The sequence below is a fragment of the Scyliorhinus canicula genome, chromosome 8 (assembly GCF_902713615.1).
Source record: "Scyliorhinus canicula chromosome 8, sScyCan1.1, whole genome shotgun sequence".
Lineage (NCBI taxonomy): Eukaryota > Metazoa > Chordata > Chondrichthyes > Carcharhiniformes > Scyliorhinidae > Scyliorhinus > Scyliorhinus canicula.
In genome coordinates this window covers 23,531,016-23,819,373 of record NC_052153.1, presented here as the reverse complement: position 1 = coordinate 23,819,373, position 288,358 = coordinate 23,531,016, and the positions used below count along the sequence as shown (strand labels likewise).

The window sequence follows — 288,358 nt, the reverse complement described above, 5'->3', positions numbered from 1 at the left end:
ATTGGAAATTCACTTCCTCTTATCTCTCTGCAGGATCAGTATCAATTCTGCTATCGAGCTGCACTGGAGTACCTTGGAAGCTTCGATCACTATGCAACGTAAAACCTGATCCACCTTGGATTTATAGTAGGCCATTTTAAGATCCAGAAAGCCTCTTCTGAGCCATACAATGTGCTTGAGAAGTACTACTTACTCCTAGCTAAAGATAAATTAGTGGGGGGGGGGGGGGGGGGGGGGGGGGGGAGGGAGGGAGGGGGGAGGGAAATTTTAAAAAAAACTATTCCAGGTGGACCAAGAATTGGCAGTTTAATAACCCTAACTTGAAAAGAAGAGGACAGAATCCTTTCTGCTGGGGCGTCAGAAGGATTTTTCAAGTAACTCGAGGATTCAACTTTGACGATTAAAGTGTGGGAATACCTGTTACGGAAGATTGTGTGAAGGATTACCTGAGGACTGTGAAAAATGGATTGCAAAGCTGAATCTTGAGAGTACTGCACCTGCAATAGAACGAAAAATGTTATGAAAAGGCCAGTTCCTGACTCGAGAAACTAGTTGGACACATTTGCTTCAACATCACCCCTTTCCACCATTCGCTCATACTAATTATTAAGAGGGAGGGAATGTTCAAATTACTGATTTAGTTTTTTAGTACTGTAATATACTGCTGACCTGTGCTTCATTTTTAACTGTGCGAACTTCTTTCCCTTTTTTAACAAAAGTTTATCATTCAATGAAGTGAATTTTAAAAAGTTGCTTATCTGTTCATATTTTTTTCCAGACTGTAGCTTTTTTTAAGCTGTAGAAATGATGTACGTATCTGGCTGTAGAGACGGAAATAATTTGAATTTTTCGATGCACATTTTTTTTGTGCGGTCCTTTTTATTTATCTCATCACATCAATGGCCTGATTGAGTTTTTCCATTTCAGTGGAAGTTACCCGTAGCAGTCAAGTGACAAATAAATCATCAATAACAACAAAAGGTTAAGTGAAACAAGGGCCTTTATGGAATCAACAGGGAGGCGCAAAGTATAAAGCTGCTGCTACTGAATTCCTCAGATCTTCCATGTCAAGGATTTTAAGATATAGTTGAATAGCTTGCCAAATATGTTACTAGCAACCTCCATCTGAATAATAATGAGTTGTCCAGGCTTCCGTGATGAGATGCTGAGAAGTTAGTGTCTACTGGAATGCACATCAATGAACTCAGTAATCCATGTTTAGTAGGTTCATATGGTATCCTGAAACATATCTTTGCACATGTACGCAATAAATTGCATTATAAAAAAAAATTAACTTTTAAACCCCTTAGCGTGGGAAGTTTTTTTTTTGCTTCTATACTTTATAGTGACCATGCTGCAACCGGCATTAAATATAACTGTATTAAATAATCACAGTGTCAGAAATAAAGTGGAGTTGAAATTCAATGTTTAATTTCTTGAAGAGGAAGGAAAATCTTGGGGAGGTGTGGGTGTGGTGGAAGAGGAAGGCGGAGAGATAATTCTAATCGAAAGTGCTCCACGTTTCCTGAAGCAAACTGAGCAGAGGTTTTTCCTTCAGCTGTCTGCGTAGAAAGTTTAGTTTTCCGAATGGTGTGCCAAGTCACTTCGGTAACATTGCTAATCAGATGTGTCCCAGAGTGACTCTATTGTGCAGGGAGAGATTTGCCCCTGTAGCTGGGAAACTTTTAGAGTTGGATATGAAGAATTCTCAGCCAGTAGCACAATTTCCACATGGCTAAAGGGCTCCAGAATGACCATTAACCTGCACGCCCTTGATATCTACTGTACCCTGGCAAGAAAAGGAAACCTGATTTTAACATCTCCAATTCGGCCCGAAGGTCATGTCTACATCAGAAGGTCAGACTAAAGGGGGAGTATTTTGAATAAAAATCACTCACCCAAGATCATCCTTTCCCTTTAAGTATTGCATCAAATTGCAGTTATGACTTTATATGCAAATTGGGAATCGTGATACCGTGTACATGATTTTGCCTTTAATTTCTATTTCTGAACTGAAGTGCTTATAGTGTATTTAGTTTTTTTTTAAACGTACCTTAATATTATAAGCACCATTTGACAAAAGGTGTCATATGTAGTAGGTGACCACATTACATTGCATTTAGATAGCAGAGGTGAGTTATGTGCAAATCAGTAAATAATCAATGTCACAGTGGCCTAAAGTCAGATATGTGCCCCTGCTATTTCACCTGGTCATTGGACATGATCATTTTTTTATGTATGTGTCCTTGATACTACAGTCACTTTTGGAGTTTTGAGCTTTTTATATATATGAATATAAAAGTTAGATTCGGTATCTTAGCTGCTTCCATTGTTCCCATTGTTTTTCTTGCAAGAGTAAACACAACAGTTATGTTGGCCAACCAGCAGTGTCAACTTGTGCTGCAGGTTATATGCAATTAGAGCACTAGGAAAATTGAAAACAATGTAGAAGGCCACCTAAGGCTTCAGTATGGTACAGAACAGATAGTCTGAAAGGCCAGTCACCCTGTGTGTGTTTTTTTAAATTTAATTTTCTTTGTTCTCTAGACCTTCAAAGGTAAAAAGCTGTAGTAGAAATCATACAAAAGCACTTTTTTCTAAAACAAGAAAGCTGACAGAAGGCTACCTCAGGATGGAGCTGGAGCTGTAAGAATTTATGTCATGTTGCACCTCTTCACATGTTGTTATATTAACAATCTGCTAATTGTTCTTGTAAAATGCAGACCATCACCCCAGTCAGAACTACCAGCCTAACCTCAGCCAGTGTTGAGCCCGATTGCTATGGTTGCCAAGTATAAACTGTTCATATATCTGTTCAGTTGATGGTTGTTGTTCTTTTAAAAAAAAAGTATCTGTTTTGTACCAAGAACCATTTGTTAAACCCTAAAAAAAGAAACACGCTGAGTGAGAAAATGTTCCAATAGAGGTCTTGTTTGGAATGCATTTCTTTTTACCCAGAGCTGATAAAGCAAGTTTTGAAATATTTCAATTGAAAATCAGAATGTAGGTGCTGAGGAAATCTACAATAAAAGGAGTAAGCTGTCACAAACACCCACTGTATTTGCTACTTTTCTAACTTAGCTTCTCATTGATGTGTGTTCCTGTTTGCATTCACTGTCTCCCATTCCAGTATCACTGTCTTACTAAAAACTCTTGTTCTGCAAATTCCTTCATAACTTGCAGGAGGATATATTTTCCTCTCCTTTAAGGCTGACAAGGTGCTATGATTATTTAACCTTATTCCTCTGTAGGCAATATATATATATATAATTTTTTAATTAGTTGCAAGTTAAATAGCTGACATTTGTACAAAGCAAGTATATTTTAATTTAGCAAACCTTCTGCAGATTATTTCCTCACATTAGCTGTTGCTTTCTGTTAAAGATCCATTTTACAAAAATCTAAAGTCCTCCAGGCAGATGTGCACTTTTTCGAAACTTTGTACTATGCACTGCCCTAGTGATTCTACACCCAACATTACATACTACTTGGACCCTTCTATAACGTATGCATTCACTCTAGGTATGTATGTAAATAACACCATTGTAAAAGAGAAAGGTTGCTCCAATGATGCCCCGATACTCCAGCAAATCTCTCAACGGTTTCAAATTCAATCATACTCCATCTTGTTCCGTGACTTCGCCATTCAAGCTTGGAGTGTCTTGATTTTTTTTTGAAAGTAACATTGTGTTCACTGCTCTCGTTTGAATGCATAGATTGAACAAAACAAAATGTAAAATGGCTTGTTCAAAGAATCATACAATTACCTCTACTTAGTAGTTAGCATAAATGTTTTACAGATTGAAAGGCGTGCTTTTTATTTTCTTACTTAGGTTACATTGGTGGCAAAAAGTCTGTAAGAAAATCAGTTCTTTGCTGACACAAGTTCCATTTGTTACAAATGAATTCTAATAAAAATGTCAGTGTTATGCACCGGTGGTCTTTCTTATTAAGCGCTGGGACAGTTTTCATTTTCTCATTACGGCTGGGGCAGGTATACTTCTATGATAGGTTAATATTGCTTTCAGCCAAAGACAAGGGCGTTCGCCCTCCTCCCCAGGAATAGATCTGGCTGGTCTGACATCCCGATGACCGTCACTTTCGGGCATGGCTCCAGCCTCATCCCCACCACTTTGGACATTTCCTTGAAGAAGGCTGGCCAGCACCCAGCAAGTCTGGGGCAAGACCAGAACATGTGGGTGTGGTTGGCCGGGCCTCCTTAGCACCGTTCACATCTGTGGCGTAGAAAACACAAGAACATGCACATGCGGGTTCTGGTCAAGTGGGCTCTATGTACCACTTTTAGCTGCGTTAGGATTAGCGTGATGGCAGCACGGTAGCACAGTGGTTAGCACAGTTTCTTCACTGCTCCATGGTCTCAGGTTCGATTCCCGGCTTGGGTCACTGTTTGTGTGGAGTCTGCACGTTCTCCCTGTGCCTGCGTGGGTTTCTTCCGGGTGCTCCGGTTTCCTCCCACAGTCCAAAGATGTGCAGGTTAGGTGGATTGGCCATGATAAATTGCCGTTAGTGTCCATAAAGGTTAGGTGGGGTTACGGGGATAAGGTGGAGTTGTGGGCTTAGGTAGGGTGCTCCTTCCAAGCATTGGTGCAGACTCGATGGGCTGAATGGCCTCCTTCTGCACTGTAAATTCTATGATTCTAGGTTGAGTCTTGCGCACGTGGTGGTGGAGTTGACTCTGTGTAGTGCTTCGCTCCAGAGTCCCCACCCTATTTCGAACCTCCAGTCTTTTCCCATTTCGCCCTCGTCACGTCTAGTTTGGCGTCGGCCCGCTATGTCAGTTGGCCGTACATGGCACTACAGTTCCCTCTGCCTAAAATGTCTGCGTCCAGTAGTTCTTGTAAGAGTGTCTGTCGCAGTGGTCATGGGTATGTCTGTGTTTCCTTCTGGAGGAAGTTTTTAAGCTGCAGGTACCTGTATTTGTTGCCCCCTGCTTGTTGAAATCCTTCCGTCAGTTCATCCAGTGTTTTGACTTTACCGTCAGTGCATAGGTCTCTGTCAATGTCCCCTCGTCCTGTCTCTATCTTTTGAAGGTGGCGTCAGTGAGTGCCGGCATGAACATGTGGTTGTTGCGGATGGGGGCCTTATCGGACATTTCGGTTCACCGAATTGTTGTCGTAGCTGGTTCCAGTATGGTGGTCAGCAGCACCACCTAAAGCTGTAGATTGGATGTCTGACCTGTTGGGAATTTCTCCAAATGGAGAAAATCAAATTCGCTATCCATGGGTCGGAAGATGGCTTCCCCAAACATGGGAGTCATTCACCCGATTGTCCCGGGACCTGTTTGTGGCCAACAATGTAGTAGCCTGGGGCTAGGACAAGGTAGCCAAGCCAAAATAGGAGAGAGGGGGAGGGGGAAGATCCGGGGAAACATGAAACTGTAGCCAAATCCAGAGACAGAAAAGGGGGCAGCAAGGAAGGAAGGGGGTTGCTGGGAAAAACAACAGAGAAGGGCCAGAACAAAGAAAAAAGGGGAACAGGAGTGGGGTAGGAAACACGGGGGACGACAATGGCCACAATGAATACAGCAAAACGGAAGGAGGACAAAAGAACGAGAAGAAGGAACGGTCCAAAATCAAAACCCATATAAATAAATAACAAAAACTGACCGAAAATTAAATAGCATTAGGGGCACGACCCAGGTGCCTCCCCCTTGTAATAAAAACCCTTTTCATTCTGTGTGCAGTTATACAATGTAAAACATAACCCAATTAAAACATTTTTCAAAAAACATTGCTTTCAGCCAGGTTTCACAGCTATTGGGCGGGATTCTCCATTTCCCCACGCTGATTTCGTAATCCGCCATTGGGCGGAGAATCAATTTTTACGACCGAATTCGTTAAGCCCGCGATGCCGGAGTTCACGGCCGCGGCATACTAGCCCCGACCAGGAGTAGGCCATCTGGCCCCTCGAGCCTTCTCCTCCATTCAATGAGATCATGGCTGATCTTTTGTGGATTCAGCTCCACTTTCCGGCCCGAACACCATAACCCTTAATCCCTTTATTCTTCAAAAAACTATCTATCTTTACCTTAAAAACATGTAATGAAGGAGCCTCAACTGCTTCACTGGGCAAGGAATTCCATAGATTCACAACCCTTTGGGTGAAGAAGTTCCGCCTAAACTCAGTCCTAAATCTACTTCCCCTTATTTTGAGGCTATGCCCCTTAGTTCTGCTTTCACCCGTCTGTGGAAACAACCTGCCCTCATCTATCCTATCTATTCCCTTCATAATTTTATATGTTTCTGTAAGATCCCTCGCATCCCGCTAAATTCCAATGAAACAGTCCCAGTCTACTCAACCTCTCCTCATAATCCAACCCCTTCGGCTCTGGGATTAACTAAGTGAATCTCCTCTGCACACCCTCCAGCACCCGAGCATCCTTTCTGAGGTAAGGAGACCTGAACTGAACTCAATACTCCAGGTGTGGTCTCACTAATACTTTATACAGTTGCCGCATAACCTCCCTGTCTAAAACTCCATTCCTCTAGCAATAAAGGACAAAACTCCATTTGCCTTCTTAATCACCTGTAAGCCAACTTTTTGCGACTCCTGCAGTAGGACACCGAGGTCCCTTTGCACAGCAGCATGTTTTAAAATGTTATCATTTAAATAATAATCCCTTTTGCTGTTATTCCTACTGTGGTGATCTCTGTATGTGCATGTACATAAGGGTTAATGTGTAATCAGAAGATCTCTGGAGGGCAGCACTAACAGGTATAAAAGCCAGACTCAGGATGTTGCTCTCTTTTGGCTGTACTGTAATGGGACCAGGAGCATAGATTTAGCTCATATGGTTAGTATAGTTAAACATAGTTACTGTATCTAAATTTTGTAACCTTATTACTGGTATTAATCTTAAAGTAAAGAACTCACAAAATTATTGTTTTAGTTACTCAATAAACGTTTCATTATTACTGGACGACTTCAAGTCTTTTTCATCAATATTCAGAAAACCTCATCAGCAACTGGATTGAGTAATGTATATTACATTCAGTAGTATAACCAAACATACTACAGACGAGTAACAAAAGATGGTACTAGGATAGTTGGCTTTAAAAGAACAAAGTACTCGTTAGATAAGGTTAGACAAAAGCAAGAAAATAAAGTACTGACGGTTTGACTGTGGAAGACTTTGCAACATTTGAATCCTCGTCGACCAACCGATTCGATGGACCAAGTTAAAGCTCCACGGCAGCTGAAAACTACTGGTTATTTAAATAGTAACTGGAAAATGTTTAAACAACAGTTCCAAATATATATGGCAGCTAATGATTTAAACACAGCCTCTGAAGAAAGGAAAATAGTATTGCTACTAGCAATAGCAGGACATCAAGCCATAGAGATCTATAACTCCTTTAATTACTTGGAAGGTGAAGACAACACAAAATTAAAAGTAATAATCGAAAAATTTGAAGATCACTGTAAAAGGCAGTCTAATGAGATCCTGGGTGGATCGGAATAGGTGCCAGAGAAACGGAGAGCCAATCACTGATTTTATTACATACCTCAAGTTACTAGCACAAGTCTGCAAGCATGCTGATTTCAGACACTCAATGATAATGGATCAATTAATTTATGGACTATCTGATGAAGATTTAAGGGAATCTCTTTCACAAATGATCTATCTCTAGATATTGCGATTGATAAAGTGCACATCGCATGAACAAAAAAAAATCAATACCTTGAGTTTCTACAGAGAATGAACGGCAAAATAATCCTCCACGAGGTTGAGTCAGTTAAAATGTTGTCTGTCCCAGCCTCACAGACATCTTCATGGCGCCAGCTTCCATTCAAATCTGCACACACACGCGCACATCCAAGAATGACATGAACTGGCAAAATTCCAATTGCGCAGTTGAGAAAACCCTCACTGGCTGGAGATCGATTTGGCAATGCGCAAGAAGCTGAGCAGGCGCAGTTGAAAAACGTTCGCACATCGGCCGAAGATCGATTTGCGCATTCGCAATCAATCATTACGCATGACGTCACGAGCGTCATGATGCCAGAAGACTCAGACCACGCCCACTTAAAGGGAAAATGCCCTAAAATTCAAAATAACAATCTTAAAGGTACAAAACAGTCTTAAAGGGGCAGCATGGTAGCACAAGTGATTAGCACTGTGGCTTTACACCGCCAGGGTCCCAGATTCGATTCCCTGCTGGGTCACTCTCTATGCAGAGTCTGCACGTTCTCCCCATGTCTGCATGGATTCCTCCACATGCTCCGGTTTCCTCCCACAGTCCAAAGACGTGCAGGTTAGTTGGATTGGCCATGATAAATTGCCTTTAGTGACCAAAAGAAGGTGAGGAGGGGTTATTGGGTTACGGGCATAGGGTGGAGGTGAGGGCTTAAGTGGGTCGGTGCAGACTCGATGGGCCGAATGGCCTCCTTCTGCACTGTATATTCTATGTTCTAAAACCCAGATTTTTTACCTCAAAAGGCAGAACAATGCCTGCACTTCAACCAGCAGTTGAAAATGACTTTCGCAGCACCCCGGAACACGCAGTTAGCAGCATCCAAAGTAAAAAGCGCAAATAAATCCGAAACCAAAGAAGATGATTTGCTTATTAAAGAATACTACTCAGACATGGCTGAGTTATTCGGATATGATGATCATAGCAAGACGGTTGAAAAGCTCAGTACAACTCTACTCATGGTAGATGAATCCAATACCATGATGCAATGGCAGATCGTTGATACATTGGATGACAGCAATCTGTCAAATAGACAAGAAGAAAACGACACCACACAGAGAGTACGGACTGACTCCGGTGAGTGCGCTAATCAACTCCACAGAGAGAACACTGCAGGACTCCACAGATAGAGCGATGGAAGACTCCACAGATAGAGCAGTGCAAGCCTCCACAGAGAGCTCGTTGACAGACTCCAGTATGGAGGCAATTAAAGGCTCCAGAGTGACAACCATGCATGAAGAAGACTATGAAGGTCTACCCACCTTATTTGAGCAACTGGAAGCAGACAATGAATGTCTACCCACTGTATGTGAGAATAGTGACAATCTGATCACAATCAACATACAAGGGGCAAAATTCTCCGACCCCCAGCAGGGTCGAAGAATCGCCTGGGGGCGCCTAAAATTGCGCCCCCGCCGTGGCAGAGATTCTCCGCCACCCGGGAAGTGGCGGCGGCGGAATCTCGCCACTCCAATCGGAGAGGCCCCTGCGGTGATTCTCCAGCCCAGATGGGCCGAAGTCCCGCCGCTGGGAGGCCTCTCCCGCCGCCGAGGTTTAAACCACCTCTGGAACGGCGGGATCAGCGGCGCGAGCAGGCCCACGGGGTCCTGGGGGGGGCGGGGGGCGATCGAACCCCGGAGGGTGCCCCCACGGTGGCCTGGCCCGCGATCGGGGCCCCCCGCTCAGACTCCGGGCCAGTGCCCTGGCTGCACTATTTTCCTCCGCGTCCACCACGGCTTCCGCCATGGCGGAGGCGGAAGAGAACCCCACATCGCGCATGCGCCGGCAGTGACGTCAGCGGCCAGCTGCCGTTGACGTCACTGCCGGCGCATGCGCGGACCGGCGAAAGCCTTTCGGCCAGCCCCGCTGCCGGGCGCGCCGGTTTTTTGCACCGGTCTTCTGGTGGCAACCGCTCCGGTGCGGGGCTGGCCCCCAAAGGTGGGGAGAATTCCCCACCTTTGGGGAGGCGCGACCCCTGGGTGGTTGGCGCCACTCTCCTACTCCGGGACCCTCCGTCACGCCAGGTAGGGAAGAATGCCGCCCAAGATGTGCACGATCACAGCAAGATTGAGAGATCTCAGCTCGTCTGTACAGAAGCACTCAACAATCAAAGTACTACTACTCATGAGTCCAGTGAGACCACATCAATTAAAACCTCATCTACTCTTGACAACTTACAAGAAACTTAAATCTTGAAGATGTTGACTCCAGACGTGGAGCACCAAGAGATCACAGATGAAGCACATCAACCAGAAATGACTGCAGAAGAGGTGCACCAAGGAAGCAAAGAGGAATCAAATCAACCGGAAATGACTGATGTCACCAAGATCAATGGAACATCAGATCATTTTCACAAAGCTCACCTCAAAAAGATCAATGACACTTCAGATACCACAAAGGACACTGATACCAATAACTTTGAGAAGGACTCAAGTTATCCCCAAGGAACAGTCACTGAGTACAACAAAAACAACAACTAAAACAACACCAAGAACAACAACAGAAACAACAAAAACAACAATGAAATAACAACTTGTACGACATAGTATAACTCTGCACATGAAGGACAATGTAACAGCACAGTCCAAAACAATGGCTAGAGTACAAACATAACATGGCATGACAATGAATTTCAGAAATTCATATTTGCTCCAAAACAAACAAGCAAACCAGTTTTCAAGGCAGATGACGAACAGAATCGATACCACAGCACAAGAAAAGACCAGCAGGTCAGACAACAAGCACTGCAATAGTAAGACGACAAGCAGCACCACACTGCCATCTTGTAAAATCTGATGAGGGTGTGCTGCTTAGATGCAATCGGCAAGACTTGCTAAAGGTTCAACCTCCTAAACCCATTTTTCCAAGAATCATGAATCTACATGATTCATTCACTTGACAACGCTTTATAACATCCGTCAGTGAACAGAAGGACATTAAAAACTTCAGTGACTCCATGTGATTGACTAGAAGAAGAAGCAAACCCAATCTTTTGAACTTGTGACCATTGGACTGATTAACTCACTGATTTTATGTAATGCATTTGCAAACTGCATCAACTATGTTCAATTTTCTTTGCAACATACAGAAAATATGTAACATAATAAAAGGGGATGTAGTGATCTCTGTATGTGCATGTACATTGTTGCTATATTTATTTGATTATAAATATAGCAGTCAATATGGTCGCCTTCCTTAATCCTAATTATGTTTACTTTCAGAGTCGCCAGGTATCTCTCGATACTGCCACAAGGTTCAAACCCGAATACTGATCAAAGAGCCAATACACCAGTTAGTTGGTTCAATGTCAATACTATTTATTTACACACACAGTAAGATCTACTCATGCACAACGTACTACAAACTAAACTATCTCCAATGCTAACGCCTATACTTAACTTCGGGTGCCCACTCAGTCAGAGGAAAAATGGCGGTTGTTCAGATCTGAGGTCGTTGGGTTCAAAGTGGTTCAGGAGAACAGCTAAGGTCGTCCGTCTGATAGCGAGCGTTGACCTTGGACTTACTTGCTTCTGGTGCAGCTGGTGGAAGGGTCTCTCCGCTTTGAGAGCCAATTCCAAGAGAGCGATTCTCTCTCGGGGGTTTCTTCTTATACCCAAAGGGGCTTCGTGCACTTTTGGGTGGGCCTTGAACTTGGCCCCAGTTAATTGGGTTGTGTCTTGATCACTCGTATTGATCTTGACCAATAAAGGGGTGGGTGCCCTGATGGCTGGGCGTGTCCTAGGTGGCCGTTGGCCTGGCTTTGTTTACGCTTTCGGTTTGGGGGACTGGCGCCGGGGTGTCTGGAGCTAGATCGGTTGCTTGAGTGTCTTTCCTTTGTTCCCAGAGATGGGCCATCAATATGTTAATTGACCTCTAGTTTCAGTCTCGTCTGGGAGCTGCCTTCTCCAATATGCATACAGGCTCTGTGCCTGCTTGCTTTCTTAACATTGTCCATATTTCCCTACAGTCATTGCGATCATCCATTTTGTATTCTGGAAGTGGCCATCCCATATGGCTACACATTCTCCTTGTGATCCTCAATGCGAAGTGTGAAGGATCAAATTACTGCATCTTCTTCGTTCTCCTCCTAAGTCGAGCACCCATAAGCAAGGACAGGCACTACACTACTCTGTCCTATGAATTGAAACTTTTACTTAAATTACTTTATATACAGATATCAAATTCTATGGGGGGCTATAGCATTCAGGCATGCATTACAAAATAAATAAAAACTGGAACCTCTAACTGTCCTTATCTAAACTATCCTTAATCAAAAGTATTTACAACATTTTAAATTCTTTTAAACTGTACAATAGCAGCAACACAGGTCTCTCTGGCTTGGCAGTCAAGCACAGAGTTTTACATTTCTTTTATTAGAACAAGAAACACACAAAAAAAAGGATGTATTTTAATTCACTTAAAGGGGTTGGAGGGCTTGTTGAAGTCTGAAAATAGGGGATCTGAATGTGTATACCGGGAGGCTTTCCTCCGCCATTTCCTGAGTCTTAGGGTCTGAACGACACTGCAGAGTATCGCAAGTACTAATAGTGATTCCACAACGTAGGATAGGGAATACCAAGTTATGAACTTGTCACACCAGGTTGGCGTATCAGTTGCTGTCTCTGGGTGTGGTGTGCCGCAGGGATGGGAAACATTTACGGCCTGTGGGGTAGGGCTCAGGGGGGTCGCGTCCGCGCGCAACTGTAGGGACCCCGCTAAGAACCAACTGTAGAGCATGATGGTTGTCTTCATCTTTTCTTCTTCTTTCGTCTTCTTGAGGCTTCTGTGGTTCCGGAGTTCAATGGACACAAGCATAATTTCTGTTATTATCTTGTTTAAGATCTCGTATGTCTGTCTGTCTGTCCTTTTATTGCCAATTACGCATTATAATTGGTCACCATCTGTGATTCCCCCATTTTTTTTTAACCATATATTTGGGACAAGACGTCCGAGAAAAAAATTCTGACACAGCGCGAGCCGTCTCGCAGCCTGTGCGATGTACCATCCCAGTGTTTGAGGATGTAAATAGCATTTGGAAGCAACCTAAGGGTCGAAGAGTTTTGAACTAAAAGTGCCAAAATGGGGTGCATATGGGCCGCGGCAGGTAAGAATGTGTGGAATCCCCGGGTAGGACGGTGACCAGTGCCATATGTGCTCTACCCGAGCGTAGCTGACCAGGGGGTCCTCATGCAGGGCGGGGACCAGGGCCATTACTCCACTGCCTGAGTGCACGGACAAGAACGGTAAGAATTTGTGGCCGTCGTGGGGGTTGTATTTGTTGCTATCTTCTACCTTCAAAGCAGAAGAGTAGTTATGAACGGTTGTCTGCGGACAAAACGTGTTCCTTTAACTGTCAGCGGGCGTTAAAAGAGTGGTGGCGTGGGGCCATGAAAACTTTTAAGTGAACAAACAACATTCAACATTGACAGTAACAAACATTTTTCATTTCATTTCATTTAAAACAACCAACTAACATAACAAAATCGTGCAGGTTCCATCAGAAAGGAGGACACCATAAATCACATTTGGCTTGGGGTGTAACTAGCATGTGGAGTCAGTGCACTGTGACCGAAGAAGAGAAGAAGGAGGAGAGAAACAAAAATGAATTGGCATTGCTGAGGTATCCCTGCCATGAAAAGTGGCTGGCAAGCGCTCACAATTTGCATGGGGCAGCTTGGACCTTGCAGCTGCTGTGGGTGGTGTTCTCTTTCATATCTGGGGGCTAGTCTGGCTGGTGGTGGGGTTCTCCTGCAATCTCGGGCAAAGTGTCCTGACTACCCCCAGTTGTAACATGACCCCTGGGGCACATAAGGTGGAGCAGGCTCTCTGGTGCATTGCTCTCTTGGGTATGGTTCCCTGGGTGGGGGGGGGCGGGGCTGTTGGTGTCGTTGCTGGTTCGGGGGGGCATTGGTGGGCTGATTCTGTTGCTGTTTCAGGGGCGCTTGACATTCTTGTGAGTAATGTCCTAACTGTCCGCAATTGTAACATTCGTGGGATTTAGGCTGCTGTGGGCTATTTCTTCCCTCATTTACCCATGCGGGGTTCTCGTGTGTCCTAACTGCATATTAGCATCTGCCTGCTCTTCCTCTGCTTTAGCATAAGCTGATTTTTCCCTGCATGGGCTGTTCCCAAGCTCGGGACAGTCTCTTTAGTACCCATTTCTCATTGTGGGTCTCGTCAGAGGGGTCGTAATTTGTGCAAGCTCTCTGTCCTGCCTCTGTCGCATGAGAGACTAGGATGCGGGTCCATTTGGCCATATTATCTGGGGACAAATGGGCACGGGCTAACTCTCCAAACACTGCAGTAAAATGTATCCACAAGCGTCCAGCAAACGCTGTGGGGTGCTCTGTCTTCTTTTGCCTACACTTGTTTAGGCCTTCTACGGGGGTCTCCTTTGTTACAGCCGATCGCATCTAGGTTCGCTGTGTGCATTTCTTGGAGTGTGCCTCCTCCTACATTCTGTGGGTCGGGAAGGGCTGCCATGACTGAAGGGTCGAGGCTTAAAACTGTGAGCTTCACTTGCTCTTTTTCATCCAGGCCGTACATGGTCGCCGGCTGTTTTACTCTTGCAAAGAACTGGTGGGGGTTCGATGTGGGTAGGAACGGTGTAATCTTATAGCACGTGTCCCGTAATTGAGTGACAGTTAATGGGATAGTGTACAGGGAATCTGGGATTCCTTATGCTGTGGCCCTGCGCTGTGTGGTTACAGGGTTTACAAGGCTGTGTTCTGCCTGTGCAGTCGGGGGTTGGGGTGCTTTTCATTTCTGGGGTTTGTTGTGTGTACATGTGCCATGTACATATCTATGGGCAGTCTCGTTTAACTCCTGCCAATCGGGGCCATTTTCTTGGTCTAATTGGGGTCCAAACGTGCTCTGGAACCCATTTTGAACAGAAAGTTGAGATTGCAGTTCTACAATTTGCTTCCGGCATTTTGCGTGATCTACCGAGCTCTGCCTTTGTTCCGTCGTGGAAGTGTGGAGTACTCATAGGGCTGCTTTTAAATCATTACACTGTTTTTGTAACTGCTCAACTTGTTGTTCTGTTTCCCGTCTTACCAACAGCACGCTTTGCCTGTCTTGGTAGGCTTTGTCGTATTGGGACTGAAAGCTGCTCAAATGGGCGAGACAAGATCGGTGTGCCCATTTGACATCCTCTATCTCCTTGTCCTTCTCCGTTAACTGCTCTCTCAGTTCCTTGTTTTCTTTCTCATACTCACTCACGTTTCCTTCACTGTTCTTCTCTCTCTCCTCAATCTCTCTATGGAGCGTCCTCATGACCTCTGTGCCTCGCAATTGTGCCAAGCAGGACACGATTGCCATCGGCTTGTGAGCTTTCCCTAAGCTCTTCCTCTGGATCTCTGTCAGGTTCTCCCACCAAGTATGCCCAGTGCTTCCGGAACCTGTTACATCATTCGTGCAGAATTCGCTCCAAAGGGGCCATCCTTTCCCTTTGAGGTACTTTCTGATTTCGTTTTCCCAAACGGGACACTGTCCCACTCTACTGGTCGCTGCAACCTCAAATTCTTGGGGGTTCATAAGGCGTTCCATTGCCTTCATTGCTATTTTTCTCGCTATCTCTGGGGTCTACTGAATTTGGAACAGGGGGTGATAAAGTGGTGATGTAAACACGGGTACGGCTTACGCTATTTTCCGGCCTACAAAACTCCCGACAGTTTTACGCAACAAAATTGCTCAGGTTTACCTTATATCCCTGTTAGTACGCATGCAAATAACACACTTCCGAATCTTGATGGTTTGATCAGTATTCGTCTTACGCTTGTGGTTTTTCTTTTACAATTGGATTCTATTTCAAATTTGGGTTCTTTTGCAGTGACAAAGCCTCTTCTAGGTCGAGTCCCACCAGAGTCGCCAGTAAATGTTGGTATATTTATTTGGTTATAAATATGGCAGTCAATATGGTCGCCTTCCTTAATCCTAATTATGTTTATTTTCAGAGTCGCCAGGTATCTCTCGATACTGCCACAAGGTTCAAACCCGAATACTGATCAAAGAGCCAATACACCAGTTTGTTGGTTCAATGTCAATACTATTTATTTACACACACAGTAAGATCTACTCATGCACAACGTACTACAAACTAAACTATCTCCAATGCTAACGCCTATACTTAACTTCGGGTGCCCACTCAGTCAGAGGAAAAATGGCGGTTGTTCGGATCTGAGGTCGTTGGGTTCTAAGTGGTACAGGAGAACAGCTAAGGTCGTCCGTCTGATAGCGAGCGTTGACCTTGGACTTACTTGCTTCTGGTGCAGCTGGTGGACAGGTCTCTCTGCTTTGAGAGCCAATTCCAAGAGAGCGATTCTCTCTCGGGAGTTTCTTCTTATACCCAAAGGGGCTTCGCGCGCTTTTGGGTGGGCCTTGAACTTGGCCCCAGTTAATTGGGTTGTATCTTGATCACTCGTATTGATCTTGATCAATAAAGGGGTGGGTGCCCTGATGGCTGGGTGTGTCCTAGGTGGCCGTTGGCCTGGCTTTGTTTACGCTTTCGGTTTGGGGAACTGGCGCCGGGGCGTCTGGAGCTAGATCGGTTGCTTGAGTGTCTTTCCTTTGTTCCCGGAGATGGGCCATCAATATGTTAATTGACCTACAATTTCAGTCTCGTCTGGGAGTTGCCTTTTCAATACGCATACAGGCTCTGTGCCTGCCTGCTTTCCTAACATTGTCCATATTTCCCTACAGTCATTGCGATCATCCATTTTGTATTCTGGAAGTGGCCATCCCAGATGGCTACAACATAAGGGTTAACGTGCAATCAGAAAATCTCTAGAGGGCAGCACTAACAGGTATAAAAGGCAGACTCAGGATGTTCCTCTCTCTCTTTTGGCTGTACTGTAACAAGAGCAGGAGCAGGGCCGGCTCAAGGCACCGGCAACTCGGGCAGTCGCCCGGGGCGCCATGTGCTAAGGGGCGCCAGAGACTCGGGTCCCGCGCATGCGCAGTTGGGCAGGTGCCAACCAGCGCATGCGCGGTGGCCGCCCTCCCCCAGGGCGGCCCCCCGCTCGGTCCGCTCCCCCCGCCCCCCCCTCGGTCCGCCCCCCCCCTCAGTCCGCCCCCCCCCACCCCCCCTCGGGTCCGCCCCCCCCCCCTCGGGTCCACCCCCCCGCCCCCCCCTCGGGTCCGCCCCCCCCCCGGGTCCCCCTCGGGTCCGCCCCACCCCCCCTCGGCCCCCCCCCCCAAGGGCGCCGAAGTTCAGCTTGCCCGGGGCGCCAGCAACCCTAGGGCCGGCGCTGAGCAGGAGCATAGTTTAGCTCAGATGGTTAGTGTAGTTAATCATAGTTACTGTATTTAGATCTTGTATCCTAACGGCTAGTTTTAATCTCAAAGTAAATAACTCACAAAATTATTGGTTTAGTTACTCAATAAACCTTTCATTATTACGAGACAACTTTGAGTCTTTTTCATCAAGATTCCGAAAACCTCATCAGCAACTGGATTGAGTAACGTATATTACATTCATTAGTATAACCAAACATATCACAGAAGAGTACCAAAATACCTACCAAAATGGATAACCTCACATTTGTCAATATTGTATTCCATCTGCCAGACCCTAGCCCATTCACTTAACCTATCCAAATCCCCCTGCAGACTTCCAGCATCCTCTGCACATTTTGCTTTACCACTCACCTTAGTGTCATCTGCAAACTTGGACACATTGCACTTGTGAACAAATTGTGAACAATTGTGGGCCCAACACTGATCCCTGAGGGACACCACTGGCTACTTATTGCCAACCAGGAATGGGATCATTACCATCTGCCCCAGAACACAATACGTTTACACTGTCTCCTTGTCCCTTCATGCAGAGCAAGCTGGCAGATAATAAAAGGGAGAGATCCTGGTCAAGAGAGGGATACCCAAAATTAAAATGCTTTCACAAGTGAAGGAGAGAGCCCGCCAGCTGGCCAGGGAGGAAGATGCTATGGGAGAGGTGGGAGCCAAGAAAACCATGTGTGGACTCAGAACAGCATCATCCATCACACCAACCTATCATTTTCTGTCTCTTCTATTGTTATTCTCCTGCCTTGCGTTAATAACCCTTCAGTTGCAGGCTCATCAGGGGAGCAGCCCAGTACCTCCGTTAGCTAGGCACGGGAGTCTACCCCGACTCCGGTTCCGATGAATTCAGCAATCCAAGAAGCATCGCATCTTTCACCCACACCCCCGACCACCTCAAAGACACACACCTCGGTGAGACTTAGGGACAGAAAGGCCTCCGGGTCACAATCTGGTGAGCCCGTCTGTCTGAACAACAACAGGTGGAGGCAGGGATGTCCCAGGGATCTGGCATCATGACTGATGGAGGCTAGGGCACTGCTGAGGCCCAGACAGGTGATCTGTCTCTGGATTGTGTCCATCAATTGCTGGAACTCTAAAGGCAAGGTGAGGAACATCAGGAAGGGATGTCAGCTACACTCCTTGGATTGAAAGGCCTAGTGGAGGAGCCCCAATGCCTTCTGTCTGAAGAGATTCTGCCAGAACTCCGAGACAGCCAGATTAATACCGTTGAAGGTGGCGGATGCAAGGAAGATCTGGGTGCGAAACCGCACTGGTGGAGGGAATGGACTCCATACTATGATCCCAGACCAGACCCCAACAATGGCTAGGATACCGGACAGAAATTCCAATACTTCATTTTAATTTTGTAAGGCTGTGCAGAAAGGAAACCTCAGTCCAGGGGTGATTTCACGAAGAAATGGGATATGGCATATGAAAACAAACTTTATTACTAAAACAGAATTAAAATATCCTTAACATCACACCAGAAAATAACTTCCAATTACCCCTTAAACAATGCTACCCAATACAGTGAATACAGTACCCTGAACTGCTATCTTTATTCCCACTCAAACAATAAGTAAAAAACCATTTCCGCTCTTAATCCACTGTTAAACTACTGGCATGCAGGAATATTTGCTTTATCGAGATGTTCTTTGAGAAAGAAAGATGTTTTCACACAACTTTAAAGACAAGGAGCTGGATTCTCTGGAGCCGCACGCCGAAATCGCGGGCGTTATGGGGGCGGAGAACCAACTTTCAGGCCATAATCGGGCCCGGCACCGGTTCGGCAATTCCCCGGGATCCGAAAATCAGCGTAACCGCGGAATGTGCCGCGCAGCCAGGGGCCATTGCCAGAGGCCCGCCCAGCAATCCTCTGCTCCCGACCTGCCGAGTTGCCGACAGCGTGGAACTAACCATTTATTGCCAGTAGGGATACTGGTGTGGCAGCTGCGGACTCAATCCCCGGCCGCCCTGGCCAGGGGCGATGGGATCGGAGAACGGGGGGAGCCCTAATAGGCGGCCGGGATTAGATCTGCAGGGCTAGATGCTCGGGTGCGCGGCCGATCGGTGTGGGGTCTCATTTTGCTGTCTCCACAGTCCAAGTCCACCATGGAGCTCGGCGCGGCCGTGGGAGGCTGCCGACGTACACATGCACGGACTCCGAACCAGAAGTGCGAGGTCCCGTATCCGCAGCTAAAGCTGCGAGATTTACTCTGGATCCCTGCTAGCCCCCTGCAGGGCATTGAATTAGGTCAACTTTTTAATAGAAATCTGTGGAGTAAATCTTCCCCCGTTTTTACGCCGGTGTGGGGACATGGTCTCATTTTGGGAGATCCCAGCCCATGTTCTGACTCCTGCCAGAACCATGCAGAAACTCTGGCTGTATTTCTTCAGAAGCTGTTGCAAATAGTTTCAGCTCTCCTGGTTCTCAGATATGTCTGCATTACTTTAAAGGCTGTTGATCTCTTTTAACTGAACAAGGAATAGTGCAGCACAGGAACAGGCCCTTCAGCCCTCCAAGCCTGCACCGACCATGCTGCCCGTCTAACTAAAAACCTTCTACACGTCCGGGCTCCATATCCCTCTTTTCCATCCTATTCATGTATTTGTCAAGACGACCCTTAAACATCACTATCGTCCCTGCTTCCACCACATCCTCTCGCAGCGAGTTCCAGGCACACAATACCTTTTGCTGTAATTGTGAGCCCTTGTCAGTGATAGGCAGCATGGTTTTGTGCAGGGATGGTCATGTCTTACAAACCTAATAGAATTCTTTGAGGAAGTGACAAAGTTAATTGATGAGGGAAGGGCTGTAGATGTCATATACATGGACTTCAGTAAGGCGTTTGATAAAGTTTCCCATGGCAGGTTGATGGAAAAAGTGAAGTCGCATGGGGTTCAGGGTGGATGGATGGATGGCTAAAGATAGATGGATAAAGAACTGGCTGGGCAACAGGAGAGTAGTGGTGGAAGGGAGTGTCTCAAAATGGAGAAGGGTGATTAGTGGTGTTCCACAGGGATCCGTGCTCGGACCACTGTTTTTTGTGATATACATAAATGATCTGGAGGAAGGTATAGGTGGTCTGATTAGCAAGTTTGCAGATGATACTAAGATCGATGGCTTGCAGATAGCAAGGCGGTCTGTCAGAGAATACAGCAAAATATAGATAGATTGGAGAGTTGGGCAGAGAAATGGCAGATGGAGTTCAATCAAGGCAAATGTGAGGTGATGCATTTTGGAAGATCTAATTCAAGAGCGGACTATATGGTCAATAGAAGAATCCTGGGGAAAATTGATGTACAGAGAGATCTGGGGGTTCAGGTCCATTGTACCCTGAAGGTGGCAACGCAGGTTGATAGAGTGGTCAAGAAGGCATACAGCATGCTTGCCTTCATCGGACGGGGTATTGAGTACAAGAGTCGGCAGGTCATGTTACAGTTGTATAGGACTTTGGTTCGGCCACATTTGGAATACTGCATGCAGTTCTGGTCGCCACATTACCAGAAGGATGTGGATGCTTTAGAGAGGGTGCAGAGGAGGTTCACCAGGATGTTGCCTGGTACGGAGGGTGCTAGCTATGAAGACAGGTTGAGTAAATTAGGATTGTTTTCATTGGAAAGATGGAGGTTGGAGGGGGGACCTGATTGAGGTCTACAAAATTATGAGAGGTATGGACAGGGTGGATAGCAACAAGCTTTTACCAAGATTGGGGGTGTCAATTACAAGGGGTCACGATTTCAAGGTGAGAGGGGGAAAGTTTAAGGGAGATGTGCGGGGAAAGTTTTTTACGCAGAGGGTTGTGGGTGCCTGGAACGCTTTGCCAGCGGAGGTGGTAGAGGCGGGTACGATAGCATCATTTAAGATGCATCTAGACAGATATATGAACGGGCGGGGAACAGAGGGAAGTAGACCTTGGAAAATAGGGGGCAGGTTTAGATAAAGGATCTGGATCGGTGCAGGCTGGGAGGGCCGAAGGGCCTGTTCCTGTGCTGTAATTTTCTTTGTTCTTTGTTCTTTGTTTGTGAAGAGTGCATCTGCCACCTCCTTGACGCCTGATGTAAGATGGTTAAAACAGCAGGGTAGCTGTGACCTTCAGAAGCACAGATGGTGGTGTATATGGCACGAACTCCTGGAGAAGATTACACAGATGAGCCAGGGTGTCCTTGGACAAGCCAAGTCTTCTCCGATACTGGTTCTCATTTATCTCTGGAAAGACCCTGTGCCTCCAAGCGGCCACTCCCTGGGGTCCCTCCTGTGGCTGTAGAGCAGGTCCTGCCACCACCTCCTCCTTAAGATTTTGTTGCTGCTTCTGGAGAGCTAGACACTTCTGTTGACATCTCTCCTCTCCTGAAAGAATGGTAGCAGGTTCCACAGGCTCCATCGCTCTCTTGTGCTATTCACTGCACGGGAGCAAAGAGAGAAGGTGAACATTGAGAAATCGCCTTCATGGGGTGACCCTGTGCTCATCCATCCCCATGTGCAGTATCTCAATGATCACTGACCACTGTACTAGCCATCACATTGAGGACCTTTCCCTTACCGTCTCTCAGAACGGACAAGATCCCACACAACCTGAGCCCATGGCCACAGATTTGGATACTCGTCCTGTTTCCTTAGCTCTCATGCAAGACACAGGTATGTGCCCCCTGAGTCACTGTAGGTCCCTGTGCGCTACCCTGTCAAAGGGGAGGGGAGGGCCTTGTAAGAAGGCCGCAGCACCCATACCTGACGGAGCTGGGTGTCCTGTTGGCCCTGTTAGCTTTTGCCCTTTGTCAGGGAGAGTGTATGTGCTTGCCCTCTCAATGAGGACTGAAGGTAAATCATGACACTCACAGCATAGAAGGTCAGCGGTTCAGTAATCAGTGGCACTCACACAGATTTGTGGTGAGTAAGTGGGCATAATTGGCTCAGCTGTCAATGTCAAGGAATGTTAATAGACAAGTGGGTCAATAATCTGGTAGGCAAAGGATTGCCACCTTTCCTTAGATTGCCACTTTGCACTGGTGAAACAGCTTGAACGCCTGTTGATACTGAGAGCAATGCAGTCAGGAGTCTTAAACACTTGGCAGGGTCTGCCATGATGGTCAGGTCAGAGGGGAGGAGCCAACTGAAGCACAATCCAAAACAAGTCCTCACCGGTGGATTAGGCGGATGATACTCATATCAACGGCTGCAAAGGCGGATGAAGGCTGCAGCAGTAGGAGACCCCCAGTCATTGAGGTTCCTGAGTCACTGGAACTGGACTGACCCTCTGTCAAAGACTGTCGGCTGGATTTTCCTTTCTTGAGATGGGGCAGGGTTCATGGACTTTCACAACAGCAAAACAGGAGCCGAACCTGGACCGATTCAGCAACTGTGGAGGGGCTAACACCGGCGCTACGTGGAACACAAGCGACTCCAATGAAAAACGGTGCGGGATGCATCGGTCCATGATTGACGCTCAAGAGGCTGACAAGCTGCAGCTGCTTTACACATTACCCTCCCCACGCACACTCATCCCAGTCAACAAAATGGCGAAGGTTGCCCTGGAGCGTGTCCAACCCACTGATCGGTGGATTGCGGCCAGAGGGCACCGAGGGGAGTGCCCTGGGGGACACACATACGAGCTGTGGCCCTGTGGACCCATGCACCCCGACTGCACAGCCTACCTCCTGGCCACTCCCTGCTACTACCCCCAGCCCTGGCAGAAGTCCCCTGACCAGCGGCACAACTGTCAGGAAGCTATAGTGATGTTGGACACTTTGCGTACACCCTCTCACTCCCACAGCAGCAGCAGCGCCTGCTGCACGATTTTTAAAAGCACAAGTGAACCTCGCCATTGGGAACTGGGCCCATCGGAGGCAGAGAATTGCGGAGGCCCCGCTAATGATATGCCAACAATGTTTACTGTGCATGCGGAGCGCAATGCATTCAGGCCACTGTCGAGGCAACAGTGAATTGTATGTTGCCGTGAAATCGGTACCCGCTGCGATTTTGGCGTCGGAACCAATTCTCTACCCAATCCCATTTCCCGATTTCGGCATCAACGGAGAATCCCGTTCTGTGTGTCTGTAGATGTGCGACGGCAAACTCGCACTAAAATATGTCCTACACCATGTGTCTACCTGGAGGAAACCAACACACCCTCCACACAGACAAGCCCTGCAGTGATCAGTAGGAGGTGTCAGGGACAGGACCGTGAGATCTGGAAGTCCCGAGCTTCAGACCGCCTCATAGGCGGTGGAGTTTGATTCAGTCACCTCACTCTTGGAATAGGAACAGGCAAGCGTTTCAGCAGCTTACTTCATGACTGAGCAGTCCTCTTCAGGATCCACTCTGCTCACACTGCATGGGGAAAGGGCTCGATGTCTGATCCATCGCCAACCTGGCTGGGAAACCATATCCAGCTGCTCATCTATTTGCGGTCGGCGAAACAATCGAGAAATGCCCTTGTTTCCCGTGTACCCAGGCACTTCAACATCGACGTCGCTGCCCTGCAAAATATCGGTCTCCATCTCAAGAAGACTCAAGTCTTTTATCAACCTGCCACAAGGCAAGATCCAGTCTCTCCCTCCATCAGGAACAACCGAAAAACCCGGCCAAATGTACAGAACATTTCTACCTGGGGACTCACCTCTCAGCTGACATTGATGCGGAGATCCAACATCTTGTCCAATCCACAAGCGGCTCCTTCAGAGGCCTAAGGATGAGATTCTTTGACGACCGCAACTTTGTGCTGACGCCAGGATCCTCCTGTGAAAGGCAGGCATCATCCAACTCTTCCATATGGCTCAGAAACATGGACGGCATACGCACCCCACCACAGGGTCCTGGAAAGGTTCCAAGATGCTGTCTGAGATGGATTCTCCGCAATAGCTGCGATGACAGGCGTATTTGTACGGGATGCGGACTTCGCTGGCTCAGTCAGCATTTGTTGCCCATTCCTAATTGCCCTGGAGAAGATGGTGGTGAGCTGGCATCCTGAACCCATGTAGACTCCCACTGTTAGGGAGGGAGTTCCAGGATTTTGACCTAGCAACATTGAATGAATAGCGATATATTTCCTAGTCAGGCTGGTGGGTGCATTGGAGGGGAACCTCCAGATGGTGCTGTTCCAATGTATCTGCTGCCTTGTCCTTCTAGATGGTGGTGGCTGTGGGTTTGGAGGGTGCTGCCTAAGGAGCATTGGTGAGTTCCTGCAGTGCACCTTGTTGATGGTACGCACGATTGCTACTGTACATCGATGGCGGAGGGAGTGAGTATTTGTGAAAGTGATGCCAATCAAGCAGGTTTCTTGCCCCAGGACATTGGCCCGGAGTCTGAGCGGGGGGGCCCCGATCGCGGGCCTGGCCACCGTGGGGCAAGAAACCTGCTGGATTGGCATCACTTTCACAAATATTCACTCCCTCCGCCATCGATGTACAGTAGCAACTGTGCGTACTCTCAGCAGGATCCCTAGCCTCTGACCTGCTCTTGTAGCTAGTCCAGTTCAGTTTTTGGTCAATGGTAACTCGCAGGATGATGTTTCTGGGGAATTCAGTGATGGCAATTCTATTGAATGTCAAGGGGCGATGGTTTGATTCTCTCTTGTTGGAGATGGTCATTGCCTGGCATTTGTGTGGTGCAGATGTTCATTTTCATTTGTCAGCCCAAACCTGGATAGTGTCCAGGTCTTAAAGCATTTTTACATGGACTGCTTCAGTGCCTGAGGAGTCACGAATGGTGCTGAACATTGTGTAAACATCAGCAAACATCCCCACATCAGGGGCGAAATTCTCCGACCCCCCAGCAGGGTCGGAGAATCGCCTGGGGCCACCGAAAATACGGACCTCGCCGTGGCAGAGATTCTCCGCCACCTGGGAAGTGGTGGTGGCGGGAATCAGGCCACTCCGATCGGCGAGGCCCCTGCGCCGATTCTCCGGCCCGCGATGGGCCAAAGTCCCGCCGCTGGGAGGCCTCACCCGCCACCGAGGTTTGAACCACCTCTGGTGGCGGCGGGATCGGCAGCGTGAGCGGGCCCCCGGGGTCCTGGGGGGGCGATCGGACCCCGAGGGGGGTGGCCCCATTGTGGCCAGGCCCTCGATCGAGGCCCCCCGCTCAGACGCCGGGCCAATGCCCTGGGTGCACTCTTTCTCCTCTGTGGCCGCCACGGCCTCCGCCATGGCGGAAGTGGAAGAGAAACCCACATCCCGCATGCACCGGTGGTGACGTCAGCGGCAGCTGGCCGCTGATGTCACCGCCGGCGCATGCGCCGACCGGCGAAAGCCTTTCGCCGCTGGCGCCGGTTTTTTGCGCCAGTCTTCTGGTGCCAACCACTCCGGCGCGGGGCTAGCCCCCAAAGGTGGGGAGAATTCCCCACCTTTGGGGAGGCCTGACCCCGGAGTGGTTGGCGTCACTCCTCTACGCCGGGACCCCCCGTCACGCCTGGTAGGGGAGAATCCCGCCCCTGACCTGATGTTGGAAGGAAGGTCATTGACGAAGCAGCTGAAAATGATTGAGTCGAGGACACTACCCTGAAGAACTCCTGAACAACCACAACCATTTTCCTTTGTGCCAGACATGACCCTGACCAGTGGAGGGCTTTCCCCCTGATTCCCATTGACACCATTTTAGCAAGGGGTCCTTGACGCCATACTCGATCAATTGCTGCCTTGATGGCAACGACTGTCACTCTCACCTCACCTCTGGCATTCAGCTCTTTTGTCCATGTTTGAGCCAAGGCTGAGTAATCCTGGCAGAACCCAAACTGAGCGTCAGTGAACAGGTCATTGTGAAATAAGTGCCACTTGGTAGCACTGTTGATGACCCCTTCCATCACTTTACTGTTGACTGATAGGCAGTAATTGACCAGGTTGGATTTGTTCTGCTTTGTGTGTATTGGACATTTCCACATTTCCAGATAGATGCCAGTGTTGTTGCTATATTGGAACAGCTTGGCTAGGGGTGCAGCAAGTTCTGAAGCACAAGTCTTCAGTGCAATAGCTAGAATATTGTCAGGACCCATAGCCTTTGCAATATCCTGTCCCTTCAGCCCTTTCTTGATATCGCATGGGGTGAATAGGATTGGCTGAAGACTGGTATTTGTAATGCTAGGGGCCTCTGGAGGAGTCTGAGATGGATCATCCACTCAGTACTTCAGGCTGAACATTATTGCAAATGCTTCAGTCTTGTCTTTTACACATTAGAGCTGGGCTCCTCCATCATTGAGGATGGGGATATTTATGGAGCCGCCTCCTCCAGTGAGTTGTTTAATTGTCCACAACCATTCACAACTGAATGTGGCAGGACTGCAGAGCTTAGATCTGATCCGTTGGTTGTGGGATCGCTTAGCTCTTTCCATCACTTGCTGCTTATGTTGTTTGTCACACAAGTACTCCTGGATTGTAGCTTAACTAGGTTGACACTTCATTTTTCGGTATGCCTGTGGCATGACCTCCTGCACTCTTCATTGAACCAGAGTTGATCCGCTGGCTTGGTGGTAATGGTACAGTGGGGGATATGCCAGGTCATGAGGTTACAGATTGTGGCTGAATACAATTCTGTTGCTGCTGACGACCCACAGCGCCTTATGGATGCCTAGTCTTGAGTTGCTACATCTGTTCGAAGTCCATCCCATTTAGCACGGTGGTAGTGCCACACAACATAATGGAAGGCATCTCAATGTGAAGACGTAACTTCTCCACCAGGATTGTGCAGTGCTACAATATTAGTCCTACTGATATTTTCATGGGCGGATGCATCTGTAGCAGGTAGATTGGTAAGGTATGAGGTCCAGTATGTTCTTCTTGGTTCCCTCACCACCTCCTGCAGACCCAGTCTAGCGTTATTTCCTTTAAGACTTTGCCAGCTAGGTCAGTAGTGCTGGCACCGAGCCATTCTTGGTGATGGATATTGAATTCCCTCGCTCAGAGTACTTTCTGTGCTCTTGTCACCCTCCGTACTTCCTCCAAGGGGTGTTCAACATGGAGGAGTACTGATTTATCAGCTAACAGTGGACGGTACGTGGTAATCAGCGGGAGGTTTCCTTGCCCATGTTTAACCTGAAGGCATGAGACTTCTTGGGTCCAGAGTCGATGTTGAGGACTCCCAGGGCAACTCCCTCCTGATTGTATACCACTGTGCCACCACCTCTGCTATGTCGGTCCCACCGCTGAGACAGGAGATACCAGGAATGATGATAGTGGTGTCTGGGTCATTGTACGGTATTATTCTGTGAGTGTGACTATGTCCGGTTGTCTCTTGGCTAGTCTATGGGACAGCTCTCCCAACTTTGGCACAAGCCCCCAGATGTTAGTAAGGAGGACTTTACAGAGTCGACAGAGCTGGGTTTGCTGTTGTCATTTCCATTGCCTATGTCAATGCTGGATGGTCCATCCAGTTTCTTCCTGTTTCGGCTTGTAGCAGTTTTTGATACAACTGAGTGGCTTGGCTTGCTTGGCCATTTTAGAACCATAGAATTTCTACAGTGCAGAAGGAGGCTATTCGGCCCATCGAGTCTGCACCAACCCTCTGAAAGAGGACCCTACCTAGGCTAATTCCCCCGCCCTAACAGTGTAACCACTCCTAACCTGCACATCTTTGGACACTAGGGGGAAATTCATCATGGCCAATCCACCTAGCCTGCACATCTTTGGACACTAGGGGGAAATTCATCATGGCCAATCCACCTAACCTGCACATCTTTGGACTGTGGGAGGAAACCAGAGCATCCGGAGGAAATCCAAGCAGACACGAGGAGAATATGCAAACACCACATTGTCACCAAGGTCGAATTGAACCCGCATCCCTGGCGCTGTGAGTCAGCAGTGCCAACTGCTTCAGAGAGCATTTAAGGTTCAACCTCATTGCTGTGGATCTGGAGTCACATGTCAGCCAGACCCAGTGAGGACAGCAGATCTCCTCCCCTAAAGGACATTAGTGAACCAGCTGGGTTTTTTATGATGATTGGCAATGGTTTCACGGTCACCATTAGACTTTTAATTTCAGATATTAATTAGATTCATTTTTCACCATCTGCTGTGGTGGGATTTGAACCTGGGCCCCAAGATATTACCCTGGATCTCTGGATCACCAGTTTAGTGACAATACAACTACAACACCGCCTCCCCCCAAATAACATCAGCGGCCTTGAAGGAGCCAAGAACACCAGCATCAAGGCCCAGATAGCATTGGCTCGCAGCATTGGTCCGGTTATTGGCCATGGGGGCATTACTGTCCCCCACTGTCACCAGACTCCTAAATGACCCTCTTATTGACTGACCTCATTAACACTACACCCTGTATGCTTCATCCGATGCCAATGCTTATGTAGTTACATTGTATATCTTGTGTTGCCCTATTATGTATTCTCATGTATTTTCTTGTCTTTTCTTGAATTTTGTTTAATTCCCCTTTCTTCCATGTACTTAATGATCTGTTGAGCTGCTTGCAGAAAAATACTTTTCACTGTACCTCGGTACACGTGACAATAAACAAATCCAATCCAATATAGCAGTTTCACCCAGGAAATAAAAGTTGGACCGAACTCAAATCGCCCCAAGACATCGAAGAGGTAGCTCCACTCCACCCGGTCAAAGGCTTTCTCCGCATCCATGGGGTGATTACCCCCGGCACCTGCTCCACAGAGGATGACATTACCACATTCAAATGCCTCCTGATGTTGGACGACAGCTGTCCATCCCTGACAAACCCTGCCTGGACCTAAGAGATCACTTATGGTCGGCACCCCTCCAAACATTTCGCCACAACCTGAGCTAGTATTTTTGCATCAGTGTTTAATAGCGAAATAGGCTACAAGGCCCACACTCAAGAGAATCTTTGTCCTTTTTTGGGATTAGAGTAATCGAGGCCTGTGTCAGCGTGGCCGGGAGCAGCCCCCTCAGCAGAGAATCATTGAACATTCCCAGTAAGTGCGGTGCCTACAAGGCAGCGAGCTGTGTGTAAAATTTCACTGAAAAATCACCCGGCCCTGGTTCTTTCCCCAATTGCACAATTGAATACAGTCCATAACTTCCTCTAACCCAACAGTGCCTCCAGCCTCTCCCCCTTCCTACCACTGGAAAGTCCAATCCATCCACAAAATGCTCCACCTCCGAGCAATCATCCTGCGGTTCAGACTTGTATACCCCTCGATAAAACACCTCAAAAGCTCCATTTCTTTTGTCTGAGGCAGTAACCAACTCTCTCCCCGCATCCTTAACTGGTCTATTTCCCGTATGGCTGCCTGCCATCTCAATGGGTGAGCCAATAATCGACTGGCTTTATCCCCATACTTATAAAATGTCCCTCGCAAACGGCGAAGTTGGCTCACTAGATTCCCTGTCGCTTTAAGCTCAAACATCATTTGTAGCCTGTTTCTCTCTGCCAACAACTCTGCCGTAGGGGCCATGGAGCACTCCCGATCTACCTCCAATGTTAAGCCCATTAATCTCTGCCTTTCAGCCCTGCCAGCCTTAACCTGCCAGGCCAGTACGACATTATTTCTCTTCTGATCACCACCTTCAATGCTTCCCAGAATGTGGAAGGTGAGCCCCCCCCCCCCCCCCCCCCCCCCCACCCCATTCTGGTTGGAACCTACGTAATTCCCTGTGGCTGAACCCACCCTTTTACAAAACCCCTCATCTGGCAGGAGTGATGTGACAACCTTCATGGTGGGCACTGGGCTCCACCCGTCTGTAATCGCTTATCCAGAAAGTGTGAGGCATGGTCCGATATTACTTTCACCGAGTTCACAGCTCCCACCACCCCGGGGGTTACACCTTTCCCAGAATGAAGAAATCTATTCTGAGGTGGAGCTGGTGTACGTGAGTGAGGAAGGAAAACTCTCTCTCCCTTGAGTGACTAAATCTTCATGTATCCACCTCCCCCCCCCCCCCCCCCCCCCCCCCCCCTCCCCCCATCTGTTCCATGAACAAAGCCAACTCCTTTGCCATCCCAGAAGCAACCAGAGACCTGGGATTTGACCTGTCCAACCTCGGGTCTGATACACAATTGAAATCTACCCCCATAATCAACTGGTGTGAGTCCAGATCAGGGATGGCTGCCTTTTGATAAAATCTGCATAAATGTTCACTAATACCACTGGTGCTCCTCCCAGCACCCCACTCACCATAACATATCGCCTCCCAGGGTCTGTCAAAATTCTCGATGCCATAAATGCCATCCTCCCGTTGATCAAGATCGCGACTCCTCTTCACCATGAATCAAAATTTGAGCAGAACACCCACCCTTTCCTTAGTTTAGTCCATTTCCTAATTTGCAAATGGGGCTAATGCAAGATGATTACCTCTGGCTTCAAAGTCCTCAAATGAGTAAATACCTGGAACCTTACCTTTCAACCAGATCATTAGTCCCCTAACGTTCCACATCACCAACCTGGTGGGGGAAGGGTGGGGAGTGCTCCGGGCCCTCCCACTTATAGAGTCAGCCATATCCCCTCTGTGAGGACATCCGACTGGGCCCCAACTTATCCTTAATCCAGGCCCACCCAAGATGGAGGCTGCCTCCACACTCAGGTCCATACGTAAAGAGACCCTTGTCGCCTGCATTTTATCTACCACTCCCATTCCGACCTCCCCCTTGGCAGTCCACCCAACACCCCTCCCCACCTTGCCCTTCCAAACATCTGTTAAGCATCCCTCCCAGCTGAAATAGTCACCCACTCACTCCCCCTCCTACCCCGAGCACAGAAAACCCAACTAGCTGAAACCCATTACCTCACCCAACAAACAAAACAGAAACTATTCCCACCCCAGGCAATTACAAACATTTTCAGACTGTACGAGTTCTAAACACGCCGCAATTCAATAAAAAATGGTTGTCATTGCTTGGGAGGCAATGGCTGTGAAAATGGAGGCATAATTGGATAGGTCTGTTAAAATTGAAACTCAATTTCAATTTGATGGTAACAGGCACCACCAATTGGAGGGGTGTGGTAGTCAACCACTGTTGTATTATATTGTATATATGGGCATTACGGTAAGGTACGGGGTTAGATCCCTGCCTGCTGGCTCCGCCCAGTAGGCGGAGTATAAATGTGTGTGCTCTCCGAACAGCAGCCATTTTGTCAGCTGCTGTAGGAGGCCACACATCTCTGTGTAATAAAGCCTCGATTACATTCTACTCTCGTCTCATCGTAATTGATAGTGCATCAATTTATTACACAGAGATTTTTCAGAGATGGACCTCCGCATCAAGCCGGATCGCCTGCAGCTGCATCCTCAAGCAGGCAACGCCAAAAAGGACATTAGAACATTGGCTAGCTTGCTTTGAAGCATAAATCGGGTCTGCGCCAGACCCAATCTCAGAAGCACAGAAGCTCCAGATTCTGTACACACGGCTGAGCTCCAACATTTTTCCCCTCGTCCAGGACGCGCCTACGTACACAGAGGCCATGACGTCACTGAAGGAGAATTACGCTCAGCAGACCAACAAGATCTACGCCAGGCACCTCCTGTCCACGCGGCACCAACTTCCCGGTGAGTTTGTGGAAGATTTCTGGCGTGCCCTGCTCGCCCTGGTGAGAGACTGTGATTGCCAGGCCGTTTCGGCCACTGAACATTCGAACCTACTAATGAGAGACGCGTTCGTTACGGGCATATGGTCTGACTACATCCGCCAGCGCCTCTTAGAAGGGGCCCTGCTTGACCTCGTGGTAACCAGGAAACTAGCGCTCTCGCTCATGGTTGCCTCGCCCCACATACAGGCTTATGCCCCCGACTGCACGGCCCATCCCCCCTGTGCATCGTGGACTCCGCCAGCGGCCACCCCATCGTGGACCCCATCAGCGACTGCCCCCAGCCAACCCCAGGCCTGCACCGCACGGCAGCCAACCAACCCTGGGGGACCCAAGTGCTTCTTCTGCGGACAGACAAAACACCCCTGGTAGCGCTGCCCGGTGCGGAGCGCGCTCTGCAAGGCCTGTGGCAAGAAGGGACATTTTGCTGTAGTGTGCCACGCCCGCTCAATCACCGCTATTGTCCCTGCACCCCCCACATGCGGCCATGGGCGCCACCATCTTCCTCTCCTCAGACCACGTGGCTTCACAGCACCAGGGTCCCAGGTTCGATTCCCCGCTGGGTCACTGTGCGGAGTCTGCACATTCTCCCCGTGTCTGCGTGGGTTTCCTCCGGGTGCTCCGGTTTCCTCCCACAGTCCAAAGATGCGCATGTTTGGTAGATTGGCCATGATAAATTGCCCTTAGTGACCAAAAGGTTAAGGGTTATTGGGTTACGGGATAGGGTGGAAGTGAGGGCTTAAGTGGGTCGGTGCAGACTTGATGGGCTAAATGGCCTCCTTCTGCACTGTATGTTCTATGTTCTATGAGATGCTTTAGCTAATCTTAACACTCCCAAAATATCTATGATGAAAACCCAATTATCCCTCACTCACGACCTGTTCTCCTGACAGATCTGTTTTCAGTCAGGAAAATACATATTCCCACCAATCGCAGAGAAACCGGGCTTATTATTACCAATGCCCCAACTACTCTCACAATTGTTAAATCGAGGGGTCGGAAGGAGTGAGTGTGGCACGGGTGGGGCGGGGGGGCACATTAAAAATCGGGAAATGTGTCTCCAACTCACCATGTGTGCACCGCTCACCATTTTGACGGCAATGGGAACAGGCAAACAGTTGGCCATTTAACACCTTCGGCCTGTTCCACCTTTGAGTGAGGTGAGTGCTGATCTGTGGCTATCTCTGTACATCCTCCTTTAACACTTTTGATGAAGCATATTCCATCCAGCTCAGTTTTAACATTGAACAATTTACCTCATGCCGACTGCTGACCACACCCCACATGTATAAGCATTTCCCAACTTTACTTCTGAACTCAGTCATTTTAGTTCCTTTGTAAGTACTGATGCTTTGTGAGGCTGTTAATGGAAAATCTAGCTCATTAGTCATTACTAAATTGAATACGCCATATCCCGCTTGCTGGTGTCTCTGGTCCCCAGGGAAAAACCATTAACCACATTTATCAAATGATGCCCAAGGGGGAAATTACAAACAAGATTTTACTTTTGTAGTTTTTACCTTAACACAAATCGGGACAAACAGAAATGAAACATGACTTGACAGACACATGAGTCTCCAAATAAAAAAGGTTAATTCCACTTTAAAGAGTCTACATAACAAAGATACATTTTACACAATCACAGGCATTTCCTTTCAGCATGTGTGGCATTACCTAGATACACAATCCTGCAATATGTTATTCTTTATCCACAAGGGTAAGGCAGGAGTCCGATCCAACAGCCACTTTAACCTTCCGGTTTCACGGGTATGATTCTCACCGGCAAGACACACTTCGATTAACCCTCTGTCGTTCGGGTCATGACAGTCCTGATCGTTTAGCCTCGACTGGGAAAATACCCCGCAGTGGGGTATTCCTACAGCTTTCCATGTTTTCGGCTTTTTTAGTCAGCTCGCACAGCACTTCCTGCAACGCTTGTCTCTTTTTCTGCCAAACAGAAAAACTGACCTGTACCTGAGAGTGATTTGATTCTTGTCTACACAGGAATTCCCAGCATTCCTCTTCCTGCCACTCCCAGCATTCCTCTTCCTGCCACTGCTTGCTTTCTCTTTGTGCCTGCATGTGTTTTTTTTTTTGTTTTTGTTTTTTAAAATTTAGATTACCCAATTATTTTTTCCAATTAAGGGGCAATTTAGCGTGGCCAATCCACCTACTCTGCACATTTTTGGGTTGTGGGGGCGAAACCCACGCAGACACGGGGAGAATGTGCAAACTCCACACAGACAGTGACCCAGAGCCGGGATCGAACCTGGGACCTCAGCGCCGTGAGGCGGTTGTGCTAACCACTAGGCCACCGTGCTGCCCTGTGCCTGCATGTGTATACTGATGGCCTTTCAGGTCCTCTGCTTGCAGCTCTCCGTTGTGTCTGCAGATCTCCTTTGTGTCTGAAGCTCTCCTTTGTGTCTGCAGCTCTCCTTTGCGTATACAGTTCTCCTCTCTGGGTGTAGTGCTTTTTTGTGTCTGCAGCTGTTTTTTGTGTCTGCAGCTCTCCTTTGTGTCTGCAGCTCTCCATTGTGTCTGCAGCTCTCTGTTGTGTCTGCAGCTCTCTGTTGTGTGTACAGCTCTCCTTTGTGTCTACAGCTCTCTGTTGTGTCTGCAGCTCTCCGTTGTGTCTGCAGCTCTCTGTTGTGTCTGCAGCTCTCTGTTGTGTGTACAGCTCTCCTTTGTGTCTACAGCTCTCTGTTGTGTCTGCAGCTCTCCGTTGTGTCTGCAGCTCTCTGTTGTGTCTGCAGCTCTCCTTTGTGTCTGCAGCTCTCTGTTGTGTCTGCAGCTCTCTGTTGTGTCTGCAGCTCTCCGTTGTGTCTGCAGCTCTCTGTTGTGTCTGCAGCTCTCCTTTGTGTCTGCAGCTCTCTGTTGTGTCGGCAGCTCTCTGTTGTGTCTGCAGCTCTCCTTTGTGTCTGCAGCTCTCTGTTGTGTCTGCAGCTCTCTGTTGTGTCTGCAGCTCTCCGTTGTGTCTGCAGCTCTCTGTTGTGTCTGCAGCTCTCCGTTGTGTCTGCAGCTCTCTATTGTGTCTGCAGCTCTCCTTTGTGTCTGCCAGTTTCTGTATCTTAACTTCCATTCAGTTGGTACTGCAGGTCAAGGGTCGCCAGGTCTCATGAACCAGTATTTCTTATTATCCGAGGAAATTACAATTGATCCTTTTACGATTGATGGAAACTCTCAAAAGTCCCTTTCAAACGTTCTTAAGAACAATTAGGATTCCACAGACCTTTGAAATAAATTTAAAATGTTCTACACTGTCTACTTCTAAGCCAAAAATTATCACATAGAATATATCATTTCTGAAAACTATCCTGGATACACTCAAGGAATTCACTCCCGATCTGATGTGTGACTACAATGAAATTGGTTGCACTGCATAACAGGACAGTACATTATCATATTGATAGGAAGCTCCACACTAGCCTGACATCAATTCAACCGCTCTAGGCTGGTTTTTCCAGGGCTCAGGAACTCTTCCAGCTAAATGGAGACAGGAATAACCATATCTGGCAGATGACTTCTTTTCAGAGCACTCCTTATGGGTCAAGAGGAGCAGGAGAGCTCCCCCAACTTTCCCTTTTGCCAATCCTGGCCTCTCCCCTTTACTACAGTCAGCTGACTTCCACTACCTGAAATCAGACAATGCAACCCCTCTCCACAGTTCTCCCACTCTTACATCTGATCTTTCCCTTCCTCCCTCAGCGTTGTCAAGATCCAACTCCTCGTTGCCCCTCCAAACATTATCTTTCGCAAATTGCTGAGCACTGTTCTTAAAAATGATCACTGGCTGGAAACTCCTGCCGCACGTTTTTCCCTCCCGCTGCTCGCCAGGTTTCCAGTTTTGCCAGCAGCTGGGCAGGAAACATGGGAAAATGGTGGGATTATTTTGTCAAATTTGGTAGGACCTGCATGTCCTGAGGTTTTCTGGGAACTCTCCCTGGAAATATGCTAATGCTTCAAAATGCAGCTGTTTGTGCAGACAGCATGTCACTGAATCTCAGGCGGCACAAAGTCCCAGCAGCTGCAGGCCAGATGCTGTGGGGGGAGGGTCCTTCAAGTGAACTATAAGATGGGGGTGCTGTAGGGGGCCGGGGGGGGGGGGGGGGGGGGGGGCATGGGAGATTAGGACCCTTGAGGGGCCAACGGTTAAATCTCTGGATGAGTGTCAGAGAGCCAAGCACAATCTCTCTGACGGCGCTGTCAATGGCCTAGGGCTTTGGGGCTGCTGATCTGGGTGGGAGTGAGTGTGCTGAATAAAGGTTTGCCAGCACAAGTGGCTCACAGGATGGTTCTCTGAGAGAGAAGGCGGGGACAGTCATGTTAAGGACAGTCACGTTGGGCCCTTGCAGCATCAGTCACATGACTGCACTGGTGGGTGCAGGAGCCACCAAACTTCACATGTGCCAGAACACATGAGGGACCCCAAAACAGATGAAATGAAGGAAGAGAACTGCCGGATGGGATTATTGATGCCAATGAGGGGCCATGGGCCATGGGGCAATTGAAGAGATGATGATATTTGAGGTGGCCCAGGTCTCCGGGGGTGGTGATGGGTGGTCAACCTCCTGGATCACGAGGACAAGATGTTCATGAGGGGGATGGTTCAGGGTCCCGGGCTTGAAGACCTTACTTTGACTGTCTCTCTCCTTCTCCGCATGCTACCATAAATATAAATTTTGGGATAGATCCAGCTGATACAGCGATCATCCTAATAGTTGAGATCAAGGCTGGGCAGACTCCAAGGGCATCAAGGCCGACACAGGCTGGAGCCTGCACCGCAGCAACAGGGGTCTGCCAGGCTGAGGAGGGGGGCAGAAAGGTACATCAATGGCGACCAGAAGGGTCCATCAATGGCGACCTTGGGTGTACAGGCTCGATGGTCCTTCAATGAGCTGACAGGCACCATGTGCTGCAGACAACTATGTCTCACAACACAGCACCTGTGCCACATCCTCTCAGACCTGGTACCCCAGGAGGAGGAGAACACCCGCTCCTGGTGGCCGTGAATGTCACAGCTGCTCCGAATTTCAATGCAACTGGGTCTTTCCAGGGCTTGAGTAGGGATCTGTGTGGCATCTTGCAATCGTCAGCATTTGGTGCATCCGGGGGGTGATGGAGGCTTTGGATACCCGGGCATCAGACTACATCACCTTCGACCTGGACCAGGCCTACCAAGGTGCCTGGGCTGCAGGACCCGCCACCATCGCCTGGATGCCCCAGGTCTAGGGGACCATCGATGGCACGCAGGTCACCCTGAGAGCACCACAGCGCAATGGTGCAATGCTGGCACCACCTCCTACACCTGAGCCCTTTGGGACTCCTCCAATCAGCCTTGCAGGAATGTCGCTGACACCCCTTCTGAATCTGATTGCTCTCGCCTGGGCATCTCCAGCGGTCAGGGAGAACCTTGTCCAGAGGCTCGGCATCTGGCTGAGGGCCGGCTGAGTCCTGGGATCCAACAGACCTCCAACTGTTCTTGGAAGTTTCTGCCTCCTCCTGATGTGCATCAGCAGCTGTGTGGTGGTCAACAGATAGTCATCCAGAAGCCTGCCTGCTAATCAGACCCCCCCCCCCCCCCCCCCCCCCCCAAGGCGTGTGTTTCTTCGATGGTGGATGGTGCGGATGATAGCTGTGATGCATTGTTGGTGTTCTCCTCGGAGTTCTTCTAGGTGGTCTCTTGGATGGCAGGGTAGGGGCAGCGATTCTGGATAGCCCAGCCTCATCAGAGGGTGAGCCTACAACATAGGTTCAGTGCTAGGAAAGGACAAGGTCTGGATCATCAATAAATCACTTCAGGCAGGTCATCTGGATCAAGGTGCAGTGGATCCGCTGGCAGAAACGGGACTGATGCCAGGAGGTGAGAGGTGGTGACTTACCCTTACAGCTCTTATGAGGTCACCAATCTTCTTCCTACGTGGGTCGTCGGTCCTCCTTGTCTTTTTTTAAAAATAATTTTTATTGAAATTTTTACAAAATATAAACATCGCAACTATATTAACAAAACAACCACGGTAACACCCCAAGAACAACACCCACCCATCTTCAAATGCAACTACAAACAAAAGAAAAAAACAGAAGAACACCCAAACAACAAAAGGGAAAGAAATAACACCCGCCACATCCCACAAACCCATGTACACAGTTCTCCCTCCCCCCGATCCAAACCCCCCCCCCCCCCCCCCCCCCCCCCCCCCCCCCCCCCCCCCCCCCCCCCCCCCCGGGTTGCTGCTGCTGCCGGCCTATTTCCCTACCGTTCCGCCAGGAAGTCCAGGAAAGGCTGCCACCGCCTAAAGAACCCTTGTACTGATCCCCTCAGGGCAAATTTCACCTTCTCCAATTTAATGAACCCCGCCATATCATTGATCCAGGCCTCCACGCTTGGGGGCCTCGCATCCTTCCATTGGAGCAAGATCCTCCGCCGAGCTACTAGGGACGCAAAGGCCAGAACACTGGCCTCTTTTGCCTCCTGCACTCCCGGCTCCACTGCAACCCCAAAAATTGCGAGTCCCCAGCCTGGCTCGACCCTGGATCCCACCACCCTCGACACCGTCCTTGCTACCCCCTTCCAAAACTCCCCCAGCGCTGGGCACGCCCAAAACATATGGGCGTGGTTCGCTGGGCCCCCCGAGCACCTAGCACACCTGTCCTCGCCCCCGGACAACCTACTCATCCTTGTCCCAGTCATGTGGGCCATCGGTCCTCCTTGTCATGCTGCTGGCACTGACTGCAGCTGCCACTACTTCCCAGGCTGCTTTGGGATCTCCGACCTACTCAGGGGTACAGGTTTCCTCGCCTCTCCCTCACGGTGTCCTGAAGCCTAGCCAGGTCTCAATCCAGAAATCGAGGAGCAGGTCTCCGCGCTGCCTGGGGGAGAGTGCTGATGGAATTGTTTAAATGCTGCTCCCTCTGGTTAGCAGTAAACAGCTGAGTCGGGCAATTCAGACACCTGGGGACTCAGACTTGGCGCAGTTTACATGGGGGACTACTTTTGTGTTGAAGTGGGTGAATCGCGATACAGATTGTGCCCATCTACTCAATGGGAATCACCCCACGCTTCCCGCCCAAAATGACACATTGGCATCCGTGGTCAGTGGTGGTGGGAGTGTTTAGTGGTATAGCGGGGTGGTCGGTGACGGTAGTCAAGGTGGTTGGGAGAGTAGTCGGAGGTCCCATGAGTGGAGGGCAGTAGTAAAAGAATTGCCCAGGGGTTAGAACAGGTTTAAACTTTTCTATCGCTGGGATCCCTATTAGCTTATATTTAAATATTATTATCAGACGATTTACGACTGATAGCCCCCTGCGATAAATTGTCAATTAAGTCATATGAATCACAACAGGTCACTCATGATGTGCACATGGTGACCGAAACCTGCCAGAGGCACACAGGTGAATACAGCCATCGGGGCGGAGGAGGGGGGGGGGGGGGGTGTCATGCCTGGGCACTTACCCTGACTGCCCCCAGCACTGCCGATTGGCACTCCCCAGGTACTATCCTGGAGGGGGCAATGTAATGCTGGGGCAGCTCTGTGGTGGTGGGGGATTGCTCCGTCGTGGGGCCTTCGACGACAGGGTGGGAGGGGAGTTCTGTGGTTGGGGTGGGGGGGGTGTGGTTGTGGACGGGGTTCCCTGGTGCTGGGGTGGGCAGATGCGTCAGGGCTGGGAGAAGTGTTTTATTTTTATTCGCCTCTTTAAAAAAACCTAAGTTGCTTGCAGGGTGGGTTCTGTGGTGTCGTGGTAACCACCGCTTACTATTTTATACAGAGTCTAAAAATGTGTTTTTAATGCCCGCTGCACACTGCAGGAAAATTGGAAAATTCCGCCCTCGAGTTTGGGAGCCTTACAGCATTGGAGAGACAGGCACAAGAATTGAATAATCGCCTCATTCAGTCCACATGCATAATTTTATTCCACAGCAGTACGATGCACCAGTAATTCGACACAGCATAATCGGGCCTCTCCAAGCCTGCAGCATGTCCTTATTGCCATCATCCGTACAAATAGCCCATCTCAGGCAGGGAAAACAGCGGAGGGGCACTCTGTGATGATCTGGTTTATTAAAGCTGCATGGAAAGTGGGACTAATTGTTACCCAGGTTGTGCCCACAAAGGAATTGAACTTGATTCTCGGCAAATTAATGTCAGAGTCTTTGGAACATTTGGGTTCCTGCGAATGCACATATCTTTCATTCATGACAGTTAAATTAGTACTCTTGTAATGGAATGAAAGAGGAGTAATTGTGCACATTGGTGATAGGCCTATCTTGTTTGACATTCAGATCGGTCTGTTAAGCTAAGATTTTTTCAGTCTGATAAAACCGTGCTGCTGAAATGTCATCTATCGTTCCAGGTTTATTTTTTTTAAAGGCTGAAGGAAAACTTTAATTCATTGAAATGTACAGGGCAACGGCCTTTCGTTGAGATGAAATGAAAGATTCTCACCAGTCAAGAAGTTTTTTTCTTTGTTTCCTTGAACTCTAAGTTGTTAAAAATCACAGCTTTTGATCAACTCATGATTAAACAGAACTTGGCAAAGTGGGCGATGAAGAACATCTCCCTCATGAGTTCCTGGGTAAGGCAGATTTTGTTACCATAAGTTCAAGCTTTTCCTGGGGGGCTGATGTGTGGAGGTATCCTTCAGAGCCAACTACTGGCAGTGACATGGAGTGGTGAGGATTTTTTTTACTAATTATTCTTTTTTGTCAGCCTTTCCCAAACTGACCTTCAGAATGGCCTTCATTGTTATCATGCTGGTTGATGTGAATTGTATCTGGAGTTTGAACAACTCAGGATGAAGGTCAACCTTCACTGACAGAGCTTCCTCCAGACAGCACATCATTTTTAAAAGATCTGACTGTGGAGATATATTTTTATGTGTTATACTTCTCTGTTTGTGCTATTTCTTGGGCCCTCAGTGCCAGCTGCTGTGGATAAAGAACCAGGGCTCTGCCCTAGGACCAGTCCAGATAACATCAATTTAACATAGAACAGTACAGCACAGAACAGGCCCTTCGGCCCTCGATGTTGTGCCGAGCCATGATCACCCTACTCAAACCCACGTATCCACCCTATACCCGTAACCCAACAACCCCCCCTTAACCTTACTTTTTAGGACACTACGGGCAATTTAGCATGGCCAATCCACCTAACCCGCACATCTTTGGACTGTGGGAGGAAACCGGAGCACCCGGAGGAAACCCACGCACACACGGGGAGGACGTGCAGACTCCACACAGACAGTGACCCAGCCGGGAATCAAAACTGGGACCCTGGAGCTGTGAAGCATTTATGCTAACCACCATGCTACCGTGCTGCCCAATTTGAGAGGTCACCATCCGGCAACCCCAAATATCCTAATGCAATAATGTCAAAGTTGACCTTTTCCAATCAGGTGACAGAAGTATCCCATATGGAGGTCAGACTTTTCTCAGAGAAGACAGAATCCAAATCTACGTTAGATAAATTAGCTATATGCCAATAAATCTATTGATTTTTAGAAGCATTTTACCCACACTAATTGGAAGTGCGCAGTTTCCCATGGCCTTGCTTAAATAAATAGTTGGTAAATCATCAAACTGAATACGGAATCCAATTTTGGGGTATCAGGATATCGAGTTATATTTAAATAGAACCATTCGGTGCAAATCATTTTGTCATTATGTCTGTATTTAGTGAGGCCACATCTGGAGGTCTGTGTCCAACTTTGATTCCCTCAGATGCTGACCTTTGCAAAGGTTCATATAAGAATGATCGCTGGCTTAAAGAGCCATAGTTACTCAAATAGGCACAAAAAGTTGCTTCTATTTATTTTAGAATATCATTGATGTGGAGGAAATCTGATGAAAGTATATAAAATAATACAAGGACTGGATCTGGAGGCTATTGTTAGTATTCCAATTTAACTACCTGTGATTGTGACCATGGTAAACTGCCACTCCTCATCTTTCTCTACCTATCTGCAGCCTTTGACATGGTTGACCATACCATCCTGCTCGAATGACATCCAGTATTGGATGAATAGAAACTTCCTCTGACTAAATATTAGGAAGGCTGAGCATATTGTCTTTGGTCCCCACCCGAACTCCATTTGCTGATTACCATGCCTACCCCTCTTGCTGACAATGGTTTGAAGCTGAGCCGGACCATTCACAAGCTTGGAGTCGTGTATGATCCAGCACGTAAGCTGCTGCCCACCAAATATTCAGCCCACCATGCAATACTACCTCCTTCCACCTCGGCCGTAGAATCATAGAAAAGTTACAGCACAGAAGGAGGCCATTCGGCCCATCTTGCCCTTGCGAGCACGAGAACACGCAAGTGCCCTTTCTAACCCACCTTCCTGCACCCGGTCCATAACCCTGTAGCTGAGAGCACTTAAGGTGCAGATCCAGGTAACTTGTAAAAGAGTTTAGGGTCTCTGCCTCCAACACCAATTCGGGCAGCCAATTCCAGACACCCACTGCCCTCTGCACAAAAAATATTTTCCTCATAACACCTCTTACCTTCTGCCAGTTATCTTGAATCTGTGTCCCTGGTTCTAGAATTCTCCGTCAAGGGAAACAATTTTATCTTGACCACCCGGTCTCTTCCCCTCATAATTTTGTACATCTCAATTAAATCACCACTCAGCCTTCTTTGTTCCAAGAAAAATAACTCCAAACTGTGTCATGTTGCTTGATTCAATCCCTGCCTAATGTTGTTGTTGAAACACTCATCCATACGTTTCTTGTCTCTACGACAACAACTTCTATTTACACTGTGCTCTTGACAATGAAATGTCCCAAGGTGCTTCACAGGAGTATCATGAAACAAAATATGACACCAAGCCACGGAAGGCGATATTCAGTCAAACAACCAAAATCTTGTTCAAACTGGTCAACATGAAGAAGTGACTTTAAAGAAGAAAGCAAGATAGACAGGCGAAGACGTTTGTGAGGGAATTCCAGAGTCTGGGGCCCAACTAAAGGCACGGCCAACAGTGGTGGAGCAATTAAAATTGGGAGTGCACAATTGACCAAAATTAGAGGAGCGCAAGATTGTTCTGAGGTCTGTGGGGCTGGAGAAGATTACAGAGCTGACGAGGGCGAGGCCATGAAAGGATTTTTTAAAAAAGGGTGAGAATTTTGAAGTCAAGATGTTGCTCGAGAGTCAGCCAATGTAGGTCAACGAGTGCAGGAGTGTTCGGGGAATGGAACTTGCTGTGAGGTATGACACAGGCAGCAGAGTTCTGGATGACCTCAAGTTCACAGAGGGTGGATTGGATTGGATTGCATTTTATTGTCACGTGGTATCGAGCCACAGTGAAATGCATTGTTCTGCGGACAGTTCAGACAGATCATTCTGTACATGAAAAGAAAATAAATAATAGGGCAAACATAAAATACACAATGTAAATACATAGACACAGGCAGCGGGTGAACATACGGAGTGTAGTACTACTCAGCAGAGAAGATGTGTGAAGAGACCACATCAGTCCATAAGAGGGTCATTTAGGAGTCTGGTGACAGTGGGGAAGAAGCTGTTTTTGAATCTGTTTGTGCGTGTTCTCAGACTTTTGTATCTCCTGCCCGATGGAAGAAGTTGGAAGAGTGAGTAGGCCGGGTGGGAGGGGTCTTTGATTATGCTGCCCGCTTCCCCCAGGCAGCGGGAGGTGTAGATGGAGTCAATGGATGGGAGATAGGTTTGTGTGATGGACTGCGCTGTGTTCATGACTCTCTGAAGTTTCTTACGGTCTTGGGCCGAGCAGTTGCCATACCAGGCTGTGATGCAACCAGGTAGGATGCTTTCTATGGTACATCTGTAAACGTTGGTAAGAGTCCATGTGGATATGCCAAATTTCCTTAATTTCCCGAGAAAGTATAGGTGCTGTAAATGTGATAGGTCAGCCATGAGTGCATTGGGATAGTTGAGATTGAGGAAATTAAGGCATGAATGAGGGTTTCAGCAGCAGACGGGCTGAGACAGGGCTAAAGTTGGGCATTTCTGCAGAACTGGAAATAGGGGTTCTCAATGATGTACAAGTGATGAATATGTTCCCTCCTCGCTAGCTTTCTATCTTCCACTCGACGTAAACTCTGCTCTCCCTATCCCAGCTCACACCAAATCACATACAAAAATTCATCATATGTTGCTGACCTTCACTGAATGATAGATTTCAGAAGGAGGCCATTCAGCCCATTGTATGTGTGATGGATCAATTATTATTAATTATTAACATTATTATTAATGTTGTTACGATATACTGGGTTAGTGTGTGGTCGATTCCAGTCCCACGTGCTTCAGAGTCGCACCAAAGTGAATTAACCAATAATTCTTGTAAAAATACCCAAAGCCTTTGGCTCTTGGCTGCCCAATAATTACAGTCACCAGGTTTGTAAATGTAAACATAATTTCTGCTTATTTCTAACAAGGTCTATCATGAAATATGCAGTAAATACAACTGATTAACAACAAGCTAATGCGTACTACCCACTTTAACTGTCCCACTCTTGACCCACGCACACACAAGAGAGACAAACGCAGAGGGATGGAAAGGGGTAAACAATGATAAGGATGAAGGTCAAAAGTTAAGGCAGCAGTGGTTAACACTGCTGCCTCATGGCGCCTGGGACCCAGCTTCGATCCCAGCCCTGGGTCACTGTTCATGTGGTGTTTGCACAATCTCCCATGTCCCCGTGTCTCACCCCCACAGCCCAAAAGGATGTGTAGGGTGGTGAATTAGCCACGCTAAATTGCCCATTAATTGGAAAAAAAGAAATGGATTCTCTAAATTTTAAAAAAAGTTTAAGGATCTTTGCTTAAGATGGTGGTTTATTAGCACACTTTCTTCACACCAAGCTTGCTGATTAAAGTCTCTGGTTTACAGCCAGTAATGGTCTTCTTTGCAGAGTCCCTGGAGTTTAGAAAATGCAGCAGGCTTTCTGGAGAGACACCTTATTTCACATCACACTGGGCTTTCAGCTCAAAGTTCTCATTCAGGCCTCCATCTTTCCGTAGAGGCACTTTATTGCCGATCAAATCTTGCTTTCAGCTTGTGGTTTGTCGTCAGACCTCTGCAGTCTCAAGAGAACGACACCCAGACTTGCTGGAGAGAGAGTCAGCCCCCAGTGTCCTTCTGGAGAAAATGAGTTGGATCTTTTTGGAGAGAGTTAGTTAGATCTCTCCAACAGGCATCCAGAATCAAAACGGAAACCAAAACTGGCACCCCGAATTCTGAAACGCCTTCCAGTGGAATAATATCCAATCACCCCCTGTTACTGGGCAGACGCAGTTCTCTCGGCCCATTTATTGGCTACCTCCCAAATCAATCAAACCGAGCCCCAGCTAATCTCTGTTAACTATGCCATTCGGTCCACAACTCCACTTTAAACCAGCATAGATTAGCACAGTGACCTCTCCTGTTGCTGTATTCTCCTGCTTGAATTAAAGGTACAGGCCACTTTCCTTAAAGACCCATGTCCATTAATCATCCATGGATCAAAAATGCAACGGCAAAAATAAAAGGGGAAATAAGAGAATAAACAGGAAGGACCCTAACAATGTGGAGTGGTGAGGTGTGGTCCAGGGGAGATTGGAGGTGGCTACCTCTGCAAGGTACAGGTCTGTTGACCATGCAACTACAATGTCACCCTTGTCTCCCTCATAGATTACCCTGTCAAGGAAAGAGGTGGTCCCTTTATTTCCTTGTTAATGGTGTCTCAGCTCACAGTGCAGGGGTTGCTCATTTCAAGGTAGGAGAGTGCCCCTTCCCCACCTCACACAGAAAAGGTGGTTGAAATACCAATGTGGCCACCTTCGCAACGCAGGTTGCTAAAAAATACATATAATTAAACCGGGAAACATTTAGGCCCGATTTCAGCAATATGATCGAAAATTCATCACTGGAAACAGCTCTTGAGTACTCACAGGGCAGGGGGCAATGCACAGAGAGGGAAGCAGAGCTGAGACCACAATCAGATTACCCATGATCTTACGGAATGGCTGAGCTAACTCAGGGGGCCGAATGGCCTATGCTCCTATGTCCTCTGCCCATAGAAAGGAACTGTGTTACTTTGCTCTCCTCCCACTACTGTCCCCATTTCCTATGGCAATTCAATCCTCTTTCCATTCCCTGGAGATGAAGGGAGATCCCCAGCAAGATTCCCATGACCAAGTATTCCCTTTCACCTGATGAATTCTGTAAGGTGTCTGATATGGTGAAGTAAAATAGCATTTACTCGTGCTAGGTGAATCCCAAAGAGAATTTCCAGAATAAATGTTGGTCAAGCAATGAGAAAGTGTCAGAATGTTCCTTGATGTGCTTCAGAGATCCTCTTAACAACTTCAACAGCATTGACCATGAAATGGTGAAGATCTCTTTAATAGTGCTTGAAATCATCATCATCGTGTTTACTCCCAAACAGTTGGTTGCTGTGAGAAGATAATGTTAATATTTGAATGTTCGCCATCAAAATGGCATGAGACCTCATTAATGAGCGCTGGAGGACATTTTGATTGGTAATCAGCGGTTTGATGAGCCTCCGAAGGCTCCTTCTAGTGACTGATTCGAGTCCTGTACAATCTTGAGCTGAACAGGTTTTTCAGTTGAACAACCCATCTTTACTTCTTTTCACCAAAGGTATTGGGTGAAAATCACCCCCAGTTTATCATGGTCCTGCCTGAAATTCTGGCCCAAGGCTCCAGCATACACCTGCTGAATGGATGAGAGGAAGACAAGACAAGGGGTGTTGATTTTCAGCCCAAGGTCCTCAAAAGTGTCAATGTCAATGTTTATCAAGGATAACTTGATTGTCCTCTTACTGGGCTTGCCCCAACGTGAAGATGTCTGTGGCCACTTTAAAGGACATGCACAATTTTGAAACATCAAATTCTCTTTGTCCTGTTTCTTATAAGAAAACATAGTTTACTTCTGTTTTTCATTGTGAGGACATTGACAATAACCTTTGACCAGGAATGGACTCTGTGCGGGACCCACAATGAGATCTAGTTACATTCCACTAGATAAGAATGGAACGTCCAGGAAGATTAGACTGCAGAAAGTAAGCCTTTAAAAAAAAAAAAATTTAGAGTCCCCAATTCCCCCCCCCCCCCCCTCCCCCCCCAATAGAGGGACAATTTGGTGTGGCTAATCCACCTAACTTGCACATCCTTAGGTTGTGGGGGTGAAAGCCATGCAAACACAGGAAGAATGTGCAAACTCCACATGGACAGTGACCCAGGGCCGGGATTCGAACCTCAGTCCTCAGCGCTGTAGGGTGTAGTGCTAACCACTGTCCCACCGTGCTACCCAATTCACCTCATGTAAGTAGACCAGTTTTAAAGTACTGACAATGATTTCAAAATTATACAGATCCATCTGTTGCTCTCATTGGTGTGCACTAATCAGTTTCTTGGTAGAATTTCATAGAATCCTTACAGTGCAGAAGGAGGCCGTTTGGCCCAACGGCACCGGCACTGCAAAATAGTACCCCACCTAGGCCCCCATAACCCCAGCTAGCCTTTTGGATACTTAGGGGCAATTCAGCGTGCCCAATCCATCTAACCTGCACATCTTTGGACTGTGGCAGGAAACCCACGCAGACACGGGGAGAAATTGCAAACTCCGCACAGTCACCCAAGGTCGGAATCGAACCCGGGTCTCTGGTTCTTGTGAGGCAGCAGTGCTGAGCACTGTGCCACCATTCCGCTTCATGGTTTTTTTTAATATGCAAAAATCTTTTCAAATGTGTCCACTAGAGCACAATTCGATCAATTGGAAGAATCTCTCTGACCGGGTCAATTGAGAGAAACACAATGTCAACCTGGAGGGTTGTGGACCTGGCCAGCTCTCAGTGTGATGGCTCAGAACCCGCTGCTAAAGATTCTGGAAACGTGACATCGCTTGGTTTTAAATTTTGCAATCTTTTTGCAATGTTTTGGATGGATTTCAGCCAAACTCACAGAAACCCAAGGCCAAAAGCTTTTTTTAAAAAAAAATACGTTTGCTGAAATCAGTTATTCTTGCTGGACCAGCCTTATCTCTGTCAATGTAACTCTGGACAATGTCCCATGTCTTGAGGAATTTAATCTGTTGAGATAAGCTGTTCATGGCTGATTGGCCTCGTTCCCGCTCCAGTCGAAAAGCATCGAGCTCACAATAATCTTATCTCCCTCGACTTTGTGAGGCTGGGTAAACAACTTCACGTTTCGAGGCATCAGGCTCAACTTGGGCGTGTATCGATTCTGAGAGCAGTAAGAGTGATTGTAAGAGCTCAGCAGGAGAGGAGAAGAACATTCCGGTTAAGTTTATATCATTATGTTCTTATCAGGCTTTGCATTTGTCTTAATTCCTGCTTTAATCACCTCACTCAAGAACCTCATCATTCACTCAGTATCAGGGTCTGATTTATTACAATTAGGACAACGGACAACAGGTTTAGCACAGTGGGCCAAACAGCTGGCCTGTAATGCAGAACAATGCCAGCAGCGCGGGTTCAATTACCCCATCGGCCTCCCTGAACAGGCGCCGGAATGTGGTGACTAAGGGCTTTTCACAGTAACTTCATTGAAGCCTCCTTGTGACAATAAGCTATTATTATTACACGTTTAGTTCATTTAAATGGGCTGGTGATGCTTTCAACGTGATACTTTATTAGTTGAATAATTGCTTGCAATCAGATTTACAAATACAGTCACCCCAATTTTAATCAAAGCGCGACCTCAGCATTTTATGAGTTTAACCTTTTTAAAAATTAATTTTGGGGGTGTGGGTGTCACTGGCTTGGCCATTATTTGTTACCCATCTCAAATTGCCCCTGAGAAGGTGGTGGTGATCCACCTTCTTGTACTACTGCAGTCTGTTGCACCTGCCTAAACCACAGTGTGTCTTAATCCGTATATGATGGACAAATGACTATGAGACTCAGTTTATAAAATATTTATTCATGCACACACAATGGTTATGGTTATTCAATCACACACTCCCAATCATAGGTTACACTGTACATCAATAGCTCCAAGATCTTAACTTAACTTGGCAGTGACCAACAAGTGCTAGGCAGGTACAGGCCTGTTATTTGCAGTTCCGGTCTTGTAGTCCTTTGTTAGTTGGTTATCAATCTGGTTCTATGCTGGCTCTGGTCTTCCTTCTGCTGGTAGTATGGATGGTCTCCTTCCCCGGCCGGTGGAAGTCACCGTTGTTGGTTACTGCTGTTCTAAGAGAAAGAATGAATCTGTGCAGTAACTCTTATGCTGTTTGAATTTCGTGACACCTTTGGCGGGCGGTCTCTGGGTCATTTGTCAATCAATTGTTAAGGCTGTTATTGTTGAGTAAGGTGAAGTCACTTTGCACCATGGCAAGTTTCACTGCACTGGTGAAGCAGTGTGCATGCGCTGGTCAGAGAGAATAAAGTGCATTGTACTTTCCTGATATACATCTGGTCACCTCACTCAAACAGCAGTAACCAGTAAACTGGCAGATGTCATCTACTCCAGCCTGAGAGGTGCTCTATTAATAATGTTGGTGAACAACAAGCCTTCCCTTATATCGATCAAATGAACAAACAACCAGTTACGTTAGTTCAAAAGATGGTTTATTTACACACACGAGTTACCTCGACATGCAAACACAATATCTACTACGAGTTAAACAACACCTATCAGCTACAATAACCTATACTTAACTTCAGGGTGACCGGCACTGTGCAAATGGATAAGGCCTTTATCTGGATTTCACTTGGCTGGTTTGAAGAAAGCAGCTCTGTCTCTGCTGGGCTCATCCGTCAGGTAGCGATTGCTGGTCTCGAACTTGGCTGGCTGTTCCTGCTGCAATTGGGTTGGCACAGGCCGGATCCAAAAGAGACAGAACACATGGCTTTGCTCTCTTTTATCCCTCGGGATTTCGTGCTCTTTGGGGCGGTCCTTAACCTTGGACCCAATAGTTTTACAGGGCTCAGTTCACTGTCTTCGATTTCGGCCAATAAAGGGGCGGGTGCCTTGGTAGCTGGGCAAGTCCTAAGCGGTCATTGACCTTGGCAGTTGGGCTTTCTGAGTAAAGGGAGTGGTGCCGATCAGTCTGTGGCTGTACCAGTTGCTTGATTGGAGTTCTATTGTCCTGGGAAAATGGGCCATTAAAATGCAAGCGAGCGGGGGTTTCGATCAGGTCTGGTTACCAGTGTTTCAGATACACATAGTCTCTGTATCTGTCTGAGTCCTGGATTGGCCATAATCCCCATGGCCCTTTGCAGGTGGCCATCTTAGATGGCTATATTCCATCCTCTTGATCCTGAACACGAAGCATGGTGGATCACACTATTGATCCCTGGTCATCATTGGTGGACCGGTCACCCTTGGTCAAGGCAAGGTTCTACTCTACTCTATCTTTTGGTTTGGGACATTTACCTAATATTCCATTAATACATTCATAAATTAATTCATCTCTAACAGTTATTACAATTTAGGTCACTATAAAACATTTAATTTATCCACACAGTTGATTAAAGTAACACTATCTAAGCTACTCTCATGTTGCTGGTAAATATCAAAGAACTTATATACAGTACAAAATTTAACACAGCAGCATCACATTTCTACTTAATCCTAATAAAGTTAAAGAGGTGCATGGTTTATTCTTAGCAGCGATTGGTACATGAGTTTTATTTTGTTGAATTCCAAAGGGGCTCAGACTGTATATATCGGGGACTGGGAGGCTTTTGCTCGTGATTTACGGAGTCGGAGTGTCTGAATGACACTGCAGGTTATTGCAATTACTAGAAGGGCCTCTACTATATATGAAAGGGGGTTCTATTTGGCAATGTTTTCGCACCAAGTGGGGGTTTCGATGTCTGTCTTTATGCGTGATGTAGTGTCCGGGCTGGTGATGGCCTGTTGTGTGGTAGCATTCGGGGCCGGTGTGGTATTTGTTAAAACAGTCCATTGCACGCGTAGTTGCAGAAGTCCAGCGATGATCCAAACGCATGTCGGCAGTCCTTGCTTCATACTGTGTTTTCCGGGTAAACCTGGGGTTGCAAGCATAGTATCTGTTATTATCTTTGGTTAATGTCTCGTTCTGTTAGTCTTTCTCTCCTTACTCCAATTACCCGTTATGATTGTCACCATGTGTGACTCCCTCAGTTTGTTTTGAAATACCATTTTGGAGAGACAAGAAATGCAAATTTTTAAAGTACAGAGACTCTCGCAGCTTGTGGTTAATGCGGGGAGTGGTATGACAATTTCTTCGACCCGTCTCTTCTTTACTTGCAACCAGTGGTGGTTGAGGCTTATCTCAACCAGCCGAATTTCAGGGCGGCCAGTTTTATAGAGTTTCGTCCCAGGGTTCAGAGGTAGTCCGCGTGTAGCAGCGTGTATAGCAACCAATTGTGTCATATGTGTAAATAGCATGTGGCGAGTGACCAGGAGGTCGCAGGAGGTAAAGGAAAGAAGGGGTGAGCGTATGGAACGTGGCAAAATGCATTCTTTATACCTCAACCAAAGGGAGAGTAGAGAAGGCGAAACTAAGGCCTGCCAAAGGCAGTGCAGAGTGTAGAGAACCATTCCAGAGCGTATGAAATGATGGGAACATGAGGTGCGTGTGGGCCGCTGCAGGATAAGAATGGGTGGAGTCCCCCGGTAGGGCGGGGCGTTCTTTTTAAGGAGCTCTGAGAGTGGGGCTGCTTTAGTGGCAAAACCATCTATATGATTTCTGCAATATCCCACCAAACCTAGGAATGACCAGAGTGCAGTGACATTTTCGGGCAGGGGCAATTTAACGATCGACTTGATTGTTTTTGCTCAATTTCTCTCTTCCCGTGGGTGATGATGGTGCCTAAATAAAGAACCTTTTTCTTTAAAATCTGGGCCTTCTTGGGGTTGACCTTACATCCGATTGATTGCAGTAGGCCCAGTAATTCAGATAAGAGCTCTACGTGATCCTCTTTTGTGTCCGTTTGCAAGAACAGGTTGTCGACATATTGCATTAGGCATTCAGGTCGGGAAAATTTAGAAAGGCCATTGGCCAATTGTCGGTGGAAAATGGAGAGGGAGTTATGGAATCCTTGTGGGAGGCATGTCCACGTGTACTGCTGCCCTTGAAACATAAATGCGAATTGATATTGGCAGGCCTTGTCTAACGGGATGGACCAAAAGCCATTGTTGATGTCCGTCACTGTGACATATTTTGCCTGTACTCCCTTTTTGAGCCTGAACAGTCGTCTGAACAGGTGCTAACATTATGCATGGGCCTAACATTGTTCCTGGGTGGGGGGTTTGATTGTTGGTATCGGCGCTGGTTCGGGGGGGTTTGTCGGCAATCGCAGGCGTAATGTCCCATGTGGCCACAACTGTAACAACCTCGTGGTGCCTGTGCTCTGGGCTGCTGTCCCTCGTTTATCCATGCTGGGTCCTGGCTAGTCCTAACGGGGTGCATGTTTACTTCCATCTCGTCCTGATCTGTCTGTGGGTGTAGGGTTTGTTCCCATGCTCTAGAAAGTCGTTTCAATACCCAAACCTCATTGTGTGTGTGGTCTACGGCGTTGTAGTTTACACAGCCTTTTGACCTGCGTCTGTGGCATGCGAGACTAAAGTGCGGGACCATTTAGTGGTGTCCTCCTCATTTAGGTGTGGGTGGTTCAATTGTCCGTAGACTGCCATGAAATGAATCCATAGGCGACCAGCAAATGCGGCCGGATGTTCTCCCCTTCTTTTGCCTCCAGTGATTTAAACCCTCGACTGGATCTCCTTTGTTATACCCGATGGCATCTAATATGGCTGTTTTAATTTCCTGTAAGGTTCCTCGTGCTACATTTTGGGGTTCAGGCAAAGCTGATCTTACGGACTGGCTAAGGCTTATAACTATTAGCTTTACTTCCTCTCTCTCATCTAGGCCGTACATAACTTTTTGTTGGCCCACCTCCTCAAAGAAGCTGTGGGGGTCTGCGGTGGGCTGGAATGGACTAATTTTCGTGCAAGCTTCTCTTAATTGTTTTATGGATAGTGGGGTGGTGTGAACGATATCAGGCTCATCCTGATCCGATGACTTGCACTGTGTGGTAACCGTATTCATGGGGGTCGAATTGTGAGTGGGGGTGTGTGCTGCCTGTGCAGTCGGTGGTACGGGTGCTTTTCTCTTTGGGGCGTGGGGTACTCGATTTTGATTTCCCATGTCCTCTACGTATCTTTGGGCGCTTTCGTTTAATTCTTGCCAATCGGGAGCATCTTCCTCATCTAAATCCTGCCCAAAAGTGTACCTGAAGCCATTCTGTACTGAGAGTAGCGACTGTAACTTTTCTATCTTCTGTCGGCATTTAGCATGGTCAACGGTACTCTGCCTCTGTTCCTTAATGGAGCTGTGGAGCGCTCTCAAAGCTGCTTTTAAATCTGTTCATTTGCTATTTAGCTGGGTGACCTGTTTCCTCTCTTACCAGGATTGCACGCTGTGTATCTTGGTAGACTTTATCATACTGTGTCTGGAAGCTACTGAGGTCAACTAGACAAGATTAATGTCCACGTTTTATATCAGCCGTTTCCTTATCCTTAGCTACGAGCTGTTCCCGGAGTTGCTCAATTATCTTCTCGCTTTTGTTACTGTTTCCCTCGTTCTTTTCTTCCTTCTCAATTAACTGCCTACAGAGCATCTTCACGACCTCCTCTGTGCCTCACAACTGTGCCAAACAGGACACTATTGCCATCGGCTTTCTGACTTTTCCTACATTTTTCTTGTGGACCTTGCTTAGGTTCTCCCACCAAGTCTGTCCTATCTTTCCTGGACCTGACTCATCATTAGCACAAAAATTCGACCAAAGGGGCCTTTCCCCTTTAAGTATTTCCTCAACTCTTCCTCCCATATCGGGCATTGCTCTGTTCTGTTGGCCGCTGCAACCTCAGGTTCCTGTGGATTCATCAATCTTTCCATTGCTTTAGTGGCCATGACTTCTCTTATCTCTGTCTCTACTTTTAATATCTCTTTCTCTACTTTTAATTTGGGACAGGGGAATAAGGCGGCGATTTGAACAGCGTGTATGGCTTAAGCTATTTTCACAATCCCTCGACAGTTGTACACAATTCTAACAATGTCTCCAAAAGAGACAGAACGCATGGCCGTGCTCTCTTTTATCCCTCTGGGATTTCGCGCTCTTTGGGGCGGTCCTTAACCTTGGACCCAATAGTTTGACAGGGCTCTGATCACTGTCTTCGATTTCGGCCAATAAAGGGGCGGGTGCCTTGGTAGCTGGGCGGGTTCTTAGCGGTCATTGACCTTGGCAGTTGGGCTTTCTGAGTAAAGGGAGTGGCGCCGATCAGTCTGTGGCTGTGCCGGTTGCTTGATTGGAGTTCTATTGTCCTGGAAAAATGGGCCATTGAAATGCAAACGAGTGGGGGTTTCGATCAGGTCTGGTTACCTGTGTTTCAGATACACATCGGCTCTGTATCTGTCTGAGTCCTGATTTGGCCATAATTCCCATGGTCTTTTGCAGGTGGCCATCTTAAATGGCTACAGAGGGTTTCAGTTTGGAGACATTTTGTAACAAGACTCGGCGAGTCCAACTTAAGCAAAAGCCCAGGTGGATCAGTACATCCATTTCCATGTGGACCGAGCCCATCAGGATTCCCAGGCAGTGGAGTTCGCTGCCATTGCCGTGATGCCCTGGGTCCAGGGGGTGATAGATGGGTTACATGCCACCCTACGGGTACCTGCTGATACAGGCCAATGTAGACAACCCAAAAGTGGTACTGCTCAATCAACATCCAGCTGGTCGAAACCCTGGCACTGTGCATGATCCCTTCATCCTGGTAGACTCAGCAATCCCCCTGACATGTTTGAGGGGGCACCCACCCCAGCTGAAGATTTGGCTCCTGGGTGACCTGCTGCGGCCATGACTGCTGACACCTATCCGAAGGGCAGAGACCGACGCGGACACCCACTACATCGACACCCATACAGCGACCAGGAATGTGATCGAGCGGTGCTTCAGCCTCCTGAAGATGCTGTTTAGGTACCTAGACCGCTCTGGAGGAGCTCTTCAGCACAATGGTGAGAGGGTCGCCCACATTGTAGTGGCCTGCTGCATCCCTCACAACATCAGGCAGCAGAGGGGAGACGTGCTGGAGGAGGATGAGGATGAAGGGCAGGCCTCATCTGACGAGGAGGATGCGGGGGAGAGGGGTGATGAGGACATGGGGCCCAGGCAGGCCGGGGAGGCGGCACGACGTATGCGCCAGAGTCAACGTGCACGTGACGCTCTGATCGCCTCCAGGCTCACTGACTAGGAGGGAGGGGGTGGAGGTGCCTATTGGCCAGGGGCATGGACACCACATCCCAACCCCACACCCGCTCACGTCCCACCCGGCAAACCGCCTGCTTGCACCGCCCTCCGTTATACATACCTACAGCGCTACGAGCTTGGGGCACTGAGTTGTCAGTGACAGCGGGTCTGGTCCATGGGATGGAGGATGATGACAACCTGCTCCGTGTTGAGCTCCGTCCTGCACATCATATGACAACGTCTGACTCATTCCCACAGTAGAACCTTCCACCTGGGTGTGAGCTGAATGTGAGCTGGCCAGTCCATCACACAATCTTGTTTAATCACTGGGGTGGAGGTGCACGGGGGGGGGGGGGGGGGGCACGGGAGAACCACCCCCCTCTCCCCCACCCCGGTCAGCCCGGCCCAGTCCACACGCATCAGACAGAGCACCGAGGCACGTTTTAATGGCCGTAGAGGGTGTTTATTGTGATGCAATACATCCAGTCTGTGCCCTAACCCCTATAACTAAACTGTGCCCTGCACCCATGCCAACCTAACTGATGTCTAACTTTCTGGCCTTATGGGCCCTAACACCATGCCAGGGTGGTTCGCAAGATGGTGCGGCAAGAGCGGAGGCAGCCTGCTGTGATTCCTGCCCTGTGAGAAGGGTTCACATCTCCTGGGGCAAACCGGCCTGGATGGGCCCAGCCGCCGCTTGCATGTCCCGGGTGGCGTGGTGCGCCCTGTTCTGCTCGCTGCCCACCAGATGCAGCAGGGACAGGATGGGGGAAGTCCGAGGTGCTGCGATGTTCCGGCACCTCCCCTGCGGGAGTCACCGGCATGAGCTCCATCACCTCCTTCTCCCCCGGGGTGCCCGATGGCCCCCAGGCTACTCCATTGCATGGGGTTGCGAGCGGAGCCATCCCCTGAGAACCTCCGTCACCTACCGCTGCCAGTCCTGGAGTCCTCTCTGGTCTCGACCACGGTCTACATGTTTGTGGCCATGGAGCACAGGGTGTGGGCCATCTCAGTCTGGGACTGCAGCACATCATATTGCGACTGTGCCACCACCCTATGGGCCTGTGCCACATCAGCTAGTGACTGGGCCACCACCCTCTGGGACTGGGCCACCTCCCTGTGTGTCTGCGCCATGCCGGCCCGGGCCCTGGCAATGCCACCGACATTCCCAGCCATGGCCTGCTGTGACTGGGTCACATTCAGGAGCGTTGCTGCAATGTCCAGGTGGCTCTAGCACATGGCTGCCTGTGAGAGGGTGCCCTGTCCTGGACCTTGGCCCCTGTCTGCACAGATTGCCCCAGGCCTTGGACATGCTGATCCATAGACGGAACCGGCCTTTCCTCTGGGCCACCGGTCACATTCAGGGTTCTCTGCCGGCATGGTGAGGGCCCGGCGTTCTGCTGGTGTCCCTCTGGTCTTCTCCCGCTCCCGGTGGTTGTGCGTAGCTTCTCCTGCGGGTGGGAAATACAAACAATGAAACCACTCGATGGTCCGACACATGCAGCCAAGGGGTTGGGTAGATGGTGGCTTGGATGGCCAGAGCACCCAGCCATGGTGGCTGGCACGTGGGGCAAGGAGGGACCGGGGTACAGGGTCATCCTTCTCTCCTCCACAACATCCACTCAGCGTCCCTGAACCGTGGTGCTTCTCTTCTCCCAGCCATCTTGACTGCGCTGGTGTGTGTGGGGGAAGGACCGTTTAAATGCGACTGCGGTATGTGAGCCTCATGAGTGCCAAATACGGACCCGGGGCGGTATTCTCCGACCCCTCGGCGTCAATCCCGTCCCCACCGTGTCCCAAATTCTCCGCCCCCCGAGATTCGGCGGGGGCGGGAATCGCGCCACACTGGTCAACAGACACCCCCGCGGCAATTCTCCGGCCCGCGATGTGCCGAAGTCCCACCGCTGACAGGCCTCTCCCGCCAGCGTGGATTACACCACCTACCTGACCGGCGGGAGCAGGCGGCGTGGGCGGGCTCCTGGGTCCTGGGGGGGGGGGGGGGGCGCCCCCACAGTGGCCTGGCCCGCGATCGGGGCCCACTGATCGGCAGGCGGGCCTGTGCCATGGGGGCACTCTTTTTCTTCCGCCTTCACAATGGCGGAGGTGGAAGAGACCCCCTCCCCTGCGCATGCGCCGGTATGACGTCAGCAGCCTCTGACGCTCCGGCACATGCGCGGACTTACACAGGCCGGCGAAGTCCTTTCTGCCTTTGGCGCCACGCCAGCCGGCGCGGGCCTAACCCCTCAATGTGAGGGCTTGGCCCCTAAAGGTGCTGAGAATTCCGCACCTTTGGGGCGGCCCGACGCCGGAGTGGTTCACGCAACTCCATCCCGCTGGGACCCCTCGCCCCGCCGGGTAGGGGAGAATCCTGGCCTTGATTGCGTTCCAGGTGGTGACGGTGCTCGCCCATTTAAAGTAGCTGACTGTGGCACTGATATTTCTGTCAATAAACGCTACACATCCTCTGCTGGCGTCAACACTGCGCCTCAAAAACGGAGAATCCAGCCCCTGATCTTTTGCACGATCAATGTGGAAATCAGTGTGACGTTTTGGGTATGTGCAATTCAGAAATTTCCAAGCCATTTTCCCATTGGATGAACATCATGGTCGCACAACTATAATTATTGAAATCATTCTATCCCCAGCGATGGCCAGCTCAAAGTGCTTGGTTGCAGATTCACCTCACTGCGATGCAGTGTAATGATGGCACAGAATTTGTGCCTTTCGATCAGGCTTGTCCAACCTTTTAGTCCAGGGGGCCACATCTGCATGTTTTTCTCACTGAAGTGGCACGAAGCACAGTGGTTAGCACTGTTGCTTCACAGCGCCAGGAATGTGGGTTCGATTCTCGGCTTGGGTCACTGGCTGTACGGAGTCTGCATGTTCTCCCCATGTCTGCGTGGGTTTCCTCCGGGTGCTCCACATTCCTCCCACAAGTCCTGAAAGACGTCCTTGCTAGGTGAATTGAATGTTTTGAATTTTAAAAAATAAATCTTTATTGTCACATGTAGGCTCACATTAACACTGCAATGAAGTTACTGTGAAAAGCCCATAGTCGCCACATTCTGCCGCCTGTTCGAGTGCACTCAAGGAGAATTCAGAATGTCTAAATTACCTAACAGTGCGTCTTTCGGGACTTGTGGGAGGAAACCAGAGCATCCGAAGAATTCTCCCTCAGTGTACCCGAACAGGCGCCAGAATGTGGCGACAAGGGTATTTTCACAGTAACTTCATTGCAGTGTCAATGTAAGCCTACTTGTGACACTAATAAAGATTATGATGACCAAGTTTCAGAAAGATAAGATTTGAGTTTTTAAGGAAAGAAATAAATGCACACACTCGCTCAGTGTCTCACACTCAGCCCCACACACTCACTCCGTGTCTCACACTCACCCCCACACACTAACTCAGTGTCACTCCCACACACTCACTCAGTGTCTCACACTCACTCCCACATTCACCCAGTGTCTCACACTCACTCCCACACACACATTCAGTGTCTCGCACTCACTCCCAGACACTCACTCAGTGTCCCACTCTCACCCCCACACATTCACGCAATGCCTCACACTCAATCCCGCAGTAACGGAACCCCGTGATGCTTCCCTGCACACTCTCATTCACTCACTCACTGGCCTCCACCTCCACATACACAATATATTGTAATTTTAATAACCGTGCAGACACAGTCTGGAATGGGATACCCTTGCTGTTCCGGAGTTGTGAACCTTTATAGAGAAATCACACTCCACACTCAGTGCCTGAACCCAGGCATGGAGGAGGTCCCAAACAGAGTCTCAATTTGTGCTATTCGAGTGTGAGGTCAGGCTTTAACTTTGCATTTCATAATAACTGCAGCACCAGTATGAAACAGTATTCCTCGGCAGTGACAGTTATGCTGTTAGAGTTGTTCAATGGAAGATCTTAAATAGGGCAGCTGGTTTCAGTGCACCCAAAGCACTAAATTGTACCCAACATTGCCGTGCCTGGAATTAATGGGTGAACTGCCTGTTAGTTGGATACTGGCAGCAGGCAATCTGCCAGTGTGGTGGAAACTTGTACCTCTAAGATCATTTCCCTTGGCAGAATGACAAGAATTGCAAAAAGCTTAATCACAGATTTAACTGTTTATCATAGAAGTTAATCATCGAATCCCCACAGTGCAGATGGAGGCCATTCGGCCCATCGAGTCGACACCGGCTCTTGGAAAGTGCAGCCTACTTAAGCTCAAGCCGCGCCTCCACCCTATCCCTGTCACCCAGTAAACCCTCCTAACCTTTTTGTACACTAAGGGGCAATTTAGCCTGGCCAATCCACCTAATCTGCCCATCTTTAGACTGTGGGAGGAAACCGGAGCCCCCGGAGGATACCCACGCACACACGGGGAGAAAGCGCAACCTCCACACAGACAGTCACCCGAGGTCGGAATCGTACCCGGGTCCCTGGGGCTGTGAGGCATCAGTGCTAACCACTGTGTTGGCATGCCATATGGCCCTCTGGTAAAGCAGTTATCAGTTTTTATTAGAAAGACTTTTTGGATGGTTAATGGATGTTTCTTTTTGGCAGCCTGAGAGCCTGGAAACTGTTGGACTTGTGTTTCAATCCATAATTAAACAGCAGAGTATTGATTGATTATTCCATATCCATCATTAAATGTTTTATTATAACCTTCTTTATTGTAATCACCCTTCGGCCTGCCTTCTTGTCTTGGAGTAATTAACCCAGAATAATATGCTCAATGTATGCAATAAATTTGACAACAGTTTTGTCAGAGGTAATATTTGAATGGGGAAAAAAACCTGATGGTGATAACGAGTGCTTGTTCATTTCAATAACTTCTCAATAACAAAAACATACTTTCTTATTTATATTATTTGCTGGGTTAGTCGAATTGTGTTACGAATGTCATGTCCTGCTTGAAAAAGCTTTATTGTGAAACCGGAACTGAAAATAATTGATTTGAATTAAATGGAACTTGGGAATGTATGGTGAAAGTTCCCGACAGACTTAATGCAGGTCGAAAATAGCCTTATTTGATCCAAAGATGCAGTGGTCTCGAGGGATCTACATTCTTGGAAAATTCTAGTTATTTCCATCTACCATCCCTTATCCTGCTGATTAATGTCTCTTCATCAGATGCAATGCCTGCCCAGTGGGGCTGTTTCTTGAGAATCATTGCACAGCTATCAACTCGTGCACATAAATCATCTTGAACTTTGAAAATAATACATTCGCTCTCCCACCATCCGTTGTGATTTTATGTAGGCATCGGCCACTCTCTGGAACCTCCAGCAAATGGCCACTAATTGGATGTGAACCTTGACGGTGGGTGTGTACAATTGCCTACCCTTATCCGACTCCCACAGGGACAGGAGAGGTTCATGAACAGGGAATGGGAATAGCCAATTGTTCCTTCCCTGACTCTGGAACGCTGAGCCTCGCTGTAATGTACGGAGTCTGCACGTTCTCCCAATGCTTGCGAGGATTTCCTCCGGGTGCACCGGTTTCCTCCCACAAGTCCTGAAAGACGCGCATGTTAAGGTGAATTAAACATTCTGAATTCTCCCTCGGTATACCCGAACAGGCGCCAGAGTGTGGCGACTAGGGGATTTTCACAGTAACTTCATTGCAGTGTTCATGTAAGCCTACTTAATAATAATAATAATCTTTATTAGTGTCCCAAGTAGGCTTACATTAACATTGCAATGAAGTTACTGTTCGGGTACGCTGAAGGAGAATTCTGAATGTCCAATTCACCGAACACGACTTGTGGGAGGAAACCGGTGGACCAGGAGGAAACCCACGCAGGCATTGGTAGAACGTGCAGACTCCATTCAGACATGAATATACAGACTGCAGGATTCCTGTACGTGGATAGATCAAGTGAAGAAAGGACTTCACTTTAGCAGCTGCCCAAATGTGTGCCTCCATTGGAAGCACTGAAGTCACCTCCAGCCCCAGAAGCAAGATTAAATGTCAGGGCTGTGCCACAGCCAGGCCGTTTCGCATCACCCAGTAAGGTTTACCAGAAAATGGAATTGCAAAACCATCTCATGACCGTGCATAAGAAGTTGATGAACTTGTAGGAGCCTTGCTGTCAGTTTCATTAAACTGGGCCGGTATCTGTTTGCTGGTCTTGTTGCCTCTGGGAACTCGAATCGCATGCTGTCCTGAGAGGATCTCTATGCGTACAATGCTATTTGAAGTCCTGGAGGTGGGGAATCACAAGGTGCATGTCTGCTAGGTCAATTTGCACCTCAGGCGATCAGTGAAAATCTATCCTAACTCAGCAAGCACATTTATACTCAGATAGATTGGATGAAAACAGCAAGGTCCAAATAGAAGACAATTCCCACCTGCAGACCATCAAATTACTGCTTATATCAATCAGTCATGGTTAAGGTGGCCACAGCCATGAAATTTAATGCAACAGTGTTATTCCAAACAACAGCAGGACCTATCTGCCACATTACCCAAACTTCAGGCTGCATTTAGACCATGCAGGTCAGAGAATTATTTTTATAACCCTCTCAACGTCCCCATGGAAGATAACATGAGAGAGCACTGCACATTTAGCAAGTGGCTGGAATCCCAAACTGCAGGGCTTTATTGGTGTGTTGAATGTAGGAAATTGTTATGGATTATATTTTAGATTTTGTTGACATTAAGATATTAAGAGATATTAAGAACCTGGATTCAAATACATACAGGCGGTATGTCTGCTAAAGCTGTGATTAAGGGATCATAAAGGTGAGGTAATCATTGATTTTAACCATTTACTTGTTTGCAGAGAGATGGCTAGTGGGACATTATTTATTTTTAGGAGGCTCCCTGGGGTGTAGATAATTTATGAGGGAATATGTTTATTCCCAGTTATTCAGGTTCCGGGGCATCTTAGTGGGAAGAGACTGAACAACGCCTTATGCTTGGGAGAGAGTGTAATTAATGGGAGCAGTCAGGTCTGTCTGTAGTTTTGCCACAGGATTTTCGTCTGACAAGACAGGCGGATTTTCCTCAACATGTCTCTCTCCAAAGGTCTGCACAGAGACGCAAGTAACCCAGATTGTTAACTTTATTTATAAGTGTGATTTGAACTTTATTAGGTTGCTCAATTGGAATGTACAGTAGCAGGTGTAGATCGTAAGTTTAAGTTTTTTTTCCCATTTTGTTTAAGAACTGTTTTAACCATCAATTGGAAAGCTATTACTGTGTTGCTAATGTGATTGATTCTGTGTTTAAATTCAAGTTTGTTTTAACATAAACGATACATATTGTTCAGTATTATTACTCCCGTGGTTTGGTAGTCTTCCCTCGCACTCTTACAAATGCAAATTTGTTGATCCGTGGCCACTGTTACTGAATTCTGTTACCATTATTCTTCTTCTGGCAATCTTGGATTCCACTGTAATTTGAGTAGTCAGGATTGGATGGACGCTGGGAGTCTGGTGCTGTCAATTGCTACTTATCTAAATGAGGAACCCAAGGGCAAACCAGGAACAGCAATACAATCAGAACCCCAGCTGCACCCTGAGAGGGGCTTGGATCAATTTAGAGGGAAGCTTCAATGCAGTCAGCTACGGTTTGCTAAATTATTGCAGCTATTCACTAAAATGGACCAGGACTGCTCACCAGGGGACAAAACCAGAAAATTCCGGATAAAACTCAGCAGGTTAGGCAGCATGTGTGGAGACGGAGATAACAGAACTTCAGGTCTGTGATCTTTCATCAAATTTTTTGTCGAGTTAGCCCAAAACAAGCAGCAAATTAGCCTGAGTAACGACGCAGTGTATCATAGAAGGTTTTTCATGAACAGCCAAGAGCAACCGTCATTTCTAGACGTGTTCAGTCCCTTGACGAATAAAGCCTCATTTCTCTAAGTTGAACAGACTTGTGAACGCAACAGTATTGCTCCCCAATGACTTCAATCCATCCAAGTATACCGGAAATCCCAATTCACTGCCACATGTAAGTATTCACTCAAACCGTGAGCCTCAGTATGTTTCACCCTGCCACCTCCTAGTTGTGACGCTGCCATCATGTCTCCTACCTACCGAACCACCTGCTCCTTCCATGTGGCCACTTTTTAAACCTTGATGAGATTTTGTGAACCAGACAAGACTGTGGAATTCAGCGCGTTGCGTGCAAAATCTAAAGAGCAGCGGTCTTTCCACAGTGAGAGCCAGAATGCATTATTAACTGCCAGCTAGTGTGAATTCTGCTGTGGCCCAGGAACTGGAGTGGGTGGGAGGGTGGTTGGGGGGATGGGGGGAGGGGGCAGGGATGTGTTAGGGGGTGGGTACGGTTGGCAGCATTGGGCACTTGGGACCATTTGCCTGTGGTAAAGATATGAGATGGGAAGAGAAGTCTTCACTGGAGATTCTCTGATTCCAGCTGGCATGGAAATCCTATTCATCTAGACAATGGGGTTAGTCAGTGGAAAGGCAATGGGAAGATCGTGTCGTGACATTAATTTACAGTTGTACCCCTCCTAGACCATTCCCTTTCACTGAAGTCAGCATGGTGAGGCTGTTTCTGCCTCAGCGGATGGGCACTGTTGGCCTTACAGATGTGTGCCAGCCAGGTGGAGTATGTGGAGAATCCCATCCCCACTATTTGGGATGTGGTCTATGTTTTCCTTCATTGGCTTTGCTCTGGTGCCAACTGATCGAAGCGAGTACCAAGCCCGGTGGCTCTTGGGAACAATCATTCAAATCAATTCCCTCCTTCAAATAAATGAGGTTCAAGAAGATGACCTTAAATAAAAACATTGTGAATGCTGGCAGGCTTGTGAGCATTGGTCTGTATTATACTGCGCTGAGTGTTTAGACGTTGATGGAGTGAAAGCCTTTGCAGTTCATGAACAGCATGTTATTCCATCATGACTGACAGCAATAATCCCGTGAACTTTGGAAAATCCTAAAAAGAGAAACATTTCAGTGCTTTGACGTTGAGATCTGCTTTTCCTTGAGGAAAATTCTGAAACTGTTTAGCTGCTTGGTGCACTTGTGCAGTAATCACAAGTGATGTGGCAGATTTAATTTTTTTTGTTAGTCTAGGATGACCTTGTCAGTGATGGTTATGATCCTTACTGCACTGCCAGTCTGAATGGCCCGCTGGGCAGTTTTCAACAGATGGCACAAGTCCCTAGTGAAACTCAACTTAAGAAGGTGTTTCTCTTCTAGTTATTCTTTCTTTCAATTGTCCATGGACTGTGAGATTTTACTGCCAATCTCCAATTGTGTTTGAGATGGTGGTGAGCTGTCTCCTTGAACCATTGCAGTTCATGTGGTCAAGGTACTCCCATAGTGTTGTGAGGGAGGGAGTTCCAGGATTTTGACCCAATGACAATGAAGATACAATGATGTATTTGAAGCAAATATATGGAGAGGAGAAATTTCAAGTTGTGATGTTCCCAAGTGCTTGCTGCCCTTGTCATTCTGGGTGGTAGAGGTCAAAGATTTAAAGAACAAAGAACAGTAGAGCACAGGAACATGCCCTCCAAGCCTGCGGCGATCATGATGCCTGTCTAAACTAAAACGTTCTGCACTTATGGGGTCTGTATCCCTCTATTCCCATCCTATTCAGGTATTTGTCAAGATGCCACTTCAACGTCGCTTATCGTATCTGCTTCCATCACCTCCCAAGGCAGCATGTTCCACGCACTCATCACACTCTGTGTAAACAAACTTGCCTCACACATCTCTTCTAAAATTTCTCCTTCACACCTTAAACCTATATCCCTTCGTAATTGACTTTTCCACCCTGGGAAAATGCTTCTGACTATCCACTTTGTCCATGCCAATCATAATTTTCTATCAGGTGACCCCTCAACCTCTGTCATTCCAGTGAAAACAATCCAAGTTGATCCAACCTTTCCTCCTAGCTAATACTCTTCAGATCTGGCAACATTCTCGTAAACCTCTTCTGTACCCTCCCCAAAGCATCCACATCCTTCTGGTGGTATGGCAACTAGAATTGTACACAATATTCCAAATGTGGCCTAACCAAGGTTCTGTACAGCTGCAGCCTGACTTCTCAATTTTTATAGTCAGTGCCCTGACTGATGAAGGCAAACATGCTGTATGCTTTTTGGACTACATTATCCACCTGTGTTGCCTGTGGACACTGTCCACAAACTTACTAATCAGACCAGCTACATTTTCTACCACATCATTTATATATACCACAAACAACAAAGATCCCAGCACTGATCCCTGTGGAACTCCACCAGTCACAGCCTTCCATTCAGAAAAGCACCTTCTATGACCGAGCCAGTTCTGAATCCACCTTGCCAGCACATCTCTGATTCCGTGTGACTTCATCTTCTGTCCAGGTCTGCCATGAGGGACCTTGTCAAAAGCTTTATTGAAATCCATGTGGACAACACCATTCCTCCATCAATCACCTTTGTGAAATCCTCAAGAAACTCTATCAAGGTAGTGAGGCATGACCCCCCCCCCCCCCCTCACAACGCCATGCTGCCTATCGCTAATAAGTGGAAAGAGCTGTCTGATGCGCATTTCATCTTCTTGTTCTTATTTAGTAAATAAACATCAAAACACAAATCATGCACCAGGAACTGGTTAATATTAAAATGTGTACTTTTGTTTATGAAGAATTTGAGAAGTTGGGAGCAGTATGACACAGTTTGAGAACTTGCACACAGGTCGGAGTTAGTAGCTACTTCAGAGCAAATCTGAGATCACATGGTGCATTGCATCAATTCCCTTCCAGTGATGTATGCTGAAAAGGTATCCACACCCATTTTAATGTGCACCACAATAATGTCAGAAAAGGCTTGGTCAATTGCTGCAGTGCATCCTGTATGTGGTACATACTGCTGCCACTGTGTGCTAGTGGTGAAGGGAGTGAATATTTCAGATGATCGATGCGTACCAATCAAGCAAGCTATTTCGTCCTGGTTGTTGTCAAGCTTCTTTTGTGTTGTTGGAGCTGCATTCATCCAGGCATATAAAGAATGTTCCATAACACTCCTGATTTGTGCCTTATAGATGGTGCGAAGTCCGGAGTTGAGTTGCTGGCTGCAGAATTCCCAGCCTCCAACCTGCTCTTGCAACCAAAGTATTTTATGGCTGGTCTTGTTGGGTTTCTGGTCGATTTTGATAATGGGGGATTCAACAATGCTAATGCCATTGAGCATCAAGGGAGATGATCAGATTCACTCTTGTTGAAGATGGTCATTGTCTGGTGCTTGGGTGGCATGAATGTTACTTGCCATTTGTCAGCCCAAGACTGATTTCTATTTGTCTTCTTTCTTGAACAATGGTGGTGTTACCTTTGTAGTTTTCCAGTTTTCTGGGATCTTTCCAGAATCTAGGGACGTTTTGGAAGTTTGCAACTAATGCATCCACCATCTCTGTATGCATTTCCTCGAAGGCCCATCCGTGCCATGGAACTCACAGGTCTTTATTCCCACCAGGTTTTTCAAGTACCTTTTCTCTGATGATCATGATTTATTAACGTCCCCCCCCCCACTTCCCCCCTCCCCCTCTTCATATCCTTGTAACGTATTTTATTTAATATTCAGACACTAGTTTCAGACCTACATCTATCACCCTCAAGCTGAAATTGAAATTCTGTCATGCAATGATCACTCTTACCTGAAGAATTCTTTACCATGAAGTCATTCATTAATCCTATCTCCTTTCACATTACTCGTTCTATAATAGCCTGTTTTGTGGTTGGTTCCAGAATGTGTTCTTCTGAGAAATTGTCCTGAATCCACTCTATGAACTTATCCTTCAGGCTGTCTTTACAAATTTGATTCATTCAATCTATATGAAGATTAAAATGTTTTACAATTATTGCTGTACTCTTCTTACAAGACCATATAATTTTTGACTTTGTCTCTATCCCGCAGTGTAGCTGCTGTGGAGAATCTATAAATGACTCTGACCAGTAACTTTTATCTTTTGCTATTATCTCCGCCAAAACTGATCCTCCATTTTTATCCTCGAACCAAGATAATTTCTCTCCACAGCACTAATCTCAGCCTTTTTTAACTGAGCTACCTCATCTCCTTTTACTTTCTTCCCCGTCCCTGGTTCCGTCTTTCATAAAAGCCTTACCTAATAAAAATCCATCAGTCTCAGTTCTGAGATTTTCAATTGACCTACCCTCAGCTATTTTGTTGGGGAGAGTTCTAAATTTCCACTCACATCTGTCTGATGAAGTGCATTCCGACAACGCTCCTTAATGGCCAATCTCTCATGTTTAGAATGTGTCCACTGGCTGGCAGGGAGCTAAGTATGCATAAATGCACCATTTTCTGATTGGCAGGCTATGACCAGTAGATTCCTGCAGGGGTCTCTGCTGAGACCTCAACCGTTTACTAATTATATCAATGACTTTGATGAGGGAGCAGAGGTATGTTAGCTAAACTTGCAAATGACCCAAAGATAGGTAGGGAAGTGTGCTGTGAAGAGGACATAAGGTTGCAGATGAGTATAAATAGGGTGAATGAGTAAGGAAAAGTCTGGAGTATAGTGTGGGAAGGTGTAAAGTTTGACAGGAAGAATAGAAAAGCAGAGTGTTAAATGGAAAACGATTGCAGAATTCTGAAGATCAGCGGGATCTAAATGTTTTCGTGCATAGAATCATAGAATCCTCACAATGTTGAAGGAAGCCATTTGGCCCATCGAGTCTGCACCGGCCCTTGGAAAGAGCACCCTACTTAGGCCCACGCCTCCACCCTATCCCCGCAACTCAGTAACGCAACCTAACCTGTTGGGCACTATGGGGCAATTTAGCATGGCCAATCCACTCAACCTGCACATCTTTGAACTGCAGGTGGAAACCGGAGCACCCGGAGGAATCCCACACAGACACGGGGAGAAAGTGCAAACTCCACACAGATAGTCACCCGAGGCCGGAATTGAACCAGGATCCCTGGAGCTGTGAGGCAGCAGTGCTAACCACTGTGGCACTGTGCCACCCCAAAGTCACAAAGGTTTAGTATGCAGGTTCAGCAACTAATTATGAAGGTGAATGAAATGCTGTCCTTCATTCTGACCAGAATCGAACATAAACATAAACAAAGTGAGGTTATGCTTCAGTTGTGCAGGGTATTTGGTGACATCACAAGTGGGATTTTCCAGCCCTTTCCGATGGTGGGATCTTCTGGTCTTGCTGAAGGCGACCACCCCTCCCCAGCGGTGGGTTCCCTGGCCGGGGGGGGGGGGGGGGGGGGGGGCGAGTCACGCAAAATGCTGTTGACTTCAGCAGAACCAGGAGATCCCACCCCTGGCCAGTGACGAGCCACATCTGCTGGCAGAAAACATGCAGCGAGAGGACAGGAAAACCCTGCCCCACATCACAAAGTTTTGTTCTCCTTATTTAAAAAAGGATGCAAATGCATTGGAGGTAGTTCAGAGGAGGTTTACTGGATTGATAGCTGGAATGAGCGTGTGGTCTTCTGAGGATAGGTTGGACAGAGAGGGCTTGTTTCCACTGGAGTTTGGAGGAGTGAGGGGGTGACTTGACTGAAGTATATAAGCTCCTGAACGGTCTTGATGAGATGGAAATGGGAAGGATATTTCCTCTTGTGAGTGAGTCAAGAACTAGTCAAAAACTGTTTCAAAATTAGGAGTTGCCCTAATTCGGACAGAGATGAGAAGAACCTTTTTCTCTCAGTGGGATGTGCGACTCTGCCTCAGAAGCTGGTGGAGGTGGGGCCATTGAATATTTTTAAGGCGGAGGTAGACAGATTGAATCAATGGCTATCATGGGAGATGAGAGTGTGGAATGTGAAACACAAGCAGATCAACCAAGACCTTTTTGAATGCCGGAGCAAGCTCTCGGGTCTGAATGGCCTACTTCTGCTTCTATTTTGTCCGCCGTATGTCCTGAAATCTGTGACAGAGATAATGCAATCTGTCCTTATAATTATTTGCCTGCTTTAGCCCAGTATTCCGGTGAATTTGCGATGCACCCCTGGCACCAGGTTTCCTGAATGACTGCGCATCAAAAATCCTTCACTAACTCTGGAGCACTTTGGGCAATCTAAGGCTGTGAAGGGTGCTTCACAAATCCAATTCCTTCCTTCTTTACTCCTTGTCACTCTTCTTGGCACCCCACCCCTCACCCATCCTTTCCCGCTGCTCTCTTCCTCCATTCCTCTCTTTCTATCCTGGTCCGATCAACAGTCAGGACACTTTGTGTACTTGCCTGTTGATACGAGGTTCCACCGGTATCAACGTAAGCAGCCATGTTCCACATATATGACAGGCCAAATCTATCCATAATGGCTTTAACTGGGGTACAAATGTAAAGTGCAAAGGAATTTCAAGCCCACCTCGAAATGATGGTTAAACTTTCTTCAAAGAACAAGGCAGACTGGGCCTACATTAAATAATCACCCATTTTGTAGCACTGAACAAGAAAGAGTCGAGATTTTGGTCTCCAACCATGGGATTTTGTGGCTTATATTTTATTGAACCATTCATCCTTGAGATAGAGTTGAGCCTAAACGTTAGATTCTGTGAGGAAACAACCGCTTTGATGTGTCAGCTAAGACCTTTCATGATGGATGTTTTTTTCTCAATCCATGATTCACGGAAATGATAAATTATTGAGGATATATCTACAGGTGTCTGGACTTTGAGGTCGAACCATGAAAAAAAAAATCAGGCATTTTGTAACAACTCTTTTTGGTTCCATGTGGGAAGTTGCAAAGTGTTGCCAGCGATGACTGATCAGAGGCTTGAGTGTTATGTTAATTAGTCCCTTGCTGGATATCATGTGCCTGTGTATACTCCACCCCCAGTATAAAATGTTTCACCTGCTGCAAATGGATTGTTAAAGCTTGGATGTTCTAGTGGGCGGGGTTGGGGGGGGGGGGGGCTGGGGGTAGACACCTGGTATGCCATGTACTGATTAGGATTTCCCACTCAGCCAAATGGGTGCTGTATTGGAACATGAGAGCAACTGGGAGTGGAGATAGTTAGGCTGGTGCATGGGGTGGCTGTGGTGAATGTAATATATGAATGTATATATACTAATTCACACTGTTATTGTAAGTGCTGTAGCGCCATCCTACCACTAGGGGGAGTAGCGCTGAGAGCACTTAGGAACTTGTACTGGGCTTCACCCTTGGTTCCGCCCACGACTCCTCCCCCTAGTACAGCTGTATAAGTATCCGTGTCCAGAGCCAGCCTGGGTCACTTCGAGTTCATCAACAGGTAACAGGCTGGTTCTGAAGTAAGTCGATTAAAGCCTAGATTCACATCGGAAACACGTGTCTGGTGAATTGATGGTTCCATCAGTGGCGATCTCCTACATTTTCGTGACTGGCAAGGTTATTGATCCTGGGATCTATTTATCATTCTCCACTACATTCCGGGGGCCATGGAACCTTCTCATAAGGAATAGAGTTCCATGACCCCCCCCCCCAATCCCTTTCCCCGCTATTTACATCTCCTCTAAACCATTCCATGTTTTCTATACGTGTCCCATTATCACTCCATTTTGCCGCACAACATTATCCTTTCGTTTGAATCATTTAATCACATTGCCCTTCATCTGAACATTAAGCTTTCTTGTAGTCCTTTACAGCGTTCCCCCCCCCCCAACCGCCGACACACGTACGCACCCACGGCTTCCCTGGTTTTGTATTTGCCTCAAAGCTGTTCACCTTTAATCCCCCCCCCCCCCCCCCCCGCCCCCGCCCCAGCTCCGATGAAAGGTCATCAATCTGGAACCTGTTTCTCCCTCCGTAGATGCTGCCTGACTCATCGGGTTTTTCAAGCATTTTTCGTTTTTATTACACAGATTTAGGACTTTTATAAAACTATTAAGATGAATAAAGTAGATTTTCCCTTCCAAAGCACAAAGGGGTAATTCTGGCTCACTTACTGAGCCTGTCTTTCATTATTGGCAACATAAATCAAGTTGAAAACCTTTTAAGCACCCGCTGTGCTGGCTGAGAATTGGGCTCATAACAATCTCACTTCCTCTTTTACAGCACATTCCAAACAGGAAACAATTCTCCAGTTTAGAGACAGAGCACAGATTAATATCTTGCCGTGTTTTCATCATCCCAGGCTCATTTTTGGAAGCGGTGCGACCAATTTTGATGCCTCAGGAAGCACAAATATAGAGCACGATCTAACCGTCGCATCGGACGTGGATCTGCGCGAGCTGGTTAGATTGCGGGAGAGGCCAAAACCGGTGGACTGCGCCGGGTGGGGATCAAACCGGCTTGCTCCCGTTACCGAGATCCGGATCCCGCCACGACATGGCAAGGAACCATCAATCACCAATTAAGACCAATCCCCAGCTCATTAACGGGAAAGACCCCTATCTAATGGCCTCCCGTGATCTATCCGGCTCCCCAAGGAGTAATCGCGCAGACTCTCTTTAGCTCACCTATTAAAAATCGTGAAGCTAGCGCAATGGCTGCTCTGGAGACTGGCGGAGGTGAGTAGCCTCCTTCGAAATCTGGCAATCAGCCTGTGGGCACCAGGGCTGCTGTGGGGGGGAGGCGGGGGGTGGGGGTGGGGGGGAGGTCGGTTGCCATCGGCAGGGGTCGCCCCTGGGCTAGGGGTGTGTGAGGGGCTCGGCATCCGCAGGTCCAACATGCCGCCTCTGGACCTTGTATACTCATTCCAGGGGCAACCTCAGCTGCTTCCTGCCCACCACACCAAACACCCCCAGGACACAGAGCTGTCCTTGATAATATGGTGCAGGTTATTTAGCTCCCTCTGACCGTGGTGACCTCTGGCCGCACAGCTGAAGACTATTGCCAATAGGGAATTGGTACTGTTATTTATGTGAGCACTTCACAGCTTTCTAGTGGATTCCTGTGGGTAGATTTTCCCTGCCGCAGACAAGTGTTACTGCCTGGCCTCCCAATCGGACTGTGAGGCCTGAACACTGGAGGCCTCAACACCACAGAGGCAGCAGTCAACAATCAAACATTCAAGAGCTGGGCCTCAGCACTTGGGTCATCCACACGACCAGAGGGTGGGTGTGTGGATTGGGGAGGGAATCTGCACCCTGTCCAAGTAATGTTCCCAGCAGGGGTCTGGGGTACAGTGCCCAGGGGTCCCTGCTGTGGTCAGGGTGTGTGTGTGTGTGCAGAGCCTGGTCTCCCAGCAGAACTGGCTCATTGGATGTAAGGGTGGGGGAGGCTTAGGGGACCCAAGGGTATTGGGGTGGAAAGCCTGACTGAGTGTCGATCTGTCACCCTCTCCAATTCCTTACAGATGTCACATGATGGGTGATATTGTGGACCCTGCAGCAGCTGCCCTTGCATTGGCGATGGCTGTCGAAGTGACCAGACACTGGAGGAGACAACGGCGGAAGTGTCGACAGAAACTCCAGGTGGCAGCCCATGTGCAGGGACCCGCCCCACACCCTAAAGACCCACCTGCCCATCAAGTCAGGGGGGACCCAGATGGGGAGGCTGGCAACGGCCGGCCTAAGGTGCACACGTGTTGCTGGATGATTGAGGAGATGTCGGACAGCATGTGCCGAGGAGGCTCCGCCTCACCAAGGGGGAGCTACCGTCTGGGAGTTCTCTTCATTAACAGGAAGGGGTTCCACTCCCTGAATGTTCAACTTGTATGCGACTACCATCTCAGGATCATGCGCGTGTGAGCCCACTTCCCAGGGAGTATGCATGACAGCTACATCCTGGGGCAGTCGGAGATCCCTGGCAACTTCGAGGGACACCCCAGGATGTCCAGTTGGCTCTTGGGAGATTAGGGGGACCTCGTGAAGGCCTGGCTAATTACACCATTGTGGAGGTCGGTGACCGATGCGGTGACCCGATACAATGAGGCCCATGTGGCCACTCGAGCTGCCATTGAATGGTGCAGCGGACTGCTGAAAATAAGGTTCAGATGCCGCGACCACTCTGGTGGTGCCCTGCAGTAGACCCTCTGGAGGGTCGCCCGCTTTGTGGTGGTCTGCTGTGCCCTCCACAAACTTGTACAGCAGCCGGTAGATGTGCTGGAGGTGGAGGAGGAGGAACATGTGGCCTTGTCTGAGGAGGAGGAGCCGGACCAGGAGGAGCTGGAGGATGAGCCCAGGGAGGACACTCGGTCACAGTTGAAGGATGGAGGGCAAGTGGTGGTGAGGGTCAGGGATGTGGGGTGGTGTAGTGGGAGAGGGTCGGATGAGGGGGGCCCTCATCCTCATGTACTTCTCATAGGACTTGTCTTCGTCCATCATCCCCTCCCCCACCCAAACCGCCTCTCCCTCAACTCCCCCCCAACCATTCCCTCATCTACCCTCTCCCACTACACCACCCCACATCCCCAATCACCCTGTTCCACACTTCCAGGGTCTGTGCAAAATCACTCCAGGGTGACAGGCCTGTATCGGCACTGTCAGTGGGTCAAAATACACAACAGGAGGGTGATGATAATCTGCTGTGGGTTAAGCTCCTCACTGCCACAGTCTGACTCCTGTTTGTCTGCTGACAGGACACTCACACCCATCACATGTACATGGTATGCATTGCTGGGGGACCGAGATTCAGGATCACCGTGCCTGGTGGGGTTGAGGCTGGGGTATGGCGGAGGGTAATTGAGGGAGGGGGGGCGCAGGCCAGCCTGCAGTGTGGATTAATGTGACAGAGGCTCCACATGTTTCGAGTGGAATGCATTTTAATGGTGTTCAATCATGACCCTAACTGTCCCTATCTCCCATGGTGCCCCTTTCAGTGATCCTCAATCAGCTTAGCCCTCCGTGCTCTGCCACTATGTCCAGATGTGCCCCCAGGATGCACATAAGATGAGGAGGCAGCCTGCTGCTTACTGCACCCTGCGTTCTCTGGAGAGCCCCAGAGGGCCCGAGGTAACTTGCTGGAGGCATGTGCCCTTCTGTGCCACCCTGTTCTGCCCACTGACCATGAAACGCGCTGTTGTCAGGAGGGGGGAAATTGAGAGAGCTGGTGACTGCTGTATTCTCCCTGTAGGGAGGCTGTGGATTGGCCTTCAGCGCTCTCTCCTCTGGGCCAGTGCTGGTAGGATGGAGGAGTACCTGGAGCAAGCTCCAGAGGCCTCTGTGTCATCTGGCTCTGCCAGCTCTGGTGTCTCCCCATTGTCTGCACCATGGTGCCAACGCCCTCAGTGATGCTGACTGGGCCACACTCTGCAGTTGCTCGCCAATGTCCGCCTGTGTCTGGGTCACATTCCTCAGCAACTGGGACATGCTCTGGAGTGCCTTGGTAATGCCCACCTGAGACTGGGACATGCTCCGCAGCAAATGGGTCATGTACCGGAGCGTCTCAGCAAGGTCCAGCTGAGACTGGGACATGTTCCTCAGTGAATGGGACATGCTGTCGAGGCCTCCCTCCATGGCCACTGACTGAGCCTTGGACACCAGCTCTCGTGCTGCTGACGTCGTGCTCCAGGCTTTCCACTGCGGCCGCCACCCTATCAGTGTTGGCCTCAGTGCCACGCACTCTTCCATGAGGACAAGGCGGTTCTGCCCATTCCACCTGCAAGGATTCAACACTGGGCTCTGTTACGAATACTTTTTCGAGCACCTCCAGGGACCCAGATTGTGCATGTTGATGCGTTGAGCAGTCTTCCCCTGCAGGTTGAATCCGCGAACCTCCTATTGTGGATGAAGTGAATGCTGTTCCTGGACTTCACGGACTCCTTTCCCGGCATTGCCTCATATATTTCTGACTGGATGCAGACTAACCCTGTATTTGCCAGGGTGCATCATCTGGTGCTGCACGGTGGGCAGCATCGGCAGCTACCAGTGGAGTTGAAGGTTTTCTCCTCCAAATGGTTAAAGTTGACCATGGAGAATGGCACTCTCCTATGGGACACCAGGGTTATTATTCCGTAAAAGGGACAGGCTGCCGTACTAAAGCACCTTCACAACGGACATCCCCGAGTGTCCAAATTGAAGATGCTGGCGAGAAGCCATGACTGGTGGCTGGGATTGGACACGGATTATAGAGACACTGGCCCATCAGTGCTCCATCTGCCAGGAGTCCCAGAAGCTTCCCGCGGCGGTGCCCCTGAATCCTTGGGATTGGCTGGGACGCCATTGGGCCTGCACGCGCTGATTTTGCCAACATGAGGAAACAGTCCTGGATTCCTACCCACCTGTATCGCTGCCATATCCCAATTGTCCCCTACTTCAGACCTCAGAAGCCTAAATTATATTTATTTTAATGATCTACATCCACACAATTCACACGTAATCAGCATTTCGACGACCTCAGCATTTGTGACAGCTGTGAGCTTCAAATAGGTCAGTGCATGCGGAATATTTCTAAATGTTTGTGTGTGTGTGTGTGGGGGGGGGGGGGGTGATAACCCTCAGCTTGAAGCTCTGAATTGCAAAGACTACCTGATACGAGATTGAACTTAACCCTGCTGGATACAATAACTTATTTTAAGACAATGGGCAGGATTCTCTCAGCCCACGCCGGGTCGGAGAATCGCCGGGCCTGGCGCGATTCGCGCTACGCCGACCCGATGCCGGTCTACCGATTCTCCGGTGCCATTGGCGCCGGTGCGGTCGGCTGGGAGGCGGTTGGGGGCCGCTCTCTGCAGCCACCCCCCCCCCCCCCCCCCGGCGATTCCCCGCCCGGGATGGGCCGAGTGGCCACCCAAAAAAGGCCGAGTCCCGCCGCCGCCGTTCACATCTGGTATTACCCAGCGGGACCTCGGCATCCATCCTGTCTGGGACGGGCTGGTGGGGGTGGGGGCGATCGGCGGGCCGGCCTCTCGTGGTGGGGGCCTCTTTTGCTCTGCACCGGCCCCTGTAGCCCTATGCCATGTGGCGTTGGGGCCGGTGTGGAGAAGGGAGCTACTGCGCATGCGAGCAATCACGGCGGTCGCAGCACGCACGTGCAGACCCACGGCACCCATTTGCCGCCGGTATCGGCAGTTGTTGCGCGTGGGTCACTCCAGTGCCGTGCCGGCCTCCTGTCGGGCAGAGGATCGCTACACATAGCGGTCTGATGGCGGCGTTGTTAAACTCTCCAGTTTTTGCGACAGCGTCAACACTCTGCCATCAGATGGGAGAATCCCGCCCAATATTCTGCTGTGGCTTTCGTCGGGGGTGGAGGCAGAATTCCATTGGTGCGCAGAGTATTTGAATTATGTACTACTTCATGAAGGTTATTCATGAGGGCCCCACCTTCTCAATCTTGCCCCTCGCCTGAGGTGCGGTGATCCTCAGGTTAAACCTCCACCAGTCAGCCCTCCTCCTCAAAGGGGGAAGCAACCTATGGTCATCTGGAAATATGGTGATTTTTATCATCTCTGTACAATGTTAGAACAAAAGCGTTGTCCATTGAAGTTAGGCAGTGAGAACGCGGCATCAGATAAGATGATTTGAAAATGTAGATTTTTTTTTCATCAGATATAAACTGTCAGCATCCTGTAGAGGAGTGTAATATTTAGTGGCATGGGGATCAGAGGACCTGTGGCTCCTTACAAAATAAATGAGATGACTCCAGTGACAGCTGGGTGTCACACTAAATCAGGATTTGCCCTTCTTCTCTGAGACACTGCACAAGAATTGTTAGGCAGTCACTGGAAGGAGAAGAATGACAGTCATGGTATGAATCATGACAAACTGCGCTTGCATCAAACTGCACTAAAAATATTATCCATTTTCCTCCCAAATTAGAAGCTGAGGCCCACTTTCTGAAGTAGAAGTTCCCGGTAATCACAGTGAGTCTGACCTATGACATGGGCTGACAAGAATAATTCATCTCTGGCAGGCCAGATGACAAGTAAGCTTTCATAACAAACCATTCAGAATCAGAAAATGTTCATAATGACACTAACACTGGCCTTTTTAAATAATTAAATAAATGCGAGTCTAGCTCCATTCATTTTGAAAGTGTAATATCTACAGTTCTGTTTGTCACTGCGCCAGCTGCCAGTTCTCCAGTAGAAAAAAAAAACAGGGCTCAATGTTCTGAGAGAAGATAGATCAGAACTGAAGCACTAAATCCAGGGCCCCAGGTTCAATTCGCGGTTTGGGTCACTGGCTGTGCGGAGTCTGCACGTCCTCCCTGTGTGTGCGTGGGTTTCCTCCGGGTGCTCCGGTTTCCTCCCACAGTCCAAAGATGTGCGGGTTAGGTGGATTGGCCATGCTAAATTGCCCGTAGTGTTAAGGTTAATGGGGCGATTGTTGGGTTACGGGTATGTGGGTTTAAGTAGGGTGATCATTGCTCGGCACAACATCGAGGGCCGAAGGGCCTGTTCTGTGCTGTACTGTTCTATTCTCCCGTGTCTGCGTGGGTTTCCTCCGGGTGCTCCGGTTTCCTCCCACAAGTATCGAAAAACGTGCTATTCGTAATTTGGACGTTCTGAATTCTCTCTCTGTGTACCCGAACAGGCACCAGAATGTGGCGACTAGGGGCTTTTCAGGTAACTTCATTGCAGTGTTAATGTAAGCCTACTTGTGACAATAAAGATTATTATTAAAAAGTGTGCAGTGTGATGAGCATTGAACCACATCACAGAACATCAGTCGTATCCTCACAATCAGCATATCCAGTGCCAATATTAAGTTTCTTTAGCAAAATCCCCCTCCTTTTTGGATATGTTCTCACTCATTAGGAAACATGCCTATGAGACGTGCCTATGAGTCAAGTAACGATCTAAAACACTGGAATAGTTGTCCTCTACTTCCGATTCTGCTGCACAATGCTTATTTTGGATTATTTCACCTCCTCGGAAGACAAATGGAATGTTGGCCTTTATTTCAAAAGGAATGGAGTGTAAAAATGGGGAAGTCTTGCTAAATCTATACAAGGCACACCTAGAATACCGTGAACAGTTTTGGTCCCCTTCTCTAAGGAGAGATATACTGGCATTGGAGGCAGAGCAGGGAAGGTTCATTGATCCTGGGTCTGGAGGGATTTTCTTATGAGGAGGGGCTGAGTATGTTGGGCCTGTAGAAAAAAATGAGAGGAAACTCATAAGACTTTCAGGGGACTTGACAGAGTAAATGTTGAGAGGTTGTTTCCCTGTGTGGGAGAATCTACGACCAGGGGACATCATCTCAGAGTAAGGGGTCATAGAATCCCTACCTTGCAGAATCCCATTTAAGACAGAGATGAGGGGGAATTTCTTCTCTCAGAGGGTAGTGAAACTGTGGAGTTTTATTACAGCAGAGAGCTGTCGAGGCTGGGTCGTTAAGTATGTTGAAGGCTGAGATAGACAGATTTTTGATGAGCAAGGGAAGCAAGGGTTATGGGGATAAGGCAGAAACGTGGAGTTGAGGATCACCATATCAGATCAGTCATGATCTCGTTGAATGGAGGAGCAGACTCAATGGGCCGAATGGTCTACTTGTGCTCCGATGTCTTATGGCCCGATAACCACAGGGAAATCTCTGTACAATTTGCCCGTGATCTCTGAAAGTATTTGAACAAAAAGTCCAGGGTGTGAATCTAAAACGACTCCGCGACTTGCAAGCTGTATTTTACAGATGGGATTTCCATGGTGCCGGTCGAGGAATGGGCAGAATGGGATGCCCATTATGCTCAGCGATCACCTTATGTCTGTATGTATCTTGAAAACCTTCAATCGTGTTCATAAGCAGATATTTTAAGTATTATTGCCTTGTAAAATGTTTTCATTTATGGTATTTGCCAAGGGGGCACTATAGCTTCATCACATTACCACCCAAGCTCTGAAAAACTGTTTTATTTTTAACAACTGAAAACTAGCTGTTTTCCTGGTTGGTGTTTCGACTGTACTTTCCCGAGAACTCATTTTGCAGTGAGAAGTCTGTTCTTTGAAATCTGTTCCGTGATAGTACTAACACAGTCGGATGAGCCTAACCCAATATCATTTCATATTTCATTAAAAGTGTTATATCCGCGCAATAAAAATCATAATGTATTATCATTAAAAGTGAACCTCCTCAATGCTCAGATGCCTTTAATGTGAGCATAGTTGGAGACTAATAAACATTGAAACCAGTTTTACATTTGATTTCTTTTAATGTTGGTGCAATCATAATAAATATCCATTTTAATTTAGGAGATGGCACATTTTATTTACTTAATATACCGCAATTTTAAACAGATTAACTGCACCCTCTTTAAAACTTTGCTATTAGTTAAGGTATTCCCCCTTGCTGTTCCAAATCTCCTCCCTTTGTATGTGACTGTTGTTATGTATCAGATCGGTAGAACCAAACAAAGGGGTTTTTCTGAAACATAAACAGAATGCTGGAAAAACTCAGCCGGCGTTTGTCGGGGGAGAGAACAGAGTTAAGTGTTTCAAGTTCGTATGACTCTTCATCAGAGCTGAAGAGAAGGAAAAATATGTTGGATATTATACTGTACAAGAGGGGATGGAACAGCTAGATCAGAGGAGAAGGTCAGTGATTGCTGGGAGCGAGGAGAGGTGGCAACAAAGGTGGTGGAACAAAATGTAAGAACAAGTGTAGGTGGTCCAGTGGGGGAGGGGGAGGGAGGGCTTTTGCATTGGGACAAAAAAATGTTCCGAATTTATGAATGAAGATTAAGACGGAGGAGGAACGTCCCAGTCTAAAGATGTTAAACTCAGTGTTGAGTCCTGAGGGTTGTCTCCTTCCTAATTGGAAATTGAGATGCTGCTCCTCCAGTTTTCATTGGGCTTCACCGGAGCATTTCAGCAGGCCAAGGATGGACATGTGGGACTGAGAGAAAGGTGCGGAGTTCAAATGGCAAGCGACAGGAAGGTTGGGGTCATGCTTATGGAGTGAGCGACAGTGTTCCGCAATGCGGTTACCCAGTCTGCGTTTAGTCTCCCCAATGTAGCTCAGACCGCAATGGGAGCCATGATTGCAGGAAAGCTAATTGAAGGAGGTGCAAGTGAAATATTGCTTCACCTGAAAGGTGCATTTGAGGCCTTGAACGATGAGGAGGAAGATAGTAATGGTGCAGGTGTTACACCTTCTGTAATTGTAGGGAAAGGTGTAGTGCTGCAGGGGTGAGGAGTTGGGAGTAATGGAGGAGTGGATCAGGGTGTGATGGAGGGGGAAGTACTTGTGGAATGCTGAAGCGATGAGGGGAAAATGTGTTACATCACGCTGGAGTTGGCAAAAATGGCAGAGGATGATCCTTTGAATGTGGAGGCTCCTGGGATGGAAAGTGAGGAGAAGGGGGATACTACCATGGTTCTGGGAGGGAGGGGAAGGGATGAGGGAAGAAGCCAGTTGAATACCCTGTTAACCACAGTGGGGAGGGAAGCCTCAATTAAGGAAAAAGGCAGACCTGTCAGAAGTACCATTTTTGAAGGTGGCATCATCCGAGCAGATGCAAAGGAGCTGGAGAAACTGGGAGAATGGGATGGAGTTCTTCCAGGAAGCAAAGTGTGAGAAGCTGTAGTTGAGGTAGCTGTAGGAAGCTGTCGACTTATAAGGAATACTAGTGGTCAGTCTATCAGTGGAAATGGAGATTAAGCGGCCTAGCGTCAGAGATGGACCATGTTAAGGTGAGAGAGGGATGGAATTTGGAAGTAAAAGCGATAAATTTTTACAGGTCTAGATGATAGCGTGAAGAGGCACCAATAAAGTCCGCGGAGTGAGTGCGCAGGTGTGGGGAGTCAATTAATTGTGCCGTGAGCCTGTGAGCAATTGTGCCAGTTGCAGTGAGCGACAGAAATCGACCAGTGAAATCAGTTAGGAACTCAGTGCTCCAGCCAATGACTCAGTGCTCTGGGTCTACTCGTTGGAGTTTAGAAGGATTAGGGGGGTTCTCATTGAAACTTACAGAATACTGAGAGGCCTAGATTCCTCTCGGAGGAGAGACTAGAACCCGAGGGCACAGCCTCAGACTCAAGGGACGATCCTTTAAAACAGAGATGAGGAGGATTTTCTGCAGCCAGAGGGTGGTGAATCTGTGGAACACTTTGCCGCAGAAAGCTGTGGAAGTCAAATCACACAGTGCGTTTAAGACAGAGACAGATATGTTCTTGATTAATAAGGGGATCAGGGGTAACGGTGAGAAGGCAGGAGGATGGGGATGAGAAACATATCAGCCATGATCGAATGGCGGAGCAGACTCAATGGGCCAAATGGCCTAATTTTGCTCCTACATCTTATGGCCTTATTGTATGTTTGCACACAGTGACGAGACATTCTGATAAGGAGTGCTGGTGGGGGGGATGGGTTGAGGATACTGGTGCGAGGTTGGGTCCTGGGTCTGTGTGATTGAGGTGACATTCCGGGGTATGTGACGGAAGGATGGAGAGCAGAGTGGGGACAGGGAGCCAGGCTGATAAGAGTAGGTCTTGTATCTTCTTCTGCATTGCACACCTGTCCTCTTGGTCAGGCGGCTGCTGGCACTGACCCCAGTGCTGCCGCTGTCTCTGCGATACTCGGCTGTGCTGCACAGCCTCACCGTCATCATGCCACATGGTGAGGAGCTGAGAAGCAGGAGAAGGAGGGATAGGAGGAAAGAAATGCAAAATGCAAAAGAAAGGAGGGGGCAACTGGAGCTATTTACCCCTCTGTGCACCCCCCCCCCCCCCAATTCAATTGCAAGACAAGTAACACAGCCCCAATTCCGCTGTCATGCTGGTGACAGCCTGAATCTGTGGCAGCTAAAACTGAGATTGCATGACTTCAGTCTGAGCTTCCCCTGCAGCAGTCTGAGCTTCCCCTACAGCAGTCTGAGCTTTACCTGCAGCAATCTGAGCTTCCCCTACAGCAGTCTGAGCTTCCCCTACAGCAGTCTGAGCTTCCCCTACAGCAATCTGAGCTTCCCCTACAGCAGTCTGAGCTTCCCCTGCAGCAGTCTGAGCTTCCCCTACAGCAGTCTGAGCTTCCCCTGCAGCAGTCTGAGCTTCCCCTACAGCAGTCTGAGCTTCCCCTACAGCAATCTGAGCTTCCCCTGCAGCAATCTGAGCTTCCCCTACAGCAATCTGAGCTTCCCCTACAGCAGTCTGAGCTTCCCCTACAGCAGTCTGAGCTTCCCCTGCAGCAGTCTGAGCTTCCCCTACAGCAGTCTGAGCTTCCCCTACAGCAATCTGAGCTTCCCCTACAGCAGTCTGAGCTTCCCCTACAGCAATCTGAGCTTCCCCTACAGCAATCTGAGCTTCCCCTACAGCAGTCTGAGCTTCCCCTGCAGCAGTCTGAGCTTCCCCTACAGCAGTCTGAGCTTCCCCTACAGCAGTCTGAGCTTCACAAACTTACTAGTTCACAAATGTCCAAAATGGGATACTCTACCACAACCATGCCGAAAAGAATGAACTCTGCACAACTCCTTTTCCCAAATTGGTGCGGGACGCCGCCATACTCCGATATCATAGCTATCATAGAATTTACCCTGCAGGAGGAGGCCATTCAGCCCATCGAGTCTGCACCGGCCCTTGGAAAGAGCATCCTACATGAGGCCACACAACCACCCTATCCCCGTAACCCCATCTAACCTTTTTTGGACGCTAAGGGCAATTTAGCATGGCCAATCCACCGTACCTGCACATCTTTGGACTGTGGGAGGAAACCACTGTGCTATCGGGCTGCCCATGGCGGTGACCACGTGGTTTTTGTCAGGTTTCCCAATGTACCAAATGATGGAACCATCAATTCAGCGAACACGTATAGTTGGATCTGAACAGAGGCTTTAATACACTTACAACAGAGCCAGCCTATTCGTCGTTGAACTTCAGGTGAACTGGCTTTATACCACTGATCTTTATACATCGGTCCCAGGGGGAGGAGTCCTGGGCGGAGCCAAGGGAGGAGCCCAGTATAAACTCTCGCGTTCTCCCAGAGCGACTCACGCTGGTGGTCGGATAGTGCAACTGCACTTACAATGGGTAGATAACGAACATATATACATGGAGTGATATTGGCAACTATATATAGTGTGAATCACATTCACCACACCAAACATTTAGTTGTCCACGCCCATCAGTATTCTTCTGTAAGTTACCCAAGTCCACACCTGAGTTCTTGGCAGCAAATGCTTGCCCTCCTGCAAGCCCGCCACTTGTACCATCCTTGCCCCTTTCCCTGGAAACAGCCCACCCAGGCCTGGTATCTCACCACATGCAGACTCTGGGTGGAATTCTCCCATTTGGGATCATGTCCCGTGGCAGGGCTGAGGAAGGGCTGACGGGAAACCGCTGTCCCGGCCTAATTATTTTGCATCCTGGAGTTTGGTAATTTATTCCGTGACAGGTCGGGCTTGATTGCGAGCATCCCACCATCATATCTGGGAGCCATATTTAAAAGGCGCCCAACATCACTGCTGAACCTCCGCTCCTCTCGCTCACCCCTAACCCCTTCAGAGACTCTGCCCCAACCCCCCATCACAGACGCAGGGCCCTTCCCACCCCAATGCACTAACAAGCATTGCTCCCCCCTCCCCCCTACTAACACAGAGCAGTAGAATCCCCTAATAGTACTCCCAGAGGACCCACGCTTGGCATTGCCTCCGTGACACTGGTACTCTGGCACTGGTACCCTGACACTGGTACCCTGGCACTGTCTGGCCTTGTTCCTCACCACCCGGGCTCTATACCTCCCTGTGCATCCCCAGCGTGGTCATCCGATTCATGACTGGTTTTTGCTTTTGAAAACCTGCCATGATTTGTGCTGGTGTGATGTCATCCCACGGAGGGCAGGAGGTTATGTCATGGACAGACATTGTGGAGTCAAGCCCAGTAATGACATGATAATGTATTCACATTTATGGACATCACCCAGAAGGGTGTGGACCTCATTACGCCACCAGCGGGGGCTGGGGAAGATCTCAAACAGATCTCACCAGCACAAATCCCGTTTTTGGCCACTCGTGAGATTCACCGACCATTGCGCGATTTGCGCCCACGGCTGGCGGGCCACTAGATCGCGGCCAATGAGATGGAAAGTGAGAGGAAGCTGCAGAGCTCCTTATGGCCAACACAAATGTGAAGGAGCGAATGGCCTTCTTCTGTGCTGTAAATGTCTATCATTCGATGATAGCACTGGCAGCCCCCTGAGTGCATTAGCTGAAGCCATGGCAAAGGCACAAGTATATCAGACAACTTGGGCTCACATCCATTGTCTATTCCACACTGGGTAACAGACTCTGCATTGGTGCTTGTAAAGGGCTACGTGCGTGATGTTACACATTCAGGAGGGGGTCCCTCCCACCTAAGCCACTCTGCTTCAAGCCCCCACCTGATCAATGACACAGATGCAAATTGACCCCAGTGTCGTCAGCCATACTGTACCTGATCTGGGAAGGCTCAGTGACTGTGGTGGGTTACAAAGCTGGAGATAATGTTCCATTCTCCAAGACTGATGCATCTCGTCAATTTGTAGTTTCATAATCCAGGAGTTAAGAGCATAGAACATAGAAAATAAGCACAGAACAGGCCCTTCGGCCCACGATGCTGTGCCGAACCTTTGTCCTAGATTAATCATAGATCATCATAGAATTTAAAGTGCAGAAGGAGGTCATTCGGCCCATCGAGTCTGCACCAGCTCTTGGAAAGAGCACCCTACCCAAGGTCAGCACCTCCACCCTATCCCCATAACCCAGTAACCCCAGCTAACACTAAGGGCAATTTTTGACACTAAGGGCAATTTATCATGGCCAATCCACCTAACCTGCACATCTTTGGACCGTGGGAGGAAACCGGAGCACCCAGAGGAAACCCACGCACACACGGGGAGGATGTGCAGACTCCGCACAGACAGTGACCCAAGCCGGAATCGAACCTGGGACCCTGGTGCTGTGAAGCAATTGTGCTATCCACAATGCTACCGTGCTGCCTTTAAGAACAAATTAATCTGCACTCCATTATTCTACCGTAATCCATGTACCTATCCAATAGCCGCTTGAAGGTCCCAAATGTTTCCGACTCAACTACCTCCGCAGGCAGTGCGTTCCATGCCCCCACTACTCTCTGGGTAAAGAACCTACCTCTTACATCCCCTCTATATCTTCCACCATTCACCTTAAATTTATGTCCCCTTGTAATAGTTTGTTTCACCCGGGGAAAAAGTCTCTGACTGTCTATTCTATTCCCCATATCTTCTTATAAACCACTATCAAGTCGCCCCTCATCCTTCTCCGTTCTAATGAGAAAAGGCCTAGCACCCTCAACCTTTCCTCGCAAGACCTACTCTCCATTCCAGGCAACATCCTGGTAAATCTCCTTTGCACCTTTTCCAAAGCTTCCACATCCTTCCTAAAATGAGGCGACCAGAACTGCACACAGTACTCCAAATGTGGCCTTACCAAGGTTTTGTACAGCTACATCATCACCTCACGGCTCTTCAATTCAATCCCTCTGCTAATGAACGCTAGCACACCATAGGCCTTCTTCACAGGTCTATCCACCTGAATGGCAACTTTCAAATATCTATGAACATAGGCCCCAAAATCTCTTTGCTCCTCCACATTGCCAAGAACCCTACCGTTAACCCTGTATTCCGCATTCATATTTGTCCTTCCAAAATGGACAACCTCACACTTTTCAGGGTTAAACTCCATCTGCCACTTCTCAGCCCAGCTCTGCATCCTATCTATGTCTCTTTGCAGCTGACAACAGCCTTCCTCACTATCCACAACTCCATCAATCTTCATATCGTCTGCAAATTTACTGACCCACCCTTCAACTCCCTTATCCAAGTCATTAATGAAAATCACAAACAGCAGAGGACCCAGAACTGATCCCTGAGGTACGCCACTTGCAACTGGGCTCCAGGCTGAATATTTTCCATCCACCACCACTCTCTGTCTTCTATTGGTGAGCCAGTTCGTTATCCAACTGGCCAAATTTCCCATTATCCCATGCCTCCTTACGTTCTGCATAAGCCTCCCATGGGGAACACTATCAAATGCCTTACTAAAATCCATGTACACTACATCCACTGCTTTACCTTCATCCACATGCTTGGTCACCTCCTCAAAGAAGTCAATAAGACTTGTAAGGCAAGACCTACCCCTCGCAAATCCGTGTTGACTATCCCTAATCAAGCAGTGTCTTTCCAGATGCTCAGAAATCCTATCCATCAGTACCTTTTCCATTACTTTGCCTACTACAGAAGTAAGACTAACTGGCCTGTAATTCCCAGGGTTATCCCTATTCCCTTTTTTGAACAGGAGCATGACATTCGCCACTCTCCAATCCCCTGGTACCACCCCTGTTGACAGTGAGGACGAAAAGATCATTGCCAACGGTTCTGCAATTTCATCTCTTGCTTCCCATAGAATCCTTGGATATATCCCGTCAGGCCAGGCGGACTTGTCTATCCTCAAGTTTTTCAAAACGCCCAATCTTCCTTCCTGACAAGTATCTCCTCGAGCTTACCAGTCTGTTACACACTTTCCTCTCCAACAATATGGCCCCTCTCGTTTGTAAATACTGAAGATAAGTACTCGTTCAAGACCTCTCCTATCTCTTCAGACTCAATACACAATCTCCCGCTACTGTCCTTGATCGGACCTACCCTCGCTCTAGTCATTCTCATATTTCTCACATATGTGTAAAAGGCTTTGGGGTTAAATCGAATATTAATTTATAGAGAATGAACAATCATCTGAAAATGTTACTTCAATCATAAAAGATGTTTATAGCTACAAGGAGCCAAACTAATGTTAGAACTCCATTTTTCCTCAGAGATTCAATGAACAATTATTAAAGTGGTGGCAGGCCACAGTCCCTAAATATATCTCCCCTTCTTTGAACCACATAAAAGGCAATGGAGAATAGTTTATCAGACAAAAATCTCCCAACGACATATTGTAGTATTGTACTATTTTAATCCAAATTTCCTTCAGGCACAGGGCCTTCAAAGCTTCCTCAACTCAGTATTGCTATCATTAAGTCAGGTCTCTTCATAGACTGAAAATGATATCATCTACGCTTCTTCCCTTCATAGATTCTCTGGCGCCTTGATATCCTTTAGAAATTACTGAGGCAGTCCTTCCACAAAATATTATTTCCTGCATGTGGTCTGATTAATGCAGCACAGATAATGAAGACCCCAGCTAGGGTATGATCAAAGCTCCTGGCCAAATGTCCTCTAACATTTGTGTTTATTTCTGAACAATTTTTAAAACAGCGAGCTAACACTTACAAATGGTAACCAACTCAATGTAGTTCAAGTCTTTCCACGTCCTTGATTAAATCTTTTATTGACATTTTGAACATTACGTACATTGACGTTGCTTTTCTTTATTTAATTTACAGATTGCTGCCATCTAGCTTGGCGTGTCCTGCACCCCACCCCAACCCACGCACCTCCTCCCCAGCCCCCTTCCCTTAACCCCTCCCTGTCACCCCCTGCCCACCCCACTTGCTATCCCCCCCGGTCGATACAGATGTGTTCGCTCTTCTCCTTGCTCCCCCCCTCTTCTCTTCTCCCTTTGTCGGTTCACCCGTGTTGTTATTTTTTTTGTGAATAAGTGGGGGTGGGGGGAGTGGCGGGTCCCCCCCCGCCTCCGTGTTGTCCCTGTTTCCCCATCTCAGACTCTCTGCCCCCTTTCCCCCCTCTTCCCCCCCTTGGTTGTGTGTCCCTGGCATTGCTCCTTGTCTTTCGTTTTATCCCCCCCTTTAATCCTTCCAGTTCTCCCCCTACTGGCTGATGTTGGACTCAAACAGGTTTTGGACAAATTGCCCCCATGCAGTAAGGAAGCCTTCCGGTGACCCACGGATGGCCTATTTTATCTTCTCCAGGGATGCACTATCAGTTACGACGAGACGAGAGTAGAGAGTAATCGAGGCTTTATTACGCAGAGATGTGGAGCCTCCCGCAGCTGCTGCCGAAATGGTTACCACACATTTATACTCCACCTACTGGGCGGAGCCAGCAGGCAGGGATCTACCCCCGTACCTGCAGTACAGGGGCCTTACCGTAATACCCTCGTATGAGGTATACACAATAGTGGTTTGTGCGATTCGTTGTCATTCCATGACATGTTTGTAGTCTTGTCATCGTTTTGCAGTGTGCTGTGGCATTGTCCTTCATGTGCCGAGTAGTACCATTGTGTACAAGTCGTTGTTTCATTGCTGTTGTTTCTGTCGTTCATGTTTTTGGTGTTGGCACTGTCGTTGTTCCTGACTTTGTTGTTTTCGTTGCCGTTCGTGTTGCTGTTTTTGTCGTTTCTGTCTTTGGTGTTGTCGCTATCTTTGTTCCTGACTTTGTTGTTTTCGTTGCCGTTCTTGTTGTTTCTGTCTCTGTCGTTGTCGCTATCTTTGTGCCTGACTTTGTTGTTTGTCTTGTCGCGCTTCATGTTGCTTTTGTTCTTGCTGTTGTTTGTCCCGTTTCTGCTGTGCTTCTTTTGACTTTTGTTTTTCTTGTTATACTCTATTCGTGTCCCGAGTGGATAATTTGAGTCATTGAGCATTTTGTCTCGAGAGTGGTGCGAATGATCTGATGTTGCATCGGTGCAGGTGACATCAATCATTTGTGGAGAATTGGATTCCTCATCTTTGCTTTCTTGGTGCTCCTCTTCCGGAGTCAAATTCTTCTCGATTTCATTTGACGCGGTGTCTCTGGATTCTTGGTGCTCCTCTTCTGGAGTCAAAACCTCCATGATTACAATTGACGTGGTGTCTCCGAATTCTTGGTGCTCCGCTTCTGGAGTTGAAATCTTCATGATTTCTGTTGATGTTGTCTCACTGGACTCCAGGTGCTCCTCTTCTGGAGTCAAAATCTGCATGGTTTCTTTTGGCTTGGTCTCTCTGGACTCCAGGTGCTCCTCTTCTGGAGTCAGAATCTGCATGGTTTCTTTCGGCGTTGTCTCTCTGGACTCCAGGTGCTCCTCTTCTGGAGTCAAAATCTGCAAGTTTTCTTTCGGCATCGTCTCTCTGGACTGTTGGGTGGCCCGACTCTGTGCTTCTGTACAGACAAGCTGAGAACTGTCAGTCTCGCTGTGATCCTGTACGTCGAGTGCGATCACCTTGTTACTGTTTTCGCTCTGTGCTTCGGTACAGACAAGCTGAGAACTGTCAGTCTCGCTGTGATCCTGTACGTCGAGTGTGATCACCTTGTCACTGTCTTCGCATGCAGTGGGTAGAGGTGCATTGTCTTCTTCTTGTTCATGTGAGCTTGTTAGACTTTCATAGTCTGCTTGTGGTTGCTCAGATATGGCAGGTTGACCTTCATGGTCTTGTGCATGCATGGTGTCAGTGGTTAGATGTACGTTGTCTTCTTCTTGTTCCTGTGAGCTTGGTAGACTTTCATAGTCTGCTTGCGGTTGCTCAGATACAGCGGGTTTACCTGCATGGTCTTGTTCATGCATGGTGTTTGCCAGGGAGTGTTTGCTTGCATCCCTTTTGGAGTCTTTCATCACTCGCACTGTGGAGCCTGTCATCGCTCGCTCTGTGGAGTCTTCCTGTGCTCTCTGTGTGGCGTCGTCTTCGTCTAGGGTATTGCTGTCATCCAATGTATCGACGAGCTGCCATGGCATCATGGTGTTGGATTCATCTACCATGAGTAGAGTCGTGTTGAGCTTTGCAACGGTGTCGCTGATGCTGTGATCAGCATGTCCAAATAACTCCTCCATGTCTGAGTAGTATTCTTTGAAACCCATTTCATCTTCGTTGGCTTCTTCTACCACGAGTTGATTCGTGTTGAACTTTGCGACCGTGTCGCTGATGCTGTGATAAGCATATCCGACTGACTCAGCTGTGTCTGAGTAGTATTCTTCGAAAACCAAATCATCCTGGTTGGATTCTTCTACCACGAGTTGATTCGTGTTGAACTTTGCGACCGTGTCGCTGATGCTGTGATAAGCATATCCGACTGACTCAGCCATGTCTGAGAGGTAATCTTCGAAAAACAAATCATCTTTTGTTGTTTCGGAATTCTTTTTGTTCTCTTCACTTTGGGTGGTGCAGACTGCTTTTTTCAGGGTGTTGTGCAAGTTGTTTTTAACTGTTGGTTTAAGTTCAGGCATTTTTCTGTGTTCTGAGGCAAGAAAATTTGTGTTTACCACTTTAAGTGTCTTATTTTCAATTTTCGGGCCTTTCCCTTTTAAGTGGGCGTGGTCGGGATGCTCAGACGTCATGACGTCACACGTAGGAATGAATTGCGCATGCGCAAATCGGCTTTCCTTCCCTGTGCGGTTCTGTGTCCATTACGCATGCGCGGCTTGCGCATGCGCATGACGATCCGCGACCAAGACTTTTTTTGACTGCGCATGCGCGGCTTGCGCATGCGCATAACGATCGGCACCGCGATCTTTTTTAAACTGCGCATGCGCGGCTTCCGGTTCCGGCGCATGCGCAGACGCGATTTGTAGTTCTTTGCTTACCGGAGACTGCAAAATGTGCTCCAACGCCATTTTTTCGCGGATTTCAGGGATTTTTCTTTCCCACCAGGACTGGATTTCTAAAAGTTGTAAGTTATCTTCTCTTCCCGATCTGGACAGGGTTTCAGCGTTTTGGCTTTGTGAGAAATTCTTGTTATTTCTTCTTTTTGATCTGTACTTTTCATTCGCGATTTCTTGTTCTTTTCGTGATTTTTTAAGTTTTGCATCACTCAGTCTCTGTGCAGTTTGGACTCTGAGCATGCCTTGCTGTTCAAATTTCTCACAGTACTCTTCAAATTTGTTTAGTAACGTTTGTAAGCTGTTTCTGTCTTCATCTTTTGAGTATTTAAATCCATTATACACTTTCCTATTTACAGGCCCTGCGGTGAGAATTGCTATTTTAATGTTGTCTGAGGCTTCTTGTACATCATTAGCTACGAGATAAATATCAAACATTTGTTTAAACCTTTTCCAGACATTTCTTACAACGCCAGTCTGATCCAGCTGATCTGAGTATCCAATCCACATCCTCGAATTAGCGATGTCTTCCCAAGTCAAATGTCCAGTAGGAGATTTCCATGCCATTTTGAGCTTTCTGTATCTGCCACTGAGTTGTCCTGTAGTAAGCATCTGAAGCCACTCCTGGGTACCATGTGTTGTTACTCGTGTCTAAATAAAGCTCGTAGTCTCAAATGTGGAGAAGATGCTTTATTGTGAATTCGTTCTCTCTTCAGAGCTGTTACCTACGGCTACCTTCAGTGCTACTTGCTGGTGTGTATCTGTGACCTGCTCCAAGTTCTGCCCTCCGTGAAGTGTGTCCTCACTTCCTGTCCCCGTCTATTTATATGGCTCTCCCGTGCCCCCTCTAGTGTTTGCTCAGTTGTATTGCATCTAGTTAACTTGTGATCACCACAGCACATGTACCACAGGATAGGGCATCGGGGGACTCGTTGAGTTTACCGGGGCGATACAAAATCTCGTAATTGTAGGTGGAGAGCTCGATCCTCCACCTCAAGATCTTATAATTTTTGATCTTACCCCGCTGTGTGTTGTTAAATATGAAGACAACCGACCTTTGGTCAGTGAGGAAAGTGAATCTCCTGCCGGCCAGGTAATGCCTCCAATGCCGCACAGCTTCTACGATGGCTTGGGCCTCCTTCTCGATGGAGGAGTGCCAAATTTCAGAGGCATGGAGGGTGCGGGAAAAGAATGCCACGGGCCTGCCTGCGTGGTTGAGGGTGGCAGCCAGAGCGACGTCGGATGCATCGCTCTTGACTTGGAAGGGGAGCGTCTCATCGACCATGTGCATCGCGGCCTTGGCGATGTCGGTCTTGATACGCTTGAAGTCCTGGTGAGCCTCGGCCATCAGTGGGAAAACGGTAGAGTGGATGAGTGGGCGGGCCTTGTCCGCATAGTTAGGGACCCACTGAGGTAGTATGAAAAGAACCCCAGGCATCCTCTGATGGCCTTGGGGCAGTGGGGAAGGGGGAGTTCCATGAGGGGGCGCATGTGATCGGGGTTGGGCCCTAGAACTCCGTTTTGTACCACATAGCCGAGGATGGCTAATCAGTTTGTGTGAAACACGCACTTCTCCGTAATATAGGTTAGGTTGAGGAGTTTGGCAGTGTGGAGGAATTTGGAAAGGTTAGCGTCGTGGTCCTGCTGGTCGTGGCCGCAGATGGTGACATTATCCAGATACGGGAAGGTGGCCCACAGTCTGTACCGGTCAACCATTCGTTCCAGCTCCCATTGGAAGACCGAGACCCCGTTAGTCACGCCAAAGGGAACCCTAAGGAAGTGATAAAGGCGGCCGTCCGCTTCAAACGCGGTGGAGGGGCGGTTCGCCTTGCGAATGGGGAGCTGGTGGTAGGCAGATTTCAGGTCCACTGTCGAGAAGACCCGGTACTGTGCAATCTGATTGACCATATCAGGTAGGCATGGAAGGGGGTACGCGTCAAACTGTGTGTACCGATTGATGGTCTGACTGTAGTCAACGACCATCCTGTTTTTCTCCCCAGTTTTCACAACTACCACTTGGGCTCTCCAGGGGCTGTTGCTGGCCTCGATAATACCTTCCCGCAGCAGCCGCTGACCTCAGACCTGATGAAGGTCCTTTCCTAGGCACTGTACCGTCTGCTCCTGGTGGCGACTGGTTTGCAATCCGGGGTGAGGTTCGCAAACAGAGAAGGTGGATCGACCTCAAGGGTCGTGAGGCCGCAGACAGTAAGGGGTGGTAAGGGTCCACCAAATTTCAGGGTTAGGCTCTGGAGGTTGCACTGGAAGTCCGGGCCAAGTAGCAAGGCAGCACAGAGGTTGGGGAAGATGTAGAGCCGGAAGCCGCTGAACTCTATGCACGGAGTGGGATCCGGAGGCCAGGGAGATTTTCTGGTTAATGGGATGTACCGTGAGGGAGCAGTACCGTATCAGGGTGAATGAAGCTCTCAGTGCTCCCGGAGTCCAGAAGGCACTGTCGTCGACGCGGTCGTGAGGTTGTGCGGTCGGGACTGGTCGATCGTGATGGAGGCGAGACGTGGCTGGCCGGCGGCGGTTGCAGGCGATGAGCGGCCCGTGAGGTGCCTGACGAGCAGGGGTCCTGAGGCGGGGAAGATGGCGTCGACCATGGGGTGCACGTGGCGGCGGCGTTAAAGATGGCGGCGCCCATTGGCCGCACGCGTCCTGAGGCAGGCAAGATGGCGGCACCCACAGGCCGCAAGTGTCCTGAGGCAGGCAAGATGGCGGCGCCTACAGGCCACATGTGTTGCGAGGCGAGCAAGATGGCGAGCAAGATGACAGCGCCCATGGGCCGCACGTGGTCTGAGGCAAGGAAGATGGCGGCGCCCACGGGTGGCATGTAGGGGTTGCAGGGACAGTAGTGGCGATCGAGCGGGCCTGGCACACAGCAGCAAAATATCCTTTCTTCCTGCAGGCCTTGTAGAGCGCTTTCCGCGCCAGGCAGTGCTGCCGGGGGTGTTTGGTCTGTCCGCCGAAGTAGCACTTGGGTCCCCCGGGGTTGGTTGACTGCCACGCGGCGCAGGCCTAGGGTTGGCTGGGGCGATCGCTGGTGGGGCCCACGATGGGGTGTTTGCTGGTGGGGTCCACGATGCCCAGGAGGGGGGTGCCATGCGGTCGGGGGCATACGCCTGTACATTGCCACATTTGGGCATGGCTTCACCCTCACCCCCACAACCTTGGACATTGCCTTGGAGAAGGGTCTTTGATTGATACTGCCATGCATGTAGAAATTGCTTCCTCACTGGGGAAGAAATCTTTAATGATATTACCCCTTTAAAGGTTAACAGCGTGATAATTTTATATCCCAACTAAGGCGACTGTGAGAGAGATCGCTAGTGGTCGCTGCAAGGTTGAGGGTAGCTCCTTCTAAGAGTTGCTGGTGGATGTAAGCTGACCCTATGCCCGGAACGAACGCGTCTCTAATTAGAAGTTCAGAATGTTCAGTGGCCGAAACGGCCTGGCAATCGCAGTCCCTCGCAGGGCACGCCAGAACTCTTCCACAGACTCACCGGGGAGTTGATGCTGCGTGGACAGGAGGTGCCTGGCATAGATTTTGTTGGTCTGCTGAGCGTAGTTCTCTTCAGTAGCGCATGGCCTCAGCATAGGTAGGCGCGTCCCGGGGAAAGATATCGGAGCGCAGCCGATTGTATAGGATCTGGAGCTACTGTGCCTCTGAAGGTTGTTCAGTCGCACATCCTATGTATGCCTCGAAGAAGGCTAGCCAATGTGCGAAGGCCGACTTGGCGTTGTCTGCTTGAGGATGCAGCTGCAGGCAATCAGGCTTGATGCGGAGATCCATTGTTGTAAAATCTCTGCGTAATGAATTGATGCACTATCAATTACGACGAGTCGAGAGTAGAGAGTAATCAAGGCTTTATTACGCAGAGATGGGTAGCCTCCCGCAGCTGCTGCCAAAATGGCTGCAGCTCGGAGATCCCACACATTTATACTCCGCCTACTGGGCGGAGCCAGCAGGCAAGGATCTACCCCCGTACCTGTAGTACGGGAACCTTACCGCAATACACCTCATATGTGAGACGTACAAAACAACAGTGGTGACTACCACATCTAGGTGGAGAAATTCCAAAAGGTCAGCGAGCCAGTCTGCAACTGTGGGTGGTGCTGCTGATCGCCAGTCGAGCAGGATTCTCCGGCATGCGATTAGGGAAGCGAAAGCAAGGGCGTTGGCCCCCCTTCCCCGTGTGTAGCTCTGGCTGCTCTGATACCCCGAAGATTGCCACATTTGGGCATGGCTTCACCCTCACCCCCACAACCTTGGACATTGCCTTGGAGAAGGGTCTTTGATTGATACTGCCATGCATGTAGAAATTGCTTCCTCACTGGGGAAGAAATCTTTAATGATATTACCCCTTTAAAGGTTAACAGCGTGATAATTTTATATCCCAACTAATATAGTTGCTCTCTTTGAGCGGCATCCTGCAGGGAATGCAGGGTTGCTGCATTTAATTGTTTATTTTCAGATTGTATAAAATATACAGCACACCATTCAACACAACTCTTCTGTTCTGGTCTTTATATTGTACATAGTGCAGTCAGTAAGGCAAACGGATGTTAGCATTCATGTCGAGAGGGCTAGAATACAAGAGCAGGGATGTACTGCAAAGGCTGTATAAGGCTCTGGTCACACCCCATTTGGAGTATATTGTGAGCAGTTTTGGGCCCCGTATCTAAGGAAGGATGTGCTGGCCTTGGAAAGGTCCAGAGGAGTTTCACAAGAATGGTCCCTGGAATGAAGATCTTGTCGTATGAGGAACGGTTGAGGTGTCTGGGACTGGACTCGTTGGGGTTTAGAAGGATGAGAGGGGATCTTATTGAAACTTACAGGATACTGCGAGGCCTGGATAGAGTGGACATGGAGCGGATGTTTTCCCACTAGTAGGAGAATCTAGAACCTGAGGGCAAAGCCTCAGACTGAAGGGACGATCCTTTAAAACAGAGCTGAGGAGGAATTTCTTCAGCCAGAGGGTGGTGAATCTGTGGAAGTCTTTGCAGCAGAAGGCTATGGAGGCCAAATCATTGAGTGTCTTTAAGACAGAGATAGATAGGCTCTTGATTAATAAGGGGAACAGGGGTTATGGGGAGAAGGGAGGAGAATGGGGATGAGAAACATATCAGCCATGATTGAATGGCAGAGGAGACTCGATGGGCCGAATGGCTGAATTTTGCTCCTATGTCTTATGTTCTTATAAGTCTGTTCCCGTTCCATTCACCTCGTCTCAGCCTTTATGTGCACTTTTGTCTCAGGTGCTTATCTCATTTCATTTCGAAAGCATCAAAACAAGTTGTTCCGACCGCTTCCTGCAGCAGCGAGTTCCACATTCCAAGTACTCCCTGAGGAAAAATATTTCTCCTTCTTTTCCCAATGGGTTTATCTATAACCGTCTTCTATTTATGACCCTTTTGGTTTCTACCAGAAATGGAATAATTCCCTCTACACCTGCCCTGTCGAATCCATTCACAATTTTAAAGACTTCTATCGAGTCACCTCTGAGTACTCTACTGTCGAAATAGAAAGTTCAACCTTTCCCAATAGTTCTGCTATCTCACCTCGTAAATCTTTCCTGCACTTTTGTTCGTGCTTTGGTGGTCTTTGTGGAGTAATGGAGACTAGGGCAGCGCACAGTGCGCAATATGCAGCCAGATTCACTCCAAAATAAATTTAGCATAACTTCAATCCATTCAAATTCTATCCACCCAGAAATAAATCTCAATGTGTTGTTAGCGTTTCAATTGCTTTGACAACCTGTGAGGCTGCCTTTAAAGATTTCTCCTTCTGTATCCTAAGATCCTTTTGTGCTTCAGCAGTATTCAGTTTGTATTTTATTTTATCAGGCGTAGTTGATGTTTCTATTTTTCCTTCCACGTTGTCCATAGAATCCCTACAGTGCAGAAGGAGGCCATTTGGCCCATCGACTCTGCACCAACACTCTGAAAGCGCACTCCACCCAAGCCCAGGTCAGTCCCCCGCCCTATCCCAATAACCCCATAACCTAACTTGCACATCCCTGGGCACACAGGGGCAATTTAGCATGGCTAATACACCTAACCTGCACCTCTTTTGACTGTGGGAGGAAACTGGAGCACTCGGAGGAAACCCAAGCAGACACGGGGAGAAAGTGCAAACTCTACACTTGAGCCTCCTGTCACTTGTCATTTCGATTCTCCACCTTGCTCTTGCTCTGGCCCAAATTCTTGCTCCTGGGTCAGGTGCACAAAAATGGCAGACTTCCCGGCTCTGCCCAGCCTAACCTTTAAAAATGGCTGCCTGAGGGCAGTACGGCGGCACAGTGGGTTAGCCCTGCTGCCTCACGGCGCCAATTCCCAGGTTCGATCCCAGCCCCGGGTCACTGTCCATGTCGCGTTTCCACATTCCCGGGTCCCTGGCGCTGTCAGGCAGCAGTGCTAACCACTGTGCCACTGTGCCATCCAAATACAAATCATTTAGGTTGTGTTGAAGTGTTGGTTGTATTGGTGGCAGCACGGTAGCATGGTGGTTAGCATAAATGCTTCACAGCTCCAGGGTCCCAGGTTCAGTTCCCGGCTGGGTCACTGTCTGTGTGGAGTCTGCACGTCCTCCCCGTGTGTGCGGGGGTTTCCTCCGGGTGCTCCGGTTTCCTCCCACAGTCCAAAGATGTGCGGGTTAGGTGGATTGGCCATGCTAAATTGCCCGTAGTGTCCTTAAAAGTAAGGTTAAGGGGGGGTTGTTGGGTTACGGGTATAGCGTGGATACGTGGGGTTGAGTAGGGTGATCATTGCTCGGCACAACATCGAGGACCGAAGGGCCTGTTCTGTGCTGTACTGTTCTATGTTCTATTCTATGTTCTATGTTCTATGTATTCAAGGTATTTAGTTGCTTCACTGAAACCATGGGCGTGATTCAACGTAAAAATATCCAAGTGTCATTTTGGGCACATTTGGCAGCGTGTTTCTCGATGGCCGCTTTGGCAAGATCGCGGCCAATACATAACAGTACTTAGTGCTGGAAATGAGCCCCCACGAGCTTCACGCCATCACTGGCCGTCTCGCCCTCTGATTTGCCACACCCGTGTCTGAGCTTCTCGCCGCAAACAAGGGGGAGCTGCTTTTAAGCACTCCCTCACCACTTCACTCCCAGTCAACACACAAGCACGGCAGCGCGCAGACCTGCTCCTCGCTTTGGGGATGCCGACCTGGACAGGCTTCTCTCTGCTGTGGATTCTGTTCCCCTGAGGTTCGGAGGACCAGCAGCACAGTCACCAATACCCCCTGGGAATCAGCGGCAGCCACTGTCAATTCAGGCAGCATGATAGGAGGACCAGCATCCAATGTATGAAGAAGACAAACGACTCCACCAAGCTGCAAAAGAAAGTTACCACCTCCCTCTTGGCATCAGCTCCACCTGCCACCCCTCAAATTACCAACCCTCCCCCCACAAATCTCTGGCTGATACCGATCACACTCGCCATATCCAATATTAGTGCTTGCTCCTCACATCCCACCCGCACAACCCCACACGATCCCTTCAGGTCCAGGTGCGGGGCCAACGCATGCAACTTGCTAAAGACCCCTTTGACTCATCAAGCGTGCAGCTCGCAATGCCCTCTCTTTGTCATCGCAGGAGAAGATAGCCCTTAATAAGTGGGAAACGGTCAAGACGGTGGGCGGAATAACAGAGATTCGAATCCTCAAGCCCTGTGAGGAACGGGCCCTGGATATTGTGAGCTTGTCCAACGGTGAGGATACACTGCCCCTCCACCCAGACCTGTCTCAAATGAGTAATTCATGTCAGGCAAAACAATCCTTCCCTTTCACTGACCACATGTCCATTGTCTCGCAGGATCTCCATCTGATGGGGCTGGGCCATCTTCCCCCTTCTGCCATCCAAGAGACCACTGAGGAGGAGAGCTCTGAGGAGACCAGAATCGACCGTCACAGCTCTCACCCACACCCTCCACCAGCATAGAGACACAAACCTCAGTGGGCAACAGTAGTGGACAGGATTCTGGGGCACAGTCTGGTGTAAGGAACCTCTTTTAAATCCTTGTCTGATCCTGGTTTCCTTTTAATGCCTGTCCGGCTGGCCGTTTTTAAAACTACAGGCTTTTGGTGTTGAACTGAAACTGATTCTGGAGCAGAAGGCAGGTTCCTTTTTGCTTTCATTTTCATTCTGAGGCAGAGCTGAACAGAAATCTGTTAAACACCTCTCCCAGAAAGGCAGGAACTTCTCTCTCTCCTATCTCGGCTGGAGTGAGGAGGTCTGGACACTCCGATGAAGGCTTAACTACTGATTTAAATGCTGCAAGCATTCTCTACCCAGTCAGGCCTGTGCAAGTCAAAGCTCTGTGAGAAAGGCTGGGAAAAGCCCAGGTTGATATCACTCGTGAGAATCCAAAACGGATCCTGAAGTCAGGGCCTTTTCTCTCTCTCTATACGACAGCCGGAAAACCCTGAACAAAGAGCAGACAAACAGGCAGCATAGTGGCGCATCATGTCCCAGTTGCTGAGGGACATGTCCCAGATGCAGATGGACATTGCTGAGGCACTGCAGAGTGTGGCCCAGTCTCTGAGGTCCACCCTTGAGGGCATGGGCACCATGGTGCAGGCAATGGGGAGCCGCCAGGACTGGCAGAGCCAGATAACTCAGAGGCCTCTCACTCCAGTTGCCCCCCCCCCCCCCCCCCCCATCCTATAGAGAGCCCCAGGGCCCTATGGGCACCACCAGGGAGAAGGAAGTGCTGGAGGCCAACCCGGCGGCCTGCCATCAAGGAGACAACGCCGGCCTCCAGTTTTCCTGAATCCGCCCCTCCTGACACTGGCGCACTTCAAGGGCAGCGGGCAGGACAGGGTGGCATGGCGACATCTGTGCCGCTGGTAAACTGGTCAGGGCCCTCCGACTCCAGGTCCTCCAGAGGGTGTCTGCCAAGGGCATCCAAGGCTGCTGGGAATGAAAAGCAGCAGGCTGCCTCCAGCTCGGATGTGTATCCCAGGAACACAACTAAACGGAGCACTAGACCATGAAAAATCAAGAAGAGAGCGAATCACTGATTGGGCACTGATTGTGAGGGGGGGGGGTGGGGGCACTATCTATAGCTAGGGAGAATGGAAATGTCCAATGTTCACTATTACAACATGTTACACCTGATACATGTGAAGACTCCGGTCATGTTGATCTTCACAACAGGCATGCCTGCACCCTCACCCCCTGTTGCCCTCCAGTCAACCCACTCCCTGTCCCCTGGGGGCTGTGGTCCAAGATCAAATGCCCCCGATGCAGATCCCGTTCAGAGGATGGGTGTGAGTGTGCTGTCAGGAAGAAGACAGGAGTTAGACTTTGGCATTTACTGAGGAGCACCAGAGCTAACCTCACAGCGAGTGATCCTCACTCTCCTGCCTTGGGTGTTGACCCCCTGACAGCAGTGCCAGCACAATCCATAACCCTGGGGCGATGTTACACAGACCCTTGGAGGGTGGAACTGAGCCATCGGAGAGGAGGGTGGAAGGGGCGTGGGAGAGCCAGGAAATGGGGGGATTCGGGGGAAGGAGGGATTGGGGAGTGGGGAAGTGGGGAAGGAGGGATTTGGGGGTAGGAGGGATGGGAGCGGTGGGGGTGAGCTGACGGACAAAGAGTTGTCCAATGAGAATCGCGTGAGAACGAGGCCCTCCCTGGTCCTCCAGGAATGCTGGACCCTTGCCGTCGTCTGTCCACCATCCTTCAGCTCCTCATGAGGGTCCTCCCCGGGCTCGTCCTCCATCCCCTCCTGGTCGGCTTCTTCCTCAGGCAAGGCCGCATGTTCCTCCTCCTCCTGCAGCCTGTTGCCCGGCTGCTGTGCCAGGTTGTGGATGGCACAGCAGACCACCAGAAAGCAGGACACCCTCTTGGGGGGTGGACTGCAGAGCACCAGCAGAGTGATCCAGGCATTGGAACTGCATTTTCAGCCGTCCGATGCATCGCTCAATAACAGCACGGGTGGCAGCATAGGCCTCGTTATATCGAGTTTCTGTCTCGGTCTCCGGCTTCCACACTGGCGTCATCAGCCAGGACCCATCAGGTACCCCTTATCCCCCAAGAGCCAACTCGTCATCCTGGGTGGATTGGATTGGATTGGATTTGTTTATTGTCACGTGTACCGAGGTACAGTGAAAAGTATTTTTCTGCAAGCAGCTCAACAGATCATTCAGTACATGGGAAGAAAAGGGAATTAAACAGAATTCAAGAAAATACATGAGAATACATAATAGGGCAACACAATATATACAATGTACTACATAAGCATTGGCATCGGATGAAGCATACAGGGTGTAGTGTTAATGAGGTCAGTCCATAAGAGGGTCATTTAGGAGTCTGGTGACAGTGGGGAAGAAGCTGTTTTTGAGTCTGTTCGTCCGTGTTCTCAGACTTCTGAATCTCCTGCCCGATGGAAGAAGTTGGAAAAGTGAGTAAGCCGGGTGGGAGGGATCCTTGATTATGCTGCCTGCTTTCCCCCGGCAGCGGGAGGTGTAGATGGAATCAATGGATGGGAGGCAGGTTCGTGTGATGGACTGGGCGGTATTCACGACTCTCTGAAGTTCCTTGCGGTCCTGGGCCGAGCAGTTGCCATACCAGGCTGTGATGCAGCCCGATAGGATGCTCTCTATAGTGCATCTGTAAAAGTTGGTAAGGGTTATTGTGGACATGCCGAATTTCCTTAGTTTCCTGAGGAAGTAAAGGCGCTGTTGTGCTTTCTTGGTGATAGCGTCGACATGAGTGGACCAGGATAGATTTTTGGTGATGTGCACCCCGAGGAATTTGAAACTGCTCACCATCTCTACCTCGGCTCCGTTGATGCTGACAGGGGTGTGCACAGTACTTTGCTTCCTGAAGTCGATGACCAGCTCTTTAGTTTTGCTGGCATTAAGGGAGAGATTGTTGTCGCTGCACCACTCCACTAGGTTCTCTATCTCCCTCCTGTATTCGGACTCGTCGTTATTCGAGATCCGGCCCACTATGGTTGTATCGTCAGCAAACTTGTAGATGGAGTTGGAACCAAGTTTTGCCATGCAGTCGTGTGTGTACAGGGAGTAGAGTAGGGGGCTAAGTACACAGCCTTGCGGGGCACCGGTATTGAGGACTATTGTGGAGGAGGTGTTGGTGTTCATTCTTACTGATTGTGGTCTGTTGGTCAGAAAGTCAAGGATCCAGTTGCAGAGTGGAGAGCCAAGTCCTAGGTTTTGGAGCTTTGATATGAGCTTGGCTGGGATTATGGTGTTGAAGGCGGAGGGTGGTCCTCGAATATGCCGGGAGATTGCCAAATGTCCCAGGACGCAGCTGTCATGCACACTTCATGGGAAGCATGTCCCCACATGCATGATCCTGAGGTGGGTGGTCGCACACGAGTTCAAGATTCAATAAATTTTCATGAAGGGCACTCCCTGATATCCCGGTTTGTGCAATGCAACATGCGTGTCATCTATTGCCCCCTGGACCTGGGGCATCCCGGCAATGGCAGAGAATCCTGCTGCATGGGCATCATGATGGGCATGGGCTAACTCATGGTTGATGAAGTCCGATGCCCAGGCATACAGGGCACCTGTGACCTCATGGGTTCACTTGTGCAGCTTCTGATATGCCGCAGAAGTCCCTGCTCAAACCCTGGAATGATCCGGTTGCCCAAACGTTCAGGGCTGTGTAAACCTTCACGGCCACTGGGAGCAGGTGTCCTCCTCCTCCATGGGGTGCCATGTCCACGGGGTGGGGGGGGGGGGGGTTGACACAGGGGCAGCACATGCTGTCGGTCATCTCCTTGAAAGACCAACGACGCCTGTACACCTTGTGCCGTCGCTAGCGTTCCTCCTTAGCCTGATTGGTGGTCGGATCTTCAGGGCGTGCGACGGCCCCTGCACATGGGGTGACACCTCCAGCCTACATTGACTCTGCTACCTTCTCGGGCTAGGGCTTCCACCCTGGGACCCTCCCCCAAGCCTCCCTCACCCGAACATGTCCCGCCTTCTCTCAGAGTGACATCCACCGAGCCAGTTGTGCAGGAGAACCTTGCTCTGCACACTCATCCCCAGCCACAGCAGGAGCCCCTTGACCCCAGATCCCTACCGGGAACATTAGAGAGACCGTGCTCGGGTGCCCCCCCCTGACCCACACACTCACCCTTTGGTCGCGAGGATATCCCCAGGGCTGAAGCCCAGCTCGGGTGTTTGATTGTTGGCTGCTGCCTCTGTGGTGCTGACGCTTCTCGAGTTCAGGTAAACTGTTCAGGCTTCAAAGTTTGATTGAAATGTGACGCAAAAATCATTGTCTAGAGAGAATTCCCTTGAGAATATTTTGTTTATTAAATGGTCAACAGTAACAAAGATTTGAAACTACATGACATTCCACATGTCATACTCACCATTAAACAGCAAAGAAACGTCACCGCTCCATATTGGTACCAATATAAAGCTATATCAGCTCATTTTCAGAAACAAAACCATACACACAGCATCATCCCTCGCAGGTTCGTCAAGAGAAACGGAGGATAAGTTGGGAATATGTTATCATGTCCAGAGCTTTGTCGTAGAAATGATCTGTCCATCAATATGTGCCTTGTTCCACGTATCATTGCCGCTCTCCATCCAGGAGCTGCGGCTGTGCAGGCCCCTCCCACACTGCCCAATCTCACCGGAACCAAATCCTGGCATCCACATATTCCACTGCCGCTCAAGGCCCAATAGAACAACCTTGACACGTTTACCCCGTGGTAACCTGCCAATTATATGCAGCACTCACCACACCAGCAACAAACCTATCAGCAATCTGCAAAAGCATTTCTTCAAAAGCGTGAGCAGGCAGCCCATTCAGGACACCTGGTGTTCCTCTGCCTCAAACCGGACCGCCATCTGGACTCATAAGTCCTCCTGTGCGCCCAGTGTTCCAGGACACAGACATCTTGGAAACAATTGCCCTTCTTTCCAGCTACAAAGAAGGGAAGAGACAACAGTCTCCAGGCATCTGCAGCCACCAGCAGGAGCAAGCAGCAAACACATCCTGCAGCCATGAAGTGCTCTCACAACTAACAAGGACAATTCCTAGCGATAGCCTTCAGCCGTGAAGCTAGAGGTGGCTCACAGTCAAAGGGAGTTAAATGACCGTCAGCAGATAACCAAGGTCAGGGTTCTGTCCTGGAAGTGTTTGGTAGGACAGACAGGCAGCAGATTTGTTGGCCCCTGTTATGGGACTCCACAATATTTAACGATGGCTTGAAGGCCTCATGGATGAAAAGCCCCTCACCACCCCACCAGCATCCCCCCCCCCCCGAGCGAGGGGCGACCCCTGACCTCGAACGCTTCAGCCCCCCCCCCCCCCCCCCCCCCCCCCCCCCCGCCCGACCAAGCCCAACCCCTCTGAGTAGTCCCAACTCCCCCGCATCCGACTACTGGGCCAGTAATTACAGGCTGCAAAGTGGAAATGGCTGTTCACCTCCTCAGTTCCGCTCAGCAGCCATTGCGCCAGCTTCACATTTTGAAAAAGGAGTACTAAATGATGCCTGCGTGATTTCTTGCTAGGGAGCCGGTTACATTAGACTTTAATCTAGCCAATGAGGCATGAATGTCGATTTTGGCCTTTCCCGCTATTTAACCGGCGTGCCCAGATCTGCACTGAGTGCAACGCCATGGTTGAATTGGTGCCCTATAAATTGTAGGATTTGATCCTTGGAATGGGTCATTTGCTTTCTTGAACTGAACCTATGATTGGACATATAGGGCAATGGTTAGACTATTGTGTAGCGGCAATATCACCGGACTAATAATCCGCAGGCCGAGGCTTATGCTCTTTGGACATGGGTTCAAATCTGACTATGGCAGCTGGTGGAATTTACATTCAATTAGTAAATCTGGAATTGAAAGCTAGTTTCGGTAATAATGACCAAGAAACTATCGCTGATTGTTGTAAAAACTCGTCTGATTCGCTGCTGTTCTTCAGCAAAGGAAAACCTGCCATTGTTACCTGGTCTGGCCTACATGTGACTCCAGGCCTACGACTCTGTGGTGGACTCTTAACTGCCCTCTGAAATGGCCCAGAAAACCACTCGGTTCAAGAGATAATTAGGGATGGGCAGAAAGTGGCGGCCTTGACATTGTTGACCTCATCACATAAAAGAATAATAATTCACCTGAGGAAGGAGCAGTGCTCCGAAAGCTAGTGTTTGAAACAAACATGTTGGACTTTAACCTGGTGTTGTTAGACCTCTTACCGTAAAATAATAAAGTAGAGAAAAAGTGATCTGCTTCCTGATGACTGACTGACATCCAGCTGAAACATAGCAATCGGAAGGCACATAAAAAGGGTGGGTGAGCAATTTAATTTAGGATCGAATTATAGTTCAGAAGACCTCCTGGGAATCTTTATCAAAGTCGCTCAGAGCCAAAAGCAACTGTCACACCTGAAGATAGGTATGAAATTTCAGCTAAAGTGCAATATCTGTTCCAATAACTCACGTCAGAAGCCAGCTCCATTCTACAGAGCAGATAACGAGGCCCTTTGTCACGGAATTGCTCTCTGATCATCAAAGGGATCAGAATCAGGTTTTTAAAATGTGCCACCCAGAGAGTGGAATATGTTACAAATTTCAGGTCTGACACAGATATCTTGTTGGGATTATGTGTGTCAAGTCACTCTTGTGAAGATTACAAGCATTTCACTTTAATGGGACTTGAGTCGTGTTGTTCCAAGCCTTCTTGTGCATTGGCAGCACCCACGATGTCACAATGTAACAGCTGTGGTTTCGCACATGTCTTTCTTCACTCCCTCTGGAAGTTGGCCAAGTTATCATGAGATGAGGCAAAGCTTTTGCTCGAAGTCTTGACCTGCTCTATTCTACAGTGAGGTGCACGTACAGAGCAATACTTACAATCAGACCGACAGAGTTCAATTAGTGAGACGTAACTCCGTGTAATAATATGAAAACAATGTTGAGATTGTTATAATCCGCACGGGAGTCATGGACCATTAGGTTCCCCGTGGCCTCACCTGAATCCGATCTTCCCCGATGAGGGGGCAGAGCTAAAGCCTTAAACGGGAAGCTCTGTGGACATAGAAACCCCGACCCAAGTGTGGGTCAGAGCCGGGGATCCTTCGGAGAGTGGTTCTTTGTGTAACTTGTTCTTTGTGTATTTAAATCTTTTTGTTCCATATCCAATATCGCTTCCATGTGGTCGCTTGCCTGAATCCTACACTGGCGACAAGGATCAAGTGGAACTGCCGGAGGCGCCATTTCCTCCAAACTCGGCCCACTTCGGTAAGGCCTCAGGAGGCCTCTGGCCAGGCAACAGCAATGCTGCATATGAGGAAGCATTTGACCTCGTACATCGAGTGGATGCAGTTTGTTTTCATTTGAATGCAATCAATGGAAACGAGGAGAAGATGGTTACTCTCCTCATGCTTTGGGGGGCTGCCACGTACAGCATCAGAAAGAGCTGAAGCTACCCTGATGCACCTGTTATGTGGTCGTTCGTGGAGCTGGTTACATCAGTGGGTGAGCATTTTAATCCGAAGCCACCCATGATAGTAAGGTGCTTTCGATTTCACACCGTCACCCAACACCAAGGGGCATTGGTGAACGCTTTTCTGGCTCGCCTGAAAAAATGGCACTATCTGAAGAACAGCTTGGTTTGCGGCATCCGGGTTGTGGCAATCCAGGAGAGGCTGTTAGCCAAAACTCTGCTAGATTTGCGAAAAGCTTTGTCAAGGGAAAGTGCAGAGCAAGGGGTGCAAGTATTGCAAGGGATGGTGGCCCTCAGCCTAGGGTGTCCAATGGAACGTAGAACGACGCCTCCTCGGACTGAAGTTTCTGTGTACCACCACTGGGGGGTGCACTGCCTGAGACCCTGACCATCGTCAGTGGACCCCAGAGGATCGACGACCATAGTCCCCCAAATCAGAGGGGTTGACATGCCGATGATCGGACGGACCAGGCAGAGAAGCACCAGGGAAGAAGCCCACTCACCTGTCGCCCAAGCAGATATGGATGGCCAGGGATAGGATGCATTTTATAGACGACAATGTCGATAATCGGCAACACATGCATTGCATCGCAGCACCAAGAGTGGCGTCTATTCGTGTCACTATCCAGGTGAATGGGTTACCAATTCTGATGGAACTAGATACTCGGGCCGCCATTTCCGTGGTGAGCTGGAGAATGTTCAACCGCATCAATCCAGAGCCGAGCAGTTGAACGCATGTTTGTCAACTGAAACGGGGGAATCATTGACGATTGCAGGTACCTCAGTGATCCATGGACTATGAGCAGCAGTCCGTGAATTTACAACTGATAGTAATCTGAGGACTGGGCATAGCTCGCTGGAGTATGATTGGTTAAAGCTCCTCCGTTTGCCAGATGTGCCCTGACAGCCCTGTCGCAGTACTGACAAAGTTTCCGGAAGTATTTCGGAAAGGCTTGGTCACACCCAGGAGGTGATCTATCTCAGATATCATGTGGGCTGTTACGGGTTGCACCCAATCGAAGACAAGTTGAGAGCGATCAGAAAAGCCCCCGTACCGAAGGATCCAGCAGAATCCCGCTCCTTTTTGGGGCTGATACATAATTACGGGAAGTTTATTCCAAACTTGGCGACACCGTTGGCCCTGTTGCACCGGCTATTGAACAAGGAATAGAGATGGCTTTGGGATCCACCCCAACAGGTGAAGTGGCAGCTTTCGTTTGCTTGACAAATTTTGATCAATTAAAACCACTTCGACTAACTTGCGATGCCTTGCCAAATGGCATCGATGCTGTTTTGGCCCACAGAATGGAGGACGGGGTAGAGCAGCCCATCGCGTTCGCCTCCTGCACCCTCACAGCGGCGGAAAGGAATTACACCCAAATTGAGAAGGCAGGGTTGGCAGTGGTTTTTAGGGTGAAATATTATCACCAGTAGGTATGCAGACATACTTTCACAGTCCATATGGATCACAAACCCTTATTGGGGTTATTCAAGGAGGACATGGTAATTCAGCCCTTGGCGTCGGTGCGGGTTCAGTGATGGGCATTGCTATTGGCAGCTGAGGAATACGTCCTGGAGCACAGATTGGGGACAAAGATTCTGCACGTGGACCCCTCAGCTGGCTTCTGTTGCCGACCAGGCCAGTGGCACCTGCTTGCACTGACAAAGTGATAGCGGCCTTACACTTCATGGACACGCTGCCTGTTACGGCAGCCCAGAGCAAGGCCTGTAATCAGACGGACCCAGTATTAGCCCGTGTCCGGCATATTGTATTATATGGGATTCAGCATCAAGTGCTGCTGAGGGCGTTCACAGCAAAAGTGGTGGAACTTAATGTTGGAGACGGGATCCTGTGGGGTTCGTGTGTGGTGGTCCCAGAAAAAGGGTGTGGGCCTATACTGAAGGACCTTCAGAATGGCCACCTGGGAGTCTCAAGGATGAAAATGCTGGCTGGCAGCTACATATGGTGGCCTGGCATCGACGCAGACATTGAGACTCTGGCAAAGCAGTGCATGCAATGCCAGGAACACCGAACGCTGCCCCCAGCAGCAGCCTTCCATCTCTGGGAATGGATGGACAGACCATGGTCGAGGCTGCACGTCGATTTTGAAATGAATTGAAAAGGAATGAAAAATGAAATCGCTTATCGTCACAAGTCGGCTTCAATTGAAGTTACTGTGAAAAGCCCCTAGTCGCCATATTTCGGCGCCTGTTCGGGGAGGCTGGTATGGGAATTGAACCGTGCTGCTGGCCTCCTTGGTCTGCTTTAAAAACTAGCTATTTAGCCCTGTGCTAAACCAGCCCCAGGTTTTGCAGGACCCTTTCGAGGCTTAATGTTTCTGCTCATCGTGGATGCCCACTCAAAGTGCTTGGACGTCCAGCGCATGGCACCAAAACATCACGGGCAACAGTTGAGAAGCTCCGCCAAACGTTCAGCAGCACAGAATCCCGGAGGTTTTGGTCTCGGACAACAGGACCGCCTTCACCAACACGGAATTCAGTGGCTTCCCATCGACAAATGGTATCTATCACGCATGGACTGCGCCGTACCACCAGGCGGCGAATGGGTTGGCCGAACGAGCGGGGTAAATATTTAAGCAGGGCATGCAGAAGCAGACTATGGGTTCTCGGGAGACCCGCTCGGCCCGCTTTTTGTTCCACGACAGAACCACGCCACATACCACCACTGGGGTGGCACTATTTGAACTACGATTGAACCTCATGTTGCCCGATATTGGCGGGAAGCTCTGCAGTGGGCAGGAACGCTGCAACTCGGATTTGGGAAGATGCGTGCCCGTTAGAGACTTTTCCACAGATGGTGCGGTATATGTTTGGAATTTTGCTGATGGAACCTTGTGGATTCCGGGGGTTGTGGTACAACAGACGGGACCGGTCTCCGGCTCGGTACAAGCACAGGGCACTGAGTTAAACCTACATGTGGACCACCACGCAGCAGCGACCAGGAGGAGCTCGACAGACGGCCAGATGTTCCGCAGCCGCCGTTACCACTCCCTCAGGCACTGCCACCGGTACCATCTCCTCAGCTTCACATGCCCCACGACGCCGAGATGTGGGATGCCGACACATCGGAGACAGACTCGGACATGGAGACCCAGCTGATCGTGGTGACCACGGATCCGGTGACGGTCCGAGGCTGCGCACATCGGTACCCTCCAAAACTCAGCCTGTAAATGACGTTCCCCAGCACGTTATACACCTCCAGATCCGGCGCAACCAATGCCCGGCCGACAACCTAGGACAAAAAGACTTCGGGTGGGGGGAGGACATGGTGGTGCAGTAGTTAGCACTGCTGCATCACAGCGCTGAGGAACCGGGTTCGATCCCGGCCCTGGGTCACTGTCCGCGTGGAGTTTGCACATCCTCCCCATGTCTGTGTGGTTTCACCCCCACAATCCAAAGATGTGCAGGATAGGTGGATTAAACACGCTAAATTGTCACGGCGCTGAGGTCCCAGGTTCGATCCCGGCTCTGGGTCACTGTCTGTGTGGAGTTTGCACATTCTCCCCGTGTCTGCGTGGGTTTCACCCCCACAACCCAAAAATGTGCAGGTTAGGTGGATTGGCCACGCTAAATTGCCCCTTAATTGGAAAAAATAATTGGGTAATCTAAATTAAAAAAAAAGAAACACGCTAAATTGCCCCTTAATTGGAAAAAAAATTAATTAGGTAATCTAAATAAAAAAAAAAGACTTGGGACCCTGCTCCTCAAGCCGTCGAGATATACGACGTTTCAAACGAGTGGAGGGGGAGGGGTGTTATTATCCACACGGAGATCACGCGGTCTGGACCATTAGGTTCCCCGTGGCCTCACCTGAATACGACCTTCCCCTGATGAGACGGTGGAGTGAAGCTTTTAACCGGGAATCTCTGTGGATATAAAAACCGGAACCCTTCGGGGCGTAGTGAGTGTAACTTGTTCTTTGTGTACATTAAACCTTTATGTTCCCTATCCAACATCGCTTCCTTGTGGCCACTTGGCGGGAACCTACAAAGGTCAGCACCCCATTTGAGTTAATCAGGTTCTTCTGTATTCCTCCCTTTTCTGCAGCTTTTCTGCCTCAGCTGCGCTTCAGATCAAAAGCTCCATTTGTTTTTGAGTGCCTGACATCCTGTTTTGATCCTCACTGATCACAGACCGAGAGGGAAGAAAAATCGACAACACCCTGACACAATGGACATGAGATGTTCATCAATCAAATGACCGTACTGCTTCATATTTACAGGCTACGAGCACCTTCACTCCCTACTTCCTCCCTTCATGCACAGCATAAAACTCTCTCCCCAAAACCTTTCCCACGGCAAAATTAATCCAGGAATTCTGAAAACTGGCAGATGTTCCTGTTTAGCTACAGGAATGTTTCCCCATCCGTGGGGCTCACCTGGAGTCTGAATCTAATTCAACATTCATCGTGCTTGTTTCGATCAGTGATACGATGAAGAGTTGGCGAGTGGGATCCTAAACTAAGAATTGAGGAGGGATTGAAGCCTCGTTATATCCCTTTAAAGTTAAACATCTGTGAGTTGCAATATGCACCTTGGAAGAGGGGGGTGGGGGGGTATTCATTTTGAAAATGTTAATCTGAATTTCCCCGTGCATATGGATGTCAGATGTGGACAGGTCACGGTTGGCATGATGCCCGTGCTGTAAAATAGCCTGCCCGCAGCTATTCTCACGGATCATCCATGAATCATGGCCAGTTGGGCTAAGTATAGACTGCTGCCAACACATGAGAGCTGAATCCAGCAGGAGATATTTAAAATTGAATGACAAAAGAATGTGAACTCTATCACTGAAGTAGAAGCCGTTTTGGAATGTTTGCCTCGATTGGGGCACTAAACTGGGGGTTAGCTGGCGATCACCAGCAGCTGCACAGTGTGAGTGGGCTCCTGGGTAATTTAAACCTGGAATGGTTTGCATGGAGGCAGAGGAGAGTTTCATAGCCGATGTGAACAATTGACTGAAAGCATTGGCTTCACCTCTGGCAATTAATTTTCAAATCCAACAGGATGTCCTCCTGTTTAATGTACCGATTATTTCAGTAGAGCAAGTCTGTGGCTCAGAAATGTGGCATATTATGTCAGCGCAATGTTCAGCAAGTGTTCCGCTGCAGTGTTTAGAAAGGCTGCCGTGGAAAAATCCAAAGGGATACATTTATTCGGCCCACTTTCATTTTTATTTGGAAGATTTATCCATACCCCAGTCCATATCGGATGGCTTACCACCCTGTCAGCCACCTCCTGGTCACCGATGGGAGGCACCAGAAATGGTGCCACCATGTAACAGCTGCTCACTATTAACCGGTCATCAAAACCATTCAGCGACAGGTCTCCTCGCAGTCTGGATTCAGTTATGGACCACTAATTGGTCTGCCGGTGCGTAATCACGGTGGGAGCAGAGGTCAGAGTGGGAAGCCTTTCACCACTCGCTTCTGCTTCTGTCCACGTGACTCCTCCAGGCCGGGTTAAATTCCGGCCTTGCTGGTCTTCCGGCATAGTCATGGCAGGAAATCGCAAACCATTCAGCCACGGCGGAAGCAAACTTAATAAAGGAAGTTTAGGGGCAGCACGGTAGCCTTGTGGATAGCACAATCGCTTCACAGCTCCAGGGTCCCAGGTTCGAATCCCAGCTTGGGTCACTGTCTGTGTGGAGTCTGCACATCCTCCCCATGTGTGCGTGGGTTTCCTCCGGGTGCTCCGGTTTCTCCCCACAGTCCAAAGATGTGCAGGTTAGGTGGATTGGCCAGGCTAAATTGCCCTTAGTGTCCAAAATTGCCATTAGTGTTGGGTGGGGTTACTGGGTTATGGGGATAGGGTGGAGGTGTTAACCTTGGGTAGGGCGCTTTTTCCAGGAGCCGGTGCAGACTTGATGGGCCGAATGGCCTCCTTCTGCACTGTAAATTCTATGATCTAAGTTGCCGAATGTTTGTAAATTTTAAAAAAAGAATTTAAAACACAGGGTCACGGGTAAAGGGAGAGGGGATTGGAATTAAGTGGATGTTTTTTTCAAAGAACTGAAAAGATGGGCCGAATGGACTCCTGTGCAGTAAAGTGCTATGATTGCACATTGCAAAGCAATTATTTTCCAACCTTATCTCAGTAGGCCACATGTTACAGACTGAAAGGGAAGGTTTATTCATGTCAGGAACAAAAGATTTGCAATTAGATTAGTGCAAGGAAACTATTACAAAAGCATGGAGAAGCAATGGGAAGCAATATGTGGAAAGAGCATCTTAGCAGGGGGGGGGGAATCTTCCATTTACATTTTCATTTGTTCCTCTCAGCTTTGAACTTGGCACACGTTAGGCCAATCAAAGTTTGTTTTCATTGCACTTCAGGCCTATTTATTGCAGTTGTAAAGCCAGACAGCTCACTTTCCTTTGTGGTTCAGCTGGGTGACATTCTTGCCTCCGAGGCAGGGGCTTGTGGATTTGAGTCCCGCTCCAGGACTTGAGCACAAATGTCAAGGATAATCCCCCAATGCTTCACTGAGGGATTGCCACACTGTCGGATTTGGGATGGGACTTCCACCGAGGCCCTGTCTGCTCTACCTCATGGAAATATTGCGAAGAAAGCTTCTCCCCCATGCCCTGGCCAATATTTACCCCTTCATCAACCTTGCAAAAATAGATTACCCAGTCATTATCGCATGGCTGCTCATGGGAACTAGATGTGCACAGGTTGGCTGCCACATTTCCTATATGACAGCAGTGATTACATTTTAATAAGAAAATTGGGTGTAAATAATTTTGGAACATCTGGAGTCAAGAAAGGCACTTTGTAGATGCAAGTCTTTCTTTGCAGACAGAAATTTGTTACTATTCAGTTTAGCTACAGGTCCTCTAAATATGGCTTCACAGCACCAGGGACCCGGGTTTAATTCCCGGCTTGGTTCGCTGGCTGCGCGGAGTCTGCACGTTCTCCCGGTGCCTGCGTGGGTTTCCTCCGGGTGCTCCAGTTTCCTGCCACAGTCCAAAGACGTGCTTGTTAGGTGGATTGGACATTCTGAATTCTTCCCTCTGTGTACCCAAACAGGCGCCGGAGTGTGGCGACTAGGGGCTTTTCACAGTAACTTCATCGCAGTGTTAACGTAAACCTACTTGTGACACTAATAATAATAATAATCGCTTATTGTCACAAGTAGGCTTCAAAGAAGTTACTGTGAAAAGCCCCTAGTCGCCACACTCTGGCCCCTAATAATAAAGATTATTATTCAATGTTAGATACTGACATGTTGTGTCCCGCTGATACATGAGAAGTTACGAGGTAACGTAATTTTTAAAAAAAACTTAGATTACCCAATTATTTTTTCCAATTAAGGGGCAATTTAGCGTGGCCAATCCACCTACCCTGCACATCTTTGGGTTGTGGGGGTGAAACCCACGCAAACACGGGGAGAACATGCAAACTCCACAGGGACAGCGACCCAGGTCCTCAGCGCCGTAGGCAGCAATGCTAACCACTGTGCCACCGTGCTGCCTTGGGGTAATGTAATTTAAGTGTCATTAAAGTAAAGCACAATCTTCACAAGAGTGACTGACACAAGTGATCCCAAGATCAGACCTGAAATTTGAAACATATTCCACTCTCTTGGTGGCTCATTTCCTTTTACAGCCGAGAGTTTACAACCCAGAAACTGAGCTTATTAATATTCTATCTGGCTGAAAATCTGACGGATTGCAAGACCTTGGGTGCGATTTTCCAGCCCTTTCCACTCGCGGGATCTTCCAGTCGTGCCGATTGCGACACACCCCCAACCCTGTGGTGGGTTCCGCGACGGAGGGACGGCCAAGCCGCGCTAAGCGGTGTAGACCTTGGCAGGACCAGAAGATCCCACCAGTGGCCAATGGCGAGGTGCCTCCGCCACTGGAAACATGCCGTCTGGGGGTTGGGGGGGGGGGGGGGGGGGGGCTGGAAAAGTCCGCCCTCATCTGCAATAATCTAAAATATTAAATCTTGTCTTGCTCTATGTTACCAACCTCTTGTTTGAATATTGGACAATACGATATTGCACAGAGGCTAATTCCTCTGTGTTTGCATTTTCGTGGCCATTCGTATCAGAACTAAGCCTAAATATGGTGATGGTAGTGGGGGTACGCTTGATGAAAGTTTAACACAGGACTTTTTCAATAACTTTACATACAGAACAAAGTATAAGGAAACATTTTTTCAGCTGGTGGGTTTTCCACCCTGCCACCTGAAGAACTAATGGTGAACTCATCCCCTCCGATCACAGTAGCCCGGCAGCCGAGGAACATGTCTGCCCGAGTAAGGACCAGGGGCCCCGCCCCCGAGAGCTGCTGGACAATCTGCTTGGCCAGTTGCTCTGTAGCCACAGCAGCGCCAGCGGTAATAGTGGCCAGGGCTGGGACTGCAAGCAGTCTGCACAATCTAAGTCCTGGAGTCCAGGACCAGGTTCTCACAGAGGTTCTCGCAGCGTGCAGGGGAGGTGAAGCCTGAGGGGGATCGGGGGAAAGGCAAGGGGTCTTGATAGAAAGGCCATGGGGAAAGGAGAGGCTCGAGGGGAGGGGAGCACTCATGGGGTGCAGACCTTTCAGGGTGAGGGGGGAGGTGATATGGAAAGGGAACTCTTGAGGGTGGCACTCCTGCCTTCATGCACAAGGCTCGAGTGGAGTGGCCTGCTGGCATCCTCCTGCCCCTGAACTCCTCCTGCCAGTCTCAAAATTGAGTCATGCTGGGAAAAGGCCCTTAGGTAACCAGCACTTGCCCATTAAAAGGCTTCAATTGAGGCGAGGGTTAACGTTCCACCGTCGGTCTCACCCTTCCTGATAAAATTGAGATCAGGTTAGGAAGACCACCCGAGGAGGTTTATGGGCACCCGATGCCTGCAAACCCTCTGACGGGTACTGCAAAAATTCTGTCCCGAAGTGTCACAACCGGACTTTTGCAAATAGCTCGGAAGCTTAGTTTTGTAGACATGCGCAATCACACTTTGTACATGTAGACACTGGACAATGGATGAACTGGCACCTCAGTGTACTGGATACCCAGTCCTTCAGTGCAATATTGTATTACATGCAACATTGGTACAAAAGAAATCAAAGGAACAAAGTCGTGAATTGCATCAAGGAAGCATTTGATCCTTTGATCAAAGGACACGGTGTCATCTCTAAGTATGTTTTTACAACATCATTAAATGGGACTCAGCTGATACAACTGATACTTAAATAATGCTTGAAAGCAATGTACTGTACTCTGAGACTACCCAGCTCTGAATGCCAAAGAGGATGACAATATACAGAAAGGGTACTGAGATAAAGTCCTCCACTGTCTTTATTGTTGGAGCCAGGGGTAAATGGCAGTTATCAAAAACAGTCTTGCATTTACATGGTGTCTTTCACCACCACAAACCTTCCCAAGTGCTGTACAGCCATTGACATCTCCTTGTAAAATGTAGGAAATGCAGAAACCAGTTAGCGCACAGAAAGCTCCCACACCAGCAGTGGGATAATGATCGGATGGTCTGTTTTTAGTGATCTTAATTGAAAGGTAAAAATTGGCCAGGACATTGGGGATGATTCCTTTCACTGCAATTCCGAGTAGAATTTGCAAAATGACACCTGTCAAACCAAGGAGGACCCTGCCTGCGACAACGCAAACATTGCAGCAGGTCTTAAACTTGTATTCACCAGTGGAGTCCAGCGGGGAGGGGAAAAGGCGAGATTTGAAATGTGTGTTATTAACAGAAAAATAAATGGTGCTGTGGATTCTTTCACACCCACCTGAGTGTGGACAGATAGGAGTGTGATAGCTCATCGGAAAGGTGACACTTCTGATTATTACTTTGCCATATTGTAATATTAAGATCACACATTACAGTGATGCAAATTCTGATTACAATAGTGCCACAATTTTAAAGTCAATTCAGTTTAATATTATTAAATCGCACCCTCCCCTTCGCCTTTGCTGAGGCGATCACCTGCTGCACAGGGTGGCAACAACATCTGGACTGGTAACATTCATGGGCAATTCTGGAACAAATCAAGGATGATTCTGGGTCCCAACCCCCTCCCCTCTCCCCATCTTAGCAGTTAACCCACCTTCAAGCTCTTATGACAGGCAGCCAATGAACAGGCTAGCTCTGCATTATCACGACCACGTAAACGACATTCACTTAAATCATAGAATCATAGAACTTACAGCGCAGAAGGAGACCATTCGGCCCATCGGGTCTGCACCCTTGGAAAGAGCACTCTACCTAAGCCCACACCTCCACCCTATCGCCATAACCTCACCCAAGCATTTTGGACACTACGGGCAATTTATCATGGCCAATCCACCTAACCTGCACATCTTTGGATTGTGGGGGGGAAACCGGTGCACCCGGAGGAAACCCACGCACACATGGGGAGAACGTGCAAACTCTGCACAGGCAGTGACCCAAGCCGGGAATTGAACCTGGGTCCCTGGAGCTGTGAAGCAATTGTGCTAACCACTCTGCGACTGTGCTGCCCTTAAAGTGGTCCGTGAAGTAAGAATTTGTGAATCTGTGTACGTAGCTTACTTTTAATTTGTGAGTGATTCAATTTTAAAAATAAACCAGCGGATAGGATTTTGTTTTAACAAGATAAAGATTGGTTTATTACAAAAACTACTATTAAAAGTTACTTTGGGAAATGTGATAAAGTTATCAACTAAAATACATATCGAAAGATTAAAAGAAAATGAAGGTAAAATGATACTTGATGGCGAGATTTCAAATCTGCAGAGAGCACATATCGACAATGACTGGAACGAGTGACGGTAGCCCGGGAGAAACATCCTCTTTCCCTACCAGGAGACAAACTGAAACGTTCAGTTACTCTGAGGGGACACCACCACTGTGCTGGAAACCTTGCACACAGCACGTGGAGGAAACTCCGGACAGAGAACTCTGCCTCTCTACGGAACAGGAATCAAGTTTTCTGGCCGGCACTACAGAAACACAGCTAATCAGAACAAGACCGTAGAAAGGATTTGATAAGTCAGATTTTATTTATAGAGCTGGACGCTATCTACAATTGCCTATGCTGTTCAATTGGAGCATCTTAACGTTTCTAACCTTGCCTGGGGATTCTACACATCCCCAGCATCCACAATGGAAGTGGAGGCATGCACCCCATTGTACTGGACATACACTCCATGGTACAGGACATACACTCCATGGTACAGGACATACACTCCATGGTACAGGACATACACTCCATGGTACAGGACATACACTCCATGCTACAGGATATACACTCCATGCTACAGGACATACACTCCATGGTACAGGACATACACTCCATGGTACAGGACATACACTCCATGGTACAGGACATACACTCCATGGTACAGGACATACACCCCATGGTACAGGACATACACCCCATGGTACAGGACATACACTCCATGGTACAGGACATACACTCCATGGTACAGGACATACACTCCATGGTACAGGATATACACTCCATGCTACAGGACATACACTCCATGGTACAGGACATACACTCCATGGTACAGGACATACACTCCATGGTATAGGACATGCATTCCATGGTACGGGACATACACTCCATAGTACAGGACATACACTCCATGGTACAGGATATACACTCCATGGTACAGGATATACACTCCATGGTACAGGACATACACTCCATGGTACAGGACATACACTCCATGGTACAGGACATACACTCCATGGTACAGGACATACACTCCATGGTACAGGACATAGAACATAGAACATAGAACAGTACAGCACAGAACAGGCCCTTCGGCCCTCGATGTTGTGCCGAGCAATGATCACCCTACTCAAACCCACGTATCCACCCTATACCCGTAACCCAACAACTCCCCCCTTAACCTTTTTAGGACACTACGGGCAATTTAGCATGGCCAATCCACCTAACCCGCACATCTTTGGACTGTGGGAGGAAACCGGAGCAACCGGAGGAAACCCACGCACACACGGGGAGGACGTGCAGACTCCACACAGACAGTGACCCAGCCGGGAATCGAACCTGGGACCCTGGAGCTGTGAAGCATTTATGCTAACCACCATGCTACCGTGCTGCCCTTGCACCCCATGGTACAGGACATACACTCCAGTGTGCAGGACATGCACTGTATGGTACAGGGCATGCACTATGGAGTGTATGTCCTGTACCATGGGGTGCATGTCCTGTACTATGGAGTGTATGTCCTGTAGCATGGAGTGTATGTCCTGTAGCATGGAGTGTATGTCCTGTACCATGGAATGTATGTCCTGTACCATGGAATGTATGTCCTGTACCATGGAGTGTATGTCCTGTAGCATGGAGTGTATATCCTGTACCATGGAGTGTATGTCCTGTACCATGGAGTGTATGTCCTGTAGCATGGAGTGTATGTCCTGTAGCATGGAGTGTATGTCCTGTAGCATGGAGTGTATGTCCTGTACCATGGAGTGTATGTCCTGTAGCATGGAGTGTATGTCCTGTAGCATGGAGTGTATGTCCTGTAGCATGGAGTGTATGTCCTGTAGCATGGAGTGTATGTCCTGTACCATGGAGTGTATGTCCTGTAGCATGGAGTGTATGTCCTGTAGCATGGAGTGCATGTCCTGTACCATGGAGTGTATGTCCTGTAGCATGGAGTGTATGTCCTGTACCATGTAGTGTATGTCCTGTACCATGGAGTGTATGTCCTGTACCATGGAGTGTATGTCCTGTAGCATGGAGTGTATGTCCTGTACCATGGAGTGTATGTCCTGTACCATGGAGTGTATGTCCTGTACCATGGAGTGTATGTCCTGTAGCATGGAGTGTATGTCCTGTACCATGGAATGTATGTCCTGTACCATGGAGTGTATATCCTGTACCATGGAGTGTATGTCCTGTACCATGGAGTGTATGTCCTGTACCATGGAGTGTATATCCTGTACCATGGGGTGTATGTCCTGTACCATGGGGTGTATGTCCAGTACCATGGAGTGTATGTCCTGTAGCATGGAGTGTATGTCCTGTACCATGGGGTGTATGTCCTGTACCATGGAGTGTATGTCCTGTACCATGGAGTGTATGTCCTGTACCATGGAGTGTATGTCCTGTACCATGGAGTGTATATCCTGTACCATGGGGTGTATGTCCTGTACCATGGGGTGTATGTCCTGTACCATGGAGTGTATGTCCTGTACCATGGGGTGTATGTCCAGTACCATGGAGTGTATGTCCTGTAGCATGGAGTGTATGTCCTGTACCATGGAGTGTATGTCCTGTACCATGGGGTGTATGTCCTGTAGCATGGAGTGTATGTCCTATACCATGGAGTGTATGTCCTGCAGCATGGAGTGTATGTCCTGTACCATGGAGTGTATGTCCTATACCATGGAGTGTATGTCCTGCAGCATGGAGTGTATGTCCTGTACCATGGAGTGTATGTCCTGTAGCATGGAGTGTATGTCCTGTACCATGGGGTGTATGTCCTGTACCATGGAGTGTATATCCTGTACCATGGAGTGTATGTCCTGTACCATGGAGTGTATGTCCTGTACCATGGAGTGTATATCCTGTACCATGGGGTGTATGTCCTGTACCATGGGGTGTATGTCCAGTACCATGGAGTGTATGTCCTGTAGCATGGAGTGTATGTCCTGTACCATGGGGTGTATGTCCTGTACCATGGAGTGTATGTCCTGTACCATGGAGTGTATGTCCTGTACCATGGAGTGTATGTCCTGTACCATGGAGTGTATGTCCTGTACCATGGGGTGTATGTCCTGTACCATGGGGTGTATGTCCTGTACCATGGAGTGTATGTCCTGTACCATGGGGTGTATGTCCAGTACCATGGAGTGTATGTCCTGTAGCATGGAGTGTATGTCCTGTACCATGGAGTGTATGTCCTGTACCATGGGGTGTATGTCCTGTAGCATGGAGTGTATGTCCTATACCATGGAGTGTATGTCCTGCAGCATGGAGTGTATGTCCTGTACCATGGAGTGTATGTCCTATACCATGGAGTGTATGTCCTGCAGCATGGAGTGTATGTCCTGTACCATGGAGTGTATGTCCTGTAGCATGGAGTGTATGTCCTGTACCATGGGGTGTATGTCCTGTAGCATGGAGTGTATGTCCTATACCATGGGGTGTATGTCCTGTAGCATGGAGTGTATGTCCTGTACCATGGAGTGTATGTCCTGTACCATGGAGTGTATGTCCTGTAGCATGGAGTGTATGTCCTGTACCATGGAGTGTATGTCCTGTACCATGGAGTGTATGTCCTGTAGCATGGAGTGTATGTCCTGTACCATGGAGTGTATGTCCTGTACCATGGAGTGTATATCCTGTCCCATGGAGTGTATGTCCTGTACCATGGAATGTATGTCCTATACCATGGGGTGTATGTCCTGTAGCATGGAGTGTATGTCCTATACCATGGCGTGTATGTCCTGTAGCATGGAGTGTATGTCCAGTACCATGGGGTGTATGTCCTGTACCATGGAGTGTATGTCCTGTACCATGGAGTGTATGTCCAGTACCATGGGGTGCATGTCCTGTACCATACAGTGCATGTCCTGTACCATGGAAAGAAGTCTTACAACACCAGGTTAAAGTCGGACAGGTTTGTTTCAAACACGAGCTTTCGGAGCACTGCTCCTTCCTCAGGTGAATGGAGAGGTATGTGCACCATGGAGTGCATGTATTAAGTTGATCTTTTCTCTGCACCTTGCTATAACTGTAACATTATATTCTGCTAGTCTCTCCTACCTTCCCTATGTATGGTATGCATTGTTTGTACAGCATGCAAGAAACAATACTTTTCACTGTATACTAATACACGTGACAATAAAAAATCAAATCAAATCAAATGTCCTGTACCATTCAGTGCATATCCTGTACCATGGAGCTGCCAGGGGCTGTTTAGCACAGGGCTAAATTGCTGGCTTTGAAAGCAGACCAAGTAAGCCAGCAGCACGGTTCTATTCCCGTAACAGCCTCCCCGAACAGGCGCCGGAATGTGGCGACTAGGGGCTTTTCACAGTAACTTCATTTGAAGCCTACTCGTGACAAGCGATTTTCATTTTCATGGAGTGCTGTCCTGTACCATGGAGTGCATGTCCTGTACCATGGAATGTATGTCCTGTACCATGGAGTGTATGTCCTGTACCATGGAGTGTATGTCCTGTACCATGGAGTGTATGTCCTGTACCATGGAGTGTATGTCCTGTACCATGGAGTGTATATCCTAATACCATGGAGTGTATGTCCTGTACCATGGAGTGTATGTCCTGTACCATGGAGTGTATGTCCTGTACCATGGAGTGTATGTCCTGTACCATGGAGTGTATATCCTGTACCATGGAGTGTATGTCCTGTACCATGGAGTGCATGTCCTGTACCATGGAGTGTATGTCCTGTACCATGGAGTGTATGTCCTGTACCATGGGGTGCATGTCCTGTACCATGGAGTGTATGTCCTGCACCATGTGGTGCATGTCCTGTACCATGGGGTGCATGTCCTGTACCATGGGGTGCATGTCCTGTACCATGGGTTGCATGTCCTGTACCATGGAGTGCTGTCCTGCAGCATGGAGTGCATGTCCTGCACCATGGACTGCATGTTGTGCAGCATGGAGTGCATGCCCTGCAACATGGAGTTCATATCCTGCAGCAGTACAGGACAAAGGTCTTGCACAAAGGTCTCCACAGTAGACCTTTTTGCATTGGAGTCTTGACATTATTTTCTCGGACTGAAGGGCTCACCTATTCTGTCTTTCAATCCAGAGTGTTGCTGACATTCATTCCTGATGTTCCTGGCTTTGCCGTTCGAGCTTCAGCACCTGAGGTATGACTGGGTCCAGAATCCCGTCTCATTGGGACTCAGCAAATTCCTGGCCTCCAGCAATTCACCGAGTGCCGACACCCTGGAATATTTCTGCAAGGATCAGAATGAGTGAGGGGCTCACCAGTCTGTGATCTAGAGGCCTCTCTAAAACAAAGTCGCAGTGAGGTGTGTGTCTCTGAAGATGGAAGGTGTGTTTGAACGCTCTGCCAGTTCTGCAATTTCTACAGCAGAGGAATCACCCTTGCTGGTTTCAGAGCCGTCTTGGACCTGGCTAGTGGATTCCTTGGCCTACCCCCCTGATTTGCCCACAAGACAAAGGGAGATTTCATTCGTCATTTTCATTTCATTACACTGGATGCTTGTCTTCCTTTGCAATGCATTGTTCTTTACCACAGCTTGCCACCGCCTCCCAAGCTGGGTTGGTGTCTCGTGTTGATGGTCTCCTCCCTGTGCGATGTCACACTGTTCCTCCACTGTGTCCGACAGTCTCTTGAGGGAGGTGCCAGTTAATTAGAGGGCGACTTCCTTGCAGCCACCAGTTACTGTCGACCAAGGAGAAGTGGCTGGTGAACGCTGGGACGACCAGGAAATGGAGCCCGTCATTAATGCGCTGGGGTGATGATCGGGCTGGGCAAATCAGACCCTGCCTGCCACGTAGCCAGCGTGAATCCCATGGCCTATAATTATCTTGCTGAAGATGACCCAGAACTATCGAGGGCTTAAGCTTGGAGGAGAAATGCCTTCATTGAATGCTTCCTACCGTGGATGTACCACATGCAGCCTTTCTGATCCTTCATACTGACATGTGAAGCAGGCAATGAGTTTTCCCCCCGAAGATGCCTTCAACGTGTCGCTGGGTCTGGAATCTGGGGAGCCAGTGAAATAGCAGCAAACTTACCTCCTACTCACAGAATCATAGAATCCCTACAGGCAGAATGAAGGCATTCGGCCCACCGAGTCTGCACTGACCCTTTGAAAGACCACCACACCAAGGCCCAGACTGCACCCGGAGGAAACCCACGCAGGCACGGGGAGACAGTGCAAAATCCGCACAGACAGATACCCGAGGTCGGAATCGAACCCGTGTCTCTCGCGCTGAGAGGCAGCAGTGCTAACCACTGAGCCACCGTGCCGCCCTTCTCCGAAATGACTGTTGATTGAGGCCTTAAGTATCTAGATTGTTTGCCCATCTCCGGCAAGTGGGTTCCCAATTATACTGGCAGCCTACCCTGAAGTAATTGTCCAGAGTTGATTTGGGAGCTGTACTGACCGTTTCCCAGCACCAGCCCCGTTTCCCCCCTCCTCCACCCACTTCCAAACGTGCCTCCATGGAGCTGGAAACATTCTGCTGAAGTCGACTGATGTTAATGGAAGCCCAAAAGAAACAGCCGTGAAATGGCCGCTGCTCATTTTCTTGAAGCAGGCCTTCACAATGGGCGACAATAGGGCTGAGTCTTTTTCAAATGTGTCGTTGGAGATCCTGATCTTGAAGACGTGGAGTCCTCTTCAAACTCAAGGCTGGTGTATGGAGTTTGGTCGCAGATCATTCATCCTTTCAAAGATCAGCAGACCGGCTTGTGGGGCTGAATGGTCAAATGGCCTACTCCTGTTAAAATGCTCCTCAGCAGTGTAGAAACTAGCGATGGCCCACTTTTAAATACATAACTTAGCAACTTAGTGGCATGCCATCAACATATGCCTGAAATTGGACCTCAGGCCTTACTTAAACTGCTGACACAAGTTGACAGCGTGTGCTCCATGCCTTTGCAGGCAGCCAGGCATGTTAAGTAGATGAATTTTGGCTTACTCATTTTGCTGTCAGTGACTTTAATATACATTCTGAGAGGTGACAGACTGCACAGTTCATCTAAATCCAGATTAGCAGGAGGGCTGCCTAAATAAGACATGTGGCCTCTCATTTCCATCCATGAAGAATTGTTTTGGAGGCTCATGAGGAATGGACTGACCCAATATTGATTCAGACATCAGTGAAGCCTCCTCAAGGTGCAGATCATTGGTCCCTGAAATTTACCCTGATTGCATTTCCCTTCTCTACTCAATTTCAATTCTGGGCCTGCCTTCGTTACAGTTGGACATTGTTGTGGCTGGATGAAGGTTTCTGAGTGCATAATGTCATCTCCCCTCACATTGGTTGCGGCAGCAGGTTTGTAAGGAATTGTATGACCTAAGGAAGATTGCAACTATAAATCTATTGGTACATTGCCTTCTTTTAGCAGATGGTCTTCTGATGAGTGCCTATGGCCGTTCAATCTCACCCCAGAGACAGCACACAATCGATCAGCCGGCTGCCAAACACGTGTTACTGAAGGGAATATTTTGTTGGGGACATGGGAATACTGCACAGACGCAATGCTGTCTGCTCACTACACGGACATGTGAGCATGGGTGACTCTGCCTGTTCTCACTGGGTGGCACGATGGCATAGTGGTTAGCACTGCTGCCTCACAGCACCAGAGTCCCAGGTTCAATTCAGGTCTCGGGTGACTGTCTGTGTGGAGTCTGCACTTTTTCCCCGTGTCTGCGTGGGCTTCCTCCATGTGCTCCGGTTTCCTCCCACAGTCCAAATAAGTGCAGGTGGATTTGTCATGCTAAATTGCCCCTTAGTGTCATAGATAGAACAGTACAGCACAGAACAGGCCCTTCGGCCCTCAATGTTGTGCCGAGCCATGATCACCCTACTCAAACCCACGTATCCACCCTATACCCGTAATCCAACAACCCCCCCTTAACCTTACTTTTATTAGGACACTACGGGCAATTTAGCATGGCCAATCCACCTAACCCGCACATCTTTGGACTGTGGGAGGAAACCGGAGCACCCGGAGGAAACCCACGCACACAGTGGGAGGACATGCAGACTCCACACAGACAGTGACCCAGCCGGGAATCGAACCTGGGACCCTGGAGCTGTGAAGCATTTATGCTAACCACCATGCTACCCTGCTGCCCTGCTGCTGTCCAAAAGGTTATGTGGGGTGACTGGGTTACGGAGATAGGGTGGAGGTGTAGGCTTAAGTAGGGTGCTCTTTACAAGGGCCGGTGCAGACCTGATGGGCCGAATGGCCTCCTGCACTGGAAATTCTATGATATATCGCATTTGTACCTGATTATTGGAGAAAGCCACAGATAACAAACATGATCATGCTTTGTCACATGTTTGCACCATTGCCTGGCAACCTCAAATATGCTGCAAAGTTTCTTCCTTAACTGCTTCCAGATTGGGGCACAGGTTGCACACCATTTCCCTCCCTCATCTTTCAGCCCCATTTCCTGAATTGTGCCATCAATTGCTGTACATTTTTCAGAGAATTCTCCAACTTGTGTTAATGCTAAACACTGGGAGTGTCAACAAAATATATCAGTGAGCAGTTCTCCTTTTATTGGTGGAGGAGGCAAATCTCGTGCCCGCAGGACGCATGCCATGCTTGATTCACAGACTGTGGTGTTGCCATGCTGGAACAGAGATACCAATCCAGTTACAAACCCTGTCTGCACATTTCCAGGGACATGCCATGGTCAGAATTGTGGTTGTGGCACATGTCATAATATACATCAGTATATCATGGTGCAGACACACACTGATAGACACACACAGGGACCAATCAACATGTACAAACACCGCAGCCAATCACCAGTTAGAATACACACATTATAAAGGCAGAGGGCACCACGGTTCCCGCTCATTCTGGGTGCTGCCTCTCAGTGTAACAAGAACTCATCCAGCCCAGTATAGACTCACACCACGTGCTGAGAGAATCAACTGGTTCGGATAAGGCTTAGGTCTCTAGTTTAAGTTAGCATCATTTCGACCCACAGTCATTATGTGTTAGTTAGTTAGAAGTAGTTAATAAAATTGAGTTGAACCTTCATCAGTGTTGGAAGTGTCTGTTCATCTCTCAAGTCTACACTAGCCAACACTTCAGCACACTTCAGTGCAGGAGGCATCCACTCAGTTCAGGAAAATAGCGTCCAGCTGCAAAATAACAAAAAGCCGGACTAAATATCACAAAATATCACAGAGAAAGACAAAAAGACAAAGAGATTATAAAAGTAACTAAATACATTAATGTATAAAAGTAACCAAATATATTAATCTGAAGAGCTAACAAGTAGACTTCCCTTTAAGAGAGCAAATACTTTCCAAGTACTCATTGCATATCATGGAGCAAACAGTTCATTAATATTTATCCTAGCCTTACTGTTTAATCAGATGGTCTGTATTAAAAGGTCAACATTATGAAGTAAATCATTGGTCTGACTGCACTTAGAATACTGCACAGTTTTGGTCATCTCTGCCGACAGACGTATGACTGAGGGATGGAGGGATTGGATGATCAGGAGCAATTATTGTAGAGTTTGCATGTTGAGGCCTGATATGATTGTTTTTGGTGGATTCTTAAGGAGTGAAATAACGTGTGGATCATGGCAAGACCAGAACAGTGGAATCAATGGTCACACCCTGCTCTTGGAACAGGAACATTCAAAATTAATATGCGGAAATAATATTTACGGAATCTATGGAATAGATTCCCAAGGAAATGGATGCTGAAATGAAATGAAAATCGCTTATTGTCACGAGTAGGCTTCAATGAAGTTACTGTGAAAAGCCCCTAGTCGCCACATTCCGGCGCCTGTCCGGGGAGGCTTAATGGAAAGGCAGGTTGGAGGGATTTCTTTCAGAAAATAATATTTTGGGCACTCTTGGGGGCTCCTGGCGGCAATGGCGCCACCGACTTCGCCAACCACTCCACCCTTACTGGACCCCGACATCCCCAACCCTCAGTTGCCTGGTTTGCGAGGACGCATTTCCATCGATGTCCTCCTCCTTCAGAAGTGGCAACAGCATTGGCCACAACTCCCAGCGCTGAGGCTGCCGGGCTGCAGCCCTCTGATTGGCCGACAGCTGTTGATGGCACATGGCAATCCTTAATGGCACTGCCACTGACAAGATGTGGCAAAGATCTCGCTGACCACGGAAGTAGGGTCAGTCCTAGCTTTTGGGCCGATTGGTGACAATCCCTTATCCAGTACTAAATTCAGCCGACAGTCACACAGGTCTCCCTGTCGAGGTCAATGCACCAGATTTGCCCTTAAATTATACTAAGTCCCAGTGCAAAATTCCACAGAAAGCCTTTGGGCAAGTGTAACGTAATGAGTGACTGCCACTACTGATATAAGAACCGGGCCCAATATGTTCTCTGGGCATCTTTTAAAGAAATGTTTTCTCCACGGCCACAGAATATATAAACTGGAAAATTAGTTGCACGTTTCTAAAAATAGTGTAATTCTCTGTTTGAATGAAGCCGATGAAAGAGAAAACAGTAAAAATATTCGAGATCATTCTTCCTACCAGTATGTTGTCTTTTGGTCAGGCATACAATAAACTTTCTGTGATCAGAAATGTGATTGGTGATGCAATGCCACCGTATGGTCATGTGCCACCTCTCACCTCAGAAATTGTTTTAATTTTATCAGTGGCTTCTCATCGTTCAGTAAAATTAATTGCAAATGATATAATATAGCAGTCAGTCTGGCGCCTCTGACTTGAGTTATGGCTGTTTCAGAATCTTTCCTGGAACAAAACCCATTGAAATGGTGAGTAAGCACTTTGACTTTAGTCCAATCATAGAATCATAGAATCCCTTCAGTGCAGAAGGAGGCCGTTTGTCTGCATCAGCCCTTGCTCCGATAGAGCACCCTAGCTAAGCTCAATCCCCCGTCCCTTTCCCTGCAACCCCACCTAACATTTTGGGCAATTTAGCGTGGCCAATTCACCTAACCTGCACATTTTTAGATTGTGGGAGGAAACCGGAGCACCCGGAGGAAACCCACGCAGACACGGGGAGAAAGTGTAAACTCCACACAGGCAGTCACCCCGAGGTTGGCATCGAACCCAGGTCCCTGGCGCTGTGAGGCAGCAGTGCTAACCACTGTTCCACTGTGCCGCCCTGGATCTTACCTGAATGTTCATGTATTCACTATCCAAGTTAACAAAGTGAACATAGAACAGTACAGCACAGAACAGGCCCTTCGGCCCTCGATGTTGTGCCGAGCAATCATCACCCTACTCAAACCCACGTATCCACCCTATACCCGTAACCCAACAACCCCCCCCTAACCTTACTTTTTAGGACACTACGGGCAATTTAGCATGGCCAAACCACCTAACCCGCACATCATTGGACTGTGGGAGGAAACCGGAGCACCCGGAGGAAACCCACGCACACACGGGGAGGATGTGCAGACTCCACACAGACAGTGATCCAGCCGGGAATCGAACCTGGGACCCTGGAGCTGTGAAGCATTTATGCTAACCACCATGCTACCGTGCTGCCCAAAGTTGAAGTACCCCGGTTGCTATTTGCAGTTTTAAAATTGAAAGGCGGGGGTTGGCAGGTTTGTTGGGGGCGGGGAATGGGTTTGATATGTCGGGCACTTTCTTGAATGCAAATTGTGTCTTTGCTAATATTATTGTAGATTTGGTAACTTAAAATGTTCAAAATGTGTGTAATAAGGAGGAAAATGAAACTTTTGAAGCCAGACCAAGAGTTTATGCAATTAATAATTGAATGGAGCAAACTCGATGGGCCGAATGGCCTACCTCAGCTACTACGTCTCGTGGTCTTAATAATATACTTGATATTTTTTATCTTTCAGGCTTCTCCCATTTCACTTAGGGTAGCCACACTGCTGGTTGACTACCCTTCTCCATCTCCTCCTGTCAGTCACCCATTCCTCTCCCAATCCCACTGTGTTTAAGTCTCTCGCGACCACACCTTTCCATCTGGTCTTAGACTTCCCTCTTCTCTTTCTTCCTGGCAGTCCCACCTACATCACTCACCTCACTATATTCCCTCTTCTCTTCACAACAGACACCATTTCAAACTCTTCTCAGTTACTTTCGTCGATGCTCCCGCAATCTTCACTGACCTCACACTGCTTTTGTACTTTCTCGTTACTCCACACATCAATCTCAGCAGCCAGATCTCATTAATACCCAGTCATTGTTCCTCCCTTCTTGATGTTACCCAAGTTTCTGCACTATATAACAAGGCCAGTCTCATGATTGTCTTCTAGATTATATCTTTTGGCTTCAGCAATACTTTTCGATCAAATAACACTCCACTGAACCTCTTTCAATTACTCCAACCAGAGCTAATCTATTGCTTAAATTTCCTTTCCTTTACAACCATCTTCTGTCATCACTGACCCCCCAGGTATTTGAAACTGCTCACTTTCTCCAAGTCCTCATTTTTAATTTTTTCACCGTCCCTTGGATTCTCTCCCTGGGCTCAAACTGACAACCGATGAATTGGGTCTTTTGTCTGCTGATCTTCATGCTCCTGTATTGCAGGAATTCTCCTGATACTTAGGCATTTCTCATCATCCCTGCTGCAAAGCTTAAGGCCATCTGCAAATATCACTGATTTGTAGAATTAATAATATACAAGCCTGCAAAAAAATAAAACATTTCAATTTCCACAGTTGGAAAGTACAACAAAATCGACAAAATGTTCAGCATGATAACCATTTATCTTTCCTTTCATGGCTGCTATGAACAGCTTAAATACCAAACCAAACAAATCTGAGCAAAGAAACATAAAAAATAGGTGCAGGAGTAGGCCATTCGGCCCTTCGAGCCTGCGCCACCATTCAATATGATCATGGCTGATCATGCAAATTCAGTATCCCACTCCCACTTCCACTCCATACCCCTTGATCACTTTAGAGGCAAGGGCCACATCCAGCTCCCTCTTGAATATATCCAATGAACTGGCCCCAACAGATTTCCGTGGTAGAGCGTTCGACAAGTTCACAACTCTCTGAGAGAAGAAGTTCTTCCTCATCTCAAACTTTACTTGTGATAAAGATTATTATTATTACCTCTAGTTAGTCAGCCGACAGTGTCACCAGATTATTTTCTGCTGATTTGTTTATTTTTGCATGTTTTAATTTCTCGGCTTTTTGCTTTGCGTTGTTGCGACAGTACCTTCACGCCAAGTGGGTTGCACATGATATTTGTAATTGTTCACTTTGCTTGCCATTTCCGCGATGGATAATGACAGATAAGATCAGGTCTCATTAGTCGGGCTGGGTCTGAAGTTCGTGAACGTTTGCCTTGGTCACTGGACGAAGGGTTTCATAGGAACAAAGCTGCATGAAGTTTTTGTTGCTCCAATAAAGTACCTGCCTGATAGATCAGCTTTTGTGGCCACGAGCGAGATCTTTGGCCCAAGATCCATGCAATACATTTAATCCAGGGTGGCATGGAGGCACAGTGGTTAGCACTGCTGCCTCACAGTGCCAGAGACACGTGTTTGATTCCTGCCTTGGGTGACTGTGTGGAGTTTGCACGTTCTCCCCGTGCCTGAGTGGGTTTTCGCCGGGTGCTACGGTTCCCTCCCGCAGTCACATAGATTTGTGGGTTAGGTGAATTGACCATGCTGAATTGCCCCTCGTGTCCAAAGATCTGCAGGTCAGGTGGAGTTATGGGAGGATGGGAGAGTGGGCCTAGGTAGAGTGCTCTTTAGGAGGGATGGTGCAGACTCAACGGGCCGAATGGCCTCCTTCTGCAGTGTAAGGATTGATTGTATGGATTGTATCCCAGGACCCTGACTGGAGAAGTAATTGGCAAAGGTATTTGCAGATGAGCACTGAAAGCACGTGACCATAGGGCTGAATTTCACAGGGTGGTTCATATCCAGTTGCCACAGTTGTTTAATATGGAAATAGTCTCTGCTGAAGCTATGTGAGTGGGTGGGAGATATCCCATAGAAATTCCCCCTCAACCCTACGTTTTTAAGCAAAGGCCAATGACACCTCTTCTAATTCCTCAGTAGCAAAGTACAGTACACTGCCCAATGGGATACACAGCTAGCTCTGAAGGTCAGTGCCTGGACAGTGTCGATTGCTCCTTTCAGCTCGGACTGCTCTGGATTCGAGCGCAGCACGGGCTAGTCTCTTCAGAACAGAACAGAAAAAGCAACATCCTAGAAATTATGCTGTAAAGTCGGAATGGATAAATACTTGATTCCCTCTGCTGCCTGCATGATCATGATAACCTATGTGAAATAAATGAAATGAACATTTCTGTAAATTGGCATTTGGTAGTACAGGGCTTCAGTGACAAATAAAATTAGCAATGACAAGTATCATTCCTGAACAAAGTAGGCAACAGCCATTCCCCGGTTCATTCCTCAGGGCAATGCCTTGACCAATCAGAGTCAAGTTGCTTGGTTACAATTTAAACGAAGCTTGGCAGCTAACTGAAGGGAAAAACAGTTATATTCGGGTCAGATCCTAACCAGATAACCGACTTGTACCTGGGATCAACTGGAACAATCAGGAACCACCAAGAACCCAACTTGAAACCAACCAGGACACATTCAGCATTGATTTTCCAGCTGGTTTAATTAGTTATTTGTCTGATTATGATTTACTTGCTGCAGTTAACCTGAACTAGAAGCAGATTAAAAACAATCGTTGCCCATGACTTGATTAGCATCAGACTAATTGTTACTGCCCTGATCTGATTTAAATGTTGCTTTTGGGCAATATACAATTATCAACCTCATAATACAGGAATAGGACGATGTTTAATCTGCAATACTGCGGGGCTTGAAAAATGCTAATTTTTAAAGTGAAAATTCATTAATTGTTCCATTTCTAATGTTTTTGTTTTGCTCACAATGAAATAACACACACAAAATATCAATGAATGTAGGAATTCCATGTGTTGACATAAATACATAAGAAGACGGTGGATGAGCTGAAGTTGTACCTGCCCCTTGCCCCAACAGGGCCCCACTGGGACTCCGATGTGACATCACACCTGTGATTTAAACATGAGTTTTGGGCAGCTGAACAATTATCAGAATCTTGCCAATGAGAATGCAACTGCCGTTCAATCCGCAATCTGTAAAAATTCCCATTGTCAAAATGAAAATTGAATATATGCGTTCATCAGCCAAATTGAGGAGATCGCAGCGCTCAGAGAAATCTCGCCTTGATGAGCGTTCTGCCTCTCACTCGCCCTGAGTCACTCACTAACCCTCACTCATTCCCGTACCAGCCTCACCGGACAGGCGCCGGAATGTGGCGACTAGGGGCTTTTCACAGTAACTTCATTGAAGCCTACTCGTGACAATAAGCGATTTTCATTTTTCATTTCATTTCATTGACTTGCCCTCACTCACTCTCACTCACTCACCTTCACTCTCACCCTCACGCACTCACTCTGACTCACTCACTAACTCTCACTCCACCCACTACCTCTCACTCACTCAGCCTCACTAATGCCTCACAAACTCACTAACCCTCACTCACTCATCTTCAATCATTAACCCTTCCTTACTCACACTCACCCACTCACTCACCCTCACTCATTCACCCTCACTCATCCTCGTGCACTAGCTCTCACTAACTGACCTTCACCCTCACCCACTGACTCCGACTCACTCACTAACCCGCTCACTCATCCTCATTCGTCCTGACTCACTAACCCACACTCAACCTTACTCATTCACCCTCACTCACTCACTCACTAACTCTCACTCACTAACCCTCGATCACTCACTCAGCCATCCCCATGCAATCACAATCACTCCCTGATGCTACTGAGTGAAGTCAGAAGCCTAGCGACACATGAGCTTCAGTCTGCCACAACGGGAAGTGCGTGAGAGCCATGAGGAAGTGGGGTAGCAACAGAGAGCAGCAGCAGGTTGAGGGGAGCGGTGTCTGGGAGAGCACAGGCGGGAGAGTAACGGGAGGTCAGAGATGGCACAATGTAAAGTTTCAGGCAAGCGACCACACGGAAGCAATGACTGCACAAAAAAACTCAACATTTATTTCACATAATAGATACAACTCCTACTCCCCAAAGGGTCTTCCACGCCCGACCCACATTTGGGCCGAGGTATGTATTTCCCATGGGGCTCTTGGCTTAAGGGTGGAGCTCCGCCCCCTCATCTGTAGAGATCATATTCAGGTGAGACCATGGGGGCTCTGATGTTGTCATAATATACACATCAGTATATGATGGTGCAGGGACGCACACTGACTGACACACTGCAAGACCAATCAACACACACAACACAGCAGCCAATCACCAGTTAGGGCACGGTCACTATAAAGCCAGAGGGCACCAGCTTTCCTGCTCATTCGGGATGCAGCCTCTGAGACAGACAGAGCCCGCAGTCAGTAGCACAAACATCTACCATGTGCTAGCAATATAGGCTGATCAGGTTGGGCATAGGTCTTCAGTCAATCTAACATAGTGTCGACCCACAGTGCAAGTATGCTTAACAGCTCTTAGTTAAATAAAATAGAGTTGTACTATTACATGTTGGTAGCCTGTCTATGTTACTCCTAAGATAAGCGCAGTCTCCACAGATCCATTAGTACCCAACACATCAGATGTTGCAGACACTGTGGCCTCCAGTCGAGTTATAACACACAGGGAGGAGCCTGGGACCAACAAATTCACCTTTATTTTCACTCATTTTTAAAATTGTGCTCCCTTGAAATTGTTTAACAACATGGCGCTGAGCACAACTCCCACAATCCTCCTCACACTGAACCTCACCGGAAATGGTTTCCAATCTGAGGAACCTCATTGGTGCTCGTTCGTTATCCCACACCCGAATCTCAAAATTAGACGTCCCGCCCCTGCTTTGTCCTGTCTGCAGCCTTCAAGAAGCCTTCCACATGGAGAGTGTTTGCACGCTCCGGGTGAGGGAGAGATTTCAGGAATCAATAGTCCCTAAAGATTTGAAAGTGTGTATTTCTGGGTGGTTAGGAAACCGATTTTTATTCATTTTGCATAAACTTGTAAAGAAATAAAGGGTTTGAAATTCTGCGAAGTGCTGCTTAAGTGTAAGTAGTGTGTTGCTGGAATTGATGCATGTTTTCTTTGCTTTCTTATTTCCCTTGTGGTAGCTCGACCCCTTTAAGATGGTGAGTTCCACTGACCACGTAACCAGCTCTGGGCCAATCACGCAGGAGTGCGCGAAACCCGGCCAATGGGGAGCTTGCTCGGGGCCCTGTGATCAGGACCCCGGGCAGTGTGGTCCAGGGAGCTAAAGAGCAAAGGCCTGTTGTATAGTGTTTGGCGCCTGTTAGCTATCTGCCGACAACCCAAGGCCCTCGAATATCCTCCAATGTTATAAGTTTAACTCTGCAATGAGCGACTGTGAAGAGTCTGTCTCAGCCTTCATAGCAAGGCTTTCCCAGCTAGCTGACAACTGTGAATTTGGTTCTGCACTGAGCAACATGTTGTGTGATCGGCTGGATTGTGGGATTCATAACCTCAATATCCAGAAGAAGCCAATGACAGAAGCCACAATTACATTGGAAAAAGTGATAGCAATATCTCAGGCGATGGGGTGTGCCGAAAAAGGTGCCATTGTGCTTCAAAGCATGGCTGAAAGGGTGGTTAACCTAGTATTATGTGGTATGGCTGCGAGGTCTGTGCAGGGTCAACAGGCACACCTCAGGGTCAGTCACGGTCCTCAGGGCAGAACTGGAACCCATGGAGTGGGAAGGTATTGGGGTATCAAACTGAATCCGAGGTGGACTGCTATCGTTCCAGTGGGGTGGGGTGGTTGGAGGAGGTGGGGGGGGGGGGGGGGGGGGTTGGATGGGGGGAGGGGGTTGGAGGGGGGGTTAGAGTGGGGGGGGGTTGGGGGGGGCGGTTGGAGGGGGGGGTTGGAGGGATCATTCCAGGAGACTAGCCATGTTCAGGAGTTTGTGTCTTTCCGTTGAAAACATTCAAGCATGTTGCCGTGTTAGTCAAAAAGTACCATTGCAAAAAGATAATAATAATCTTTTTATTGTCACAATTAGATTTACATTAACACTGCAATGGCGTTACTGTGAAAAGCCCCTCATTGCCAAATTCCGGCACCTGTTCAGGTACACTGAGGGAGAATTCAGCATTGTGAGCTGGTACGGGAATTGAACCCGCACTGCTGGCCTTGTTCGGCCTCACAAACCAGCTTTCTAGCCCACTGAGCTAAACCAGACCAGCAGCAGCAGGAGTCCCCCGCACTGAATGTACTAAAGAGGAGCTCTGAAGAAGAGGATTTGATGCATCGGTTGAATGCAGTCCAATTGAGTAAAACAGCTCCGATCAAAATCATCTGAAGGGTGGATGGTAGACCCTTTAAAAAGGAAGTCGACACTGGGGCTTCAGTGACAGTAATGGGTGAACAGACATTCCAATATCTGCGTGCAGGAACACAGTCTAAGCGTAAAGTATATTACAACCAAACTTTCAACATCCACCAGGAGATTTTGAAGATCCTTGGAACAGTCAATACCCCAGTGGCCTACAGAAGGCAGGAGGTTGCTTTGCTTCCTGTCGCTATGTAACCCGTCTCAGACCCAGTATATTGGGAAGGGACTAGTTGCAGAACATTAGGTTCAAATGTCCCCCAAGATTTCCTGGCAAAGTAGGAAGATATTTTCCATGAAGAATCGGGCCGAATTAAGGATGGAAAAGCCAATGTATATGCCAATCCGATTAGACACTCGCATTCATTAGAGCTAGGTCTGTTACCTGTGCATTACATCAGAAGGCCGAAGCAGAATCATAGAATCCTTACAGTGCAGAAGTAGGTCACTTGGCCCATCGAGTCTGCACCAATCCTCTAAAAGAGCACCCTACCCAGGCCCACTCCCCCGCCCTATTCCCATAACTCAACCCAACCTGTGGACAATATGAACAATTTAGCGTGGCCAATCCACCTAACCTGCATATCTTTGGACTGTGAGAGGAAACTGGAGCACTCGGAGGAAATCCTCGCAGACACGGGGAGACTGTATACCCTTAACACAGTCACTCAAGGTCAGAATTGAACCCTGGTCCCGGGCGCTGTGAGGCAGCAGTGTTAGGAGGGCAGAGCTAGGAGTAATCAAGCCAGTTCAGTTTTGAGAGTGAGTTGCACTGTTGGTCCCTGTCCTTTAACCTGATCAGCCAATGAGGATTTGTGGGGACTATAAGATTATCACAAATCAGGCAATTATATTGTAAATAAAGTGGTCCAGTTGAGTATTGCATTGTTTAATTTCTGTTTTTGCCAACAAAGTTTAGAATCACCGTCTGCCTCTTTGATGCTCTTGATCAACAATGGGCTGACACAGGGTGGCTCCGTGACGCAATGGATAGCGCCTTGGACTTCTAGTTAATGTTACAACAATGGGCTGACAGAGTGTCACAGTGGTTAGCACTGCTGCCCCACAGTGCCAGGTACCCGGGTTCAATTCTGGCCTTGGGTGACTGTCTGTGTGCAGTCTGCACGTTCTCCCCGTGTCTGCGTGGATTTCCTCCAGTGGCCTGCAGAAGGCAGGAGGCTGCTTTACTTCCCGTCGCCGTGTAACCAGTCTCAGACCCAGTCCATTGGGAAGGGACTGGTTTCAGAACATTGGGTTCAAGTGATTGGAGGTCACTCCGGGTGCTTCTGGTTTCCTCCCACAGTCCAAAGATGTGCAGGTTAGGCGGATTGGTCATGCTAAACTGCCCCCTAGTGTTCAAAGATGTGCAGGTTAACTGGGGTTATGGGGATTGATATGCAGGTTAACTGGGGTTACAGGGATAGGGTGGGGGTATGGGCCTAGGAAGGGTTCACTTTTGGAGGATCATTGCAGACTCGATGGGCCAAATGGCCTCCTTCTGCACTGTAGGGATTCTATGGATTCAAACAGGTTAGTCACAATTCCTCACATCTACACACTTATGAGACATGCTTCATGAGGAGTTGGCCTTCATGTGAGATTCGGAATTCGTTGAATGCACATCATCGATGTTGTCTTGATTCGATCTTTCCAAACTTGAAACCAAGCTCAGCCAATGTCTTCACTGGATGTTCATAACAGCACTCATCACTGGTCATGTTGAAGCGCGAAATGTCATCATGGGCCGAGTAATGGTGCTATCATTAATTCCAAGAGTCACATGATTCAACCAAAGGACAACCTGCGATGACCTTGTCCAATTGGTGGTGAGCCTGTAACCTGATGGAGGTCAACGATTGCCTGACCAAGAAGAACTGCATTTCTCTGAGTCAGAGTTGACTGCTCTGTCAGTGGGATCAACCAGATTCCAACCAGCTGAGATCAACCCCCATTGACCAGGCTCAACTGGCTACCCAACCATCCATGGTTAGCTGTCTGGAAACCGGAATAACTGGCTTCCTGCCGGTCAAGGCAGCTGGGAAAAAGCGGGTTTCAAATGACCCAAAGCACAGTTGGCTACCAGACTGGAACACCTATTTCTCTCCGGTCATTGGTTAATTGTGTAATCGCATTGGCAACACCTCTGCCAATCACAGTCCACTTGCCAACTGGTCAGCACACTCTTCTCATGAAGTATAAATTGTTGTTCCCCTTATATTTGGTATTCCTACCAGTGACCTGATGAGTGGAAGACAAAAAGCTTCAACGTGTGTCTTTTTTGCAGCGTCACTCAATACAGCGTCAAGAGGATCGTCTGGCTGAACAAGCTCAGTATCTGGCAGTAATACTGTGCCATTTTGTGGCTGAGAAATGTAGGAAAAATAATTGAAAAAAGAGAAATAACTTGAAATTACATTGCTCCTTCTCATATCTCGCGGAGACTTGCGGAGTTGAACTGCAGCACAGCTGTTGTGCAGGTGGTTGAAGTAGTAATTTCGCACCAAGCAAGTTCTCAAGGACACCAATCAGATGAATGATGGTATGATTTATAGTTTGTGTTAGCTGAGAGAAAATATTATCCAGGGAACCACCAGTCCCGCTTTGCTTTTGAATGTGCTATCTTTAAAGTCAGTGCAGATCACCAGAACAGGCATACGACACGTCGGTTTAACATCAGGAGGGTGGCTAACCTAATGTGGCAAGACCGGCTTTGGAAGAATTTGTTCGGAATTGTTGGCCTCCATAAACTTCGCATTGCTTAGAAAGCGGCCAATTGTAAATTTTAAAGTATTGAAATGAATGGCTCAGAAATCCATGCAGGAGGAGAAGGTAAAGATTGACTCCTCTCATTTACCTTTCCAGGCCTGGATCTAACAGGGTTTTTGTGTGAGTCCTGAAGGGGCTCGCACCTGCATTGTATCCAATTCCCCTCCCACTCCTTGGAATACGAACAGGGAGCAGGTCGGAGAAGGGAACCCTGAGGGGGAGTGGGGAAAGAGTATTGTATTGTGGAGCATTAGAATAAACCTAGTTGCATCCTGTCTGTCTGGGTACGTGTGGAGTCCTTACCTTTGGTCAATAGACTGGCAGCGAGGATGGAATGGAGTTGCTGCAACAACAGGACTCTGTGCCTCCGGCCTACCTCCACGGAGCTTGGAGAAGCCTCCGCCGCAGTCAAACCAGTGGCACTCATCGATAAGCTTGGAACCTTTGATGCCGATGCTGATGATTGGGCCCAGTATTTGGAAAGTGTGCAACTGTTTTTTGACACAATGCCATCGCGAACAGCGAGCGGCAGACCCTGACTTTACTGACCACCATCACTTAGTTCACTTATGCCTTGATTAAGAACCTCGCTTCCCGGACAAGCCTGACAAACTAGTGTTCGATGCTTTGATTGCTCTGGTCGCACCCCCCATCACCTGAATCCACAGCCCCCTATCATGGTCCACCGATCCTGGTTTCATGGCAGCACGGTAGCATGGTGGTTAGCACAATCGCTTCACAGCTCCAGGGTCCCAGGTTCGGTTCCCGGCTGGGTCACTATCTGTGCGGAGTCTGCACGTCCTCCCCGTGTGTGCGTGGGTTTCCTCCGGGTGCTCCGGTTTCCTCCCACAGTTCAAACATGTGCGGGTTAGGTGGATTGGATTGGCCATGCTAAATTGCCCGTAGTGTCCTAGGAAGTAAGGTTAAGGGGGGGGGGTTGTTGGGTTACGGGTATAGGGTGGCTACGTGGGTTTGAGTAGGGTGATCATTGCTCGGCACAACATCGAGGGCCGAAAGGCCTGTACTGTGCTGTACTGTTCTATCTATCTATGTGGCTTCCAGGCCCCAATGGAGTCAAACGGGCAGTATTTGACGCGCCTACAGGGTATCGCCACTCCCTTTGAGTTTGGAGCCTCCCTGGCTGAATCCCTAAGAGACCACTTTGTGGGTTGCGGGACTGGATGAAGCAGCGGAAGCTTCTGATGGAGTTGCACATGACCCTCAAACGGTCGTAGATGTGGTGCTTTCCTGGGACAGTGCCGAACGCGGGCTCCAGCACCTCCAGGGCATGGCGGTCCTCAACATTGGATGGCAGCGGGATTGCCAGCAGGCAGCCTCCAGAAACAAGCAACTGATTCATTGCAGGGTGAGGGTCATGAAATCACCGCCAAGACTTGCCACAAAGCAACCGGAGTCTCCCTCACCCAACACTCTCAGGTGGAGGCTCTCTGCATTGAGCAGCATGCCACAGCCAGGAGCATAGCTCCTGGAGATCAGGTGAAAGAACCTTCCCACGCAACAGGTCTGTTGTCATCCCTTCCCGAGAGGCTGCACGCACTTCTTGGAAAACCTGGAGGCTGGGGGACCACCCCGACCACCACACTGTGTCAAAGGCCCCAGGATCGCCCCATCTGGGTGACTACAGCTTAATGGAGAACCCACCAAGATGGAGCTCAATGGTCTACGTCATCAACCACCGCATGTTCATGGCAATCCAGAATGGCCTCCAGTCGCTGGAATTCAGGGACACAGGAGCCCGGATAGCCACCTATACTGGGGAACTGTTGGCGATTGAGGGCACTGCCCATTTGCCCTTGGTGTACGGGATCAGTCCACACACACACATACACACAATAGTATAGATGGTAGAATATGAGGTTAGACTTCACAATTTTACATAGTTCATGAAAAAAATGAAAAATTCAAAGAAGTATACCATTAATAGTCCTTTGGCTGGTCTTGATGCAGTAATTCTACATTGTGGATGAGTGATGGGATGGAGGTCAGCTTCTCCACCCAGTACCTCAGAATGACTGGAGGATCTGATGGAGTTTTTATACCTCGAGATGGTCAAGTACACTGTGAGGGGAGCAAGTGAGGGGTTCCATGGAAGATGGCAGCCCATTACCGTGTACTTTGCAGAGCTAGTCACCATTAATTGCTGGCGGGGGGGGGGGGGGGGGGGGGGGGGGGTTGGGAACGGTGCAGGGATTAGGGGAGAGAGAGTTAGGGGGTTGGTTCTTTTTCAATGGGAGGGAGGGGTTATTGATTGGGGGATGTCGGGTTGTTTTGGTGTCGTGTATGTAATGGAAAACATTTGAATCAAAATACATTTTTAAAAGCCTTGCTTGTATATTCCAGAGGAATTTGATTAACGTGTCTGCTGTAGTCATTGTGTTGTGGAAATGTTGGATGGGTTTCAAGTGGTGGCAAAGCCAGCAGCAGATGTGGTCTTTCACACTCCTCGGGAGGTGGAGGTGGGTGGGGTGGTGTTAGAGTGTCTGCTACCCTTTACATCCCACTTCTGTGCAACACCAAGCTGTGTATTGTGGCTGGCTCGAGACCCCCATTGTCTGGATGCGATTACAGTTTATTACAAGCCAGACAAGAGAAGAAAGCACTGGAAATTATAACTTTTTCTTTAAAAACCACACCCTATGTTAACAATATCCTATATTTTATTAGGGGGGAGACGTGGCGAAGGGGCATTGACCAGGTGGCAGATGGAGAGAAAAGCATAGGGTTGTATAACAGGGATTCTCCTGTTAATCCAGAGAAACTGTGTATATTTGTTTTTATTCGTTCATGGGAGGTGGCCGTCGCAGGCTCTGTCAGCATTTATTGCCCATCCCTAATTGTCCTTCAGGGGGCAGTTAAGAGTCCCACTTTGGAGAGAATTGCGGCCAACCAGATAGGCCGACAGCTCGCCACCCATCCAGGCACAGCGCTGCAGTGGCCAGAAGAGGCGCTGCTGTGCCGTAACTGGGACTGAGTGCAGTGCAGGGAGCTGGCGTGAAGGTCAGAGGCAGGGGTCTTTGGGAGGGTAGGGGAAGCTTTGGAGACTCGGCAGGCGGGTTGATTGGGTCGTTGGGGGACAGGCCGAGGGGGAGGGGTTTGGAGAGGTAGGGTGGGAGGGGGAAGGAGGTGAGAGGCATCCAGTGAGGGGAGGGTGCCCAGGTCAGAGAGGCCTTCTGAAATAGCCACCTCCATCATCCCGTCAGGCCTTCTCTTGATTTCTGTCAATTTTCTTCAAACTTCAACTCCACTTTATACTCAATCTTAATATCCCTTCATTCCCTCTGTCCACATGCTCAACTAGCAGCCCAGCTCATCTCTCGCCCACCAGCAGCCCTGTCTCTCACCCCCACCACACCATCAGCAGCCCTGTCTCCCTCTCCCCACCACACCATCAGCAGCCCTGCCTCTCGCCCCACCACACCACCAGCAGCCCTGTCTCTCTCCCCACCACCACACCACCAGCAGCCCTGTCTCTCTCCCTACCACCACACCACCAGCAGCCCTGTCTCTCTCCCTACCACCACACCACCAGCAGCCCTGTCTCTCTCCCTACCACCACACCACCAGCAGCCCTGTCTCCCTCCCCACCACACCACCAGCAGCCCTGTCCCTCTCCCTACCACCACACCACCAGCAGCCCTGTCCCTCTCCCTACCACCACACCACCAGCAGCCCTGTCTCTCTCTCCCCCACCACACCACCAGCAGCCCTGTCTCTCTCCCTACCACCACACCTCCAGCAGCCCTGTCTCTCTCCCCACCACCACACCTCTAGCAGCTCTGTCTCTCTCCCCCACCACACTACCAGCAGCCCTGTCTCTCTCCCTACCACACCACCAGCAGCCCTGTCTCTCTCCCTACCACCACACCTCCAGCAGCCCTGTCTCTCTCCCCACCACCACACCTCCAGCAGCCCTGTCTCTCTCCCCACCACAACACCTCCAGCAGCCCTGTCTCTCTACCTACCACCACACCACGAGCAGCCCTGTCTCTCCCTACCACAACACCTCCAGCAGCCCTGTCTCTCTACCTACCACCACACCTCCAGCAGCCCTGTCTCTCCCCCCCACCACAACTCCAGCAGCCCTGTCTCTCTCCCCCACCACACCACCAGCAGCCCTGCCTCTCTCCCCTACCACACCACCAGCAGCCCTGTCTCTCTACCTACCACCACACCACCAGCAGCCCTGTCTCTCTCCCCCACCACACCACCAGCAGCCCTGTGTCTCTCCCTACCACCACACCACCAGCAGCCCTGCCTCTCTCCCCTACCACACCAGCAGCAGCCCTGTCTCTCTCCCCCACCACACCACCAGCAGCCCTGTCTCTCTCCCTACAACCACACCTCCAGCAGCCCTGTCTCTCTCCCCACCACACCACCAGCAGCCCTGTCTCTCTCCCCCACCACACCACCAGCAGCCCTGTCTCTCTACCTACCACCACACCACCAGCAGCCCTGTCTCTCTCCCCCACCACACCACCAGCAGCCCTGTCTCTCTCCCTACCACCACACCACCAGCAGCCCTGCCTCTCTCCCCCACCACACCACCAGCAGCCCTGTCTCTCTCCCTACCACCACACCACCAGCAGCCCCGTCTCTCTCGCCCGCCACACCTCCAGCAGCCCTGTCTCTCTCGCCTGCCACACCACCAGCAGCCCTGTCTCTCTCCCCACCACACCACCAGCAGCCCTGTCTCTCTCCCTACCACCACACCACCAGCAGCCCTGTCTCTCTCCCCGCCACACCACCAGCAGCCCCGTCTCTCTCGCCCGCCACACCTCCAGCAGCCCTGTCTCTCTCGCCCGCCACACCACCAGCAGCCCTGTCTCTCTCCCCCACCACACCACCAGCAGCCCTGTCTCTCTCCCCCACCACACCACCAGCAGCCCTGTCTCTCTCCCCACCACACCACCAGCAGCCCTGTCTCTCTCCCTACCACCACACCTCCAGCAGCCCTGTCTCTCTCCCCACCACACCACCAGCAGCCCTGTCTCTCTCCCCCACCACACCACCAGCAGCCCTGTCTCTCTACCTACCACCACACCACCAGCAGCCCTGTCTCTCTCCCCCACCACACCACCAGCAGCCCTGTCTCTCTCCCTACCACCACACCACCAGCAGCCCTGCCTCTCTCCCCCACCACACCACCAGCAGCCCTGTCTCTCTCCCTACCACCACACCACCAGCAGCCCTGCCTCTCTCCCCCACCACACCACCAGCAGCCCTGTCTCTCTCCCTACCACCACACCACCAGCAGCCCCGTCTCTCTCGCCCGCCACACCTCCAGCAGCCCTGTCTCTCTCGCCCGCCACACCACCAGCAGCCCTGTCTCTCTCCCCACCACACCACCAGCAGCCCTGTCTCTCTCCCTACCACCACACCACCAGCAGCCCTGCCTCTCTCCCCCACCACACCACCAGCAGCCCTGTCTCTCTCCCTACCACCACACCTCCAGCAGCCCTGTCTCTCTCGCCCACCACACCACCAGCAGCCCTGTCTCTCTCCCTACCACCACACCACCAGCAGCCCTGTCTCTCTCCCCGCCACACCACCAGCAGCCCCGTCTCTCTCGCCCGCCACACCTCCAGCAGCCCTGTCTCTCTCCCTACCACCACACCACCAGCAGCCCTGTCTCTCTCCCCGCCACACCACCAGCAGCCCCGTCTCTCTCGCCCGCCACACCTCCAGCAGCCCTGTCTCTCTCGCCCGCCACACCACCAGCAGCCCTGTCTCTCTCCCCCACCACACCACCAGCAGCCCTGTCTCTCTCCCCCACCACACCACCAGCAGCCCTGTCTCTCTCTCCCCCACCACACCACCAGCAGCCCTGTCTCTCTCCCTACCACCACACCTCCAGCAGCCCTGTCTCTCTCCCCACCACCACACCTCTAGCAGCCCTGTCTCTCTCCCCCACCACACCACCAGCAGCCCTGTCTCTCTCCCTACCACCACACCACCAGCAGCCCTGTCTCTCTCGCCCGCCACACCACCAGCAGCCCTGTCTCTCTCCCCCACCACACCACCAGCAGCCCTGTCTCTCTCCCCACCACACCACCAGCAGCCCTGTCTCTCTCCCCACCACACCACCAGCAGCCCTGTCTCTCTCCCCCACCACACCACCAGCAGCCCTGTCTCTCTCCCCACCACACCACCAGCAGCCCTGTCTCTCTCCCCCACCACACCACCAGCAACCCTGTCTCTCTCCCCACCACACCTCCAGCAGCCCTGTCTCTCTCCCCACCACACCACCAGCAGCCCTGTCTCTCTCCCCACCACACCACCAGCAGCCCTGTCTCTCTCCCCCACCACACCACCAGCAGCCCTGTCTCTCTCCCCACCACACCTCCAGCAGCCCTGTCTCTCTCCCCCACCACACCTCCAGCAGCCCTGTCTCTCTCCCTACCACCACACCACAAGCAGCCCTGTCTCTCTCCCCCGCCACACCACAAGCAGCCCTGTGTCTCTCCCTACCACCACACCTCCAGCAGCCCTGTCTCTCTCCCCCACCACACCACCAGCAGCCCTGTCTCTCTCCCTACCACCACACCACCAGCAGCCCTGTCTCTCTCCCCACCACACCACCAGCAGCCCTGTCTCTCTCCCTACCACCACACCTCCAGCAGCCCTGTCTCTCTCCCCCGCCACACCACAAGCAGCCTAGTATCTCTCTTCTCACCACCAGCAGGTGAATCTCTCTTCCCTCCCATCGCCAGCTGCCCAGTCTCTTTCCTCCACCCCACCAGCCCAGTCTCTCCCCGCCCCCCACCCCCCACCACCACCAGCAGCCCACACTCTCTCCAACCCCACCATGCAGCACCCTGGTTCCAGGGTGCCCAAGTGGCACTGCCATGGTGCCTGGGTGGCATCGTAGGTACCAGTGTACTACTCTGCCCAGAGCTCAACCATCCAGGGGCCTCCAATCTCCTGGTAAACCCCACCAGACGCCGTAACACCTGCTCCACGTTTGTGTGGACCAATGCTAAATGAACCATGGCGAGCTCTTCAAGGTATAGCTGTTCTATCCCACGACCTGGGAGACTCCGGCGTGAACATGTTTAAAAGTGTTGAACAGCACACTTAAATATACAAACCTGGATCATGCCAATTGAGGCCAGATCCAAATCATGGGGTGAAATTCTCCCAAAGGGAGACAAACTGCCGACGCCGGAGTGAAACCCGGAGTGTTTCACTCCGGCGCGGAGGCCGCTACTCGCCCCCTATTCTACCCCCCCCCGGGGGACTAGGATTGGTGGCGCGTCAATCAAGCGCACCGGGCCTTGACGCTTGCGTCAAAGCGGCGCGGCCTGAATGATGTCACCTGCGCATGCGCAGGTTGGCCAGCAAGGCATGGCGGCTTGATCTTGCGGGGCGGTGGAGGGAAAAGTGTGCGTCTTTTAGAGACGCCAGCCCGATGATCAGTGGGCACCAATCGCGGGCCAGACCCGTCCTGAGCACGTCCCTGGTGCTCGATCCTCCCTCCGCCCCCCCACAGGCCCCACATGCAGCGGTCGCGCGATGTTCACGCCGGCAGCGACCAGGTGTGGTTGGCGCGGCGTGAACCGTTTGGGTTCGGCAGGCCGCTTGGCCCATCCGGGCTGGAGAATCGCCAGTCGCCGTTAGAAACGGGGAGCGGTGATTCTCCGAGCGGCCTGTCGCAAAACGCGACGCGCCATTTTGTGGGGGGGTGGGAGAATCGTGTGGGGGTGCCAGGGCGGCATGGCGTGATTCGCTGGGCACTCCCGCGATTCTCCCACCCGACGTGGGGGGTCGGAGAATCGCGCCCATGATGTCTCGCGAGATCTTGTTAGATCTGGCGAGGCTGCATGAGCATTGTAAATGTCACCGTGTCGGGCGTGGAGTGGCCGTCCTATCGCAGCCTGGGTCTGTCCCAACACTTGCTGTTGGTTAGAAGATAGATAGAACAGTACAGCACAGAACAGGCCCTTCGGCCCTCAATGTTGTGCCGAGCCATGATCACCCTACTCAAACCCACGTATCCACCCTATACCCGTAACCCAACAACCCCCCCCCCTTAACCTTACTTTTATTAGGACACTACGGGCAATTTAGCATGGCCAATCCACCTAACCCGCACATCTTTGGACTGTGGGAGGAAACCGGAGCACCCGGAGGAAACCCACGCACACAGGGGGAGGACGTTCAGACTCCGCACAGACAGTGACCCAGCCGGGAATTGAACCTGGGACCCTGGAGCTGTGAAGCATTTATGCTAACCACCATGCTACCCTGCTGCCCCAGGGCTGGTTACGAGCTGGTTAGCTCGCCAGTGATCTGAGCAACAGCAAAAGATGGGAGAGAAGCAGCCTGCAATTGCAGGATCTGTTCTTGAAGAACCTTCAAATTCACTTCCCGAATTATTCATAACAAGGTATCTGCTAATTACGGTGTGGAGATCTGGCGGGCTGGGTACTGGCCCAGGGGCTGTGTTTTCGGCAAATCTGTTCTACAATGTGCACTGTAAATGCTTGTTATTGGCTTTGTCACCGGTGTCTTCCAAATCTGCAACCTTTACCATACAGAAGGACAAGGACAACAGGCAAATGGGAATCCACCACCTGCAAGATCACCTCCACTGATGCGATGACTGTTTCTTCATTGGCACTGGGTCAAAATCATGGAACTCCCTTCCTAACCATAGTGTCAGTGTCGCTGGACCATGGGTACTACAGCTGTTCAACAGGTCGCTCAACAGCACCTTCTGAAGAGCAATAATGGATGGAAATCTTGCCATTCCGGTGACACTATAAGGAACAGAAAAAAAAAACCCTTACCTCCCCAGGCCCAAGCAGTGCCTGTGGCCGATAGGAATTAAGTTGTGCCTTTGCCTTTATCGTGGGCAAAATGGATTTCTCGAAGTTCTCCATCTTTAACATCTGGCGAGGAAGACAGGATCCAGCTGTCTGACCTCTGCTTACTTTCTGGAATTGCCCCTAATTTTAACATCACTGGGTTAACCACTGTTAAGTAAATGGGAGCACAAGTGAGTCCAATTCCAATTTACTGCCTTCAACATTATCCGTGGTTATACCTTTGACCTACAGGAGGGCCTTGGAGACTGTTGATATTCCTTTACATTCACCATGATGTGATTTGCTATCAATATGGGGTAGTGTAAGATTAGCAAATCTGCCTGGATTCATGAGTGTCATAACCATAGATTGTAGCCCAGAAGTATGTACAGACATTTTGAGCTTCTCAATATGAAATGTGCTTTAAAATGGGCCATAAAAGCCAAAGATGGCTGAGAATATAAATGCCGACGATGTAATTCAGTGACTGACTGGAAAGTTCCTGTGTAGATTATATTCAGTCCTGTGAGAAATGGGACGTAGTGCCCTCAGGCTGAGACATTTCAAAGGATGAAGCAATGTAGACTGAACTGTAATCTTCTGTGGAGATAATGGAAGCTGATTACCATCTCAGCAGAAATAATATCCTTTAAGTTATATCTCAGACCTGTTTGTGGTTTTACCCCTTCCAGGAATACATGAGAAAAGGGATTAAAAACCAACCGTGACTCTGGCCTCTGTGTGTTCGTCTGCTGTTCTTGTTCCACTTTGCTAGTGTGTGTGCTATGTGGAGGTCAGAGCTGAAGAACATCCTGGGCACTCCTACGCTGGCAGGTAAAATGTCTCGTTTTCTCGCTCTGATTGCTGGAAGCATTCAGCAAAACCCCAGCTGACAAGGGACAAATACAACTCCTCTCAGCTAAACAGGGTGGCATGGCGGCACAGTGGTTAGCACTGCTGCCTCACAGCTCCAGGGTCCCGGGTTCAATTCCGACCTCGGGTGACTGCGTGGAATTTGCACTTTCTCCCCACGTCTGCATGGGTTTCGTCCGGGTGCTCCGGTTTCCTCCCACAGTCCAAATATGTGCAGGTTAGGTGGATTGGCCATGCTAAATTACCCCTTAGTTTTCAAAAGGTTAGGCGGGGTTACTGGGTTACGAGGATAGGGTGGAGGTGTGGGCCTAAGTAGGGTGCTCTTTCCAAAGGCCGGCGCAGAACCGATGGGCCGAATGGCCTCCTTCTGCGCTGTAAATTCTATGATTCTACACTACAGAATCTCCAATCTAATTACTCAACTGCAGAAGTCAACACAACCGAAATCACAGACTTTAAAGACTGGAGCATTTCATCATCGACACCTCACGGGCAAATCAAAGACTGATTTATTTCCCTTCCTTTAAATTTTATTTTGAATTCACTTCTCATGTTTAATCTGTTGTGCATGTATGTGTGTGTCCATTTTTACTCTTCAACTCAAGAAAGCCCGGTTAAATTGGCTCCTTTTAAAACACAAATACATTTGGGCTGGGAAAGGAGACAGGATCCTGTGCAGGGCAGTACTGTGGTTAGCATTGCTGCCTTACAGCGCCAAGAAATTGGGTTCGTTCCCGGCCCCGTGTCACCATCCATGTGGAGTTTGCACATTCTCCCTGTGTCTGCGTGTGTCTCATCCCCCACAACATGAAAAGATGTGCAGAGTGGGTGGATTGGCCATGATATTGGCCCCTTCATTGGAAAAAAAAGAATTGGGTACTCTCAATTTATATTTTTAAAACATTAACCTTGCTGCTACCAGCCAAGGTAGAAAGGGAGCCGGTTCTCCCCTCCTCACCCAGAATCATTAGAAGTTTGGGTTCATGCCAAGATAGTTCCCTCAGAGGGGACAGAGGGTAACAAACCTTGGGACCTCGCCCGGGAGCCGGTTGTAATGCAAGTTTTGAAAACATCTCCTGATCTGAAGAAAATGTATTCTCTCTCTAAACCCATCAGAAAAAGTTCATTTGTTGGAGGAAGGGAAGAGGCAGGCACTGGAGGAGCCGTCAGGGCGAAAGGAGGTGATGGAGTGCACTGGCATGATGTAGCCGGGTAAGGCGCTGGGGCAGACCATGCCCGTATGTTCAGAGGATGTGAGGAGTTGGGGAACTTTTGGGGGGCGATGTTTGTGAACTTATAGAGATTGTCAGGGTTGAGACGAAGCCAGATCCTCGATAGCAACCTTAGGGGTGTCGGAGGTGCTGGAGCTGTTGGAGGGGAATGGAACCGATCTCATGGCCTTCGCCTCTCTGACTGCCCGGCAACAGATACATTTGAATTGGTGGTCGGCCGCGCTAACCGGGGATGCAGCTGGGCTGGGGGATCTGTATGAGTTTCGCAGGTTGGAGAAAATAAAATTTATCCTAAGGGGATTGGAGGAGGGCTTTGGGGGCATGGTGGAGGCTGTTCATGGCTATATTTGAGGAGCTCTTGTCACGGGGGAGGGGGGGAGGGGGCAGTAAATGGGGAAAAAATGTACAAACTCTATACTCTGTTGGATGTTAAGGTTGTGTTATTACGTTCAATATGTGTGGAATAAAGTATCTTGCAAAAAAAGAATAACTTCATTCAGTCTCATTCTTTTGAATACTGTAAATGGGGAAGTGCAAAACTTTTCTAGTTTGCCAGATTCCCAGAATGATATTGAGCATTGCTTGGACTGGGGAATACCTGGAGCTTTCTCTTGGAAAGATGAAGGTTTGCATTGCCTTCATGAAGAGAGCTGATGAATTCCCAACCTGTCCTATGATTGACTTTGTTACAGCCAAGGAAATTCTAATGCCAGGCTCTGCGAACCTTTCTCTTGTTAGCACCCTCACCGCACAGATTCTTCAGGTCTATTGAGGCAACTTGCATTGGAGGCAGATTTTGCCATAATTCTAACTTAATTTTAACTCCAACCCACCATCCAGTGGGAAGACTAGGGGCGGGATTCTCTAATCCCATGGCAGAGTGTCCACGCCGTCGTAAACGCCGTCGCGTTTTACGATGGCGTGAACGGTTCACATCGCTACAGCTGCTGACCCCAGCGCGAACTGGGCACCACGGGAGGCGCGCATGCGCAGTGGCATCGGCGGCAATGTGCACATGCACAGTGGCATCGGCGGCAATGTGCACATGCACAGTGGCATCGGCTGCAATGTGCACATGCGCAGTGGTGTTGGCGCCAATGTGCACATGCGCAGTGGCGTTGACGCCAATGTGCACATGCGCAGTGGCATCGGCGCCAACGTGCACATGCACAGTGGCATCGGCGCCAACGTGCACATGCGCAGTGGCATCGGCGCCAACGTGCACATGCGCAGTGGCATCGGCACCAACGTGCACATGCGCAGTGGCATCGGCGCCAACGTGCACATGCGCAGTGGCATCGGCGCCAACGTGCACATGCGCAGTGGATTCCTTCAAAGCTCCGGCCCCGACGCAACATGGCCCAGGACTACAGTGTGGAAGAAACGCGGCCCCAGCCAGAGAGGCCGGCCCGCCCATCAGTGGTCCCTGAACATGGGCCAGGCCACATCAGAGGCCCCCCCACCCCGCTGGGTCGGACTCTCCCTCCCCCCCCTCCCCCCCCCCCAGGCCGACCCTTCCACGTCGAGGTCCCCCCGGCTGAGAGCAGTTGTGGAAGGCACCAGCGGGACTCGACGTTTTCACGATGGCCACTCGGCCCATCCTGGTGCTGGGGCAGCGTGGTGCGATTCGCGCCGGTCGCAGGGATTCTCCGGCCCGGCCCCGGCGCAGAGAGAATCCCGCCCGAGCTTCCTGAAGTGTGGCTGGCGGGTGATGAAAGTGAACTATGCACCTTGTTACGGAGACATTATGCAGCTTTACCTCAAACAGGCTGCAAATATTTGCCTCATGTTTTGCCCTGATTGACAGTGGCTCCCTACAAACTGATGCAGATTGATATCTCCTGATGCTAATCCCGATTAAAAAGGTGATATGAAATGAAAACTACTTATTGTCACGAGTAGGCTTCAATGAAGTTACTGTGAAAAGCCCCTAGTCGCCACATTCCGGCGCCTGTCCGGGGAGGCTGGTACAGGAATTGAACTGTGCTGCTGGCCTGCTTGGTCTGCTTTAAAAGCCAGCGATTTAGCCCAGTGAGCTAAACCAGCCCCTCCTAGAAGCAGCGGCACACAGCTCTAGCGACAGTGACTTGCTAACCTCAATAAGAAATAAAGTGTGGCTGCAAGGAATTGCATCGGGAAAACTGTACTCTAAAGTAGGTACTTTGTTAAATCATATACCCCTCCAGACCTTTTCTTTAAAAACAGATTGGAACGGCAAAATTCAACCCATCAACATTTAGGTCACTAGACGTACATGCTAGAAGGTTGCACAGTCTGAGGCAGCTTTACATAGAGAGCATAGAGCAGTACAGCACAGAACAGGCCCTTCGGCCCTCGATGTTGTGCCGAGCAATGATCACCCTACTTAAACCCACGTAACCCGTATACCCGTAACCCAACAATCCCCCCATTAACCTTACACTACGGGCAATTTTAGCATGGCCAATCCACCTAACCCGCACATCTTTGGACTGTGGGAGGAAACCGGAGCACCCGGAGGAAACCCACGCACACACGGGGAGGACGTGCAGACTCCACACAGACAGTGACCCAGCCGGGAATCGAACCTGGGACCCTGGAGCTGTGAAGCATTGATGCTAACCACCATGCTACCGTGAGCTTTTGTTTGTATTTTTCAAATAAGTCATTTAAAATCATTTGTAGTTTTTCTTATTTTTCTAAGGAAGCCACGGTAGAAATTCTGCACAAAATGAATTTTGATGGCTTCAGCCCAGTTTTATGTAGTTTCAGGGTAATATTGCAAAACCGCTCATGAGTAACTATTATCTTTACGGCTCCATTATTCTGATTACGTGCTTTCCATAGGTGTCCTGAGCTATCACTATCCAGACAGTATTTGATTAATTCATTTTTATTTATGGAGTGCCAGATTTTTAATTCTACTGTTATTTTGAAGGGATTAATCAGCATGACTGCTTTTCTTGGGAGTCTGTTCCACATTAATGCTAATCTTCTGGTCGTTTATGGCTTGTCAATTTTGTGCTGGTGTTTTTTAAAAAATTGTATTGCAATGTAAATAATGAGATCTCGTTAACATTGTGTGAAAGCCACTCAATTCCCCTGTCAGTTTTTTTGTTTACTCAATAGAAAGATTTTCCGTCCAGCAACGCTGTGTTCAATGAAGTGCAAGGGATCTTGCTGTGACCAAATTGGGTCGCTCCTTTCCCAGTGTTGCAGCAGTGAGAGAGCCTCAAAAGAATTTTGCTGGTGGGAAACTGTTTTGTGAGTCCGTGACGTCGGGGAAGACATTGGGCGGGATTCTCCGGTCGCCGATGCTGAAATCGCGTTCGGCGATCGGCCAGAGAATCAACGTTCACGCCAAAATAGGGGGCGGCGCTGCCTGCGAGATGCCCCTTCCCTTCCAAAGTGGCATACTCTACAACTATGCCACACGTTGTATCAATGTCCTTATGACATTGTCTGAGGCCCTCCCACGACGTGGCCCCCCCCCCCCCCCCCCCACACCTATGACCGGCCGAGTTCCCGACGACGTGGGTCTCTCGTGCTATTACTTGTCAGGAACTCGATGTGGCAGCTGTGGACTCAGTCCAGCGTCGCCACAGTCGGGGCAGAGCCGATCAGCAGGTAGAGGCGACTTTGGCAGGGGCTGGGGGCACTGTTGGGGGGTTGGTCAGGGGGTCGCAAGCCGGTCAAAGGGGGGGCACTATTTGGCAGTGTTGCCAATCGGCACCGGAGACGCCAATAATGTTACTCTTTTTAATGAGTGGAATACTATCCTACCAGCATCACCAATAACGTTGCCACGATTGGGGTATTCAGATATTAATCTGATGGTTATTAATGAGGATATTGCTTTCAGAGTCGCCAGGTATCAAATGATACCACCACAAGGTGTAACCGGATATCGATCAAAGAGCCAACAACCAGTTAGTTAGTTCAAGTTCAATAATAGTTTATTTACACACAAGAATTACTTCGACATGCAACATAAAACACTACAAGCTAAATTACACCTAACAACTACAACAACCTGTACTTAACTTCAGGCACCCGGCTTTATGCAGAGTAACAAGGCCTTTGTTCGGATCCAGCGTGGTTGGGTCTGAAGAAGCGATTTGGTTTCTGCTGGGCTCATCCGTCTGGTAGCGGTTGTTGATCTTGAACTTGCTTCTGGTCGCGGTGCTGCAATTGGCATCTGGCGTAGGCCGGGCCAAGAGAGTGCCGATGCGCCGGTGCCAAACAAGGCTGAACACATGGCAGTGTCTCTTTTTATCCTTTGGGGTTTCGTGCTCTTTTGGGAAGTCCTTAGCTTTGGACCCAATAATTCGGCAGGCTTCGATTACAGCCTTCGAATTTAGCCAATAAAGGGGCGGGTGCCTTGATGGCCGGACGTGTCCTGAGCTATCATCGACCTTGGCTGTTTGGGCTTCCTGGGTGAAGGGAGTGGCGCCGATGAGTCTGTATCTGCATCTGATACCTAAGTACAAGTCTTTTGTTCAGGGGAAATGGGCCATTCGAATGCAAATCGGCTGGGGGTTACGATAATGTCTGGCTATCTCGTGGCGAATATACACTTGAGCTCTGAGTTAATCTGGATCCTGCATTGGCCATATTTCCCATGATTCTTTGCAAGTGGCCATACCTCCCTTTGTAAGTGGCCATCCCAGATGGCTATATCAGGCTGGGTCTGTGCGCGGCCAGTGCCTTGTTGCACGGTGCGGCTGCTGCAGGCTGCCGCCGTGTGCATGCGCGGCCGTGGACCTAGCAATTCTCTGGCCGTATCGGCAGCTAGAGCTCGGTGCTCTACGCTGCCTTTGTGCTAGCCCCACACCAAACGGAGGATCGGTGACCGCTTTGCGCCAGATTTTCGGTCATAAAAGGCCACCGTTCCCACGCCGGCGTCAGGACATAGCCTGAGAATCGGAGAATCCAGCCCATTATATCAATGCATTATTTTTCTTCTTTATATGTAAACAAAGGTCAAAAAATCAGGGACACAAAATTTGGTGGTGTAGCTCATGGAATATCTGTTCTGTGGGTGCTGGTTCAGGTTCCAAAATGACATCTGCGCTGCATGTGTGCACTTCGAGTGCGAGATAATTCAGGCTCCATTTTGAGTAGTTGTTAGTGTGGGCCTGGGAATACTCCACAAGGATGTAGAATAGGCAGTTTGGGACATTGACTCTAGTGGTGCCACTTTCAACCTCAACCCCAGCCCACATCCTCCCTTAACCTCGCACAGCGGAGCATGCGTAAAGCAGCTGGAAGGACCCCACCCTCAGCCAATGAGTGCTATTTAAAGAGATCACCGACAGGTTTAGGCTAACCGCTGTTTGATTTCTACTGCGTCAGTAGGAGTGGAGGTTTGAGCTGCAACTTGCAAATTGTGAATTGTACAGGGAGTGGGGTGGTAGATGGCGAAGGCGTTGGTTCTGACTTCAAGGGTATTGCTCACATCACTTGTTCCAGTCACGGAGCTGGAGCTTTTATCCTCCTTGGCTAGCAACATGACAGGAAGAATGAGTAGAGGGAAAGGAGAGGAGGATAATCTTTTTGAAGCGGGAAGATAAGGGAGGTCGTGCTCTCAACAGGAGGCCATATCCACTCAGGCTCTTCAGGGAACAACAATCCTATCTGAATCTCTGTGAGGAACAGTGTGAGGCAGCATCTCAATTTTACTTATCAGGTCCTCACGGAACTCTGAATTTTCACTGTGACCACCGGACAGATTGCTCCCAAACGCGGGACAATCTTTTCAATGCCCATTTTTCATTATGGGCCTCTTCTGAGGGGTCATAATTGGAGCAGACATTCTGTCCTGCATCTGTGGCATGGGAGATGATAGTGCGGGTCCATTTAACCATATTATCTCGGGTTAAATGTGCGCGGTCTAAATCACCAAAAACAGCAGTGAAATGAATCCACAGCCTTCCTGCGAGTGCTGTGGGGTGCTCGGTCCTTTTCTGCCTACACTTATTTAGGCCTTCGACTGGGTCTCCTCTGTTGTACCCTATCGCGTCTAAAATAGCTGTATGCATCACTTCGAGGGTGCCTACTCCAACGTTCTGTGGGTCGGGGAGGGCTGCTACTACCGATGAGTCTAAACTCAAAACTGTGAGCTTAACCTGCTCTCGCGCATCAAAGCCGTACATGGTCGCCTGCTGTTTCACTCATGTGAAGAATTAGTGGGGGTCTGCAGTGGGGAGGAACGGGGTGATTTTCTCACACGCGTCCCTTAGTTGTGTTACGGTTAAGGGGGTGGTGTATGTGATCTCGGGTGCGCCTTCTGCGGTTGCTTTTCTTTGGGTGGTGACTGGGTTCATTGGTGCGGGTGCTATCTGATCTGTGGGGGGTTGGGGCGCTTTCCTTTTCTGCTGCGCTGCTGGCGCACATGTTCCCTGAACATAGCGTTGCGTGGTTTCACTTAATTCCTGCCAATCTGGGGTATTCTCTTCTTCTAACTGTGTCCCAAATGTCTCTTGGAAGCCATTCTGCACAGAAAGCAGAGATTGCAGCTGTGCAATCTGCTTCCTACATTTTGCGTGATCCTCTGTGCTTTGCCTTTTTTCGGTGGTGGCAGCATGGAGTGCCCTTAAAGCTGCCTTTAGGTCGCTACACTGCTTCTTCAGTGTCTCTACCTGCTTTTCTGACTCTTCTCTTATCAGGACTTCACGTTGCACATCTTGATAAGCTTTTTCATACTGAACTTGAGAGCTGCTCAGATGGGCTAGACAAGACTGATGTGCCCTCTTGGCATCATCCACATCCCTATCCTTATCTGCCAGTCATTGCCTTAATCCTATATTCTCCTTTTTGATGTCCCTGACATCCACTTGGCTCATTCTGACGACCTCCTCTGTGCTTCGCAATTGTGCCAAGCAGGACACAATTGCCATCGGCTTACGTGCTTTACTTAAACTTTTCTTGTGAATGTCAGATAGGTTCTCCCACCAAGTATGTCCTATACTCCCGGGACCTGTCTCCTCATTCACACAAAACTCACTCCAAAGGGGCCATCCTTTCCCTTTGAGGTACTTCCTGAGTTCCAGCTCCCAAACGGGACACTGGCCTACTCTGCTGCTGTTGGTCGCTGCGACCACGAACTGCTCTGGGTTCATGAGGCGTTCCATTGCCTGCATGGCCATTTCTTTTTCTCCTATGCTCTCTTAAATTTGGAACGCGGGATAATAAGGCAATGCTTATAAAATACGGGTACGGCTTTCGCTATGTTCCGAATTATAAAACTCCCGACAGTTTGTCGCAACAAAAATCTCTCGGTTTTACCTTACAAGCCTGTTAGTTATGCATGCAAAAACACACTTCCGAATTAGGAGTATTGGTTTGAACTACTTGAACCCTTGTGGTTTTTCCTTTTTCCAATTGGATTTCAGATTCAAATTTCTGGGTTCTCTCGGAGTGGGGGGGGGGGGGTGCTACTTCTAATCGAGTCCCGGCGGATGTTGCCACTAAATATTGCTCATTCTGGGTGAGTGTGCTTAACACTCAATTTGGCTCTGTTTCGTTCATTAGCTTTGGAGTCGCTAGGTATCGTTAAGATATCACCACAAGTTTCAAGGTCAAGTTCAACGCAATAAAACAATACACCAATTCGTAAGTTCAAACAAGACACGTTATTATATTACAGTAATCTATTAATCATGCATATAAACTATAAGACTAGGCTAATCCTACCACTAATAGGCCAAATACTTATCTGGATTAGGGGACTGCCGGATCAGGGAACAGCGGCTTCTAGCTTTGTCCTGGGTCCGCAGGCTTCCAGTAGTTATGGACTACAGGGGGTCAGGATGTCTATCTTGTAGCGTGCGTTGTGACTTACTTGCTGGTGGCTTCTGTCCAGACCTCTACTCCTCAAGGTTCTTCTGCTGCAACGGTGTTCTGCTGGGAGGGCTGGCTGGTCAAGGAGAGGCTAACAGAGAGAGCGAGCTGGGGTCGGGGTCTCTGTTTTATACTCCTCTCAGGGTCTTGCGCCCACCTGGGCGGACCCTCTATACTCTTGTAATCGATTGGGTCTCTTCCCAATCGATTGATTTGAATTCCCCAATAACGGGACAGTATCTCGATCACTGGGGTGGTTCTTGGGACTCATTGTTTTGGGCTTCTTTGGCGCCGAAAAGTCTGGCCTTCCATTCAATGTATCGATTAGTGTTAACTTGTGTCTTTTGTGCCTGGGGATCACCCGGTATCACCTCATTAATATGCTAACTGTTTCTTTTCATAGTGCTGTCTGGTTTCTGCAGCAGTCCAAATATACAAGCGCTTTGCAAGCTGCTTGCTTTTTACAACATGTCCATTTTCCCTGCATTCCTTGCAATCTTCCATTTTGCATTTGGGCAGTGGTCACCCCAGGTGGCTACAAGATGCCCTGCAATGTTTTGAATGTTGTGGCCATCAGGGTAACATAGCAGGCAGGGTGTCCAAGCTGTGAGATGTGGATGAGGCTCCAGCAGTCCTGAGTATGTAGAGGCCAGCTGAAGCTGTTGAGATCTGAGTCCTGATTGGTAGAGATTGTTCGTAGTAATAATAATCTCAGTAATAATTTTTATTATCACAAGTAGGCTTACATTAACATTGCAATGAGGTTACTGTGAAAAGCCCCTAGTTGTCACATTCTGGCGCCTGTTTGGGTACACTGAGGGAGAATTCAGAATGTCCGAATTACCTAACAGCACGCTTTTCGGGACTTGTGGGAGGAAACCGGAGCACCCGGAGGAAACCCACGCAAGCACAGGGAGAACGTGCAGACTCCGCACAGACTGCGACACAAGCCGGGAATCGGGGTGCGCTGAATTGCGCAGTGGCTGGAGATATTGGTCCAGTTGTTAGGATATGGCATTTAGGATACATTCACTGGCCTGAACCACTTATATGCGGTCATTAAATACCTTGTAGCACTGCATCCAAGTCCTCAGGGTGGCATTTCTGGCATTGACTGCAACAGCTTCCTACTCCCATTCTCTTTGCACCTTCTAGATGGAGGGCTTCCTTGTTCTTTTACAAGGTGCATTGAAATCATACAGCTTTAGGTCGCCCAGTTTAATGTTGCTTGGTGTCAGAGTTTCACAGCTTTGCACTCCTGCCCAGGTACGCATCTACTCAAAAGCTGTATGTAAACGAGCAGGCAGTATGAGGTATGTATGTTAACCGTATCAGGAGCAATTGCAAAAGTGAATCTTGCATTGTGAACACTGCATTGTTTTTGCACTTTATCGAATTTTTTAGCCCAGGAGTGGTGGAAAAAAGCAACAAGGATTGTGCCTTTATTTAGCGTCTTATGCAACATCAGAACATTTCAACTTCATTTGAAGTCCCCTGCATTTGAAATGTGATTAATGTTGTTAGAAGGCTAAAGAGGCCATCATTGTCACACAAGGCGACAGATTCTGTGCTCCCATTTCGGGATTGCATAGGATCAGGGATTAGAAAAGATCTAGCTGTTCAGCGGCAAAGGCAGATGTCCCACCAACATGTCAGTCTCTGGTTCTTTTCAGCTAAGTGGGAAAGGGGGCAGGTCGGTAACCCTAATTACTGTAATGTGGAAGTTGTTGACACCATTCTGGAAGTGGATATTTCAGAAATTCTGTAATTTCAATGAGGTGGCCATGTTTGGGAAGCTTTCCTGAACCACACCTGGTGAAGAGATATGAGCCATGGTTGGAGGTGGGAAGAGTATAAAAGCTGAGTAAAAATGGTGTTCCTCCTTTACAGTTCATCATGAAATGCTATCTGCTAAGTTCTCTCTTTGTATACTAAATGGAATGATGAGAGTGCTCTGATTGGCAAAGGTAACCATTAAATAATGCAGTTGCCAGGTTGTTACTTCTGACAATGGTCAAGTAAAGGAATAACATTGTAACAGTGGAAATATCTTTAGATGCATTTTAATAGTTTGTCCACTGGATGAAGTGCTATTCTGCATTGTGAAACATTGAAAGGTTAGGCCCGAGATCCAGAGCTAAATATTTAAAATCACTCCATAACTTTCATTCATTTTTTGCAGAAGAGCTGAGCTATTTGTTTGGATGTTTGAAAGGTTTGACAGATGTCTGAGCATTTGGCTGCCTTCAAAGGCACTAATGGATTCTGAACTGCTGGATTAGTTTAAGTAACTGTCCTGGGGAAGTGTGTGTCTCATGGTTGGGCTGCCTTCAAAGGTGCTAACAGATTCTATACCGCTGAATTTGGTTACACAGCCGTCCTGGGGAGTGAACGTCTGATGACTTTATGAGCTTCTGAAGTGGATAGTAGTCTTTAAAGTGCTGATTCACGTGACAATCGTTACTATCACAGATTTATGAGCTTCCAGTTTTTTCAAATTTTCTTTCAGGACTTGTGGGTTTTGTTTATAAACTGCATACTGGGTGAGTGGATTGGGGGATGAAGGGGGTTGTGAGGTGAAGGGGATGGGGTAGTAGGTGGATGCGGGGTGAAGTTAGAGTGGGGGGTTAAAGTCGGCTGGGGTGTTAAGTCAGTGCGGGTGAGGGCAGATTTACACTGGACTGAAGAACTGGGCCAATGTTTTTGTGAATGTAGGAAAGCCTTTTAATCCGGCACTTCGGTATTTGTCTGCTGGCAGGCTGACACAAGGTGTGATTATGATGTCAGGAAAATTCCCGACTCCCGATTCCCGGCACCTTGATGAAACCTCAGCCCAAGGACTTCAAACAGCAATGGAACAATTGGCCAGTTAATCTCTTTTAAAGGCGACGACTGGGGGTTTGGTATTCACAAAACCACTGGCAGAACATCCAGCTGTGTCGGCAGACAGGACCTTTGTTTCATTTCTGCTCCAAAAGACTCTGACAATACAGCAACCCCTCAGCACTGAAACATATGCCAAGGCTTTGTGCTCAAGTCCTGGATCAGGAAGTGAACCACAACCTTCCGATTGAGCCTTATGTCCTGGAATCAATCTTGTTAGAATACCCTGAAATGTTTTCAGTGGGTCAAGTTCTTTTCCAGGGAATGGTGTCCGCATATAAGACAATATTCCAAATGTGGCTACCTCCCTGAAGCGTACCATTCCGTTCAACGTACTGCATGTGTTTCTGTGTCTCGGAAGTGAGTTTGATTCTCAGAATGATGTCTGCATTTAATTTACCTTCAGACATGAAGGTTTCTCTGTGGTGTTCAATTACACAGGAGAAAAAGGAAAAGATTGAAATTCCAGAGGCAGAACAGTTTTAATTCCATTAAATGCTTCCTTCTGATTATAATTGTCCTCCCACATGGCACTAACACAATTCAGGTGCAGTAAATGTGGAAGAGATAAGTAAATATGATGAATTTTTAATAAGGTTAGCAGTTTTAACAACTCAGAATGTTTTTAAAAAATGGAACTTTCATTACTTTCACCCGGAAGATGGTTTTAAAAATTCATTGCCTATATAATGAGTAGGGATTCCAATCTTTCACCCTACCTTTGGATACAATTTCACTTTGCTCACATGTGGAACCAACATTTCATTACTAGAATATCTGAAAGCATGATTTATGTACAGGACTTAATTAGTGCAAGTCCCTAGCAACTTTCATAATCTGCACCAGATATTACTCATACGCAGTGCATTAACAGGTTGGAATAAATCCTTTTGCGTAAGCGCCCAAGATATCTGTTGTTAAAAATATTAGGAATAAAACATCATGGTGCAAAGATCAGGAAAACAGTAGCCGCCGTTTTGGCAAAGAATCCTTTAATATCGAGATTGTAAAATTACCTCATACTCAGCAGGTCAGGGAGATTATTTCTGAGGCAAAGGTTCAAGGAAATAGCTTATTTTTAAAAATATAAACAAATGCTACACAGTATATATAATAATACTTTCTATTGGCAGTAGTTATCACTTTCAGAAATAATGTTACTTTTAGTTTAATTGTCAAACATAAGCTCCATTTAGGACTGGACCCAGCAGTAAAGGATTGATGAATTCAGGAGTTGTCGGACATAAGTATTAATAGTCTGATTTAAATTTGATGTCAATACTAAATTTCAGTACATGGTGATTGAGATATTTGGTCACATAAGTACTTCTTTATTTGGGCATTAAATGGCTTCCTTAGCCTCCACTATAGTGGCAGGATGATGATTCTCCTAATGAGCTGGAAATGCAGTGACACCCATATTGAAACAGGCAATGTGCCTGAATCAGGCAATGGACCCTCTGTTTTCACAAATAAGAGGCCTAAGGCCTGCTTAAGGTCATCACTATGAGATTGGTCTGCCCAGAATCTGTTCACACTGGCTGCATTCAGTGAAACCACATCAACCTGTGGCCAAACAGATGGGTCCTCAAATAAATCGCTGTTGGTCTCAAATAGCTCACTAAGTTTTTAAAATATATTTACCCGGATGAGTACCCAGGAGGGTAGGATTTACCTGCGTTCAGTGAAAGTTGGCCATTGCCAGATTGACTGCTTATCCACAACCACTATGGTTACCGTCCTTCCCTGATCACTGCCACACCTCCCTAGGTCACTATTACCACTGGCATGATTGTGCCCTGCTCGCCACCCACCTTGCTTCCTGGTCATCCTGCCTACTCTGTTGCTGTTCGCCTGTGCAGGGCCTGGAGTGTACACGTCTTGCACTACTTTATGTCCATTAAATTTATTTAGTCAAATCCACCTGCATCAATACAAACTTCCCATTGCGATTACCTTACCTGGTGGAGTTGCCAGCAACAAACACTACAGGTGGCACGGTGGTTAGCGCTGCTGCTTCACAGTGCCAGGGACTCGGGGTCGATTCCAGCCTTGGGTGGCTGTCTGTGTGGAGTTTGTACATTCTCAAGTTTCCAGCCACCATTTTAAATTTGTGCTGGAAAATCATTGCAACGATAGAGGCATGTAGCCAGCGTTATTTATTGTGCTGTTCATTGGCTACATGCCAGTTTGAGGGGGCTGGGTTTGGAGGTTCAAAGATTGGTAAAGAGACATCACCAAATCTGGATCTAATGTTGTGAGCCTTTGGGCAGTATAGTGAATGATTGTTTGCCCAGCGAATACGAGGATCGAATAATCAGCACCATTCTCTCCGTCAGCAGTGATTCTCCAAGTAGGACTAACTTCGACATAAATCATCTGGAAGTCCGACCGAGACGAAACAAACACTAAACCACTGACTGGTCATGAATAGATTTCTTCTCTGAGAGTAGTGAGAGTCAAGGGAGCAGTGTTTGAAGAAACTTTGATGGTCGTTTTTGAGGAAGTCAAGCCATGATCACCCTACTCAAACCCACGTATCCACCCTATACCCGTAACCCAACAACCCCCCCTTAACATTACTTTTTAGGACACTACGGGCAATTTAGCATGGCCAATCCACATAACCCGCACATCTTTGGACTGTGGGAGGAAACCAGAGCACCCGGAGGAAACCCACGCACACAGGGGGAGGACGTGCAGACTCCACACAGACAGTGACCCAGCTGGGAATCGAACCTGGGACCTTGGAGCTGTGAAGCATTTATGCTAACCACCATGCTACCCTGCTGCCCCTACTATGAGTAGGATTGGTCCCAATGACTGAGAATCTTACAAGGTCAGGAGATTCCAGCCTTTGGCTCTGAGTTCCAGATGTCCCAGCACTCCTGCCGATAGTTTTCTCTGGTTTCCACGGTGAAAATTGAAGTGTCACTTCCTGTTGCAAAACACTCAGCCCATCGAGTCTGCTCCCTCATCCAATGAGATCATGACTGATCTGAAATGATAATCCTCAAATTCCACAGATTCACTGCCCTCTGAGAGAAGAAATCCCTCCTCATCGCTGTCTTAAATGGGCTATGGACGACCTCCTACTCTGAGATTATGCCCTCTGGTCCTAGACTCTCCCACATGGGGAAACAACCTCTCAGCATCTACCCCACCAAACCCCCTGAGAATCATATATGTCTCAGTAAGGTCACCTCTCTGGCTTCTAAACTCCAATGAGTACAGGCTCAACCTTCACTCATATGAAAATCCCTCCATTTGGCCCAGAATTTTGCACTCATGAATGGAGGTGTGCTGACACGAACGGTGGTCGACATATATGTAGGATAAGAAGATTTATGGCTTTGCGGTCTTAGATAAGACAGTTATACAGACCTCAGCCATCTTTCAAGTATCTGTCTACTCCAAGAATCTGTAACTCTAAGGTGTGTGCACCGGCCAAAATAGATTGTGTTTAAACTTAGCACTGATTTTGAATGACCTTGCTGAGTTTGGGATTCTCTCACATGTGACTCACATTCCTCTTTCCGCTACCAACAAAGAATAGATCTGTTGAAAAGGGGGTTGGAACATTTTCAACCGACTCCCTCCTGTCATTTTAAAAACTGTGCCAAGTTGTTCCAACTCAAAGAAATCTGGCCTGGAAAGAGGGTGAAGAAGAAGTGTCTGTCAAATCTATAACTGGAGATACAAAGCAGATACAAAGTTAGTATTTTAGCAGCATAACTCTAAAATACATAGCTGGAAAGTTCCCTATGCACACACGACTGGCTCCAACTCCATCCACAAGTTTGCTGATGACACGACCGTAGTGGGTCAGATCTCGAATAACGATGAATCAGAGGACAGAAGGGACATAGAGAACCTGGGGGAGTGGTGTAACGACAACAATCTCCCTCAATATCAGCAAAACTAAAGAGCTGGTCATTGACTTCATTGAATTCAGTAAGTTTTAAAGTGCTGGTGGACAAGGATAAGAGTCGTCCGAGGGTGAATGTGCTAAATTGGGGGAAGGCTAATTATAACAATATTAGGTGGGAACTGAAGAACCCAGATTGGGGGCAGATGTTTGAGGGTAAATCAACATCTGATGTGTGAGAGGCTTTCAAATGTCAGTTGAAATGAATTCAGGACCGGCATGTTCCTGTGAGGAAGATGGATAAATATGGCAAATTTCAGGAACCTTGGATAACGAGAAATATTGTAGGCCTCTCAAAAAGAAAAAGGAGGCATTTGTCAGGGCTAGAAGGCTGGGAACAGACAAAGCCTGTGTGGAATATAAGGATAGTAGGAAGGAACGTAAGCAAGGAGTCAGGAGGGCTAAAAGGGGTTAACGAAAAGTCATTGGCAAATGGGGCTAAGGAAAATCCCAAGGCTTTTTACACATACATAAAAAGCAAGAGGGTAGCCAGGGAAAGAGTTGGCCATCAGAAGGACAGGCGAGGGAATCTATGTGTGGAGCCAGTGGAAATGGGCGAGGTACTAAATGAATACTTTGTATCAGTATTCACCAAAAAGAAGGAATTGGTGGATGTTGAGTCTGGAGAAGGGTGTGTAGATAGCCTGGGTCACATTGAGATCCAAAAAGAAGAGGTGTTGGGCATCTTGAAAAAGTGGATAAGTCCCCAGGGCCTGATGGGATCTACTCCAGAATACTGAAGGAGACAAGAGATGAAATTGCTGAGGCCTTGACGAAACCTTTAGATCCTCACTGTCTTCAGGTGATGGCCCGGAGGACTGGAGAATAGCCAATGTTACTCCTTTGTTTAAGAAGGGTAGCAAGGATAATCCAGGGAACTACAAGCCGGTGAGCCTTACGTCAGTGGTAGGGAAATTACAGGAGAGAATTCTTCGAGACAGGATCTACGCCTATTTGGAAGCAAGTGGGCATATTAGTGAGCGGCAGCACGGTTGTGTGAAGGGGAGGTCGTGTCTCACTAACTTGATAGAGTTTTCTGAGGAGGTCACAAAGATGATTGATGCATTGAGGGTGTTGTCTATATGGACTTCAGTAAGGCCTTTGACAAGGTCCCTCATGGCAGACTAGTACAAAAGGTGAAGTCACACGGGATCAGAGGTGAGCTGGCAAGGTGGATACAGAACTGGCTGGGTCATAGAAGGCAGAGCGTAGCAATGGAAGGGTGCTTTTCTGATTGGACGGCTGTGACTAGTGGTGTTCTGCAGGGATCAGTGCTGGGACCTTTGCTGGATTTGGAGGAAAATGTAACTGGTCTGATTAGTAAGTTTGCAGACGACACAAAGGTTGGTGGAATTGCGGATAGCGATGAGGACTGTCAGAGGATACAGCAGAATTTACACCATTTGGAGACTTGGGCGGAGAGATGGCAGATGGAGTTTAATCCGGAGAAATGTGAGGTAATACATTTTGGAAGGTCTAATACAGGCAGGGAATATACAGTGAATGGTAGAACGCTCAAGAGTATTGGCAGTCAGAGAGATCTAGGTGTACAGGTCCACGGATCACTGAAAGTGGTAACGCAGGTGGAAAAGGTAGTGAAGAAGGCATACGGCATGCTTGCCTTCATTGGCCGGGGCATTGAGCATAAATATTGGCAAGTCATGTTGCAGCTGTTTAGAACCTTAGTTAGGCCACACTTGGAGTATAGTGTTTAATTCTGGTTGCCACACTAGGGGCTTTTCACAGTAACTTCATTTGAAGCCTACTTGTGACAATAAGCGATTTCATTTCATTTTTTCACCCGAAGGATGTGGAGGCTTTAGAGAGGGTGCAGAAGAATGTACCAGGATGTTGCCTGGTATGGAGGGCATTATCTATGATGAGAGGTTGAATAAACTCGATTTGTCCTCACTGGAATGACGGAGGTTGAGGGGCGACCTGATAGAGGTGGACAAAATTATGAGGGGCAGAGACAGAGTGGATAGTCAGAGACTTTTTCCGAGGGTAGAGGGGTCAATTGAAAAATGAAAAATCAAAATCGCTTATTGCCACGAGTAGGCTTCAATGAAGTTACTCTGAAAAGCCCCTAGTCGCCACATTCCGGCGCCTGTCCAGGGAGGCTGGTACGGGAATTGAACCGCGCTGCTGGCCTGCTTGGTCTGCTTTAAAAGCCAGCGATTTAGCCGAGTGAGCTAAACCAGCCCCTAATTACTGGGGGGCATAGGTTTAAGCTGCGACAGGCAAGGTTTAGAGGAGATGTACGAGGCAAGTATTTTACACGGAGGATAGTGGCTGTCTGGAACTCGCTGCTGGAGGAGGTGGTGGAAGCAGGGACGATAGTGACACTTAAGGGGCATCTTGACAAATACATGAATAGGATGGGAATAGAGGGATACGGATCCTGGAAGTGTAGAAGATTTTAGTTTAGACGGGCAGCATGTTCGGTGCAAGCTTGGAGGGCCGAAGGGCCTGTTCCTGTGCTGTGTTCTTTGAAGCAAAGTATCATCCGCACCCCTGTTTGCATCAATGGTGCCGAGCTGGAGATGGTTGACAGCTTCAAATTCTGAGGTGTTCACATCACCAACAATCTACCCTGGTCCACCCACGGCAACGCTACGACCAAGAAAATATAACAGTGCCGATACTTCCTCAGGAACCTAAGGAAATTTGGCATGTCCACATTGACTCTTAGCAATTTTTACAGGTGCACCATAGAAAAGCATGCTATCTGGCTGCATCACAGCCTAGTATGGCAACTGCTCGGCACAAGACTGTAAGAAACTACAGAGAGTTGAGAACATTGCCCAGTTCATCATGCCTTCCATCCATTGACACTGTCTACATCTCTCGCTGCCTTGGGAAATTAGGCAGCATCGTCAAAGACCCCTCCCACCCAGGGTATTCATTCTTCCAACTTCTTCTGTCGGACAAGAGATATAAATGTCTGAGAACACGCACCAACAAATTCAAAACAGCTTCTTCCCCACTGTTACCACACTCATGAATGACCCTCATGTGGACTGATCGGATCTCTTCAAACATCTTCTCTGCTGAGTAGTACTACACTCCGTATCCTTCACTGATGTCTATGTCTCTGTATTTACATTGTGTATTTATGTATGGATTGGATTGGTTGGAAGCAGAACAATACTTTTTACTGTACCTCGGTACATGTGACAATAAAACAAAACAAACACCCCAGCCAAGGAACTCCACCCCCACGCCACAGAGCCTCTCCCCATGGACACAGAACCACATGTCCGTGCTCGCTCCTGCGCAATGCAACCCAACTCCTCTTCTGCTGTAAGGAGAAGTGCTTTCATTAATCCCCTTCAACATGCCGGGACATTCCAGCTTCTCCTCACTCAAAGATGAGGGTTAACTTGCCCGTCACATTGCCGCACATCACGCTGGCGTCCGGGCCAGCCTCGATTGGTCAAGGCCAATGGTTTTGTGCCACATTGCCTTTCAGATCCGTGAGCACCATCAATTCCGGCCACCCACCGGGACACCAACCCAAGATTCCAGCTGGAATCAGTACTAATCCAGACTGAGCACAGGTCGTCTTTTCTTCCATACTCGATCCAGTGGTTCTGTAAGCAACATCATGGCGACTGACAAGGCTTGCCACCTCTGTCCAGGCCTCCTTCATCACCATGAGGTGGCCTCTTTTTGAAGTCCTGCAGTTGCAGCAGGATGTCTCAATGGTCACACCTTTCTTCAGCAAAACCGGAAAGCACTCATCCCAAAAACTGTGGCGGGTGGGGGGTGGGGGGGGGGGGGGGGGGAGTGGGGAGAAAGAGCAGCCTAGCTCTGGGCATTTCTGTCATGCTTGGCATGGGGTCCAGGTAACGGCGACATACCAGTGACAGGAGCAGTACACTCAATCAATTGCAGTGTCAAAAACTGTGAGTTCCAAAGAAGCTCCCTGAGGCTCTGATCACAGATTCCAGCCTTCAGGGAGGTCGAGTTAAATTCCCCGCCCATACCCTTACTGATCACCTTACCCTCCCTCTTTACTCCAACACCAAACCCCCACCACCCCCACTGGCAGGGCTGAGCCTGTCTCAGCACCTGTTTCACGATGGCCAGCAATTAGTTGACCAGCCAGCATGAAATTAATGTGGGGAGTCGACTGGAGATGGGAGCAGATTTCACATCCGCTTCTAAGTCGCTCCAGCCCTTCAGGCTAAAAATTCAGGCCTTGGGGTTTTTAAATGATCAAGCTTTAAAATGGAAGAATAAGGCCAAAGTTGAAAGGCTAAAAATACCCTGGGCGGGATTCTCCAACCCCCCCCCCGCCGGGTCGAAGAATCGCCCGGGGCCGGCGTCAATCCCGCCCCCGCTGTCTCCCGAATTCTCCGCCCCTCCAAGATTCGGCGGGGGTGGGAATTGCGCCGTGCCAGTCGGCAGGCCCCCCGTGGCGGTCGGCGGGTCCCCCGCAGCGATTCTCCGGCCTGCCGCTGACAAGCCTTTCCCGCCAGCATGGATTAAATCACCTACCTTACCGGTGGGAGCAGGCGGGAAATGCGGGCGCCGGGGTCCTTGGAGGGATCCGCGATCGGAGCCCACCAATCGGCGGGCGGGCCTGTGCCATGGGGCACTCTTTTTCTTCCGCCTTCGCCATGGTCTTCACCATGGTTGCGGCGGAAGAGACCCCCTCCCCTGCACATGCGCCGGTATGACATCAGCAGCCACATGCGTGGACTTACGCCGGCTGGCCAAGTCCTCCGGCCCCGGCTGGTGTGGCGCCAAAGGCCGTTCACGCCAGCCGGCAGAGGGGAACCACTCCGGTGCGGGACTAGCCCCTCAATGTGGGGACTTGACCCCTAAAGTTGCGGAGACATCTGCACCTTTGGGGTGGCGCGACGCCGGACTGGTTCACGCCACTCCAACACTCCGGGACCCCCCTAGCCCCGCTGGGTAGGGGAGAATCCCGTCCGCTGTTTTCTGTCAATTTCAACAGCTGTTTGTTGACATTTTTCTAAGGGCTCTTCATGAATTCCTGACTGACTTTGAAAACCAACAATCATCGGTGGTTTGGGGTGTTGAGGTGGTGGTGGTGGTGGAGGTTAGTAATTAAATTTATAGTTGGATTAACATCTCAAATAGGTTTTCTCAAGGTACAGGGAGGGATATGAATAGAGTTTGATTTTGTAAGTGATTAACCACTTGAGCTTTCAAGAGTTCTTATTGGTTTTCAATATTGGGAGTTTTTTCTTGAATATAATGAAAACTGAATTAGCTATTAAAAACGTAATCTCATTTCATCTCAACATGGCTCCTGAGTTCTGCCCATAGTGGGTACTGGGTGAGTTTTCACTGAGGGTATGAGGAGCAAAAAGGGTAGGTGGCTGGGGGTCGGTGGGCTGAGTGGATGACTCTTTGTGGAGAATATTTTCTCATAACCTCACTTGTAATTGGAGAAATACGAGATAAGGAAGATCGAATTTGACTGCTGACCATGTTGGGCAATTATTCAAAATAATGTTTTTTATAATTTCTTTTGACAAATTTTTCTTTGAATGTGGGTGTCACTGCAAAGATGGACATTTTAGTGAGGGGAGGAAGGCCTAAATGTAATGATATAACTAGGATAAAATCTCAAAGAATCAAGGAGGGCCTTTTAACCAGCTGGCCTTGCTTCTCAGCTGTCCCCCTATGCTCTGTTCCTTATAGCGGTGGGTCAGCCTATTCCACCGTTGATTCCCGGGGGAAAAGCTGGGTCTGACAGAGCACTTTGTACCAAGCTGGGCCTATCGAGTGAGGAAGTTAACTACCAGCTTCAGTCCAATCCATCGTGTTTCTGATCCTCCCAGTGAACTCCTTCACCTTTCTCCCTCCAGGATTTATGCATGCCATTCTTCCTTTGTATTTAGCTCTGATTAATCAGTTAGTTTATTTAGCCTGGCCCTGAACCTTGCTCTTTTGCACCTTCGCTGACCTGAATGCCTTTCAGTTGGAGACAATAACTCTCCACTGTGATACTGCTTTCTCCACGCTGGCTACCTACTGCCTCTGTGCAGCCTTCTGATATTTGAAAACCTTCATTATATTCTGGAAATGAGGACTAATGGAATATTTAATTTCCTGAATTGGCTTCCCGCCATTGCTGCTGGGAGTCCATCTCCTGTAAAAGTGCAGGGAGGTAGGAACATATCAGGGAGCCGAGCCAACCCTTCCCTTTTGGAATTTCCGCAATTTCCCTGCCTCCAACTTTTCCAACGACAGGATCGGGTCTGGCCAGAGTGAATGAACAGTTTTTCATGCAATCTGGATGATACTTGATGCTGAGTCAACTGAAAATGCCGAAACTGAGAGTGATAGATTTTTGCCGGTTAATGTTACCCAGGGAAATGGGGCAAATGGAACTGAGGTACAAGTTAACACTGATCTAACTGACAGAGCAAGGGGCTGTATATCTGATTCCTTTCCTGTGTCACTGAACTTTCTATCCTTTTTCCACCATCAACAAAATCAATTTCCTACATTTCTGAACTATTTGCTGACCTCCTCCTCTGCCGCATTGTTCGGTTTGTAATGCACACTGGCCACTTTAAATTTCCATTTCTACCTTTTCAATTGAACCATACTGATTCACTGGGAAATGCTCTCAGTACACCCTTGATGGGGCCCTCGCAATCCCACTCCCACTTTCACTCTCACTTTCCGAGAGTTTTAGACCTTTGAATATTCAGCCCTCAGTCCTGCACCGAACCTTTATCCCTGTGCAGTTAGTGATGCTTCCAACTCTTCAGTTTTTTTTTGTACATACGCACCCGTTCCATTCAATTGTGAATCTAACTTTTTGAAACCTCGGATGCGATCATATTAAATGGGAATCAGCGATTCAGCCGCACATTTTACCCCAACGTGCCATGCAATGGCACTTCAAAGGCTTTTTTTTGCCTCATGGCTTTTTAGTGCCATTTCATGGCACACTGGGGTCTGTGCTGGACAAGGGGCTAGACCTATTCTCTCTGACAGGTTCCGTACCGCTGAGATTGGAGTGCCATGTTTAAAGGGTGCCCCGATCTCAAAATGGTGATGCAACCCCACCCTCAAGATCGCTGGCATGGGAACCCCTGACACTAATCGCTGGCAAGGCTCCTCCCCCTTTCAGCTCCCCTTATTCCCCCCCCTCACTCGTGCCAATCCCCCCTTCAGCCCCCTCCTCATTCTCCTACTTCAGACTCCACTCCTTGGCAGTGGCAATCTGGTGCCCTGGAGTCTGTGGCATGGCAAGGGAGTGAGTACTCTTTCCTCCAATTGCCTCCATGGTGCTGAAGGAGGGCCTTCATGGCAGGTAGGAGGCAGGGGTGGCTTGTGCTGGGCTGGAGCAGCCATTCCTGAGATGGGGCTCTTTTGGCTGTAAGTTTTAAACCCTTTAACCAGTCAGTGTCTCAGAAATACACATCAATAAGAGTGGCAGTGTGACATAGTGGTTAGCACTGCTGTCTCACAACGGCATGGACCTGGCTTCAATTCTGACCTCAGGTGTCTGTGTGGAGTTTGCACATTCTCCCCGTGTCTGCGTGAATTTCCTCCGGGTGCTCTGGTTTCCTCCCACAGTCCAAAGTTGTGCAGGTTAGGTGGACTGGTCATGCTAAATTGCTTCTCAGTGTCCAAAGAAGGGCAGGTTAGGTGCAGCTATGGGATTATTTGGATAGTGCGAGGCGTGGGCCTAGGTACAATGCTCTTTCAGAGGGTCAGTGTTGACTTGATGGGCCAAATGGTCTCTTTCTGCACTTTCGGGATTCTATATTATATAGATTCTATTCCCGGAAAGCCGATGTGCCCTCCAACCAAACTGTGGAACAGCAGACATGATTTTCACTGTTCAGCAACTTCAAGAGAAATGCCAGATGCAACATCAACCACTCTACATGGCCTTCATTGATCTGACCAAGACTGTTGAATCGGTCAGTCGGGAACTGCTATGGAAGACCCTGTCAAATGCTGGATGTCCAAGAAATTCATTAACGTCTTCCAACTCCTCAATGACAAGATGTCGGCGACAGTCCTCACCAACCGAAACAAGGCAGAAATCTTCGAGGTCAAGACTGGAGTCACACAGGGATGTGTCATCCTTGCCAGCCTTTTCTCCATCTTCACCGCCACCATCCTTCATCTTGTCAAGGCCAAGCTTCTCAGTGGAGTGGACATCATCTACAGGATGGACGGAAAACTTTTCAACCTCAACCGGTTGAAATCCAAGAAGAAAACAACACTGACACCGATCGTGAAACTTCAGTATGAGGATGAGATCACTATCTCCATTCTCTCAGAAGAGAATCTCCAAGCCAAGCTTGACACCTTCTCAGAAACATGCCAAGGAATTGGTCTACACCTCAACCTCAGGAAGACATAAGTCCTTTACCAACCCGCCCCAGGGCAAGATCCAGTCTCTCCCTCCATCAGGATCAACGGAGAAATCCAATGAAACCTGGAGCATTTCCCATATCTGGGGAGCCATCTCTCCTCTAAGGCTGATATCGATGTGGAGATCCAATATCTTATCCAATCCATGAATGCCTTCTTTGGATGCCTGTGGACGACAGCCTTTGATGACCGTGACACCCGTGCTGACACCAAGATCCTCGTGTACTAGGCAGTCATCCTCCCAACTCTTCTATATTGATTAGATACTTGAGCTAAGTACAGATGCCATCTCAAGGCTCTGGAGAGGTAGCATCAATGCTGTCTGAGCCAGATTTCCCCCATCAGCTGGGAGGTCAGGTACACTAACATCAGTGTCCTGGAATGAGCCAAGAATACAAGCATCGAGGCCATGATCATCCAAAACCAACTCCGCTGGGCCGGTCATATGCCTCGGATGTCAAAGTCCCGACTGCCAAAGCTCAAGGAAGGCTTCCGAACAAGAGGGGAACAAAGAGAGCGCCTCAAAGACACCCTGAAGACTCACCTCAAGAAATGCAACATAGACCTCAATGGCTGGGAGACCCTTGCTTGGGAGAGAACTACTTGGACGAATCTCCTGATTGAAAGGACACAAATTTTTGAGGACACTCGACGGCAAGAGGAGGCCCAGAAAAGGAGCTTGAAAAAGGAATACCAGTGATCTTGAGTCCAAGAACCGACCCCACCTCCCGGAAATACCTGACAAGTGTACGGTTAAAGATATGGCTCTAATATTGGGCTCATCAGTCATGCAAGGACCCAAGGAACCCATGACCAGTAACACAGCGTTTCTGAGGTGGACAATCATACTTGTTAGCTAGTGATCACCGAAGAAGAAGAAAAAGAAGAAAAAGTGGATTGGGCATGCTAAGTTGTCCCTTAGAGCCCAAAGATGTGCAGGTTAGTTACATAACAACATAAGAACATAGCAATTTGGAATAGAAGTAGCAATTCAGCCCTTCTAGCTTGCTCCACCATTCAATCACATCATGGTTGATCTCTTCCTGGCCTCAAATCCACCTCCCTACCTGTTCCCTCATATCCCTTCAAACTGATTTTTAATCAAAAATATATCTATCTCTTTCTTGAAACAATTTAATGACTCAGATTCCATTGCACTATCAGGCAGCGAGTTCCACTATTCCACCACCCTCTGCGAGAAGTAGTTCCTCCTCATCTCAGTTCCAAATCTACCACCTCTCAACCTATATCCATGACCTCTCATTGTAGATTGCCCTGGAAGGGGAAATATTTGGTCCACATTTACTTTATCAATCCCTTTTAGAATTTTATATACTTCGATCAGATGCCCTCTCAACCTCCTAAACCCCAGAGTATAAACCCAAGCTGTTTAATGTCTCCTCATACGTCAACCCTTTCATCCCTGGAATAAATCAAGGGAACCTCCTCTGAACTGCCTCCAATGTCACCACATCCTTCCTCAAATAAGGAGACCACAACTGGACACAATACTCCAGATGTGGTCTCACCAACACCCTACACAATTACAAAAACAGTTTGCTATATTTATACTCCAGTCCTTTTGCAATAAATGCTAACATTCCATTGACCTTTTTACTTACATGCTGTACCTGCCTACTGAATTTCTGCGATTGATGAACAAAGCCACCCCTCTGCCCAGACGCATCTGGAATCTGCTTTACATTTAGATAATAATTTGCCTTTCTATTTTTTTTGGACAAAATGGATAACTTGACACTTATCTACATTAAACTCTGCCAAATGTTTTGCCCAATCTCCTAGCCTATCTATATCCGTCTGTAAAATCTTTATCTCTGCTTCACTGCCTGCTTTCCCATCTATTTTAGTTCGGTGGATTGGCCATGATCAATATGCAAGGGTATGGGGCTGGGGAGGGCCTAGATTCAGTGTTCTCTGTGTGCAGATTTGATGGGCCGAATGACTTTCTTCTGCATGATGATAATGATGATAATCTTTATTGTCACAAGTAGGCTTACATTAACACCTCAGTGAAATTACTGTGAAAAGCCCCTAGTCACCACATTCTGGCGCCTGTTCGGGTACACAGAGGGAGAATTCGGAATCTTCAAATAACCTAACAGCCCGTCTTTTGGGACATGCGGGAGGAAATCGGAGCACCCGGAGGGATCCCACGCAGACACAGGGAGAATGTGCAAACTCCGCTCAGACAGTGACCCACGCCAGGAATCAAACCTGGGACCCTGGAGCTGTGAAGCAACAGTGCTACCCACTGTGCCTACTGTGCTGCCCAAAGTAGGGATTCTATAGATCTCTCATAATAAAGCATCCCAGAAAGTGGAGGGGCTTCCCCCACACCTGCGCTTTCTCGGAAGCACTTGAGAACAAAGAGACAGCTTCATAAAAATAAACTGCTGATCGGAAAACACATGCTCCCCTGTGTTACTGTATCCATGCAGAGATCTATAAATAAACAATCTGATTCCACCCTTTGAAACTGCCTTGACCTGCCAATCAAAAAACTCTCAGCAGGCGATGGTGTGTGAAATTGAATTTAACAATGCAGTTCACTATTTCAGCCTTCTACGCAGACAAACGGGCCTGCATACTTTAAAGGGAAATGAAATTGACTGTGAGAGAATTACTTCAAAGATTTCCAACCACTTTAAACGGAGTACTTTTACCTACATCTCACAGATCTTTAAACGTGGCATACTGACAGACCTTTAATGAGTTTAGGGGTACAGATGGGGTCACTTCCACTTTATTGTGAAAGATGTGTAGTTCTGAGATATTGACTGACTGTTTAATGCGTTCAGAGGCTGCATATGGGAAGAGCAGCCAAACGAGCCCCATCCCAGGAAAGGCCCCCCTGACCTAAGACCCTCCAGCCCAACACAAATCCTCCTGACCCCCATCGCCATGAAGGACCCCCTCGGCATCCTGGAGACAATTTTTGTGAGGACCCACCAGGTGCACGTTCCTCAAAACTTTCAACTACTCATGCCAGCGGGACTCTCACTTGGGGGGGCGGGGGGGGGGGGGGGTGGTGGGGGGTGGTGGGGGGAGGGGAGGGGGGCTGCTGGAGCATACCAGCTGGCAAGTGAATCGGGCGTCCTGCCCATCAATTAGGTGCCAAATAGCCCTAATGAGCTGTTTGCATGTTCCCACTGTGTTGGTGTGGGAAATTATTCGGGAAACCCATTATGGCTGTTGGGGTGGGCTGCGAGACCCACGACGGGTTTGACATCCGGTGTAAATCTCGATTTTGGCCCAAGGCAGGATACAGTGGGCTCTCGCGAATCCTGCGGCTGGCAGATGGCCCCAGAGAATTCTGCCCCACGTCTCTTGATTTTCCAATTTACACTATCACTGAGGAATAATAATTAACCTCATTGGCCATTATAAATTTTCCTGGTTTTCTAATTTTTAAAAAAAACCCTCGTTCTGCACTGTTTGTGTAATCTCGCCTGTCTCCTCTGTTGATATTTCCTCATTATTTAATTCAGTCCAGCCTTTTGCTTCTATTCAAATGGCTTTAATTATGCCCCGCTCTGTTCCCAAATCGAGAATTTCCTTCTCATCGTATTAGTTTTAACCCTCTTTTTTCCCTGTTTCTTTGTTCTTTTGGAAAATAGGAGACAGGTTTAGATGAAGGATCTGGATCGGCGCAGGCTGGGAGGGCCGAAGGGCCTGTTCCTGTGCTGTAATTTTCTTTGTAATTTGTGCTTTGTTCTTTTACTGCTCTATCTAACCCCTTTGAAGGGCATTTATGTCGTGTTACTTCAGGTGAAGGCCATCCCTTCAGATAGCCATCCCTTAATGCAGAGCTCATGCAATGAGCCCTGAAAATGCGAACCGTCCACTCCAGACCAATTTCCCTCTTCTGTCCAGCCCAAGGCACAGCAAGCAACTTGTTGCCGACCACATTTTGAGGCCTTATTTTCAATCCAGTGCCTAATTTCTTAAACTCCTTTGACATGACCCCAAATATACTGGGCAGAATTTTCAACCACATATTGGGGTGAGCATGGAGGTGGCAGGCGTGAAAGGTTTGGCCAGTTTTCTGCCACCATCCCGCCACAATGCATCGGGGTCTATCGGCCAACTACCTGGAGGCAGCCCTTCCACATTGGTGGCCTAGCTGCTGATTCCATTTTCCAAGTTAACAGTCAGAGAGAGGTCACCTCAAAATGGAGGCACCCTCTCTCTATTTGAACTGCAGACTTAATCTTTCTCTGAGCTAGAGGGCTTTCAATTGGTAGATATCCTTATTGTGTTCCTGTCAATATTATGAATATAGCTTTAGAGGAGAGGCAAAAGAGTAGAGATAACCAGTCCAGTCGCCCAAGCAAGGTTTAACTGTCGTTAAAGGAAGTCAAGAGCCAACAAGAGGGATGAAGTCATCCAAGGACTTTGAGGAAGGTTGAAGAAGTGTGGTGAATGTGATTCACACCGGATCATAACCTGTATATACATGTGTCTATATTGTAAGTATATTGTAAGTGCAATTGCACTATCTGACCTCCAGGGGGAGTAGCCCTGGGAATGCTCGAGAGTTGTACGGGGCTCATCCCTTGGCTCCGCCCAGGACTCCTCCCCTGGGAGCTGCTGTATAAAGATCAGTGCCACAGGGTCAGCCGGCCAGTTCACCGAAAGTTCAACGGCTAACAGGCTGGCTCTGTTGTAAGTATATTAAAACCGCTATTCTAATCCTACAAGCACGTGTCCGTAGAATTGTTGGTTCCAACAAGAAGTTTAAAAATATACATCCTCCCTGCTCATCCTCTTCAAAAGGGTGATCCAGGATGCAAACATGGTACCATAGCAAACGAACGTGAGCCTACACATTGTCCTCCATTGGATAGGGAGCATTTCCTCTGGCCACGAACTGACTAATTTGGGGAAAACCACTGCCATATGACTTTCCTACACAGTGCTGGCTCCTGCCCGGATTTGGTTCCAATTGGTCTCCCAACCCCAGGGCAAAACCCTGGATTGATTTAACAGCCTGGCAACAAGGTACTGATTTGAATTGGTTGATAGCGAGATGAGGAAATCTGAGTTATGAGGAAAGGCACTGTAACTGTCTTATCTAAAACTGAAAGGAGAGGGAATATATTGAATGTGTTCAAAGTAATAACATGATTGTCAATGAAAGATATGTTGGCGTTGAAGCATGATAGTCATAATGGAAATAGGAAATAATAGGAAAGCAATTTTCATGCAGTCTGATTGGAATTCTTTACCACAAGCGGTGATTAATGTTAAATCAATTGTTGTATTGAAAAATAGTATTAGATAATTACTTTAAGAAGATTAGGGCAGGGCAGCACGGTGGCGCAGTGGGTTAGCACTGTGGCCTCATAGGGCCGAGATTCCAGGTGCGATCCCGGTTCTGGGTCACTGTCAACCCAACCCAAAAATGTGCCAAGCTAGGTGGATTGGTCACGCTAAATTGCCCCTGAATTGGAAAAAATGATTTGGGTACTCTAAATTTAAAAAAAAAACAAGAAGCAGATTAGGGCGTTGGGTGACGGCAGAAAATGGGATCAGTTTGGGTAGACATCAAGAAAAATAATTCTAAATTCAGCCTTTGAGAGGAACCTAGATTCAACCCAGGTTACTCCCCTCTGCGATGTTTTTCCATCTTTCTGTGGTTTTGACTCTATTGCTGATGGCCCTTTCAATATCAAAAGAAAGTCATGACAGATAATTTACATTCAGAATCACAGAATCACAGTGCAGAAGAGGCCCTTCGGCCCATCGAGTCTGCACCGACACATGGAAAATACCTGACTTGCCTATTAAATCCCATTTGCCAGCACTTTGTCCATTGCCTTGAATGTTATGATGTGCCAAGTGCTTAGCCAGGTATTTTTCGAAGGATGTGAGGCAACCCGCCTCTACCACCCTCCCAGGCAGCGCATCTCAGGCCATCACCACCCCCTCGGTCAAATCCCCCCTAAACTTCCTGCCCCTGGCCTTGAACTTGTGTCCCCTCATAACTGACCCTTCAAATAAGGGGAACAGCTGCTCACTATCCACGCTATCCATAGAACATAGAACATAGAACAGTACAACACAGAACAGGCCCTTCGGCCCTCGATGTTGTGCCGAGCAATGATCACCCTACTCAAACCCACGTATCCACCCTATACCCGTAACCCTATACCCGTAACAACCCCCCCCCCCCCCCCCCCGACCTTAATCTTACTTTTTAGGACACTACGGGCAATTTAGCATGGCCAATCCACCTAACCTGCACATCTTTGGACTGTGGGAGGAAACCGGAGCACCCGGAGGAAACCCACGCACACACGGGGAGGACGTGCAGACTCCGCACAGACAGTGACCCAGCCGGGAATCGAACGTGGGACCCTGGAGCTGTGAAGCATTTATGCTAACCACTATGCTACCGTGCTGCTCATTACATGTACACCTCGATCAGGTCGCCCCTCAGTCTTCTCTGTTCCAGCAAAAACAACCCACGCCTATCCAATCTCTCTTCATAACTTAAACATTCCACCCCGGGCAACATCCTGGTGAATCGCCTCTGCACTCCCTTCAATGCAATCACATCCTTTCCCATAATGTGGCGACCAGAATTACACACAGTACTCCAGCTGTGCCCTCACTCAAGTTCTATACAATTCCAACATGACCTCCCTGCTTTTGTAATCTATGCCTCTATTGATAAAGGTAAGTGCCCCAAATGCGTTTTTCACCATAATTGAGAAGAATAACTGTATTTGGTGTAACTACAGTCATTTTTTTGCAAAGTGCTGAAGAAGGTAGTAATGTTGATATTTACTGGGACATTACTTCTCCAAAGTGCAAGCATTTCTGAGTTCACAATGTGCAGTGACTTGATGAATCGGATCATGCCGGCTTCCTTTATGTGGTGGGCCCAAAAACACATTGGACTAAAGTTTCCGCTGGGCTGCACTGTTTTATTTAAGTTTCAGTGCAATTCCTTCAAAATTCAGCCAAAACAGCTCAAATGATTGAGGCATTTCAAGAGCAACTTACGTCTGGCTGGAACCAATTTTACCAAATCTCTTGTTTTTTTAAATAAATTTAAAAGAAAATTTAATAAATTTAATAAATTTAAAAGAAAAAAGAAATTTTTCTTTTCCAATTAAGGGACAATTTAGCATGCCCAATCCACCTAACCAGCACATCTTTGGGTTGTGGGGCCGAAACCCACGCAAACACGGGGAGAATGTGCAAACTCCACATGGACAGTGACCCAGGGCCGGGATTCGAACCCGGGTCTGAAGTGTTGGCTAGTGTAGACTTGAGAGAGGAACAGACACTTCCAACACTGATGAAGGTTCAACTCAATTTTATTAACTACTTCTAACTAACACACGATAACTGTGGGTCTAAATTATGTTAACTTAAACTAGAGACCTAAGCCTTGTCCGAACCAGTTGATTCTCTCAGCATGTGGTGTGAGTCTGTGCTGGGCTGGATGAGTTCTTGTTACACTCAGAGGCAGCACCCAGAATGAGCGGGAACCGTGGTGCCCTCTGCCTTTATAGTGTGTATGTTCTAACTGGTGATTGGCTGCGGTGCTTGTACATGTTGATTGGTCCCTATGTGTGTCCATCAGTGTGTGTCTGCACCATGATATACTGGTGTATATTATGACAGGGTCCTCAGTGCCGCAGTCCCTGTGCCAACCATTATGCCACATGCCGCCCCACACAATCTCTTGTTGTTTAAAAATCATGGTGCAAAACTGGCCATGTTCTCGGACTGACAACCATTATGAGAGTTTCAAACAAAAATACTGGACAATCTCAGCAGATCTGACAGCATCTGTGGCGAGAGATGGGAGCTAACGTTTCGAGTCTGGATGACTATTTGTCAAAGCTCCATGAGCGTTTCCACTTTTTTGAGGAGGTTGCTAAAATTAACTTATTTTTAGGCGCTAGTAAACACATTTTAAATCCATTTAAATACTACCAACAAATTGTTTACTCAGGAACTGCCAATGGAACAAATAAATGGTGCGCTACAATTTTTGAAACTACTTTCACTTATTTAATGTCAGGCTGCTCGTAGGTCATGGGGTTGGGGCGGGAGTTGCGTGGATGAGAACGGTGCAGTTGATTTGTGTATTTTTGTTGAGATGTAATTGAAAGGGAATGGAAACTTAAGGGAAAAAATTCAATTCACGGAACCGGTGCAATTTTGAATGCAATTTACACTCACATTATGGATTGCACTTTTTATGCGCCTCGCAAGAAACATTTGACCAGAGAAACCTCCATGTTCAGACTTGCAGGTCAATGCAAACAAGCAACCAAAGCAAATCATCCTCATAGTTGATGGAAACAATGATCTTTATGAGCTTTACACTGTGGCGCATTTATGATTGCACATTGTAAATTGTTGTATCACTTGTCAGATTCCTCAGTAGCCTCAGACGAGGAGTCGGTGTAAGACATCACACTTCTGTCTTGGGGAGACAGCACACTTGCTTTGTCAGAGGTTTTCTGATATTTGGCATTCAGCTGGTATTGTTTTCCATTTTCTGTTGTGTTCCAATTTGCATTTTGCTGATGTTTTTCATGCATCGATGCGTTTCTGCACACTTTAGAGTCTGTTTGCTTTAAGTGACGTGAGTCCAAGCTATAATTCATTCCTGTGGTTCAAAGTTTCTTATGTTCGAAAATAATGTTTTTTTTTCTCTCTCCCGGTTCTCAGAGTTCCATGGGTGGAGCAAAATGTTTAATATCGCTAAAGGATGATGGCCTGTGCTGTTTCTCAGCTGCTGCTGTCTCGATCATTTACTTCAACTTGTGCAATAAGTCCCGTACCTTGTATCGGTCAAGTGGATTGTGTGGATGATTAAATATGAAAAATATTGAAAACAGGAGCTACTATTCCCATTGGATGATTAAATTACATGTTGTCTCGTGACTATTGTCCCTCTGCTTTGCAGACAAGGAAGTAAAGTTGCCATAGTCCCAGATGACCATAGTCCCAGATGACCTTTGAGGGGGAAAGCTGACTTGTAGGGATATAATCTGAGGATTCTTACGTTCTGGTGCTTGACCAGTTGGAATGTCTAGTTCTTAGACTAGTTAAAGTTTTATTGCTCAACAATTGTGTGGTTGAGATAACTAGAAGAATATTATCACCAACTACTAACTATAATAAATTAATTACAAGCTACTGCAAATTGTGACTCTCCACTATGAAGACTCTCCATCAATTCCCTGAGGTAACAGTGTCACGTGGTGGTTCTCTACTGCCACCTGCTGTTTGGCGGTCTGGGGCGGCATTCTCCCCTACCCGGTGGGGAGGGCTGTACCAGCGCTGAGGAGTGGCGTGAACCACTCTGGCATTGGGCCACCCGGGTGGCGGGGAATCTCTGCCATGGTGGGGGCGGGATTTTCGGCGGCCCCAGGCGATTCTCCGCCCGGAAGGTGCATAATCCTCCGCACCTTCAGCGGCTAGGCCGGCAGTGGGGGGTTGGTGCCGCGCCAACCGGCGCCGACGGGCCTCCACTGGCCAGCGCGTGTTGGCGCATGCGCTGGAGCGTCAGCGTGTGCTGGTGTCATGCCAATGCATGCACAGGGGGGTTCTTCTCCGCGCCGGCCATGGCGGAGGTTGACAGCAGCCGGCGCGGCGGGAAAGAGTGCCCCCCAGGCACAGGCCCACCCGCGGATCGGTGGGCCCGATAGCGGGCCAGGCCACCGTGGGGGCACCCGCCTGGGTCCAGCTCCCCCGCACCCCCCTGTGGACTCTGCAGGCCACCCGTAGAGCCAGGTCCTGCTGGTACAGACATGGGGCGAAATTCTCCGAACCCCAGCAGGATCGGAGAATCGCCTGGGGCCGCCGGAAATCCCGCCCCCGCCGTGGCAGAGATTCTCCGCCACCCGGGAATTGGCGGGGAGGGGAAGCATGCCCCCCGATCGGCGCGACGTCCGCGTTGTTCGGCGAGGTCCCTGCGGCGATTCTCCGGCCCGCGATGGGCTGAAGTCCCGCCGCTGGGAGGCCTCTCCCGCCGCCGAGGTCTGAACCACCTCTGGTGGCAGCGGGATCAGCGGTGCGAGTGGGCCCCCGGGGTCCTGGGGGGGCGCGGGGGCGATCGGACCCGGGGGGGGTGCCCCCACGGTGGCCAGGCCTGCGATCGGGGCCCTCCGATCCGCAGGCGGGCCAGTGCTGTGGGGGCACTTTTTCTCCTCCGCCGCCGCCACAGCCATGGCGGAAGTGGAAGAGAATCCCCCAGCGTGCATGCGCCGGTGGTGACGTTAGCGGCAGCTGACGCTGACGTCACCACTGGTGCATGTGCGAACCAGCGAAGGCCTTTCGGCCAGCCCTGGTGCCGGGTGACGGGCCTGAAAGGCCGCTGGTGCCGGCTTTGGCGCCAGTCGTCGTGGTGTCAACCGCTCTGGGTAGGGGAGAATGCCGCCCCTGGTTTGATTTACGCCGGCAGGACCGGCCGAAAACGGGCGGCCGCTCGGCCCATCGCGGGGCGGAGATTCGCCGGGGAGGGTGGGGGGGGTGGGGGTGGGGTGGGGGGGGCACTGCGAGCAGCCACCGACTGGCGCGTCACGATTCCTGGCGCTGGAGAATTCGGCAGCCGGCGTCGGGGTGGCGGGCCGGGATTCTCGCCGCTCCCTGGCAATCCTCCAACTCGCCGGGGAGTCAGAGAATCCCGCCCCTGGTCTATCACTATATACATGACTGTATCTGCATATCATCAAAAGTTTCACCACACCTCAGGAAGGTCGAGAAGACAGGGCCTTCATGAATAACCTCAGCCAGTCTATAGAACATAGAACAGTACAGCACAGAACAGGCCCTTCGGCCCTCGATGTTGTGCCGAGCAATGATCACCCCACTCAAACCCACGTATCAATCCTATACCCGTAACCCAACAACCCCCCCCTTAACCTTACCTTTTAGGACACTACGGGCAATTTAGCATGGCCAATCCACCTAACCCGCACATCTTTGGACTGTGGGAGGAAACCGGAGCACCCGGAGGAAACCCACGCACACACGGGGAGGACGTGCAGACTCCACACAGACAGTGACCCAGCCGGGAATCGAACCTTGGACCCTGGGGCTGTGAAGCATTTATGCTAACCACCATGCTACCCTGCTGCCCTAAGTGCTCAAGAGGCTCTATGTTGCTGACCTCGTTCTGCATCACGAACCAGTTGTCCAGCCAACTCAAACCGGCAGTGGCAGGTGTGAACCAGACCAAGTGTCCAGACACAAAAAGGAAGCTACAGCTTGTCAGCTAGAAAAGCATGGAAAGCCAAATAGTAAAGGTGATATACCGGCAGGTTACTCTGTCAGGAATCTGATACCTATTAGATTCATAGAATCATTGAATTTACAGTGCAGAATTCAGCCAATGAGTCTGCACCGGAAAGAGCACCCCTCCAACCCCTAACCCAGTAAACCCACCTACTGATCCAGCGGGGCGGCGGAGGAACAAAGAGTGCGCGGGGTTCGGACCCGCTGCCCGCGATCGGTGGGCACCGATCGCGGGCCCATGCCTCCCTTGGCACGGCCGTGGTGCGGCCGTGCCAATCGGTGGCATGGTTCTCCAGAACGGCACTTTGCGGCCGTTTTCACGAACTGTGAGAGTAGGGGTGTTGGAGTTCGCGAAAACGGCCGTAAAGGCCTGGGAAATCGGCCCATCGGCTAGGGGAGAATCGCTGCTCGCAGTAAAAAACGGCGAGCAGCGATTCATGTCGTGGGGAGGCCGTGGGGGGGGGGGGGGGGGGGGGGGGGGGGGGAATAGCGGGAGGTCGGGAAAAATGTTGGGAAGGCCCTCCCGCTATTCTCCGAGCCGTCGTGGGGGGGCGGAGAACCGCGCCCACTGTCTCAGTCTTGAACATACTTAACGATTCAGTCTCCACATCCCTCTGTGGTAAAGAATTCCATACATTCATTGCCCTCTGAGAGAAGAAATTCCTCCACATAGGATCATAGAATACACACAGTGCAGAAAAAGGCCTTTCGGCCCATTGAGTCCGCACCAAACCTCCGAACGAAAACCCAGGCCCTCGCCCTATTCCCGCAAACCCAGCTAACCTCTTGAGTACTATGGGGCAATTAGGCAGGGCCAATCCACCTAACCGGCACATCTTTGAACTGTGAGAGGGAACCGGAGCACCTGGAAGAAACCCACGCAGACTGAGGGAGAAAGTGTAAACTCCACGTAGACAGTCACCCAAGTGCGAAATCAAACCCAGGTCGGTAGCCCGCGAGGCAGCAGAGCTAACCACTATGCCGCATCTTAAGTGGGCGACCTCTTACTCTGAGATTATGCTCTCTGATCCTAGACAATCCCACCAAGGGAACCTTACACATCTACACTGTCAAACCCTCAAAGAATCTGATATGTCTTAATAAGGTTGCCTCTCATTCTTGTACACTCCAATGAGTACAGGCCCAATCTACTCAACCCGCCCTCATAAGAAAATTCCTCCATACCCGGGATCAACCGAAAAACTTTCTCTGGGTTGCCCCCAATGTTAGTATAAGTAAGGGGATCAAAACTGTTTTCCAGGGGTGAGTACAAGTTGTGACCCTTGAGGTGGCATGTGTGGCATTGGAGCTCTCCCTGAAGTACCCTGTGGACATTGAATGGCCTACCTATCTTGTGTGGGTATCCCTTGCCCCCAAGGGGCCAGCTTTGCAAACACTGAAGTCATTCCAAAACTTCTGGAAGTGGTTCACAATGTGGGTATTGTCAAGGCTCGCTGAGGGGTGCAACTGAGGGGGGCAAACCTGCAGGATTTGTCTTCAGTGGTGACACATCAGCTGCACGTTGGAAGAGTACAGACCTTCCCTGTTGATAAACATGATTGGCTCATGCCAGGGAGCTCTCAAGGACACAAGTCAATGAATAGCCCCTTTGCAGCAATCCTAAAGATTGCTGCAAACCCCAATTCTCTGGTTACCTGGTGAAGCGTGACAAGTTAGTCATCAGAATTTCTCAGCCTGTACAAACAAATTACAGTGAGACTGTTAAATAATGAGAGAAAAAAATAAATCTTCCGTGAGGAACATGGGTGGTGCAGTCGACTGGTCTTCTGACTTCTCTCCCGTGGGACCATGCTCAGAGTGTAGCCCAGGCATATTGGATGAAAGCATCCTCTTGGGTTACCTGCTAAATATCAGCTCAGGTGGCCCCACTCCAGTTTCTAGTCCCCATTGGCTGATGAACACAAGCACTGTCTGATTTTCCACCACCTCCAACCAACTTCTCTCCTGGTCGGATTTAAATGAGGTTCAAGAGGTAAATAGTCGAGGCCTTGTGCGCGGAGAACATTGTTGCCTTCCTGCCGGAAATTATACAGGAGTTAAAATCGGGATCCAAGACATCCTGTAAACATTGTGAAAAAACATAAACCGCAGGTGCATGTAGCACCTCCTTTGGAGCTTGAAGTGTTTGGCATAAAATGGAATTGCAGTTTTAACCTTTAAGATCATAACATTAACATTTTCCAAACGTTGATCAATTTTGTGTGAACCTTTGATGAAAAAAAAAATCATTGTTATGGTTATATATAGAAAGTTAATTTAATTTCCCCGATCATAACAGTCCCCGTACTATCTGGTTCGTGTTATCTAACTGTCTATAATATACACAGCGAGAAAAGTCAGTGAAGAGTAACCTCTTATTCATAGATTCCATTTAATGAACAGTACACCAGGGAAAATTTCCTTTGGTTGCTATGTGTTACTAACCTTGCTGGCCCAGTGAGCACAGTGAGTACTTTTTCTCTGATTGCAATGTTCACTAATTACAATACATTTAGTGAACACGTGACTCTTTCCCTCTGTGTTTACCAAGTCACTGACTAATAGATTCGGCGATCAATCCGAAATTACGAGCGTGTGAGGAATCCGTCCACATGTCCAGTTCTGAAGGTATGCGATTTTGAACCCATTAAAATTTAAAGCTGAACACCTATTTCATTCTGACCAAGTTAGAGCTTTGCCCCAAGTGAAATGCAGCCACTCACAGTAACCCATCAAAACAAGTTCTCTCAGACTTTAGCTGTAAATTAAACAATAAATGAGGACGGCATGGTGGCGCAGCGGTTAGCACTGTTGCTTCCCGCACCGAGGATCCGGGTTCGATCCCGGCCCTGGGTCACTGTCCGTGTAGAGGTTGCACATCCTCCCCGTGTCTGCGTCAGTCTCACCCCCAATACCCAATGATGTGCAGGGTTGCTGGATTGGCCGCACTAAATTGCCCCTTAATTGGAAAGGTGAAAAGTTACACAATAAAATAAACAATAACAAATCAACCTGTTATTGAGATTTAAAATGCTGGCTTTGGATAAGGGAGTCCCAAAGTATGGGGCACAAAATTTCATGAACATCAAAAATTGGCCTCAAAATTCAGATATCAGCTGATGTGTCAGGCAGGTTGGTTCGATGTTGACTGCAACTGGATGCAGTGAAGCTAGAAACAAACGTCTGACACTGGAGATGATCCAACACTGTTTTATTTAACTATGAACTGCTGTAGGTTGACACTCTATTAATCCTACTGATGACCCACTGGCTCAACCAGACTTACTAGCTACCACATGGCAGTAGTGCCCACTAACTTGTGCACTCTGACTGTCTCAGTATCTGGGTCCTGAGAGTGGGAGTCTTAATGCCCTGTTGGCTTTATAGTGGTGGTGTCCTGTCTGGTGATTGGTTGTTCTGTGTTGTGTGTTCATTGGACATCCTGTGTGTCAATCACTGCCTGTCTGCATCTCATTATATACATGACTGACATCTCCCCTTTTTTTAAAAATAAGTTTTGGAACGTGAAGGTATATACATGCCTGATTATGTACAAGTGGTGAGTTAACGGACATATGTACATGGGAAGATGTCTATCGTGCAGATACAGAGCAAACTGAACAAAATTTACAAACGTAAAGTCTATAGATTCAGTCTTTGAGGCGGGCAACGAATTCTTGTTGATCGCCGCAGAGGTGGAGCAGGAGACGCCAGCACTTGGACAGGTGGGATTGCTGCCATTGCGGTGGTCTCATGGACAGGCGAGATCGCTGGCAGATCGGTGGCCTCGTGGCAGGAGACGTCCGGAGGAGGCATGATAACCGACGGAGCAATGTGGTTAGGCAGTGGGCGGGGAACTCTCCCCAGCACCCTCCTGTTGCGCCGGAGAATGGAGCCGTCAGCCATCTGAACAATGAAAGACCTTGGGGCGGCCTTCCTGACAACAACAGCTGGGGCCGACCAACCTCCCTCAGGCAACTGGACGGGAACAACGTCTGCTGGAGCCAGTACAGGCAGATCTGTGGCATGAGCATCATACGTGATCTTCTGCTGGTCCCTGGACCGATGCACTTTATTCAGCACTGTGAGGTGGTCAAGGTCTGGAAAATGGATGGCTGGAACAGTCGTCCTCAGGTTGCGGTTCATGAGCATCTGCGCCGGAGACAAACCAGTCGACAGAGAGGCTGCCCTGTAGGCCAGCAGTGCCAAGTTGAAATCGGAGGCTGAGTCTGCAGCCTTGCACAACAACCGCTTGACAATATGGACACCTTTCTCAGCCTTCCCATTTGATTGCGGGTAATGGGGGCTGGAGGTGTTGTGTCTGAAGTTGTAGGATCGTGTAAAATCGGACCACTCCTGGCTGTAGAAACATGGACCGTTGTCACTCATTACTGTGAGTGGTATCCCGTGCCTGGCAAACGTCTCTTTGCAGGCTTTGATGATGGACCTAGACATGAGTTAATGTTAAAGAACTGGGGACTTTGCCCCTTTTGCCAGCCATGGGTGAGGTGTTGCATCACGCGCTGCAGTAGAGGATCCTTGGCAGTTTCTTCACGTATTTGGACCACTCGTTCATCAGTGGCTGGTAGGTTGCAGGCACACAATTGTACCTGTGTCTCTGTGTGGCAGATGAAGTCGCCCTGTTCACACGGCGTGGTGATGGACCTGGATAGGGCATCCGCGATGATCAGCTCCTTACCCGGTCTGCAGATGTGTTCAAAGTCATGTCGGCGGAGATGAAGAAGAATTCGCTGTAGCTGAGTGGTCATGTCATTTAAATCCTTCTGGATTATGTGGACTAAAGGCCTATGGTCTGTTTCTACCTTCATGAACTTGTGAACTTTGGCAGGCTGTATACGTAGTCATGAAACTTGACTATTCCTGTCAGGAGACCCAAGCACTCCTTCTCACTCTGGGCATACCGTGGCTCGGTCGGCGTCATGGCCCTGGAGGCAGATGCCACTGGAGCCCAGGACAAGGGGTCGTCTCGCTGGAGGAGCACCGCCCCAATGCCGTCCTGGCTAGCGTCAGTAGATATCTCGGTGTCCTTGGTTGGGTCAAAGGACGCCAGTACTGGGGCTGTGGTGAGCTTCACCTTTAGATCGAGCCAGTCCTTTTCATGGGCATGCAGCCACTGGAACACTGTTGACTTCTTTACGAGATGCCGGAGTGCCGTGGTGTGGACTGCCAAATTGGGAATGAATTTCCCGAAAAAATTTACCATCCAGAGGAAGCAGAGGACCGCCTTCTTGTCCTCTGGGATCTTCATGGCGTTGATCGCCAGCACCTTGTCAGCGTCAGGTTTCACCCTGTGCTGTGAAATGTGGTCACCCAGAAACTTGATAGCGGACCGACCAAATGAGCATCTGGCCCTGTTGAGCTGGAGGCCGTTTTCATGAATCCGTTGGAAGACCTGCCTGAGACGGGCAATGTGATCCTCGGGCATTGTGGACCAGATGATCACGTCGTCCAATAGACTCGTACCCCCTCGATGCCCTCCGTCATTTGCTCCATGACGCGATGAAATACTTCGGAAGCTGATATGATACCGAAAGGCATGCGGTTGTAGCAATAGCGGCCGATCGGAGTGTTAAATGTGCACAGCTTCCGACTGGACACGTCCGGCTGTATTTGTCAGAAGCCACGGGAGGCGTCCAGCGTGGTGAAGAATTTGGCATGAGCCATCTCACTGATTAACTCTTCACGCTTTGAGATCGGGTAGTGCTCTCGCGTGATGTTGCGGTTCAGGTCTTTGGGATCAATGCAAAGGCAGAGTTCACCAGAGGGGTTTTTTTCGCAGACCATGGAGCTGACCCAGTCTGTTGGTTCCGTGACCTTTGAGATGGTGCCCTGGTCTTGGAGGTCTTGCAGCTGCTTTTTCAGATGATCCTTGAGAGGAGCCAGCACCCGGCGTGGTGATCCGGCTTGAGCAAAATTTTGTGGCAATATGGGAGCATGCCCATTCCATCAAACACATTGTGGTATTGTGTGAGAATGTCGTCTATCTCAGCCTGGAGATTCACATCGGGCGAGGCAGTCGCCAGTGTCAAGGACATGGTGTGGACTCGCTGGACCAGATTCAGGAGCTTGCAGGCGCGAGCACCGAGCAGGGACGCCCTGTCAGGCTGGACGATATGGAATCCTAAAGTTGCCTTGATTTCCTTGTGAGATACCCCTAGCCGACACGATCCACTGGCAGCTATGGCATTGCCATTGTAGTCAAGCTGTTGGCAGGCTGGTGGAAGAATGCTTGGTTGGTCACGGATGCTGTCGAGATCTGACTGTGATATGAGGTTCGCAGGCGCGCCGGTGTCCAGTTTAAATCGGATGCGAGCCTGGTTGACTGTGAGGATAGCACACCACTCGTCGTAGGGATCCACACTGAGGATCGAAAGGCAGGTTGCAGGTGCAGTGGGGACCTGCTCGCGTGTGGTTATGATGCCCACCCGATATGGAGACTCGAGGCAGTCAGCATCGGGGTCCGTTGGGCTGTCGGGATCAGAATCCTGCATGTCTTGTTATACCTAGCGGACACTTCTGCGCCGTGTCTGGGATCGCTGGCTGATAATCGGTGGAGCGGACCTGCAGCAGGCCGCGTAATGGCCAGGCTTCCCACACTGTAGTCTTCGTCGTCTTTTGGCTGGACATTGCCGCTTTAAATGGGTGGAGCCACAATTCGGACACATCATAACACTGACGCCAGCGCGTTCCGTGTGCCAACGCGCATGCGCAGTGCGGTCAGCCAATGTACGCACCTGTGCATTACGGTTTTCGGCCTCGTCGTCCACCCGGACGTGGCGTGCATGCGTAGGGACCCGGGAAAAGCGCACAAAGCGGCCACTCTCCTCGATACTCAGGCCTTGCATTTTTGCAATGGCCGTTCTGCCTCGTGGGAGGCCAGCTTTGCAGTTTCTGCCGCCCTGATGTGGGAGTAACGATTCTTGGCATGCTCATGGACTACGCATGCCTCGATAGCGACGGAGAGGGTGAGTTGTTTGATTTTGAGTAGCTGCTGCCACAGGGAATTGGAGTGGACCCCGAAAATGATCTGATCCCGGATCATGGAATCAGCCATCGAGCCATAATTATATGACTGCGCCAGGATGCGGAGATGAGTTAATGTGTGCACTCTGACTGTCTCAGTGTCTGGGTCCTGAGAGAGCGGGAGTCTTAATGCCCTGTGGGTACTATAGTGGTGGTGTCCTGTCTGGTGATTGGTTGTTCTGTGTTGTGTGTTCATTGGCCATCCTGTGTGTCAATCACTGCCTGTCTGCATCTCATTATATAGATGAGTGGGTATTTTGACGTCAGCAATCTGCTGAACAAAAAGTGTTAATTTACAAACTGCTGGATCAAAGAAGCTGCTCATGAAGAATTGGTTAAACATGGTAACTACGGGCAGATGCAGAGGTAACAGAGGTGTTGTTCATTGCTCTGGTGTCCTAGCCATGGTTCAGTTGGTAGCACCCTTGCCGATGAATCACAGAAAAGGTTGTGGGCTCAAGTCCCACACTCGGACTTAGTGCAACATCCAAGGAAGATGCTTAAGTGCTCAGTGTTGAGGGAGTGCTGCACTGCTGGGGATGTCAATGAGAGGTGAAGTGAGATGCCATCTTACTGCTTAGGTGGATGTAGAAGAACCATGACACTATGTTGAAGAAGGGTTCTTGTGCCCAGTGTTTAAAACCATCCAAAGTAGATTTGCTCGCCGTGTTGCTAATTGCGAGAGTTTTCTGCGTGCAAATGCAAATTGGCTGCCGCCTTTCCTGCATTGCGGCACTTCAGAAAGTATTGTATTGCATTGACTGTCAAGAACCTTGCATTGTCCAGTGGCTGGGCAAAGCGCCACATACAAGCAAATCTTTGTTTCTTTTTCTGTTTGCCTTCCAACATGGAGTGGTGTACGCAATAATCTACTGAAGTGCCAATCCTCTTCTTTCCCATCACCCAGAGGTCACACCAGGAACAGACAGGGGCCTCGTGACTGTACGATAATTGGGATCAGACGACATGTTTGTGAACTATGAAATTATTTTGTGTGCCTGCCTGCTGGACTGCCACCAACTCCTGTACCTACTCACCGACCATATGTGGCAGAAGTTGGGAGTGCTGGAACATTGTGAGTGTTGATTAACCAGTTTGGACCAGTATTCCTATCTCCCCGGTTTGCTGTTTTTCTTTCCTCCTTCTGGGAGGATTGTCTGCTGCAGTGCCGGAAAGTGCAGTTTCTTCAGGCTTGAAAACTTCCAGAATTAATGTCCCTTCTGTTGTTGGCGCTGCAAAAAAAAATGTTGCTCGTTCCTCAAAACTGGTTCTCTCTTCAAGCTCAGTGCTTCCATGCCTCACCTTTTACAGGGCACTGCTGAAGGACTTGCAAATTCATCCACCCTGCTGGATTCACGTTCTCCCCGTGTGTGCATGGGTTTCCTCTGGGTCCTCCGTATTCCTCCAACAGGCCAAAAATGTGCAGGTGGATTGGACATGCTAAATTGGCCTTAGTGTCCAAAAAAGGTTAAGTGGGAGGTACTGGGTTAAGGGGATAGGGTAGATACGTGGGCTCCAGTAGGGTGCTCTTTGTAAGGGCCGGTGCAGGCTCAATGGGGCGAATGGCCTCCTTCTGCACTGTAAATTCTATGATTCTATGAACCAGTATTTATGTCTTTTGATACATTACTCTCACATCCTACTTCCTTGTCTCGTTAGCCATCTATTGCCACTCATTTGCTGAATTCTAAAATTCTCCCAATTCATCGGCTTAATTTTTACAAGCCTCTTCCTTGAACCTAATGCTATCTTCAACTTCGTTTGTTAGTCACGGTTGGGCCAATTTTCCCACGAGGTTTGTATTCATAGAACATCGAACATAGAACAGTACAGCACAGTAAAGGCCCTTCAGCCCACGATGTTGTGCCGACCATTTGTCCTAATCTAAGATCAACCTAATTTATCCTAATCTAAGATTCCTTCAGTGGATATGTGTTTTTGGAGAACTTTGAATCATTTCTCTAAATGTTTGTCATTGATTACATATCGCCATCTCCTTCAATCTTGTTTTCCGGTCTACCTGAACAAACCCGCCCCTCATGCCAGCTTTATTCTGTATTAAGTCAGCAGGACGAAAAATTTGACCGACAGGAAAATCTTTTCGATTTTGGTAGTTTTGTTGGTCTCATAAACTATACTCTTTCCGAATCTTTTTGTTTATTGCTAATAGCCCACGGCATCTATCACCCTCCATAACCGCTTTACGAGAGTCGCTGTGAGGCGTTTTCTTGAAGGATTCTCAATAAATGTAAATTATTGCTAATGACAGGGCTAATGGCAGGTTCTACCAGACATTGCTTTAAGAAATTATATCATTCCTATTCTACCACTGTTGTAAAAATCTCAGACAACATCAAGTGCAATCACTGTTATTGCAGTTGCCACGGTAATCAATTTAAGTCATAATGAAGGGAAATCAATAGACTCTGAAATTACACATCTAAAGTGCAGCTATCATTTAAAAGCACTTGGTTGCAATTGTCCATATTAATGGAGTCAGGAAAGGCGCTGTCGTTCAGAAGAGCTGCGTGATGCAGTTGAGTACATAAAAGCTGTTGGAGCAATCCAAAAATCTCACCAAGAGAACAAATATCTCCATTCTGTCCCTCAGTGGAATGCTGGCTCGCATGCTGAAAAGCCTTTAATTAACAGTGCCTGTAAAAGCAAACAAATATTGCCAGTCTCATGCTCGAAGTGTTCCAGGTGTTTTACAAGGCCGGACTGTTGAAAATGCACAAAATGAATAATATCTGACTGGAATAGATTTTTTTTGTCCTGCGGAAGTAAACATCAAACACAAGCACATAATTCACAGCAAATCAATCAACGTTTGAAGGAGCCATAATCAGTCACCTGTATTATCTGCACCATCCACTTACATTTCCGATTCACAACATTTGCTTGTTTTCTTTCAAGCTTAAAAGACGTACGTCCCAGTGTTTCCTTTTGAGGCTGAAACCTTTGTGAAATATCTATTTGCAATATTGATCTGCTGTTTATTTGGACGCTACGTTTTATTTCTCCGTCCATGGAATTCTGCAAATTATAGGTCCTGTCATTTTACCAGGGCGTCCATAACTTTCCCATTGAAGTTAAAACAGGCAAGTTGGATGATATCCTTAGAAATTCAACTGTCTTTGGGAAAGCAGCAGTTATTGGGGGTGGGGGGGGGGGGGGGGGGGGAGGAGTGATTACCTCTAAAGGTAAAGTCGTCATAGTCCCAGATGACCGTAGGCTGCTTTCCCCTTTGAGGGGGAGAGCTAACTGGTGGTGGTTTAAACTGAGGGTCACCACACCTCAGGCAAGGGGCAAGTTTGAGAAGATGGGGCCTTCACGAATCACCTTAGCCGGTAGAGGCCTTCACGAATCACCTAGCCGGTAGGGGAATTGGACCCGTGCTGCTGGCCTTGTTCTGCATCACAAACCAGCCGTCCAGCCAACTGAGCTAAACTGACCACCTGTAAGAGAGGGTTGGGGGTATGAACACATGAAAATGTGCTAAAGGAGCAAAAGCTATTGACACGTCAGGAATCCAGTGACTTGGAGTCATTGTCATAGTGTTTTACACCACAGAAAGAGGCCCAATTGGCGCTCTCTTGGAGGTGTGCAGGAAACCCCAGTTGGAAAGTAGGAGCAAAGATCTAAATATCTAAGAGAACAATTGACTGAAGTTTTAACCCGCTGCATGGCGTTTCCTAAGGCGAGAACACAGCAGGAATTGACGGGGCTGTGAAATTGTCAGGCTGGAAAACCTTTAAATAATGACCCGTGACAGCCATTGGCAGTGTTGACGGCAGTGCATGAGAAATGAGGGCAGCTCAACATTGTACTTCTGATGAGGAACGAGGGAAGCAGTATCACCAAAACCAACAGCACCAGGAGATGACAACAGCAGCAGCCGCCTTCTCTCGCCATCAACGTGCTGCTCCACAGGCCAGAGAGGATAGACGCAGAGATCCAGATGGCACGAAGGGGGACCCTCACCACAGGACCTCCCAGCAGACTGTTTAGATCTGACAAAGCTGCAGTGCACCACGTGGGCAGGCTTTGCCAGTGTTGATAAAGGCCACCATACCCTTGAATCTCTTCATCTCTGCTTCCATCCAGGGATGCACTGGTGTCATCTGCAGGGTCTGCTGCGCACAAGGGTATCTGCCAGGTGACCAATGCCATGTTGACGAGTGCCACCACTTAAGCCCACTTTACCACAGATTTTTTTTTCTTTTAAAATTTAGATTACCCAATTATTTTTTCCAATTAAGGGGCAATTTACAGTGGCCAATCCACCTACTCTACACATTTTTGGGTTGTGGGGGCGAAACCCACGCAGACATGGGGAGAATGTACAAACTCCACACGGACAGTGACCCAGAGCCGGGATCGAACCTGGGACCTCAGCGCCGTGAGGCGGTTGTGCTAACCACTAGGCCACCGTGCTGCCCTCACTTTACCACAGATGAGGGCAGTTAGAACAAGAGTACCCTTGGATTTGCAGCGAGGGCTGGATTCCCACAAGTTCTGGAAGTGGCGGAGTGCGCCCATGTGGCAATCAAGACGGCCGGAGGTAAACCGCAAACTTTTGTCAATCGATAGTGATTCCACTCCATTAATTCTCAGCTGGTATGTAATGACCACAAGATATTTTTACACCTCTGTGCGAGATATGTTGGGGGCTGTCATGATACATTTGTTCTGGGGGGGTCACACTTCAAGCTGCAAGAAGACTCAATGATTGTCCACCTGGAGAAATAGGACATGGCTGACGATGCCTGTGAGAAGCCTGACACAAACACACAAGGAAAAGAGTGGTCAAAGTGTACTGGGATTTGTCCTTCTCCCTTGCACTCTCGGCTTGGTTAGTAGACATGCTGTTGACATGCTCTGGGTTTTGCTTATTTTGTTAAGTATCAGAGTAACACCATTGGCTGGAGTAATGTCATGTGCTATGCATTATGTGATTGGAGCATTTTGCCTGTGCAGTTCACCATAATAATAATAATATTGTACCCTGTTTGAGTAGCATCTTGTAAATAAACTTTCCCTTTGCGGCTACAAGAAAGAATATAACACATTTGTACACCAGTACTACATCTAAACAGGTTACGGAGCAGACTTGTTACTCTTATGCATGATTTCAACCTTTTTCTCTCTTGTGAGAGTCTAACACATGACTGACCGATGTTAGTTGTATGTCATCATCTATGACATATATTAGCATGAATTAGGTGGAAATCTTTAATACTATAATTGAAAACTTCACTCGGCTGTTGAAGACAACGTGATAGATCTGGAGCACTACTTCCATGTGCACCACTGTCCCAAATGATTGTCTGCTGTGCCTTGCACAATATAGCACAGCACGAACGACCAGAACTGCAGCAGGAGGAAGTTTATGACCTTGCTGTGACAGAGAGAGGAGGAGCAACAGGAGGATTAGGAATCTCATACCTCAAGCAACCCAACAGCCATACATCTGATTGTCAGAGATGCCCGGGATGGTCTCATCCAGGCATGGTTCAGCTAACCTGAGACTGTGCAGCCAATGCACACTCTAATACAGACCCCATGACATCCGTCACAGGACAGAACTTTCCCACAGCCTGTAATCCTTCCAAATCACTGACACCCACTGCACTTGTCATCCCACTTACTCCAATGCTGATGTTCAATTGGCAGGCGACAGGCAATAATGGAGATGACTGGATAATGGAGATGTGGAATAGAGTTAATAGTGCTTAAGAATTGCAATAAAGTGGACACATTAACAGACATTTAAGCACACGACTGATTTTCTTTCTGAATATACAAATTCTTTATCTTCCTTTTTATACTGTTCTTACGTTGTGTCACTCCTGTAGCTTGAGCAGAGACCCAGGCAGGTGGTTAAGTCCCTACTCTTACTGCTCAGATGCCTGAGGTCGAGGTCCTTTGGGATTTTAAGTCTGCAAGGACACTGCCAAAGACAGCGCAGCGGGAATGTGGGGCTCTAACTGGGAAGTGTAGTGCTGGGGTTAAGTGTGGAGGAGGGGAGCGGGAGCCTATGGAGTCGAGTCCCTGTCCCAAAGTCTGGCTGCCCTTTCTGCGTTTTCACACTCATGGTCCCCCCAGACTTCATTGCTGGCCAAGAGCTTTTTTACATTAGTTTGATGAGGTTCGTCCCTAATTGCCCGAGAGAAGGGATTGGGAGCTGCCGTTCCAGACCATGTGGTGTAGGTACATCCACCGTGCTATGAGGAAGGGAGTTCCAGGCTGGGGAGCTCTTTTCTACACTTTACTGAGGCACTGAATTGCCAAGGTAACGGTTTGTTTCATCCCTAGGTAAAGTGGCAGAGTTATCATTCAGGACATTGGCGGGGTGCAGCATTCCGTCGCCTGCCACGACCTCTGATCCGTGAAGGTGGGCGCTCCTCCCACGAAGGCAGACTTGGCACCAAGACCAGGGACATCATCACATACATGGTGGAGATGGATTGGTCCCACCTCTGTCCAAAGCTGCACTGCGCCTGTGAAAATGCTGATTGGACCTCAGACGCTTTCTGCTGCTGCTCCAGTTGGTCAACGATCCGCAAGGCCCAGTATCTGTGGCCGGTTGAGAACAGGTTGGGTGTGCCCTCCATAATCCCCCTGTCATAGTCACCTTCGACTGCTCCCATGTGACAGAATTGCTACCTAACTTGGAGGCTCTAATAAGAGGGCCAGAATTCTCTGTTTGGGAGAATAGGTGTTGCTGCGGGGACTGAATAGCGGGTGATTCAAATTGCCGCTGGCTTTTGATTCACTGGAGCGCAATTAGCGCTGGAGAGCCTGACAACTGGAGCGCTATATAAGTTCTCTGGGTGTTAGGGGTGGGTTGGTCCTGGGTGGAGAGGGTGCCCCGGTAGGGGGCATTGGGAGGGTGGTGGGGAATGGGGAGGTGAGACAAGGCGGCAGAGCTGCCAGTGGCCAGGCCTCTTAGTTGCCACATCGGGAGGCAATGAGGTTTCCTGGTGTGCAGTTGCCTTGGATCATATGTTGCGTGGCCTGGCCTCTCAGCCCAGGCTGCACGCCCTGTTCGTCCTGGACACTGTCCTCACCCTCCTCGTCAGATGGAGCCTGGCGTTCTTCCTCCTCCTCCAACATGGCCCTCCTCTGCTGTGCAAAGTTATACAGGATGCAGCAGGCCAGCACCACATTAGAGACCCTCCTGGATATATTGGAGACCCCACTGGGGTGGTCCTGGCCTCAGAATCACATCTTGAAGATGCCGATGCATCGATCAATGGCACTCCTGGCATGGGAGTTGATATAACGGGTTTCTGCATCAGTCAGGGGCCTCCAGACAGGCGTCATTAGACATGACGGGCAATCCTCTTCATCCAAGAGCCAATCCCTCACCTCTAGGGAGTGCCTCCAAGGTACCAGGAACCTCAGAGTGCGTCAGTATGTATGCGTTGTGCATGTTACCTGGGTATGGGCACAGACGAGCATAATGTGCAGCTGGTGGTCGCATGCCAACTGCAGATTGAAGGAGTGGAACCCCTTCCTATTGATGAAGGACACCCCATGATGAACCGATGCTCGGAGGGGGAAATGTATTCCATCGATCACCTCAGTGAGTGGCACCGGGATTGTGCTGTGGGAACCTCAAACCTCACCACCCGTCCCTGCCCACAGGGGTACCGGTGACTGCCACAACACGTGCCAGCGATAAGCTCTGTGGCCCCGTCCTGTTTCCTCTAGTGGGGTCTACTGTGGGTCTCCTCACTGGGTGGGCCACATGTTACACCGCCAGCAGTGGGGTACCTGGTTGTGCGGTTCAGAAGGACAACCGCTCCCGGTGGCCGCTAAGTTAACCATGTGCCATCAGACATCTCCATGCTTAGAGACTTGTGTGTGGGCACGTCCTACAGATAGGGGTGAGTGGGGGAAGTGAGCGTCTGCAATGTGATGTGGGGCCTGGGTGTATCACACGTTGTGACAACCTGAGCTGGGGCAGGATGGATGGGAGCAGGGGAGCGGTGGGCAGGCAGGGCTTGGAGACAGCTGGTGGTCCTGCGCAGTGGGCTAGCTGATAGTGTCACTGATGAGGCCTCTGCCCTGAGAGGGGCATGAGGGTGCCAACGGCCATGGTGCATGTGTCCTTTGTTTGGTTGAGCTCCACTATTCCCCTGCAGCGGGCTGCACTTCTGATGAGTGCACGAGGAGTGGCAGCACCTGGTGTGCCACTGATTGAGTTTGGTCACCCCCATCCAGTTGATGGGTCAGCTGGGGGCTAAGGGTTTCCAGGGGGGGCCACCTGGGTGCTCAGATGACCAGAGGGTCTGTGACCATTTACAGGACGCAGTGAGCAAACAGCAGAGAGAACAATCAGGGGCCTATAAGTAACACCAAAGGGGTGCCTTTCAAACACGGACAGCTGCAATAGCAGTCTGAGCTAGGCCACCCCAATCCCGAAGGACCATCCCGAGTCCACGTACCTGGCACCAAGTCGTTCGTCGCTACTCCCCCTGGCCCAGCCATCCCCCAGCAAACCCGGCAATTTTGGAGAGTTTGTAAGAGTTTTAGAACATAGAACAGTACAGCACAGAACAGGCCCTTCAGCCCTCGATGTTGTGCCGAGCAATGATCACCCTACTTAAACCCACGTAACCCGTATACCCGTAATCCAACAATCCCCCCCATTAACCTTACACTACGGGCAATTTAGCATGGCCAATCCACCTAACCCGCACATCTTTGGACTGTGGGAGGAAACAGGAGCACCCGGAGGAAACCCACGCACACAGGGGGAGGACGTGCAGACTCCACACAGACAGTGACCCAGCCGGGAATCGAACCTGGGACCCTGGAGCTGTGAAGCATTGATGCTAACCACCATGCTACCGTGAGGCCCAAAGTTTTCTTCCCTTCTTGCTCCCCCTCAACAGTCATGGCACCAATTTCTGGCTGCCTGACCTCCACCAAAGAGAGGCGGAGTATCATGCAGTGTGCAACCCACTAAAAGTATTAAAATCCATGCAAATAATTGTTTTGTGACCAGGCATAGTGTCGGAATCGGCGTTTTTTGTGCGATTCTCCGCCCGATCACGATTCCCGCTTCCAGCGACACGAAGCGGAGAATCCAGCCCCACCTGAGATTGTGGAAGATGCACAAGAGTCGTGCGGCAGTGCGACCACAGAACGTGTGATCCTCACTGAGGACACTCTGGCTTTGAACCCACCAGCCCCTCTGTCAGGCTGCAAGGGTCTGTGGGAAATAAACAACATGAATTAGATTGGGGAAAAGGGGTAAGGTTCAGAGTTCTCACTGTGCTGATATTTTAATTTACAATAAGGCACCTCCATCTGAGTGATTTTTCTGTGCCATGTGGTTGTGTGATATCTAATTCTGCCATGAGGTCGCTGGGAGATCGGCATCTTTCCATTGCCAATGGACAGGCCACATGATAACTCAGGGGGTTTCCAATGCCTCCGCTACAGATGTCTGGGTGGCTCTGAGAGGAGGGTGACCACCCCCCCCCCCCTCCCCCATCCACAGTAGAAAGATGTGAAGGTTAGGTGGATTGGCCATGCTAAATTGCCCTTAGTGTCTAGGGATGGATGTGTAGGTTAGGCTAAGGGGTTATTGAGATAGGACGGGGGGACTGGACCTGACTGGAGTGCTATTTCAGAGGGTTGGTGCAGACTCGATGGGCCGAATGGCCTCCTTCGATAGAACTTCTGTGATTCTATGATCCCTCCCCTTTTGGTTCTCTACCTTTCCCTCGTGTTCTCCAATCTCTCCTGCAGAGAGTGAAAGTGGAGAGTTGAGTTTGAGGAATGGATTGTGTGGAGAGGATGGAAGGACAGCATTTGTGGACAACACTCCTCGTCTCCTGCCATTCAATGCAGACTGCCTTGTTCTGTTGCTTCTTCCGAGTGCATCACCTCACACTTATCAGGGTTAAATACTATCTGCCATTGCTCTGCCCATCTGACCAACCCATCTATATCTTCCTGTAACCTATAACCTCTTCTTCCCTGTTAACCACCCTACCAATCTTGGCATCGTCCGCATACTTACTTATTCCCTCCATGTTCTCGTCTATACCATTTATATATATAACAAACAATTAGGGGCAACACGGTAGCATGGTGGTTAGCATAAATGCTTCACAGCTCCAGGGTCCCAGGTTCGATTCCCGGCTGGGTCACTGTCTGTGCGGAGTCTGCACGTCCTCCCCGTGTGTGCGTGGGTTTCCTCCGGGTGCTCCGGTTTCCTCCCACAATCCAAAGATGTGCGGTTAGGTGGATTGGTCATGCTAAATTGCCCATAGTGTCCTAAAAAAAAGTAAGGTTAAGGGGGGGGGGTTATTGGGTTACGGGTATAGGGTGGATACGTGGGTTTGAGTAGGGTGATCATGGCTCGGCACAACATTGAGGGCCGAAGGGCCTGTTCTGTGCTGTACTGTTCTATGTTCTATGTTCTAATAAGGGACCCAGCACTGATTAGTGGTCTGATTAGTAAGTTTGCAGACGACACAAAGGTTAGTGGAATTGCGGATAGCAATGAGGACTGTCAGAGGATACAGCAGGATTTAGATTGTTTGGAGACTTGGGCGGAGAGATGGCAGGTGGAGTTTAATCCGGACAAATGTGAGGTAATGCATTTTGGAAGGTCTAATGCAGGTAGTGAATGGTAGAACCCTCAAGAGTATTGAAAGTCAGAGAAATCTAGGTGTACAGATCCACAGGTCACTGAAACGGGCAACACAGGTGGAGAAGGTAATCAAGAAGGCATACGGCATGCTTGCCTTCATTGGCCGGGGCATTGAGTATAAGAATTGGCAAGTCATGTTGCAGCTGTATAGAACCTTAGTTAGGCCACACTTGGAGTATAGTGTTCAATTCTGGTTGCCACACTACCAGAAGGATGTGGAGGCTTTAGAGAGGGTGCAGAAGAGATTGACCAGGATGTTGCCTGGTATGGAGGGCATTAGCTATGAGGAGTGGTTGAATAAACTCGGTTTGTTCTCACTGGAACTAGGAAGTTGAGGGGCGACCTGCTGGAGGTCCACAAAATGATGAGGGGCATAGACAGGGTGGATAGTCAGAGGCTTTTCCCCAGGGTAGAGGGGTCAGTTACTAGGGGGCATAGGTTTAAGGTGCGAGGGGCAAGGTTTAGAGGAGATGTACGAGGCAAGTTTTTTACACAGAGGGTAGTGGGTGCCTGGAACCTACTGCCTGAGGAGGTGGTGGATGGAGGGACACCAGTGTCATTTAAGGGGCATCTTGACAAATACATGAATAGGATGGGAATAGAGGGATACGGACCCAGGAAGTGTAGACGATTGTAGTTTAGTCGGGCAGCATGGTCAGCACTGGCTTGGAGGGCCGAAGGGCCTGTTCCTGTGCTGTACTTTTCTTTGTTCTTTGTTCTTTGATCCCTCTGGTATGCGACTGGATACCGGCACCAGTTACTCAAACAATTACCCTTTGTGTCCAATTACTGAGCCAGTTTCGGATCCATCTGGACAAGTGCCCTTAAATTCCACGTGCTTCAACCTTCTCAATCAGTTTCCCATGTGGGATTTTGTCAAAAGCATTGCTAAAATCCATATAAACTACATCAACTACACTTCCTTCATCCACACACTCAGTCACTTTATCAAAAAAGTCTATTAAATGTGTTGGTGGCATGTCAATTATCTTGTCTGCTACAATGAGGTGAACCTTTTTTTGGCAGTCGATCCATGATCGGAGGAGGACCACATTCCTGCTTCTCCTCTCCTCCAGAAATACGCGCATGCCTGAAAGTCTGGCTTCTTTCTCCCATCTGCTGGGAAGAACAGGCCTTTGAGGGCCTTTATTGCCAGCGGCGATGCCTTCAGTGACCTACCCATAACCAGTGGGGTAGACCTACCCATGGTGATACTCATCACAAAGGTTCCTGCTCAATAGGGCTGGCACTTAGAGAATGGACGATTTGTCAACCCATTACTTTAAAGGTCAGGTGGTGAGGTATCATCGTTCCCTTCCTCTCTGATTGGTTGGGAAACCCTGTGCGCAGGGTAACAACAACAGGAACTTATCAACAGTTGGCAAAAGCAAATATATCCAGGCAAAGAGCAATGATGGTTAGGCCTTGACTCTCCAGCTCCGGGATCCACACTGCCCTGGTTCCTGCTCCCTGGGCCCTGCACTTTCTCTCTATTGGTCAGGGTTTGCCCTCTCCTGCACGATTGGTCCCGAGCCAGTCACGTGGACCGCAAAGCCCGCCCCTTAAAGGGGCTGCGCGATCACAGCCCTCCCCCCATCCCCCCCTTAAATCCCTCCTTACATTTTACAAAGCAAGCTGTATACAAGTGCTATATACAAGGTCAAGAGACTCAAGGGAAAAGAGTTTATCACAGAGTCAGTCTGTCCGGGGACTGTTGAGTCCTCGCAGACATCCTTCGTACCCACGCCAGCTCCACTGACTCCAAAGTAATCTGCAGAAGGGGACGATTCAGGAGACTCCACCTCTTCTGTAGGGCTGCTCAACTTGCCTGCACCGCTGGCGAGGCTGACTGAAATTCCCGGCTCCCTCCACTCTGGAACAGTCACTGGAGCGCTAGCAGCAGTAGTTCAAGCTGACCTGCAATTGGGTTTACCGTCCCCTGGCTCTTCATAATGCTTCTGCACAGTCCTGCCACTGACATTCACCAAATATCATACGGGTTCAAATTGGGACATGGATCCGACTGGCTAACCATTTGGAATGAGCGTCTACCAAGATAAAGAACATCCTGCGCAAGATAGGGCTTGCATCGTCGACTTCTACTCTGATTCATGGGCAACCCGGCCACTCCCAGGGGTGGAGATAGGCTAAAGGAGGTAACAGTTGTTGAGTCCGGCAGGAGATGCTTTGCTGTATCACTTCGTCATTGCCTTTATCGATACCCGGCCACCAGATATAACTGCGAGCCAGAATCTTCATTTCCGTTCGGCCTGAATGGGCACTGTGTAATTCTTGTAAGAGGGGTACCCTCCCTGGGGGTGTAATGAGATCCAAAAAGTATTATTTCAAATTTGCAGGTGAGTTCATCGCTGCTCTTTAACAGGGCCTCAACTGTTCGAGCGTCTCGTGGTGCCAAACAGCTGGGATCACCCTTTTCATCTTGGATAGTACTGGATCTCGCTTGGTCCAATTTCATACGTGTCCGGAAAACACCGACACGGTGCCCAAGCACTAAGATCATTTCTAGTGGTACTGGCGGTGGCACCAAGTTCTTTGGTAAGGGGGATCAACCCTAACCCTAACCTGCCTCAACCACCTTCCCAGGTAGCGCATTCCAGACAATCACCACAACCCGCCTCGACCACCTTCCCAGGTAGCGCATTCCAGACAGTCACCACAACCGCCTCTACCATCTTCCCAGGTAGCGCATTCCAGACAGTCACCACAACCCGCCTCGACCACCTTCCCAGGTAGCGCATTCCAGACAGTCACCACAACCGCCTCTACCATCTTCCCAGGTAGCGCATTCCAGACAGTCACCACAACCCGCCTCTACCATCTTCCCAGGTAGCGCATTCCAGGCAGTCACCACAACCCGCCTCTACCACCTTCCCAGGTAGCGCATTCCAGACAGTCACCACAACCCGCACTTACCATCTTCCCAGGTAGCGCATTCCAGACAGTCACCACAGCCCGCCTCTACCACCTTCCCAGGTAGCGCATTCCAGACAGTCACCACAACCCGCACTTACCATCTTCCCAGGTAGCGCATTCCAGACAGTCACCACAACCCGCACTTACCATCTTCCCAGGTAGCGCATTCCAGGCAGTCACCACAACCCGCCTCTACCACCTTCCCAAGTAGCGCATTCCAGACAATCACCACAACCCGCCTCTACCATCTTCCCAAGTAGCGCATTCCAGACAATCACCACAACCCGCCTCTACCATCTTCCCAGGTAGCGCATTCCAGACAGTCACCACAACCCGCCTCTACAACCTTCCCAAGTAGCGCATTCCAGACAATAACCACAACCCGCCTCTACCATCTTCCCAGGTAGCACATTCCAGACAGTCACCACAACCCGCCTCAACCACCTTCCCAGGTAGCGCATTCCAGACAGTCACCACAACCCACCTCTACCACCTTCCCAGGTAGCGCATTCCAGACAATCACCACATCCCGCCTCAACCACCTTCCCAGGTAGCGCATTCCAGACAGTCACCACAACCCGCCTCTACCATCTTCCCAGGTAGCACATTCCAGACAGTCACCACAACCCGCCTCTACCATCTTCCCAGGTAGCGCATTCCAGTCACCACAACCCGCCTCTACCATCTTCCCAGGTAGCGCATTCCAGACAGTCACCACAACTCGCCTCTACCACCTTCCCAGGTAGCGCATTCCAGACAGTCACCACAACCCGCCTCAACCACCTTCCCAGGTAGCGCATTCCAGACAGTCACCACAACCCGCCTCTACCACCTTCCCAGGTAGCGCATTCCAGACAGTCACCACATCCCGCCTCTACCACCTTCCCAGGTAGCACATTCCAGTCACCACAACCCGCCTCTACCATCTTCCCAGGTAGCGCATTCCAGTCACCACAACCCGCCTCTACCACCTTCCCAGGTAGCGCATTCCAGTCACCACAACCCGCCTCTACCACCTTCCCAGGTAGCGCATTCCAGACAGACACCACAACCCGCCTCTACCCCTTCCTAGGTAGCGCATTCCAGACAGTCATCACAACCCGCCTCTACCACCTTCCCAGGTAGCGCATTCCAGACAGTCACCACAACCCGCCTCTACCACCTTCCCAGGTATCGCATTCCAGTCACCACAACCCGCCTCTACCACCTTCCCAGGTAGCGCATTCCAGACAGTCACCACAACCCGCCTCTACCACCTTCCCAGGTAGCACATTCCAGACAGTCACCACAACCCGCCTCTACCACCTTCCCAGGTAGCGCATTCCAGTCACCACAACCCGCCTCTACCACTTTCCCAGGTAGCACATTCCAGACAGTCACCACAACCCACCTCTACCACCTTCCCAGGGAGCGCATTCCAGTCACCACAACCCGCCTCAACCACCTTCCCAGGTAGCGCATTCCAGTCACCACAATCCGCCTCTACCATCTTCCCAGGTAGCACATTCCAGTCACCACAACCCGCCTCTACCACCTTCCCAGGTAGCGCATTCCAGACAATCACCACAACCCGCCTCTACCATCTTCCCAGGTAGCGCATTCCAGACAGTCACCACAACCCGCCTCTACAACCTTCCCAAGTAGCGCATTCCAGACAATAACCACAACCCGCCTCTACCATCTTCCCAGGTAGCACATTCCAGACAGTCACCACAACCCGCCTCAACCACCTTCCCAGGTAGCGCATTCCAGACAGTCACCACAACCCGCCTCTACCACCTTCCCAGGTAGCGCATTCCAGACAATCACCACATCCCGCCTCAACCACCTTCCCAGGTAGCGCATTCCAGACAGTCACCACAACCCGCCTCTACCATCTTCCCAGGTAGCACATTCCAGACAGTCACCACATCCCGCCTCTACCACCTTCCCAGGTAGCACATTCCAGTCACCACAACCCGCCTCTACCATCTTCCCAGGTAGCGCATTCCAGTCACCACAACCCGCCTCTACCACCTTCCCAGGTAGCGCATTCCAGTCACCACAACCCGCCTCTACCACCTTCCCAGGTAGCGCATTCCAGACAGACACCACAACCCGCCTCTACCCCTTCCTAGGTAGCGCATTCCAGACAGTCATCACAACCCGCCTCTACCACCTTCCCAGGTAGCGCATTCCAGACAGTCACAACAACCCGCCTCTACCACCTTCCCAGGTATCGCATTCCAGTCACCACAACCCGCCTCTACCACCTTCCCAGGTAGCGCATTCCAGACTGTCACCACAACCCGCCTCTACCACCTTCCCAGGTAGCATATTCCAGACAGTCACCACAACCCGCCTCTACCACCTTCCCAGGTAGCGCATTCCAGTCACCACAACCCGCCTCTACCACTTTCCCAGGTAGCACATTCCAGACAGTCACCACAACCCACCTCTACCACCTTCCCAGGTAGCGCATTCCAGTCACCACAACCCGCCTCAACCACCTTCCCAGGTAGCGCATTCCAGTCACCACAATCCGCCTCTACCATCTTCCCAGGTAGCACATTCCAGTCACCACAACCCGCCTCTACCACCTTCCCAGGTAGCGCATTCCAGGCAATCACCACAACCCGCCTCTACCATCTTCCCAGGTAGCGCATTCCAGACAATCACCACATCCCGCCTCAACCACCTTCCCAAGTAGCGCATTCCAGACAATCACCACAACCCGCCTCTACCATCTTCCCAAGTAGCGCATTCCAGACAATCACCACAACCCGCCTCTACCATCTTCCCAGGTAGCGCATTCCAGACAGTCACCACAACCCGCCTCTACAACCTTCCCAAGTAGCGCATTCCAGACAATAACCACAACCCGCCTCTACCATCTTCCCAGGTAGCACATTCCAGACAGTCACCACAACCCACCTCTACCAACTTCCCAGGTAGCGCATTCCAGACAATCACCACATCCCGCCTCAACCACCTTCCCAGGTAGCGCATTCCAGACAGTCACCACAACCCGCCTCTACCATCTTCCCAGGTAGCACATTCCAGACAGTCACCACAACCCGCCTCTACCATCTTCCCAGGTAGCGCATTCCAGTCACCACAACCCGCCTCTACCATCTTCCCAGGTAGCACATTCCAGACAGTCACCACAACTCGCCTCTACCACCTTCCCAGGTAGCGCATTCCAGACAGTCACCACAACCCGCCTCAACCACCTTCCCAGGTAGCGCATTCCAGACAGTCACCACAACCCGCCTCTACCACCTTCCCAGGTAGCGCATTCCACACAGTCACCACATCCCGCCTCTACCACCTTCCCAGGTAGCACATTCCAGTCACCACAACCCGCCTCTACCATCTTCCCAGGTAGCGCATTCCAGTCACCACAACCCGCCTCTACCACCTTCCCAGGTAGCGCATTCCAGTCACCACAACCCGCCTCTACCACCTTCCCAGGTAGCGCATTCCAGACAGACACCACAACCCGCCTCTACCCCTTCCTAGGTAGCGCATTCCAGACAGTCATCACAACCCGCCTCTACCACCTTCCCAGGTAGCGCATTCCAGACAGTCACCACAACCCGCCTCTACCACCTTCCCAGGTATCGCATTCCAGTCACCACAACCCGCCTCTACCACCTTCCCAGGTAGCGCATTCCAGACAGTCACCACAACCCGCCTCTACCACCTTCCCAGGTAGCACATTCCAGACAGTCACCACAACCCGCCTCTACCACCTTCCCAGGTAGCGCATTCCAGTCACCACAACCCGCCTCTACCACTTTCCCAGGTAGCACATTCCAGACAGTCACCACAACCCACCTCTACCACCTTCCCAGGTAGCGCATTCCAGTCACCACAACCCGCCTCAACCACCTTCCCAGGTAGCGCATTCCAGTCACCACAATCCGCCTCTACCATCTTCCCAGGTAGCACATTCCAGTCACCACAACCCGCCTCTACCACCTTCCCAGGTAGCGCATTCCAGACAATCACCACAACCCGCCTCTACCATCTTCCCAGGTAGCGCATTCCAGACAGTCACCACAACCCGCCTCTACAACCTTCCCAAGTAGCGCATTCCAGACAATAACCACAACCCGCCTCTACCATCTTCCCAGGTAGCACATTCCAGACAGTCACCACAACCCGCCTCAACCACCTTCCCAGGTAGCGCATTCCAGACAGTCACCACAACCCGCCTCTACCACCTTCCCAGGTAGCGCATTCCAGACAATCACCACATCCCGCCTCAACCACCTTCCCAGGTAGCGCATTCCAGACAGTCACCACAACCCGCCTCTACCATCTTCCCAGGTAGCACATTCCAGACAGTCACCACATCCCGCCTCTACCACCTTCCCAGGTAGCACATTCCAGTCACCACAACCCGCCTCTACCATCTTCCCAGGTAGCGCATTCCAGTCACCACAACCGCCTCTACCACCTTCCCAGGTAGCGCATTCCAGTCACCACAACCCGCCTCTACCACCTTCCCAGGTAGCGCATTCCAGACAGACACCACAACCCGCCTCTACCCCTTCCTAGGTAGCGCATTCCAGACAGTCATCACAACCCGCCTCTACCACCTTCCCAGGTAGCGCATTCCAGACAGTCACCACAACCCGCCTCGGCCACCTTCCCAGGTAGCACATTCCAGACAGTCACCACAACCCGCCTCTACCACCTTCCCAGGTAGCGTAATCCAGACAGTCACCACAACCCGCCTCTACCATCTTCCCAGGTAGCGCATTCCAGTCACCACAACCCGCCTCTACCACCTTCCCAGGTAGCGCATTCCAGTCACCACAACCCGCCTCTACCACCTTCCCAGGTAGCGCATTCCAGACTGTCACCACAACCCGCCTCTACCACCTTCCCAGGTAGCATATTCCAGACAGTCACCACAACCCGCCTCTACCACCTTCCCAGGTAGCGCATTCCAGTCACCACAACCCGCCTCTACCACTTTCCCAGGTAGCACATTCCAGACAGTCACCACAACCCACCTCTACCACCTTCCCAGGTAGCGCATTCCAGTCACCACAACCCGCCTCAACCACCTTCCCAGGTAGCGCATTCCAGTCACCACAATCCGCCTCTACCATCTTCCCAGGTAGCACATTCCAGTCACCACAACCCGCCTCTACCACCTTCCCAGGTAGCGCATTCCAGACAATCACCACAACCCGCCTCTACCATCTTCCCAGGTAGCGCATTCCAGACAGTCACCACAACCCGCCTCTACAACCTTCCCAAGTAGCGCATTCCAGACAATAACCACAACCCGCCTCTACCATCTTCCCAGGTAGCACATTCCAGACAGTCACCACAACCCGCCTCTACCATCTTCCCAGATAGCGCATTCCAGTCTCCACAACCCGCCTCTACCATCTTCCCAGGTAGCACATTCCAGACAGTCACCACAACCCGCCTCTACCACCTTCCCAGGCAGCGCAGTCCAGACAGTCACCACAACCCGCCTCAACCACCTTCCCAGGTAGCGCATTCCAGACAGTCACCACAACCCGCCTCTACCACCTTCCCAGGTAGCGCATTCCACACAGTCACCACATCCCGCCTCTACCACCTTCCCAGGTAGCACATTCCAGTCACCACAACCCGCCTCTACCATCTTCCCAGGTAGCGCATTCCAGTCACCACAACCCGCCTCTACCACCTTCCCAGGTAGCGCATTCCAGACAGACACCACAACCCGCCTCTACCCCTTCCTAGGTAGCGCATTCCAGACAGTCATCACAACCCGCCTCTACCACCTTCCCAGGTATCGCATTCCAGTCACCACAACCCGCCTCTACCACCTTCCCAGGTAGCGCATTCCAGACAGACACCACAACCCGCCTCTACCCCTTCCCAGGTAGCGCATTCCAGACAGTCACCACAACCCGCATCTACCACCTTCCCAGGTGTCGCATTCCAGTCACCACAACCCGCCTCTACCACCTTCCCAGGTAGCGCATTCCAGACAGACACCACAACCCGCCTCTACCCCTTCCCAGGTAGCGCATTCCAGACAGTCACCACAACCCGCCTCTACCACCTTCCCAGGTATCGCATTCCAGTCACCACAACCCGCCTCTACCACCTTCCCAGGTAGCGCATTCCAGACAGTCACCACAACCCGCCTCTACCACCTTCCCAGGTAGCACATTCCAGACAGTCACCACAACCCGCCTCTACCACCTTCCCAGGTAGCGCATTCCAGTCACCACAACCCGCCTCTACCACTTTCCCAGGTAGCACATTCCAGACAGTCACCACAACCCGCCTCTACCACCTTCCCAGGTAGCGCATTCCAGACAGTCAGCACAACCCGCCTCTACCACCTTCCCAGGTAGCACATTCCAGACAGTCACCACAACCCGCCTCTACCACCTTCCCAGGTAGCGCATTCCAGTCACCACAACCCGCCTCAACCACCTTCCCAGGTAGCGCATTCCAGTCACCACAATCCGCCTCTACCATCTTCCCAGGTAGCACATTCCAGTCACCACAACCCGCCTCTACCACCTTCCCAGGTAGCGCATTCCAGACAGTTACCACAACCCGCCTCTACCACCTTCCCAGGTAGCGCATTCCAGACAGTCTCCACAACCCGCCTCTACCACCTTCCCAGGTTGCGCATTCCAGACAGTCACCACAACCCGCCTCAACCACCTTCCCAGGTAGCGCATTCCAGACAGTCACCACACCCCGCCTCTACCACCTTCCCAGGTAGCGCATTCCAGTCACCACAACCCGCCTCTACCACCTTCCCAGGTAGCGCATTCCAGACAATTAGCACAACCCGCCTCTACCACCTTCCCAGGTAGCGCGTTCCCGACAGTCACCACAACCCGCCTCTACCACCTTCCCAGGTAGCGCATTCCAGTCACCACAACCCGCCTCTACCACCTTCCCAGGTAGCGCATTCCAGACAGACACCACAACCCGCCTCAACCACCTTCCCAGGTAGCACATTCCAGACAGTCACCACAACCCGCCTCTACCACCTTCCCAGGTAGCGCATTCCAGACAGTCACCACAACCCGCCTCTACCATCTTCCCAGGTAGCGCATTCCAGACAGTTGCCACAACCCGCCTCTACCATCTTCCCAGGTAGCGCATTCCAGTCACCACAACCCGCCTCTACCACCTTCCCAGGTAGCGCATTCCAGACAGTCACCAAGACCCGCCTCGACCACCTTCCCAGGTAGCGCATTCCAGACAGTCACCACAACCCGCCTCTACCACCTTCCCAGGTAGCGCATTCCAGACAGTCACCACAACCCGCCTCTACCACCTTCCCAGGTAGCGCATTCCAGACAGACACCACAACCCGCCTCAACCACCTTCCCAGGTAGCACATTCCAGACAGTCACCACAACCCGCCTCTACCACCTTCCCAGGTAGCGCATTCCAGACAGTCACCACAACCCGCCTCTACCATCTTCCCAGGTAGCGCATTCCAGACAGTTGCCACAACCCGCCTCTACCATCTTCCCAGGTAGCGCATTCCAGTCACCACAACCCGCCTCTACCACCTTCCCAGGTAGCGCATTCCAGACAGTCACCACGACCCGCCTCGACCACCTTCCCAGGTAGCGCATTCCAGACAGTCACCACAACCCGCCTCTACCACCTTCCCAGGTAGCGCATTCCAGTCACCACAACCCGCCTCTACCACCTTCCCAGGTAGCGCATTCCAGACAGTCACCACAACCCGCCTCTACCACCTTCCCAGGTAGCGCATTCCAGACAGTCTCCACAACCCGCCTCTACCACCTTCCCAGGTAGCGCATTCCAGACAATAACCACAACCCGCCTCTACCACCTTCCCAGGTAGCGCATTCCCGACAGTCACCACAACCCGCCTCTACCACCTTCCCAGGTAGCGCATTCCAGTCACCACAACCTGCCTCTACCACCTTCCCAGGTATCGCATTCCAGACAATCACCACAACCCGCCTCTACCACCTTCCCAGGTAGGCCATTCCAGTCACCACAACCCGCCTCTACCACCTTCCCAGGTAGCGCATTCCAGACAGACACCACAACCCGCCTCAACCACCTTCCCAGGTAGCACATTCCAGACAGTCACCACAACCCGCCTCTACCACCTTCCCAGGTAGCGCATTCCAGACAATCACCACAACCCGCCTCTACCACCTTCCCAGGTAGCGCATTCCAGACAGTCACCACAACCCGCCTCTACCATCTTCCCAGGTAGCGCATTCCAGACAGTCACCACAACCCGCCTCTACCATCTTCCCAGGTAGCGCATTCCAGTCACCACAACCCGCCTCTACCACCTTCCCAGGTAGCGCATTCTAGACAGTCACCACGACCCGCCTCGACCACCTTCCCAGGTAGCGCATTCCAGACAGTCACCACAACCCGCCTCTACCACCTTCCCAGGTAGCGCATTCCAGACAGTCACCACAACCCGCCTCGACCACCTTCGCAGGTAGCGCATTCCAGACAGTCACCACAACCCGCCTCGACCACCTTCCCAGGTAGCGCATTCCAGACAGTCACCACAACCCGCCTCTACCACCTTCCTAGGTAGCGCATTCCAGACAGTCACCACATCCCGCCTCTACCACCTTCCCAGGTAGCACATTCCAGTCACCACAACCCGCCTCTACCACCTTCCCAGGTAGCGCATTCCAGTCACCACAACCCGCTTCTACCACCTTCCCAGGTAGCGCATTCCAGTCACCACAACCCACCTCGACCACCTTCCCAGGTATCGCATTCCAGACAATCACCACAACCCGCCTCTACCACCTTCCCAGGTATCGCATTCCAGACAGACACCACAACCCGCCTCTACCATCTTCCCAGGTAGCGCATTCCAGTCACCACAACCCGCCTCTACCACCTTCCCAGGTAGCGCATTCCAGACAGTCACCACAACCCGCCTCTACCACCTTCCCAGGTAGCGCATTCCAGACAGTCACCACAACCCGCCTCGACCACCTCCGCAGGTAGCGCATTCCAGACAGTCACCACAACCTGCCTCGACCACCTTCCCAGGTAGCGCATTCCAGACAGTCACCACAACCCGCCTCTACCACCTTCCTAGGTAGCGCATTCCAGACAGTCACCACATCCCGCCTCTACCACCTTCCCAGGTAGCACATTCCAGTCACCACAACCCGCCTCTACCACCTTCCCAGGTAGCGCATTCCAGTCACCACAACCCGCTTCTACCACCTTCCCAGGTAGCGCATTCCAGTCACCACAACCCACCTCGACCACCTTCCCAGGTATCGCATTCCAGACAATCACCACAACCCGCCTCTACCACCTTCCCAGGTATCGCATTCCAGACAGACACCACAACCCGCCTCTACCATCTTCCCAGGTAGCGCATTCCAGTCACCACAACCCGCCTCGACCACCTTCCCAGGTAGCGCATTCCAGACAGTCACCACAACCCGCCTCGACCACCTTCCCAGGTAGCGCATTCCAGACAGTCACCACAACCCGCCTCTACCACCTTCCCAGGTAGCGCATTCCAGTCACCACAACCCGCCTCTACCACCTTCCCAGGTAGCGCATTCCAGACAGTCACCACAACCCGCCTCTACCACCTTCCCAGGTAGCGCATTCCAGACAGTCTCCACAACCCGCCTCTACCACCTTCCCAGGTAGCGCATTCCAGACAATAACCACAACCCGCCTCTACCACCTTCCCAGGTAGCGCATTCCCGACAGTCACCACAACCCGCCTCTACCACCTTCCCAGGTAGCGCATTCCAGTCACCACAACCTGCCTCTACCACCTTCCCAGGTATCGCATTCCAGACAGACACCACAACCCGCCTCTACCACCTTCCCAGGTATCGCATTCCAGACAGACACCACAACCCGCCTCTACCACCTTCCCAGGTAGCGCATTCCAGGCAGTCACCACAACCCGCCTCTACCACCACAACCCGCCAGTACCGAGTCGATCTGTGCGCATTCAGGACCCTGACCTTCCTGTTGCTTGCGATTTTAACAAAAGACCCTGCTCCCATGCCCATATGTCTGTTTTTGGCCTGCTTCAATGTTCCAGTGAAGCTCAACGCAAACTAGAGCAACAACATCTCATCTTCCGGTTTGGCACGCTATAGCCTTTCGGTCTCAACATCGAATTCAACAACTTCAGATGATTAGCTCGACTCCATCTCACCCCATTTGTTTTCATCCCATTTCATTTTAACTGTCTTTTACCATTTCTTTCTTTCTTAATATATGTTTAATCCCCCCCAATCTTATCCATCTTTCCTTCACCTTTCTCCTCTTTGCTTCCCCCTTCCCCTCCCCCCACATCTACAGTTCATCCTCTGATGTTAGTGTCTCTGCTGTTTGGCCTTTCACATCTTTTGTTCTCTCTGGGGACGGCCATTAGCACTCTTTCCCCTTAGTTTCTGTGACCAATTAGAACCCTGTTTCCCTGGGTTTCTGTGGCTATGACTCATCTTTCATTCTCACTCCACAGTATACATATTTCCCACTTTCTCTGTCTGTTAGCTTTGACAAAGAGTCATCGGACTCGAAATGTTAACTCTTTTCTCTCCCTACAGATGCTGCCAGGCCTGCTGAGATTTTCCAGCATTTTCTCTTCCGCCTCTACCACCTTCCCAGGTCGCACCTTCCAGGCAGTCATCAACCTCTGGGTAAAAAGGTTTTTCCTCAGATCAACCCTGAACCTCCTGTCCCTCATGTGCTCTTGTAGCTGACTCTTCAACTAAGGGGAACAGCTGCCCTCTAGCCACCCTGTCCAAGTCCCTCATAATCTTGTACACCTCAATCAGGTTGCCAGTCTTCTCTGTTCCAGCGAAAACAACTTAAGCCTATCCAACCTCTCTTCATAACTTAAAAGTTCCATCCCAGGCAACATCCTGGTGAATCTCCTCCAGTGGCCGAGGCTCAGGACAGGGCTGCCCTCTCACAGGCAGCCATTAACCAGACCACCTGGAAATTTCAGCGGCGCTCCTCAGCATGGCCCAGTCGCAGCGGACCATGGCTGAGAACATCGGCGGCATTGCCCAGGCACTGGCTGGCGTTGCGGAGACACAGAGGGAGGTGGCCCAGTCACTGGCTGATGTGGCACAGATTCTCAGGGTGGTATCACAGTTGCAGTATGATAGGATGCAGCCCCAGGTGGAGATGGTCCACTCCCTGTGCTCCATGGCCACTCGACGGTGTGTGTGCCACTCGAACATGTTCGGGATCACCGACTGTGCCAAGATGAAGGAGCCGTGCACGCTGCCCGGGTACCGGGTACCGATGTGAACGGTGCATAGCTGGTGATCACAGACCAGCTGGATGTTCATGGAGTGAAACCCCTTTCGGTTGGTGTACAGGCAGCATGGGGCTGTTTAGCACAGGGCTAAATTGCTGGCTTTGAAAGCAGACCAAGGCAGGCCAGCAGCACGGTTCGATTCCCGTAACAGCCTCCCCGCACAGGTGCCGGAATGTGGCGACTAGGGGCTTTTCACAGTAACTTCATTTGAAGCCTACTTGTGACAATAAATGATTTTCATTTCATTTTTCACAGCCTGTTATCTGCAGGTGCCTGTAGGGCGACATGCATTCTGTCGATCACCCACTGGACCCGGGGAATCCCGGCGATGGCAGCGAACCCTGCTGCCCGGGGATCCTGGTGGGCTCGGTCCACATGGAACAGGCCGAGGCCTGTGAGATCCCGGACAGGTCCTCATCCGGCGCCTGGAAGGACCCCGTCGCGTAAAACTTGAGGGCAACTGTGCCATCATCTGGCAGATGTGTCGCATTGTCCCTCTGCTCAGCCATGTTCCCCCTCAGCATGTCCGGTCTGGCAGGTCCTCGAACGACATGCGGTGCAGGTACACGCGGGTCTCATGCAGCGCCTCCATGGCACTTCCTCCTCCTCCTCGCCCTTTTGGGCAGCCGGCCCTCCAGCCTTTGGGGCTGGCACCTTCCCCTCGGCTGCCCGTTCCTCTGCTGCAGCATCCTCCTCCTCTCTGAGCGGCCCCCGCTCACACGGCCGCAGGGTATCTCGCAGGGCTGTGGCCATTTCCAAAGCGGCCAGCATCACGGGTTGATGTCTGAATGCCATTGTCTGCATGGGATGGAAGGCCAACATGTTAGCAAGGCCCATACTGGGGTGCCTATCCAGGTTCCATGGGCTAGACGATGGCCTGGCTAGCACTGCGGGCCCAGCCCAATCATGCACCCTGCCCCGTCTGTGCCCCTGGTCCTGGCACCCGTCCAGCTGCTAGGTGTACCATTGGCACTGACATCACTGGGGGCTGCCTTTGGTGTGGCCCTGGGTGGTCCCCTGGTCGGTGGCTGCTGGTTGGGCGGGGTGTTTGGGGCTGGGCAGGTGGGACGTGCTTAGCCCTCCCTCACCCTCCCCTCACCCGGCCCAGGCAGGGCCCCCCCACCGGCCGCTGTCCGCGCCGGCCCCCCGCAGTCACTCCACGCCATTTCCTACCACCTCTCCCTCGCTCAGCAGCCAGGACGCCAGGTTCACAATTTTTAGAACCACAAGTCAGCCACGCCATCGGGAAATCGGCAGATCGGAGGCGGTGAATCGTGGAGGCCCGGAGCAGAGGGTATCATGCCTGCTAATGATATGCGAACTGTAGTTTCACCCCGCGCAGCGAGCGATGCATTTACACCATTTCCGAGGTGCCGAAGCATCCCGATCTGGCGCCTACCCCAATTTTGGCGTCGCAAGTTATTCTCCTCCCAATCGCGTTTCGCGATTTTGCCGTCAGCAAGCGGAGAATCCCTCCCTCTCTGTTTAGCGCCACAATGGGTGGGATACTCCGACCCCCCCCCCGACGGGTCGGAGAATCGCCGGGGGGGGGTGAATCCTGCCCCGCCGGCTCCCAAATTCTTTGGCGCTGGGGATTTAGCAGGGGCGGTAATCATGCCGTGCCAGTTGGGGGCAGTTGGCAGCTGCCCCCCGATGATTCTCCGGCCCGTGATGGGCCGAGTGGCCACCTGTTTTCGGCGGGTCCCGCTGGCATATGTTACGACAGGTTCTTACCGGCGGGACCTGGCTCCGCGGGCGGCCTCCGGGGTCCTTGCGGGGGGATCTGAGGGGGTGCCCGCATGGTGGCCTTGCCGCCGGTCAGAGCCCACCGATCCACGGGCAGGCCTGTGCGGTGGGGGCACTCTATTCCTCCACGCCGGCTGCTGTGGTCCTACACGATGGCCGGTGCGGCGATGAACCCCCCCCTGCGCATGCGCTGGGATGATGCCAGCACATGCTGGTGCTCCCGCGCATGCGCCAACTTGCACTGTCCGACGGAGGCCCTTTGGCGCCAGGTGGCATGGTGCCAAGCCCCTTCTGCGCCGGCTGGCGCGGCGCAAACCACACCGGCGCCGGCCAAGGCTCTGAAGGTGTGGAGGATTCTGCCCGTTTGGGGCGGCCCGATGCCGGAGTGGTTCATGCCACACTCCTTCGCGCCGGAGTTGCCCGCCCAGCCGGTTTCCGAAGGATCCTGCCCAAAGTCTCTGAATATGGTCTGTCTCGGTTGCAACAAAAACAGACAAACTCACAACAATGGCAAGCTTCCTGGAGCTGGTCTCCCCCACACTGATAACAATCCACCCTGTCTTGGGCTGACGACGCATTCTTTTCTCGGGTCTCTGACTTCAATCCGGCCCCGAATATCATGTTTGGTTTTCTACTGTGCCTATAGGTTGCACTGCGCACCTTGTTAAGTAATGGGTTAAGAGACATTGCAATTAGTTGTCTCATTTATGTTAAGTGTTCAATGATTGACACTGATATGTAAAGGGGCTTCAGGTGGACTCTGGAGCTTGTGATGATCTGTAGAGTTATGTGCAGAGTGAGTTTGAACCATTAAAGGTGTGTTGATGAAAAAGGAGCTGAACTCTTGCCTCTTCATACCACAGCATCTAGTACATGTTAACACACCTAGCGGCCATACTGCCCACAACTGATTTACTTACTGTTCTACTGCTCTCTGGAACTCAGATGTCCCTTTCTCAGTGCACTCTGTCACCTGAGCTCTCTCGATCACTTCATCTAACGTGATTTTAGTTTCAGCCAGGAAGTTTTCTGGATGCTGAGGTTGTCAAATCCGCACACTAAACCGTAATACAAGCATATCTCTGCGCACTGCATCAAACTCACAATGTTCAGCCATTTCGTGGAGCCCGGCTGCGAAGGCGGAGATGAACACTTCTGGGTTCCGAACAGCAGAGTTGAATTTGTACCGCTGCAGGATGATAGAGGGTCTGGAGTTAAAACGTTCCTTGACCAATGTGACTAACTGGTTGAAGGTTTTTGATCGGGGGATACCAGGGACATAAGATTTCTTATCAGGTTAAGAAGTTGTAGGTTTGAAGCACACAAACAATCAAATGATTCACCAGCTGATTGTCTTCCTCCGCTATCTCATTCACTGTGAAGAAATAGCAGAACAGTTTGATGTATTGGTTCCAGTCATCAGCCCCCTGGGCGAAAGGGTCTAACTTTCCGATCATTGGTACCTTTACTCACTTGTTGGGTGCGACTGTCGATGGTTCCAGATGTTCATCTGTCTTTGGAAGTGATGCGCGATCAATAACCACTGAAACGAAGGAGTAGTCCGAATTGAAGGCTTTAGTCTACAAGATGTTTCCCCAGCAGCTCGAGTACAGAAAGAACGATGGCTGTTGGGAAACACGGGTTCTTATACCCCGCCTCATAGGGCGGAGCTACCTTACATCTTGACCAATGAGAAAGCAACACTTGGGCCAATGAGCAGCGAGCCTTCTCCACCAATGGTAGCTCACACTCCCAGGTACCGTAGTACCTCTAGTCATACTACCACAGGAAGCTTCTTCCATTCCCCCCCTCAAATCCCAAACTGCTGAAGTCTAACGACTGAACTGTTTACCTCGTTGCCAATGTGGTGGCTCGAGACAATATACTGGAGACTTCTAGTAACAACAAAGGGGGTTTATAGGCAAAGGTAACTCTACACAGACACAGAGCAATGATGACTAGCTCTTACCTCTCCAGCTCTGTGGCCCACACTGCCCAGATCTCTGGTACCAGGGCCTCACACTCCCATGCGATTGGTCACGGGTCAGTCACGTGGACCGTAAAGCTGGCCCCTTAAAGGTGCCATGCTACCAGAGTGATTTTACTTCAAATCCCTTCAGCCCTCCTGAAAGCACTGACTCATGCTGGTGTCAAACCTATGCACAAACCTCTCCAGTTCTGGTGTCCTGACATGCTTGTACTTTTAATGGATACATTACAGCACATTTAATGGACATATATACAGCAGGTTCTCCATGAAATTCCTGCCATGAAAGGAGGGGCCACTATTTCCCTGCCACAGCACAATATCAGGCCCATCAGTATCGCACCGAGAAAGGCAGCTGGGCTGATAAAGGGGCAGAGGTGCCCAAAGATTAGCTGTTTTGTAGGCCGCAGCTGGGAAAGAGGCCTAAAAGAAGGAGGGGGGTTCTGGTATAGGGAGAACAAGCCATTACAAAGCCTACACTATATGGGGATAAAGAGGCCTTTACTGCCACAGTCTAGCACTTAAGTTACCATCTTTTGCATTGTGGCCCTGGGAAATGGCGCTAATTAGCACAGGGCTAAAGAGCTGGCTTTTAAAGCAGACCAAGGCAGGCCAGCAGCACGGTTCAATTCCCGTACCAGCCTCCCCGAACAGGCGCCGGAATGTGGCGACTAGGGGCTTTTCACAGTAACTTCATTTGAAGCCTACTTGTGACAAGAAGCGATTTTCATTTCATTTCATTCATTGGATTCAGGACGGGGGGGTAATTCAGTCATTACCTTCTGCTGCCACTTGCATGTAGTAAGTGGGTAAGGTGGGCCTGCCAGGCGTGGTGATGTCAGAAGCTGGCTTCCTGCCACAAATGGACCACCTCCTGACTCCCCAAAGCGGACAATGTCCAAGTCAGGGTGTGATGGAATGTTCCGAAAACTCTTGAGATAGTTGACAGTACCTAGAACAAAGCAACGGGCTTGATCGACAGATCCACCTTAAACATTCACCCTCTCCACCCGCGATGCCAACATGGCTGCTGCATGTACAATCTACAAGATGCATTGTAACAACTCACCATGGATTCTTTGACAGAAACTCTCAAACATGTGACCATAGGCACCGAGAAGGACAAGAGCAGCAGAGGGTACACTGCCATCTGCAAATTCCCTTCCAGGTCACACATCATCCTGACCTGAAAAATGAATTTCTCTGCATCCCCTAAACATTAACCTGATAGAATCGAAACAGAAAAGGGAACTACACACAAAATTGCAACAATCCGTCTATTCTCTGTGGCGAATATGTCCGATGAGGGAGAGATTGAGGAGATTGAGGCCTGTACTCTCTTGATCTTAGGAGAATGAGAGGTGGCTTTATTGAGGAATACAAAATTCTTACCGGGCTCAACAGGATAGATGCAGGAAGGATGATTCCCCTGGTTTGGGGGGGGGGGGGGGGGGGGGGGGGGGGGTAGTGGGGTAGAGGCGGTTGGCATGGGGCCGAGAATCCAGGACTCAATCTCAGAATAAGAGGTAGGCCATGAAAAGACCAAGATGAGGAGCAATGTTTTCACTCAGATGGAGAATCCTGGGAATTCTTTACCCCAGAGGCCTGTGGCGGCTCAGTCATTCAGTATGTTCAAGACAGCTGGATACATTCCTGGTAATTAAGTGGAACAAGGGATTATGGGGATAGTGCAGGAAAATGGTACTGAGGTTGAAGGTCAGCCATGATCCAGCTGAATGATGGAGCAGGGGTGAGGAGCAGAATGGCCTCGTCCTGCTCCTATTCCCAATGTTCCTGTGTTGAATGGTAAAAGTGTGGAATGCAGACATAACTCAGTTAACAGCGCATAAAAGTGTATCTCATTAATTTCAGCATGACATAGAGTCATGGAGTTTTACAGTATGGAAAGAGGCCCTTCGGCCCCTCGCGTCTGCAGCGGCCATCAAGCACTTAGTCTAGTCCCATCGGAAAACTTTGTATATGTGAGGGTTCCCGCTTCTCCCACCCTTTCAGGCAGTGTGTCCCAGATTCCCACCACCTTCTGGGTGAAAAGTCTTTTGTCCTCACATCCCCTCTGGCCACCCCAGGCAGCTTGCTTTCTGGCAGTGCAAGCAGCTAGCAATTGGTGGCTTGGGGGGGGGGGGGGGGGGGGGGGATATTCCAGTCCCGTCAATGCCTGCAGCATTTTGCATCGTTCACAAATCCCGCCACCGGGAAATCCACCCTGGGAGTTTGTCTTCAGCGGGATTGGACGATCCCACCATCTGGGCCACCGCCCCTTGGGGAGAAAGAACGGAAGAGCGGGACCAATTGGAAAGCTTTACCACAGAGGAATGGTGGGCTGAACGGCCTCCTTCTCTGCTGTATTGTTCAATCATTCAAATTGAGGGCCATAAAGGGCAGGTGGTGCCTTTCTGCTGCTGTTCCAATTTAGATGGGTTAATCTTTTAGCTCGCTGGGCAAGCGCGGTCAGCAAACCAAAAGCGGGTGTGAAATCCGTTACCACGCTCCGTCCACTCCTGTCAGAGATTTCACGCTGGCTGGCCAATTAACTGGCGGTCAGTGTGAAATGTGCGTTGAGAGAGGCTCAGCCCTGCCGGAGGAGGGAGGATGGGCGCTGAGGCAGGTGCAGGCTGGCAGTTCCATACGGCTGCCTGATGACTGACAACCGCTGTGGAGGTACCTCGGGCAGCTGCACTGTTTTTTTTTTATAAATTTAGATTACCCAATTATTTTTTCCAATTAGGGGGCAATTTAGCGTGGCCAATCCACCTACTCTGCACATTTTTGGGTTGTGGGGGCGAAACCCACGCAGACACGGGGAGAATGTGCAAACTCCACACGGACAGTGACCCAGAGCCGGGATCAAACCTGGGACCTCAGCGCCGTGAGGCGGTTGTGCTAATCACTAGGCCACCATGCTGCCCTTGCTGCACTGTTGTTGAAAGGGTCTTTCTACACAAGAATGCCTCAAACTATCCATAATCAAACAACAAACAACTGACTGCAATACTCCTTAATCATTTGGCTTCAAACTTTCCCATGGCAAAAAAGGATGAACACAGATTGGCTGCCGAGCATAAATACACAGAGGCCCCTAAAAATCGCAGGCAGTTGGGGCTTAATTGGCTTCACTGAAATGTTAATTGTCAGGGACTGCACCCCCGGCTCCTGTTCATGCCCACCATGGCACGGTGACGCTATGATGTTGGGACACCCACCCGACATTACCTCGCATGATTTAATGCTAATTTTGGGTCGGCCAGGTGCCTGACCCGACGAGGACAAATTTGGGCCCAGAGCTTACCACAGACCTCAGAATTCGAAAGTGGCATGAACGTAAATATTTTTCATTAAAACCCTCCACATAAAGTAAGTTCCTTCTTTGCGAAACTTGGCATTTTCATTTTTTCCTGCTCAGAGTAAGATATATAAGAACATAAGAACTAGGAGCTGGATTAGGCAGTTTAGTCCCTCGAGCCTGCTCTGCCATTCGATCATAGCTGATCTCATCTCAGACTCAAATCCACTTTCCTGCCCGTTCTCCATAACACTTCAACCCATGACGAATTAAAAATCTGTCCATGTCCTCCTTAAATTTCTCGGCATTCATCACACTCTGGGGTAGTGGATTCCACAGATATACGACCCTTTGGGAGAAGTAATTTCTCCTCATCTCTGTTTTAAATCTGCTACCCTTTATCCTAAAACTGTGACCTCTTGTGCTAGATTGCCCCACAAGAGAAAGCAGCCGCTCTATGTCTACTTTGTCAATACATGTATCATCTTTATACCTCAATTAGATCTTCCATTCTTCTAAACTCGGGAGAATATCAGCCTAAACGGCTCAATCTCACTTCACAAGACAAATCCCTCGTTTCTGGAATCAATCCCGTGAACCTCCTCTGAACTGCCTCTATTAGGTTTGTGATGCAGAACAAGGCCAGCAGCGCGGGTTCAATTCCCGTACCAGCTTACCCGAACAGGCGCCGGAATGTGGTGACTCGGGGATTTTCACAGTAATCTCATACTTGTGACAATAAAAGTATATTATTATTATTGCAACTACATCCCTCCTCAAATAAGGGAGCCAAAACTGTACACTGTAGTCCAGGTGCAGTCTCACTTGTACCTTGTACAGCTGCAGCAACACATCCCTACTTTTATACTCTATTCCTTTTTACAATAAAGGCCAAAATTCCATTTGCCTTCCTTATTACCTGCCGTACGTGCATTCTAGTTTTCTGCAATTCATGTTCGAGGACACCTACATTCTTGTACACCGAAGCACTCTGAAGTTTCTCCCTATTTCAATATTAAGTTGCCTTTCTAGGGTGGCACCATGGCACAGTGGTTAGCACTATCTCATGGCGCGAGGATCCAGGTCTTAACACAAAAAGATGTGCAGTGTAGGTGGATTGGCCACACTAAATTGATCCTTAATTGGAAAAAAAAAAGAATTGGATACTCTAAATCTATTTTTAAAAAAGTTGCCTTTCCATTTTCTGCGCAAAATGGACAATCTCACACTTATTAGGGGCTGGTTTAGCTCACTGAGCTAAATCTCTGGCTTTTAAAGCAGACCAAGCAGGCCAGCAGCACGGTTCGATTCCCGTACCAGCCTCCCCGGACAGGCGCCGGAATGTGGTGACTAGGGGCTTTTCACAGTAACTTCATTGAAGCCTACTCGTGACAATAAGCGATTTTCATTTCATTTCATTATTAATAACTGATGTTAATCAGGTGATTTTTGCACAGACACGTTAGGCTAATCATAAACGGAAAAGCCAGCAACCAGCTGAACAAATGAATGTGCAAGCCAGATGCATGACATCAGAAAAGAGAAAATGTCGCTGCAGTGCCCTGATCTGGGTCATTAGCATATGTGAAGTTATTTGGTTTGTTAATATATTTGATTTTGCTATTCATGCCACATACGTTACTTCCATGAAAATTGAAAGTACCATTCATCATGTTAAAAGTGACAGTACATTAATTAGATTGAACTTGGCTGCAGAGTGTAGGTTAACACTGAGGTCTGTTGCTGAATCTGAGCCCAAATCTGATTGTACAGGTCTGGGTGGCACCATCAGCAAGGCCACTCACGCCGATGGCCAACTTTATCTTTACAAATGGAAATAAAATCATAGTCAAGTTTTTCTGTTCAAAATATTGTACAGGCACAACATTCAGGTGCAGACTGTCAGCACCATGCGAGGAGGGTAGAAAGAATGTTCCCCCTCATTTATCACTCCGGGTGTGACAGAATGTTATTGTGAATTTAGAGAGGAAATGCTGTGCTAACATTGCAGGAGACTCACTAAGTACACATCCAGGTTATAAAGGATTAACCAGACATATTTTCTGTGTTTAAAACAAAGTAGAAGGTATGTTTATTGACCCTACTTCCCCAATTAAAAATACTAGGGGCTGAATCCTCCGTTGTCAGGATGCTCCATTCTACCGGCAGCCCGGGGGTTTCCCGACAGCGTGGGGCTGCCCCACAATGGGAAACCCCATTGACCGGCTGGCGGAACGGAGAATCCTGAAGGGGTGCAAAATTCGCCTCAGGTATATCCCGACCACCCACTTCCCGAATTAAAAATACTGGATAGATCCTGACCACCTCACACACATACCCTGGGCCCCACGCACACACACAGTGGCACAGATGGTAGAATACAAGGCGAGGTTTATATATTTTCCACACTTCATGAAGAAAATAAACAATCAAAGGTACATATGGTCAAGTGTCCTTTGGCTGGTTTTGATGCAGTGCTTCCATGTTCTGCCCCTTTGTTCAGTTGTCTTCCTGGGTGTTGTTGCAAGAAGAAAATTTCAATGTTTCATCCCCAAAGTTCTCAGTTTGGAGTGTCTTCTCAGGATGGTTACTTTGCATTTCCAGGAGCAGTATTTCTGAGAGACAGACGGCCGGATTATCCATTCCTCAGACTAAGTGTTGATGCAGTGTCAGGATTAGTGGAGTTCTACTGGTGCCACCAAGTACATATCCAGGTTATGTTAAGGGGCTAGCACCAGCACCACATAGAACCAAGGGAACCAGTGCCAGATATCCCAGATCCGGGATCCACATTCAGGAGGCTGACAAACTACAGCTGCATATACACACCTCACTCCCCAGGCACACACATCCCAGTCAACAATTTGGCAGCAAGACGTGCGGCCCCATGATTCACCGACACGGAACTGGAGACACTGCCGGACACCGTGTAGGAGAGGCGCTCATCCCTGTATCCGGGGGTGGGAAGGAGGCTGCCAGCTATCGGGCATGGGCACCGGTGGCAGAGCTGGTCAGCGCCGTGGGCAACACCGTCCGGACCAGCCAGCAGTGCAGGATAAACTGCAGCCAGGGTAGGCAGGCAGAACTTCGACCAGGGCATCAACCCCCGTCCCACAACCCGTAACCCTACTCCACCCACCCCCCCCTCCCAGCCAGAGCCTACATCACATGCCAGCACCCATAGCGGCCGTCATGGTTGGGTGCCCCTGGCCACTGAAGCTACCAGATGCTCACTCCCTGGGCTGCATGCGCAGGACTGTCTAACACTTTGCGTTTTCTGTCCCCCCCCCCACCCCTCCCCCTCCAGGAGCAGGATGCGCAGAACCGCCAGGAGCGGGAGACGATTGGCAGGGGACCGCTGGACCTGCGGCCCCTCACTGCAGTTCAGCAGAGGGCACTGGACTTGGTCGGCGGACCCGATGAAAGAGGAGTCGCAGTGGCGGAAGTCAGCATCGGGGGAGGAAGTGAGACCCTATGGAGTTGCGGTTCCCCATGGCACGGTGTGTCACCACCCCCCCCCCCCCCCACCCCCCCATCATCCACCCCACACCCATACCATACCCACACCACCCCCACATCCCCACTCCACCACCAGCCCTACATCCCCCTACCCCTCCACAACGCATCCCCCTCCCCTCACACACCACTCCGGCTCACGATGAAATCATGCGTCTTGTCTTGTGCCTTGCAGGAGTTGCTGGAGATGGGACAGGCCCTTTTGGTGGCCCACGCCTCCGACCGCAGCCACAGCCTCAGGTTTTGACCAGTGTCAAGGACGACACTGACATAGACAGGAACATCGACCCTCATCCCGAGAAAATCCGGAGCTCGAGTCCGGGGATGACACTGATTTCCCATCACAGCTGTCTACCATCCTGTGCCATCCCAGGGAAGCTCACCTTGGCTGGGTACTTCAGTGAAGAGGCTCCTGGGGCACTATCTGGTGCGCACCACACACATGCTCTGGTACTGCAGGTGGTGGTAGGAATTCCCGAGAGGGCAGACGGTTGGAGGGCGGGCCATCTCCAGAACTAGCTGCCTTCCAGATAGGTTTTGGGCTTGCAGGATGGATGGTCAGATTGATTGGTGGAGATGCAGTCACAGAGCCATGGGACTACATGAGGAGTTGTCGGCAAGCACTCAGTGCCTGCGGTGCTGTTGGAGGAGTCCAACCGTGTATAGGAGCAGGAGGTGGTGCCGGCCATTCATGCCACCCAGGCCAACACCGCACGGGTGGCGTCTGCGATGGAGGTCTTGGGGGGGCAAAGGTTTTGGCCATGGGTCAGGATGTCCAAGGCCTGGTGCAATCTGTGCAGGTGGTGGGCAAGGCCAGGACAGGCTGCCCTCTCACAGGCAACCATGTGCCAGAGCCACCTGGACATTGCAGCGGCGCTCCTGAACGTGACCCAGTCACAGAGGGCCAGGGCTGAGAGCATCCGCTGCATTGCCCAGGCACTAGCCAACATGGCACAGACACAAAGGGAGGTAGCCTGGCCCCAGAGGGAGATGGCGCAGTCACTGGTTGATGTAGCACAGATCCAGAGGTGGTGGTACAGTCACAGCGTGATGTGCCACAGTCCAAACAGAGGTGGTCCACTCCCTGTGCTCCATGGTCGCGAGCATGTAACCCTGGTTGAGACAAGAGTTGGCCTCCAGGACTGGCAGCGCCAGGCCGTCGGGGAGCCTCGGGGGTTAGCTCCACTTGCACCCCCATTCCATGGAGTGGCCCGGGGCCATCGGGCAACCCGAGGGAGGAGGTGGTGATGGGACCTGTGCCGGAACACTGCAGCATTCCTCTTCCTATCCCTGGCGCATCTGGTGGGCAGGGGCAGAACAGGGCAGCACCACGCCATCTGGGACACCCGAGCAGCAGCCGGGCTCATCCAGGGTCAGTCGCCCCAGAAGACAGCCGTGTGGACTCAGGTTACAGGGCTGGAATCACAGCAGGCCACCTCCACCCCTGATGTACCATTTGGGGATGGACCTAAGCCTAGCATTAGGGCCCGAATGTCCAGGAAAGTAAACACCTGTTAAGTTGGCACGGGTACGGGGCATTGTATAGTGTTAGGGGTTAGGGCAAAAACCTGTATATATTCATTCACATTAAACACCTGTGCACAATGTTACAACTTGTCTCGGTGCACTGTCAGAAGGGTGTGAGGGTGGGCTGGTCTGGACTGGCTGCAGATGGGGCACGTGAGGTGGGGGGGCATAATAGGCAGACATTGGGGGTGGGCTTTGCCCAGGGACCATGGTTCAGCCAACACTCACCGCTTTGGTGTCCCACCCCCACCAGCCCCCCCCCCCCCCCACCCCACCCCGCCCCTCCCCACACGCCCCACTTCTGCCACCCAGGGATTCAATGGGACTGTGTGGTGGAATGGCCAGCTCGCATGCCGGGATCACCCAGGTAAATGGTGACAAGTGCTACCGTGGGCTAGAGTCAGACGTTGTCAAATGATGAGGAGAACCACAGCTGATCGCAGAGCAGGTTGTAATGATATGCAGTAACGGTGTATATAAAAGTGTCTATAGCCTCCGACCACTAGGTGTCATGGACACCGGAACCGGATAAAAGCAGTCTTGATCAGAGTTACAGGAGCTGTCAACAGCATTGTTAAAAGATCCAAAGTTTGGCTAGTAATAGTTTAGTTTATCCACAGTTTACGCAACATTAAATAACTAGTTTTGAGCGAGTCTGTCGTATGTTGATTCATCTGTTATCATGATACATAAATATAACAATGTCGTCATCCTCCATCCCATTGACCAGACATGGTGTTACACAACACCTGGCCGTAGTGAGGCAGGTGGTATCACAAGTGGGTTTCAGGCAGTGGGGTAGGGGGTTGGAGGAGGCAGCCTGGTCAGAGGAGGTCAGAGGTCAGAGGAGGAGGGGGGCAGTGGAGGTTGGATGCCCCTGGCTAGTACCCACCCTCAGTCGTTGAACCTGTAGGCATTTAGAGCATCCTGTGCGCGTTGGCCCTGGTGCACACATTGTGCAGGCTCCTGTTCCTGCCCAAGCCGGCATCCTGCTCATCCTCCCCCTCCCCCGCATCATCCTCCTTGTCGGACGAGGCCTAGCGTTCATTCTCCTCCTCCAGCACTTTGCCACTCTGCTGCGCATCGTTGTGGAGGATACAGCAGGCCATTAGGATATGGGTGACCCTCCCAGCATCGTGATGGAGGTCCCCTCAAGAGCAGTTCAGACCCCTGAACTACATCTTCAAAGCACCACTCAATCAGGCACCTGGTCGCTGCATGGGCGTCGCTGTAGCGGGTCTCGGCTTCGGTCTGTGGTCTCTGGATAGCCGTCATCAGCCATGACTGCAGTGGGTAACCCTTGTCACCCAACAGCGAACCCCCAGATGGTGGTGCACCTCCAAATGGTCAGGAACCGTCAGTGTGCCAGGATGATGGTGTCGTGCACATTGCCCGGGCATCGGGTACCGACGTGTATGATGTGCATCTGATGGTCACAGCTGCACGTACATCAAGTGGAACCTCTTTCAGTTTGTGAAGATCGGCATGTCATCTGCAGGTGCTCGTAGGGCGACATGCATCCCATCAATCACCCTCTGGATGTGGGGCATCTCGCCGATGGAGGAGAACCCTGCTGCCTGGGCATCCTAGTGGGCCCGGTCCACATTGAAATGGATGTATTTTTTTTTTATAAATGTTTTTTTTATTGAGTTTTCATATTTTATATATGACAAATTACAAGTTATTAGAGAGAGAGAAAAAAAAAAAGGAAAACACAAAAATTTTACATGAATATTTACAGGTAAGCATCTTCATAACAATAATTGTGGCCGCCCCCTTTAGCCAGCATACATATTTTACATTCCCCAATATGGCCGAGGCACATGTTTATAGGCATTTATTTATAGTTTGGTTTTGGGCCTTGGCTTGCCATCAAACCCCCATACCGAGCCCGTAGCCCCCCCCCCCCCCCCCCTCCCCCCGGCTACCTTCCCCCGATTCCCGCCCATTTTCCCCTGGTTCTTGGCCACCCGACTATTCTTCCTCATGTACGTTGGCCACAAACAGGTCCCGGAACAGTTGCATGAATGGCTCCCACGTTCTGTGGAAGCCGTCGTCCGACCCTCGGATGGCGAATTTGATTTTCTCCATTTGGAGAGATTCCGAGAGGTCGGACAGCCAGTCTGCAGCTCTGGGTGGTGCTGCTGACCGCCAGCCAAACAGGATTCTACGGCGGGCAATCAGGGAGGCAAAGGCAAGGGCGTCCGCCCTCCTCCCCAGGAATAGATCTGGCTGGTCTGAAACCCCGAAGACCGCCACTATCGGGCATGGCTCCACCCTCACCCCCACCACTTTGGACATAGCCTCGAAGAAGGCTGTCCAGTACTCCACAAGTCTGGGGCAAGACCAGAACATGTGGGCGTGGTTGGCCGGGCCTCTCTGGCACCGCTCACATTTGTCCTCCACCTCCGGGAAGAACCTACTCATACGGTTTCTCGTTAAGTGGGCTCTATGTACCACTTTAGTTGCGTCAGGCTGAGCCTTGCGCACGTGGAGGTGGAGTTGACCCTATGCAGTGCTTCGCTCCAGAGTCCCCACCCTATCTCCATCCCCAGGTCGTCCTCCCATTTCCTTCTTGTTGCGTCCAGTACGGTGTCGTCCCTATCTACCAGTCGGTCATACGTGTCACTACAGTTCCCTTTCTCTAGGATACTTGCGTCCAGTAGGTCTTCCAGTAGTGTCTGTCGTGGCGGTTGTGGGTACGTCCTTGTCTCCTTTCGTAGGAAGTTTTTGAGCTGCAGGTACCGTAGCTCGTTCCCCCCAGCTAGCTGAAATTTCTCTGTCAGTTCGTCCAGTGTTGCGATCCTGTCGTCCGTGTATAGGTCCCTGACTGTCAGTGTCCCCCCGTCCTGCCTCCACCTTTTGAAGGTGGCGTCGGTCAGTGCTGGTTTGAACCTATGGTTGTTGCAGATGGGAGCCTTGTCCGACATTTTGTACAGGCCAAATTGCTGCCGCAGTTGGTTCCAGGATTGGAGGGTGGCTGTCACCACTGGGCTGGTGGAGTGTTTTTTTGGGTGGGGATGGGAGTGCTGCCGTGGCGAGGGCCCGGAGGGAGGTTCCCATGCAGGAGGCCTCCTCCGCACGCACCCACTCGGCTTCTGGCTCCTGGATCCATCCCCTTACTCGCTCGGCTGTTGCCGCCCAGTGGTAGAATTGTAGATTCGGGAGGGCTAGCCCCCCCCTGGATTTTGTTTTTTGTATGACCTTCTTTGGGATCCTAGCATTTTTACCCCCCCATACGAACGCCATGATATGTTTGTCCAGCGCTTTGAAAAAGGCCTTGGGGATGTAGATCTTGAAATGGATGTATTGTGCCAACTGGGCATATAGGGCCTCTGTTACGCCACGGATGCATGTTTGTACCAAGCTCTGTGAGATCACGGGCAGGTTCCCACTCAGCGCCTGGAAGGACCCTGGGGCGTAAAAGATCAGGGCGACTGTCACCTTGACAACCACTGGGAACGGGTGTCCTCCCCCATTCCCCAAATGTGCCAGGTGTACCATGATCCTGCTCAGCCAGTGTCTTTGCTGGCATGCCCAGTCCGGCACGCCCTCCAATGACTGGCGCGGCCGGTACACATGAGGCCTCATGAGGTGCCTCCTTTAAACCTGTTCCTCCTCGGCCTGGTGGGCGACTGGCTCTCCATCCTCAGTGGCTGCCTCCAGTTCCACTGGGTCACACTCCGCTGCTGCAGCTTCTCCTCCTCGAGCAGCGCCAGCTCGTACAGCTGCAGTACATTCCCCAGGGCTGCGGCGACTAGGAGGAAGGACATCATCGCTGTTTGTATTCCAATACCAATTGGGGTGAAAGGCCAACATGTTAGCATGATGCATACCCCGTGCCAAAAAAAGTTCATCAGCTGGCCCTACCTGGCACTGCGGACCCTGCCCTTTCATGACCCTGCCCCCCCCCACCCCCAACTCTCCCAATTCCCGCACCCCTGGCCCCATCAGTGACCAGCATCATGGGGCTTCTGGCTCTGGTGCCCATCCCTGCTGCCAGGATGGTGCTGCCCTTGCCAGTGGCACGCTCTTCAACCCCCGCCAGATGCCCCCACTGTAAGGACTACAGTGGGTGTTGCCCATGGGTGGGCTGAGCGATGCCTTGTCGCCAGGAGGCGGCCAGTTGGGGAGGGGGTGGGATTGGCGGAAGGTGTGATGTGGATGTGGGGGCTGGCATACGGGGTGGTGGGACCCATACAGCCGGTGTGACTGCAGCACCAGGGGCCAAGTTGGGTGGTCAGTGTGGTGTGCAGCAAGGTGGTTGCCTTGCAGGCCGTGGCAATGGCAGTTTGTGCCTGGACACGGCCCCTATCTGATGGGGGGGGGGGGCACCCAGACCCCAGGGTCTGCACCACCCCCTGTCCTGGCAGGGCTTCCTCCCCACTCCAGTGTCTGGAGCACCAGCCTGCGGACGCACCTCTGCGTGTCCTCACTCCTCTCTCTCCCTCATCGGCCATGGCACCTGTTTCATGATTTTTAAAAGCAAAAGTAAACCTGACCATCAGGAATGCCCCCCTGGTGGAGGCGAAGCATCGCGGAAGCCCCAGGGAATACCGGGTCAGACCCGCTAATGATATGCAAGTTGCCTTTACTGTACGTGCAGAATGGAACAGTGCTTTCGAAGCGCCGGAGAATTGCGACTTGGCGTTAAAACCAATTCTCCATCCAATTGCCTTTCCTGATTTTGGCATCGGCCGACGGAGGATCCTGCACAGAGAGACTTGGGTCGGAATCCTCCAATCGTTGCGATTCACTTTTCCCGCCGGCAGCGCACGCACACCAATGGATTTTGTGGAGGCCTTGGATGGAGATGGTGTCAATGCAAAATCCCACTGACAAGCTGCGGGAAGATAGAATCCCGCTGCCAGCGAATGGCGCTCGAGCAAGAAACATGCAGCTGGGGGATTGGAGAATCCTGCCCCTTGGTTTTCTGCAGTCTTTTAGTATAGCCTCTGATCTCTGGATTGGTAAACAGTTCTTTAAAGTCCTGTTGGCTGTATATTCCAGAGGAATTTGATTATCATGTCTGTTGTAGCCTTCGATTTGTAGAACAGATACAGGGGCTGGTTTAGCACAGTGGGCTAAACAGCTGGCTTGTGATGCAGAGCAAGGCCAGCAGCACGGGTTCAATTCCTGTACCAGCCTCCCCAAACAGGCGGCAGAATGTGGCAACTAGGGGCTTTTCACAGAAACTTAATTGAAGCGTACTTGTGACAATAAGTAATTATTATTATTATGTCTCATTTCAGCAACCTTTGAAGAGTTTCTGAATACTGTAAAAGCCAACTGGCGATCCGATCTTTCACGTCTCTCAGGGGGTTTTGAGACTCTGTGCCTTTTAATCCCACTTGGGTGGAATACGAGATTGATTTTTATTGTTGGCTAGCAGTCCCTCCCCTGATTTAATGGGATTAAAGTTGACTAAAATCCAGCCAAAAGATAGGCAGTAGAAATTGTGGGGTAAGTATTCCAGCTTCCCCCCCGGCCCGCCTCCCCAACCCCTTGGGAATAGTCACAGGCGGGACGGAAAATTGGGCGGAACACTGAAAGGCTCATTGACTTCGGGCGGGAATGTCCAGTGTTGGGGTGGGGATGAACTGAAAGTGGTGACCTGTATCTTTCTCTTTCAAAATGAAAGTATATCCTCGTAACAATAGCAAGGAATTAAACGTAATCTCATCTTCTCACCTTTTTTACTCCCTGAATCTAAAGTGGCAAACATCACCTTAAAAAACAGTACAATGGGGAAATAAGAATACCCATCTGGTAAAAATTCCACAGGGGGAAGGTTTCATTCCCTGTTGCTGCCCCAAAATGACTGTTCTGTGTGTGCCGATTTGGGACAGTCGAGCATCGGGGTCTCAAACAATGGAGCCACATCAGAGTGTGTCCTCAGCTGACACCTTTGCACATATCCCAAATTTAGACCTGTGGTGTGGGGCCTTGTTGGGGCCAGTAAAGTGGCTGCCTGAATTGACTAACTTACAGCAGAGCAGACTTGATTTTAGTTAGTTGGGGGAGGGGGAAATTCTTTCCCCACATATCGTGGGATGGAGCTATTATTGCCCATCCTGAAATCCCTGATCCCCTCAAACTGCTACAGTGCTTGATACTTGATAACACCTCAGGCAGCACATATCTCCTGTGCCATTTTGAACATTGTCACCTATTTGGTCCTCTTCTGTTTTTGCTGCATTTATGCCAGATATGTCTGTCAACTTTTAGACTTTACTTTTCCACCTCCTTCCATTGCCCCAATACATTTGTTTGGGCCTCTCTTCCTTGGAGGACACGTTGTGAAAGTGTCACAAAACATTACAGGTTGCACCTAGTACAGTTAGCTCAGCTTTGCAAAAGAATATTCACTATTTATCTACTTCCCCCTAAGGCTATTGCTGTAATCTTCAGCTATTTCAGGCTTTTTAAAGGCCACAATTTAAATTTCTAGCTCCCACCGCAGTGGTTGTACAGATGAGCTGAGCTGACTGCATCATTTATGAGGAGGTGAAAGTTACGCTGCAGCAGCAGTATATCTCGTACAGTGTTTATTTTCTTCATGAACTGTTTAAAAAAAAACCTCAAGCCTATCCTCGTTTTCTACGATCTTAACTCAGCAGTTTAACAACAGGGTTAGTAGCCATCCCAGAAGGTAAAACCTTGCACCGACTCTCCAAAAGAGCACCCTACCTAGCCTCACTCCACACCCTATCCCTGGCCAATCCACCTAACCCGCACATCTTTGGACTGTGGGAGGAAACTGGAGCACCCGGAAGAAACCCACGCAGGTAGAATGTGCAAACTACACAAGCAGACAGTCACCCGAGGCCACAATTGACCCGAGTCCCTGACGATGTGAGGCAGCAGTGCTGGGCGGGTACTGCTTACTATTGAGATGTATGAAACAGGTCCATCCTGATTGCCATTAAGAGACAATCTATTTTAGTTTTGTCCGTGGACTCGAAATGTGTGATTATTGTCAGTCACCTTCCCTGTTGAAGTATAAATGTCTGTGAAGTTTGACAGAAGTTCTGTGAGACTGTGCAAGGACTTGGCCATGAACCAGATTAGCAGACTGTGCTTAGTAAAACACAACCTCGGACCATCTATTACGTGTACAATTCTAATGGCTATATTCCAAATCAGTTGATGTCAACTATTTTCACTCACCTGTTTCCAGATCCTGCAGGTACTGAATGTGTATTCCCAGATCCTGCAGGTACCGAGTGTGTATTCCCAGATTCTGCAGGTACTGAGTGTGTAGTCCCAGATCCTGCAGGTACCGAGTGTGCATTCCCAGATTCTGCAGGTATCGAGTGTGCATTCCCAGATCCTGCAGGTACTGAGTGTCTATTCCCAGATCCTGCAGGTACCGAGTGTCCATTCCCAGATTCTGCAGGTACTGAGTGTCCATTCCCAGATTCTGCAGGTACTGAGTGTCTATTCCCAGATCCTGCAGGTACCGAGTGTGCATTCCCAGATCCTGCAGGTATTGAGTGTGTTTTCCCAGATCCTGCAGGTACTGAGTGTGCATTCCCAGATCCTGCAGGTATTGAGTGTGTTTTCCCAGATCCTGCAGGTACCGAGTGTGCATTCCCAGATCCTGCAGGTATTGAGTGTGTTTTCCCAGATCCTGCAGGTACTGAGTGTGCATTCCCAGATCCTGCAGGTATTGAGTGTGTTTTCCCAGATCCTGCAGGTACTGAGTGTGCATTCCCAGATCCTGCAGGTATTGAGTGTGTTTTCCCAGATCCTGCAGGTACTGAGTGTCCATTCCCAGATCCTGCAGGTACCGAGTGTGTATTCCCAGATCCTGCAGGTACTGAGTGTCCATTCCCAGATCCTGCAGGTACCGAGTGTGTATTCCCAGATCCTGCAGGTACTGAGTGTGTATTCCCAGATCCTGCAGGTACTGAGTGTGTATTCCCAGATCCTGCAGGTACCGAGTGTCCATTCCCAGATCCTGCAGGCACTGAGTGTGCATTCCCAGATCCTGAAGGTACCGAGTGTGAATTCCCAAATTCTGCAGGTACCGAGTGTGTATTCCCAGATTCTGCAGGTACTGAGTGTGTATTCCCAGATCCTGCAGGTACCCAGTGTGTATTCCCAGATCCAGCAGGCACGTGGTGTCTATTCCCAGATCCTGAAGGTACTGAGTGTCTATTCCCAGATCCTGCAGGTACTGAGTGTGTATTCCCAGATCCAGCAGGTACAGAGTGTGTATTCCCCAATCCTGCAAGTACTGAGTGTGTATTCCCTGTTCCTGCAAGAACTGAGTATCTATCCCAGATCCTGCAGGCACTGGGTGTATATTCCCAGATCCTGCAGGCACTGAGTGTGTATTCCCAGTTCCTACAGGTACCGAGTGTGTTTTCGCAGATCTTGCAGGTTCCGAGTGTGTATTCCCAGATCCTGCAGGTACTGAATGTGTATTCCCAGATCCTGCAGGTACAGAGTGTGTATTCCCAGATCCTGAAGGTACTGACTGTGTATTCCCAGATCCTGCAGGCACTGGGTGTCTATTCCCAGATCCAGCAAGCACAGAGTGTGTATTCCCAAATCCTGCACAAACTGAGTATCTATCCCAGATCCTGCAGGCACTGATGATATATTCCCAGATCCAGCAGGTACTGAGTGTGTATTCCCAGATTCTGCAGGTACTCATAGAATTTACAGTGCAGAAGGAGGCCATTCGGCCCATCGAGTCTGCACCGGCTCTTAGAAAGAGCACCCTACCCAAGGTCAACACCTCCACCCCATCCCCATAACCCAGTAACCCCACCAAACACTAAGGGCAATTTTGGACACTAAGGGCAATTTATCATGGCCAATCCACCTAACCTGCACATCTTAGGACTGTGGGAGGAAACCGGAGCACCCGGAGGAAACCCACGCACACACGGGGAGGATGTGCAGCCTCCGCACAGACAGTGACCCAAGCCGGAATCAAACCTGGAACCCTGGAGCTGTGAAGTGATTGTGCTATCCACAAATCTCTTCGCAGGTACTGAGTGTATATCCCCAGATCCTGCAGCCACTGGGTGTGTATTCCCAGATCCTGCAGGTACTGTGTGTATTCCCAGATCCTGCAGGTACTGTGTGTATTCCCAGATCCTGCAGGCACTGAGTGTGTATTCCCAGATCCTGCAGGTACTGTGTGTATTCCCTGATCCAGCAGGTACTGACTGTGTATTCCCAGACTCTGCAGATACAGAGTGTGTATTCCCAGATCCTGCAGGCACTGGGTGTCTATTCCCAGATCCTGCAGGTACTGAGTGTATATCCCCAGATTCTGCAGGTACTGACTGTGTATTCCCAGATTCTGCAGGCACTGGGTGTCTATTCCCAGATCCAGCAAGAACAGAGTGTGTATTCCAAAATCCTGCAAGTACTGAGTGTGTATTCCCTGTTCCTGTAAGAACTGAGTATCTATCCCAGATCCTGCAGGCACTGATGATGTATTCCCAGATCCAGCAGGTACTGAGTGTCTATTCCCAGATTCTGCAGGTACTGAGTGTGTATTCCCAGATCCTGCAGGTACTGAGTGTCTATTCCCAGATCCTGCAGGTACCGAGTGTGCATTCCCAGATCCTGCAGGTATTGAGTGTGTTTTCCCAGATCCTGCAGGTACTGAGTGTCCATTCCCAGATTCTGCAGGTACCGAGTGTGCATTCCCAGATCCTGCAGGTACCGAGTGTGTATTCCCAGATCCTGCAGGTACCGAGTGTGTATTCCCAGATCCTGCAGGTACCGAGTGTGTATTCCCAGATCCTGCAGGTACTGAGTGTCCATTCCCAGATCCTGCAGGTACAGAGTGTATATTCCCAGATCCTGCAGGTACAGAGTGTGTATTCCCAGATCCTGCAGGTACTGAGTGTGTATTCCCAGATCCTGCAGGTACCGAGTGTGTATTCCCAGATCCTGCAGGTACCGAGTGTGTATTCCCAGATCCTGCAGGTACTGAGTGTCCATTCCCAGATCCTGCAGGTACAGAGTGTATATTCCCAGATCCTGCAGGTACAGAGTGTGTATTCCCAGATCCTGCAGGCACTGAGTGTGTATTCCCTGATCCAGCAGGTACTGTGTGTATTCCCTGATCCAGCAGGTACTGACTGTGTATTCCCAGACTCTGCAGGTACAGAGTGTGTATTCCCAGATCCTGCAGGCACTGGGTGTGTATTCCCAGATCCTGCAGGTACTGTGTGTATTCCCAGATCCTGCAGGTACTGTGTGTATTCCCAGATCCTGCAGGTACTGTGCGTATTCCCTGATCCAGCAGGTACTGACTGTGTATTCCCAGACTCTGCAGATACAGAGTGTGTATTCCCAGATCCTGCAGGCACTGGGTGTCTATTCCCAGATCCTGCAGGTACTGAGTGTATATCCCCAGATTCTGCAGGTACTGACTGTGTATTCCCAGATTCTGCAGGCACTGGGTGTCTATTCCCAGATCCAGCAAGAACAGAGTGCGTATTCCAAAATCCTGCAAGTACTGAGTGTGTATTCCCTGTTCCTGTAAGAACTGAGTATCTATCCCAGATCCTGCAGGCACTGATGATGTATTCCCAGATCCAGCAGGTACTGAGTGTCCATTCCCAGATTCTGCAGGTACTGAGTGTGTATTCCCAGATCCTGCATTTACCGAGTGTGTATTCCCAGATCCTGCAGGTACCGAGTGTGCATTCCCAGATCCTGCAGGTACTGAGTGTCTATTCCCAGATCCTGCAGGTACCGAGTGTGCATTCCCAGATCCTGCAGGTATTGAGTGTGTTTTCCCAGATCCTGCAGGTACTGAGTGTCCATTCCCAGATCTTGCAGGTACCGAGTGTGTATTCCCAGATCCTGCAGGTACTGAGTGTCCATTCCCAGATCCTGCAGGTACCGAGTGTGTATTCCCAGATCCTGCAGGTACAGAGTGTGTATTCCCAGATCCTGCAGGTACTGAATGTGTATTCCCAGATCCTGCAGGTACCGAGTGTGTATTCCCAGATCCTGCAGGCACTGAGTGTGTATTCCCAGATCCTGCAGGTACACTGTGTATTCCCTGATCCAGCAGGTACTGACTGTGTATTCCCAGACTCTGCAGGTACAGAGTGTGTATTCCCAGATCCTGCAGGCACTGGGTGTCTATTCCCAGATCCTGCAGGTACTGAGTGTATATCCCCAGATTCTGCAGGTACTGACTGTGTATTCCCAGATTCTGCAGGCACTGGGTGTCTATTCCCAGATCCAGCAAGAACAGAGTGTGTATTCCCAAATCCTGCAAGTACTGAGTGTGTATTCCCTGTTCCTGCAAGAACTGAGTATCTATCCCAGATCCTGCAGGCACTGATGATGTATTCCCAGATCCAGCAGGTACTGAGTGTCTATTCCCAGATCCTGCAGGTACTGAGTGTGTATTCCCAGATCCAGCAGGTACTGAGTGTCTATTCCCAGATCCTGCAGGTACTGAATGTGTATTCCCAGATCCTGCAGGTATTGACTGTCTACTCCCAGATCCTGCAGGTACTGAGTGTACATTCCCAGATCCAGCAGGTGCCGAGTGTGTATTCCCAGATCCTGCAGGTACTGAATGTGTATTCCCAGATCCTGCACGCACTGAATGTCTATTTCTAGATCCTGCAGGTACTGAGTGTGTATTCCCAGATCCTGCACGTACTGAATGTCTATTCCCAGATCCTGCAGGTACCGAGTGTCTATTCCCAGATCCTGAAGGTACTGAGTGTGTATTCCCAGATCCTACAGGCACTGAGTGTGTATTCCCGGATCCTGCAGGTACCGAGTGTCTATTCCCAGATCCAGCCGCTACCGAGTGTGTATTCCCAGATCCTGCAGGTATTGAGTGTGTTTTCCCAGATCCTTCAGGTACTGACTGTCTATTCCCAGATCCTGCAGGTACTGACTGCCTATTCCCAAATCCTGCAGGTACTGCCTATGTCACCACACTGCCTGACATGGTGAATGACCATCTTTTGAGGAAGATGCATTGGAGTCCAAAACAAGGCCTCGTACCAGCCTTGTTAAAGTATTTTCTCGCTTTGCTACCCACCAGCAGTGGGTGAGGTGCAGCATCACATTGCCGATGTTCCACAGATTTGGTTTCATGCATTTCATTCTCATTTGCCAGTTCTTTCAATAACAGCCTTTGTAAACCAAAATACTTATCTCATCATAATTGAGCCTTTAGAAAAGGCTTCAAGTTCTTTCCTCACATGCACCGTTTACTTTTACTAACATATGTACGAACATACAAATTAGTTACAGGAATAGGCCACTGGGCCCTCTGAGCCTGTTTCGATCATGGCTGAGCTGACTTCTCCTCAACTCTTCATACCCCAATAATCTTTACCCCCTTGCTTGTCAAGAATCTATCCACCTCTGCCTTAAAAAATATTAAAAGATTCAGCGTTCACCACCTTTTGAGGAAGAGAGCTTGAAAGTCTGAGAGCAAAATATTATCCTCATCTCTGTCTTCAAACTGTGGCCTCTTAGTTCTAGATTCTCCCACACACAAGAGGAAACATCCTTTCCAAATCCACCCTATCAAGTCCCCTCAGGATCTATGTTTCAATCAAGTCCACATTTAATCTGCCAAACACCAGCAAATGCAATCCTTCCCTGTCCAGCCTTTCCACATAAGACAAACCGCCCATTCCAGGTATTAGTCTAGTGAACCTTCTCTGAACTGCTTCCAATGCATTTACATCCTTCTTAAATAAGAAGACCACTACTGTACACAGTATTCCAGATGCTCACCAATGCCTTGTGTAACTGAAGCAAAACCTCCCTATGTTTGTATCCAATTCCACTTGCAACAAACCATAACGTTCGATTAGCCTTCCTAATTACTTGCTGTGCCTGCATACTAGCCATTTATGATTCATGCACCAGGACGACTAGATTCCTCTGAATCTCAGAGCTCTGCAATCTCTCACTATTTAGATGATAAGCTTGTTATTTTATCCTTCCAGCCAACATGAACAATCTCACATTTTCCCACATTGTACTCCATTTGCCAGCTCTTTGCCCTCTCTATCCTTTTGTATCAATCTTCTATGTTTCTATCCTATCTTCAATGTTTCTATTGAGGAGAAAACAGGACTAGGCTATTGAGTTGGACAGTCAGCCCTGACCATGATGAATGGCAGAGCAGGCTTGAAAATCCGAATGGCCTCCTCCTGATCCTTTCTTCTATGTGACCTCTTTATGTCCTCTTCACAACCTTCTTCCTTATCCATCTTTGTGCCAGCAGCTAACTGGCTATATCCCTGTAATGTTTTCCTGCAGACCTTTGAGGAATGTACACTCATAACATTATAATGGATCATAGAATCATAGAATCTACAGTGCAGAAGAAGGCCATTCAGCCCATAGTGTCTGCACCGGCCCTTGGAAAGAGCACCCCACTTAAACCCCACGCCTCCACCCTATCCCTGTAACCCAGTAACCCCACCTATCCTTTTTAGACACTAAGGGGAAATTTATCATGGCCAATCCACCTAACCTGCACATCTTTGGACTGTGGGAGGAAACCGGAGCACCCGGAGGAAACCCACGCAGACACGGGGAGAACGTGCAGACTCCACCCAGACAGTGACCCAAGCCAGGAATCGAACCTGGGACCCTGGAGACGTGAAGCAACTGTGCTAACCACTGTGCTACCCCAAATCCATTTATCACATTCCATGTGTACACACCAAACAGATACCAACTTTAAATATGGGTTCCATTTGTACTGTCTGGTCAATCAGACAAATTGATCATTACCCAGAATGAGATGGGTGCAGGTATCTGAGAGGGTTATGGGGTTGGAAGGGATTACAAAGGTAGCGAGGAGCAAGGACACGGTGAAATTTGAGAACAAGCATGAGAATTTTATGGTCAAGGCGCTGCTGGGCTGGGGTCAATGTAAGTCAGCAAGCACAGAGATGATAAGGGAACAGGACCTACTGTGAGCAACAACATGGGCAGCAGAGTTTTGGATTACCTCAAGTTTACAGAGGGTAGGATATGAGAGACCAGTCAGATGTATATTGGAATCGTCAAGTCCACGGATAACTGAGGCATGGATGAGGATTTCAACAGCAGATGAGCTTTGACAGAGGGAAAATCAGGGGATATAGGTGGTCTTATGCTGTCATTAGTATGAGGTCAGAAGCTCATCCTAGGATCAGCTGGTTTAGCTCACAGGGCTAATCGCTGGCTTTTAAAGCAGACCAAGCAGGCCAGCAGCACGGTTCGGTTCCCGTACCAGCCTCCCTGGAATGTGGCGCCTAGGGGCTTTTCACAGTAACTTCATTGAAGCCTACTCGTGATTTTCATTTCATTTCATATATGACATGAGGGTTCCCATCTGATTCGTTTCATTTCAGACTGTTGCCAGGGAGAAGGATGGAGTTGGTAGTTGGGAAATGTTTGGAGGGGGCAGCAAACACAATGGCTTCAGCCATCGCAATATTTAATTGGAGGAAATTTTGGCTCATGTACGACTGGATATTGGATAAGCAGTCTAATAGTTCACCGACAATGGAAGAATCGAGACAGGCGATGGTGAGAGCTGGGTGTCGTCAGAATATACGTGAAAACTAAAGCTGTGCTTTCGGATGCTGTCCACAAGGGGCAGCGTAAAGATGGGAAATGGGAGGAAGCCAAAGATTGATCCTTGGGAGACATCAGGGGTAACAGTACAGGAGCAGGAAGAGGAGCCATTCTAAGTTGTAGTCTAACTGCAATTAAATAGCTATAATCTCAAGGATATAAAGCACTGAACAGGAAACAATTTGAAGTATTAATAAAAACCATTATATTTGCCAGCAGACTTGAATAATACAATCATTATAAAAAGTACATCATGAAACAGCTTTAGTTGGGTTCAACTTAATATAATGCAACTCAGTGTTGAATTAGAGAATCTAATAGTCTTTGCCAGCTTCAAGTTAAGATAACATAACTGAGTTCTAATATTACAGTATCACTGCCTCACCTCAGCTCAGTTGGTATCACATAACAGCAATCATGCATAGAATCCTTACAGTGCAGAAGGAGGCCATTCAGCCCATCGAGTCTGCAGCGACCCTCCGAAAGAGCACCCTCCCGATCCCACTCCCCCATCCTATCCCCGTAACCCCGCCTAAACCTTGGACACTAAAGGGCAATTTAGCATGGCCAATCCACCGAACCTGCACTGTAGCTTTGGACTGTAGGAGGAAACCGGAGTACCTGGAGGTAACCCATGCAGACATGGGGAGAACGTGCAAACTTCACACAGTCACTCAAGGTTGGAATCGAACATGGGTTCCTGCCATTGTGAGGCAGCAATGCTAACCACTGTGAGGTTTTGAGAACTGCAGTATATGCAGTCCTTAAAATATAACACTTATTTTAGTTCTCATTCATGTTCAAAGTGAAAGCTGCGAAAAGTGGGATCTTGCCGGCAATTTCTTAATTGCAGGGTCATTCAGCAAATTTGATTATTTGTTTATGTTTCCCTCACGGGGATCACAACAACACAAACACATCTATCATTCCTCATATTTCTCCCAGTACTCAAAAGCATCTGAAAATCTTTCGAAACCTTGGATCATAAACATCCATTTCAAGTACCTCAGTATATCAAGATCAAATAGCCTGAACGGTCAAACACAATTCAATAAGATTGGGTCTCCAATTAAAACTGGATAATCACACTTGTACGATGAGAAATAGATCATTTGCATGCATTTATAAAGCTGCCTCTGCACGTTGGTAGCTCTGCTTGCTGTCAAGAAGATGCAAAGAAGGATTCTTAATCTGATTGAAATATTTACTTAATTGCATTCTCTTTAGAGAAACCAGGGATACATCACAGTTAAAATAACACAATCCATTAGCAATCTGACTAAATTTATCTCTGCAGGTACTTCTCACTGTACGCAATGAAAAATTACCAAAGTGCAAATTATTGTTGTTTGAACCATTCCGAATCCTAACTTAGCTGCTTATGAATGGAACCAAGATGCTCCTTTGAATGACCGGCACTATCTCACTCATCTCTAATTGGGTTTGAGTACACTTTGGTCAGCAATTTGCCTCATCCTGTGGGAAAGTTAGCCATGTATTATTGGATATGCTGTATTAGCTTTAGGATCGACACAGAACCTTACTGATTTGGAACTTGAATAAAAGTATGCTTGCCATATTCAGAATAACCAGCTCCCTGTAGAGACCGATAGCTTTTAAAAAGGAAAGATCCCGGGCTGGATTCTCTGTCCTACAACGCCCGGATCGCGTATATCGATGGAACGGAGAATCGGGCGAGGGGGTAATATTGGGATTGACGGCGGGCACTGACCCGATCGCGATGCTCCGACCCCCTGTTGGCACCGGAATCAAAGTTTGTGATCGTGCAACAGCAGGAGGAAGTAAATGAATGCAAATGGGTCTGAATGACCCATTGCATCCATTTAGTGGGCCCGGCACGCTATGGTCTGGCCCTCCCTGATTTTTGGTCCCCGGAGCTGGCAATCACATGGCCACGGATCACTTGTCATCTCGACCAGCGTGCCCCTGGCATGGTGGACCTCACAGTGGGCCAAAGGGGTAACTCCTTAGGGGTATTGCCTCCAGAATCAATCTGAGGGCCACACTGCCCCCTTCCCCCACAATGCACTACCTACCGATACCTCCTCTCCAAGAACCACCCACGCCCCCCCAAGAGATCCCTGTAATAGGGGGGCATCCCGGGGACCCTGTAATGGGGAGACCCCTGAGCGACCCCTGTAAAAGGAATACCCAAGGGACCTCTGTAATAGGGACTCCCCACCCACCAGGGACCCTCTGATTGAAGCAACCCCACAGGGTCCCCCTGATGAGGACAACACCTCACAGGGACTCCCTGACTAAAGAGACCCTCCTGCCATGGACACCACCTCACCCCCCCCCCCCTCCCAGGAAAGAGACCCCTGTCTGGAAGCTACAGGCAGTCCAGACAGGGACAGTGCAAAGACTTACAGCTATAATAATACACTTGAATGATTGGAATGCACTTAGTGCTTGAAATGCACTTATATCTCTTTGGTGTGGTTTTGAGGGGGCGGAGCATTCGAAAAACGACGGCGCCCCCGAATTTGGCGTAAAAACGGATTCTCCGGCCAATCGCCGAGCTCGATTTCGGCTTCGGCAATCGGAGAATCCCGCCTTTAGTTTCACGAACGGAGAAATCCACCGACGGTATTTTCACTGAATCGAGATTTTGTCCAGTGCGGGAATTTGGGATACTTTTCGCAAGACATTCCCAACTCCCTGATAGCCAATGACATGTGGAGGAGTTAACAAGTAAAAGAACAGCAGTCACTTCAGCCTCACATCCAGCGAAAGATGTGGGAGTTTTGCATGGTGTTGCTACAAGATGTGCATGGCTTTCACTGAGGGAGGGTAAGAGCTAATGCATTATCAAAATTACACCAGCCTTTAACTCCAACCATCTGTGTGGCTGAAGTTTACCGTACAAAAATGCTTGATTCTTACACCAGCGGCAGAAGATTTGGAACCACAGCCAAGATTGAAGGTAAGCCGGGGAAAATCAAACGCAGGTTTGAGATTAAAAAGAGCTTACATTTTAGAAACATACATGCTTATGGAGCAGAAAAGGACCAAATCAGATTGTGCCGAAGGTTTTTTCTTGGTAGTTATCTGTAACAAATTCCTCTCCCCTATTTTCTCCCTGAAGACTTACATTTGTTCTCTTTCAAATATTTTTCCACTTTTTCCAAAGATCGCAAAGATCTCTATCTCAGTCATCTTTGTAACAAAGCATTCAATGTTCCACTCACTGCGTGATGTAGCAGTGAAGATGTTTCAGTCACGTTTGCAAAATTGGCCAGGAGCGTCTGTCATCATTATCAATTAAACAGTATGGATAGAATCACCTCTTTGTTATCTCCTTGCATTTGTAGAACGATCAAATATTTAGGCTTTGGGCTCAAATTTAATCTTTGTTGGCCTCAGATTCAAATGAACTGAATCCAAAATCTGAATGTGAATTTGATAGTTTAAAAATGCTAGCAGCTCTACCTGTTCCTTATACAGTTGGAGAGTAGCTCCAGCAATGGAAGAGAAGTGTGGGTAGGATTTTCCACCTGGAATCATGTTTAAGGTTTGCTTGGAAATGGCTTTTGTATTTGTGGAATTGCTCGACAATGCGCTTCCAATTGATTGAAGTTATGCTATAGCATGATATAGTGCTAAACAAAGGTTGGACAAAAGGGGAGGCGGTGTTGTGGTGGTATTATCACTGGAGTAGTAATCCAGAGACCCAGGGTAATGCTCTGCGATCCCAGGTTCAAATCCCGCCACTGCAGAAGGTGAAATTCGAATTCAATAAAAATCTGGAATTAAAAGCCTAATGATGACCATGAAACCATTGTCGATTGTCGTAAAAAGCAGTCTGGTTCACCAACATCCTTCAGGGGAGGAAATCTGCCGTCCTTACCCGGTCTGGCCCGACATGTGGCTCCAGGCCCACACAGCGATACGGTTGACTCTGAACTGCCCCCACCCCCCCCCCCCCCCCCCCCCCCCCCCCCATTGCAATGGCCGGTCAAGCCACTCAGTTCAGGACAATTGAGGGTGGGCAACAAATGCTGGCCTGACCTGCGACACCCACTTTCCAAGAACGAATAAAAAATACAAATTCAGCAAATTGACACTCTTTCAAAAGCAAAAGAAAATGCACGTCCCCTTTTTATTGTCGCTCAGATACAGATGAGAAGTCCTTTCCTCAACAAGTATTGTGATACCAGAAATACGTGCAGTAGCAGCAGGCATCCCCCCCACCCCCCCCCCACCCCCCCCACCCCCCACCCCCCCACCCCCCCTCCCCCCCACCCCCCACCCCCCCCCACCCCCCACCCCCCACCCCCCCCACCCCCCCCCCACCCCCCACCCCACCCCCCCACCCCCACCCCCCCACCCCCCCCACCCCCACCCCCCCACCCCGCATGTGGAAAACCTCTAAATCTTATGAGAACACATGCGTGTGAAGAAACTGGTCTAAATTCATGATCTTGGCAAATTGATAGTAATATGTGGCTTGGGTTAAGATGTCAGTTCGTTATTCACTCTTACTGTGGTCTGAAGGTAAAAGTCAACATTTATTTTGTACAGGTCTGCCTTGCATTTCCCTCGCCGGAAAGATTATTCTTTACACAGAAAACATGGTGCTCAGGAACTCTCCGTTACCGTCTGACAAACATAATCCTGTGAGTTGTGTCTGTGAACCAGTCTGCAGCTTATTACTTACTATCCAGGCGAATTCCAGGCAGACAATGGGGGTCAAACTGGGCCACATCCCTCCCATTTCTAGGGGCTGCAAAGCTTGTTAAAGTCTCCAAATGGCAGAATAGAGGCAAACGAGAGGCATAATATGTTATTGTCTGATTCAGACATTTCTCCCATTGCACAGGCCTCATGCCTGCCTCAGGCCCCGCTTAAACCAACACTCAACTTCTCACAAATAGCAAAAAGGTAAATGCTTATGGCAATCACCATGTCCACCGTCACTAATCATCATCCCAAGATCCCTGATCTCCACGCCCTGATCACAATCAATGAACCCCCCCCCTCCACGCCAGCCCACCCCCACCCCCAACCACTAATTTCAATTACCTCGACCCCTGATCACAGCCCACTGCCCCCATTCAATCATTCCACATCCCCCAATTACCCCACTGACAAATCGCATTGTTTGCATAGTTCCCAATTACTCCCTCCATGGCCATCAATGGCACTGCCCCCCAACCAATCTCCTTTGATGCAACCTGTCCACATACTTGTTGGCTGCTGCTCTAACGGCCCAGCTGTGGATCACTCATAGAACAGATATCGAATTTACAGTGCAGAAGGAGGCCATCTGGCCCATCGAGTCTGCAACGAGCCACTGAAAGAGCACCCTATTTAAGCCCACGCCTCCACCCTATCCCTGTAACCCAGGAACCCCACCTGACCTTTTTGACACTGAGGGGCAATTTAGCCTGGCCAATCCACCTAATCTGCACATCTTTGGACGATGGGAGGAAACGGAACACCCGGAGGAAACCCACACAGACACAGGGAGAACGTGAAGACTCCACACAGGCAGTCACCTGAGACTGGAATTGAACTCGGGTCCCTGGAACCGTGAGACAACAGTGCTAACCACTGTGCCACCGTGCCGCCCCTACTTCCTACCTCCACACCACCTTTTTTATGGTCTCACCATTTGTGTGCATGGCACTAACACCTAAACTTGGGCCTTGTGAATTGAACCTCCTGCATGCTTTAACTCATCCTGAACTGTCCTGTTACTGAAGTATAAGACAATCTAGGAGACGTCACAGATGAATTCAACAGGTCTCATAGGCGTATTCGGGCTGGAACAAAGGAATTCTCCTGGTTCCCTGGCCGATATTTATCAACTAACATCACAAAGACAGATTAGGCTGCTCATTTATTCCGTTGGTTTTGCCGTGTGAAATTTTGGCTGCTGCAACAGTGACCACTTTGGGAAACTGTTTGCTGAGATGGAATGCTGATTTTTGTCGAGTAAGACTGGAATTTTATGGGTGGGGTAGTCAATGCTCCATCTCCAGAAAGCCCAATTTAGACTACACCGGAGTACTATGAGTAGATTTGGGCTTCATTCCTTATGAAGGGCATATTGGCCTTGGAGGTAATATAGCAAAGATTTACTGGAATGATGACTGGAGTCCAAAGGTTCAATTACCTGGAGAGATTACACAAACAAGGATTGCAATCCCTGTAATTTAGATTGTTAAGGAGTGGCAAGGACCCAGGTTCAATTCTGGCCTCGGGCGACTGCCTGTGTGGAGTTTGCACGTTCTCCCCATGTCTGCGTGGGTTTCCTCCGGGTGCTCTAGTTCCCTCCCACAGTCCAAAGATGTGCAGGTTAGGTGGATTGGGCCATACTAAATTGCCCCTGAGTATCCAAAAGGTTAGGTGGGGTTACAGGTTTACCGGGATATGGTGGGGCCTGACCCTAGGCAGTGTGCTCTTTCAGTGTTACAGACTCAATGGGCCGAATGGCCTCCTTCTGCACTGTAGAGATTCTATGATTCTAATCTCAGAATGTCTGAAAGTCCTTCTCAGCTAATGAAGGGGAAGTTGCAAATTAGGACAGAGAGATCTCATTGATATGCACAGTGAACAAAGAGGTCTCGAATATTATACAATATTAAACTAATTAACTAGTCTGAACAACCCACAAACACTGACCACATAAAATCATTAAATCACTAGTCAGGTTAGTTAGCAAGAAAACCCACAAAAGGACTTCCTTGACTTGATAAAGATGTGAAAGATAAGGGTCTATTCCAATATGAATGGGAGGAACTGTGATAATTGGGTTATCTCTGAACATTTGCCTCAAGCTCTCAGGAAAATGGCAGTTTCCGGGGCACAAAGTCTCCTATAAATGGCAGCATGCCACTCACGCCATGATTAGAGTAGAGAAGGAAGAAACTGTTTGCATTGGTGATGGATCGAGAACCATAAGGCATGCATTTAGGGTAATTGTCAAAAGAAGCAATAGCGACATGAGGAAAAAACATTTTCAGGCATAGAACATAGAACAGTACAGCACAGAACAGGCCCTTCGGCCCTCAATGTTGTGCCGAGCCATGATCACCCTACTCAAACCCACGTATCCACCCTATACCCGTAACCCAACAACCCCCCCCTCCTTAACCTTACTTTTATTAGGACACTACGGGCAATTTAGCATGGCCAATCCACCTAACCCGCACATCTTTGGACTGTGGGAGGAAACCGGAGCACCCGGAGGAAACCCACGCACACAGGGGGAGAACGTGCAGACTCCACACAGACAGTGACCCAGCCGGGAATCGAACCTGGGACCCTGGAGCTGTGAAGCATTTATGCTAACCACCATGCTACCCTGCTGCCCTGCAGCGAGTGGTTAGGATCTGGAATGCACTGCCTGAGAGTGTGGTGGAGGAAGGGTCAATTGAGGCTTTCGAAAAGGGGATTAGACCATTATCTACAGAGCAAACATTTGAAGGAGAAAATACTGGGGAGTGGCACTAGATGAATTGTTTCTTCAGAGGGCCAGTACGGGCACTAAGGACCAAATGGTCTCCAGCATCTGCTGTAACCATTCTATGAACCATTCTATGAGTCTTTGTGTGGCCATGATTAACAATTCATCTTCAGTGTGATACCAGCTACTGGGAAAGTGCCATGTCAAGTTTTTTACAAAATAGTGTTTGCCAGAGACAATCAGTATGGACACTGGACTGCCATTTGCTTCCAGTCGGTTCCCAGAGTTCGTAGCAGACGATGGAACTTACCGTCCTCTGACATCGCGATCGAACGCTGGTAGTGAACAATCAAACAGGGTGATCAAGAACAGAAAAATGGATGTGAGACCACAATCAAATCAGCCAAGATCTTAATGAATGGCAGGGCAGGCTCCAAGCGCTGAGCTGCACACTCCCGCACCAACACCCTGTGTTCCTGTAGCAGTTTGAGCTGAATTTATGTCTGGTGGTAGCTTTCACATGCCACTGACCATTCGAAGAAGAACTAAAGCACAGGAAATCGCAAAGCCACAAGGTGAAGCAAATGCATTCTTGGACATGTGAAAGGATGTTGGGGATCGGGTTCGCCTCAAATGGCCAAATCCCGACCACAAACTTGAATCACCTCCACCAGGACCAAAGCAGACCAAATGGTTGCTTGGTACCAGCCCTCCTCTGTTAGAAAGCAGCACAAAGAGGAATGGAAGATGCTCGGGGGAGGTCCAGGATACTTCGAGGACAGTGATTATCAGGATAGATTTCCTGCCCCAATGAGTGAAAGCCACATTGATCATCCAGTTCATCGAGAACCACAACCTCAAATTCGTATACCACAGCGTCTTCATCATCAGAGACCTTCAAAACTCAAGACCATGTCTGGACATGGATGAAATGGACACGTTGGGCTCTATGAAATGACTCAAAGCACATAAGTTTGTTGTTTAAGATGGTTTGATTTAAAATAAGGGGCGCGATTCTCCGCACCCGCGGAAAATCGCAAAGTTGGCCGTGAAAACGGCCGAGTTTTGCGTCGGCCCGACACGACCCATTTCCCGAGGTATTCACGTACGGGAAATGGGCTAGGAACGGGGCCGCTTCAATCACGTGCGCGATGATGCCGGAACGCGGCGACGCTACAAACACGCCCACGTGACACCGCCCGACGCTGTAAAAAGGCGCGGGCGAGCTCAGAAACTGTAGGCCAAGATGTCGGAGCTGAGGAGAGCAGCCCCGCGATTTGTGGAGGCTGATGTGGAGATGCTGCTCGATTCCATCGAGCAGAGGAGGGGCATCATCTGCCCGCGTAGAGGGCATCGCCACCCTGCCAGCGCGGTGCGCCAGGCCTGGCGTGAGGTTGCTGCTGCCGTCAGTGCTGTGGGGCAGACCCCTCGTTCAGCTGACCAGTGTCGGAAGAAGATGCACGACCTCACCAGGGCTGCCAGGGTAAGTGCCAAGAGGGTGCCCCCGGGTCACAACCATCCCTCCCCCCCCTTTACTTAATCACCCACCTCCCCCCCTGGCATGGGGGGTGGAGGGGGATTGTGGCAGAGTGAGTTGAGGGTGGTTCACAAAGCTGTCACAGACCCAGCGCTCTGGCCCCCGTGGAGAGATGCAATGGTCTTATTACAACTTGACCCCCAAACTGTACCAGTATCTGAACGGACTGCTGATACCTGCCGTATTGTAATGATCTACCTATGCCCCCTCCCACAACAGGCCAAGACCGCTCACAACACCTGTGAGCGGAACAAGACGGGAGGGGGTTCGCCCATCCTGCGGCCCCTCACCACTTTTGAGCAGAGGGCCCTGGACCTTGTTGGCGGATCTGCTACTCGGGAGATTGCGCAATGCGAGGTTGGCAGAGTTGCAACAAGTTAGAAAACCCTCCTTGACAAACACCCACCCCCTCCCCCATCCTCTGTCCCTTCACACACCCTTCCCACTGGGATACCTCCCCCATCCTCTGTCCCTTCACACACCCTGCCCACTGGGATACCTCCCCCATCCTCTGTCCCTTCACACACCCTGCCCACTGGGATACCTCCCCATCCTCTGTCCCTTCACACACCCTGCCCACTGGGATACCTCCCCATCCTCTGTCCCTTCACACACCCTGCCCACTGGGATACCTCCCCCATCCTCTGTCCCTTCACACACCCTGCCCACTGGGATACCTCCCCCATCCTCTGTCCCTTCACACACCCTGCCCACTGGGATACCTCCCCCATCCTCTGTCCCTTCACACACCCTGCCCACTGGGATACCTCCCCCATCCTCTGTCCCTTCACACACCCTGCCCACTGGGATACCTCCCCATCCTCTGTCCCTTCACACACCCTGCCCACTGGGATACCTCCCCATCCTCTGTCCCTTCACACACCCTGCCCACTGGGATACCTCCCCCATCCTCTGTCCCTTCACACACCCTGCCCACTGGGATACCTCCCCCATCCTCTGTCCCTTCACACACCCTGCCCACTGGGATACCTCCCCATCCTCTGTCCCTTCACACACCCTGCCCACTGGGATACCTCCCCATCCTCTGTCCCTTCACACACCCTGCCCACTGGGATACCTCCCCCATCCTCTGTCCCTTCACACACCCTGCCCACTGGGACCGTCCAGCGCCCGGCCGAGCGTCTCTAAATAACCCGTTTCATTCTCTTCCCTTGGACGTGATGCCGAACGACCAGGGCCGTCTGGCTCCAGACGGACCCAGGCACCTGCCCCCACCTCACCTGGGGCTGCACGACAGAGGGTGCCCGATCAGTGGGGAGTCCCATCCTCCCCAACAGAATCTGTGGAGCAGGCGCCGACACCGCTAGATAAAGAAATGGCCTGCGAACGCCCTGCGGCCTCTCAGGGGGCCGATGACATCATAAGACCATAAGACCATAAGACATAGGAGCGGAAGTAAGGCCATTCGGCCCATCGAGTCCACTCCACCATTCAATCATGGTTGATTTCAACTCCATTTACCCGCTCTCTCCCCATAGCCCTTAATTCCTCGAGAAATCAAGAATTTATCAATTTCTGTCTTAAAGACACTCAACGTCCCGGCCTCCACCGCCCTCTGTGGCAATGAATTCCACAGACCTACCACTCTCTGGCTGAAGAAATTTCTCCTCATCTCTGTTCTAAAGTGACTCCCTTTTATTCTAAGGCTGTGCCCCCGCGTCCTAGTCTCCCCTGCTAATGGAAACAACTTCCCTACGTCCATCCTATCCAAGCCATTCATTATCTTGTAAGTTTCTATTAGATCTCCCCTCAACCTCCTAAACTCCAATGAATATAATCCCACGATCCTCAGACGTTCATCGTATGTTAGGCCTACCATTCCTGGGATCATCCGTGTGAATCTCCGCTGGACCCGCTCCAGTGCCAATATGTCCTTCCTGAGGTGTGGGGCCCAAAATTGCTCACAGTATTCTAAATGGGGCCTAACTAGTGCTTTATAAAGCCTCAGAAGTACATCCCTGCTTTTATATTCCAAGCCTCTTGAGATAAATGACAACATTACATTTGCTTTCTTAATTACGGACTCAACCTGCAAGTTTACCTTTAGAGAATCCTGGACTAGGACTCCCAAGTCCCTTTGCACTTTAGCATTATGAATTTTGTCACCGTTTAGAAAATAGTCCATGCCTCTATTCTTTTTTCCAAAGTGCAAGACCTCGCACTTGCCCACGTTGAATTTCATCAGCCACTTCTTGGACCATTCTCCTAAACTGTCTAAATCTTTCTGCAGCCTCCCCACCTCCTCAATACTACCTGCCCCTCCACCTATCTTTGTATCATCGGCAAACTTGGCCAGAATGCCCCCAGTCCCGTCATCTAGATCGTTAATATATAAAGAGAACATCTGTGGCCCCAACACTGAACACTGCGGGACACCACTTGTCACCGGTTGCCATTCCAAAAAAGAACCTTTTATCCCAACTCTCTGCCTTCTGTCTGACAGCCAATCGTCAATCCATGTTAGTACCTTGCCTCGAATACCATGGGCCCTTATTTTACTCAGCAGTCTCCCGTGAGGCACCTTGTCAAAGGCCTTTTGGAAGTCAAGATAGATAACATCCATTGGCTCTCCTTGGTCTAACCTATTTGTTATCTCTTCAAAGAACTCTAACAGGTTTGTCAGGCACGACCTCCCCTTACTAAATCCATGCTGACTTGTCCTAATCCGACCCTGCACTTCCAAGAATTTAGAAATCTCATCCTTAACGATGAATTCTAGAATTTTGCCAACAACCGAGGTTAGGCTAATTGGCCTATAATTTTCCATCTTTTTTCTTGTTCCCTTCTTGAACAGGGGGGTTACAACAGCGATTTTCCAATCCTCTGGGACTTTCCCTGATTCCAGTGACTTTTGAAAGATCATAACTAATGCCTCCACTATTTCTTCAGCTATCTCCTTTAGAATTCTAGGATGTAGCCCATCTGGGCCCGGAGATTTATCAATTTTCAGACCTTTTAGATTCTCTAGCACTTTCTCCTTTGTGATGGCAACCATATTCAACTCTGCCCCCTGACTTTCCTGAATTGTTGGGATATTACTCATGTCTTCTACTGTGAAGACTGACGCAAAGTACTTATTAAGTTCCTCAGCTATTTCCTTGTCTCCCATCACTAGATTACCAGCGTCATTTTGGAGCGGCCCAATGTCTACTTTTGCCTCCCGTTTGTTTTTAATGTATTTAAAGAAACTTTTACTATCTTTCCTAATGTTACTGGCTAGCCTACCTTCATATTTGATCCTCTCCTTCCTTATTTCTCTCTTTGTTATCCTCTGTTTGTTTTTGTAGCCTTCCCAATCTTCTGACTTCCCACTACTCTTTGCAACATTATAGGCTCTCTCTTTTGCCTTGATGCATTCCCTGACTTCCTTTGTCAGCCATGGCTGCCTAATCCTCCCTCTGATAACCTTTCTTTTCTTTGGGATGAACCTCTGCACTGTGTCCTCAATTACTCCCAGAAACTCCTGCCATTGCTGTTCTACTGTCTTTCCCACTAGGCTCTGCTTCCAGTCGATTTTCTTCAGTTCCTCCCTCATGCGCCTGTAATTACCTTTATTTAACTGTAAAACCTTTACATCTGATTCTACCTTCCTTCTTTCAAATTGCAGACTGAATTCTACCATATTATGATCACTGCTTCCTAAGTGTTCCCTTACTTTAAGATCTTTTATCAATTCTGGCTCATTACATAACACTAAGTCCAGAATAGCCTGTTCCCTCGTGGGCTCCATCACAAGCTGTTCCAAAAAGCCATCCTGTAAACATTCAATGAATTCCCTTTCTTTGGGTCCACTGGCAACATTATTTACCCAGTCCACCTGCATATTGAAGTCCCCCATGATCACTGTGACCTTGCCTTTCTGACATGCCCTTTCTATTTCGTGGTGCATTTTGTGCCCCAGGTCCTGACCACTGTCAGGAGGCCTGTACATAACTCCCATTATGGTTATTTTGCCTTTGTGGTTCCTCAACTCTACCCACACAGACTCCACATCGTCTGACCCTATGTCGTTTAGTGCTATTGATTTAATTTCATTTCTAATTAACAAGGCAACCCCGCCCCCTCTACCCACCTCTCTGTCTTTTCGATAGGTTGTAAATCCCTGGGTGTTTAACTGCCAGTCCTGAACCCCCTGCAACCACGTCTCTGTGATGCCTACCACATCATACCTGCCAGTCACAATCTGGGCCACAAGCTCATCTACCTTGTTCCGTACACTGCGGGCATTTAAATATAGCACCTTTAATTCCCTATTGACTGTCCCTTTTTGTTTTCTTAGTGTGGTGGACCTTGGTTTACTGAGCCTTTCCATACACTGTGTCATATTTTGTGAGATGGGGACTATCGTAACCTCTCCTGAGCTCTGTCTTTTCGTGATTTTTTGTAATCCTAAGCAGCTACGCTTCCCACTGATTCCTTCACCTCTTGGTTCCCTGACTTTCCCTTCCCCCCCAATCTCTAGTTTAAAGTCCTATTGACCACCCTATTTACTCTTTTCGCCAGAACACTGGTCCCAGCTCGGTTCAGGTGGAGACCATCCCAACGGTATAGGTCCCCCCTGTCCCAAAACTGATGCCAGTGTCCCATGAAAAGGAACCCCTCTTTCCCACACCACTCTTTCAGCCACGTGTTAACTTCCCTTATTCTTGCCTCCCTATGCCAATTTGCACGTGGCTCGGGCAGTAATCCGGAGATTATGACCCTTGAGGACATGTTTTTAAATTTGAATCCTAGCTCTTTATAATCTCTAAACAGGTCCTCTTTTATAGACTTGCCTATGTTGTTGGTACCGACATGGACCTCAACAACTGGATCCTCCCCCTCCCTCTCCAATATCCTTTCAAGCCGGTCAGAGATGTCCCGCACCCTAGCACCGGGCAGGCAACATACCATGCGGGACCCTCTATCCTGCTCACAAAGGATACTATCTATCCCTCTGATAATAGAATCCCCTACAACTACAACTTGCCTATTTACTTCCTCCCCTTGAATGGCCTGCTGAACCATGGTGCCTTGGTCAGCTGACTCATCCTTCCTGCAGCCCTGTTCGCCATCCACACAGGGAGCAAGTGCCTCGTACCTGTTGGACAGGGTCAAGGGCTGAGGCTCCTGAGTTCCTGACTGCTGGTTCCCTTTACCTGCCTGACTTGCAGTCACACCCTGCTGTCCCTGGCCACTGGCAGGATTTAAACTATTTACTCTGACAGGTGTGACTGCCTCCTGAAACAAAGTTTCCAGGTAAGCCTCCCCCTTCCGGATGTGCCTCAGTGTGTGAAGCTCAGACTCCAGCTCATCAACTCTGAGCCGGAGTTCTTCGAGCAGCCAACACTTACTGCAGATGTGGTCGCTGCAGCTCGCAATGGGATCTGCCAGCTCCCACATCAAGCAGCCTAAGCACATCACCTGACCAGCCATCTCTAATTAATTAATTTGTTTAATTTAAGTTTACGAGTTTTAAATTTGGGGCAGATTGGTTATCAACCAATCAGATCACAGCTTCCCTCTGATGTCACTTTTGAAAAAAAAAAAGTGGAAAACAGGAAGTTACCGTTAGGTCTGGATACTCACCCAGAGACTGCTCCTCCTCCTCTGAACGGCTCCCAAAACTAGTCCTCGATCCCCGGGTTAAAGTGAGTTTTTATACTCATCCAGAGACTGCTCCTCCTCCTCTGAACGGCTCCCGAAACTAGGCCTCGATCCCCGGGTTAAAGTGAGTTTTTATACTCACCCAGAGACTGCTCCTCCTCCTCTGAACGGCTCCCGAAACTAGACATCAAGGATGCGTCCACCCAAGACGACCTCGAGATTGCGGCACAGCTATCTCCCACACCATCCACCATCCCAGAGACACTCACCCGGGCTGGCCTATTTAGTGATGAGGCTCCTGGGTCACAGTCTGGGTCGCACATCACAGCTGAGCAGGTACAGCAGGTGGAGGTCGGAGCAGCCGAGGGCCCGGACTGGCGGAGGGCAGGCCAGGCCCAGCATCCAGCTGGCTCCCAGTTCCTGGAGTTTCTCAACCCACCCGCACAGCCGATGCATATAGAAACCCAGGGACACAATGACGGGATGAGGACTGTCTTCCAGACTCTGCAGACGCTGTTAGAGGAGTCGAACCGCGTCCACGAGCAGGGACTGGTGCCGCTCATGGCAGAAACCCAGGCCGACACCGCACGGGTGGCATCCGCGGTGGAGGCAATGGGTGAAACGGTTTCGGCCATGGGTCAGGTTATGCAAGACATTGGGCTTCACGTGCAGGCGTCATCCTCGGCCCTGGACAGGGTTGCCCTCTCACAGGCAGCAATGCGCCAGAGCCAAAACGACGTTGCCGGTGCGCTGCGGGCCTTGGCCGAGTCTCAGCAGGTCATGGCCCAGTCGCAGTAGTCAGTCGCGGAGAGCATCAACCGCCTGACACACATGCTGGATGGCGTCGTGCACTCACAGGTTGAGGTTGCACAGTCCCTGGCGGGAATGTCTAACTCCCTGGACTCCGTCTCTGCAAACCTTCGGATCCTGGTGGATACTGTGGCAGGCCTCCAGGACTGGCAGCACCAGGTGTCGGTGGTGCGACGGGGCACCTCCCCGCTCGCAACTCTGTCCCAAAGTGAGGCCCGGGGGCCACCGGGCTCCCCGAGGGAGGAGGAGGTTTCGGGGCACGTCCCATTAACTCCATCACGGGACGTCGCGGAATTCTCGGCCTCCCCCCGCCCCATCCCTGGTGCATCGGGTGGGCAGCAGGCAGAGCAGGGTGGCACAACGTCACCCGAGATGCCCGCAGAGCAGCCTGGCCCATCAAGGCCGGGTCGCCCCAGGAAACGCATAGCCAAGGAGAAACGAGTCGAAGGGGGCGATTCGCAGCAGTCCTCCTCCACTCCTGCTGTATCATCTGGGGATTCACTTAGACGTAGTGGTAGGGCCCGTAAGGCAACAAAGATAGACACTGAGTAAGTTGGCACGGGTGAAGGGCACAGTTTAGTTGTAGGGGCTAGGGCACCTGTAAATGTTTGTTCACATTAAATGCACTGTTCCACCTTACTTGTAATACCGTGTGATTGTTCCACAGCCACAGGATTCGTGATGGTGACCGAGTGTCGCTGGGGTTGACGAGCGGTGAAACTTCGGTGCCGGGTGTGCAGTCCCTTCCCCCCCCCACCCCCTCCCACAGCTAGCCCACGCGGGCACGTGATGGAGTGTCCATGACGAACTCAGCGGCCACCAAGGTGGATGGTTCAGCTATTGCCATGGGTCAGACTCTCTCTAACGATTCTGAGCTCACAGCTCTTCGCAGAGCGGGCTGTCATCATTCCACATGGCACTGATCACACCCGCTGACACAGCCAGCAATGTTGTGCCATACCGTCTGGACCCAGTGGTAACGGTGATGTTGAAGTGGAGCAGTGTACACTGAAACGGGGTAGGGGGGGCTGTGGTGGTGGCAGTTGTGTGTTGACCCTCTGCACGACTAGCGATGCAGGTGGTGGTTTGGTGTTCAGTGGGGACGTCGCATGCGATGCGTGAACCGTGCTGCCACCAAGGCGTCGCATGCCCACCGTCCTCGCCGGGTCCGTCGTGCCGCCTCATGGACATCACCAGCACCTGGGTCGTGTCTGCGTGCTGCGCCCACCACTCCGCCAGCCTCCTCCTCCTCCTCCCTCTCCTCCTCCTCCTCCTCCTCCTCCTCTGTGCTGGCACCACTGCCACTGGCTTCTCCCTCCGCCTCCTGCAGCAGGTCATCTCCCCTCTGTATCGCGATGTTGTGCAGCGCACAGCAGACCACAACAATGCGAGCGACCCTGTCGGGCTGGTACTGTAAGGCCCCTCCGGAGCGGTCCAGGCACCTGAATCTCATCTTCAGGAGGCCAAGGCAGCGCTCCACCACACCCCTGGTTGCTGCATGGGCCTCGTTGTATCGTGTTTCCGCATTTGTCTGAGGCCTCCGTATAGGCGTCATCAGCCAAGACCTCAGCAGATAACCCCTGTCGCCTAGCAACCAGCCCCTCAGCCGGGGGGGGATGCCCCTCAAACATCGCAGGGATGTACGACTGCGCCAGTATGTAGGAGTCATGCACACTCCCTGGGAACCTTGCACAGACATTCATGATCCTCATGTGGGGGTCGCATACCACCTGGATATTCATGGAGTATGTCCCCCTCCTGTTTGTGAACACCTCCCTGTCCCCTGCAGGCGGGCGCATAGGGGACGTGAACACAATCGATTGCCCCCTGAACCATCGGTATCCCGGCCACGCTGGCAAATCGACGAGCTCGTGAGTCTTGAGTTGCTCGGTCCTCGGGAAAGGTGATGTAGCGATCGGCGACGGCATAGAGGGCGTCGGTCACATCCCGGATACACCTGTGGACCGATGACTGGGAGATCCTGGAGAGGTCCCCGCTCGGAGACTGGAAGGAGCCGGTCGCATAGAAGTTAAGAGCGACCGTCACCTTGATGGCAACCGGGATCGCGTGTCCTCCCCCCGTTCCACGTGGGGCGAGGTGCGCCACGAGGTGACAGATGTGTATCACCGTCCGCCTACTCAGCCGGAGTCTCCTCCTGCAGGTGATGTCCGTCATTGTTAGGAAAGAGATCCGGACACGGTACACCCTCGGCCTTGGTCGTCACCTCTGGTGCCGTGGCTGCACCCTCACTCTCTCCTCCTCCCCCTCCTCCTCCTCCTCCCCCCCATGCTGCTCGACGACTGGCTACTCCTCGGCCCTTCCCTCTGCTGCTGCAGCTGGCCCTGCATCCACTGCGGGTTGTGGGTGTGGATGCTGCTGCATCTCCAAATGCAGTGCAGCGGCCCCAACCACTGCGCAGAACATAGCCGTTCTGTTCACAGACAGTGTGCTAACCTACAGAAGGGTGGTGGGGGGCAGAGAAACGGGACATGTTAGACGGAGGTTAGTCGACACCTCGGCAGCCGCCTGCCACGGGATACCTGTGTGTCCCGGTGGCCTGGACGCGCTGCTGACACGCGGGCAGCCTAACCCCTGATCACTTTCTGCATCCAACGGGCAGTTAACTATGTCCTCTTCACCGGTGCGTCAGTGGCCTGTGTCCGTAAGCCACAGGGCAACCAGCGGCCGTGTCCTCGTGACCGGCACGCCATGGCATGGTGGCAGACACTTTGTAACCGGGGTTGGACGGGTCACTCGCTCACTCTCACCCTACCCCCCCCACTCCCACTCCCCCCCCTCCGTCTCCCCCACCCCCCCCCCTCCGTCTCCCCCACTCCCCCCTCCATCTCCCCCACTCCCCCCTCAGACTCCCCCCTCAGTCTCCCCCACTCCCCCCCTCCATCTCCCCCACTCCCCCTCCGTCTCCCACATTCCCCACCCCTCCGTCTCCCCCACTCCCCCCTCCGTCTCCCCCACTCCCCCCCTCAGACTCCCCACTCCGTCTCCCCCACTCCCCCCTCCGACTCCCCACTCCGTCTCCCCCACTCCCCCCCTCTGTCTCCCCCACTCCCCCCCTCCGACTCCCCCCTCCGTCTCCCCCACTCCCCCCTCCATCTCCCCACACTCCCCCCCCCCCCCCCCCCCGCTCTGGACCGCCTCCCGTTCTCGGGGATGCCTTCCCCGTTGTTGCCCGACTCCAGCAGTGCGCTGAGCGGTGCGCTGAGCGGTGTGCTCACCTAATCGAAGCTCTCGTCAGCCAGCACGACTAGTTGACGAACTTGAAAAGCAGGTGTGTTGGCCGGCGTGAAAACATTGCGTGATGACGTCGGGTCTTCGGCCCATCCGGGCCGGAGAATAGCGGGGGGCCAATAAGTAGCGATTCTGGTCGTGTCGGGGGGGCGATCGAGGCCTTTGCCGGGAATGCCGACATGTAGTTTGTGGGGGGTTCGGAGAATAGCGGGAGGGTGTCGGACCAGCGTCGCCGTGAAAATTTGCGCGGCCCGCTATTCTCCGACCCGGCGTGAGTGCGGAGAATCGCGCCCAAGCTCTTTTAGCTTTGCAAGGGGGAAAAGATGCAATATTCAATTACATAGAACAGTACAGCACAGAACAGGCCCTCGATGTTGTGCCGAGCAATGATCACCCTACTCAAACCCACGTATCCACCCTATACCCGTAACCCAATAACCCTTAACCTTACTTTTTAGGACACTACGGACAATTTAGCATGGCCAATCCACCTAACCCGCACATCTTTGGACTGTGGGAGGAAACCGGAGCACCCGGAGGAAACCCACGCACACACGGGGAGGACGTGCAGACTCCGCACATACAGTGACCCAGCCGGGAATCGAACCTGGGACCTTAGAGCTGTGAAGCATTTATGCTAACCACCATGCTACCGTGCTGCATCAAACATTGTTTGATGTTTGATGAGATGTGTCTGCTCACAGTTCACTGTGTGCTGTTAGTGAAGTCTGTGGATGCGGTTACAGGGACTTAGAACCTAAAAGCAAACAGAAGCTTATGGTTGCTGGGATGCATTTGAAAGCATCAAATACGCCTCTGTGCCCATAGGAACTGGTGGGGCTATCTCTGCATATCTCCAAGGCATTTAACACAACTATGGATCTAACTTGAGTGCATACATAAGGAAAGGGACATTAATTCGAGAGCTCTGATGAGTGCTGTTGAAGGGTTTGCAACTTGAATGGCGATGATGGCACAAAAGACCTTTCTTTCATCAGTTGCTGGCAGAATTTATTCTTTGCCTTCCAGGAGCATAGGTGACGAGTGGAGGAATGCCAGTGATTCTGGAAACCATCTACTCGGCTGCCAAAATGCAGCAGGATGAGCAGCAGCAACGTCAGGAGCAGCATAGCGAGATGTTAGGGCTGCAACAGGTGGTGTCACCATTCTCCCTGTTCCTTGGCTGTCCCAGCAAAAGAAATAGGTTCTCAACTCTGCCAACATGTTCAATCAACTCAAACCCTTCAACTAAATCTCCCCTTAATCTTCTTTTCTCAAAGGAATACAAAGCGCGTCTATGCCACCTGCCCTCATAACTCTTTTAGTACTTTCATAGAATCAATTCGGAGAATCATTGATTGATAGTGCTCACAAATATTTTGGGTGGCATGGTAGCACATTCTGCCTCTGTCTGCCTTACAGCACCAGGGACCCGGGTTCAATTCCGGCCTCGGGTCACTGTCTGTGGGGAGTTTGCTCTTTCTTGCCGTGTCTGAGTGGGTTTCCTCCGGGTGCTCCGGTTTCCTCCCACAGTCCAAAGATGTGCAGGTTAGGTGGATTGGTCATGCTAAATTGTCCCTTCGTGTCCAAATTGTGTAGTTTGGATGGAGGTACAGGGATAGGGCAGGGAGTGGTCCTGGCTTGGGTGCTCTTTGGAGGGTCGGTGCAGACTCAATGGGCCAAATGGCCGCCTTGTGCACTGTAGGGATTCTATGATTTTTTGATTACGTTTGACGAGGTTGTCAATGGGCTTCATTGCCTGTTTAATTGGCGGCAGGTGTGGTTCCATCTCCCATGTGTGCCCATCAACCATAATATTGCATGTGAGCATGGTGGCATCAGGATGCAGACCCAATGTCCTCTTGCATGATGTAATTTCATGTCAGGCAGGTGTCTGCTTAAAGAACGTAAAACTCTGGTCCCTGTTTCCCACAAAGTTAAACTTCGAAAAAGCTGCCAGTCTTTCAGTGTACAATTACAAAATGTGGGCATTACTAGTTAGGCTAGCACTTATCGCCCATCCTATTTCATTTTTTATAAATTTAGAGTACCTCCAACTCACCAAACAACAAAGTAAAATAATCCACTCCCTGAGAGACAAGCAACATGATCCTCTCCCTGAGAGACAGTAACATAATCCTCTGCAGAGAGATAGTAACATAATTCTCTCCCGAAGAGACAGTAACATAATCCTCTCCCTGAGAGACAGTAACATAATCTTCTGCAGAGAGACAAGTAACATAATCCTCTCCCTGAGAGACAGTAACATAATCCTCTGCAGAGAGATAGTAACATAATCCTCTCTCTGAGAGACAGTAATATAATCCTCTCCCGGAGACACAGTAACATAATCCTCTCCCTGAGGGACAGTAACATAATCCTCTCCCTGAGAGACAGTAACATAATCCTCTCCCGGAGAGACAGTAACATAATCCTCTCCCTGAGAGACAGTAACATAATCCTCTCCCGGAGAGACAGTAACATAATCCTCTCCCTGAGAGACAGTAACATAATCCTCTCCCTGAGCGACAGTAACATAATCCTCTCTCTGAGAGACAGTAACATAATCCTCTCCCTGAGAGACAGTAACATAATCCTCTCCCTGAGCGACAGTAACATAATCCTCTCCCGGAGAGACAGTAACATAATCCTCTCCCTGAGAGACAGTAACATAATCCTCTCCCTGAGAGACAGTAACATAATCCTCTCCCTGAGACATCGTAACATAATCCTCTCCCTGAGCGACAGTAACATAATCAGCTCCCTGAGAGACAGTAACATAATCCTCTCCCTGAGCGACAGTAACATAATCAGCTCCCTGAGAGACAGTAACATAATACTCTCCCTGAGAGACAGTAACATAATCAGCTCCCTGAGAGACAGTAACATAATCCTCTCTCTGAGAGACAGTAACATAATCTGCTCACTGAGAGACAGTAACATAATCCTCTCCCTGAGAGACAGTAATATAATCCTCTCCCTGAGAGACAGTAACATAATCCTCTCCCTGAGAGACAGTAACATAATCCTCTCCCTGAGAGACAGTAACATAATCTTCTGCAGAGAGACAAGTAACATAATCCTTATCGCCCATCCTATTTCATTTTTTATAAATTTAGAGTACCTCCAACTCACCAAACAACAAAGTAAAATAATCCACTCCCTGAGAGACAAGCAACATGATCCTCTCCCTGAGAGACAGTAAAATAATCCTCTGCAGAGAGATAGTAACATAATTCTCTCCCGAAGAGACAGTAACATAATCCTCTCCCTGAGAGACAGTAACATAATCTTCTGCAGAGAGACAAGTAACATAATCCTCTCCCTGAGAGACAGTAACATAATCCTCTGCAGAGAGATAGTAACATAATCCTCTCTCTGAGAGACAGTAATATAATCCTCTCCCGGAGACACAGTAACATAATCCTCTCCCTGAGGGACAGTAACATAATCCTCTCCCTGAGAGACAGTAACATAATCCTCTCCCGGAGAGACAGTAACATAATCCTCTCCCTGAGAGACAGTAACATAATCCTCTCCCGGAGAGACAGTAACATAATCCTCTCCCTGAGAGACAGTAACATAATCCTCTCCCTGAGCGACAGTAACATAATCCTCTCTCTGAGAGACAGTAACATAATCCTCTCCCTGAGAGACAGTAACATAATCCTCTCCCTGAGCGACAGTAACATAATCCTCTCCCGGAGAGACAGTAACATAATCCTCTCCCTGAGAGACAGTAACATAATCCTCTCCCTGAGAGACAGTAACATAATCCTCTCCCTGAGACATCGTAACATAATCCTCTCCCTGAGAGACAGTAACATAATCCTCTCCCGGAGAGACAGTAACATAATCCTCTCCCTGAGAGACAGTAACATAATCCTCTCCCTGAGCGACAGTAACATAATCCTCTCCCGGAGAGACAGTAACATAATCCTCTCCCGGAGAGACAGTAACATAATCCTCTCCCTGAGAGACAGTAACATAATCATCTCCCTGAGAGACAGTAACATAATCCTCTCCCTGAGAGACAGTAACATAATCCTCTCCCTGAGGGACAGTAACATAATCCTCTCCCTGAGACATCGTAACATAATCAGCTCCCTGAGAGACAGTAACATAATCCTCTCCCGGAGAGACAGTAACATAATCCTCTCCCTGAGAAACAGTAACATAATCCTCTCCCTGAGAGACAGTAACATAATCCTCTCCCAGAGAGACAGTAACATAATCCTCACCCTGAGAGACAGTAACATAATCCTCTCCCTGAGACATCGTAACATAATCAGCTCCCTGAGAGACAGTAACATAATCCTCTCCCTGAGGGACAGTAACATAATCCTCTCCCTGAGAGACAGTAACATAATCCTCTCCCGGAGAGACAGTAACATAATCCTCTCCCTGAGAGACAGTAACATAATCCTCTCCCTGAGCGACAGTAACATAATCCTCTCCCGGAGAGACAGTAACATAATCCTCTCCCTGAGAGACAGTAACATAATCCTCTCCCTGAGAGACAGTAACATAATCCTCTCCCTGAGACATCGTAACATAATCAGCTCCCTGAGAGACAGTAACATAATCCTCTCCCTGAGGGACAGTAACATAATCCTCTCCCTGAGAGACAGTAACATAATCCTCTCCCGGAGAGACAGTAACATAATCCTCTCCCTGAGAGACAGTAACATAATCCTCTCCCTGAGCGACAGTAACATAATCCTCTCCCGGAGAGACAGTAACATAATCCTCTCCCTGAGAGACAGTAACATAATCCTCTCCCTGAGAGACAGTAACATAACCCTCTCCCTGATACACGGTACATAATCCTCTCCCTGAGAGACAGTAACATAATCCTCTCCCTGAGAGACAGTAACATAATCCTCTCTCTGAGAGACAGTAACATAATCCTCTCCCTGAGACATCGTAACATAATCCTCTCCCTGAGAGACAGTAACATAATCCTCTCTCTGAGACATCGTAACATAATCAGCTCCCTGAGAGACAGTAACATAATCCTCTCCCTGAGCGACAGTAACATAATCAGCTCCCTGAGAGACAGTAACATAATCCTCTCCCTGAGCGACAGTAACATAATCAGCTCCCTGAGAGACAGTAACATAATACTCTCCCTGAGAGACAGTAACATAATCAGCTCCCTGAGAGACAGTAACATAATCCTCTCTCTGAGAGACAGTAACATAATCTGCTCACTGAGAGACAGTAACATAATCCTCTCCCTGAGAGACAGTAATATAATCCTCTCCCTGAGAGACAGTAACATAATCCTCTCCCTGAGAGACAGTAACATAATCCTCTCCCTGAGAGACAGTAACATAATCCTCTCCCTGAGAGACAGTAACATAATCCTCTCCCTGAGAGACAGTAACATATTCCTCTCCCGGAGAGACAGTAACATAATCCTCTCCCTGAGAGACAGTAACATAATCCTCTCCCTGAGAGACAGTAACATAATCCTCTCCCTGAGCGACAGTAACATAATCCTCTCCCTGAGAGACAGTAACATAATCCTCTCCCTGAGAGACAGTAACATAATCCTCTCCCGGAGAGACAGTAACATAATCCTCTCCCTGAGAGACAGTAACATAATCCTCTCTCTGAGAGACAGTAACATAATCCTCTCCCTGAGAGACAGTAACATATTCCTCTCCCGGAGAGACAGTAACATATTCCTCTCCCGGAGAGACAGTAACATAATCCTCTCCCTGAGAGACAGTAACATAATCCTCTCCCGGAGAGACAGTAACATAATCCTCTCCCGGAGAGACAGTAACATAATCCTCTCCCGGAGAGACAGTAACATAATCCTCTCCCTGAGGGACAGTAACATAATCCTCTCCCTGAGAGACAGTAACATAATCCTCTCCCTGAGGGACAGTAACATAATCAGCTCCCTGAGAGACAGTAACATAATCCTCTCCCTGAGAAACAGTAACATAATCCTCTCCCTGAGGGACAGTAACATAATCTTCTCCCGGAGAGACAGTGACATAATCCTCTCCCTGAGGGACAGTAACATAATCCTCTCCCTGAGAGACAGTAACCTAATCAGCTCCCTGAGAGACAGTAACATATTCCTCTCCTTGAGACATCGTAACATAATCCTCTCCCTGAGAGACAGTAACATAATCCTCTCCCTGAGAGACAGTAACATAATCCTCTCCCTGAGACATCGTAACATAATCCTCTCCCTGAGAGACAGTAACATAATCCTCTCCCTGAGAGACAGTAACATAATCCTCTCCCTGAGAGACAGTAACATAATCCTCTCCCTGAGACATCGTAACATAATCCTCTCCCTGAGAGACAGTAACATAATCCTCTCCCTGAGAGACAGTAACATAATCCTCTCTCTGAGAGACAGTAACATAATGCTCTCCCTGAGACATCGTAACATAATCCTCTCTCTGAGAGACAGTAACATAATGCTCTCCCTGAGACATCGTAACATAATCCTCTCCCTGAGGGACAGTAACATAATCCTCTCCCTGAGAAACAGTAACATAATCCTCTCCCTGAGACATCGTAACATAATCAGCTCCCTGAGAGACAGTAACATAATCCTCTCCCTGAGAGACAGTAACATAATCCTCTCCCTGAGGGACAGTAACATAATCCTCTCCCTGAGAGACAGTAACATAATCCTCTCCCGGAGAGACAGTAACATAATCCTCTCCCTGAGAGACAGTAACATAATCCTCTCCCTGAGCGACAGTAACATAATCCTCTCCCGGAGAGACAGTAACATAATCCTCTCCCTGAGAGACAGTAACATAATCCTCTCCCTGAGAGACAGTAACATAATCCTCTCCCGGAGAGACAGTAACATAATCCTCTCCCTGAGAGACAGTAACATAATCCTCTCCCTGAGAGACAGTAACATAATCCTCTCCCTGAGAGACAGTAACATAATCCTCTCCCTGAGAGACAGTAACATAATCCTCTCCCTGATACACGGTACATAATCCTCTCCCTGAGAGACAGTAACATAATCCTCTCTCTGAGAGACAGTAACATAATCCTCTCCCTGAGACATCGTAACATAATCCTCTCCCTGAGAGACAGTAACATAATCCTCTCCCTGAGAGACAGTAACATAATCCTCTCCCTGAGAGACAGTAACATAATCCTCTCCCTGAGAAACAGTAACATAATCCTCTCCCTGAGACATCGTAACATAATCTGCTCACTGAGAGACAGTAACATAATCCTCTCCCGGAGAGACAGTAACATAATCCTCTCCCTGAGAGACAGTAACATAATCCTCTCCCTGAGAGACAGTAACATAATCCTCTCCCTGAGAGACAGTAACATAATCCTCTCCCTGAGAGACAGTAACATAATCCTCTCCCTGAGGGACAGTAACATAATCCTCTCCCTGAGCGACAGTAACATAATCCTCTCCCGGAGAGACAGTAACATAATCCTCTCCCGGAGAGACAGTAACATATTCCTCTCCCGGAGAGACAGTAACATAATCCTCTCCCTGAGAGACAGTAACATAATCCTCTCCCTGAGAGACAGTAACATAATCAGCTCCCTGAGAGACAGTAACATAATCCTCTCCCGGAGAGACAGTAACATAATCCTCTCCCGGAGAGACAGTAACATAATCCTCTCCCGGAGAGACAGTAACATAATCCTCTCCCTGAGGGACAGTAACATAATCTTCTCCCGGAGAGACAGTAACATAATCCACTCCCTGAGAGACAGTAACATAATCCTCTCCCTGAGAGACAGTAACATAATCCTCTCCCGGAGAGACAGTAACATAATCCTCTCCCTGAGAGACAGTAACATAATCCTCTCCCGGAGAGACAGTAACATAATCCTCTCCCTGAGAGACAGTAACATAATCCTCTCTCTGAGAGACAGTAACATAATCCACTCCCTGAGAGACAGTAACATAATCCTCTCCCTGAGGGACAGTAACATAATCCTCTCCCTGAGAGACAGTAACATAATCCTCTCCCTGAGGGACAGTAACATAATCAGCTCCCTGAGAGACAGTAACATAATCCTCTCCCTGAGAAACAGTAACATAATCCTCTCCCTGAGAGACAGTAACATAATCCTCTCCCTGAGAGACAGTAACATAATCCTCTCCCTGAGAGACAGTAACATAATCCTCTCCCTGAGAGACAGTAACATAATCCTCTCCCTGAGAGACAGTAACATAATCCTCTCCCTGAGAGACAGTAACATAATCCTCTCCCTGAGCGACAGTAACATAATCCTCTCCCGGAGAGACAGTAACATAATCCTCTCCCGGAGAGACAGTAACATATTCCTCTCCCGGAGAGACAGTAACATAATCCTCTCCCTGAGAGACAGTAACATAATCCTCTCCCTGAGAGACAGTAACATAATCAGCTCCCTGAGAGACAGTAACATAATCCTCTCCCGGAGAGACAGTAACATAATCCTCTCCCGGAGAGACAGTAACATAATCCTCTCCCGGAGAGACAGTAACATAATCCTCTCCCTGAGGGACAGTAACATAATCTTCTCCCGGAGAGACAGTAACATAATCCTCTCCCTGAGAGACAGTAACATAATCCTCTCCCTGAGAGACAGTAACATAATCCTCTCCCGGAGAGACAGTAACATAATCCTCTCCCTGAGAGACAGTAACATAATCCTCTCCCGGAGAGACAGTAACATAATCCTCTCCCTGAGAGACAGTAACATAATCCTCTCTCTGAGAGACAGTAACATAATCCTCTCCCTGAGAGACAGTAACATAATCCTCTCCCTGAGGGACAGTAACATAATCCTCTCCCTGAGAGACAGTAACATAATCCTCTCCCTGAGGGACAGTAACATAATCAGCTCCCTGAGAGACAGTAACATAATCCTCTCCCTGAGAAACAGTAACATAATCCTCTCCCTGGGGGACAGTAACATAATCTTCTCCCGGAGAGACAGTGACATAATCCTCTCCCTGAGGGACAGTAACATAATCCTCTCCCTGAGAGACAGTAACCTAATCAGCTCCCTGAGAGACAGTAACATAATCCTCTCCCTGAGACATCGTAACATAATCCTCTCCCTGAGGGACAGTAACATAATCCTCTCCCTGAGAGACAGTAACATATTCCTCTCCCTGAGAGACAGTAACATAATCCTCTCCCTGAGAGACAGTAACATAATCCTCTCCCTGAGAAACAGTAACATAATCCTCTCCCTGAGAGACAGTAACATAATCCTCTCCCTGAGACATCGTAACATAATCAGCTCCCTGAGAGACAGTAACATAATCCTCTCCCTGAGGGACAGTAACATAATCCTCTCCCTGAGAGACAGTAACATAATCCTCTCCCGGAGAGACAGTAACATAATCCTCTCCCTGAGAGACAGTAACATAATCCTCTCCCTGAGCGACAGTAACATAATCCTCTCCCGGAGAGACAGTAACATAATCCTCTCCCTGAGAGACAGTAACATAATCCTCTCCCTGAGAGACAGTAACATAATCCTCTCCCGGAGCGACAGTAACATAATCCTCTCCCTGAGAGACAGTAACATAATCCTCTCCCTGAGCGACAGTAACATAATCCTCTCCCGGAGAGACAGTAACATAATCCTCTCCCTGAGAGACAGTAACATAATCCTCTCCCTGAGAGACAGTAACATAATCCTCTCCCTGAGCGACAGTAACATAATCCTCTCCCTGAGAGACAGTAACATAATCCTCTCCCTGAGCGACAGTAACATAATCCTCTCCCTGATACACGGTACATAATCCTCTCCCTGAGAGACAGTAACATAATCCTCTCTCTGAGAGACAGTAACATAATCCTCTCCCTGAGAGACAGTAACATAATCCTCTCCCTGAGAGACAGTAACATAATCCTCTCCCTGAGACATCGTAACATAATCCTCTCCCTGAGAGACAGTAACATAATCCTCTCCCTGAGAGACAGTAACATAATGCTCTCTCTGAGAGACAGTAACATAATCCTCTCCCGGAGAGACAGTAACATAATCCTCTCCCTGAGACATCGTAAAATAATCCTCTCCCTGAGAGACAGTAACATAATCCTCTCCCTGAGAGACAGTAACATAATCCTCTCCCTGAGAGACAGTAACATAATCCTCTCTCTGAGAGACAGTAACATAATCCTCTCCCTGAGAGACAGTAACATAATCCTCTCTCTGAGAGACAGTAACATAATCCTCTCCCTGAGAGACAGTAACATAATCCTCTCCCGGAGAGACAGTAACATAATCCTCTCCCTGAGCGACAGTAACATAATCAGCTCCCTGAGAGACAGTAACATAATACTCTCCCTGAGAGACAGTAACATAATCAGCTCCCTGAGAGACAGTAACATAATCCTCTCTCTGAGAGACAGTAACATAATCTGCTCACTGAGAGACAGTAACATAATCCTCTCCTCTGAGAGACAGTAACATAATCCTGCTCACTGAGAGACAGTAACATAATCCTCTCCCTGAGAGACAGTAATATAATCCTCTCCCTGAGAGACAGTAACATAATCCTCTCCCGGAACATGGTGGCATCAGGATGCAGACCCAATGTCCTCTTGCATGATGTAATTTCATGTCAGGCAGGTCTGCTTAAAGAACGTAAAACTCTGGTCCCTGTTTCCCACAAAGTTAAACTTCGAAAAGCTGCCAGTCTTTCAGTGTACAATTACAAATGTGGGCATTACTAGTTAGGCTAGCACTTATCGCCCATCCTATTTCATTTTATAATTTAGAGTACCTCCAACTCACCAAACAACAAAGTAAAATAATCCACTCCCTGAGACAAGCAACATGATCCTCTCCCTGAGAGACAGTAACATAATCCTCTGCAGAGAGATAGTAACATAATTCTCTCCCAAGAGACAGTAACATAATCCTCTCCCTGAGAGACAGTAACATAATCTTCTGCAGAGAGACAAGTAACATATCCTCTCCCTGAGACAGTAACATAATCCTCTGCAGAGAGATAGTAACATAATCCTCTCTCTGAGAGACAGTAATATAATCCTCTCCCGAGACACAGTAACATAATCCTCTCCCTGAGAGACAGTAACATAATCCTCTCCCGGAGAGACAGTAACATAATCCTCTCCCGGAGAGACAGTAACATAATCCTCTCCCTGAGAGACAGTAACATAATCCTCTCCCTGAGAGACAGTAACATAATCCTCTCCCTGAGAGACAGTAACATATCCTCTCCCTGAGAGACAGTAACATAATCCTCTCCCTGAGAGACAGTAACATAATCCTCTCCCTGAGAGACAGTAACATAATCCTCTCCCTGAGAGACAGTAACATAATCCTCTCCTGAGAGACAGTAACATAATCCTCTCCCTGAGAGACAGTAACATAATCCTCTCCCTGAGAGACAGTAACATAATCCTCTCCCTGAGAGACCGTAACATAATCCTCTCCCTGAGAGACAGTAACATAATCCTCTCCTGAGAGGACAGTAACATAATCCTCTCCCTGAGAGACAGTAACATAATCCTCTCCCTGAGAGACAGTAACATAATCCTCTCCCTGAGAGACAGTAACATAATCATCTCCCTGAGAGACAGTAACATAATCCTCTCCCTGAGCGACCGTTAACATAATCCTCTCCCCTGAGAGACAGAACATAATCCTCTCCCTGAGAGACAGTAACATAATCCTCTCCCTGAGCGACAGTACATTTAATCCTCTCCCTGTAGGAACAGTAACATAAGTTCCTCTCCCTGAGGACAGCGTAACATAATCCTCGTACCCGGGACGTAACATAATCTCTCCGGAGAACAGTACATACCTCTCCCTGAGAGGACAGTAACATACTCCTCTCTCTGAGAGACAGTAACATAATCCCTCTCCCATGCGAGACAGTAACATAATCCTCTCCCTGAGAGACAGTAACATAATCCTTCCCTGATACATCGTAACATAATCCTCTCCCTGAGAGACAGTAACCAATATCCTCTCCACTGCGAGACAGAACACATAAGCCTCTCTCTGAGAGACAGTAACATAATCCTCTCCCGGAGACACGTAAACATAATCCTCTCCCTGAGAGACAGTAACATAATCCTCTCCCTGAGAGACAGTAACATATCCTCTCCCTGAGAGACAGTAACATAATCCTCTCCTGAGAGACAGTAAACATAATCCTCTCCCGGAGAGACAGTACCATAATCCTCTCCCTGAGAGACAGTAACATAATCCTCTCCCTGAGAGACAGTAACATAATCCTCTCTCTGAGAGACAGTAACATAATCCTCTCCCTGAGAGACAGTAACATAATCCTCTCCCTGAGCGACAGTAACATAATCCTCTCCCGGAGAGACAGTAACATAATCCTCTCCCTGAGAGACAGTAACATAATCCTCTCCCTGAGAGACAGTAACATAATCCTCTCCCGGAGAGACACGTAACATAATCCTCTCCCTGAGAGACAGTAACATAATCCTCTCCCGGAGAGACAGTAACATAATCCTCTCCCTGAGAGACAGTAACATAATCCTCTCCCTGAGCGACAGTAACATAATCCTCTCCCTGAGAGACAGTAACATAATCCTCTCCCTGAGAGACAGTAACATATCCTCTCCCTGAGAGACAGTAACATAATCCTCTCCCTGAGAGACAGTAACATAATCCTCTCCCTGAGAGACAGTAACATAATCCTCTCCCTGAGAGACAGTAACATAATCCTCTCCCTGAGACATCGTAACATAATCACTCCCTGAGAGACAGTAACATAATCCTCTCCCGGAGAGACAGTAACATAATCCTCTCCCTGAGAACAGTAACATAATCCTCTCCCTGAGAGACAGTAACATAATCCTCTCCCGAGAGACAGTAACATAATCCTCCCCTGAGAGACAGTAACATAATCCTCTCCCTGAGACATCGTACATAATCATCTCCCTGAGAGACAGTAACATAATCCTCTCCCTGAGGGACAGTAACATAATCCTCTCCCTGAGAGACAGTAACATAATCCTCTCCCTGAGAGACAGTAACATAATCCTCTCCCTGAGAGACAGTAACATAATCCTCTCCCTGAGCGACAGTAACATAATCCTCTCCCGGAGAGACAGTAACATAATCCTCTCCCTGAGAGACAGTAACATAATCCTCTCCCTGAGAGACAGTAACATAATCCTCTCCCTGAGACATCGTAACATAATCAGCTCCCTGAGAGACAGTAACATAATCCTCTCCCTGAGAGACAGTAACATAATCCTCTCCCTGAGAGACAGTAACATAATCCTCTCCCGGAGAGACAGTAACATAATCCTCTCCCTGAGAGACAGTACATAATCCTCTCCCCTGAGCGACAGTAACATAATCCTCTCCCGGAGAGACAGTAACATAATCCTCTCCCTGAGAGACAGTAACATAATCCTCTCCCTGAGAGACAGTAACATAATCCTCTCCCTGATACACGGTACATAATCCTCTCCCTGAGAGACAGTAACATAATCCTCTCCCTGAGAGACAGTAACATAATCCTCTCTCTGAGAGACAGTAACATAATCCTCTCCCTGAGACAGCTTAACATAATCCTCTCCCTGAGAGACAGTAACATAATCCTCTCTCTGAGACATCGTAACATAATCCTCCCTGAGAGACAGTAACATAATCCTCTCCCTGAGAGACAGTAACATAATCATCTCCCTGAGAGACAGTAACATAATCCGCTCCCTGAGAGACAGTAAACATAATCTCTCCTGAGAGGACGTACCATATCCTCTCCCTTGAGAGACAGTAACATAATCGCTCCTGAGAGACAGTAACAAATGCCTCTCCCTGAGACACAGTAACATAATCCTCTCCTGAGAGACAGTAACATAATCCTCTCCTGAGAGACAGTAAATAATCCTCTCCCTGAGAGACAGTAACATAATCCTCTCCCTGAGAGAACAGTAACATAATCCTCTCCCTAGAGACAGTAACATAATCCGCTCCCTGAGAGACAGTAACATATCCTCTCCCTGAGAGACAGTAACATAATCCTCTCCCTGAGGACAGTAACATAATCCTCTCCCTGAGAGACAGTAACATAATCCTCTCCTGAGAGACAGTAACATAATCCTCTCCCTGAGCGACAGTAACATAATCCTCTCCCTGAGAGACAGTAACATAATCCTCTCCCTGAGAGACAGTAACATAATCCTCTCCCGGAGAGACAGTAACATAATCCTTCCCTGAGAGACAGTAACATAATCCTCTCTCTGAGAGACAGTAACATAATCCTCTCCCTGAGAGACAGTAACATAATCCTCTCCCTGAGAGGACAGTAACATAATCCTCTCCCTGAGAGACAGTAACATAATCCTCTCCCGGAGAGACAGTAACATAATCCTCTCCCTGAGAGACAGTAACATAATCCTCTCCCGGAGAGACAGTAACATAATCCTCTCCCTGAGAGACAGTAACATAATCCTCTCCCTGAGAGACAGTAACATAATCCTCTCCCTGAGGGACAGTAACATAATCCTCTCCCTGAGAGACAGTAACATAATCCTCTCCCTGAGAGACAGTAACATAATCCTCTCCCTGAGGGACAGTAACATAATCTTCTCCCGGAGAGACAGTGACATAATCCTCTCCCTGAGGGACAGTAACATAATCCTCTCCCTGAGAGACAGTAACCTAATCAGCTCCCTGAGAGACAGTAACATATTCCTCTCCTTGAGACATCGTAACATAATCCTCTCCCTGAGAGACAGTAACATAATCCTCTCCCTGAGAGACAGTAACATAATCCTCTCCCTGAGACATCGTAACATAATCCTCTCCCTGAGAGACAGTAACATAATCCTCTCCCTGAGAGACAGTAACATAATCCTCTCCCTGAGAGACGTAACATAATCCTCTCCCTGAGACATCGTAACATAATCCTCTCCCTGAGAGACAGTAACATAATCCTCTCCTGAGAGACAGTAACATAATCCTCTCTCTGAGAGACAGTAACATAATGCTCTCCCTGAGACATAGTAACATAATCCTCTCTCTGAGAGACAGTAACATAATGCTCTCCCTGAGACATCGTAACATAATCCTCTCCCTGAGGGACAGTAACATAATCCTCTCCCTGAGAGACAGTAACATAATCCTCTCCCTGAGACATCGTAACATAATCAGCTCCCTGAGAGACAGTAACATAATCCTCTCCCTGAGAGACAGTAACATAATCCTCTCCCTGAGGACAGTAACATAATCCTCTCCCTGAGAGACAGTAACATAATCCTCTCCCGGAGAGACAGTAACATAATCCTCTCCCTGAGAGACAGTAACATAATCCTCTCCCTGAGCGACAGTAACATAATCCTCTCCCGGAGAGACAGTAACATAATCCTCTCCCTGAGAGACAGTAACATAATCCTCTCCCTGAGAGACAGTAACATAATCCTCTCCCGGAGAGACAGTAACATAATCCTCTCCCTGAGAGACAGTAACATAATCCTCTCCCTGAGAGACAGTAACATAATCCTCTCCCTGAGAGACAGTAACATAATCCTCTCCCTGAGAGACAGTAACATAATCCTCTCCCTGATACACGGTACATAATCCTCTCCCTGAGAGACAGTAACATAATCCTCTCTCTGAGAGACAGTAACATAATCCTCTCCCTGAGACATCGTAACATAATCCTCTCCCTGAGAGACAGTAACATAATCCTCTCCCTGAGAGACAGTAACATAATCCTCTCCCTGAGAGACAGTAACATAATCCTCTCCCTGAGAAACAGTAACATAATCCTCTCCCTGAGACATCGTAACATAATCTGCTCACTGAGAGACAGTAACATAATCCTCTCCCGGAGAGACAGTAACATAATCCTCTCCCTGAGAGACAGTAACATAATCCTCTCCCTGAGAGACAGTAACATAATCCTCTCCCTGAGAGACAGTAACATAATCCTCTCCCTGAGAGACAGTAACATAATCCTCTCCCTGAGGGACAGTAACATAATCCTCTCCCTGAGCGACAGTAACATAATCCTCTCCCGGAGAGACAGTAACATAATCCTCTCCCGGAGAGACAGTAACATATTCCTCTCCCGGAGAGACAGTAACATAATCCTCTCCCTGAGAGACAGTAACATAATCCTCTCCCTGAGAGACAGTAACATAATCAGCTCCCTGAGAGACAGTAACATAATCCTCTCCCGGAGAGACAGTAACATAATCCTCTCCCGGAGAGACAGTAACATAATCCTCTCCCGGAGAGACAGTAACATAATCCTCTCCCTGAGGGACAGTAACATAATCTTCTCCCGGAGAGACAGTAACATAATCCACTCCCTGAGAGACAGTAACATAATCCTCTCCCTGAGAGACAGTAACATAATCCTCTCCCGGAGAGACAGTAACATAATCCTCTCCCTGAGAGACAGTAACATAATCCTCTCCCGGAGAGACAGTAACATAATCCTCTCCCTGAGAGACAGTAACATAATCCTCTCTCTGAGAGACAGTAACATAATCCACTCCCTGAGAGACAGTAACATAATCCTCTCCCTGAGGGACAGTAACATAATCCTCTCCCTGAGAGACAGTAACATAATCCTCTCCCTGAGGGACAGTAACATAATCAGCTCCCTGAGAGACAGTAACATAATCCTCTCCCTGAGAAACAGTAACATAATCCTCTCCCTGAGAGACAGTAACATAATCCTCTCCCTGAGAGACAGTAACATAATCCTCTCCCTGAGAGACAGTAACATAATCCTCTCCCTGAGAGACAGTAACATAATCCTCTCCCTGAGAGACAGTAACATAATCCTCTCCCTGAGAGACAGTAACATAATCCTCTCCTGAGCGCAGTACATAATCCTCTCCCGGAGAGACAGTAACATAATCCTCTCCCGGAGAGACAGTAACATATTCCTCTCCCGGAGAGACAGTAACATAATCCTCTCCCTGAGAGACAGTAACATAATCCTCTCCCTGAGAGACAGTAACATAATCAGCTCCCTGAGAGACAGTAACATAATCCTCTCCCGGAGAGACAGTAACATAATCCTCTCCCGGAGAGACAGTAACATAATCCTCTCCCGGAGAGACAGTAACATAATCCTCTCCCTGAGGGACAGTAACATAATCTTCTCCCGGAGAGACAGTAACATAATCCTCTCCCTGAGAGACAGTAACATAATCCTCTCCTGAGAGACAGTAACATAATCCTCTCCCGGAGAGACAGTAACATAATCCTCTCCCTGAGAGACAGTAACATAATCCTCTCCCGGAGAGACAGTAACATAATCCTCTCCCTGAGAGACAGTAACATAATCCTCTCTCTGAGAGACAGTAACATAATCCTCTCCCTGAGAGACAGTAACATAATCCTCTCCCTGAGGGACAGTAACATAATCCTCTCCCTGAGAGACAGTAACATAATCCTCTCCCTGAGGGACAGTAACATAATCAGCTCCCTGAGAGACAGTAACATAATCCTCTCCCTGAGAAACAGTAACATAATCCTCTCCCTGAGGGACAGTAACATAATCTTCTCCCGGAGAGACAGTGACATAATCCTCTCCCTGAGGGACAGTAACATAATCCTCTCCCTGAGAGACAGTAACCTAATCAGCTCCCTGAGAGACAGTAACATAATCCTCTCCCTGAGACATCGTAACATAATCCTCTCCCTGAGGGACAGTAACATAATCCTCTCCCTGAGAGACAGTAACATAATCCTCTCCCTGAGAGACAGTAACATAATCCTCTCCCTGAGAGACAGTAACATAATCCTCTCCCTGAGAAACAGTAACATAATCCTCTCCCTGAGAGACAGTAACATAATCCTCTCCCTGAGGACATCGTAACATAATCAGCTCCCTGAGAGACAGTAACATAATCCTCTCCCTGAGGGACAGTAACATAATCCTCTCCCTGAGAGACAGTAACATAATCCTCTCCCGGAGAGGACAGTAACATAATGCTCTCCCTGAGAGACAGTAACATAATCCTCTCCCTGAGCGACAGTAACATAATCCTCTCCCGGAGAGACAGTAACATAATCCTCTCCCTGAGAGACAGTAACATAATCCTCTCCCTGAGAGACAGTAACATAATCCTCTCCCTGAGCGACAGTAACATAATCCTCTCCCTGAGAGACAGTAACATAATCCTCTCCCTGAGCGACAGTAACATAATCCTCTCCCGGAGAGACAGTAACATAATCCTCTCCCTGAGAGACAGTAACATAATCCTCTCCCTGAGAGACAGTAACATGATCTCTCCCTGAGCGACAGTAACATAATCCTCTCCCTGAGAGACAGTAACATAATCCTCTCCCTGAGAGACAGTAACATAATCCTCTCCCTGATACACGGTACATAATCCTCTCCCTGAGAGACAGTAACATAATCCTCTCCCTGAGAGACAGTAACATAATCCTCTCCCTGAGAGACAGTAACATAATCCTCTCCCTGAGAGACAGTAACATAATCCTCTCCCTGAGACATCGTAACATAATCCTCTCCCTGAGAGACAGTAACATAATCCTCTCCCTGAGAGACAGTAACATAATCCTCTCTCTGAGAGACAGTAACATAATCCTCTCCGGAGAGACAGTAACATAATCCTCTCCCTGAGACATCGTAACATAATCCTCTCCCTGAGAGACAGTAACATAATCCTCTCCCTGAGAGACAGTAACATAATCCTCTCCCTGAGAGACAGTAACATAATCCTCTCTCTGAGAGACAGTAACATAATCCTCTCCCTGAGAGACAGTAACATAATCCTCTCTCTGAGAGACAGTAACATAATCCTCTCCCTGAGAGACAGTAACATAATCCTCTCCCGGAGAGACAGTAACATAATCCTCTCCCTGAGCGACAGTAACATAATCAGCTCCCTGAGAGACAGTAACATAATACTCTCCCTGAGAGACAGTAACATAATCAGCTCCCTGAGAGACAGTAACATAATCCTCTCTCTGAGAGACAGTAACATAATCTGCTCACTGAGAGACAGTAACATAATCCTCTCTCTGAGAGACAGTAACATAATCTGCTCACTGAGAGACAGTAACATAATCCTCTCCCTGAGAGACAGTAATATAATCCTCTCCCTGAGAGACAGTAACATAATCCTCTCCCGGAGAGACAGTAACATAATCCTCTCCCGGAGAGACAGTAACATAATCCTCTCCCGGAGAGACAGTAACATAATCCTCTCCCGGAGAGACAGTAACATAATCCTCTCCCTGAGGGACAGTAACATAATCTTCTCCCGGAGAGACAGTAACATAATCCTCTCCCTGAGAGACAGTAACATAATCCTTTCCCGGAGAGACAGTAACATAATCCTCTCCTTGAGAGACAGTAACATAATCCTCTCCCTGAGGGACAGTAACATAATCCTCTCCCGGAGAGACAGTAACATAATCCTCTCCCGGAGAGACAGTAACATAATCCTCTCCCTGAGGGACAGTAACATAATCTTCTCCCGGAGAGACAGTAACATAATCCTCTCCCTGAGAGACAGTAACATAATCCTCTCCCTGAGAGACCAGTACATAATCCTCTCCCGAGAGACAGTAACATAATCCTCTCCCTGAGAGACAGTAACATAATCCTCTCCCGGAGAGACAGTAACATAATCCTCTCCCTGAGAGACAGTAACATAATCCTCTCCTCTGAGAGACAGTAACATAATCCTCTCCCTGAGAGACAGTAACATAATCCTCTCCCTGAGAGACAGTAACATAATCCTCTCCCTGAGAGACAGTAACATAATCCTCTCCCTGAGGGACAGTAACATAATCAGCTCCCTGAGAGACAGTAACATAATCCTCTCCCTGAGAAACAGTAACATAATCCTCTCCCTGAGGGACAGTAACATAATCTTCTCCCGGAGAGACAGTGACATAATCCTCTCCCTGAGGGACAGTAACATAATCCTCTCCCTGAGAGACAGTAACCTAATCAGCTCCCTGAGAGACAGTAACATAATCCTCTCCCTGAGACATCGTAACATAATCCTCTCCCTGAGGGACAGTAACATAATCCTCTCCCTGAGAGACAGTAACATAATCCTCTCCCTGAGAGACAGTAACATAATCCTCTCCCTGAGAGACAGTAACATAATCCTCTCCCTGAGAAACAGTAACATAATCCTCTCCCTGAGAGACAGTAACATAATCCTCTCCCTGAGACATCGTAACATAATCAGCTCCCTGAGAGACAGTAACATAATCCTCTCCCTGAGGGACAGTAACATAATCCTCTCCCTGAGAGACAGTAACATAATCCTCTCCCGGAGAGACAGTAACATAATCCTCTCCCTGAGAGACAGTAACATAATCCTCTCCCTGAGCGACAGTAACATAATCCTCTCCCGGAGAGACAGTAACATAATCCTCTCCCTGAGAGACAGTAACATAATCCCTCTCCCTGAGAGACAGTAACATAATCCTCTCCCTGAGCGACAGTAACATAATCCTCTCCCTGAGAGACAGTAACATAATCCTCTCCCTGAGCGACAGTAACATAATCCTCTCCCTGATACACGGTACATAATCCTCTCCCTGAGAGACAGTAACATAATCCTCTCTCTGAGAGACAGTAACATAATCCTCTCCCTGAGAGACAGTAACATAATCCTCTCCCTGAGAGACAGTAACATAATCCTCTCCCTGAGACATCGTAACATAATCCTCTCCCTGAGAGACAGTAACATAATCCTCTCCCTGAGAGACAGTAACATAATGCTCTCTCTGAGAGACAGTAACATAATCCTCTCCCGGAGAGAAAGTAACATAATCCTCTCCCTGAGACATCGTAACATAATCCTCTCCCTGAGAGACAGTAACATAATCCTCTCCCTGAGAGACAGTAACATAATCAGCTCCCTGAGAGACAGTAACATAATCCTCTCTCTGAGAGACAGTAACATAATCTGCTCACTGAGAGACAGTAACATAATCCTCTCTCTGAGAGACAGTAACATAATCTGCTCACTGAGAGACAGTAACATAATCCTCTCCCTGAGAGACAGTAATATAATCCTCTCCCTGAGAGACAGTAACATAATCCTCTCCCGGAGAGACAGTAACATAATCCTCTCCCGTAGAGACAGTAACATAATCCTCTCCCGGAGAGACAGTAACATAATCCTCTCCCGGAGAGACAGTAACTTAATCCTCTCCCTGAGGGACAGTAACATAATCTTCTCCCGGAGAGACAGTAACATAATCCTCTCCCTGAGAGACAGTAACATAATCCTTTCCCGGAGAGACAGTAACATAATCCTCTCCTTGAGAGACAGTAACATAATCCTCTCCCTGAGGGACAGTAACATAATCCTCTCCCGGAGAGACAGTAACATAATCCTCTCCCTGAGAGACAGTAACATAATCCTCTCCCGGAGAGACAGTAACATAATCCTTTCCCGGAGAGACAGTAACATAATCCTCTCCTTGAGAGACAGTAACATAATCCTCTCCCTGAGGGACAGTAACATAATCCTCTCCCTGAGGGACAGTAACATAATCCTCTCCCTGAGCGACAGTAACATAATCCTCTCCCTGAGAGACAGTAACATAATCCTCTCCCTGAGAGACAGTAACATAATCCTCTCCCGGAGAGACAGTAACATAATCCTCTCCCTGAGAGACAGTAACATAATCCTCTCTCTGAGAGACAGTAACATAATCCTCTCCCTGAGAGACAGTAACATAATCCTCTCCCGGAGAGACAGTAACATAATCCTCTCCCGGAGAGACAGTAACATAATCCTCTCCCTGAGGGACAGTAACATAATCCTCTCCCTGAGAGACAGTAACATAATCCTCTCCCTGAGGGACAGTAACATAATCAGCTCCCTGAGAGACAGTAACATAATCCTCTCCCTGAGAAACAGTAACATAATCCTCTCCCTGAGGGACAGTAACATAATCTTCTCCCGGAGAGACAGTGACATAATCCTCTCCCTGAGGGGCAGTAACATAATCCTCTCCCTGAGAGACAGTAACATAATCCTCTCCTTGAGACATCGTAACATAATGCTCTCCCTGAGACATCGTAACATAATCCTCTCCCTGAGGGACAGTAACATAATCCTCTCCCTGAGAGACAGTAACATAATCCTCTCCCTGAGACATCGTAACATAATCCTCTCCCTGAGAGACAGTAACCTAATCAGCTCCCTGAGAGACAGTAACATAATCCTCTCCCTGAGACATCGTAACATAATCCTCTCCCTGAGAGACAGTAACATAATCCTCTCCCTGAGAGACAGTAACATAATCCTCTCCCTGAGAGACAGTAATATAATCCTCTCTCTGAGAGACAGTAACATAATCCTCTCCCTGAGAAACAGTAACATAATCCTCTCCCTGAGACACCATAACATAATCCTCTCCCTGAGACATCGTAACATAATCCTCTCCCTGAGGGACAGTAACATAATCCTCTCCCTGAGAGACAGTAACATAATCCTCTCCCTGAGACATCGTAACATAATCCTCTCCCTGAGAGACAGTAACCTAATCAGCTCCCTGAGAGACAGTAACATAATCCTCTCCCTGAGACATCGTAACATAATCCTCTCCCTGAGAGACAGTAACATAATCCTCTCCCTGAGAGACAGTAACATAATCCTCTCCCTGAGAGACAGTAATATAATCCTCTCTCTGAGAGACAGTAACATAATCCTCTCCCTGAGGGACAGTAACATAATCCTCTCTCTGAGAGACAGTAACATAATCTTCTCCCTGAGAGACAGTAACATAATCCTCTCTCTGAGAGACAGTAACATAATCTTCTCCCTGAGGGACAGTAACATAATCTTCTCCCGGAGAGACAGTAACATAATCCTCTCCCTGAGAGACAGTAACATAATCCTCTCCCTGAGACATCGTAACATAATCCTGTCCCTGAGAGACAGTAACATAATCCTCTCTCTGAGAGACAGTAACATAATCCTCTCCCTGAGACATCGTAACATAATGCTGGGACAGTAACATAATCCTCTCCCTGTGACATCGTAACAAAATCCTGTCCCTGAGGGACAGTAACATAATCCTCTCCCTGAGATATCGTAACATAATCCTGTCCCTGAGAGAGAGGAACATTATCCTCTCCCTTTCGAGACAGTAACATAATTATCTCCCGAGACCCAGGAACATAATCCTCTCCCTGAGAGACACTAAAATAATCCTCTCCCTGAGAGACAGTAACATAATCCTCTCTCTGAGAGACAGTAACATAATCCTCTCTCTGAGAGACAGTAACATAATCTGCTCACTGAGAGACAGTAAAATAATCCTCTCCCTGAGAGACAGTAGCAGGGTTTTTAATTCTCTGACCGGCCAAAAACCGGCGCTGTGCAAATCCCGCCGGCAGCCTCTGAAAACAGCTGGCGCCGGCGGGATTTCATTATAGTTTTGTTTCCACAAATCTCCGGCCCGGATGGGCCGAAGTCCCGCCGACGTGGCCACGGGTCACGTCGGCGAAAATCACAGTAGCTTTAAAACGGCGTCAACCATTGAGGATGGTTGACGCCGGTCAGTGTCGGGGGGGGGGGGGGGGGGGGGGTTGCGGCATCGGGGGGGGGGGGGGGGGGGGGGGTTGCAGCATCGGGGGGGGTTGCGGCATTGGGGGGGGGGGGGTTGCGGCATCGGGGGGGGGGGTTGCGGCATCGGGGGGGGGTTGCGGCATCGAGGGGGGTTGCGGCATCGGGGGGGGGGTTTGGGGGCAGCGGCGTGCAGAGAGGGGGGGCGACGGATGCCCGGGGCCAACGCACCGTCGCCCCCCCCCCTCTGAACGCCGCTGCCCCCTACCCCAACCAACCCCACCTCACCACCCCTACCTCCCTCCAACGCCCCTACCCCCCTCCCCACCACCCCTACCCCCCTCCCCACCACCCCACCCCCCTTCCCACCACCCCTACACCCCTCCAACGCCACCCCCCCATCTCTCGCAACGCCGCAACCCCCCACCCTCAACGCCGCAACCCCCCCTCATCGCCGCAACCCCCCCCTCTCTCAACGCCGGATTCCCCCCCTCTCAACGCCGGGTCCCCCACCCCCTCACGCCGGTAACCCACACCCCGTCCCCCCTCCCTCTGAATGCCGGTACCACACCCCGTCCCCCTCCTCTGAAGGCCGGTACCCACACCCCCCCCCCCCCCCCTCTGAAGGCCGGTACCCAACGCCCCCCCTCCCTCTGAAGGCCGGTACCCACACCCCCCCTCCCTCTGAAGGCCGGTACCCACACCCCCCCCTCCCTCTGAAGGCCGGTACCCACACCCCCCCTCTCCTCCTCCCCCCTTCCTTCCTCCTCCCCCCCTCCTTCCTCCTCCCCCCTTCCTTCCTCCTCCCCCCCTTCCTTCCTCCCCCCCCTTCCTCCTCCCCCCTTCCTTCCTCCTCCCCCCCTTCCTTCCTCCGTTAGTGGGGGGGGAGGGGTGCGGCGTTAGTGGGGGGGGTGCGGCGTTGGAGGGGGGTAGGGGTGGTGAAGGGGGTAGGGGTGGTGAGGGGAGGGGGTTGGGGTAGGGGCAGCTGCGTGCAGAGGGGGGGCGTGCATTGGCCCCGGGCATCCGTCGCCCCCCTCCTCTGCACGCGCCGCTGCCCCTACCCCAACCCCCCCCTCACCACCCCTACCCCCCTCCACCGCCCCCCCCCTCTCTCAACTCAACGCCGCAAACCCCCCCCCCCCCTCCTCTCAACTCAACGCCGCAAACCCCCCAACGCCGGGTCTGTCTCTCTCCTCCTCCCCCCCACCCCCCCCCCCCAAATGCCGGGTCTGTCTCTCTCCTCCTCCTCCCCCCCCCCCCCCCCCCCCAATGCCGGTCTGTCTCTCTCTCTCCCCCCCCGTCCCCAAATGCTGGGTCTGTCTCTCCTCTCCTCCCCCCCCCCCCCCCCAAATGCCGGTCTGTCTCTCTCCTCCTCCTCCCCCCCCCCCCAAAGCCGGTCTGTCTCTCTCTCTCCCCAACCCGCCCAAAATGCCGGTCTGTCTCTCTCCTCCTCCCCCCCCCCCACCCACAAACGCCGGGCTGTCTCTCTCCTCCTCCACCCCCCCCCCCCCCAAAACCGCCGGGTCTCACCACTTCCGCAGCTGGTGAAACTGACGCGTATCGCGTCAGTCCGCTGCTGGCCCCTCCGGGAACGGAGAATCGCCGCCTAAAAGAAGGCCCCGACGCCGGAGTCATCTACTCCAATTTTGCTCGCCGGAAATCGGCGTTACGACGTCTGTAGAGAATTTCGCTCCAGGTTAAAGTCCATCAGGTTTGTTTCAAACACGAGCTTTCGGAGCACTGCTCCTTCCTCAGGTGACTCTCTTCCTGAGAGTCAGTAACATAATCTTCTCTGTGAGAGACAGTAACATAATCCTCTCCCTTTTATTTTTACCTAAGAAGTAACAAAATTCTCGAAAGGACTGTGTTTAATAAGTGTGTCCAGCAGCCAGGAGAACCTGTCGACTGATTCATTATTGATCTGTACAGGATTACTGAAGTCTGCGAATATGGAGATCTAAAATCCGAACTATCAGGGATATGATAGTTGTTGGAGTAGCGAACTATGTACTCTCAGCCGTGCTGCAAGCGAAAGAAGATTTAACCTCGAGAAAGCTATCCAGATTGAGAGACAGTCTGGACTCCGTGTGCAGCATAGTTCCATTTTGAGAGGATAAAATAAATCTTGGAACAAAGGAAACCCCACAGTCTGGTTCGTACAACAGCCCAGAAACAGGTTCATACCAGGCCAAGGGAAGCAATACCCTCGCCAACCAGTAGAGTGAGTATGCTAATGCTGTGGAGTAAAGCTCACCCACAGGAGAGATAACTGACCTAAAATTTCAGCCCAATGCTTTTAATGTAATGGAATTGGACACTTTGGCAATCTGTGCAAAGCCAAAACATCTAAATGCACAGAAGACCCAAAGAAGATTCATGAGGTTGAGACTGCACACCAAGAGGACACAAAGCCACCCTTTTCTGGGTGAGGTCAAAGATTCTGTTGTTCTGTGACTGCTTTGAGTCTCTTATCATATTTCTCCACTATTGTACCGTGCACCAACAGATCATACATGTGGCAAATGACCCCAGATAGGCCCTACAAATTAGCCAAAATCATACTTTGAAATATATTCTGGTGCTGAAGTGATTCCAGGCAGGTGGGCAGTTAAAGCAAAATCTGCTAAAAAAAAAAGATATGAATATGGTCAACAACCTGGACTCTTCATCAACGGGAAATCACTGTTGACATCCAGGTTTAAAAACACGTGCTATTGGCGATTAAGTCACGATTTCATCCACTGATGACATGAGAAATACTTCTCTGGCTGTGGCCTTATCCAGCTGTGCCAGGTTGATGCCAATATGGATGGGCCCATTCAGATTTAGGACTAGAGACATCCCGGAACACCATGCGTTTGGTTGTGTGACTCGGGAGATAGCTCCCATGTTTGTCATCTTGTCCAGCTGCTGCTGCATTTGTATCTTGAGTCAGTCGGGGGGAGGGGGGGGGGGGAGGGGGGGGGGGGGGGGGGGGGATCTTTCATGGCAACCTTGCGTGTGTTTTTGAGTTGCTCCTGGGAACTCACTTTTATAATTGGAGCCAGGCCTTTGTTGGTTGACCTGATCAATTTTTTTGCAGAAGGTTAAGTTTGGCACAGGCTTTGCCTGTGAAAAATCCTTGTGCTGGATCATGAGCAGGGCCCCTCAGATTCTTTTACCTCAGTGTCGCCTGCAGCGTTCCTTTCACCGGGAGCTTTGTGCCTTCTGCTCCACACAGGGGCACCATGGGTGGCATCAGATGTTGGGTCAGAAGCCATGGCTCGCTGCCGAGAGGACTGTAACACTAGCTCCCATGTCCAATTTAAAGTTTGTGGCCATGAACTGAAATGCCCATATTCCAAAAGGAAGATCCAGAATTTTTGACCATAGCAGTGGATGCTTCGTCCACAGACCTTAGAACATAGAACAGTACAGCACAGAACAGGCCCTTCGGCCCTCGATGTTGTGCCGAGCAATGATCACCCTAGTCAAGCCAACGTATCCACCCTATACCAGTAACCACCCCCCCCCCCCAATTAACCTTATTTATTAGGACACTAAGGGCAATTTAGCATGGCCAATCCACCTAACCCGCACATCTTTGGACTGTGGGAGGAAACCGGAGCACCCGGAGGAAACCCACACACACACGGGGAGGATGTGCAGACTCCACACAGACAGTGACCCAGCCGGGAACTGAACCTGGGACCTTGGAGCTGTGAAGCATTTATGCTAACCACCATGCTACCGTGCTGCCCACGCATGCTACCGTGCTGCCCACCTTGTAGTGTTATTTTCCAGAAGACCTGGATGGAACTTACTCACCAGTTTACATGGCTTCCAGAGGGCTGTCGGACATATGTATAAGATGCGCCATCATCGAAAAGGAAACCCACGTTGTCACGTGGATGTTCAAGAAGTTTTGGACTCTATCACCGGCCTCAAGGTCACAAATGAAACAGACCATAAGTTACTGATCTTATTACTGGATGTGACGGAGCTGGCAAAGGTGCCTCCCAGAATCCAATGGTTCCACCTCCACTTCATGAAGTTCGTTGAAGAGACAATACACTTCCAAGGTAAAAACCAAACAACGGCAGACACACTTTCCAGGGCCTTCCAATAAAACAGGACATTAATCTCATCGAAGAGCTGGAAGCATACTCCCAATTGAAATGGAGACACATGCTAGTGATGACAAGTAAACTGCAACAGATTCACAAGGAACAAATGTGTGAGGGGAAGTCTGCTCGTATCGGCCATTGCTGCTAAAAAGGGTGGTCACAACAGAGACCAAGTGGTCATACTGTGAAAGCTTGATTTGAACAACAGAAACATGGGAAAGAGCATCATAATCATGGGCAATGGTCTACAATGAGTGGTTGGTTATCCCAGTTTCCCTTCAATCGAAGATCCGTCAAGGGCCACTTGGCCGTCACCGAGTGCAGGGCATTGGCCCAGTCCACCTTCTGGTGGCCAGGCATTGCCAGGGCAATTGAGAACACCATAGACACCACACCTTGGGTGTGTGCATGAAGAGGCAGGACCAAAGAGAGCCCCTCATCTCCACACTGATTCCCTACCAGAGAGAAACTGGGCATCATCGAATTTGTCTTCAAAAGCAATTTGTTCTTTATAGTGGTGGGTTACTTTCTCAGGTGGGTTGAGATGAAGCAACTATATATGATTCCCACAGAAGCAGTAATTAAGGCACTGAAAGAGATATTCATGAGTCATAGCATCCTGCATGAGATTGTGCCTGATAAGAGCCCACAATTGTCAAATGAGGGCTTCATGTACTTCATCATCCAGCTTTCACCTCTGTGCCAGCTCCCTGAGATACTCACAGTGAAATAGGAAAGCCGAAAGAGGAGCCTGCACTGTAAAATTCTCCCTCAAAAAGAATGAGAATTTTCCCACACCACTACTTATAATGTGGTGGCCTGGCCCCATCCAAACTCCTATGGGGCAGGAAAACTTTCATATAACTTCTAATCCTGCCGAAAAACTCAAACCAGCAGAGGTAACCATGGGTTAATAGGACATCCAAACAAGAGAGCAGTCTCACAGGCAAAAGCAAGCTTCGGCCTGCAACAGAATGTATTGCTACAATTATGGAAGATGGCCAGGT

At 49.4% G+C, this 288,358-nt stretch overlaps 1 protein-coding gene across 48 annotated transcripts in view; it reads left to right on the top strand.

Annotated features, from left to right (window-relative positions):
• The window catches only part of LOC119970160 (receptor-type tyrosine-protein phosphatase delta), a 2,903,826-nt gene extending 2,903,610 nt beyond the window's left edge, over positions 1-216 (top strand). For all 48 annotated transcript variants that reach the window (XM_038804286.1, XM_038804284.1, XM_038804281.1 and 45 more), the window contains one exon: positions 34-216. In XM_038804286.1, coding sequence (XP_038660214.1) covers positions 34-102 — 69 coding nt within the window. In that variant the 3' untranslated portion in view covers positions 103-216. The remainder of the gene's footprint in view (positions 1-33) is intronic.
• The last annotated feature ends 288,142 nt before the right edge of the window (positions 217-288,358 follow it).